The sequence below is a fragment of the Pristiophorus japonicus genome, chromosome 4, assembly GCF_044704955.1.
Source record: "Pristiophorus japonicus isolate sPriJap1 chromosome 4, sPriJap1.hap1, whole genome shotgun sequence".
NCBI lineage: Eukaryota > Metazoa > Chordata > Chondrichthyes > Pristiophoridae > Pristiophorus > Pristiophorus japonicus.
The window spans coordinates 139,006,430-139,294,787 of NC_091980.1; the positions used below are offsets into that span (position 1 = coordinate 139,006,430).

The 288,358-nt window shown below is 49.7% G+C and overlaps 2 protein-coding genes, 2 long non-coding RNA genes and 2 pseudogenes across 4 annotated transcripts; 1 reads left to right on the top strand and 5 right to left on the bottom strand.

Moving 5' to 3' along the window:
• Nucleotides 1-13,331: 13,331 nt before the first annotated feature.
• Nucleotides 13,332-14,288, bottom strand: LOC139262690 (keratin, type I cytoskeletal 9-like). The gene is made up of 2 exons (XM_070877841.1): nucleotides 14,048-14,288; nucleotides 13,332-13,945 (listed from the first exon to the last, which is right to left on the bottom strand). Exons 1-2 carry the CDS (start codon nucleotides 14,286-14,288, stop codon nucleotides 13,332-13,334), a joined length of 855 nt encoding a protein of 284 aa, XP_070733942.1.
• A 46,987-nt stretch (nucleotides 14,289-61,275) lies between these two features.
• Nucleotides 61,276-207,385, bottom strand: LOC139263075 (E3 ubiquitin-protein ligase TRIM39-like). Its single transcript, XM_070878615.1, has 6 exons — nucleotides 207,241-207,385; nucleotides 205,946-206,176; nucleotides 205,557-205,579; nucleotides 195,148-195,281; nucleotides 61,991-62,125; nucleotides 61,276-61,841 (listed from the first exon to the last, which is right to left on the bottom strand). Exons 1-6 carry the CDS (start codon nucleotides 207,376-207,378, stop codon nucleotides 61,312-61,314), a joined length of 1,191 nt encoding a protein of 396 aa, XP_070734716.1. The 5' UTR covers nucleotides 207,379-207,385; the 3' UTR covers nucleotides 61,276-61,311.
• On the bottom strand, nucleotides 80,486-93,398 carry LOC139263077 (E3 ubiquitin/ISG15 ligase TRIM25-like; annotated as a pseudogene).
• Nucleotides 153,653-172,373, bottom strand: LOC139263080 (uncharacterized). The gene is made up of 4 exons (XR_011593036.1): nucleotides 172,338-172,373; nucleotides 168,283-168,571; nucleotides 167,743-167,960; nucleotides 153,653-155,537 (listed from the first exon to the last, which is right to left on the bottom strand). It is a non-coding gene; the product is annotated as an uncharacterized lncRNA (long non-coding RNA).
• LOC139263079 (uncharacterized) lies at nucleotides 161,665-188,317 on the top strand. Its single transcript, XR_011593035.1, has 3 exons — nucleotides 161,665-162,080; nucleotides 187,158-187,340; nucleotides 187,549-188,317. It is a non-coding gene; the product is annotated as an uncharacterized lncRNA (long non-coding RNA).
• On the bottom strand, nucleotides 184,294-186,852 carry LOC139261928 (tripartite motif-containing protein 14-like; annotated as a pseudogene).
• Nucleotides 207,386-288,358: the final 80,973 nt, after the last annotated feature.

Here is a 288,358-nt window from a genome sequence, read left to right on the forward strand (position 1 = left end):
CTTCCCCATGAACGTGAATACGTGACCATGGCCTGGTGGGCCAGGGCTATGGGCTGAGTGGAGCCTCCCTGGGGGCATTGCCCAGCTGGGCACACGTCATGCACCTGCGAACCCAGTGTTCCAGGTCTGAGTCAATCCCCAGCCACCATACATGTGACCGGGCAATGGCCTTCATTAACACGATGCCAGGGTGCTCGCTGTGGAGTTCCCTGATGAACTCTTCCCTTCCTTTCTGGGGCATGACTACCCGGCTGCCCCATCACAGGCAGTCGGCTTGGATGGAGAGTTCGTCCATCCATCTCTGAAACGGCCTGACTTCCTCGGGGCACGCCCTGTGTGTGGGCGCCCAATTCCCAGTCAGGACACATTTCTTCATCATGGATAGGAGGGGGTCCCTGTTGGTCCAGAGTTTGATCTGGCGGGCTGTGATGGGGGAGCCCGCAGTGTCAAAAGCCTCAACGGTCATGACCATCTCAGCGCTTTGCTCCGACACCCCCTCAGTGGTGGCCAGTGGGAGCCTGCTGAGTGATTCAGCGCAATTTTTGGTGCCTGGCCGGTGCCGTATGGTGTAGTCATACGCAGCCAGCGTGAAGGCCCATCGCTGTATGCGAGCTGACGCATTGGCATTGACAGCCTTGCTGTTGGACAACAGGGATGTTAACGGCTTGTGGTTCGTCTCTAGCTCCAACTGTCTACTGAAAAGGTACTGGTGCATCTTTTTCACACCGTACACACACGCGAGTGCCTCCTTCTTGACCATGCCGTATCCACGCTCTGCCTGGGAGAGCGACCTGGAGGCATAAGCCACCTGTTGGAGTCGGCCATCATCGTTACCCTGCTGCATACACACCCAACCCCGTAGGATGACGCATCGCATGTTAAAACCAGTTTTTTACAGGGGTCATACAAAGTCAACAGTTAGTTGGAACACAGCAGGTTCCTCGCCTTATTGAAAGCCCGTCCTTAACAATCCCCCCAAAACAACCTTTACGGAGGAGCATGTGTAACAGCTCCAACAATGTGCTTAAGTTCGGCAGAAAGTTCCCAAAATAGTTCAAAAGTCCCAGGAATGATCACAACTCCGACATGTTGCCGGGCCTGGGCGCCCGGCGAATCACCTCAGTTTTTGATTCAATGGGCCGGATCCCGTCTGCAGCAAACCTCCTGCCCAGGAACTTGACCTCTGGGGCCAAAAACACGCACTTGGCCTTTTTCAGCCGCAAGCCTACCCGATCCAATCGGCGTAGCACCTCCTCCAGGTTGCGGAAGTGTTCCTCGGTGTCTCGACCCGTTATAAGGATGTCATCTTGGAATACGACCGTTCCAGGGATGGACTTGAGCAAGCTTTCCATGTTTCGTTGAAAGATAGCCGCTGCCGAACGAATGCCAAACGGACACCTGTTGTAGACAAATCGTCCTTTGTGCGTCGTGATGGTGGTCAGAAGCTTGGAATCTTCCGCCAGTTCCTGAGTCATGTAGGCCGAAGTGAGGTCCAGCTTCGTGAACACCTGCCAGTGTGGCAAAGAGGTCCTCCGTTCTCGGAAGCGGTTATTGGTCTTGCAGCGACACTCGGTTGATGGTGGCTTTGTAGTCGCCACAAATCCTAACCGAGCCATCTGCATTGAGGACGGGAACAACTGGACTTGCCCAGACGCTGAATTCAACGGGCGAAATTATGCCGTCTCTGAGCAGCCTGTCCAGTTCACTTTCTATTTTTTCACGCATCACATACAGCACCGCTCTGGCTTTGTGGTGCGCTGGTCTGGCGTCCGGAGTGATGTGTATTACTACTTTAGTGTCTTTGAATGTTCCGATACCGGGTTGAAAGAGTGACTCGAATTTTTGCAATACCTGCGAGCATGAACTTCACTCCACGGATGAAATGGTGTGCACATCCCCCCATTTCCAATTCATCTCAGCTCACCAACTCCTCCCCAAAAGCGCGGGGCCATTTCCCGGAACAATCCAGAGTGGCAGCTGGTTCTGTAATCCATTATGCGTTACCACCAAGTTTGTACTGCCCAGCACTGGGATTATCGCTTTGGTGTACGTACGTAGCTGCGTCTCAATGCGTTCCAGTTTGGGCCTGCTAGCTCTGTGTGACCATAGTCTCTCAAATTGTTGGGCGCTCATGAGTGACTGGCTAGCTCCCGTATCCAGCTCCATGTGCACCGGGATGCCATTCAGTAAGACTTTCATCATCATGGGTGACGTTTTAATGTATGAGCTGAGGACGACAGCCACATGAACTCTCTGAACTTCAGCATCTATGGTTGTTCCCCAGACCTCATCCTGCATTGCAGACTCCTCGTCTGGTTCCTCTGTCTCACAGACTAGCCTCGCGACTGCTTTTTTGCACATCCTGGCCAAGTGTCCATTGACATTACAAATCCGATAGGTGTAAAGCTGGAACCTGCAGCTTTTGGCAGTGTGTCTACCCCCACACCTCCAACATGAGCTGAGATTGCTGTTAACAAAAGGACTATTCCCAGGCATTCCTCTCTGATGGCCCGTTTGGCTGTTTCTAAGCACTCTGAATGGACCCATCACGGGATGCATTGTTCCTCGTGATGGTGTGAATTGCCGATCCCCTTTCCATTGTCCCTGTTGCAGGCCCACCCTGAAGCTTGTTGCTGACTGGGCGGTGTTGAATTGCCCTTGCGTGCCTGCGGGCTTCTGTATTACTTTTAAAACATTGACTCCCTGGTTCATCGCAATGTTAAAACCAGGGCTGCATGCGTAAATTAGCTTGGTCTCCTCTTCCCCTGCCATAAAGGTCTGAGCTATCAACGCCGCCCCTTCTAAAGTCAGGTCCTTGGTCTTGAAAAGCTTCCTGAAAATGCCGGCATGAGTAATGCCCTCGATGAAAAAGTCCCTTAACATCTCCCCACTGCAGGCATCGGAGAACTTACAGAGACTGGCCAAACACTGCAGTTCCACCACGAAGTCCGAGACATTTTAACCCTCCCGACACCGGTGAGAGCAGAACCGGTGCCGGGCCATGTGCACGCTACTTGCCGGCTTGAGATGCTCACTGATCAGCTGGCTGAGCTCTTCAAAGGACTTGTCCACTGGCTTTTTGGGTGTGAGCAGGTCTTTCATCAGCGCATACGTCTGTGGACCACAGCTGATCAGTAGATGCGCCATCCGCTTGTCAGCCGCTGTCTCTTCCAGCCAGTCCTTTGTGACAAAGCTCTGATGGAGTCTTTCCACAAAGTCGTCCCAGTCCTCACCCACACAGTAACGTTTCTCTGTGCCACCGGTGGCCATCCTCATGGTTCGGTGATTCCCGTTTCTCGTCGCCAGATGTGGTGTCTCTACATCTTGTTACAAACTCACACAAGGCATAGATATATCAGACACGGTCACTCTGTGACCTTCACTTTATTCCCAGGACCAAGGAGTGCTGACCCTGGGTGGGACCTCCCCTTTTATACCTGGAAACCCAGGTGAGGAGAGTCTCCTGCAAGCTCACCCCCTGTGGTCAGGGTGTGCATTTCTATGGTACAGCGTGCATGAGTTACAGTTGCATAACTATTGTCATTGCAAGATGGTGAAATACATGACAGTTAGCATCCTGCCTGCATTGCAATCAATGGCCGTGGGGTCATCGCCCATTGCGATCCCTGTGCCTGTTTTCAGGGGTTGTCCAATTTATCCCTTTCAAATAAAGCCAGGGGCCAATTTTCGGATTTGTGACCAGTATTTTTGGCTTCAGTGATGGGAGCAGGGCAGACTCTTGACAAACCTTTTTTAAAAATAATATCTATATTTTTTTATATTTGTATATATTTTTTAAAAGGGGGAGGTTGAGCATCATTCTGACTGCTGCTAGGTATTGCCAGGATGTATGCTAGCGATATCTAGTGGTGGTAAAAGGTACTGTATCCCTGAGCAAGTGTTGTACCTGCGGTGGTCTCCAGGGTTTGAGACAAGAGTTCCCATTGTGTTGTATAACAAAGGGCTTCCTCTGGCTGCTCGGGAGTCGAGAGCTGGTCAGTTCTAACTTTGGGACGTGTGCTGGTTTTGATCTGGATGGACGTGTATTGTATTAACTCAGGATCTGCTCCATATTGGGGTGTATTGTGGGTATAGCATGAACTTGAACTGGGCTGACCCTTGGGATCATGCTGCGGGATGCAGCCTCTGCCGCACAACCTGCAGCTTAAATCGGGAAATTGCTGTCTGTGTATTTCAGTGAAACAGCCCCAAATTCTAGCAAAGGCAGCCAGGCCCCATCACCCACTCATCAAACACAGGATCACATTTCCACTGGGGTTTGGGGTTGTGTCGAGACAGTGCGAGGAAGCTGACATTTTAAACCTTGGGTTAGTGATCCAGCAAACTGGACGGACACAGTGTGGGGGGGGCGGGAGGGTGAGGGGAGGTGGGGGGGCAGGAAGGGCGAGGGGAGGTGAGGGGAGGTGGGGGTTGAGGGGGGAGGAGGGGAGGAGAGGCTGGGGGAGGAGATGGTGGGGAAGGTGGAGACAGAGGGGCGGAGAGCGGGGTGGCTGTTACTGAACCAGATACTTGAAAGGAAGCAGGAACAGGAATCTGATATTTTAACCAAACTGTGGACGGGTTGAAATAAAACATTAAACCACACAGAGCAGTGAGGCCACATTAGCAGCAATGCCAACACCACCGTGTCATAAAATCAGGAGGCAAACTCTTAAAAAAATCATGAGTTGGTATTTTTTAAGTGTATAAACCTCATTCGTGGCATTATTTAATCTTTAACAGGTCACAGCTCTGTCCAAAAAGTATATTACTGCATCTGAAAATACTTCACAAATATCTTTTTTAAAATCCTACCCGTTATCATCACTCTTTGTGAGTTGGGTAAATTTCCATTCAAAATCAGGTGGGCAGAACAGTGGAATTTATCCAGAGAAACATAGAAAACATAGAAAATAGGTGCAGGAGTAGGCCATTCGGCCCTTCGAGCCTGTGAGGTAATGCATTTGGGCAAGGCCAACAAGGCAAAGGAATACACAATAAATAGTAAGACACTAAGAAGTGTAGAGGAACAGAGGGACCTTGGACTGCTTGTCCACAGATCCCTGAAGGTAGCAGGACAGGTAGATAAGGTGGTTAAGAAGGCATAAGGGATACTTGCCTTTATTAGCCGAAGCACAGAATACAAAAGCAGGTAAGTCATGCTTGACCTGGATAAAACACTGGTTAGGCCACAGCTAGAGTACCCCGTGCAGTTCTGGTCTCCACATTATAGGAAAGATGTGATTACACTAGAGAGAGTACAGAGGATATTTACGAGGATGTTGCCTGGACTGGAGAATTTTAGCTATGAGGAAGGATTGGACAGGCTGGGTTTGTTTTCTTTGGAACAGAGGAGCCTGAGGGAGACCTAATTGAGGTGTATAAAATTATGAGGGGTCTAGATAGAGTGGATAGGAAAGGTCTATTTTCCTTAGCAGAGGGGTCAACAACCAGGGAGCATAGATTTAAAATAATAAAGATTTAGAGGGGATTTGAGGGGAATTTTTTTCACCCAGAAGGTGGTGGGGCTGGCGGGGGATGGGGAGGGGGTTCTGGAACTCACTGCCTGAAAGGGTGGTAGAGGCAGAAACCCTCAGCACATTTAAAAAGTACTTCGATATGCACTTGAAGTGCCGTAACCTACAGGGCTATAGACCAAGAGCTGAAAAGTGGGATTAGGCTGGATAGCTCTCGGTCAGCCGGCACAGACACGATGTGCCGAGCCGAATGGCCTCTTTCTCTGCTGTAAATTTCTATGATTCTGTGATTCTAAATCGCATGTCTTGCGAATAATTCATGAGCTGGCATGAGAGTTTAGGTGCTTACAGTAGATTTTATACGATAAATTACTATAACTGGAGCAGCTAGCCAACAATACACAACGTCTAGGTGTCAGCCTTGGCTCAGTGTCTCTCTCTCACCTCGGAGGCAGAAGGTTGTGGGTTCCAAAGACTTGAGCATAAAATCTCGGCTGACACTCCAGTGCAGTACTGAGGGAGTGCTGCTCTGTCAGAAGTACAATCTTTCAGATGAGACGTTAAACCAAGGCCCCATTGGCCTTCTCAGGTGGATGTAAATGATTGCCCAGCTTACTTTGAAGAGCAGAGACCTGGTCAATATTTCGCCCTCAACCACCATCACTGAAACAGATGATCTGGTAATTATCACATTGTTATTGGTGGGAGCTTGCTGTGCGCCATTGGTGGCAGTATTTCCCAACTTTGTAACAGTAACCACACTTCTAAAGTACTTCATTGGCTGTAAAGCGCTTTGGAACATCCTGGGGACATGAAAGGCGCTATAGAAATGGAAGTCTCCCTTTCAATGATGCCCAGGTGCAGGTCTGCCTGCTATTGACACCAATATAAGGTGCAGGGACAATGGGCTAGACTTTCCACCACATCGCTGGGCTAGTGCCCATAAATCGCCCAAAATGGCCTGCTAACACTCATTTTGACTGAAAAATAGAAAGTTGGGCTGGAACATCGCCGAAAAATTGTCCTCCCAACTTTCGGCTCACATCGCCGAGGTGATCGCTCGCACACCACCGGGTGAATCTTTCGGCACATCGCCGGGCTCATCGCTCGCAGATAACATCACTGGAGAATCATTGCTTTTCCCTGGCCTTCCTCACAGAACTCAGCCCTACAGACGCCATTTTGGATGTCGGAGGAAGGGAGGAGGCTGCTAAAACAAGGGGCTTATAATTTGTGAGTTATTTAAGGGTGTTTTACAGATATATCCACTCATGTTTATACTTACATTTATAATTGCATTTATTTTAGTAGAAAGGACAGTTTAGTAGTATAAAGGACATTTATATCAACAGTGATAGTAATAGTGATAGTGATGGGGCCTGCAGCTTCTCTACCATTACTTGTAACTGCTCACATGCTGGCGTCTGATGTGGAGTTAAGTGAAAAGGCCAATCGAAGAGGTGGCAGACTATTGCAGAGGTGGAGGAGGCGAACGTACAGCCGACGAACTTACAGGGAAAAGCAATCTTACCTCAACTTGTCTGATAACGCGTGACTTAGGAGGCTGCGCTTCCGGAAGGAGGTCATCGATGAGATATGCCAGCTCATCAAGGGGGATCTCCAGCTTCCCAGCACCATCTGGACCACACTGCCCATTGAGGTAAAGGTTACTGTGGCACTATCCTTCTATGCATCTGGATCCTTTCAGGCTTCAGCCAGCAACATCTGTGGTATCTCTCAGACCACACACTGCTCCATTCGACAGGTGACTGAAGCCCCTTACGCTCGCAGGATGGACTTTACTAGCTTCCCTCTGGCCAGGGAGGCACAGAACGGGAGGGCTTTGTGTTTCTCGAGAATAACAAACTTCCCCAAGGTATAGGGAGCAATAGACTGCATGCACATCACCCTGAAAGCCCCATGACAGAACACGGAGGTGTTTCGTAACCGCAAGGGATTCCACTCCCTGAATGTGCAGCTCATTGTCCACCACAACCAAATAATCATGGCAGTAAATGCTACATTTCCAGGTAGCATCCATGATGTTCACATCCTGCGTGAGAGCGCTGTATCTGACCTGTTTGACAGTCAGCCAGAAAGGTTGGATGCTGGGGGATAAAGGATATGGCCTTGCCAGTTGGCTCCTGACCTCCCTGCATAATCCCCAGACGGAAGCCGAAAAGCGTTACAACGAAAGTCACATAGCTTCATGCAATATCGTCGAAAAGACAATTGCAATGCTGAAGCAACACTTCAGATGCCTGGACCACTCTGGAGGCAGCCTACAATACCACCCTAACCAGGTCGCTGAGTTTATTGTGGTGTGCTGCATGTTGCATAACCTAGCTAGAAGGAGAGGACAACAATTGCCAGATGGGGCTGCTGGTCCACCTCTGGAAGGAATGGAGGAGGAAGAGGCAGATGAGGAGGAGGAGGAGGAGGAGGCTGGTGAGGACCTCGGAGAGGACAATCAGCCTGGCGATGAATCGATGGTCCCACACCCCTCCGGAAGAGCGGAAAAAGCCCGTGGGAATTACGCAGCTGCAAAGCTGTTGTGCCAGCAGCTATTAAATGAACGCTTTGCATGAACTTACATTGGGGACAGTCACAGTTACAGTTACAGTGAGACAACAGTTGCATTTGTGGTGAGTTACGTTTTACCCTTGCCTGCTCTGGCCTGACCATTGTTGTACAACAGTTGCATTAATGTTTTAACTTAATTTAGTGATTATAAGACAATGCACAACATTTGTAAAATTCAATGAAACATTTTATTAATTTAACAAAATCATTTTTATCAACCGCTGCCCCCCCGCCCCCCCCCCGCCCCGCACTGTAAACCAGTCAATGAATGTAAACACAGTAACAACGATATTAACAGCAATATAAGATAAAAATAACAAGAACAGCAAGAACAACAAGAAAAACTACACCCCCCTCACCCCGCCCCCGCTCCCGACGTGAGGCCACGTTTCCCTCCAGATCCTGGTCCCCCCATGTGTCCTAGCCTTACCCACCCATTCTTGTCCCTGGGGACCGAGATGAGTCTGGCATGCAGCGGGCAGTGGCAAGACTTCCTGCCGTGGTGGTGGTGATGGTGGTGCGATCGGCTGTTGCGGGGGGTTTGGAGGTGAATACGAAGCTGGGCATTGTCTTCCGAGTCAGAAGGAAGTGCTCCCTCCTGACTTGCTTGAGTGCTTGGGCTTGTGCTTGGACCAATCACAGCACCTTGGGGTGCAGTGCCGTGCTCAGTAAACAACGCATGCCGCAAGGCATTGGTGGCAGCGGTCAGTGCACGCATCTCCTCAAGCATCTGCTGCGCTACCTCCGCTTGGGCAGCAGGCACCTGGGAAATGTCCCGCGTGAACTGAGCAAAAGCTTGGAGATGCTCGCACCTTATCGCCACCGTCTCCTCGCACAGGGAGATCAAGCCCTCCAACCGATCGTCCATAGGAGGCGAGTGCTGAACTCGCTGACCCGACCTCCGTGGGACCGGTGTGCGCACTATTATGTGTCTTGGCATTGCTGGCTGCACGCTGCTTGGTCCCGGTATCTCTTCAGTCACAATAGCGAAATGCAAAGTGGCCTCAGGTTCATCCCCCTTTATGGGCTCCATAACATTCCTCCTCCTCCTCCTCCGGTTCGGTGCTCGTATCCTCCTCCTCTTCCTGTTTGTCACCACTCGTGGTGAATGACACCTGCATGGGTGCAGGTGTAGGTGTTGCCTCCACTTGTGCCTCCTGTTGACCATCAAAGCACAACTGAGCTTATGAGAACAGAAGGGTACACATTACCGAGAGACGTCACATATTAATGCATCATGTGGATTTCACTGCTCCAGAAAGCTGTCGCGGCTGCATCAATCGCAGATGGACAGAATAAGGGGGTGAGGATTTATGGGGGGCGCACAGAGAAGGGGACAGCTGGCCAGGTGACCTTCCCCTGCTCTTATTGCTTATGTTCTTATGTTGTTAACCTGAGAGTAGGACAAAGGCTGCATGCATAAAGTGATATGATTTGTATATTGCATTATAATTGCATGACGTGACATTACTTTAAAACTGTTTGAGACATTACTCATGTGATGCATAGCAGGGTTCCACAACACCACGGGTGGTGGCCGAGCGACTCTGCGTACCCACAAGCGCGGCTGCACGCTCCTCAAGGTCAGTGAGCTGCTACACCTGAGCAGGACCCCCTCCGGTGCACCTCTGTTCTGACCGGTTGTTCGTTATCTTCTTCTGCGAACGGGAAAAGAGCATGGCATAAGCCCTACCCACCAATGTTTGTCCCTGGGGACTGAGACAAGTCTGGCGTGCAGTGGGCAACAGCAAGACTTCCGGCCGTGATGGGGGTGATGATGGCGCGATCAGCTGTTGGGGGTGTTGGAGGGGACGATGAAGCTGGGGCATTGTCTTCCGAGTTGGAAGGTAGTGCTTCCTCCTGAGTCATACAGGAGGGCGGGTATTACTACAGCCCTGTAGACCATGAGCTTGGTGGCAGTTTTGAGGGCCTGGTCTTCAAACACTCTTTTTCCTCAGGCAGCCGAAGGCGCACTGGAGGCGGTGTTGAATCTCGTCGTTAACGTCTGCTCTTGTTGATAAGAGGCTCTTGAGGTATGGGAAATGGTCCATGTTCCAGGACCATGCCCGGACCGGGGTCAAACAGGGCTGCGTCATCACCCCAACCCTCTTCTCAATCTTCCTCGCTGCCATGCTCCACCTCACAGTCAACAACCTCCCCGCTAGAGTGGAACTAAACTACAGAACCAGTGGGAAGCTGTTCAACCTTCGCCATCTCCAGGCCAGGTCCAAGACCATCCCAACCTTTGTCGTCGAGCTACAGTACACGGACGACGCCTGCGTCTGCGTACATACAGAGGCTGAACTCCAGGACATAGTCAATATATTTACTGAGGCATACGAAAGCATGGGACTTACACTAAACATCCGTAAGACAAAGGTCCTCCACCAGCCTGTCCTCGCCGCACAGCACTGCCCCCCAGTCATATTTATAATTACAATCTTCATCAACACAATATAAAATCTGGACTTACTCTTGCTGAAGCGACCAGGCTGTTCCAGCACTTCCGGCACTGGTGAGGCCGCCTCACCTCGTGGGACCCCAAGGAGACGATGTCCGCTATTTACGCCCAAATGTTCCGGCACGCTCGGGGTGGAGGTTTCCCACTGCCATCCCGGGTTCATTCGGCACTTTCTGGACAAGGGCCTCATCGGAAAAGGGCTTTGCCCTCTTCACACCCCCCTCCACGCTGTCTGATGAAGACATCTCTTGTTTTTATTTTCTTCCAATCTATCTCTCGAACTGGTTTTATCTCTTTTTTCTCCATTTGCTTCTCTCTCTCACTCAGCTTTCCTTCTCTCCTTTCTCTCTCTCTCTCTCTCCTCGTCCACAACGGCCTTCTGCGCATGCACCTGACCTCCCGACACGGGGGAAAAGCTGGCCACCAAAAAAAACACATGCACAGAAGGCCGTTGCTCGGGAAGTTTTGCCTTCCACATCTCTGGGCCTGTTTCACATCGCTGGGCTTCGCTGGACTATCGCTTCGTCCATTTCACTTTGCTGGGCTATCACTGAGCCGAAAGTCATGTTGCAAACAATGGGCGATGTACCAGTGATCATGAACGCTGACACATCGCCAAGGCTGGAACATCGGCCATTTTTGGGGCGATAGCCAGCAAAGTGGAAAGTCAAGCCCAAAGGGTGGTTTCTCACTCCGCTGAAAGGGTTGCCTTGTATTGGGGCTGATCCAATGATGCAGGGCCGCCCCTTCTCCGGGATTGAGGAAGGTTGCTGAGAAGAGTTGCCTAGGGAAACTGTCACTCGGAGATGGGGGCGGGCGTAGTCATGTGGCCACACCACCTGACAGCCGAAGCGCTGGGGTAGATGGGAAAGAGCGCGTGATGTGGCGGCGCCATCCACTGAGCCCGGAGCACGCGCAGTCTGATTGTCCCGGAGAGAGGAAGGGCGGCGGGAGAGCGGCCCCGCGGGAGAGAGGGAGGCAGGGCCCAGAGAGGGGCACGGGGCACCGGGGGGTCCCAGAGAGGGACACGGGGCTCGAGGGTGGGGAGAGAGACGCGGGGCTCCGGGGCGGGGAGAGGGTCACGGGGCTCCGGGGCGGGGAGAGAGATGCGGGGCTCTGGGGCCCAGCTGACTGCTGGGGAGGGACACAGGGACCGGGCCGCGCTGTAATGGAACGGCAAAGACCCGCCGGGAGATGGCTCCGCACAGAGGGATTGCTGCCGCACTTCTGCCCCTCACTGCAAATGACCCCGCCCCGCCTGAAACCTTTATTGTTGATTGGCTGGCTCCTTCCCGCCTCTGTCCCCTATTGGTCGGCGATAACCAATGGTTTCCGGGCTCGCGCGGGGACAGTTGGATTAAAATCTGAAGCTGTTCCCGGCGGCGCGCTGTCAAACCGCCCTTTCTCCAACAGCAAAAGCGGCGCTTTTTACAGGTGACTCCCGGCACCGCCCATGGGGCAATTTTATACATGGAACATGGCGGGAGTTGGCATCGCTGCATTGGGCCAAAGGCAGTGTGTGTGAAGGCGGGCGGGCGCTGGGCTGGAGCGGGATTGGATTGTTGGACGGACAGTGATTGGGGAATCGATGGCAGCAAAGGGCAGAATGAGGCCTTGTTGAGGAGCCTGTTGACTGAAATCTCCTGGTGGAAGATGTAGTGTATGCAGCACTCAAATCACTAACGCCACACGGTCTGGTGTTGTAGTAACTGCTGTGACCTCAGTCCTTTATTGTGTAACTCCAGAGTGTCTCTCAGGTGTGGTGGGCAGCCTTTTATACTCTGTACCTTCAGGTCTCCCACCACAGCGCCCTCTGTGGTGCACCATTGTACTTATACATTTAATGTACCTGGACAAGACATAACATCTCACTCCCCCCAGCTCCAGAAGCCATTGCCGGTGACCTCGGCCTTGTTCGTCCTGGTTGATTTGTGAGTGTGAGTCCATGAAATCCATGACCATCCACTTGCCTCTTCTCCCCCATGTAAAGGTTATGCTTGCGATCCGGTGCAAGTCTGTGGTATTTGCAGTCCTTGCATGGCTGATGAAGTACACAAACATAAGCTCCAACAGAAAACAGGTCTACATGGACAGTACATTTGTATGGAGCATATAATATGTGGGACAGATGTTGCAGCTACACTGAACAGTTATTTAATCCCAGCTCCTCTGGGTGAAGTGCGGTGGCGGTATACTGCCCCTTTTTGCCCGAGGTAACAGGCTGCGCTGAGACAGGGTATCACAACTAGTGCGTTGCCTCTGTTCTCAGAAAGTGATCACCTTAGTGGCTCATCTGCAGCCGCTGAACCATTGCATGAATCACATAAATCGAGAATCGCATTGGTCCATTAATCATGTTAGTCTCGGCTCCATTTACCCTTTTATTGTACCTTGTGGTATTAACTCTTTTCGTAATACATATCCCTTATTTTAAACACAGGACCCATTCAGCATCAAAATATTAACTCTTATCATAACTCACATCATCAGACTAATCACATTGCTCATTTAGACTCGATCTTGCCTTACAAAAGTCTCTTTGTGGGGTCCACCACGGTGTAAAGCCCTTTTAAGACTCTCAGGTGCATTTCCCTTTTAAGACGCCATCTTGTGGTTACTACGAGGCTTCCCTTGGGCGGCGCCATTTTAGTTGCTCTGCTTGTCTTTGTCTGCAGAGTTCTGCTGCCACGAGGCTCGCCACCATCTTGAGCTCGCTGACATGACGTTTTACTCTCTGGAATAGAAGGATTAAAGAGGAAAGAAGAAAGGAAAATGGCCAAGACAATTTGATCGTGGCTCTTTGGATTCGATCAGTCATGGTCCCTGTGAGAGCGGTCTCCGTATTTGCTGCCGTATCCGCCGCTCTGGCTCTTGTACCCACCCAAGTAGCTGTCGCGTTCCCCCGAGTCATACCTGCCACCGCCGTAGCCTCCGCTCCGGCCGTTGTCCCGGTAACCGCCGCCTCTCCTGTAGCCTCCGCTCCGGCCGTTGTCCCAGTAACTGCCATCTCTCCTGTAGCCTCCGCTCCGGCCGTTGTCCCGGTAACCGCCGCCTCTCCTGTAGTCTCCGCTCCGGCCGTTGTCCCAGTAACTGCCGCCTCTCCTGAAGCCTCCGCTCCGGCCGTTGTCCCAGTAACCGCCGCCTCTCCTGTAGCCTCCGCTCCGGCCATTGTCCCAGTAACTGCCGCCTCTCCTGTAGCCTCCGCTCCGGCCGTTGTCCCGGTAACTGCCGCCTCTCCTGAAGCCTCCGCTCCGGCCGTTGTCCCAGTAACCGCCGCCTCTCCTGTAGCCTCCGCTCCGGCCATTGTCCCAGTAACTGCCGCCTCTCCTGTAGCCTCCGCTCCTGCCGTTGTCCCAGTAACTGCCGTCTCTCCTGTAGTCTCCGCTCCGGCCGTTGTCCCAGTAACTGCCGCCTCTCCTGTAGCCTCCGCTCCGGCCGTTGTCCCAGTAACTGCCGCCTCTCCTGTAGCCTCCGCTCCGGCTGTTGTCCCAGTAACTGCCGCCTCTCCTGTAGCCTCCGCTCCGGCCGTTGTCCCAGTAACTGCCGCCTCTCCTGTAGCCTCCACTCCGGCCGTTGTCCCGGTAACTGCCGCCTCTCCTGTAGCCTCCGCTCCGGCCGTTGTCCCGGTAACTGCCGCCTCTCCTGTGACCGCCGTAGCCGCCACCACCGCCGTCGCTGTCCCGGCCTCCACCGTAGCCGCGACCACCGCCTGACTTTTTCTCCGCGTGGACGCCCCCCCGCCCACCACCCCCGGATTTGTCGGCCATCGATGGATTTCCCGTTCATCGCCTGCAGCATGTCGCCGGCTCACACCTCAGCAATCGGCCCGCACTTGAAAAACTGCTCTCTCAGGGTCTGCTCGTCTGTGTGGGGATTTCTCCTCCAGCTCGGTCGGTGCTGCTCTTTGGGAACCCGGGGAACAGCAGTCTGTGAAGGAATGCAGTCTTTCCAGCTCCCACAGACCTTCCCCATTCACCTCCTGCCGAGAAGTGTCGGCCCATCGCCTGCAATGACCCACAAAAGTAAACCGTGCATCTCGCCCCCGTGAGATACCTGCCAAGCACAGGTATCAGTTCCCTGGTGTAGGAACACAGCTTTGCCGTGACCGGGACCAGCTTGGGTCGTGCAGCTGGGTTGACCCACAGTTTATCAATAGTTTCCTGACTCATCAACGACGGACCCGATCCAGTATCCACTTCCATACTCACTGGGACTCCGTTAATCTTGACTTCCATAATCACTGGGGCTGAATCGTCGGTACACGTATACAGTCCAAATAACGCCTCATCTTCTTCTGCCTGCTCCTCGCTGGAAAATGAACCCTCTACCCTCTCCTCAGCCACACGGTGAGTCAGGTTTCTTTTACACATACGCTGAAGGTGTCCTTTCGTGTGGCAGGTATTGCACGTATACTCCGCAAACCTGCACCGGTGAGCCCCATGGCTTCCTCCGCAGCGCCAGCATGGTGATACTCGATTAGCCCCCCTCGGTGGACTCTGAGTTCCAGGACCCCGAGATCCGTGCTCTCTGCCCTGGGCAGAGCCACGTTCTGTAGTTTTGTCCGTGGTGGGCGCTATCCTGTGGATAGTGCCTGCTGGGTTCGAGACCGTGTGGATCATCTGCTGGGGCTGCAAGTCGAGGTCATAATTGCCCGGCTGATGGTGATGGTTTGCTGCAGGCTGACTGTAGGTTCAGTGGATAGCAGCTTGTGGAGGAAACCCTCATGTCCAATCCCCATAACAAAGACGTCTCGCAACGCGTCGTCAAGATGTGTGCCAAAATCACACGGCGCCGCGAGTCTCCTGATGTCCGCAGCATATTTAGTGACATCCTGGCCCTCGGGTCTGCAGTGGTGGTAGAATTTGTGTCGGGCCGTGAGGATGCTCTCCTTCGGTTTCAGTTGGTTACAAATGAGTTCAACCAGCTCCTCATATGACTTATCCTTGGCGCTCGCGGGTGCCAGCAAATCCCTGACGAGACGGTAAACCTCATCACCACAACTGGACAGCAATATCGCCTGACGCTTCTCTCTCAGTGCGTCCGTGTTCCCCGTCAGGTCGTTTGCTGTAAAGTAGTACTCGAGCCTTTCCGTAAAGGCCTCCCAATCATTGTCCACCGTAAAATCCTTTAACGAGCCCAGAGTAGCCATGGTTACGTGAAGCTCGTCCGTGTCCTCATCGTCAATGTGGTGTATGCAGCACTCAAATCACTGACTCCACGCAGTCTGGTGTTGTAGTAACTGCTGTGACATTAGTCTTTTATTGTGTAACTCCAGAGTGCCCCTCAGGTGTGGTGGGCAGCCTTTTATACTCTGTCTCGCAGGTACTTTCAGGTCTCCCACCACAGCGCCCTCTGTGGCGCACCATTGTAACTATACATTTAATGTACCTGGACAATACACAACAGATGGGAGCTGGGATTCCGGGCCGGCCCTGAAGCCCTCACTTGTTCATACAATCCGGGAAAGCTCATTAGGATCCTGCACTGGATTGCAGCACTTGGCTCACATTTCAATAATGAAAGCTCCAAAGTGGAGAGAAGTCTGTAAGTTGGAGGTGTGACAATCAATGTACATTTTCACATTGCACACAGCACATTGTTCTGAGTGACTGCTGGCAACATGCTCGGCATCAATGTTGGAATCAGTCCCATTTCTGCTGATCTGTGGAGTCCTTTATTGGGGAAGAGGAAGGTAGTGATTTTCCTCATTAATCAGCACGGCTGGGATTGTGTTGGGATGTGGTCTTCTGATAATGGGGGAATTCAACTATCCTAATACAGACTGGGACAGTAATGGTGTAAAGGGCAGAGGGGGAAGAGTTTTCAGGAGAACTTTCTTGACCTGTGCCTTTACAGCCCAAATAAAAGGGAATCCAAAAGTCTTCTACAGGCAAATACATAGTAAACGGGTAGTAAGTGGTGGTGCCTATTAGGGACCAAAATGGAGACCTATGCTCGGAGGCAGCGGGCACTGAATGAATACTTTGCATCTGTCTTTACTAAGTAAGAAGATGCTGCCAAAGCCATAGTGAAAGAGGAGGTAGTTGAGCTACTGGATGTGATAAGCAGGTACCAGAAAGGCTGGATGTACTTAAAGTAGTTAAGTCACCAGGACCGGATGGGATGCATCCAAGGATGCTGAACATAAGAAATAGGAGCAGGCCACCTGGCCCCTCGAGCCTGCTCCACCATTTAATAAAGATCATGGCTGATCTGATCATGGGCTCAGCTCCACTTCCCTGTCCGGTCCCCATAACCCTTTATTCCCTTATCGCTCAAATATCTGTCTATCTCCACCTTAAATATATTCAATGACCCAGCCTCCACAGCTCTCTGGGGTAAAGAATTCCATAGACTTACAACCCTCTGAGAGAAGAAATTCCTCCTCATCTCAATTTTAAATGGGCAACCCCTTATTCTGAGACTATGTCCCCTAGTTTTAGTTTCCCCGATGAATGTCAAATTTAGGGGCAACCAAAATCAGTAAAAACTTGTTGATGTTTAAAATGCAGGTGTTTATATCGGGGGAAGTAAAGGTGCTTACTGTACCATTCACACTGGGGCATCCAGTCTGTCTGGATTCAAACCCAGATAAAAGGGCAACTTTCCCAATCACTGCACCAAATCCCAATCCCTGACCCCACCTCGACTCCCACCCCCAACAACCAATCCACAAACCACAGCCCACCCCACCCAACACCCCAACCCCCACTACACCCAACACCCCAACCCCCACCCCAGCCAACACCCCAACCCCCACCCCACCCAACACCCCAACCCCCACCCCAGCCAACACCCCAACCCCCACCCCACCCAACACCCCAACCCCCACCCCACCCAACACCCCAACCCCCACCCACCCAACACCCCAACCCCCACCCCACCCAACACCCCAACCCCCACCCCACCCAACACCCCAACCCCCACCCCACCCAACACCCCAACCCCCACCCACCCAACACCCCAACCCCCACCCCACCCAACACCCCAACCCCCACCCACCCAACACCCCAACCCCCACTACACCCAACACCCCAACCCCCACTACATCCAACACCCCAACCCCCACCCCACCCAACACCCCAACCCCCACCCCACCCAACACCCCAACCCCCACCCACCCAACACCCCAACCCCCACTACACCCAACACCCCAACCCCCACTACATCCAACACCCCAACCCCCACCCCAACCAACACCCCAACCCCCACCCCATCCAACACCCCAACCCCCACCCCACCCAACACCCCAACCCCCACCCACCCAACACCCCAACCCCCACCTCACCCAACACCCCAACCCCCACCCACCCAACACCCCAACCCCCACCCCACCCAACACCCCAGCCCCCACCCCAGCCAACACCCCAACCCCCACCCCACCCAACACCCCAACCCCCACCCCACCCAACACCCCAACCCCCACCCCACCCAACACCCCAACCCCCACCCCACCCAACACTCCAAGCCCCACCCCACCCAACACCCCAACCCCCACCCCACCCAACACCCCAACCCCCACCCCACCCAACACTCCAAGCCCCACCCCACCCAACACCCCAACCCCCACCCCACCCAACACCCCACCCAACACCCCAACCCCCACCCCACCCAACGCCCCAACCCCCACCCCACCCAACACTCCAACCCCCACCCCACCCAACACCCCAACCCCCACCCCACCCAACACCCCAACCCCCACCCCACCCAACGTCTGCAGCTTTGACACAAAATTCTGCTCCAACACCTCTCCACCATCATCCAGCTGGATGGGAAGGCACTCGCCTGGTTTCATTCCGATCTTTCCAGCCGTAACCATAGAATCAAGTGCAATGGCTTCTCTTCCCGATCCCACACTGTCACCTCTGGTGTCCCCCAAGGTTCTATCCTTGGCCCCTCCTATTTCTCATCTACATGCTGCCCCTCAGTGACATCATCCGGCAACACAAGCTGAGTTTTCACATGTACGCTGATGATACCCAGCTCTACCCCTCCTCCACCTCTCTCACCCCTCCACCGTCTCTATACTATCGGACTGCTTGTCCAACATCCAGCACTGGATGAGTAGAAATTTCCTCCAATTTAATATGGGGAAGACTGAAGCCACTGCCTTTGGTTCACGTCACAAACTCCATTCCACTGATGCGACCTCTCTCCCCGACAGCTGTCTCAGGCTGACCAAGTCTGATCGCAACCTCGGTCTCATGTTTGATGATGAATTGAGCTTCCTACCTCATATCCGTTCTATCACTTACTGCCCATTTCCACCGTCGTAATATCGCCCGCCTCCGCCCTTAACTCAACTTATCTGCTGCTGAAACCCTCATCCATGCCTTTATCACCTCTACACTTGACTATTCCAATGCACTCCTGGCCTGCCTCCCTCGTTCTATCCTCCATAAACTTGAGGTCTTCCTAAACTCTGCTGGCCGTGTGTGAACTCGCACCGAGGCCCACTCACCCATCTCCCCTGTGCTCGCTGACCTATATTGGCTCCCAGTTAAGTAGCGCCTCGATTTTAATATTCTCATCCTTGTTTTCAAATCCCTCCTTGTCTTCACCCCTCATTATCTCTGTAATCTCCTCCAGCCCTATAATCCCCCAGACCGCTGTGCTCCACCTATTCTGGCCTTTTGAACATCCCGATTTGAAATACTCCGCCATTGGTGGTGGTGCCTCCAGCTGCCTGGGTCCTAAGCTCTGGAATTCCCTCCCTAAATATCTCCGCCTCTCCACTTCATTCCTCCTTTAAGGCTCTCCTTAAAACCCACCTCCTCAACAAAGCTTTTGGTCATCTGCTCTAACATCTCCTTATATGGCTCGCTGCTAAATTTTTGTTTTCTTTGATAACAATCCTGTGAAACTCCTTGGCATGTTTTATTATATTAAAGGTGCTCTATAAATATTTGTTGTTGTTGTTGATGCTCCGTCCCCAATCACTCCCCCCACACTTCCTATTTCCGGCCCCATTCCTTTCCCCAATACTCCGCCCCTGATCCTTTCACCCCCCGCCCTGCCCCGATATTCCGGCTCCAATCCTTCCATCCCCCGAGAACTCCGGCCCCAATACTTTCACCCCTCCCCCCTCGCCCCAACACCCTTCCAGCCCCTGACCACACCCCATTCCCCACCCGATCCCTCCCTCCATCCTCTCTGCGGCCTAGTGCCCCAGGCCTACCCGCCCACAGCCTCTCCATCTGTCTGGCTGCCGGTGGAAAGCAGAGTTTTGAAATACAAACCAGGCCCTGCAGTTAAATGAGGCAGGGCCTGTGAGAAACCCCTTCTCCCGGGTTTCCCCATCACTTTCTAGCCCCTCCTCCTCCATATTAAAATTCCGGCCGAAGAGAAAACCCAGGAATGTCACTGCGTTTCCTCTGACCTCTTGGAAATGTTGGACATTGCCTCAACGGCAATAAGATACTTGGGTTTGGACTTCTCGTCAATCACGGTATCATTGAGGACACCAATTTACCGCAGTGTTTGTCTGTCTGTTGAGAAGCTCCGATTGCAGCGTTTCCCAAACCCTCTACAGCGAGTCACTGGACAATCGGGGACTCATCAATCAGGCCTCGAAACCAACTTTCCACAAACGTATCGTCAGCAACAAGTCCCACACCACTGAATGATTTAAAAGCTCCCCAAAGTAGGCAGCTTTGTTCCTCGCTTCTCCTGGATATATTTATTTGTTTTATCTCCCAGAGTTGTTCCAGCCTGTCCTCCCACCTTCCCCGAACGATTAACTTCATCCACCATCCCTTATTATTGATTGAAATATTAAAATAAACTCGTGGGTGTGTGAGTGAGAATCTGTGTCAGCCGTTAAACAATCCACCCGGGGATTGGGTAAACCCACAGCGGTACTGCCCCAGGACTATTACACAGGTCTTCCACCACCAAACAACACGTTAGCAGATATAACAAACCCAACACATTCACGGCCCAGATACTGGGGACAAAGACACAGCTTCTCATAGAATCATAGAAAGTTACTGCACAGCAGGAGGTCATTTGGCCCATTGTGGTCTGTGCCATATCTGGGAGTTCCGGTCTCCAGGCAGGGTAAATGGAGCCTAATAGCACTTTCCAGCTCTTGGTCCGTAGCCTTTAGGTTACAGCACTTCAAGTGCACATCCCAGCACTTTTTAAATATGATGCGTGTTTCTGCCTCTACCTCAGGCAGTGAGGCCCAGACTCCCACCACCCTCTGGTTGAAAACCTTCTCCTCAATTCCCCTCTAATCCTTCTGCCAATTGCTTTAAATCTATGCCCCCTGGATATTGACCTCTCTGCTAAGGGAAATTGGTCCTTCCTATTCACTCTATCTAGGTCCCTCATAATTTTACACATCTCAATCAACTCTCCCCTCAGCCTCCTGAGTTGAAACAAAAACAACCCCAGCCTTTCCAATCTTTCCCCATCGCTAAAATCCTCCAATACCGGCTCCACGTGACCCCAAATGTTGGCTGTTGATCGGCCTGTGATACTCGGATCCCAGAGGGAGGCTTGTTCCAAAGTCTAGATGTTTATTACACGTATTACACAAACTACAATACAAGAAGGAATGGAGTTAAAATGCAATGGTTCTAACAATGAGACAGTGAATGAGCTGTGGGTCTACAACCTGACTAATGCCACAAGGTTACGAGATGATCAATCCGGAAGCGGCCTTGCTTCGAGGGAATCCAATTCCACTCCCAGAATCCTCTAACACGGGGTCATGACCTTTTTGCTGCTGAGGCCCCTCCCGTGTTATAAACATCCCACCGACCCCTGTAAGACAACACAAGGATTGTTTCTGTACAGTAATTAGTTCCACAATTAAACATATATATTTATTATTATTTTTGTTTCACTAACTGAATGTGAAACTTGTTGCTGATGCTGAGCAACAATTCTGTCAGGGCCTGGAGACCTGAACTCCCAGATACACAGGAGAAGGACTCCCTCTGCTCCATTTACACGGCCTACGGACAAGTTAGGAGGGAGATTTCAGGCAATAAAGGGAACTGGTATCACGGATGGAAGACTCTGGGAAAAAGCAAACTGTGATCGAGTAACCGGGAGGAAGAATCAGTCCCAAGGTGAGGACCCCTCTGCTAAACCCCCTGACATGAGGCCGTGTATTTCCCATGTGGTAGTTGGTGGTGAGTGAGCCTGGTAAATGGCCCTGGATTTAAACACCCAGAACACCAAGGTGGCTGACACCCTGCCATCGGCCCTGTGTAACCCCACCCACCGCGCTGAAGGCAGCTGCCCCATCTTATGGCTAAAGGGGAAACTCTGAGACTGGGGAGGACAGCCGCTGGAGGCATTGCCTGGAGACTGAACCAGTGAGAACCATCCCAGTGCTCAGTACTGGGAAACGGTCCCGGGACGCTGGGGAAACTCCAGGGGGACACTTGGACACATTTGGGGGTCCGTAATACCTGGTTTAATTAACATGCCCCTAAACTCTCTGCAGTCAGGTCAGTGAGTCTGTCTGTCAGGGAGAGAGTTTGGAATCCGTATCTGGGGCCTGTATTTGTTTGTTGACACTGGTTTACTGGAACCATTGATCTCTTAATTACCCCTCCCCCATTCTGCTCCGGCACTGCAGTGTCCGGCTCGAAATGAGTGTGTTGGTGTCTTTAACTGTCACAGTTCCTCGAGGGATCTGAGGAGTCCCAATTCCTGCTTTACTCTCCCTCCACATGTTGCCTTTCTTTGTATGGAGCTACCCTCAGTATCACATGACTTTAATATTGATTCTAAGGGGCCACTGGGCTCGGAGACTCTTGTTCTGCTTTTCTTTATATTCGGGAGATTGAACAGTTGTGTGACAGAGACTTTCATCACCCCGTGACTGTAAATCCCAATGTTCTGTTGGGGACATTTTGCAGTCGAGGCAGAAAGTATCAGGTGTGACCTCGAGAAACACAATATAAATGGAGCGATAGTTTAATCTGCTTCTCCTTGTTCACCAGACCCGATCATATCGGCGGCCCACTGAAGGGGAATTGTGGGTGGGCGGGTTCCCTACCCCGGTGTGGTTGAGGGCGAGGAACACTCGGGGACTGTGTTAAAGTGAATAAACCAGAGACTGAAACTCTGCTCAATGGGAGATGTTTATAGCTGCAGTTCCCGGGGCAGCCACTGGGTGGAGCACCATTCTGGGCCCACTCACTGATGTGGAACACCAGCTTCAGTCCGTGGAAGCCTTTTTATGGCGGACCCCTCGACACCTTCTCACGGACCCCCAGGGGGCCGCTCACCCCCGGTGGGGAACCCCTGCTCTAACACACTAGATTTCATGTCTGCCTTATACTGGTTCAGCCCCAACTGGAGCACTGTGTCCAATTCTGGGCCCCACACGTTAGGAAGGATGTGAAGGCCTTCGAGATAATGCAGAAAGATTTATGAGAATGGTTCCAGGAATGAGGGACTTCAGTTACGTTGATACACTGGAGAAGCTGGAGTTGTTCTCCTTGCAGCAGAGAAGATTGAGAGGAGATTTAATAGAGGTGTTCAAAATATGAGTGGTCAGGACCGAGTAGATCGAGAGAATCTGTTCCCATTGGCAGAATGGTCGAGAACCAGAGGACACAGATTTAAGGTGATTGGTAAATGAACCAAACGTGACGTAAGGAAAAACTTTTTTACGCAGCGAGAGCATGCAGAAAACAGGCACAGACTGCGGAAGGAACGTGCGGCAAACCAGTCCCACCCACCCTTTCCTTCCCACCTGTGACAGAGACTGTAATTCCCATATTGGACTCTTCAGTCACCTAAAACTCACTTTTAGAGTGGAAGCAATCTCCCTCGATGTCGAGGGACTGTTATGATGATGATGGTTATAATCTGGAACGTACGGCCTGAAAGTGTGGTGGAGGCAGACTCAATTTTATCTTTCAACAGGGAGCTGGAACAGTATCTGAAACAAAACAATTTTCAGGGTTACGGGGAGAGGGCAGGGGAGGGGGACTAGTCGAGAGTCAGCACGGGTTCGACGGGGCCAATGGCCTTCTTCTGTGCTGTAACCATTCAATGATTCTATGATCCTGAGAGTGAGTGATTGTGAAATCTGGAGCCCCAGTGGGTTTCCAGTCTCACTGTGAGCAGATATTGCTCTGGTTTTTGGGAGATCAGAAAGGCTCTCCTGCCTGTGGATGGATTCAGGTCACACCTGATCCACAATAAACCGGGGACACAGCAGTTTCATTGGGCAGGGGATGGGCTTTGTGGACTGAGGGTATTTTGAAGCTGCATGTTTATTGTAATCTTTCCTCTCTCTCATTTTCCCTTCCCCCTCTCAATCTTTAATGGTTCATTTCCACCCTCTTCCCCCTCAGAAGGCAATAATCCAAAGCCCAGTTACAGCCCAACAGGCCGTGGTTGCCCCAGTACCTCACCTCTCATGGCCAGCATTGACATGTCAGCTTGGACATCGAGGGTGGCAGGATATTGGACCGTGGGGAGCATCACACTGTTTCTCTCTCTCTCTTTCCAGCCCGCTCTCTCTCTCTCTCTCTCTCTCCAGCCCTCTCTCTCTTTCTCTCTCTTTCTCCCGCCCGCTCTCTCTCTCTCTCTCTCTCTCTCCAGCCCGCTCTCTCTCTCTCTCTCTCTCCAGCCCTCTCTCTCTCTCTCTCGCCCACTCTCTATTGTGCTGAACTGTGGAAGGGAAATGATGAACTGAAACACACTGAAATAGAAAGCAGGAAGGATGCTATGAGGTTAATTCCTGCGCTGAATCAGGGTCCTGGAACAGCACCACCTGGTGTCCAGGCACCGCCACTACCTGTTCCTGGGAGTCAGAAAGAACTTGTATTTATACAGAACTTTTCACAGCCTCAGGCCGTCCCAAAGTGCTTCACACTCAATGATGTGCTTTTGAAGTGTAATCTGTTGTAATGTAGGGAACACAGCACCCAATTGCCTGGATAATCTGTTTTAGTGATGTCACTTGAGGAATAAATATTGCCCAGGACACCGGGGAGAACTCCCCTGCTCTTATTCAAATCGTGCCATGGGATCTTTTATGCCCACCTGAGAGGGCAGATGGGGCCTCGGTTTAATGTCTCATCTGAAAGACGGCACCTCCAACAGTGCAGAGCTCCCTCAGTACTGCACTGGAGGGTCAGCCTAGAATTTTACACACAGACACAGGCCATTGGGCCCAACAGGTCTGTGCCGGGGTTTATGCACCACACGAGCCTCCTCCCACCTCACTCCATCTCACCCTATCAACATATCCTTCTATTCCTTTCTCCCTCACGGACTTATCCAGCTTCCCCTTAAATGTATCCGTGCTATTCACCTCAACCACTCCATGTGTCCGCGAGTTCCACCTTCTCACCACTCTCTGGGTAAAGACGTTTCTCCTGAGTTCCTGATTGGATTATCAGGGACTATCTTATATTCATGGCCCCTAGTTCTGGACTCCACTACAAGTGGAAACATCTTCTCTACACCAACCCTATCGAACCTCGTCATCATTTAAAGAGCTCGATCAGGTCACCTCTCGGTTTCTCTTTCCTTTCCTGAACACCCAATAAAAAAGGAGAACACGAGTGAATGCAAACGGACAAAGAGCCTCGTGTTTCGAGGAACGAAGGACTGATTTGTTGTGTTCTGCACTCCATTCCAAACCCTGGGCACAGATATCTCGGGTCCGGGTTTTGTGTCTTCTTGGTAAAATAAAGACTGGAATCTGTGTTCGGGCATTGCAACAGTGAGATTAATTTTAAACCCAAATACTGTGCACAAACCACAAAACAGCAAATTACTTCAGTCCCCAACTGTAGACATTTTACATCTTCTACAGAAACACTGAGCTGTGGAGCCGTGTCAATGGACTGTTTCTGCTCTGTTCATGGCCCGATCTCAGGCTGTTTGTTTATAACCCGTCCCCCGGTGGGTAAACCTCTATCGGGACTGAGGCAAAATAACCAGACAGGCTGGGATCTACAACAACTGCATTTATATAGCGCCTTTAACACAGTAAAACATCCCAAGGAGCTTCACAGGAGTGTTATCAGACAACATTTAACATCGAGCCACAGAACGAGACATTCGAACAGGTGAACAAAAGTTTGGTCAAAGAGGTGGGTTTTAAGGAGCGTATTAAAAGGAGGAGCGAGTGGTAGAGAAGCGGAGAGCTTTCGGGAATTTTGGAGCTTAGAGCCTAGGCTGCTGAAGGCACAGCCACCAATGGTAGTGCGATGTTAATCGGGGATGTACAGGAGGCCAGAGTTAGAGGAACGCAGAGATCTCGAAGGGTTTTCAGTCTGAAGGAGGTTACAGAGATCGGGAGGGGCGAGATCATGGAGCGATTTCAACACAAGGATTAGAATTTGAAAATTGAGGTGTTGCGGGACTGGGAGCCAATCAGTGTCCTGGGAATTTTTGGGGGGGTCTGCACTGCCCCTTTAATGGTCCATTCAGAATACCGCCATTATACGATGTGTCCATTAAACGCCGGCGGGCCGGAATTCGTGGGATCTTCAGAGAGCTGCTCAGTGAGCACAACGTAAAGGGAAGATTGGAGACTATGTAGGTGAGTGAGCACAGGGGTGATGGGGGAACAGGACTTGGTGCGAGTTAGGATACGGGCAGGTCAGTGAGCTCAGGGGTGATGGGGGAACAGGACTTGGTGCGAGTTAGGATACGGGCAGGTCAGTGAGCACAGGGGTGATGGGGGAACAGGACTTGGTGCGAGTTAGGATACGGGCAGGTCAGTGAGCACAGGGGTGATGGGGGAACGGGACTTGGTGCGAGTTAGGATACGGGCAGGTCAGTGAGCTCAGGGGTGATGGGGGAACAGGACTTGGTGCGAGTTAGGATACGGGCAGGTCAGTGAGCACAGGGGTGATGGGGGAACGGGACTTGGTGTGAGTTAGGATACGGGCAGGTCAGTGAGCTCAGGGGTGATGGGGGAACAGGACTTGGTGCGAGTTAGGATACGGGCAGGTCAGTGAGCACAGGGGTGATGGGGGAACAGGACTTGGTGTGAGTTAGGATACGGGCAGGTCAGTGAGCACAGGGGTGATGGGGGAACAGGACTTGGTGAGTTAGGATACGGGCAGGTCAGTGAGCACAGGGGTGATGGGGGAACAGGACTTGGTGTGAGTTAGGATACGGGCAGGTCAGTGAGCACAGGGGTGATGGGGGAACAGGACTTGGTGAGTTAGGATACGGGCAGGTCAGTGAGCACAGGGGTGATGGGGGAACAGGACTTGGTGAGTTAGGATACGGGCAGGTCAGTGAGCACAGGGGTGATGGGGGAACTGGACTTGGTGCGAGTTAGGATACGGGCAGGTCAGTGAGCACAGGGGTGATGGGGGAACTGGACTTGGTGTGAGTTAGGATACGGACAGGTCAGTGAGCACAGGGGTGATGGGGGAACAGGACTTGGTGAGTTAGGATACGGGCAGCAGAGTTGTGGATGAACACAAATTTACGGAGGTAGAAGGTGGGAGGCGGGGCAGGAGAGTGTTGGAATATTCAAGTCTAGAGGTAACAAAGGGACGGATGAGGGTTTCAGCAGCAGATGAGCTGAGGCAGGGTGGAGACGGCGATGTTACGGAGGGGGAAGTAGTCGGTTTTGGTGATGGAGCGGATACGGGGTCAGAAGGTCATCTCAGGGTCACATAGTGAGAGAAAAGTACTTTCCGCAGGCTTTTCAGTAGAATAGGCCTTTAGATTGAAAGTTGTTCTTGTCGGCAGCGTGTGTAACTGTCCGTGTACACCGAGGGCAGGAGACATTCCGTCTACTGAGGTTATCTTATGTTCTGGGTCAGAGCCTGGGAACCTGGGCTGACTGTCTGCCGATCTGGGAATGTGGGAGAGTGTTTAGGAGGCTGCTTGGTGCGGGGAGACATTGCTTGGTGCGGGGAGACATTGAAATCTATTGACATTGAAAGTATATAAGGCAGACGTGAAACCCATAACATCGCCGTCTCCACCCTGCCTCAGCTCATCTGCTGCTGAAACCCTCATCCGTCCCTTTGTTACCTCTAGACTTCAATATTCCAACACTCTCCTGCCCGGCCTCCCACCTTCTACCTCCGTGTTAGAGCAGGGGTTCCCCACCGGGGGTGAGCGGCCCCCTGGGGGTCCGTGAGAAGGTGTCGAGGGGTCCGCCATAAAAAGGCTTCCACGGACTGAAGCTGGTGTTCCACATCAGTGAGTGGGCGCAGAATGGTGCTCCACCCAGTGGCTGCCCCGGGAACTGCAGCTATAAACATCTCCCATTGAGCAGAGTTTCAGTCTCTGGTTTATTCACTTTAACACAGTCCCCGAGTGTTCCTCGCCCTCAACCACACCGGGGTAGGGAACCCACCCACCCACAATTCCCCTTCAGTGGGCCGCCGATATGATCGGGTCTGGTGAACAAGGAGAAGCAGATTAAACTGTCGCTCCATTTATATTGTGTTTCTCGAGGTCACACCTGATACTTTCTGCCTCGACTGCAAAATGTCCCCAACAGAACATCGGGATTTACAGGCACGGGGTGATGAAAGTCTCTGTCACACAACTGTTCAATCTCCCGAATATAAAGAAAAGCAGAACAAGAGTCTCCGAGCCCAGTGGCCCCTTAGAATCAATATTAAAGTCATGTGATACTGAGGGTAGCTCCATACAAAGAAAGGCAACATGTGGAGGGAGAGTAAAGCAGGAATTGGGACTCCTCAGATCCCTCGAGGAACTGTGACAGTTAAAGACACCAACACACTCATTTCGAGCCGGACACTGCAGTGCCGGAGCAGAATGGGGGAGGGGTAACTGAGAGATCAATGGTTCCAGTAAACCAGTGTCAACAAACAAATACAGGCCCCAGATACGGATTCCAAACTCTCTCCCTGACAGACTGACTCACTGACCTGACTGCAGAGAGTTTAGTGGCATGTTGACAGAACCAGGTATTACGGACCCCCAAATGTGTCCAAGTGTCCCCCTGGAGTTTCCCCAGTATCCCGGGATCGTTTCCCAGTAATGAGCACTGGGATGGTTCTCACTGGTTCAGTCTCCAGGCAATGCCTCCAGCGGCTGTCCTCCCCAGTCTCAGAGTTTCCCCTTTAGCCATAAGATGGGGCAGCTGCCTTCAGCGCGGTGGGTGGGGTTACACAGGGCCGATGGCAGGGTGTCAGCCACCTTGGTGTTCTGGGTGTTTAAATCCAGGGCCATTTACCAGGCTCACTCACCACCAACTACCACATGGGAAATACACGGCCTCATGTCAGGGGGTTTAGCAGAGGGGTCCTCACCTTGGGACTGATTCTTCCTCACGGTTACTCTGTTATGTATGTATGTAAACCTCACCAATATGTAAGACTTGCCACCAGGGGGCACACCTGTGGGAGACCTAAGGGTCACCTGTGCACCCAGGGGCAAGCAGGTATAAAAGGTGATTCACCATGCTGCTTCTCCACTCTGCAGTCTGAATAAAGAGACCAAGGTCACAACAGTTTGAGCTTACGATACAGTCCTGTGGATTTATTCTGAATATAACAAATTGGTAACGAGCAACGGATCACGAACATTCACGCAGTAATGGCTGCCATTGGTATTCTTGAGAGATTTGTTGAGGGTGATGATTGGGAAGCCTTCATTGAGTGCCTCGACCAATACTTTGTGTCCAACGAGCTGGACACGGCTGAGATGGCGATCAAGCACAGGACGATTCTCCTCACCATATGTGGGTCTTCGATATATGGCCTCCTCAAAAATCTGCTGGCACCGGTCAAACCAATGTTCAAGATTTACACAGAGCTGTGCACAATGGTTCGGGAACACCTCAAGCCGAAGGAGAGCATCTTGGTGCATGTATCACTTTTACACACACCATTACCCCGAGGGCCAGAACGTGGTGAGTTTTGTCGCCGATCTAAGGCGCCTTGCGGGGCAGTGCAAATTTGCAGGATCCTTGGAGGAAATGTTGCGGGACTTTTTTGTGCTTAGAATCGGCCACGAGGTCATTCTTAGCAAACTGCTATCTGCCGAATCCCTGGATCTGAGCAAGGCCATCATGATAGCCTAAGCCTTCATATCCACAAGCGATAACACAAAACAGATATCTTCACAGAATCGAAGCTCACCGGCAAGTACTCTGCATAAAATAATGTTTTCAACAAGCTGACCTGTAGAGGACAGGTACCACACGACCGCAGAGGCCAGACCTCGGCCTAGAGTGACTCAGAGTCCGCCGTGGGATGTGAATGCATATCCATTAATACCATGTTGGCACTGCGGAGGCAGTCATAGAGCTCTTCAATGTTGATTCAAGCCCTATGTGTGCAAGGGCTGTGGAACAATGGGGCATCTCCAGCGAATGTGCAAACGACCTGTGACTCACCACGTGGCAGAGCCAGGGGAGGACAACCGATCCAGCGAGGATCACGCTGAACGAGCAGGAGAGGCAACTCAACGTGAGGATGAAGAGGAAGTATATGGGATACACAGCTTCACCAAAAGCCCTCCAATAATGTTAAAAGTTAAATTCAACGGCACTCCAGTCTCCATGGAACTGGACACAGGGGCGTGTCAATCAGTAATGAGCCAGAAGGCATTCGAGAGGCTGTGGGGCGACAGAGCACAACGACCCAATCTGATCCCAATTCAGGCAAAGCTGCGCACCTACACCAAGGAACTGATACCAGTTATTGGTAGTGTGGACATAAGAGTATTCCATGAGGGAGCGGTGCACAATTTACCACTGTGGATTGTTTCAGGTGATGGGCCAATGCTGCTTGGTAGAAGGTGGATGGGTGAAGATTTGATGGAACTGGGAAGACCTCTGCGTACCTTCTCGGGCGAACAATGTCTCCCCTTGCTCAAAGGCTGAGCAAAGCCCCACCTTCAGCTGAACCAGGCATCGAAGTGCAGATCCATTTGCAGATCCCCGAGGCACAGGCCGCTCATCACGACCATGAGGAGGTGAAGTTCAACCGTGCAGTGGTACAGGCACGGTACTCACCACCCAAAGTCGACGACCTCTTCGTGACAATGGAAGAGGCTCCAGGTCAACCAAGCATAGTGGGACTCCGGCCGAAACGATCCGAATGCATCTTCCCGACGCCAGAAGCAAAATCCCTGGGGCGGAAGATCGCGGCAATTGGCATCACGGACACAGATGAGAATGCGTCCAGACCACGGGCGAGAGTGCGTCCAAACTATAGGACGAGAGAGCGTCCAGACCACGGGCGAGAGTGCGTCCAAACTATAGGACGAGAGAGCGTCCAGACCACCGGACGAAACTGCGTCCAAACTATAGGACGAGAGAGCGTCCAGACCACGGGCGAGAGTGCGTCCAAACTATAGGAAGAGAGAGCGTCCAGACCACGGGACGAAACTGCGTCCAAACTATAGGACGAGAGAGCGTCCAGACCACGGGATGAAACTGCGTCCAAACTATAGGACGAGAGAGCGTCCAGACCACGGGATGAAACTGCGTCCAAACTATAGGACGAGAGAGCGTCCAGACCACGGGATGAAACTGCGTCCAAACTATAGGACGAGAGAGCGTCCAGACCACGGGATGTCGCCGCAATGAAATAGAGGCATGTATTGCCCAGCAAGGAAGACGACTAGGTTTGGAGCAACGGTAAAGCGGTGGCCGCTGAGAAGGCCAGGAACCCATTACATTCCAATAAGTTGTTTGCACTACGTAACCCATGTGAGCATTCTTTCATGGCCAATAATACACTTTCATTGGGGGTAGTGTGCTGACATGGATTGAGAACTGGTTGTCAGACAGGAAGCAAAGAGTAGGAGTAAATGGGTACTTTTCAGAATGGCAGGCAGTGACTAGTGGGGTACCGCAAGGTTCTGTGCTGGGGCCCCAGCTGTTTACATTGTACATTAATGATTTAGACGAGGGGATTAAATGTAGTATCTCCAAATTTGCGGATGACACTAAGTTGGGTGGCAGTGTGAGCTGCGAGGATGATGCTATGAGGCTGCAGAGTGACTTGGATAGGTTAGGTGAGTGGGCAAATGAATGGCAGATGAAGTATAATGTGGATAAGTGTGAGGTTATCCACTTTGATGGTAAAAACAGAGAGACAGACTATTATCTGAATGGTGACAGATTAGGAAAAGGGGAGGTGCAAAGAGACCTGGGTGTCATGGTACATCAGTCATTGAAGGTTGGCATGCAGGTACAGCAGGCGGTTAAGAAAGCAAATGGCATGTTGGCCTTCATAGCGAGGGGATTTGAGTACAGGGGCAGGGAGGTGTTGCTACAGTTGTACAGGGCCTTGGTGAGGCCACACCTGGAGTATTGTGTACAGTTTTAGTCTCCTAACCTGAGGAAGGACATTCTTGCTATTGAGGGAGTGCAGCGAAGGTTCACCAGACTGATTCCCGGGATGGCGGGACTGACCGATCAAGAAAGACTGGATCAACTGGGCTTGTAAAGGAATTTCTTCACCCAGAGAGTGGTGAACCTGTGGAATTCTCTACCACAGAAAGTTGTTGAGGCCAATTCACTAAATATATTCAAAAAGGAGTTAGATGAAGTCCTTACTACTAGGGGGATCAAGGGGTATGGTGAGAAAGCAGGAATGGGGTACTGAAGTTGCATGTTCAGCCATGAACTCATTGAATGGCGGTGCAGGCTAGAAGGGCCGAATGGCCTACTCCTGCACCTATTTTCTATGTTTCTATGTTTCTATATGGGGTTGGGGGTACCTGACAACAAGCCAAAGTAGCCGGCGAACCCCAACCAGTCGTATATGTATCTAACAAAGTACTTGTAGCAAGTGATGTGTTATCACACGAGGTCGGGCATGTTGTACAGCAAGCTAAAGTAGCGGGTGAACCCCAACCAGTTGTACATGTATCCAATAAGTTAACCAAGGCAGTAGCTCGGGTTCACGGGACAAAAGAGACATACCAAAGAAGGTCCCAATATTTGCTCGAGTCAGACAAGCCGCCCATCCCACAGTTTTGGGAGAGCAGAGGCACCACTATTGATGCGTTGTTTCGAGAATGTTTAACACTGTCTGTGCACTGTAACATGATCCGCCACGGGCCAGGCACTGAGAACGGCGCTAATGCCCTCAGTTGGCTGGTGTTGCCCACCACTGGGGTGGAAATGGCGCAGCCTGCAGACCTACTCGTTGTCGTGGAAGTGCTAGAAAGCGAGGGGTCAACTGTAACGGCCCCCCAGTTTAGGACCTGGACCAGCCAGGATCCCACGTTACCGCCGACCAATAGTGAACCACCAGACGGGATGTTGCAGCTTATCCGTCGCAAAGACGAAAGGCTCATCCCATCAGTTTGTCCCCAATGGGGCAACCCTGCAATGTTGGAAAGAAAGGCAGGTGGTCCGGGGGCCTCCATACCATGGTCCAGGATCCACTGGGACCACGAGGCCTCCGCCACTACTGAAAGTCTCAAGGCCATATCGACCATTCTGGGCTTGCCAGACTTTAGGGTCAGCGACAATAGACCAGAGCAGGCAGCCCAAATCACAAAGCCAAGCACCATGTGTCACGGTAGACTCCCTACAGACCCGGCTATCTTGGGTGCTACACAGTCACCAGACAGAATCACTCAGAACCGAGCCCTCCGTATGCTATCAGCAGAGAATATACCATGATCGCACGGCTCCTCCACGCAACATCAGCATAAATGATGTAGTCCATGTTCAGGGCCCAGATAGGCCGCTAGCACTGTATTAGCCAAAGCGGGGAATGGAGTGTGTGTGATGAAAATGGAGCATTTGATTGTGAAACCATGTACTGGGCAAACGCAGAAAGCATTTGGACCAGACCAAACTTCGAACTACAGATATCAGGAACCAGTGTGAAAGGACCTGACCCCCAGCGACCCACTACCACAATCAACCTCACCGTCAACCACGAGGATGAACCCACCATGTCAGGACTTCAACCCAGGCGATCGACCCAGGGGCGTGGGGCACCACATCACCTCAACTTGTAAATAACTTGTACATAAGACTTTGGTGGGGGAGTGATGTTATGTATGTATGTAAACCTCACCTATATGTAAGACTTGCCACTAGGGGGCACACCTGTGGGAGACCTAAGGGTCACCTGTGCACCCTGGGTCAAGCAGGTATAAAAGGTGATTCACCATGCTGCTTCCCACTCTGGAGTCTGTATAAAGAGACCAAGGTCACAACAGTTTGAGCTTGCGATACAGTCCTGTGGATTTATTCTGAACATAACAAAAATCGATCACAGTTTGCTTTTCCCCAGAGTCTTTCCTCCATGAAACCAGTTCCCTTGTTTGCCTGAAATCTTCCTGCTAACTTGTCCGTGGGCCTTGTTAATGGAGCAGAGGGAGTCCTTCTCCTGTATATCTGGGAGTTCAGGTCTCCAGGCCCCGACAGAATTGTTGCTCAGCACCAGCAACAAGTTTCATATTCAGTTAGTGAAATAAAGAAAATAATAAATATATGTGTTTAATTGTGGAACTCATTACTATACAGAAACAATCCTTGTGTTGTGTTACAGGGGTCGGTGGGATGTTTATAACATCGGAGGGGCCTCAGCAGCATGACCCTGTGTTAGAGGACTCTGGGAGTGGAATTGGATTCCCTCGAAGCAAGGCCGCTGCCAGATTGATCACCTCGTAACCTTGTGGCATGAGTCAGGTTGTAGACCCACAGCTCATTCACTGTCTCATTGTTAGAACCATTGCATTTTAACTCCATTCCTTCTTGTATTGTAGTTTGTGTAATACGTGTAATAAACATCTACACTTTGGAACAAGGCTCCCTCTGGGATCCGAGTATCACAGGCCGATCAATAGCCAACATTTGGGGCCCACGTGGAGCGAGAGGAGCTGTCCCCAGTATCTGGGCTGTGAATGTGTTGGGTTTGTTATACCTGCTAACGTGTTGTTTGGTGGTGGAAGACCTGTGTAATAGTCCTGGGGCAGTACCGCTGTGGGTTTACCCAATCCCCGGGTGGGTTGTTTAACGGCTGACACAGATTCTCACTCACACACCCACGAGTTTATTTTAATATTTCAATCAATAATAAGGGATAGTCGATGAAGTTAATAGTTCGGGGAAGGTGGGAGGACAGGCTGGAACAACTCTGGGAGATAAAACAAATAAATTTGTCCAGGAGAAGCGAGGAACAAAGCTGCCTACTTTGGGGAGCTTTTAAATCATTCAGTGGTGTGGGACTTGTTGCTGACGATACGTTTGTGGAAAGTTGGTTTCGAGGCCTGATTGATGAGTCCCCGATTGTCCAGTGACTCGCTGTAGAGGGTTTGGGAAACGCTGCAATCGGAGCTTCTCAACAGACAGACAAACACTGCGGTAAATTGGTGTCCTCAATGATACCGTGATTGACGAGAAGTCCAAACCCAAGTATCTTATTACCGTTGAGGCAATGTCCAACATTTCCAAGAGGTCAGAGGAAACGCAGTGACATTCCTGGGTTTTCTCTTCGGCCGGAATTTTAATATGGAGGAGGAGGGGCTAGAAAGTGATGGGGAAACCCGGGAGAAGGGGTTTCTCACAGGCCCTGCCTCATTTAACTGCAGGGCCTGCTTTGTATTTCAAAACTCTGCTTTCCACCGGCAGCCAGACAGATGGAGAGGCTGTGGGCGGGTAGGCCTGGGGCACTAGGCCGCAGGGAGGATGGAGGGAGGGATCGGGTGGGGAACGGGGTCTGGTCGGGGGCTGGAAGGGTGTCGGGGCGGGGGGGGGTGAAAGTATTGGGGCCGGAGTTTTCGGGGGATGGAAGGATTCGAGCCGGAATATCGGGGCAGGGCGGGGGGTGAAAGGATCAGGGGCGGAATATTGGGGAAAGGAATGGGGCCGGAAATAGGAAGTATGGGGGGAGTGATTGGGGATGGAGCATCAACAACAACAACAACAAATATTTATATAGTGCCTTTAATGTAATAAAACGTGCCAAGGAGTTTCACAGGATTGTTATCAAAGAAAACAAAAATTTAGCAGCGAGCCATATAAGGAGATGTTAGAGCAGATGACCAAAAGCTTTGTTGAGGAGGTGGGTTTTAAGGAGCGTCTTAAAGGAGGAATGAAGTGGAGAGGCGGAGATATTTAGGGAGGGAATTCCAGAGCTTAGGACCAGGCAGCTGGAGGCACCACCACCAATGGCGGAGCATTTCAAATCGGGATGTTCAAAAGGCCAGAATAGGTGGAGCACAGAGGTCTGGGGGATTATAGGGCTGGAGGAGATTACAGAGATAATGAGGGGCGAGGCCAAGGACGGATTTGAAAACAAGATGAGAATATTAAAATCGAGGCACTACTTATCTGGGAGCCAATATCGGTCAGCGAGCACAGTGGAGATGGGTGAGTGGGCCTCGGTGCGAGTTCACACACGGCCAGCAGAGTTTTGGAAGACCTCAAGTTTATGGAGGATAGAACGAGGGAGGCCGGCCAGGAGTGCATTGGAATAGTCAAGTGTAGAGGTGATAAAGGCATGGATGAGGGTTTCAGCAGCAGATAAGTTGAGTTAAGGGCGGAGGCGGGCGATATTACGACGGTGGAAATGGGCAGTCAGTGTTAGAACGGATATGAGGTCGGAAGCTCAATTCATCATCAAACGTGAGACCGAGGTTGCGATCAGACTTGGTCAGCCTGAGACAGCTGTCGGGGAGAGAGGTCGCATCAGTGGAATGGAGTTTGTGACGTGAACCAAAGGCAGTGGCTTCAGTCTTCCCCATATTAAATTGGAGGAAATTTCTACTCATCCAGTGCTGGGTGTCGGACAAGCAGTCCGATAGTATAGAGACGGTGGAGGGGTGAGAGAGGTGGAGGAGGGGTAGAGCTGGGTATCATCAGCGTACATGTGAAAACTCAGCTTGTGTTGCCGGATGATGTCACTGAGGGCCAGCATGTAGATGAGAAATAGGAGGGGCCAAGGATAGAACCTTGGGGGACACCAGAGGTGACAGTGTGGGATCGGGAAGAGAAGCCATTGCACTTGATTCTATGGTTACGGCTGTAAAGATCGGAATGAATTCAGGCGAGTGCCGACCCATCCAGCTGGACGATGGTGGAGAGGTGTTGGAGCAGAATTTTGTGTCAAAGCTGCAGACGAGGGAAAGATTACTTTTGTCGCAGTCAATGAGGATGTGATGTGTGAGCGAGGTAAGAGCAGTTTCAGTACTGTGGCAGGGGCGGAAACCTGATTGGAGGGATTGAAACAAGGAGTTCTGGGAAAGATGATCACGGATTTTATGAGGTGACAACACGTTCAGGAACTTTGGAGAGGAAAGGGAGGTTGGAGATGGGGTGATAGTTTGCTGGGACGGAGGGGTCAAGGGTTGTTTTTTGAGGAAAGGGGTGATGACGGCAGATTTGAAGGAAAGGAGGACAATACCGGAGGAGAGAGAACCGTGAACAATATTCGCTAACATGGGAGCCAGGAAGGAACGTTGGGTAGTCAGCAATTTAGTAGGAATAGGGTCGAGAGAGCAGGAGGTTGGTTTCATTGATAAGATGACCTGTGAGAGGGCAAGAGGGGAGAGAGGAGAGAAATATGCAAATTTATGGTTAGGACCTGGGGAGGGAGAGGAAGTGAGGTCCGGTGGGCCGGGGGAGGGGAGAGGAAGTGAGGTCCTGTTGGCCAGCGAGGGGACAGGAGGTGAGGTCCAATGCGCCGGGGGAGGGGACAGGAAGTGAGGTCTGGTGGGCCGGGGGAGGGGACAGGAAGTGAGGTCCGGTGGGCCGGGGGAGGGAGCGAATCGAATGCAGAAACAGGTGGAAGGATGTTCTCGAGCTTTTAACAAAGAAGTCTTAAGCTCCTCACATTTATTGTTGGAGGTGAGGGAGGAGGAGACAGGGTAGCGTGGTTTGAGGAGATGGTTAGTGGTGAAGAGAAGCCTGGTGTAATTTTTGCCACCTGGGTGATGTTAGAATAGTGGGTGGTTTTAGTGATCGAGAGCAGGACACGGTGGTGCTTTATATGATCTGCCAAATCTGGTGATGGATGATTAGACATGTTGTTTGCCAAAGACGTTCAAGTCTGCGTCCCTTGGAGTTAAGGGAGTGGAGATGAGGGGTATAGCAGGGGGAATGACTAAGGTGAGAGAGTGTAATGATTGTAGTGGGACAAGGGCATCAACGGTGGTGGAGAGGGTGTGATTCAGTAAGTCAGTATCTGTAGAGATGTCTTGGAGAATAGTACGCCAAAGGCCAGGTAGTTGGGAATTAGAAAGTGCAGTGGTAAGGGACTTGAGGGAGAATTTTTCCCAGGAGTGGATGCAGAAAGAAGTGGGTTTAAGAGCGGGAAGGGGAAAATGGGTAGAGAGTGATATAAGGAAATGGTCGGAGATTCCCTCATCGGTGATGGTTACGGACGGGACGTGAGATGATAAGATCGAGGGGGTGGCCGTGTATATGGGTGGGGGAGTTGACATGAAGGGAGAGATTAAGGGAGGAAAGGAGGACAGTGAACTCAGAGGAGTGAGAGCAAGATGAGTTGAGATGGAGGTTGGAATCACTGAGGATGAGAAGTCGCTTGGTGCAGAGGCAGAGGGAGGAGAGCAGAGAAGATATCACATTGAGAAAATTGGTGTGGTATTTGGGTGGACGGTACAGAATAAGGATTTTAAAAGAGAGACGTGAGGGGTGGAACAAGGTGAGTTGCTCAAAGGAGGAGAAGTTGCCGGAGGAGTAGGGAGACAGACCGAGGTGTGATTTAGATATAAGGGCTACATCACCACCGTGGCGGTGTGACTGTGGAATATGGTGGTACGTATAGTCAGGTGGGGAAACTTCACTGAGGGGAAAGGTGTCATCACCCCTCAACCATGTCTCCGTCAATGACATGATGTCAATTTGATCGTCCACAATATGGTCATGGCTGACAAGGCCTTTATTTACAAGTGAACATACATTATAAGGGAAATGTGGAGGGCGAGGGAGGGGGGAAATCAGAGACCTCGGGGGGTGAAATCGGAGGCCTCGTGGTGGGGGGGGAAATCGGAGGAATCGGGGAAGGTTTCCGATGGCAGTGGGTGGGTGAGGCAGGGACTCTTGCCTTTACACTTACCTCCTGGATCTAGCAGTCCAGGCCTCACTTTAGCTGGTGGGTTACCTGAGGCCTGAGAAACCCCACCAGCCAGAGTTACATTTGAAATGGTGCTTAAAACCTCCCTCTTTGACCAAGCGTTTGGTCGCCTGTCCCAATGTCTCAGTGGTGATGGGTGAATGGGATTGAAGGCTGGGAATGACCACAATTTGGCCTGTGTGCCAGCATCACTGTGTACAGTGAAAGAAAGAACTTGCATTTATATAGCACCTTTCCCCACCTCCGGATGTCCCAAAGTGTTTTACAGCCAACGAGTTACTATATTCCCCACTGGATAGTCCTGCATTAGACAGGCCGACACTGCCAGAAACTGTGAGTGCAGCACTGTCATACTTTAGCATTGATGCCCACAGCAGGGAGCTCCAAGATAAAGCACGAAGAGGCGAGAGAACTGAAAGGAAGGGAATAAATCCCGGAGAAGGAAAGGCAGAAAGCCGCTGAACAAAGGGCATTGGGCAGCAGTGGGACGGAATCCAGAGCAGGATGGGGACCAGCAGAAACCATCAGATCGCAGCTAACTCAGCAGGGAGTGAACAATTCCCAGCAGGGGAACCGGAATCTGAAACCGCAGCAGGCTCGGCACTACAACAACAACTGGTCCTTGAGGAGACAACGTCCCGTCTTCAAACTGAGGACCCCCTCCATCGTGTATGTGGCACTATATCCGTCTCGTTAGACAAATCCAGGCTTGGGCTGATAGGTGCCAAGGAACATTCGCACCACACAAGGGCCAGGCAATGGCCATCTCCAACAAGAGAGTGTCCAATCACCTCCCCTTGACATTCAATGGCATTACCATCATTGTTAGATCTCTTAATTTCCAATGAAATACGAACTCCGATTGTAGTTTTAATGTCACTTTATTTTGGCAGACAGCAACAAGCTCTTGGCTTTAAGCCAGGTCTTTGTCCTTCTGAGACCACATGGTCAAAATGGCTGTACTTATACCTGGATCAATTTACAGAAAAGAACTCGCTTTCTTTGTCCTTATTGGCTCAATTAATAGTCTTTTAACCTTTTAATTGGCTCGCTACCCAAGGTCCTAAAATGTCAAGTTGATTGATGACTTAATTCAACATGCTCCCACTCACATAGCATCTCTGACTTGTTGTCTGTGAATTTTCACAGCCTGTCTAAATGCAGCCTGTTTGAATTCTCTATCAATCCCCCCTTTGATTCTTTCACAAACTGAATCATAAAGCATCAGGTATCACTGGTTAAACATTCTACAAAATAATTTCATACATGTTAATATAGTTTCCTTCTAAAATTTGTTGATGTGTTTCGCCACATGTCCGGACTAGTAGCTTCCACACAAAGTTACACCAACCCGAGTTCCATCTTGGCCACAATGCAAGTCTGGTTTTAGTAGGTTAATTAACCTTATTCCAATTTAATCCAAATCAATATCTTAATTCAACCAGTAAACAACCTTCGCTTAAGCATAACATACCACGTACAGAGGGTCTGCTGGGACCTGCAAGATGTCTCCCATGTGGGACAGCAGCTACAGCCGCCTGGTCGCAACAACATTTAATCAACATAAACAAACAATATAAAAGTAAAATAATTACAACAAATAGAATTAAAGCTTCCACCAATGAAGTACCTATTGAACCTAGCCATTCAGTGGCTCCGCTCCACAAAGTGAATGATGGGGGTTACTTAAGTTTTTCTACCTCCTTTTGGATATGCTCCGCTAAGTGGGTAATTTCTTCGGAGCTATCTGGGATATACGTGCAACACTCAGTTCCGAGTGGGGCGCAAGTACCTCCCTTTTCAGCCAGGATGTAATCAAGGGCCAGTCTATTCTGTAGGGCTACTGTGCGGATTGCTACCATTTCTGCATTGATTTTAACTAGGGCCTCTGAGGTATCATTGGCTACCCATTCCACAACGGATGCCATGTTAATGGATTCCCTTGCCAGTCTGGCGGTCCCATACCTGGGGATCAGAATGGCAAAGAACCTCTCTGTTTCTGTGATAGCTCTCTTAGGACGGTGTAAATGTTCCGACAGTGACTTTATATAATACATATAAGGCACAATGTAGGCTAAATAGCAGGATCCCATCCAATTCTGGGGCAGCCAAGGGTAGGCTTTGTGGCCACACACCCAATAGGTGCCATTATAGGCAATGAATGTTAGCTGTTTCTTTGTCAGCAACACTCCGGGGCCTGTCCAGGCTTTTCCATCTGTTTTATTCAGAATCCCCGTTACGTTAAAAATTCCCACATCGGCCCAGTTTGGACGGTTCCGTGGCTTGATTATATTATAATTCCGGGAGCAGTTACTATACCCCATATTTTGGCCTCCTTTGATGTTTCTAATCAGACAAACCGATTCCCCTGGTCTTCCTATTCCCGTTGTATTCGTGACAACAAAAAATGGGGGCCGTTTGAAATTATTGTAGCACGGTTGGTATCCCCCTTCAAAGGTCGTCAGATTGTAACCCGCTGACTTCCATTTACGTGCCCAGTTTTCCATATCCTGAAACGCATTGCCTGTTTTGTTTTGATTAATTCTCCACTCAGCCATTTCTGAGATATTCAAGGGAACTGGCCTCAAGGGAATCCCTCCCTTTGAGTGAATAGGAATATGCGCACACACCCAACAACTAGAAATGTTACCTTGTTTGGCATAAATGTATGACATATATAAAAAGGTATTTACATGTAATTCTCTTGCTACCCTACTATTTCCCTTTGGTGCAGAGGGTCGGCTAGTAAGAAGTAGGCCTATGCCTAGAATACCTACAATCAATGATACAGTAAATTTATACATTTTGGCAAAAAGTAATTGTCCTTATTCGATTTCAGCTTCAGTTACGGGTGCTCGTTTAACGTGTGAAGCATGGATCCAGGCTTTCTTTCCTTGGACTTTAACAGCTGCCTGGGTGGTCAATAACACTTGATAAGGTCCCTTTCACTTGGCACCCAAAGGTTCTTTATGCAACTTTTTCACATACACCCAGACTCCCGGGATGATGTCGTGTCCTCCTTCGAGTGGATTACCCCAAGCTGCTGATACCTGTCGGGAAACAGAACTAATAGCATTGGTTTGGTTCTGACAGTATGATAACAAAGTGTCACTCATGAAGTGACCATCAGCTTTCCGTAAATCGATAGTTCCTGGCAGCGACATGGGTCTTCCTGTTATAATTTCAAATGGCTTAGACCTGTAGTTCTGTTCGGGGTTGTCCTAATGCTACATAGCACTATTGGTCGTGCCTGGGGCCATGGTGTTCCTTCTTGGTGATATTTGGCAAGCCGTTGTTTCACAGTTCGATTCATTCGTTCTACTTGTCCTGATGATTGTGGATGATAAGGACAGTGTAAATCCCCCATAATGTTCAGTAACCTACAAACTTCTTGGCAGACAGCACCTGTGAAATGTGTTCCCTGATCTGAGTCAATGCTACTCGGGACTCCCCATCGGGGAATGTAATTCTTGCACAAGACCTTTGCAGTGTGATTGGCTGTGGCTCTTTTAGTTGGGACAGCTTCTACCCATCTAGACAATCTGTCAACCATGACAAGAATGTTAGTGTATCCTTGGCATGAAGGAAGAGATATATAATCAACCTGCAGATGCTGGAATGATCTGACAGGGGCAGGGGGCTTCAGTTGGGGCATTACCGTGATGGATCCAGAATTATTTTTCTGGCAGACCACACAGCGGTCTGTTACGGGCTGGGCATGTTTTTTAAATCCCCGACCCCACCAGCTTTTCTGGAACTGTGCCGTCATCTGTTGTGAGGCCAAGTGTCCCCATGAGTGGATCTGTTGGGCTAAAAAAGGCATAAGTGCTTGTGGCGCGACTGGCTTGTCGGTAACTCTTTGTCTCCAGACACCATCTTCACATAGCTTAATTCCTGCCTCAATCCATGTCCATTTTTCCTCTCGGGAGCACTCGCCTTGCATTGTTTGAAGGTCTCGTGTCAGAGTCCTGAGTGCCTTCAATCTGCACATCTGTGTTGGTTCTTCTGGAGGAACGCCCTGTGAGGCGGCATCTTTAGCTGCCTAGTCGGCTAGGGCATTTCCCTGTGCTTCTGTGGTATTTTCCTTGGTATGGGCCTTACACTTCAGAATGGACACTTCCTGAGGTAATTGTATGGCCTTCAGTAAGTCTCGGACTTCTTTTCCATTTCAGATAGGTGTACCAGCAGCAGTGAGGAATCCTCTTTTACGCCATAACAGACCAAAGTCGTGAGCGACTCCAAAAGCATAACGCGAATCTGTGTAGACATTAGCTGTCTGTCCTTCTGCTATTCGACATGCTTCTGACAGGGCCTGTAACTCGGCCTGTTGTGCTGACGTTCCTGAGGGTAAACACCCTTTTGCCACTACCTCATATAAGGTTGTAACTGCCCATCCTGCTTTCCTGGTACCATTGTCAACAAAGGAGGAACCATCTGTAAACAGGATGAGGTCTGGGTTGTGTAGAGGCTCCTCTGCTGCTAAGGCGGCTTCTTCTGTTTCTTTTAAAATCTCCACGCAGTCATGCTCTTCACATTCTCCCCCCTCTTGCTCCCTCGATTCTGACATCGGGAGCATAGTTGCGGGATTAACCGGGCTGGCCCGGACGATATGGAGATTAGGAGCTTCCAAAACTGCTGTCCAGCGGGTCCATCTAGCTGCCGTCACCTGAGACATTCTATTCATAAACAGCAAAGCGTGTACGGTGTGGGGACACTTGACAATCAGCTTTTGGTCGAGGACTAGACCCGCAGTGATCATTACCGCTCGACATGTAGCTTCCATGGCCCTTAGGCAACTTCCCCATCCGAGGGCTACCGCATCCAGTTTTGCCAAATAATAGCCAATAGATCTTTGCCGATCCCCGTGTTCTTGTGTCAGTATAGCTGTCATATATCCTTCTTTCTCATGGACAAACAGGGTAAATGGCTTACCACTGTCGGGATTCACAGAGCCGATGCCAAACACAAAACCTTTTTCAAACTCAGAAAGGCCTCTTGCTGATCCTTAGTGAGGGTGATGGCTTCTTTAGAGGCACGTTTCCCCTTTAAAATGTAATTCAGTGGCTGAGCAAGCTGTGTGAAGGAGTCAATCCAATTTCTGTTAAAGTTACACAATCCCAAAAAAGACCTTAGTTCCTGAATAGTGGTGGGTTTTTTAGCAGCCCGAATAGCTGTAGTTCTATCCTGGGTATGTTCTCTCTTTCCTTCTGAAAATCTTTTGTCCCAGGTACACAACCTCTTCTTGGCATATTTGTGCTTTGTCGATGCTGGCTTTATGTCTTTCAGCCAAAGGTGGTCCAGCAAAGCTCGTAAATCTTGTTCATGCTGGTCTTCCGTGTTTGAAGCTAGCAAGATATCGTCTACATATTGGATGACTGTGGATGACAGGGGAGGTAATTCTCGCAAATGGCTTTGTAAAGCCATGTGGAATACCGTAGGGCTGTTGTGGAAACCCTGCGGTAACCGGGTCCAAGTATACTGTTGTCCTTGGACAGTGAAAGCAAACCACTGTCGAACCTCCGGTGCCAGAGGCACCGACCAAAATCCGTTGGCCATATCTATAACCGAGAAATATTTATGTTCCGGTTTGAGGGCATTAAAAATAGTGGAGGGATCTGCGACCACAGGAGCTTTTTGATCAATACACTGGTTAGCTTTCCTATAATCGACAGTCAAACGCCAAGTCTCATTAGATTTCTGTACCGGCCACACGGGGCTATTGGAGGAGCTATGCGTTTTAATAAGCACCCCTTGTTTCTCCAATTGCTGAATAACCGGTAAGATTCCCGCGATGGCAGTTGGACTGATGGGATACTGTTTAGTGCATGGAGGCTTGGTCCCGGTAAATGACGCAGGCTCCATCTGGAGTAGGCCACAATCGTTCTTATCTTTAGCCCATATCGGGTGTTCCTTCAATTCTTCTTTCTTCAAAGTTCTAATTGACCATGTCACCTGACCATCCTCGAAATGCAACGATGAATCTATTTGGATTAGAACGTCCATTCCCAAAAGAGGTTGATCTACTGGGCCTATCCAGACCGGCGTGGTTAGTTCATGTGGACCCAGCCCTATAAGTACCGGTGTTGTCCTTTTAATTTCCATTTTATGGCCCCCAACTCCATAGGCTGTACGTGCCCTACCATCCAACGGCAAAAAGTCTCCATATTGTAGGGGTAAGCATGTTAATTCCGCCCCTGTGTCTAAAAGACAGTCCACATCTTTATCAACCACCCTCACAGTTATACATAGCCCATCTCCCCTCTGTTGTATTAGTGCGAGGAGGGGGGCCAGGGTGGGCTCTAGCCGTTTTTTGCTATCCCAAGTAACTCCTTCTGTTGTTGTATTGTCAGTTGCTTAAATGCTTCTATGAGGTCGTTATCTTGTGACAAGCCTGGTTTGTTGGCTGAATTGTATCCCTGGCTGCGTCCTCTTCCCCAGCCACGACCTTGCTGTTTTGCCCTGCACGTCTTGGCTCAGTGATCTTCTTTCCCACAATAATGACATTTTCCGGGTAATTTTCCGAATGACTGTTTATCGAAATCCTGGAATTTCCATCTCATAGCCTGTACAGCTCGGACTTTAGCTCCCATATCCTGATCTAATTGGTTACATCGATCCACCAATGCTGCAAAGGTAGTTCCTCTACCTTCCCAGTCCAGTAACACTACCTTAAGCATTTTGGACAGTTCTGGCTTTAGACCTGCCACGAAAGCTGCTTTCAGGGGTCCAAACACTTGTTCATCCATTTCCTCATCCGTATTATTCATACCCGAATGTTCTAGCCACGTGCATCTAAACCGCTCATCATTCTCCAGGACCTCCTCTGTTCCCTTCTGTTGGCAGGCTGCAATTTTTCCCCAGTCTGTCTTAGCTGGACTGAAGGCTTGCAGCCAGTGTTTAATCGCCTCCCACCCTGCGTTTAATTCTTGCTCATCCTGCCCCAAAGCTTCTTCTACCTTGTCGTGCAATTTTCTTCCCTGTGTTTTTGGCACCATTATGGTCAAAATTTGCACTCCGTCCCAGGGATGAAGTTGATATATATCTATTAAGCGGTCCAATTGGTCCCACGTTTTCACTCCCCCTTTCTTTGGATTGGGCAATTCCTTGGACTATTTATCAATTTTCTCTGGGTCTGCCAGATCATGAATTAAGTATTCTGCATACAGCCTTTTCCTCGTTTTTTTGGTTCCACCCTCATCCGCAGTCTCTTCTGATTTGACTAAAACTCGTCTTTTTTTAAATAGGGCAAAGCTCACCCCTAATTCTTCATCCTCCGACCCTGTATCGTCGGAGGATTCAGAATCCGTATCTATTCCTCGGTCGTGTCTTCGGGTTTGCGCTTTTAATTTATCCAAACATGGGTACCCTGGGAATTGACCGATACATTTTCCTTTTCCTATTACTGTCTCTTGACCTAATGATTTTTTCCATTCTTTAATTTCACCTTTAAGATCTTTAACTTCCGCTTCCGACTTTTCAAGTTCAAGCTTTTTCTGTCGCAGCTGTACACAAACAGCTTGTAATTTGTCCTTTGTACTGGTCAGTTCTCGATCATGTTGGGAACGCATTATAATTTCATTCCGCTTTCGAATCTGTCCCATAACCGCTAGGGACCATCTGATTCGCTCTTTATTTCACATACGGGTCATTTTTCCCAGACCCTTTTAATCTCGTCCAAGGACCATTGTCCTTTGGAGGTTCCGTACTTTTGTTCGATCTTAATACAGGTTTTAGATAAGTTGAATTGTTGCTCTATGTATTCTTTCAACTGTTCTAGAATTTCATCTATCGAAACCTCAGGTGGTGCCTGCCCACCTTTAACAGTTGTAGGCAATTCTTTGCTCTTATCTCCTGCTGCCATAATACTGATTTCTTTACTGGGGTCTCGAGTCATAGGCTTTCTCGCTGATCAGTAGGTCGGTGATTAATTAACTAACACACTGCCGAAGTTTAGATGTCTATGGGACCTCGAGCCGACTACCAACCGGAGGGTTCGCTTTCGGAATCGCGTAGAAGGAGAGGTGAATGTAGACTTTTGACTGAGGACTTTTATAAAGAGGAGTCCTTACCTCAGTATGTAGGTCCGATGTCCAAAATTTAGTTTCTTTCCTCAGCGGTCGTGTTCGTGACGCCAACATTGTTGGATCTCTTAATTTCCAATGAAATACGAACTCCGATTATAGTTTTAATGTCACTTTATTTTGGCAGACAGCAACAAACTCTTGGCTTTAAGCCAGGTCTTTGTCCTTCTGAGATCACATGGTCAAAATGACTGTACTTATACCTGGATCAATTCACAGAAAAGAACTCGCCTTCTTTGACCTTATTGGCTCAATTAATAGTCTTTTAACCTTTTAATTGGCTCGCTACCCAAGGTCCTAAAATGTCAAGTTGATTGATGACTTAATGCAACATGCTCCCACTCACATAGCATCTCTGACTTGTTGTCTGTGAATTTTCACAGTCTGTCTAAATGCAGCCTGTTTGAATTCTCTATCAATCATCGAATATCCCATCAACATCCTTGACCAGAAAATTAACGACCAACCACAGAAATATGGTGGCTACAAGAGTCGGCCAGAGGTTTGGTATTCTGTGACAAGTGACTCAGCTCCTGACTCCCCAAAGCCATTGGCTGTTGGATCTCTTGGCTCGGCCTATAGCTTGCTGCATTCGCTGTTTAGCATGTACATAGTCCTGTGCTGTCTCGATCTCCGGGCCTCTCCGCTCCTCCTGCACCTGGGTCCCGACCCCACCGCTGGTCTTGGGGAGCAGAGGTCGGGAGCGGCGGGGAGCGGAGGTCAGGACCGGCGGGGAGCAGAGGTCAGGACCGGCCGGAAGCAGCGGAGGAACCGCAAGGTCAGGGCCCAGGATTGAGGTCAGGGCCCAGGATCGAGGTTAGGGCCCAGGATCGAGGTCAGGGCACAGGATTGAGGTCAGGGCCCAGGATCGAGGTCAGGGCCTAGGATCGAGGTCGAGGCCCAGGATCGAGGTCAGGGCCCAGACTCGAGGTCAGGGCCTAGGATCGAGGTCGAGGCCCAGGATCGAGGTTGGGGCCCAGGATTTAGGTCGGGGCCCAGGATTGAGGTCAGGGCCCAGGATTGAGGTCAGGGCCCAGGATCGAGGTCAGGGCCTAGGATCGAGGTCGAGGCCCAGGATCGAAGTCAGGGCCTAGGATCGAGGTCGAGGCCCAGGATCGAGGTCAGGGCCCAGGATCGAGGTCAGGGCCCAGGATCGAGGTCAGGGCCTAGGATCGAGGTCGAGGCCCCGGATCGAAGTCAGGGCCCAGGATCGAGGTCAGGGCCCAGGATTTATGTCAGGGCCCAGGATCGAGGTCAGGGCCCAGGATCGAGGTCAGGGCCCAGGATCGAGGTCAGGGCCCAGGATTTAGGTCGGGCCCAGGATTGAGGTCAGGGCCCAGGATTTAGTTCAGGGCCCAGGATCGAGGTCGAGGCCCAGGATTGAGGTTGGGGCCCAGGATCGAGGTCAGGGCCCAGGATTTAGGTCAGGGCCCAGGATTTAGGTCAGGGCTTAGGATCGAGGTCGAGGCCCAGGATCGAGGTCAGGGCCCAGGATCGAGGTCAGGGCCCAGGATCGAGGTCAGGGCCTAGGATCGAGGTCGGGGCCCAGGATCGAGGTCAGGGCCCAGGATTTAGGTCAGGGCCCAGGATCGAGGTCGAGGCCCAGGATTGAGGTCGGGGCCCAGGATAGAGGTCAGGGCCCAGGATCGAGGTCAGTGCCCAGGATTTAGGTCGGGCCCAGGATCGAGGTCAGGGCCCAGACTCGAGGTCAGGGCCTAGGATCGAGGTCGAGGCCCAGGATCGAGGTCAGGGCCCAGGATTTAGGTCGGGGCCCAAGATCGAGGTCAGGGCCCAGGATTTAGGTTAGGGCCCAGGATCGAGGTCGAGGCCCAGGATTGAGGTCGGGGCCCAGGATCGAGGTCAGGGCCCAGGATCGAGGTCAGGGCCCAGGATTGAGGTCAGGGCCCAGGATTTAGGTCAGGGCTTAGGATCGAGGTCGAGGCCCAGGGTCGAGGTCAGGGCCCAGGATCGAGGTCAGGGCCCAGGATCGAGGTCAGGGCCTAGGATCGAGGTCGAGGCACAGGATCGAAGTCAGGGCCCAGGATCGAGGTCAGGGCCCAGGATTTAGGTCAGGGCCTAGGATCGAGGTCGAGGCCCAGGATCGAGGTCAGGGCCCAGGACTTAGGTCGGGGCCCAAGATCAAGGTCAGGGCCCAGGATTTAGTTCAGGGCCCAGGATCGAGGTCAGGGCCTAGGATCGAGGTCGAGGCCCAGGATCGAGGTCAGGGCCCAGGATTTAGGTCAGGGCCCAGGATCGAGGTCAGGGTCTAGGATTTAGGTCAGGGCCCAGGATCGAGGTCGAGGCCCAGGATCGAGGTTGAGGCCCAGGAACGTGGTCGGGGCCCAGGAGCGGTGAGGTCGGGGCCCAGGATCGAGGTCGGGGCCCAGGATCAAGGTTGGGGGCTAGGGTCGAGGTCAGGGCTCAGGGGCGGTGAGGTCGGGGCCCAGGAACGGCGAGGTCAGGGGCTCAGGATCGAGGTTGGGCCCAGGAGCGGTGAGGTCGGGGCCCAGGAGCGGTGAGTTTGGGGCCACTGGACACAGACCATGTGGTGGCTGGTGTACAACATCCATTCCACGTTAAAATAATTCACACAGGCAGCTTCCAGCCTTCAAAATGAAGTTCGGGGCCTGGAATGTCAGGTCCCTCCTGGAAACACCTGAGAACTCTTTTGTTTTTGGTGTGGAAGCAGGTCACCCTGGATCCCGAGGGCCTGCCTAATACTATACTATACTAGTCCTGTGCTGTATTTTCACCAGATTGGCACCTCATTTTCAGGAATGCCTGGTGCTGCTCCAGGCATGCTCTTCTGCATTCCTCACAATTTCACTGACCAACTCCCCCATAGGGTGAACCTTCTGGGACCTTCATGTGTGAGGCTGGGCCCCTGTGGACAGCGTGGTAACTGAGCTTGGTCCTTTTCTCACCGGCCATCCAGACAGGTGACCTTCCCAGCAGGAGTGGCCGGATAACCATCAGGAGAGGGGAGCCCCTGCCCAGGTTGGGTTTATTTAAACCCCTTTGCCCAGCAGTGCTGAAGCTAATTGTTCCCCAACCTCTCTCTGTACAGGCTGTAAACGGCCAGCTCAGCACAGATCAGCAATTGAAGCTGTAACTTTGCTGGTCTGTTGCTAAACTGGGCAATGTCTGTGCTCACTAGGCCGTGTTTAACATGGTTTACAAAGAAAGGCTGTTTTAAAATCTTTCTACTCAGTGAGTGAAGTTGCACCGTTACCGGAACATTGCAGCTTTCACTCAGAGAAGGAACTTTGTTTCCTTTTGGTTTTCACTTCGATCTGAATTTCTTTATAACCTTCAAAAAACACAGTGTAATTTGTAGGAGGATAAAATCCTGAAATCTGAACATCCTGAGAGTGAGTGATTGTGAAATCTGGAGCCCCAGTGGGTTTCCAGTCTCAATGTGAGCAGATATTGCTCTGGTTTTTGGGAGATCAGAAAGGCTCTCCTGCCTGTGGATGGATTCAGGTCACACCTGATCTACAATAAACCGGGGACACAACAGTTTCATTGGGCGGGGGATGGGCTTTGTGGACTGAGGGTATTTTTAAGCTGCATGTTTATTATAATCTTTCCTCTCTCTCCTTTTCCCTTCCCCCTCTCAATCTTTAATGGTTCATTTCCACCCTCTTCCCCCTCAGAAGGCAATAACCCAAAGTCCAGTTACAGCCCAACAGGTCGTGGTTGCCCCAGTACCTCACCCTCCCATGGCCAGCATTGACATGTCAGCCTGGACATCGAGGGCTGGCAGGATATTGGACCGTGGGGTGCACCACAGTTGAGCCCCAGCCTTGTTCCCTCTCTTTTTCCCTCTTTCCAAATGGCTCCCACACTCTCTTTTACTTTCCAGGCCAGCATCGCACTCTCTCTCTCTCTCTCTCGCTCACTATCTCACGATCTTTCTCCCGCTCTCTCTCGTCTCTCGGCTGAGACGTTAATTCGAGGTCCCAGCTGCCCTCTCAAGTGGATGTAACAGATCTCACAGCACTATTCGAAGGACAAAAATAATCCCTCAATCGACATCACTAAACCATATTATCTGTTCAATATCTTATTGCTGTTGGTGGGAGCTTGCTCTGTGCTAATTGGCTGCCGTGTTTCTGACATTACCATAGTGACTACACTTCAAACAGTGTTTCATTGGCTGTGAAGCACTTGGGACGTATAAGTGGAGTGGGACTTGAACCCACAACCTTCTGACCCAGAGGCGAGAGCACTGCCACTGAGCCGAGGCAAATGCCTTAATGAGTAAACTCTGAGCAGAACAAAAATGGTCAACCTTTCTCACTGGGGAGACAGGAAAGGAAATGGTAAACCACATGCCTGGCCTGCCCACCAGAGAGAAAGGGCCCCCTCCCCCATACTGAACAAATTAGGACAACTCTTGCTACTAGTTGCAGGAAGATGCATCCCCCATCCCGCTCTGGTTAACCCTCCCACAACCAACATGGGGACATCTGCCCATCAGAACGAGCGATGTTCCCCTTGGCCTGGGGAACTGGGGCAGTAACAGGTTACCTTGGGGCCTGTTCTCGAAGAGTCTCTCAGCACAAACTGGAACCAGAGAAGCTGCCTCGGTCCATCAACCTGCTCTGCTCCCAGTGTAGGAAGCCGGGTTTAGTGATACATTCCTCCCACAGGCACCGTGCAGTCAGGATGCACAGTGGCTCCGTGAAATATCCATGGACTCCCATTGAGTGTGTGGATTCAGCACCTGAATATGGAATGAGCTGTTAGAGTATCAGTGTGAAAATACCTTTAATGGGACAATTACTGCACCAAGTGTTTTGCCGATGTAGTGTTAGAGATTCAGATTGAGAGATAATGGGCTGAATATTCCGGCCTCGCTGGGTCTGTACGAGGTGCACATGGACCCGGCGAGGCCTCGCAAAAGCCAGCTGTCGGGGCGCGAGGCGCATGCACCGAGAACCGGCTTTTCCCATCGGTCAAGATTTTGCTGGACAGATCCTCCTTATCCCCGGGAGAAGGACATCCGCACGAACTATTTGTCCAACTCATGCCCAGCAAATGTCCTTCAAACTTTTACACCTGGCAAAAGCAGGCGCATAGCTTACTTTTAGCAGTGTAAGAGTTTTCAAACATATAAAAGTAACATTTAAGCACTTATTTTTATATCAAAAACCCTGTCCATTAAGGAAAGTTTATTTTTAACCCTGTAAAAACACTAATAAAAATTCAAATAAATGTTTTTTCTTAAACATTTAATTACATTTAATTGCAATTAATTTTAAATCTATGAGGTGTTTTATTTATTTATTGTGCTGTGTTTCGGTGTTTTCGGGTTTTTTCTCATTGATAGTAATGGGAGTCCGTACAAACAGAGCTCCCATTTTTATCAATGAGAATACTGCATCGTGATTGGTGGTCCAGGCCCTGACTCCGGCGTGTACGCTGTAAGGGTTACTAAATGCCAAGTCCCCCGTTACACGGTTCTTGATGTCAGGATTTATAAAGAACAAAATTACACACGGCAGTGTTTTGGCTCAACCAAAATTAGTTTGTTTTATTGAACCTACACATAACTCCCTCGCCAATATAAATCACTACGGTCTGTGGTGGGACTAACACACCCACAATACAAACCCCTACGAGAAGGTCACTTACATCGGCACAACTTGACAGGGTTAAACCCCTACGCGATTTGACTGTTACATATAAAGTGACCCAGACCCAATCACAAAGCCCTTCTCTGGCTGGAACAAACATACAATCACCAGTTCCTCGGTCGTCTTCTGAGCTTGCAGCTGGTGTCCCGAAGACTGGTTAATGGCTGCTTCTGTACTGCTGTGTTCTGCTGCTGCGTGCCTTCGAAAGTGGCTCTTCTTTATACCAAAAACCAACTTGCAATCTTGGAACAGATTTAACACGATGGCCGCATCAAATGTGATCTCTTGATGGCTAATTGTTGCCTATCGAGAGTCATTGTTCATGATTGTTATGAGGTCCTTTACAAGGCTAGTTTTCTATTAGTATTCATATCCGCGTGGCTCAGGGTCCGCTCCATTGTCTCGGCCGACCCCGATACCATCACCATCATCATCGGCAGTCCCTCGAAATCGAGGAAGATTTGCTTCCACTCCAAAAATGAGTTCTCAGGTGACTGAACAGTCCAACACGGGAATTACAGTCTCTGTCACAGGTGGGACAGACATTTGTTGAGGGATAGGGTGGGTGGGGAGCCTGGTTTGCCGCACGCTCTTTCCGCTGCCTGTGCTTGGTTTCTGCATGCTCTCGGCAACGAGACTTGAGGTGCTCAGCCCCCTCCCGGATGCTCTTCCTCCAACTAGGGCGGTCTTTGTCCAGGGACTCTCAGGTGTCGGTGGGGATGTTGCATTTTATCAAGGAGACTTTGAGGGTGTCCTTGAAATGTTTCCTCTGCCCACCTGGGGCTTGCTTGCCGTGTAGTACCTGTTCAACCTTCGTCGCCTCCAGGCCAGATCCAAGACCGTCCCATCCTCTGTCGTCGAGCTACAACACTTGTGTCTGCGCACACAGAGGCTGGACTCCAAGTCACCGTCAACATCTTCACTGAGGCATACAAATCATGGGCCTTACGCTAAACATCCGTAAGACAAAGGTCCTCCACCAACCTGACCCCGCCACACAGCACTGCCCCCCAGACATCAAGATCCACGGCGCGGCTCTGGACAATGTGGACCACTTTCCACACCTCGGGAGCCTATTATCAGACAAGGGCAGACATCGACAACGAGGTTCAACACCGCCTCCCGTGCACCAGCGCAGCCTTCGGCCGCCCGAGGAAGAGAGTGTTCGAAGATCAGGCCCTCAAATCTGGCACCAAGCTTTTGGTCTACCCTGATACCAGCCTTTCTGGAGCCACAGTCCAGGGTACATTCTTTAAACAATGTAACCCCTAAAGGTAAATGAGTATCTAAATGTTCCTGTATCTTTTCAGGCAGGAAACCATTGAAGGTGCGAATGTCTCTCTTCAGCTGCCATTGTCTGGTTCTCTACGTTGCTCCGGGACCACCAGGTACTTTCCTGGATTTTTTTCGGGTTGGAGGCGTTCGTGCGAAGGAAGCCTCCGGCCGCAATTTCCCCCATTATCTGATCATGATCACATTGCTGTTTGTGGGACCTTTCTGTGCGCCATGTTTCCTACGTTAAAAAACAAAGCCTTGCATTTATCTAGCCCTTTGCCGCTATTGATATTGAAAGTATATGAGTCAAACATGAAATCTAGTGTGTTAGAGCAGGGGTTCCCCACCTGGGGGTCCGTGAGAAGGTCTCGAGGGGTCCACCATAAAAAGGCTTCCACGGACTGAAGCTGGTGTTCCACATCAGTCAGCGGGCCCAGAATGCTGCTCCACCCAGTGGCTGCCCCGGGAACTGCAGCTATAAACATCTCCCATTGAGCAGAGTTTCAGTCTCTGGTTTATTCACTTTTACCCAGTCCCCGAGTGTTCCTCGCCCTGAACCACACCGGGGTAGGGAACCCACCCACCCACAATTCATCACAATCGGTCGAAGAGCTGACAAGGGAGATAAATTAGCCGTTGCACACCAGAGCTGGGGGGCCATAATGAAAATGCCGGCGCTAAATGTAACCGAGTCAGTCGCCGAACTCCGATTCAGATCCTGGGAAAAGCCGAGTCTTAAAGGTGCACCTAGTAATGTACCTATTAAAGTTTTCAAAATCACTTTTTCTCAAGCTGAACTCTTATGTCTGTCTGCCGCTGCAAACTGGGAGGCTCACCACCGTGCTGTGTGTAAACGTTGCACTGACTGTGACCTCCGAGGGAAGTGCTTCCTCATCCCTTTAAGTAGCCACCAGTTACTGACTCTGCAAGCCTGGACCCACTGTTGTTACAGACGTTGTTCCTGGCGGCCGTTAAATGAGGGGGCCGCACCTAATTTACCGACCGGGACACAAGTGTGGGTGTTGCACCAGGAATACGCCATGATCGGAGTGATCGGCTGCAGCTGGGCGTTACTGGTTTGTGCCCCCGGTGAGCCTCGAATGGATTTTCGGTCTGGGCGCTAAACACTGCACTCCCGGTCGGTAACCTCTTACGTTCCCATTAATGCCCCCTCTGGGCACTAACTGAGGCGTTAGACAACTGAAAATCCAGCTCTTTGTGCCTTTAACACGGATCCCGTGGATTTATTCTGCCATCAAATAAAACTTGCACAAAGATCCGAATACAATTAAATTCTGGCAGATAAATTTCCGCTCCTCTTTGACTTCCAATTCTCCAAACATGAGCCATGAAGGCACAAAAATGACCAATTATTTTGCATCCTAAGGAATTGAAAACCTGTTAAAACAAGCAGGAATCCTCAATAACATCACTATTAACATTCCTATTTCTGTCAGACAATTCTGTTGGGAGAAACAATGTTTCGTTTGTTCATCTCATGTTACAAAGAGTCGGGTTTTCTTGGCCTTGTACCCACAATTCAGATTTAACCCCATTTAATAAATCATTGATCATTTATTTACGAGGGGACAAAACCCTTCATTTTATTAACTCTGAGCGAGTTAGTGCTGCCCAACCATAAGATGGCTCCAGATTGTTGCCATAGAGACGGCGGGAGATCCTGGGATTCCTGTTGATTCACTTTTACCCTGACCACAGTCACTCACAGGATCAAAGGACGCTGTCAGTTTGCTAACGGCCGACACATTCCAGCACAACCAAGATGCCTTGGACTGAAATCGTCTTCTTAGATCCGAAACTTAGCACAGCTCCAGTCACATTAATTACTCAACATTAACCCCTTATCCACCTTCAATCACTGGCCCCGGCAAGCTGAGAAATTCAAAAAGGGCAAGGTTTTTTAATGTGATGGGGCCGAAATTCAGTGCAGCCAGAAAGCTGGTGGTGTTAAGGGTTTTTCCCCGATTAGTGCCACAAAGTTTGCAGCAGCCATTGGATCCAAATTCAGCTTTTTGACCACAAAAAGTGTTCCAGTCTTATTAGCCCTTCAAACCTGAAAGTTTTCAGTCTTAACTGGGGTGTTATTCCCACGGGAAATTCACCCTTAGGGTGATGTGGCAGCTGCCATTGCAGCACCGGCGCGAGGGAACGACGTATAGGTGCAGCTTTGGAGAGGATGGCCGCGGCTCTGCAAGAGTTGACGGAGCGTCTAAGTGCTGTCATATCTGGTGGCTTTCAGACTGTGGCTGCTCGCATGCTGTCTCAGCTGGATGCCCCCCGAGACCCTCAGTGTTGCTTTCGCGGCTGGGCCCACCACAGACCACGGGGTACCTTCCAGTGTGGGGCCACAGCACCGACCTGAGCTCCCTCAGATTTCTGGTGGTGGTATTGTGCCGTCCCTGGTGAGTTATTCAGGCTCCTCGGGCCAGGATACGGATGATGCGCTCCCTCCGGCTCGCAGCATTCCTGACCCCAGACCTGTCACTCCGCCAGTGCCTCCACGCATGGTCTCGCCCGAGACAAGTCAGACTGAACCCTCCCAGGAGGGTGTTGACCAATCTCCAGCCGGCCCTTCCAGGCCCAAAGCTGCTCGAGGGCGACCTCGAAGGACATCTGCAGCTTCTACACAGGGAACACAGCAGCCTTCCCAGACCCATGAGGCAGCCACAGGGGAGACACTGAGGCCAAGTCGCAGGTTAGGCTCACGTAAGATCATCATAGGCAGTCCCTCGAAGTCAAGGATGACTTGCTTCCACTCTAAAAATGAGTTCTCAGGTGGCTGAACAGTCCAATGCGGGACCTACAGTCTCTGTCACAGGTGGATCAGACAGAGGTTGAAGGAAAGGATGGGTGGGGAGCCTGGTTTGCCGCACACTCCTTCCGCTGTCTGGGCCTGGTTTCTGCATGCTCTCGGCGACAAGACCCGAGGTGCTCAGCACCCTCCCGGATGCTCTTCCTCCACTTTGGGCAGTCTTGGGCCAGGGATTCCCAGGTGCCGGTGGAGATGTTGCACTTTATCAAGGAGACTTTCAGGGTGTCCTTGAAATATTTCCTCTGCCCACCTGGGGCTTGCTTGCTGTGTCGAGGCCCCGAGAAGAGCACTTGCTTTGGGAGTCTCTTGTCAGGCATGTGGACGATGTGGCCCACCCAGCGGAGCTGATTGAGCGTGGTCAGTGCTTTGATGTTGGCCTGATCGAGAACACTGATGTTGGTGCGTCTGTCCTCCCAATGGATTTGCAGGATCTTGCAGAGGCAGCGGTGGTGGTACTTCTCCAGCGCTTTGAGATGTCTGCTGGAAATAGCCCACGTCTCTGAGCCATATAGGAGGGCGGGTACTGCCCTGTAGACCAGAAGTTTGGTGTCAGATTTGAGTTCCTGGTCTTCAAAAACTCTCTTCCTGAGGTGACCGAAGGCTGCGCTGGCACACTGGAGGCAGTGTTGGACCTCGTCGTCGATGACTGCCCTCGCTGACAGTAGGCTCTCAAGGAATGGAAAATGGTCCACTTTGACCAAGGTCTCACTGTGGGTTTTGATAACCGGGGACAGTGCTGTGTCACGGTGTCAGGTTGGTGGAGGACCTTTGTCTTATGGATGTTTAGTGTAAGGCCCATGCTTTCGTACGCCTGGGTGAAGGTGTTGACGATGGCTTGGAGTTTGGCCTCCGAGTGTGCGCAGACACAAGCGCCGTCTGCGTCCTGTAGTTCGATGACAGAGGACGGGACGGCTTTGGATCTAGCCTGGAGGTGGCGGAGGTGGAAGAGATTCCCATTTGTTACCGCTCGGAATGAGCCCCTGGATTGAGATTTCAGTTTTTTCTCTGTGAATCTCGGGATCTCTGTTTCTCTCTCTCTCGTTTTTTCCCTCTTTTCTCCATTCCTATTTCTCTATTTCTCTCCCAATCACATTTTATCATTCTGTTTCTCATTCCCTTTCCTCACTTCTATCTCTTTCTCCTTTCTCTTTTGCTCCCTCTTTCTCACACCCTCTCTTTCCCTATCCCTCTCTCCCTTGCTCTTTCCCCCTCTCACCCTCCCTCACCCTCTCTCCCCCTCTCTCCCTCCCTCCCTTTCTCACCCTCCCTCTCTTTTCCTCTCCCTTCCTCTCCCTCTTTTACCCTCTCTCTTTCCCTTTCCCTCTCTCTCTCCCTCACCCTGTCCCTCTTTTTCCCTCCCCTTGAGTGTGGATTCTGGGCTGAACTCCTCCGGTCCATTGAAGAGGCTCCTGGACTTGTTGCTGTGCAATGCGGAGCTGGCTCCAGGATCTCCCCCAGATGATCCCGTACCGGACTTCTCTGTCAGACCAATTCAGCTGCTATTACTTTGACGAGTCTGGGGAGCTTCCGACCCATCCTCAGGTTTGGACCTTACCTTCTTGTCTCTCTCCGCTCCCACGGCTCTGAGATCTCTGCCATTCTGCACCGGCCCTAAAAGCTGGTGGGGGCACCGTCAGCTGAAGGGCCGGCTTTTTCATGCTGAAAATGGGTCTGGGGGGCAGAGCGACAGCGGTGCACACTTTTAGCGCGTCGCTACTGCCGCAAGCCCCACACCACCACGAGAGTCGGAGGTGGCCCACAACAATGCAAGACCTCCCGGGCCCAATCTAAGTCAGGGCAGTTGAGCCCAAAGCGGTGGCCATTTGATTTTGATGAATGGCCGCCACAAACGGACAGTCATGGTCCTTCCCGGGATCGTGAATTTTGGTGCCATGATCTCATGTCCGTACCCGGAGATTTTTCACATAATTTACAATAACCAGAATTTCACTATGGCCACAATAAAAGTCTGGTTTTCACAATTTGATAGGTTAGTTAACCGCAATATCTCTAATTTAATTCAGCAACATCTTAAAGTCAACACAACACAGCACAGCAAATCCCCAGTAAAGTACATCATCTTTCTTTGTGTTCTTTCTTCAGGCCCCTCTCCAAATGACTGCAAGAAATACTGAACATAACTGAAGAAAAAGTTAGCGTCCACAATGAAACAAAGTCCGTGTAACATTCGTACACAGAAGGGGTTAACAGGGGGCGGAGCTTCCCACTGAAACTGTTCATCACACACACAGGCTTTTTACAGAAACACTCCACGGAAAGTGACAGAAACTGGCAGCCTTTTGCTTGAACCATTTTCTCCTCACAACAACTACTTTCTGACGCTCTGTGAAGTTTTAACCTCTGTCTTCATTCTAACTTTGGACAAAGCGAGGGTGAACTAATGCAGAATACAGGGGGATAGTGTCATCGGGGCACCAGTCGACAGTCCCAGATTACTGCATCTGTCCCTGCTGGTTCCAACCCCAAAACCATCCCACATTCCAACCTCTGCCTACACTTACAATCATAGAAGGAGGCCATTCGGCCCATCCAGCCCTTGCTGCTCTCTGCAAGAGCACTTCAGCTAGTCCCACTCCCCCGCCCTTTCCCCGTATCCCTGCAAACTGTTCCCTTCAGGTACTTATCCAATTCCCTTCTGAAAGCCACGATTGAGTCTGCTTCCAGCACCTTTTCAGGCAGTGCATTCCAGATCCTAACCATTCACTGCGTCAAAACAGGATTTATCACAATGTTGAGCATGGGAAGGTTATAAATAACCCATGAACCGTTTGGCCCCTTTTGTATCATCATCATCATAGGCAGTCCCTCGTATCAAGGATTACTTGGTTCCACGCCAAAAAGGGATGAGTTCACAGGTGTTTCAATGAAGGACCTAATATTCCAGGTCCAGAACTACATGTTGAAGGGTGGAAGATGCCTGTGCGTGGATATTTTTAACGTGTGGTGGCCATTGCACACCAGCCAACACACGGGCTTGACAGAGCTAGGTCTTGGTCCAGTGGCAAGGATTAACCAAGACGACTGGAGACCAGCTTTGCTGCACAGACTCAGTGCGCACAACATATTGCAGTGTGGGCTGGCCCTTGCTGGCCCCGAACTCACGCCTCTCCTGGGCCCTGATCACGTCGCTCCACAATCTCTCACCGCTCCTTCGCCCTGACCTCGCCGCTCCTGCTGTACCTGCCCACGCTCCAATCACTGACCTGGGATATGGTGACATCCAATCTAGTTACCCGCTTCACAACCGTCACCCTCCTGCACGAGTACACGCTGTACCTTGCAGTGGTGTGCACCACACTGCTCCTCCTTTAAAGCCCCGACCTGCTGATGGTCTCTGCACCCTTTTGTATCAGACCCCTCATCAAAGGGACTTGAAGCCATTTAAATACATCTCTGTATATGACCGCGTCCAATGCAAATTGTGATGCTTGAAGAGCGAGGACATATTTCTCTGAAGTCTCATCTCGTTCAGAGTGTGATAATGGCCATGGAAGAATAATTTACTGTAACGCGGCAGTGTTAAAGGTCAGAGAAATACAGGTCGCCATCCTAAAATCTCTGACTCAAATATACCCCTTGATCTGAGATGCCAACTGTTCGGGAATGGATGTTCTTATATATAAATTAATCAGATATTCCACGTGGTAATAGGGTTCAAAGGCATTTATTGACTTTCATAGGAATTAAGCATAAAATGATTATTACCAATAATCAGACATATACAATAATAATTAATATCAATAATCACCCATATACAATAACTATTATTACCAATAATCACCCATGTACAATGATAACTATTAATACCAATAATCACCCATGTACAATGATAACTATTATTACCAATAATCACCCATATACAATGATAACTATTATTACCAATAATCACACATATGCTTGGGACGCTTGTGGTACAAGACCGGAGAATATCACCGGGTCACAGGTTTCGAGCTCGAGGGGATCAGCTGGCCAAGCCTTGTCGAATTCTGAAGTATCTATTGTAACAACCCTCTTTTTATCCCTTTCTTTCACTCTCGCTACGTGAGGGTCCACGTGTTTCAAAGTATTACCTCATCCAATTAGTCGCAGTAACTCCAGTTTTAACAAGAATAACTTCCCATAACTTGACTCACTCCTGGATTTTCCAGATCTGTGGCAGGTGCCTTTTCAAGGCTGGAGCTAACAGAGAGAGTTTTGTGGCCTCTCCTTATCAGTGAAAATACTGTCGGACTGGAATCCCTTTCACTGACTGAACATTGCTCACAGAAACTCCCTGAAACCTCAAGTTAATATGAGGAATTTAACCATGATTGATGCAGTCCTGCCTGACACTAGTATAATTCACGACTGATATTAATGCAGATGTGCTCATCACTATTGTGATTCATCACAGAGATTAAAACCACTACAATTATATAATTAAAGCATTAAAATTCTACAACTGAAGGGGACAATCAATTGTAACTCAACAAATTGCAGCAAACTGACCAAAAGCAGCTGTGTTTAGCGTCAGTGACAGACCCTTACAGAGAAAAGCACAAAGACCCCACGGATCTTTAAAAGTAGCAAGGCACCGAGTTCCTGACATCATCAGAGGGGGAGACCTGGGCATGACATCATCAGACGGTGCCGGAAATGATGTCATTGGGGGTAGGACCAGACTTGAAAACGTCAGAGAGGCAGACTTGGAAATGACATCATAGAGGGGCAGGGCTGGAAGTGACATAGCAGAGGGGAACAGGAAATGACAGCATTTCAACCCACCTCCCCCAACCCAGAAGTGACATCATCAGAGCCACAGTTTTGGAAATGACATAATCTGTGACCCCCAACCCGGAAATGACCTGTTTAGGAAGGCCACTCAAAACCGAAAGTGACATCGCGGTATTCCCGAGACTGGAAGTGACATCACCGAGTCTCCGATACCAGGATTAATTTAACAGTTTTAGGGATTTGTTTCCACAATAAAATGCTGGAAACACGGGTTCAGTGAATGTGGTGTGAAATGTGTGTAAATGTGTCAGTGAGTCAGTGACCTGGTGAAATGACACAGTCCCAGCCTCGTAGTCCAACTGAACTCGGATCCTGCTCCCAGACCCGATCTGTCGGAGGTGAGTGTCCCGGGAATTGTGCCGGGCCCTGAGAGAAACACAAAGATCACCATAATAATATAAACCCCAGGATTTACTGCTGCCCCCAAGGTAAAACCCTCCCCCCTCCCTCTCTACACTCCCACACACAATCCCTATTCCCCAGCGATTCCCATCAGTCTCCACATCCCAGGAATGGGATCCTGAGGAGAAGCTCTGGGAGCAGAGGACTTGGGGTTGGTCTTTAAACCTCTCTGGGTGAGGTGGGTAGGGCTGTTTCTGTCCAGTCCGTGTTACTGATCTCAGATCATCAGACAGAACCAAGTTCCAGTTTGCTGTCTTTGGATCCAGGCCCATCGGTGACCTTTGCCCTAGAGAGGAGAGAAGAGATTGGTCAGACAGGGTTATTCCACTCAGATCAATGATTGACAGCTGCAGGGTCGGAGTGTCAGTATTTCCCAGACAGTGCCAGCCCCATATTACCAGTCAGTGTGATCCCCGTTTCAGATTATAAACACACCTTGGGATATTCCCGTTCTCCCTCTGATCCCAGTCGACTGCTTGATGGCGATCAATGGGACAGGGGCTGCCCCAGAGGAGCTGTGTGGGGGAGGAGTTACAGTCGATGAGCCCCTGTATTCGGTGGAAGCTGGCCCTGTAAACAAAGCACATGGTGATTGGGAATTGTGACACAGCGAGGTCCCACCTCCTTCATATTACTCGATGGGGGGGTTATATATTCCATACTTATATATTCCTACATTACAACAGTGAGTACGCTTCAAAAATAGAACTTCATTGTCTGTAAAGCACTTTGGGGTTCCTGAGGTTCTGACAGGTGCTATATAAATGCAAGTCTTTCCATCTCTTACTAAACTCTTTAATAATACTGGCAGCCATTGAGGGTCGGTGTCCCTTTAAGGGCCACTCTGATTGGCAGTGTGTAACCCCGCCCCTACCTGGCCCACGGTGGGTGAAGCTCTGGCCCATTACAGTGAGGAATGTTTAAAGCAGGTGTCACTGGGGACTGAGGATTAATCTCAGGCTCCTGATCCACAGACACAGGGAGCTGATATTAAAGTTCGGGATATTCCCAGCTGTCTGAACACAACTAACCCCACCTGCTCTCAGTGCCTTATATTGGAGAAAAGCTGCACCATCTTATTGATGATTCCCAATATGTCTGAGTGGTACTTTTCCCATCCATTCAGCCTCTCCTGGATAAGTTGCGATATATTGGACAGGTTCAGGGTGAGCGCTGGAACATCTGGGTCTGTGACTCTCTGAGTCTCCGTCACTGTGGAATGAAAGAGGAGAGAATGTTTTTATCAGTGGGGACATCTCAGATCAGAAACCCAAAGGGGATCGAGTGATCAGTGCAACAAGCTGCCCCCCTTCTAATGCTGGTCCTGACACCCCGCAGCAACCCATCCGGAAAATGGCAGAATCCCGGGATTTGCCGTCTCCCTACATTCACACTGATCTCCACACGTGCAGTGGGATCCTGGTTTGCTGCCACTTCAGCTCAGTTTGTGATTTTCAAAGCCGTCTGTGTTCAGTCCAGTTTCTCTGTACTGGAGCCTCATCTTTCCATTATTGATCATTATTATTATCCCGAGGGTCTCCAGTCTGTGCCCCCCCTCTCTGCAGGAACATACTCACTACAATCATGTGAAGTGAGGAGAGGAGAAGGAACGGCCTCCCAGGGACCTGGGGTCGGTGGGATTCCCTCACAGACATCTCGATTTTAACCCCACGCCCCCCGATGGGTGGGACAGGGGTTAAAACATCAGAGTGACTATTTGCACCGTGTTGTTTCTGCGCCTGTGTCCTCTGGACTCTGCCCCCGACGCCTTTCGCACAGGCGCAGACTCCTCGGCCCTGGAACCGGAAGTGGGCCCCACAACGAGCACGTTGTGCTGCTGTGCTGCTGGTCTTCTGACGGGTCAGTATAGAGGCTGCTGCTCAAACATTTCCTGCCGCTGAAGCCTGGGGCTGGATTTGTTTCCAGCTGTTGCATTATTGGGAACATTTTCGTGGCCTTCTGTGGGAGAAAAAACATCGGCAGTAGTGTGAGAGAGAGATAGCGGGGAGAGAGAGACAGACACGGGGAGTGACAGAGAAAGGATGGGGGGGACAGAGAGAGACAGGATGGGGGGGAGAGACACATGGGGGGGAGAGAGAGACACACTCGGGGGGGGGCGGGCGGGAAGAGAGGGAGACACAGATGTGGAGAGAGTGCGACATTTGGGGCAGGGGGAGAGAGAGACACGGTGGGGGAGAGAGAGCGACACACACACAGGGGTGTGGGGGAGAGACAAAGGATGGGGGGAGAGAGAGAGAGACACGGATGGACGGGGTGGGCAAGAGAGACATGGGGGGTGTGGGGGGAGGGAGACACACACAGGGGAGGGGGAGAGACACATGGGGGCAGAGGTTGAGAGAGATACGGGGGGGCGCGATTGGAGAGAGACACGGTGGAGAGAGAAACACAGGCGGGCGGGAGGGCGAGCAAAAGAGCGGGAGGACAAGCGACACGGTGGGCAAGAGGCACGGTTGGGGACAGAGACACACGGTGGGGAGTGACAGTCACGGGGAGGAAGAGAGAGACACGGGGAGAGAACGAGAGATGGTGGGGTGACGGGAGAGAGAGAGTGCAACATGGGGGCAGGGGTTGAAAGAGACACGGATGGGGGAGAGAGACAGAAAGAACGGGGCGGGGGGTGGGGGAGAGAGACACCTGGAGAAGGAGAAGATAGACCCGGGGGGGAGGGGGGAGAGAGAGCGAGACACTGGGGGGGGGGGGGGTCGGGCGGCAGGGGAGCGAGACACAGGGCGGGGTGGGGAGGAGATAGAGACAAGGGGGGTAGAGAGAGTCATGGGGGGAAGATAGAAAAAGGACGAGGGGACAGAGAGAGTTGGTGGGAGGGGAGAAAGACACGGGAGGGAGGGGGAAACGGGGGTGGGAGATAGAGTCATGGGGTAGGGGGAGAGAGAGAAAGGTTGGAGGGACAGAGAGACGGGGGGGGGGTTGAGAGAGAGAGAGTCATGGGGTGGGGAGAGAGCGACATGGAGGCGGGGGGTGATAGAGAACGATTTGGTGGCAGGAAAAGAGAGCAAAAGGACGGGGGAAGAGAGAGAGAGAGACAAGTGAGGGCGGTCGGGGAGGAAGAGAGACACACACTCGGGGAGGAGGGGGAGTGGGAGACACACACACTCTGGGAGGGGGGGGAAGACACACACTCAGGGAGGGGGGAGAGGGAGACACGCACTCGAGGAGGAGTGAGTGGGAGACACACACTCAGGGAGGGGTGAGAGGGAGACACACACACAGGGAGGGGTGAGAGGGAGAGAGACACACTGGAGGGGAGAGAGGGAGACACACACTCGGGGAGGGGGGAGAGGGAGACACGCACTCAGGGAGGAGTGAGTGGGAGACACACACTCAGGGAGGGGTGAGAGGGAGACACACACACAGGGAGGGGGGAGAGGGAGAGAGACACACTGGAGGGGAGAGAGGGAGACACACACTCGGGGAGGGGTGAGTGGGAGACACATACTCAGGGAGGGGTGAGTGGGAGACACACACTCAGGGAGGGGGGGAGGGAGACACACACTCATGGACGGGGGAGAGGGAGAGACACGGGGGAAGAGAGACACGGGGGGAGAGAGAGAGAGACACACTGGAGGGGAGAGAGGGAGGCACACACTCGCGGAGGAGGGAGACCCCGAGTGTGTGTCTCTCTCTATCCCCGCCAACATGTCACTCTCTCTCCTCCTCCCTCGTGTCTCTCTCTCCTCCTGCCCCCGTGTCTCTCTCCTCCTGTACCCGTGTATCTCTCTCCCCGCCTTTGCCTCTAGCTGTCATCCCCACCCCCCGTATCTCTCTCTTTCCCCTGATGACTCTCCCCGCTGTATCGCTCTAACCCCCCCATGTATCTCTCTCCCCCCGCCCCCCCGTGTCTCTCTTCCCCCCCATAACTCTCTCTCCCACGCCATGTCCCTCCCCCCCCACCGGCCATGTCTCTCCCCCCGCCCCCTTGTGTCTCTCTTCCCCCCTGTGTCTCTCTCTCCCCCCTGCATCTCTCTCTCCCCACCCCGTGTTTCTCTCTCCACCCCCCGCATCCCTCTCTTCCTCCCCATGACTCTCTCCCCCTCTGCCCCCATGTCGATCTCTCTCCATCGCCCCCCCCAGTGTGTCTCTCAACCCCTGCCCCCATGTCAGTCTCTCCCCCTGGCGTGTCTCTCTCTCTCCTCACGTGTCCCTCGCCCCACCTCCCCCCCATCTTTTCTCTCTCCCCCCCCCATGACTATCTCTGCCCCCATATCTCCCTACCTCTTCCCCCTCTCTGTGTATCTTCCCCCCTCTGCCACGCCCCTCCCCTGTATGTGTGTCTCTCTCTCTCTCCCCCCGCGTCTCTCTCACCCCGCCCATGTCTCTCTCCCCTGCCATCTCTCCCTCTCCCCCCTCACCTTCTCCCCCTCCCCGAGTGTGTGGGGAGACAGAGAGAGACACGAGGAGGGAGAGAGGGAAACGGGGGTGTGAGAGAGAATCATGGGAGGGGGGTGAGAGAGAGAGACACGGGGGAGGAGAGAGAGAGGGATGGGAGGAAGAGGGACAGAGGGAGAGAGCCACGTGGAGAGAGAGAAACACGGGGCAGAGGGGGACAGAGAAAGACAGGGTGAGATGAAAGAAAGAGAGAGACAGGGGGGAGGAGAGAGAGAGAGAGATGGGGGCGAAGAGGGACAGAGAGAGAGAAACACGGGGCGGGGGGGAGGGACACGGTGGGGAGAGAGAGACACAGGGATGGGAGAGAGATACGGTGGGGTGGGGGGAGCGACATGTGGGCAGGGGTTGAGAGAGACACGGATGTGGGGGACAGAAAGGGGAGGGGGGGACAGAAAGGACGGGGGGGACAGAGAGAGACGGGGGGAGGGGGAGATAGACCCAATGGGGAGGGGGAGATAGACCCAGAGGGGGGGGAGAGAGACACAGCGGGAGGGGGGGGGAGTGGGAGAGACACTGGGGGGTCGGGCAGCGGGGGAGCGAGACACAGGCGGGGGGGAGGAGATAGAGACACGGGGGGTGGGGGGGGGAGGGTGGAGAGAGATACGGGGTGGGAGAGAGAGACACGGGCGTGGTGAGAGACACTGGGGAGAGAGAGAGAGACACGGGCGTGGTGAGAGACACGGTGGGGGAAGAGAGAGACACGGGCGTGGTGAGAGACACGGTGGGGGAAGAGAGAGACACGGGCGTGGTGAGAGACACGGGGGGGGGAGAGAGAGACACGGGCGTGGTGAGAGACACGGGGGGGGGGAAAGATAGAGACACGGGCGTGGTGAGAGACATGGGGGGGGAGAGAGAGACACGGGCGTGGTGAGAGACACTGGGGGGAGAGAGAGAGACACGGGCGTGGTGAGAGACACGGTGGGGGGAGAGAGAGACACGGGCGTGGTGAGAGACACGGGGGGGGGGGGAAAGATAGAGACACGGGCGTGGTGAGAGACACGGTGGGGGGAGAGAGAGACACGGGCGTGGTGAGAGACACGGTGGGGGGAGAGAGAGACACGGGCGTGGTGAGAGACACGGGGGGGGAAAGATAGAGACACGGGCGTGGTGAGAGACACGGTGGGGGGAGAGAGAGACACGGGCGTGGTGAGAGACATGGGGGGGGGGGAGAGAGAGAGACACGGGCGTGGTGAGAGACACGGGGGGGGGAGAGAGAGAGAGACACGGGCATGGTGAGAGACATGGGGGGGGAGAGAGAGAGACACGGGCGTGGTGAGAGACACGGGGGGGGTGTGTGGAGAGAGAGACATGGGGGGGGGAGAGAGAGACAAGGGGAGGGAAAGCGAGACACACACAGGGGAGGGGCGTGGCGGGGGGAGAGAGAGACACAGAGAGGGGGAAGAGGAAGAGAGACACAGGACAGAGATAGTCATGGGGGGGGGAGAGAGAGAGAAAGGCCGGGGAACAGAGAGAGACGGGAAATGGGGGGGGAGAGAGACAGAGAGACACGGAAGGGGGGGTGGAGGTGGGGTGTGAGACACGTGAGGGGAAATAGAGACATGGTGGAGCGGGGGAGAGAGACTGACACCGGGGCAGGGGTTGAGAGAGACGTGGTAGGATTAGAGAGAGATTGACATGGGGGCCGAGGGGGAGAGAGACGCAGGGGTAGGAGAGGAACAGATCTGGGGAAGAGAGAGAGAGATGCGGAGGAGGGGGGGAGAGAGAGAGAGACACGGTTGGGAGTGGGGGGCGGCGGGGAGAGAGATGGGTGGGGGAGCGAGAGAGACACGGAGGGGGAGGAGAGACATGGGGGCGGGGAGAGAGAGGAGAGAGACACGGCGAAGGTGGGGAGAGAGACTCGGGGGAAGGGGAGAGAGACTCGGGGGAGGGGGAGAGATACACGGGAGAAAAGGGAGAGAGACACATGGGAATGTTAGAGAGATACGGTGGGGAGAGTCATGGGGGAAAGAGAGAGACACGGGGGTGGGTGAGGAGAGAGAAACGAGGGAGGGGGAGAGAGAGAGACGGGGGAGGGAGAGAGATCGACATGGGGGCAGAGGGGGAGAGAGTGACAAGTTGGCGGGGATAGAGAGAGAGACACACACTCAGGGTTGGTGGGGGGCGCGTGGGAGGCTTGAGGAGGAAGAGAGAGACACGGTGGGGGGGAATAGAATGACATGCGGGGGTGGGGAGAGAGAGACAGACAGGGGAGGGGGAGAGAGAGAGACACACACTCAGGGCAGGAGAGGGAGGGACGGCGGGGTGCGGTGGGGAGACAGAGAGAGACACGAGGGGGGAGAGAGAGAGACGGGGTCGGGGAACAGAGAGACACAGGGGGGTGGGAAGAGAGAGACGGCGGGGACAGAGTGAGACGGGGGGGAGCGCGAGACACGGGGGGGTGTGGGGAGAGAGAGACGCGGGCGTGGAGAGAGACACACACGGCAGGGGCGTGGCGGGTGGGGAGAGATACACAGAGAGGAGGAAGAGAGACTCGGGGCAGAGATAGTCATGGCGGGGGGAGAGAGAGAGAGAGGACGGGGGAACAGAGAGAGACAGGGAGTGGCGGGGGAGAGGGAGAGAGAGACGCGGTGAGGTGGGGGGGAAGTGGGGTGTGAGACACGCGAGGGGAGAGACTGACATGGGGGCAGGGGTTGAGAGAGACGTGGGGGGGTTGGAGAGAGATCGACATGGGGACAGAGAGGGAGAGAGACACGGGGGTAGGAGAGGGAGAGACCTGGGGAAGAGAGAGAGATGTGGGGGAGGGGGGAGAGAGAGAGACACGGCGGGCAGAGAGATGGGTGGGGGGGGGCGGTGAGAGATGGGGGAGAGAGATGGCGGGGAGAGAGAGGAGAGAGACAAGGCGAGGGTGGGGAGAGAAAGACATGGGGGAGGGGGGAGCGACACATGGGAATGTTAGAGAGATATGGCGATGAGAGTCATGGGGGGAAAGAGAGGGACACGGGGGGTGGGGGGGGAGTGACAGCTAGAGGCAAAGGGGGGGAGACAAAGACACGGGGGCAGGGGGAGAGAGACACGAGGGAAGGGGGAGAGAGACATGAGGGCGAGGGAGAGAGACATGAGGGAGGGGGAGAGAGAGAGACACGGGGGAGGGAGAAAGATTAACATGGGGGCAGAGGAAGAGAGAGAGTGACATGTTGGAGGGGATAGAGAGAGACACACACTCGAGGTGGGGGGGTGTGTGGGAGGCTTGGGGAGGAAGAGAGAAATACGGGTGAGGGAATAGAACGACATGGGGAAGAGGGAGAGAGACACACACTCGGGGCAGGAGAGAGGGAGGGATGGCAGGGGGGGGGGTGTGGAGACAGAGAGAGACACGAGGGGGGAGAGAGAGACGGGGGGGATCACGAGACACGGGGCGGGGGTGGGGAGAGAGAGACACGGGCATGGAGAATGACACGTGTAGGAGGGGAGAGATACACATGGTGGGGTTAGAGAGTTACGGCAGGGAGAGTCATGGGGGGAAAGAGAGAGACGGGGGGGTGGGGAGAGGACAACTGGAGGCAAAGGGGGAGAGAAAGACACGGGGGCAGAGGTTGACAGAGACACGGCGGCAGGGGGAGAGAGACACGGGGGCAGGGAGAGAGAGAGAGACATGTTGGCGGGGATAGAGAGAGACACACACTCGGGGTGGGGGGGGAGTGCGTGGGAGGCTTGGGGAGGAAGAGAGAGACATGGAGAGTTGAAATAGAATGACATGGGGGAGGTTGGAGAGAGAGGCACATGGGGGAGGGGGAGAGAGACACGGGGGGGAGAGAGAGACAAGAGGGGGGGAGAGAGAGAGACAAGGGGGAGAGAGAGAGAGACAAGGGGGGGAGAGAGAGAGACAAGGGGGGGAGAAAGAGAGACAGGGGGGGAGAGCGAGAGACAAGGGGGGAGAGAGAGTGACACGGGGGGAGAGAGAGAGACACGGGGGGAGAGAGAGAGACAAGGGAGGGAGACAGAGAGACAAGGGGGGGAGAGAGAGAGACACGGGGGGAGAGAGAGAGACAAGGGGGAGAGAGAGAGAGAGACAAGGGGGGGAGAAAGAGAGACAGGGGGGGAGAGCGAGAGACAAGGGGGGAGAGAGAGTGACACGGGGGGAGAGAGAGAGACACGGGGGGAGAGAGAGAGACAAGGGGGGAGAGAGAGTGACACGGGGGGAGAGAGAGAGACACGGGGGGAGAGAGAGAGACAAGGGGGGAGAGAGAGAGACAAGGGAGGGAGAGAGAGAGACAAGGCGGGAGAGAGAGAGACAAGGGGGGGAGAGACTGACATGGGTTGAGAGAGACGCGGTGTGGTTGGAGAGAGATCGACGTGGGGGCAGTGGGGAAGAGAGACGCTGGGGTAGGAGAGGGAGAGACCTGGTGAAGAGAGAGAGATGCGGGGGAGGGGGGGGAGAGAGAGAGACACGGGGGGTGGGGGGTGGGGAGAGAGATGGGGGGAAAAAAGGGAGTCACGGGGCGGGTGAGAGAGAGACATTGGCGGGGGAGAGAGAGACTCGGGGATGAGAGAGAGAGACACGAGGGGCGAGAGACATCGGGGGGAGAGAGAGGAGGGAGACATGGCAGGGGTGGGGAGAGAAAGACATGGGGGAGGGGGGAGAGAGACACGGGGGGAGAGAGACACGGGGGAGGGGGGAGAGAGACATGGGGGGAGAGATAGAGACACGGGGGAGGGGGAGAGAGACACGGGGGACTGGGGGAGAGAGACAAGGGGGAGGGGGAGAGAGACATGGGAGGCGGGGGGAGAGAGACGAGGGGAAGGGGAGAGAGACACGGGGGAGGGGGAGAGAGACACGGGGGGCAGGGGGAGAGAGACAAGGGGGAGGGGGAGAGAGACATGGGGGAGGGGGAGAGAGACACGGGGGGCAGGGGGAGAGAGACAAGGGGGAGTGGGAGAGAGACATGGGAGGCGGGGGGAGAGAGACAAGGGGAAGGGGGAGAGAGACACGGGGGAGGGGGAGAGAGACATGGGAGGCGGGGGAGAGAGACAAGGGGGAGGGGGAGAGAGACATGGGAGGCAGGGAGAGAGAGACACGGGGACGGGGGGGGGGTGAGAGACATAAGGGGAATTCTATTGGGTTAAAAGAACCTATATGTAATCTATAATCGTTGTGATTGGCTTGTGTCCAGCCGTGATGGGCTGTGTAACTGTAGTAAACTGTTTGTAACTGTTGTGAAACATATAAAAGTGAATGTAACCCTTTGTTCTGTGGAGAGAAGCCTGGACTCAGTCTTGTGATTTCCTCCCCGCTAAGCGTAATAAAGGCCGCATCAGCATTGGAACCGACTCTGAGTGTTGAGTGATTCTTCTGAGAAAACACTAACGCTAACAGTGGCGTAGTCGGCAGGATTTCCCGGAGTCGCTGGACGCCCTTGGAAAAACCCGGGTGAGTATAAAAAAAAACGATTTTTAAGTATGAAGGGTGCGGAAGGTGGAAGCTGGTTGATCGACACGAGGAGACGGTCTAATATCTCAAACGCCTAGCCTGAGCCTGAATTAAGAGGACTTTTGTCCCACGTGACGGCCAGGAACCAAGTAGGCGTAGGGAACACACTTAGACCGTGGGATCGTGATACCGAGAGACATCTTCCGGACCCAGTAGTGTCATTTGAAATACCCCGGAGTAGAACCAAGCGGTGTACAGCGGCTAACGGAATCCAAACCTGTGAACAGGGTCGGACCAACGGACCGAGCGGTGGTAGGTAGTCGTTAAGGATACGTAGAGCACTGCGGGAAATTGCTTAAACGCGTTTTAAGAATTGTATAAGTTTGTGTAACAGCAGAACTTGTGACCTGACAGTAGCCAAGAGACAGTTTACTACAAGTCGCGCTAGAAAGAAAGCGGACCTCTGAGAGTAGATTCCTAACGGTACTAGTCCTACCCAGGAATGGCCATGAAAACAAGTAAACTCGAGTGGGGACCAGAAGGGTCGCTTACCCGCCACCTGGCAGAAAAACAAAAGAAGCTAATCGAAAAAATGATTAAAGCAGGGTGGAATCCTCAGGAACTAGTTATGTGAGGAATTATTTAGATAAAACTATGAATTCCCTGAAAGGTCATGGATCCAAAAATAGAGCCGGCCAAAACAAGAAGAGAGACTGTTGTAAATGTCTGATCGTTGAGTGAGAAGTGTGTGTGATTTTTGACTGCAGAATGAATTTTTTTAATGTTTTCATGTTCCGAAAGCCTGGTTGGAAGAGGAATGCAAGTGTCTGTTTATTTTAGAAACAGTGTGAAAGTCTTTTTTTAACCCTTTGTAATGTTGTCCTGTATGTGGGAAGTTTTAAGACATTTAAGTTAGAAACGCAGGTGTGGATTTATTCGGATGATAAGTTACGGAGCTAGGAAAATAAACAAATAAAGGATAGGTTTGTTGGGCAAAAGATTTATTTGACACGCTCACTTACTTGCCGAAAGAAAACATGCAATGATTGATTGGGTTGAAAGACATAAATTTAGTCTCGGAATGAGATAAAGAATGCTTTAAAAAAAAAGAGCTTCTAGCAAAAAAAAAAAGTTTTAAATAAAGATTGAAATTACAAAGTTTGAATTGGGATTTTGAGATATTCAGAGAAGACACAGAAAATACTGAGGTGGATTCAAAAAAAAAAATTATTAAATTAAATCTGATCAGGTCAAACTTCTGGGCGAGTGGCGAGCTATCTGCGAAGGTGTAAAAGGGACTTTTGAAAAATGTTAAAAAACAGCAAGCTTTAGTAACGAGTTTGAAACTGGAGCATTTTGAGATATCGAAAGGCAGCCCTCAAACTCTCAAAGCTGGACTCCATTCCAGTTATGGAGAAAAAGAAAAAGATAAAGACGCCACTTTGAAAGTAAACAAATGATTTTAAATTAACAAGTTACGAACCCTCCGTGTAAAATACAAAACCTAATTTGAAGAAAGAAAAAAAAAATGTAACGGACTAAATGGAAAAAGACATAACTTACTAAATACTAGTTGATGTTTGCTGTGAAAAAGATATTGGTTTAATTAGAAGGAAAAAAAAAATTGGAATAAGTAAAAAACACTCTACATGGATTCGAATTTTAAATTATGAAAAAGTTTCAATGCAGTTTGAAAAGATTTCCAAAATGGACAGTGTTTATTAAAAAAGTCCCGAACAGTCTAAACAAGCAGGAGGGTTTTGAAGATAACGAGGAGAAAGAGAGAAATAAAAAAAAACAGAATTGAATTTCAGTAAACAAAATTGCTATTGTATGTGTGGTCTTGTTTTAAAACAATTAAAAAAAAAAAATTCTTTGGCAAGTACTTGAATTAGAAGTTAAGAAAACATTGGAGTTTACTCTAATGATTAATGCTGTTTTTAACGGATTCCTAATTTCGAAGCCAGTTTTGAAGGCACAAAGACTTTTTTCAGATGATTACGTGAAGTCACGTAATGACATCAGGTCTTCTTACAAACCTGGAAAGGAGTTAACCCTTTCCATTGACAGCCGTTTTACACTGAACATTATTAATTTGGATTTCTTAATAGGAAAAAAAAGACTCACCTAACAGAGGAAACAAAAATAAAAACAGAACTAGCTTATGTAATAATACTTGCCTGATACAATAAAGAAATAGATACTCAATAAAACAAATTGAAGAGTTAAAAGCTAAGATAAACAGGCTGGAAGAGATAACGGGACTAGACGGATAGTGCAGTGCGCAGCCATAGCACCATCACCTCTGGCAATAGAGCCAATGTACCCCACGGTGGGTAGGTGTAGTCCACAAACCCAACCTAACGGTAAAGCAGACAGCGATGTTTGGAGGAATAGCTTTGGCCTTGGTCATAATAGGAGTTTGGGTAATATTTAAGTGGGTAAAGACATGGGCGCACGCCCTACAGATTCAGCTCAAAATGGTTCGATTATAACCTTGTGCTTCTGATTTTGCAGGGTGACAGGGACACTCATAGAGCAAAAAACTTAACCCCTGGTGACGACCAGGCCGTCTGTTTAAAATTACAGATAATACTCACCGGAATGGGAATACGAAAGGCGCTACTCGTAATATGGATAGCCCTGCGACATGCACGTACCCTGGGCAACACCGACGGACAGCAGAGCACACTGGAAATAAACAACTACATGAACTATGGAGTCTTGTTTAATTTAACGGACGGAATGTGCATCCCAGCAGCCAAGGACTGGAGCAAGGACAGGACTTATTTTAATGCATGGTTACAAGTGAATCCTAATAAGAATCCTAATAAGAATAAGAGTATGTGTACAGTGCTCCACGGGTATAAGGAGCAGATGTATTAAACGGAGGGATGTCAAAGGGCCTGATGAATGTACTTTCGGCATAATTTGCACGCCTCCGGGACAATCCCAGCAATCAGTCATCCGCAAGAAGGGAATGGGGCTGTGTGGGTATTACGAGGAGGCGGGGACGGCTGCAATATCATTGTATGTATGTTTCTCACCCCCTCCGACACCGCGCCCCATAAGAATCACTACATTGCCCGAGGAACTGCCTTGCCCCATAACTACGAAGGGACCAGAGAATGGGATTGTAATGTACAACGAGGGGGAACTGTTGTATGATAATGTTAAACATGAAATTGTGCCTGTTCTGATCAATATTTCAGGCATCCAGATGCCGGAATACTGTACAGAACAGTCAAGGAAGATGTACAATGTATTAAGTAAAGTTGTAATGCAGCAGGCTGCCGATGCAATGGGTGCCAGTAGGTTCCGGGGACAGGGGTTAGCCCCCAGGATGAAGAGGGAAATAGTTAATGATGTTGCTACCGTTTTCAATACAGGGACCTCCGTAGTGAACTCGATAGACATACAAGGATTAAATGAGAGGGTGGAACAGCTTAGAGGGGTGATGAAGGGGTTATTGGAGAGGGTGGAGCAAAACCAGGAAGACCAAGCCAACCTAGGAAAGGAGGGTGCCAAAATTCAGCTGGATGGCATCTCAGTCCTGGAAGCTCACGCCAGAACCATCAATCACCTCATTGATAGAGAACAGGAAGATACAGGGAAAGCAAAGACAGGGGCAACTCTGTCACGCTTATGGTCTGTGGATGGTGGGACAGATCCGCCACAATCTCGACCAGATCCAACGCGGGGAAGTACCCGATTGGATAGACAGTTCGCATTGAGCTCAGTTGGCTAACCAAAGGGGGACACTGGATAATTGTACTCTGAAGGGACTGACCAGAGTATACCCAGCAATTCCAGATTGCCAGATGTAGGACTACCGGGATAGGGATAGTCCTGATGATCCCTATAGCCACGCCGGACTCAGGGCCGTTCCCCCTATACCAACGAGAGAATATCGGAATAATACGGGAAAATGTCTCCATACGCTACTACCTGACCACCACCTCTGCCGTTCGTCGAAACAACATACTTACCGGGATTTCCCTAGCAGAATGCAAGCAAAGGGGGGAGATCACGGTATGCCCTCACCTGGTGGGCCGAGGGGAGCTAGACGAGTGCGGGTTTAACCGAACCGAAGGGTGTGTACTAGAAATAGTGCCCGCACACATGCACTTCGCGAGGGCAGGCTACGGAGGGAAGGGAAGATACTGCGTCTCTACTACTGAGTAGAGTATAATGACCTGCAGTGCCCTATACCACAGCCAAACTTTTGCTTTACACCACTACGACCTGTCGCGATCGGGCAAGCGCATTTCACCCAGGTTAGGTGCCGGAAGTCCGAAGTTATTGAGGTAACCGATCAGCTCCATGATCATTTACAGGATTATGACGAACCAGATCAGGTCCTTATCCCACATCTAACCGAAGTATTACGAGAGTTGAGGTCAATCCGTAAAGCTCTACCACCAACTACAAACTAAAATCAAAGTACTGGAAGAAGATACCGAGGTAGACTTACAAAGTCAGAGTTGGTGGAGAAAAGTCTGGGACTGGGGAATAAATGTGAACATCCACCCATGGATTCAAATAATTTCACATATACTGGTCGGGATACAATTGATCTTAGCAATAACATGGGGCGTAATGGCCTGCCAGGCATGCAGACACCACGCACAATGAAGACGGACAAATCACCGTTCCCCGGATACTAAACAAGCCTGTTTAATAAAGGGGCAGGAGGATTTGGCCTTTGTCAATTCGATTTAAGCAACCGGGACTCCTGAAACCGCGTGACTGGCCAGCACGTTGAGGCAGGGAGTACCGGGCCGTGCACAAAATCTAATAAAGGTCGAATGGTCGGTTAAAAGGGGACTAGGACTAGTCCCTTTACCGAAAGGGGGAGTTGTTGTCGGAGGTAGGCACCTTTAGAATATACCAGAATACTAGACATTAGGCACCTGCTAGATATATCTAAACGCATATAAGTTTAAAGTGGCCACACATAAAATGGCTGCCTAGGCATGATGGGAAATCAGGTAGTCAAGCTGTGAACTGTTGAATGTTCAATGACCGAGCAATAACCCTATGAGGCCCACTATAGGAATGCCTTGGATGCAGGATAAGAATAATGAGGAGAGAACCCATCTCCCGTATTCAAGGCCATAAACCAATTCATTCCCCAGGAAGAAAGAGATAAGAGAACCCATCTCCTGTAAACAAGGTTATAAACCAATTATTTCTCCAAGAAGAAAGAACTAGTGAGAGAACCTATATCAATCAGCCCAAGCTGACAAGAGACGAACACATGGTTCCTGAGACATAAGGGGAATTCTATTGGGTTAAAAGAACCTATATGTAATCTATAATCGTTGTGATTGGCTTGTGTCCAGCCGTGATGGGCTGTGTAACTGTAGTAAAACATATAAAAGTGAATGTGACCCTTTGTTCTGTGGAGAGAAGCCTGGACTCAGTCTTGTGATTTCCTCCCCGCTAAGCGTAATAAAGGCCGCATCAGCATTGGAACCGACTCTGAGTGTTGAGTGATTCTTCTGAAAAAACACTAACACTAACACGGGGGAGGGGGAGAGAGACACATGGGAATGTTAGAGAGATACGGTGGGAAGGGTCATGGGGGGAAAGAGAGAGACATGGTGGGTGGTGGGGGGGCGGGGGGCAGCTAGAGGCAAAGGGGGGGAGAGAAAGACATGGGGGCAGGGGGAGAGAGACACGGGGGAGGGGAAGAGAGAGACATGTTGGCGGGGATAGAGAGAGAGACACACTCGGGTTGGGGGGGGCGGAAGAGCGTGGGAGGCTTGGGGGGGAAGAGAGAGACTCGCGGGGGGGAGAGAGACAGGGGGGGAGGAGAGGGACACGTGGGAGGGGAGAGAGATAGGGGGCAGTGGGAGAGAGAGAGGCACACACATGGGGAGTGGGAGAGAAGAGGGAGCGAGGGAGAGTCGCACGGTCAGAAAGGGAAACACGGGGGGAGGGTGAAAAAGGGCGGGGGAGAGTGACACGGGAGAGAGAGAGAGAGACATGGGGGGGAGGGAACAGAGAGCGACATGCGGAGGAAGAGAGAGATATGGTTGGGGGAGGGGGGGAGAGAGAGACACGGGGGAAGGGGGGAGAGAGCGACATGGGGGAGAGAGAGAGAGAGAGATGACGGGGCGAGAGAGAGATGCAGGGGGAGAGAGAGATGCGGGAGGACAGAGACTGATATGGGGGCAGTGCAGGAGAGAGACACGGGGAGGGGGATAGAGAGAGAGAGAGACGGGGGAGAGAGACCCGGGGGAGAGAGAGACGTGGGGGGAGAGAGAGATGCGGGGGGAGAGAGAGAGACGTGGTGGGGAGAGAGAGATGCGGGGGGGAAGAGAGACTGACAGGGGGGCAGGGGTTGAGAGAGGCACGAGGGAGGCGGTGGAGAGACACGGTGGGGGAGAGAGAGAGACACGGGGGGTGTGGGGGGAACAGCTGGAGGCACGGGGGTTGGGGTTGAGAGAGACACGGGGGCAGAGGTTGAGAGAGACACGAGGGAGGGGGTGAGAGAGACGCGAGGGAGTGGGTGAGAGAGACACAAGGGAGAGGGAGAGAAAGACACAAGGGAAGGGGAGAGAGAGAGGGAGAGAGGGAGACACTGGGGAGGGAGAGAGATCGACATAGGGGCAGAGAGGGAGAGAGAGCGACATGTTGGCTGGGATAGAGAGAGACACACAATCAGGGGCAGGGAGAGGTCGGGGAGGCTTGGGGAGGAAGAGAGAGACACGACGGGGAAAGAGAACGACATGGGGGCGGGGGGGGGAGAGAGACACACACTTGGGGCAGGGGAGAGGGAGTGACGGGGGAGGGGGGGAGACAGAGAGAGACATGAGGGAGGAGATAGAGTGAGGGGACGGAGAGAGAGACACGGGGGGGGGGAGAGAGAGAGACAGGGTGGGGGGGAGACAGAGAAGAACACGAGGGGGAGAGAGAGACATGGGGAGGGGAGAGAGAGACACACACACTCGGGAGGAGGGGAGAGAGAGACACGGGGGAGGAGAAAGACACTGGGGAGGGAGAGAGATCGACATAAGGGCAGAGAGAGCGACATGTTGGCTGGGATAGAGAGAGACACACAATCGGGGTGTGGGGGTCAGGGAGGCTTGGGGAGGAAGAGAGAGACACGACGGGGAAAGAGAGCGACATGGGGGCAGGGGGTGAGTTTGAGTGACACACGCGCAGGGGGAGAGAGATGAGGGGAGTACCAGAGCGACACGGGGTGGAGAGAGAGACACAGGGGAGGAGCGAGAGACACGTAGGGGGGGAGAGACACACACACGGCGGGGTGGGAGAGGAGAGGGAGAGTGGCACGGTGAGAAAGGGAAACAAGGGGTGGGGGGGAGAAAAAGGGCAGGGGGAGAGTGACACGGGGGGAGAGAGAGAGACACGGGGCGGAAGAGACAGACGCGGGGGGACAGGGAATGACACAGTCGGGGGGGCTAAAGAGAGACACGGGTCGGGGGCACGGGGAGAGAGACACGGGGGAGGGGAGAGAGAGGCAAGTGGGGGGGAGAGAGAGACACGGGGCAGAGAGAGACACGGGGCAGAGAGAGACACGGTGGGGGGAGAGATACGGCGGGGGGAGAGAGTGAGACACGGGGGGATGAGAAATACGGCGGGGGGAGAGAGAGACACGGGGGGGCGGGCAGGGGGAGAGAGATACGGAGGGGGAGTGAGAAACACGGGGCGGGGAGAGAGAAACACGGGGTGGGGGGGAGTGAGAGACACAGGGTGGGGGTGGAGTGAGAGACAGGTGAAAGGTGAGAGAAAGACACACACACGTGGGGGGGTGGGAGAGAAGAGGGAGAGAGGGAGAGTGGCACAGTGAGAAAGGGAAACATAGGGAGGGGGAGAAAAAGGGCAGGGGGAGAGTGACACGAGGGGAGAGAGAGAGTCACGAGGAGGGAGAGAGAGTCATCGGAGGGGAAAGAGAGAGAAAGGACGGGGGGACAGAGAAAGACGGGGGGGAGAGAGACACAGGGGAGGGGGGAGAGGGAGACACGGAGGGGGCGCGGAGAGAGGGAGACGGGGGAGAAAGAGAGAGACATGAGGGGGGGAGAGAGACGGGGAGGGTTGGGGGAGAGACACACAGAGAATGTTTTATCAGTGGGGACATTTCAGATCAGAAACCCAAAGGGGATCGAGTGATCAGTGCAACAAGCTGCCCCCCTTCTAATGCTCGTACTGACCTCCCGCAGCAACCCATCCTGAAAATGGCAGAATCCCGGGATTTGCCAACTCCCTACATTCACACTGATCTCCACACGTGCAGTGGGATCCTGGTTTGCTGACACTTCAGCTCAGTTTGTGATTTTTAAAGCCGTCTGTGTTCAGTCCAGTTTCTCTGTACTGGAGCCTCATCTTTCCATTATTGATCATTATTATTATCCCGAGGGTCTCCAGTCTGTGCCCCCCTCTCTGCAGGAACACACTCACTACAATCATGTAAAGTGAGGAGAGGAGAAGGAACAGCCTCCCAGGGACCTGGGGTCGGTGGGATTCCCTCACAGAGTGTCCAGGGACACTGACATTACTGGGACATCTCAGCACCTACTCATTTCTCGGTTAGTGGATAGAATGAGCCAATCACAATACATTTTACTGTCATCCTGACACTGGGACCTGCCTCTCTCCTCATTCTCCATGGACTGGTTGATAGAACAAGCCAATCACACAGCACTTACTGACCCAATAGAATTGTTATATATCCGGCCAAAGATATACTCTCTGTGTCGTCACTGTATAGTTGCATAAGATGGAGACTTGTTACCTGATGTACTTTCAATAAGGTTTACACTGTGCATATACTATGCTGGCACCACTAGAGGGTGCAACTGGTGGAGACCGGGGTTTCCTGCCCCTGTGGCAGAGCCTGTCCACCAGAGGGCACTTCAGTGGGAGACCCCAAGGTTAACTGCATAGGTGTGTAAGGCCCAGTATAAAAGGCTGCTCACCATGCTTGTGCCTCACTCTGGAGTTACGAATAAAGGACCAATATCACGACAGTTTGAGTACAACACATTGCCTCGTGGAGTCATTCATAAGTGCATTACAGACACAACAGGAATAAAGCTGTCACTGACACACATGGAGCCTTTAGGAAGCCTCGGTTAGATACAGGTCACTGCAGTTTTCTCTCTCTCTCACTTCCTGTCTAACAGCTTCCTGAGAAGCTCGACACACCGATGGAACAGCCCATGTCACTGCCATTTCCCACAGGCTGCCTGAGCCAAGAACCCCTCAGACCCCAGTTACACATCACTCAATATTCCCACCATTTGAAAGCTCCTTATCTGGGAAGGTTTCCAAGCCGTGATTCTACTTTCACTCTTCTCCCAGATACAGGTGAAGGTTCCCTATCAGCAGCAGGTACTGTGTGACGGAGAGGGACTTACCTGGAAAGGAGCTGCTTCGAGTTCTGTGAATAAAGAGAGATCATCAAATCAGTCAACGAATAAACCAACACCCAATGGAAGCAAACCGTGAATTTGGGATTGAGAGTAAAGAGTTCAGTGTGTAACAGTAGGTGGGGCCAGTCAAAGGAACGGGGAATAATCCCACATTTCACTGCACTCCATCCTGGGGCAGCACTAACACTCCGAGGGCAGGGCTCAGGAGGCAGCGACCCTCCGAGGGCAGGGCTGAGGGGGCACCGACACTCCGAGGGTAGGGCTGAGGGGGCATCGACACAACGAGGGCAGGGCTGAGGGGGCACCGACACTCCGAGGGCAGGGCTGAGGAGGCACCGACACTCTGAGAGCAGGGCTGAGGGGACACCAACACTCCGAGGGCAGGGCTGAGGGGGCACCGACACTCCGAGGGCAGGGCTGAGGGGGCACCGACACTCAGAGGGCAGGGCTGAGGGGGCACCAACACTCCGAGGGCAGGGCTGAGGGGGCACCGACACTCCGAGGGCAGGGCTGAGGGGGCAGCACCAATGCTGGGCCCCACCAACAATCTTCAAACAATTCAGCCCTCACACTAGCCTCACAGAAAGGCCCCATTCCCCAGCCATGGCCCTGTTTATATTGAAGATGTACCTGAATAAAGGAGAGAGGGTCCCTCTGTAGCAGACTCTGGGTTTCTCCATCTATTAATGTAATCTGTTCTATCCTCTTGTTTAATGCTTCAGAACAGTTTCTAATCTGTGCGAGAGCTCGGAGCCCCTCCTCATCGATCAGTGTCAGTGCGTATTCTTCATCTTCTTCCAGCTGTCTCCTCCATTCAGAGAAGCTCTTCGATAGCTTTCCTTTCAGCTCCTTGATTCGTGTCTGAAACCCAAACCAACTCTCATTACAAACGGCCCTTCCACACAGTGTTACCCTGAGCACACGGCACTTTCCAGGGACGGGACAGTTTGTTTAGATCACCACTCGATCACCCGTTAAAGATAGACAAGCAGTGGGGGTGTCTACTGGCAGTGGGGGTGTCTACTGGGAGAGGAAACAGAGTTTAACCATGTTACCTTGAGTCTTGAGCCTAAAAGAAGGAGCGCTGTGTTTAGACTGTGTGTGGCACTGCCACCTGGTCCACCCACACCTGGAGTGATGGCTCCAGTTTTGGTGCCCACACCTGGTGAAGGAGATCGAGACTCTGGAGAGGACAGGGCCAGAATGACACATAATCTGATGGAGTTTAGTTCTGAGGATCGGCTCCAAGAGGTCGGGTGATTTAGAGAAAGGCAGGCCGAGAGGGACATGATTGAGGTGTTTAAAATGATGGAGGGATTATTGGACTCACTCGTTGGGTGAGGTACTGGAGATGGATCGGGATGGTAGGACTAGAGGGCCTGTGCATAAAATCCATAGACACAGAGTTAGGTTAGAGACCAGAGCCCTCGATCTCTAGAACAGATTCCCTGAACATGTGGTGGGTATGGAGTCACTATCACCCTTTAAAAGGGAGCTGGGGAGGAATTTCCCCGAGCTTGTCCTGAATTAGCTGCAGGTGTTTATTCTCTCTCTGTTTGCCTTTCCCAGGTGAGTACATGGTTCGGGGTGGATCAGTGGTGTGTGTGATTGAACCCTGTCTGCTTGGGGCAGGCTCGCTGGGGCTAATGGGCTTTTCTTCCTCTTCCTTTCTATGTTCATATGATACAGGCTTCAGGGCAAGTCTTCACCTGCCAGCCTCTGGCTGTGTGTGTCTCAGTAAATCCAGTGCCCAAATGATGTAATAATATTCCCTGGGAGGGGCAGGTAGAGTTAAGCAGCTCCCCTCACATCAAACACACGGGAACTCCGTGTAATCAGTGACTCGGCCCCAACACAACCAGCCTGGTTTGGAAGCCTGTTTCTGATGTGTTCATTGACTCAGTGGGGGGACAAACCCTTTCTAAATCCAGCTCCACTTTTCCCGACCTTTATTTCAGCTTCTGATCTCCCCAAGTCTCGCTGTTTGCTGGAACAATTCTGCTGGACTCCCCGAAGCTTCTCGGTTTCTCTCTCCAATTCTTCCTGTAAAGGTAATTGGAAAGGGTTTAAAATCACAACCTGCATTTATATAGCGCTTTTAATGTAGTAAAACATCCCAAGGTGCTTCACAGGAGCGTAATCAGACAATAATTGACACTGAGCCAAAGGAGGAGACTTTAGGACAGGTGACAAAATGCTTGGTTGTTGTAGGTTTTACGGAGTGTTGTAAACGAGAAGAGGGAGAGGTGGAGAGACAAACAGGTTTGTGGAGGGAATTCCACAGCTTAAGGCCCAGACTGCTGAAGGGACGGCCGCCAATGGTGGAGCAAATGCAGTCTGGATGCACAAGTGGCCAGAATTGGAGGAATGTCGAGTTCTCGGAGGGTTGTAGGACTGGAGGGGCTAATAGAGATAGGGAGGAGTGAGGCCATGGAGGGATTTGAACACAGGGATGAGAATTTTAAATTCGAGTTGTTGCCAGACCGGGAGCCAATGTTGGTCAGCGAGCACAGGTGTGATGGGAGAACGGGACTTGGTGCGAGTTAGGATATGGGCAGCAGAGTTTCGGAGAAGCTTATGTTTAGGAGGCATAGTAGGAGGCCGGTCAGGAGAGTTTTGGAGTAGTCAAGTCTGGAGGTAACAAAAGCATGAATGAGGGTTTCAGTAGCTGATGGGCTGAGGCGGGGCGGAGACGGGTGATATTACAGAGGTGGAAGTAGGTGGTCCCAGTGATGCAGAGGATAAGGGGTCGGAAGCTCAGTTCAGGGTCAAATCGGCCGCCGAGATTGCAATAAGTCTGGTTCAGGCTGAGACACTGGCCAGGGAGGGGGATGGAATAGGTTGCTAGGGAACAGAGTTTGAGGCCGGGACAATCACTTTGATCTTCCCAATATTTAGTTGGAAGAATTTCTGCTCATCCAGGACTGGATGTGGGACAAGCAGCGTGACAAATCAAAGGCAGTGGAGGGGTGGATAAAGGTGGTGGTGAGGGAGAGCTGGGTGTCTCACCATATATGTGGAATGTGGCGATGTGATTTTTGGATGATGTCGCTGAGGGACATCATGTAGATGAGAAATAGGAAGGGGACAAGGATAGGTCCATGGGGGACTCCAGAGGTAATGGTGCGGGAGTGGGAAGAGAAGCCATTGTAGCAGATCTTTTGGCTATGACTGGATCGGTAAGGGTGGAACCAGGTGAGGGCAGTCCCACTCAGCTGGACAACAGATGACAGGCATTGGAGGAGGATGGTGTGACACTGTGTCAAAGGCTGCAGAGAGGTGGAGAAGGATGAGGAGGGATAGTGCACCAGGGTCATCGTCACAGAGGATGTCATTTGTGGCTTTTTAATCGGCTATTTAAGTGCTGTGGCAGAGGCAGAACCTGATTGGAGAGGTTCAAACATGGAGTTGATGGAATATGGGCACAGATTTGGGAAGCAATAACATGTACAATGACTTTGGAGAGGAAAGGGAGGCTATGATGGGACGGTAGTTTGCAAGGACCGATGGGTCAAGGTAAGTTTTATTGAGGAGGGAGGTGATGATGGCAGATTTGAGGAGAAAGAACCATTTACAATATCAGCGAGCAAGTGGGGCAGGAAGGGAGGTTGGATGGTCAGTAGCTGAGTGGGAAGGCGGGTCTATGGACAACGTGAGCACAGAAAGGGCATGAGGGGAGGTAGAGGAGAAATTAGAGAGAGATGCTAGAGCAGGGGAACCTTGGGGATTGTTTGGAAGGCAAGGGGAAGGGAGGGAGGGGCCAGAGGCAGCTGACTGGATGTTCTCAATACTCCTGACAAAGAGGTCCATGAGCTCCTCGCAAATGTTGCTGGGGTTGAGGGTGGAGGGGGCAGAGGAGAGGGGTTTCAGGAGACTGTAGGTAGTGGAGATAAGAAGCCACGAACGTGCCTCCTTCTGGTTTAACCGCGGGGGTTCGATCTGGGCCCAGTAAGCTGCTCAGGGGAGGCGGGTGGGTTGTTGTGTATCTGTAAAGCATGCACTCCAATGTTCCGCCACCAGGGAGCGCATCCCCTGAAGTCCCAAGGGATCCCAGCATAAGTCAGCCCCTAAGGCCTGTTCCTCACTCTGGAGTGTCTTAATGAAGACTGAGGTCACTGTTACTTTAACCTCCCTGTGTGCAGTCTCATCTGTGTTAGGAACACAATAACTGGCGACGAGTATACGACTCCAACGCAAAGATGCAGCAAACTGTGGGCATCCTGGACAAGTTCTCGGAGGGTGAGGATTGGGAAGCCTATGTCGAACGGCTAGACCAGTACTTTGTAGCCAACGAGCTGGACAGAGAAGGAAGCACTGCAAAAAGGAGAGCGGTCCTCCTCACGGTCTGCGGGGCACTGACCTACAGCCTCATAAAGAATCTTCTGGCTCCAGTGAAACCCACAGATAAGTCGCATGAGGAGCTGTGTACACTGGTTCGGGAGCATCTTAACCCGAGGGAGAGCGTGCTGATGGCGAGGTATCGGTTCTACACGTGCCAGCGATCTGAAGGTCAGGAAGTGGTGAGCTACGTCGCCGAGCTAAGGTGACTTGCAGGACAATGTGAGTTTGATGGCTATCTGGAGCAGATGCTCAGAGACTCTTTTGTACTGGGCATTGGCCACGTGACCATACTACGAAAACTTTTGACTGTAGAGACACCGACCCTCAGTAAGGCCATTGTGATAGCACAGGCATTTATGTCCACCAGTGATAACACCAAACAAATCTCTCAGCACAAAAGTGCTAGCAATGTTCATAAATTAACTGGAACTGTGTTTGCGAGCAGAAATGTACAGGGCAGAAACCATGAGTCTGCAACTGCCAGTAGGCCTCAGGTGACCCAGATGACTCAGAATCCGCAACAAAGGATGAATGAAAGGCAATTCACAACATGTTGGCATTGTGGAGGCTTCCATTCAGCCTATTCATGCCGCTTCAAAGAGTATGTTTGCAAGAGTTGTGGAACAATGGGGCACCTCCAACGAGCTGCAAGCTCTGCAAAACCTGCTAACCACCAGAGGAAGATCGTTCCATGGTGGATCAAAGCAATTTCGAGCCTCAGAGGAGGAAGATGCTGAAGTACACGGGGTGCACACATTTTCGACGACATGTCCATCTACAATGCTAAATGTAAAATTGAATGGCTTACCCGTAGCCATGGAACTGGACACTGGTGCTAGCCAATCCATCATGAGTAAAAAGATGTTTGAGAGACTGTGGTGCAACAAGGCACTCAGACCAGCCCTGAGCCCCATCCACACAAAACTGAGAACATACACCAAAGAGCTCATCACTGTCCTGGGCAGCGCCATGGTCAAGTACGAGGGCACGGTGCATGAACTGCCACTCTGGATTGTCCCGGGCGATGGTCCCACACTGCTTGGAAGGAGCTGGCTGGGCAAAATCTGATGGAACTGGGCTGACATCCGAGAGCTATCACATGTCGATGATGCCTCATGTACCCAGGTTCTTAACAAATTTCCTTCCATTTTTGAGGCATTGGAAACTTTTCTGGGGTGAAGGTGTGGATCCACTTGGTCCCAGAGGCATGACCCATTCACCAGAAGGCGCGAGCGGTACCTCACATGATGAGGGAGAGAGTGGAAATAGAGCTGGACAGGCTGCAACGCGAGGGTATCATCTCCCTCGTGGAATTCAGCGAGTGGGCCAGCCTCATTGTTCTAGTACTCAAAAGTGATGGCATGGTCAGGATTTGTGGCGATTATAAAGTGACTATTAATCGTTTCTCGCTGCAGGACCAATACCCGCTACCTAAGGTAGACGACCTATTTGTGACGCTGGCAGAAGGCAAGACATTCACCAAGCTCGACCTGACTTCGGCCTACATGACGCAGGAGCTGGAGGAGTCTTCGAAGGGCCTCACTTGCATCAACACGCACAAGGGACTGTTCATCTACAACAGATACCTGTTTGGAATTCGGTCGGCTGCAGCGATCTTCCAGAGAAACATGGAGAGCCTACTTAAGTCGGTACCACGCACAGTGGTTTTTCAGGACGACATATTGGTCACGGGTCGAGACACCGTCGAGCACCTACAAAACCTGGAGGAGGTCCTAGCGACTGGAACCCATAGGGCTGCGGCTGAAGAGGTCGAAATGCATCTTCATGGCAACAGAAGTGGAGTTTTTGGGGAGAAAGATCGCGGCGGATGGCATTCGGCCCACAGATGCCAAGACAGAGGCTATCAGGAACGCGCGCAGGCCACAGAACATCACGGAGCTGCGATCGTTCCTGGGACTCCTCAACTATTTTGGTAACTTCCTACCGGGGTTAAGCACACTCTTAGAGCCCCTTTTTGTGTTATTGCATAAAGGTGAGAACTGGGTATGGGGAAAAAAAACAAGTAATTGCTTTTGAGAAAACCAGAAACATTTTATGCTCCAACAAGCAGCTTGTATTGTATAACCCGTGTACAAGACTTGTGCTAGCGTGTGATACGTTGTTGTATGGAGTCAGGTGTGTTTTACAACAAGCTAACATTGCAGGGAAGTTGCAACTTGTTGCCTATGCCTCCAGGAGCTTGTCTAAGGCCGAAAGGGCCGACAGCATGATTGAGAAAGAAGCATTAGCGTGTGTGTTCGGGGTAAAGAAAATGCATCAGTACCTGTTTGGCTTCAAATTTGAGCTCGAAACCGATCACAAGCCCCTAATATCCCTGTTCGCTGAAAACATGGGGATAAATACTAATGCCCGCATACAAAGGTGGGCACTCACACTATCAGCGTATAACTATACCATCCGCCACAGGCCAGGCACCGAGAACTTTGCGGATGCTCTCAGTCGGCTACCATTGCCCACCACGGGGGTGGAAATGGCACAGCCTGCAAACTTGTTGATGGTGGCGCAGCTCGCAGACTTGTTAATGGTCATGGAAGTGTTTGAAAATGATAAATCACCTGTCACGGCCTGCCAGATTAGGACTTGGACCAGCCAAGATCCTCTGCTGTCCCGAGTAAAAAACTGTGTAATGCATGGGAGCTGGGCCAACATCCCGTTGAAATGCAAGATCCAATCAAGCCGTTCCAGCAGCGCAAGAATGAGCTGTCCATTCAGGCAGACTGCCTGTTGTGGGGCTACCCAAAAAGGGCAGGGAGACGTTCATCTCGGATCTCCACAGCACACACCTGGGTATAGTAATGGTGAAAGCGATAGCCAGATCCCACTTATGGTGGCCCAGTATCGACTCTGACTTAGAGTCCTGTGTACGGCAATGCAGCGTGTGTGCTCAGTTGAGTAACGCGCCCAGAGAGGTACCACTAAGTTTGTGGTCCTGGCCCTCCAGACCATGGTCGAGGATCCATGTCGACTATGTGGGCCCGTTGCTCGGTAAAATGTTCCTGGTAGTGGTGGATGCTTTTTCAAAATGGATTGAATGTGAAATAATGTCGGGAAGCACCGCCACCACCACCATTGAAAGCCTGAGGGCCATGTTCGCCACCCACGGCCTGCCTGACATACTGGTCAGTGACAACGGGCCATGTTTCACCAGTGCCGAATTTAAAGAATTCATGACTCGCAATGGGATCAAACATGTCACCTCGGCCCCGTTTAAACCAGCCTCCAATGGGCACGCAGAGCGGGCAGTACAAACAATCAAACAGAGCCTTAAACGAGTCACAGAAGGCTCACTCCAAACCCGTCTGTCCCGAGTACTGCTCAGCTACCGCACGAGACCCCACTCGCTCACAGGAGTGCCCCTGGCTGAGCTACTCATGAAAAGGACATTTAAAACCAGACTCTCGTTGGTTCACCCCAACCTGCATGATCAGGTAGAGAGCAGGCGGCAGCAACAAAATGTAAACGATGGTCGCGCCACTGTGTCACGGGAAATTGATTTGAATGACCCTGTGTATGTGCTAAACTATGGACATGGTCCCAAGTGGATCGCGGGCACGGTGATAGCTAAAGAAGGGAATAGGATGTTTGTGGTCAAACTAGACAATGGACAAATTTGCAGAAAGCACCTGGACCAAACGAGGCAGACTGCCCTGAACAACCCACAGCAGACACCACCTTTTTCGAGCCCACAACACACACCCAAAGGATCAGGGACACCACCCCGGACCAGGAAATTGAACCCATCACGCCCAACAGCCCAGCAAGGCCAGGCTCACCCAGCAACCCTTCAGGGCCAACAACATGCCAGCCCAGCGAGGGCACAGCCAACACACCAGAACAGACATTTGTACCAGGGAAAGAAAGGCTCCCGACCGCCTCACCTTGTAAATAGTTTTCACTTTGACTTTGGCAGGGAGTGATGTTGTGTATCTGTAAAGCATGCACTCCCATATTCCGCCATCAGGGAGCACATCCCCTGAAGTCCCAAGGGATCTCAGCATCCCTTGGGAGCACTGTATATAAGCCGGCCCCTAAGGCCTGTTCCTCACTCTGGAGTATCTTAATAAAGACTGAGGTCACTGTTACTTTAACCTCCCTGTGTGCAGTCTCATCTGTGTTAGGAACACAATATGGGTAATTATAATATTTAAATGAGGTTCCATGCCTCAGATTTGGGCAGTGATTGGATTTAACGGCTGCGGGCCATGTATTCCGGGGCTCGGGAATCCCCACAGCTGCAGGGAGGAAGGAGCTGCCAGATCCAGCAGGGAAGTGTTTTTCCAGCACTGCGCGTGGGCCTGGAGGGGCAGGAGAGCTTCTCCCAGACCCTCAAACAAACCTGCGGCAAACTATCCCCCACCCCGCCCATCTTCAGACAACGCCACCCCCCCCGCCCACCATCCCGCGCCCCCCACAAAATCTCTCTTCCCCACCATCTCTCTGAGCTGTGGCTGAATGGGTCGCACACTCGCCTCTGGGTCAGAAGGTTGTGGGTGTAAGTCTCACGCCAGGAACTAAAACAAATCTAGGCGGACATTCCAGTGCTGTGCTGAGGGAGCGCTGCACTGTGGGAGGTGCTGTGTTTAGGATGAGATGTTAAACCGAAGCCCCGTTTGCTCACTCAGGTGGATGTAAAAGATCCCATGGCACTATTTTGAAGAAGAGCAGGGAATTATCCCCGATGTCTTGGCCAATATTTATCCCTCAATCAACATAACCAAAACACATTATCTAGTCATTATCACATTGCTGTTTGTGGGAGTTTGTTGTGTGCAAATTGGCTGCCATGTTTCCGACATTACGACAGTGACTACACTTCAAAAGTACTTCATTGGCTGTAAAGCGTTTTGAGTTGTGCTGTGGTCGTGAAAGGCGCTATTTAAATGCAAGTCTTTCTTAATTTCTTTCTTCCCTCACCATCTTTCTCAGTCCCCCATCTGTCTTCTGCCCCCACCATCTCTCTCTCCCCCGCCATCTCTCTCTCTCCCCCGTCATCTCTCTCTCTCCCCCACCATCGCTCCCTCTTCCCCGCCATCTCTCCCTCTCCCCCGCCATCTCTCCCTCTCCCCCGCCATCTCTCCCTCTCCCCTGCCATCTCTCTCTCTCACCCGCCATCTCTCTCTCTCACCTGCCATCTCTCTCTCTCACCCGCCATCTCTCTCTCTCACCCACCATCTCTCTCTCACCCACCATCTCTCTCTCTCACCCGCCATCTCTCTCTCTCACCCGCCATCTCTCTCTCTCACCCACCATCTCTCTCTCTCACCCGCCATCTCTCTCTCTCACCCACCATCTCTCTCTCTCACCTGCCATCTCTCCCTCTCCCCCGCCATCTCTCCATCTCCCCCGCCATCTCTCTCTCTCACCCGCTATCTCTCTCTCTCACCCGCCATCTCTCTCTCTCACCTGCCATCTCTCTCTCTCACCCACCATCTCTCTCTCACCCACCATCTCTCACTCCCACCCACCATCTCTCTCTCTCACCCGCCATCTCTCTCTCTCACCCGCCATCTCTCTCTCTCACCCGCCATCTCTATCTCTCACCCTCCATCTCTCTCTCTCACCCACCATCTCTCTCTCTCACCCACCATCTCTCTCTCTCACCCACCATCTCTCTCTCTCACCCGCCATCTCTCTCTCTCACCCGCCATCTCTCTCTCTCACCCACCATCTCTCTCTCTCACCCACCATCTCTCTCTCTCACCCGCCATCTCTCTCTCTCCCCCGCCATCTCTCTCTCTCACCCGCCATCTCTCTCTCTCCCCCGCCATCTCTCTCTCTCCCCCGCCATCTCTCTCTCTCCTCCGTCATCTCTCTCTCTTACCCACCATCTCTCTCTCTCACCCACCATCTCTCTCTCCGCCGCCATCTCTCTCTCTCCCCCACCATCTCTCTCTCCACCACCATCTCTCTCTCCCCCACCATCTTTCTCTCCCCGCCATCTCTCTCTCTCCGCTGCCATCTCTCTCTCTCCCCCGCCATCTCTCTCTCTCCCCCGCCATCTCTCTCTCTCCCCCAGCATCTCTCTCTCTCTCCCCCAGCATCTCTCTCTCCCCCACCATCTCTCTCTCTCCCCCACCATCTCTCTCTCTCCCCCACCATCTCTCTCTCTCACCCACCATCTCTCTCTCTCCCCCGCCATCTCTCTCTCTCCCCCGCCATCTCTCTCTCTCCCTCGTCATCTCTCTCTCTCCACCACCATCTCTCTCTCTTACCCACCATCTTTCTCTCTCCCCCGCCATCTCTCTCTCTCCCCCGCCATCTCTCTCTCCCCCGCCATCTCTCTCTCCCCCGCCATCTCTCTCTCTCCCCCACCATCTCTCTCTCCCCCACCATCTTTCTCTCCCCCACCATCTCTCTCTCTCCCCTGCCATCTCTCTCTCTCCCCCGCCATCTCTCTCTCTCCCCCGCCATCTCTCTCTCCCCCACCATCTTTCTCTCCCCACCCTCCGGCATCTCATCACTCCCACCCTCTTTCTTCCTCTCCCCACTACCTCTCTCCTCCCCTCTACCTCACTCAACCCCGCCACCTTTCTCTCTCTTGCCATCTCTCTCCCCACATCGTCATCTCTCTTCCCATCCGCCATCTCTCTTCCCATCTGCCATCTCTATCCCCATCCGCTGTCTCTCTCCCCACCCGATGTCTCTCTCCCCCCGCTATCTCTCTCTCAACCATCTCTCACTCTCCCCCCCACCCTCACAATCTCTCTGCCATACTCTGAGCCCCACCCAGCCCGCAACGGGACCACCCCCACTGTTCCCCGGCTCCTACCTTGCCCCGCAGGATTTCCCGTCTGGCAGTGCTCAGCCTCTCCATGTGGCTGTCTACATGGCGGGAAACAGAGTAAAACAATTCGAATGAAGTCCTGCCGTTAAATTCGGACATTAGCATCCCAGAATTTCCGGGTTTGCCGGCCATTGACAGGGCTCCTGCTCCCTCCCCACCTCCCTGGGAATCTCGGGGTCTCAGTATCTGGGCCCTGAGCACAAATATTGCCTTCTGTGGCTCTCAGTAACGAGGCGCTCCCTGCCCTGTATAAACTGAGTGACCACACACACACCGGCTTCTTTTCACAATGACACACCGTGTGCTGCATTCTCACACAGACTCAGCTCTTCCATTTCCAGAATCAGCCCAGGGGAAAGGGAGACAGACTCAGACACACCAGCAGTTCTCAAACAGCAATTCCCTCTTGTTGTGAGGAACAGTTTATCCAGCCAGCCCCTGAGTCTCCTCCCGTGCGTGTCCCTCATTCCCCCCACCGGTGATGGTCCTCTCCCTGCTGCTCAGGGGGCAGAATCCCCCAGCATTATCCAGGGCTACAACATGCTCTGCTCTACAGCCCTGTGCCATGGAGTGCCAGTTCTCACAGGTGCCCACACAGTGAATTACTGAGCTCTACAGTGCCCTCCCTAGGAGGGGCTGAGTGTGGGTGAGGGGCAGTCACCCTGGGCCACTCTCACACCCCTCCCAGTGCCCACCCTGTTCTCTCAGACAGACTGTAAGAGAAAGGGGAGGGAGAAAATCTGACTGACATAAAACAAACACCCAGACCCGGGGCAGCAAGAAAACACTGGGCTAAATCAGCACTGTGTGCAATCGGTTCCAATTAATGTTGGTCATTAACAGGAAAACTCTCCCTCGCTGTATTTAATATCAGGAATTGGGTCACTCACCTTAATTGCAGTGTGTGCCTGATCCAGGCTTAGCAGTGTGTGGGATTTATGTTTCCTGATTATTGTACAGGAAACACACACACACTCTGCATCATCTTTACAGTAGTATTCAAGGATCTTCTTATGGTCAATGCATTGTCTGTCTGTAAGGTTAGCAATAGGCTCAATTAGGGTGTGATCTTTGGAGACGTCTTTCAGCAGATGTGGCTTTAAATGAAGGGAGCAAAATTATGTTTCACATTTCAGACATGTCTTCACAGCTGGGGTTGGATTCCCGATGCAATATTCACATGCGACAGAGCCTGGATCAGCAGGAGGCTGTGATCAGTTGTATTTTTCCACGATATTACACAATGTGAAGTTTTTCTTCAGACTGGGCCTGGGGTTGAATTTCCGCCGCCACTGCGGACAGTCAAACTCTCCTGGGCTTGCTGTCTGGGCCTAAACTCCCTCAATGCATTTCAGACAGAAACTGTGCTGGCAGGGTAATCCCACAGGATCCTGGTACACGTGGAGACACACAGCACAGGTTAATTCAGCCTCTAAAGCTACGAGCTCCATTGCTACAGCTCCTGAAGCAGATTCACACAGTGCCGGAGAGAGTGAGGAACCAGAGCAGGAAGTGAAATTCATATAAACACTCAGTGGAGGGAGTGGCAATATTAGTTTCACTTTGATGACTCACTTTGGCTGACGATTAACCCTTTCAGGCCTGCAGTAGCACTTCAGAACCGGAATCTGAAAAACAAGATTGTAATTTTACAATAATGGCCTAGAAATCCTGGTCAGCTGGTTCCCGTGGACTCGACAGAAAAAGGTAAAAAAGATTTGCACCTACCTCTTCCTGCTGCACCCACCAGCGATCCCGGACCTGAGGCCTCCACTCACTGTGCATCAGAGCGCGTGCACGCCAGGACGTCCGTATGCTGGAGCTGGAGACACATGGATCTGGGCAGTCAATCCCAGGTACAGTATTTTCTCATTCGTAATATTGGGAACTCCGTAAGTTGGAGTTCTCATTATTATGATTAAACCCACACCTCCACACCCACAACACCAAGACACAAATAAAAAATAGAAAAAAAAATCACATATTTAACAGTAAGTTAAATTAAAGTTAATAAATGTCTTAGAAAAAAAATATTTTTCCAATTTTTTAAAAAGGTTTTTAATTATGGTTTAAAATAAACTTACCTTAGTGGGCAGGGTTTTTAACATTAAAATGTGTTTTTTAAATTTTATTTTGTTATGTTTTTATGTTTTAAAACTCTTACGGCTGTAAAAGTCGACTATGCACCTGCTTTTATCAGGGGCAAGAGTTTTCAGGACATCCACTGTGCAAGATACGGATAAATACACAAACTTGACCATGCGAATGTCCTGGCTGTGGCGATACGGACAACCTGTCAAACCAGAGCCAGATAGATCGGAAAAACGGTTCTCAGCGCATGCGCATTGTGCGCTGAAAATCGCCTTTTGTGATGCCTTCCCGGGTCTGTACACACTCCGTACACACTCCGTGCGGACCCGGGGAGGCCGGAAATTCTGGGCCAATCTGGAGCCAGAATACAGCAAGCTGGGCTCAGTAAACATAGACCCAAAACTGATCAGCTCAAACCAGACCTAAAATAGTTTAACAAATTAAAACTGGTATAAAGAGGAAAAATAACCTTTACAAAACCTGCAGAGAGGAAGCGAAAGGAGCTCTCTGAGTGGAATAGAAAAATATAGAAGAAGTTAAAGGTTCATCAGAGGGTCAAAGAGAGATGGAAAAGCAAAGCAGCAGAGGCTCCAAGTCTCAGTAAACTCAACACGAAACATGTCCAACCAACGCAGAGCTGCAGCAACAAAGACAGAATAATGTTGGACCACAAATCCAAAACAGGAGAATCCAGTCAAAGGACGTCAGGATCAAACTGTACAGGGCTCTAGTCAGTCCCACCTTGAGTACTGTGTCCAGTTCTGGTCAGTGCCACCTCAAGTACTGTGTCCAGTTCTGGTCAGTCCCACCTCGAGTACTGTGTCCAGTTCTGGTCAGACCCACCTCAAGTACTGTGTCCAGTTCTGGTCAGACCCAACTAGCGGTCTACAGCATTCACATTGGGGATGGGAGGCACTAATGATGTTAAGACTACTTTCTCATCTGGAATCTCTCCCCAAAACTTGTTAAGTCTGGGGGTCAATTGCAAACTTAGAAACTGACATTGATATTTTTTTCGACCAGGGTATGAAGGATTATGGGACTAAGGTGGTAGATAGAGTTAAGGTACAGATCAGCCATGATCTAATAAGAACATAAGAACATAAGAAATAAGAGCAGGAGCAGAGCCTGTTCTGCTATTTATTACGATAATGGCTGATCCGATCATGGACTCAGGTCCACTTCCTTGCCCACTCCCCATAACCCCTTATTCCCTTATCAGTTAAGAAACTTTCTATCTCTGTCTTAAATTTATTCAATGACCCAGCTTCCACAGCTCTCTGAGGCAGCGAATTCCACAGATGTACAACCCTCTGAGAGAAGAAATTCCTTCTCATCTCAGTTTTAAATGGGCGGCCCCTTATTCTAAGATTATGCCCCCTAGTTTTAGTCTCCCCTATCAGTGGAAACATCCTCTCTTCATCCAATTTGTCAAGCCCCCTCATAATCTTATACGTTTCGATAAGATCACCTCTCATTCTTCTGAATTCCAATGAGGAGTGGCCCACCCTACTCAACATTTCCTCATAAGTCAATCCACTCATCTCCGGAATTAACCTAGTGACCTTTCTCTGAACTGTCTCCAAAGCAAGTATATCCTTTCTTAAATATGGAAACCAAAACTGCACACAGTATTCCAGGTGTGGCCTCACCAACACTTTGTATAACTGTAGCATGTCTTCCCTGCTTTTATACTCCAACCCCTTTGCAATAAAGGCTAAGATTCCATTGGCCTTCCTGATCACTTGCTGTACCTGCATACTAACCTTTTGTGTTTCATGCACCAGGTCCCGCTGTACTGCAGCACTTTGCAATTGTTCTCCATTTAAATAATACCTTGCTCTTTGATTTTTTTTTCTGCCAAAGTGCATAACCTCACGCTTTCCAACATTATACTCCATCTGCCAAATTTTTGCCCACTCATTTAGCCTGTCTATGTCCTTTTGCAGATTTCGTGTGTCCTCCTCACGCATTTCTTTTCCTCCCATCTTTGTATCGTCAGCAAACTTGGCTACGTTACACTCAGTCCCTTCATCCAAGTCATTAATATAGATTGTAAATGTTGTGTATGCATGCCTGTAAAACTGTTATGCAACACTGAATGTACCCTTACACTGTACACACCTTGTCTGTACACCAGAGGGTGCTGCTGTGGAGACCTAAGGGTTACTTGCAGTGTAAAAAGGAACACACAGCTTGTTGTCCTCACTCAGGAGCTGCAAATAAAGGACTACAGGTCTACACAGTTTAAGTATCATACCCTGCCTCATGGAGTCATTACTAAAGATGCCTACATACACTACAGTAAATAGTTGGGGTCCCAGCACTGATCTGTGCGGCACCCCACTAGTTACTGATTGACAACCCAAGAATGAACCATTTATCCCGACTCTCTGTTTTCTGTTAGTTAGCCAATCCTCTATCCATGCCAATATATTACCCACAACCCTGTGAACTTTTATCTTGTGCAGGAACCTTTTATGTGGCACCTTGTCAAATGCCTTCTGGAAGTCCAAATACACCACATCGACTGGTTCCCCTTTATCCACCTGTTCGTTACATCCTCAAAGGATTCCAGCAAATTTGTCAAACATGACTTTCCTTTCATAAATCCATGCTGACTGTGCCTGACCGAATTATGCTTTTCCAAATGTCCTGCTACTGCTTCTTTAATAATGGACTCCAACATTTTCCCAACCACAGATGTTAGGCTAACTGGTCTATAGTTTCCTGCTTTTTGTCTGCCTCATTTTTTAAATTGGGGTGTTGCATTTGCAGTTTTCCAATCTGCTGGGACCTCCCCAGAATCCTGGGAATTTTGGTAAATTGCAACTAATGCATCCACTATCCCTGCCGTTACTTCCCTTAAGACCCGAGGATGCAAGCCATCGGATCGAGGGGATTTATCCACCTTTAGTCCCATTATCTTACTGAGTACCACCTCCTTAGTGATTGTGATTGTGTTAAGTTCCTCCCCCGGCTATCATCCCTTGACGATCCACTGTTGGGATATTGTTCGTGTCCTCTACCGTAAAGACTTATATAAAATATTTGTTCAGAGTTTCTGCCATCTCCATGTTCCCCATTACTAATTCCCCGGTCTCCTCCTCTAAGGGACTAACATTTACTTTAGCCACTCTTTTCCTTTTTATAGATCTATAGAAACTCTTGCTATTTATTTTTTATTTTGTGCTTGTTTACTTTCATGGGGCTAGATTTTCCATTATATTTGCATGTATGACGCCCACTTTACACCCATTTTACCGCTGAAATGAAGTTTAATGCCCAGATATCGGCCATTTAGCCACAAAATGGAAACTGACGCCCATTTCTCGGACAATTATTGCCGAGCATTACTTTTGCCATGTACATAACACCGGGAAAAAATAATACCGCCCGCCCACTTTTTTTGGGCGGAATCATCAGAACGGGCGAAACAAATGCCCATAATATGCCCAGCGTTACTTTCTGCACGTAATTAATGCTGAGATTCAATAATACCGACCGCCTACTTTACTTTGTCGTAAACATCACATTTGCCGAAACTAACGCCCAGGAGATAGCCCAGCACTTTCACCACCTCGCACACATCTCGCCCACAATATCGCTCGCCCAAAACACTGCTCTGAAAAAGTGGACCTGTTCTGAATGAATCACAGCGGTGTGGGCGCCATTTTCCAAATCGCAGGTCGCTTCATTCAAAAGGCTGCTTCAACATCGGGGGAGTTTGGATTGACTCTGGAGTTCTTCTCAGGTGAAGTGACCATCTCAACATACATATTTTCAGACTCTGGACTATTGGGGGTTTACTGTAGGTGTCTTTTAGTGTTGAAATTATTGCTTCTGATCAATCGCTATTATACTTTCATTGGAATGGGGCCAGCCATTTCTCAGCCTGCATCGATTAATACGCAGATGCTGCAGAGTGCAAATGGCACAACGTCTAATGCACATCATTATGTCCCCAATGTAAGACGTGCCAGACTGAGGAGGAGGTCCAGACCATACACACCCCACACTTACAGGGAGAAGAGGTCTTACTTCGACGTGTCCGAGCACACCTGCCTTCGGAGACTGCACTTCCACAAGGTGGTGAGCAAGGAAATATGCGAGTTCATCAGGCCAGATATGCCGCCTGCCATCAGGACAACATTGTCGGTCGAGGTCAAGGTCACCATGGCACTGTCTTTCTATGCGTCCGGTTCCTTTCGGGCCTATGCGGTCGACATTTCCCCCCTGTCTCACCATGCCACACATCGCTGCATTAGACAGGTCACGGAGGCCCTGTACGTGCGTAGGATGGACTTTATCAGCTTCTCCGTTGTGATATATTCACAGAGCACAGCACAGACCGTTTCCTAAGATGGCAGGCTTCTCTCTCGGAACTCTCCGGAAAGCTGCCTGTTCTGTTGAATGATTAACTATACAGTTGCAGTACACAATACGTCCACATCCCCAGTGTGGCGCTGCAAGCATTACAAGCTTACTGACATTACACTTCTCCTTAATGAAAAAGCCATCATAACAAACATCATAAATAACTTCATTTTTATACATATTTACAAATTTAACTTTACCACTTGTTTTCTGTTTCGAAGAGAATAACTTCGCTCTCGAACAGAACCTTTCAAACAGGGTATTGATTTCACACTCATTTGAGGCTCATCCTGAGGAACGTTTTCCTCCATGGAATTTCCTTGATTTTCATTTGCACTCACTCTAACTTCAGGCTCTTTGTTTCCCTGACTCGGACTCAGGCTTTCATTCTGATTCTCTCCTGGATTTGTTTCCAGTACATTGGATTTAGGATTTGCTACTGATATATCAAAACTATCTGAAAAGTCAGAAATAATTGAATCATTCCCACCTTCAACTCCTTCCATATCTGTAGGTAAAATATGATCAATATGAACAAACCTAACCTGTCCATTATCAAACATCTTTACCAAATATGTGCGAGGACCACATATTTTCACTACTCTTCCTGGTAACCACTTTAACCATTTATGGTGACGGGTCTTCACTCTCACCTTCTGGTTTAATTTCACTCTTCTCTCTTTTAGGGGCTTATGGTCCGTAACGATGGTAAATTTACGACCATACAAGTATTTGTGAAACTTCTTGACCCCAAAAATTAATGCCAAAGCTTCCCTTTCAATTTGCGCATAATTTTTCTCACTGGCACTGAGAATGCGTGAAGCAAAAGCAATTGGTCTCTCCTCCTCACTACTTAATACATGAGAGATTACTGCCCCAACTCCATACGGAGAGGCATCACATGCTAGCTTAATCTCCTTAGATATGTCACAGTGAACTAACATGGTGCTCTCTACCAATTTGTTTTTACACTCCTTCAATGCTGTTTCGCATTCTTTTGACCACTTCCACTGGACCTGTTTTTTCAAAAGTTCATTCAGTGGATGTAATACTGTAGCCAAATTTGGTAGGAACTTTCCATAATAGTTCAAAAGACCCAAGAATGAACAAAATTCAGTGACATTCCTGGGAGTGGGTGCATTTCTAATTGCATCCAATTTTTCCATGGTCGGATGTAAACCATCTTTGTCTACTCTGTACCCTAAGTACTCCAGTGAGTTTTTAAATAACTCACACTTACGAGCAGACACTCGTACTCTGTGCTTCTCTAGCCGTTTGAGGACTTCATTCAATATCTTATTATGAATTTGCCTAAACGGTGCTGAAATTAGTATGTCATCCAAATAACATACTACACCTTCAATACTTTGCAAAATCTGGTTCATCAGCCGTTGGAATATGGCAGGGGCGGAAGACACTCCAAACGGTAGCCTATTAAATTGATATAGGCCTAGATGAGTATTTATAGTCAAACATGATTTGGATTCCTCATCTAGTTCAAGCTGTAAGTAGGCATTCGTAAGATCCAGTTTTGAGAAGATCTGACCACCTGTCAGTGTTGTGAACAAATCTTCTATATTCAGCAATGTATTGGGGACATTACCCTCTGGAACCTGGTTTACGGTTACCTTATAATCACCACACAATCTTACTTTACCATCAGACTTAGGTACAACAACAATGGGTGCAGCCCAATTACATCGATCTATCTTACAAATAATGTTCTCAGTCTCTAGTCTTTTGAGTTCTTGCTCAACTTTCTCCTTGAGTGCATATGGTACGGAACGTGGCTTGTAGTAAACCGATCTAGCGTCCTTCTGTACCCTGACACTCGCCTTGAAGCCTTGGATCGGACTGCCCGTTTCACAGAACACCTTCAGATACTGCTTGATAACTTCATTCGTTGATGAAAATCTCGCTTCCACAGAGAAAATCTTACTCCAATCCAGCTTCAGTGAGCTCAACCAGTTTCTTCCCAGTAAAGCAGTCTTGTCTCCTTTCACTACTATTCGAGGCAAGTTCTGAAATTGATCTTTATATTTCACCGATACGGTGATACTGCCTACTACAGGAATTTTCTCTCCCGAGTAGCCTCGCAGCTCTATCTTGGATTTCTTCAGTTGGAAATCACGCAATTTGTCGCGGTACAGTGACTCCGGTATTACACTCACGGAGGCACCCATGTCAATTTCCATTGGTATCTTGAATCCCGCAACATCTATGTGGATTTTGATGCTTTCCGAATCGTTGTCCGTTAACCTCGTGCTCCTGATGACGTGTAACTCTAACATCTCCTCGTCCTGTTGTTGTTCTTCCATGCTATGAAGTTTCTTTGGATTTCTACTCATAGCTTTGAACGCTGGACTCATAGCTTTAAAAACTGGTTTACCCTTCAGTCGGCATGCCTTCGCAAGACGCCAGTCTTTCTGCAGAAGAAACACTCTGCCTTCATGTATGAACAACTTTGAGCAATGTGTTGTCCCAGGCACCTATAGCACGACTTCGACGCCCTGGTAGAATTTCCAGTTTCTGAGACTTTCGGCCATGGACGTCTTTTACTTTGAACCTGCAGGTGATTTACCTCGATTGACTGATGACCGTAATCATTATTTAATTCTCGGGAATATTGTTCGGCCATGCTTATCGACCTCGCTGTCTGCCGAATCCCGAAATGATAGCTTTCAGCAATTTCTAACAGTTTAGGGTTATAGTGCTGCTCCAGCTTCACTAAAATCTCTTTCAGCGTTGTATCCTGTGGCTCGTCAGACACAAGCAGATTTACAAGGGTTTCGTATAATGCCGGACCTGCCACTGTAAAGAAAATCGCTTTCTTACGTTCCAACACAGCCCAGTTCTGGACTGCATTGTCTGGAACTTCGATTATGTTATTTGCAGTGAAATACATTTCTAGCCGATCCACATACGCTTTAAAACATTCCTGGTCGTGTCTATATTCACCCAAATATCCGATTACACCTGCCATTTTTAATCTCTAGCTGTTCACACCGTGTGCTGTTTTTTTACCTCGGATTGCAGGCTGCTCTCTCAGAACTCTCCGGAAAACCTGTTCTGTTTAATGATTAACTATACAGTTGCAGTACACAATATGTCCACATCCCCAGTGTGGAGCTACAAGCATTACAAGCTCACAGACATGACACCCATGACCACGGAGGCTCAGACTGGCAGGGCTGGAGCATTCTACCGCATTGCTAAGTTCCCCAGGGCCCAGGGAGCAATACAGTGCACTCACATCGCCATGCGGGCATCTTCTCAGGACCCAGAGATTTTCGTAACAGAAAAAGATTTCACTCCCTGAAGGTCCAACTATTTGTTGACCACAACCAGATAATAATGGCAGTGAATGCCAAATGTCGGGGCAGCTTCGATGAGACTCACATCCTGTGTGAGAGCGCTGTCTCTGACATGTTTAAGAGTCAGCCACAAGGACAATGCTGGATGCTTGGTGATAACCGATATGGCCTAGCCAACTGGCTGACGACCCCACTGCGTGACACCCAGGTCAAGTTCCTGGGCAGGAGGGTTGCCGCAGATGGGATCTGGCCCATCGAATCAAAAACTGAGGCAATTCACCGGGCAATACGTCGGAGTTGCAATCATTCCTGGGACTTTTGAACTACTTTGGGAACTTTCTGCCGAACTTAAGCACATTGTTGGAGCCATTACACATGCTCCTCCGTAAAGGTTGTGAATGGTTTTGGGGGGATTGTCAAGAACGGGTTTTCAATAAGGTGAGAAACCTGCTGTGTTCCAACAAACTGTTAACTTTGTATGACCCCTGTAAAAAACTGGTTTTAACATGCGATGCGTCATCCTACGGGGTTGGGTGTATATTGCAGCAGGGTAACGATGACGGCTGACTCCAACCGATGGCTTATGCCTCCAGGTCGCTCTCCCAGGCAGAGCATGGATACGGCATGGTCGAGAAGGAGGCACTCGCGTGTGTGTACGGTGTGAAAAAGATGCACCAGTACCTTTTCGGCAGACAGTTCGAGCTAGAGACGGACCACAAACCGTTAATATCCCTGTTGCCCGACAGCAAGGCTCTCAACGCTAATGCGTCAGCTTGCATACAGCGATGGGCCCTCACGCTGGTTGCGTATGACTACACCATACGGCACCAGCCAGGCACCGAAAATTGTGCTGAATCACTCAGCAGGCTCCCACTGGCCACCACCGAGTGGGCTTCAGAGCAGAGCGGCGAGATGGTCATGGCCATTGAGGCTTTTGTCCCTGCGGGCTCCCCCATCACAGCCCGCCAGATCAAACTCTGGACCAACAGGGACCCCCTCCTATCGATGAGAAAGAAATGTGTCCTGACTGGGAATTGGGCGCCCACACACAGGGCGTGCCCTGAGGAAGTCAGGCCGTTTCAGAGACGGATGGATGAACTCTCCATCCAAGCCGACTGCCTGTTATGGGGCAGCTGAGTAGTCATGCCCCAGAAAGGAAGGGAAGCGTTCATCAGGGAACTCCACAGCGAGCACCCTGGCATTGTGTTAATGAAGGCCATTGCCCGGTCACATGTGTGGTGGCCGTGGATTGACTCACACCTGGAACACTGGGTTCGCAGGTGCACGACGTGTGCCCAGCTGGGTAATGCCCCCAGGAAGCCTCCACTCAGCCCATGGCCTTGACCCACCAGGCCATGGTCACGTATTCATGTAGACTATGCCGGCCCGTTCATGGGAAAAATGTTCCTGATCGTTGTTGATGCATACTCGAAGTGGATCGAGTGCATCATATTGAACTCGTGCACGACATCCATCACAGTGGAGAGTCTGCGTATGGTTTTCGCGACCCACGGCTTGCCGGACATCCTGGTCAGCGACAATGGCCCGTGTTTTACCAGCCATGAATTCCAGGAGTTTATGTCGGGCAATGGGATCAAGTACGTCCGGACAGCGCCATTCAAGCCGGCTTCCAATGGCCAGGCGAAACGGGCGGTCCAAGTCATAAAGCAGGGCATGCTACGCATCCAAGGAACCTCCCTTCAGTACCGCCTATCGCGCCTCCTGCTGGCCTACAGGTCCCGGCCGCACTTGCTCACGGGAGTCCCGCCAGCGGAACTCCTCATGAAACGCACGCTCAAGACACGGCTGTCCCTCATTCACCCAGACCTGGCAGACATTGTTGAGGGCAAGCTCCAGTCCCAAACTGAGCTCCATGATCGAGGCTCAAGGGGGAGATGTATAGAAATAGATGACCTGGTATTTGTTCTTAACCATGCTTTGGGACCCAAATGGCTTGAGAGCACCGTAATTGGCAAAGAAGGAAATAGGGTCATGGTGGTCAGACTAAACAATGGGCAGATATGCCGCAAACACTTGGACCAAGTAAAGGAAAGGTTCAGCATAGACAGGGAGGAACCTGAAGAAGAGCATGATGAGATAGCACTCACACCACTGCCAGCGCACGAGCAACAAAGACAGCCCTCAGCATGCACAGTCCCTGCGGCCAGCCCGGACAGGCCGGAATCACCTCAAGTGACAGAGACACGTGCCGAGGCTCAGCCACCAGAGCCACAACTGCGGCGCTCCACGAGAGAGCGCCGACCACCCGATAGCCTTAACCTCTGAAACTAAAAAGACTCAAGGGGGGAGGTGATGTCATGTATTTGACCATCTTGCAGCGACAATAGTTATGTAACTGTAACTCATGCACACTGTACCTGTACCCTTGAAATGCACACCCTGACCACAGGGGGTGAGCTTGCGGGAGACACTCCTCACCTGGATTTCCAGGTATAAAAGGGGAGGTCCCACCCAGGGTCAGCACTCTTTGGTCCTGGGAATAAAGTGAAGGTCACAGAGTGACCGTGTCTGATACATACATGCCTTGGGTGAGTTTGTAACAAGGTGCAGACACTACAAAAATGAAGCATTTTATGTAAATTGTGACCTTGTTTTGAACAAAGCAAGTTCTGCATCAATTGACTCCGAGAGGAAGCTCCTGATGCTTTTGATAAAAAAGGGTCTGATTTCATTGTTTAAAATGCTTCATCACGGAGACAAAATATCTGGGTGAATGTTTCAGCCTCCTGTCCAGGGGAAATGGTGCGGTAATGCACCAATAATAGTGGCCAGTGACCTACGACCCCGATGCCTCCATCGCTGTGGCCATGGCAACGTCCCCCGGGCCTCCCACTGGCAGCCTGAGCAGCCTCTGAGTCAGGTGGGAGGCCTGTCTAAAATGTAACTCAGGGTCCTGTGACGTGCAGAGGATTCCGATTACCATTATTGGACAGAACTGGATGGAGTGTGATCCCAGTTCAGGCCAAAGATTGCAATCAGCTGGCAGCCTGGCTGAAGAGGATCCAGTAGGAAAGTTCCTTTTTATTTGTGTGGGGCTGGGAGACTCCTCCCGGCTCCACAAACCCAGCCTGAGCTGCTGCCGCTCCATCCTCACAACGGACCTTCCTTCTCCTGGGCCCGAGGCCGGTCGGGCCGTCGCTATTTCAGCAGCTTGGAGCCGGCGGGTTACCCCGGGGAGCTCGATCTCCGGACACACACCATTGTCCCGATGCTAATGAAGCCCAGCTCGCAAAACCACACTTCCTGTCCTGTGCACTCGGCTGGTCTCCATATTATAACACGGTATAGAGGCACTGGGGAAGGTGCAACATGGATTTACTGGGGTGATACAGAACTGAGAGGATATACTGATCAGGGAAGGCTCAACAGGCTGGGGCTCTTATCTATAAAATAGAGAAGGCTGAGGGGCGACCTGATAGAGGTATTTAAGATTATGAAAGGGTTTGAGAGAACAGACATAGAGAAGATGTTTCTACTTTTCGGGGAGATCTGAACTTGGAGCCATAAATATAAGATTGTCATTGATAAATCCAATAGAGAATTCAGGAGGAACTTCTGTACCCCAAGAGTGGTGAGAATGCGGAACTCGCTACCACAAGGTGCAGTTGTTATGTATGTAATAACTTGATAGACTTGTTACTGTAAACTCACTCAGGTGCAAACCTGGTTCAACTTTATTTGCGCCCAAAGTGCGCACATTACATGGTGACTTGCTTTATATACTTGGGCCCACACACACATGTGTACAGCCCCTTGACCTCCGACAGTGGTGCCCCCTATGGTCTAGTGACCCCAAGTATAAATAAATAACAACATCCCCCTTCAAGATCTTAGTATCAGTCTTTTTACAAATTAAGACGGTCCGGGGCTTTCCACTCACGAGTCAATCGTCTCAGTTCAGCTCCAGTTCTGAGTCAGTTATGACTGGAAGGTGGGTAGCCGATCTGATGGGAGTGGTAATGACCACGTCAGAGATTGAAAGTTCAGATTCATTGATCACAGCAGGGTCTTCTGGAATGAATATAGGTTGATTGGTCACTGATTGTGTCTTCCACTTTGGACCTTGACCATAATTTAGCACATAAACTGGATCGTTAACAGAGCTATCGCGTGACACAGTAGCGCGATCATGATATCATTGCTGATTTTGACCTCTGTTTTCAACACGATCATTCAAGTCAGGATGGACAAGAGAGAGCTTGGTTTTGAGACTTCTCTTCAGCAATAGTTCAGCAGGGGAGACTCCGGTAAACATGTGGGGTCTTGTCCTATAACTAAGCAGTATACATGACAAGTGAGTCTGCAGTGAACCCTGAGTTACACGTTTCATACTCTGCTTGATCGTTTGAACAGCACGCTCTGCTTGACCATTGGAAGCAGGTTTGAATGGTGCTGACCTCACATGTTTAATACTATTGAGTTTCATGAACTCTTGAAACTCCAGACTTGTGAAGCAAGATCTGTTGTCGCTCACAACGATGTCAGGCAGACCATGAGTAACAAACATGACACGGAGGCTTTCAATGGTAGCTGTGGATGTACTGGATGACATGATTATACACTTTATCCATTAGAATATGCATTACCACAACAAAAAACATCTTTCCCAGGAAAGGACCCGCAAAGTCAATGTGGATCCTCGACCATGGTTTAGATGGCCACGACCACAGACTCAGCGGAGATTCCGCTGGTACTTTGCTTAGCTGCATGCAAGTGTTGCACTGATGCACTTAATGATTTCAGATCAGAGTCAATTCCAGGCCACCATACGTGAGACTTGGCGATGGCTTTCATCATGACAATACCGGGATTAGTGCTATGTAGATCACATACAAATTGTTCTCTACCTTTCTTAGACATAACAACATGATTATCCCACAGTAAACAAGCTGACTGAATGGACAGTTCATCTTTGCGATGGTTGTAAGGTTTGGTCTCATCACACATTTCCATGGGTATGGCAGACCAATCACCACTAAGGACACAATGTTTTACAACCGATAAAATCTGGTCATGGCTGGTCCAGATCCTAACTTGTTGAGCAGTGATAGGAGTTCCTTCATTCTCAAAAGCATCCATTACTAGCAGCAGATCTGCAGATTGAGGCGTCTCCACCTCTGGTGTGGGTAACGGCAGACGGCTCAGTGCATCGGCACAATTCTCAGTGCCAGGTCTATGGTGAATGACATATTCATAGGCAGATAATGTCAGCACCCACCTCTGGATCAGGGCAATGCATTGGTATTAATTTCATTGTTTTTGGAAAACAAAGGTATGAGTGGTTTGTGATCTGTTTCAAGTTCAAAACGAAGACCAAACAGGTACTGATGCATCTTTTTGACCCCATACACACAGGTTAAAGCTTCTTTTTCTACCATGCTGTAGGCTTTTTCCACCTTTGACAAACTTTTCGAAGCATACGCAACCAGTTGTAGTTTACCCGACTCATCCTGACAGTGCCATCACTCTTCAACACAGGAACAATGGGACTGGCCCATTCAGTAAATTTGACCAGTGATATGACCCCTTCACATTGGAGTCTGTCAAGCTCAATTTCGACCTTCTCCCTCATCATGTACAGAACAGACCAAGCTTTGTGACAGACAGGTCTTGCATCTGAGTCTAGGTGAATCTGCACCTTGGCTCCCGTAAAATTGCCAATGCTCGGTTCAAACAAAGAAAGAAATGTCTTCAGTACTTGAGCACATGAAGTGTCCTCCACCTTTGATATCGTTCCAATTCCATTTGATTTTTTTGAGCCAATTCCTACCGAACAGCATTGGACCATTGTCTGGGACGATCCATAACGGTAGATCATGAACCACACCATCATACGACACCTTGACTACTGCACTGCCAATCACCGGTATGAGTTCCTTAGTGTAAGTACTCAACTTGGCATTGACTGGATTCAGCTTAGGCTTCACAGCATTAGTGTCCCACAGCTTGTCGAATGTCCTCTGGCTCATTATCGACTGACTCGCACCCGTGTCCAGTTCCATCGATACTGGCATGCCATTCAGTTTCACATTAACCATTATCGGTTGGTTCTTTGTCAGGAATGAATACAGTCCATACACTTCCTCCTCGAGTATCTTGGATTGCATATTCGGGTCAGCACTGGACTGGTCATCATCATCCATGTGATGAGCCACAGCATGTTTGTTTAGTTGTGGGCACATTCGCTGAAGATAACCCACTTTTGAACATCCTTACAGATGTACTGTTTAAACTGACACTGATGAGGCCGATGATTGCCTGCACCATGCCAACAGGGTGAAATCGGATTCGTACCAGTTGGCAGAATTTGAGCAGCTACAGGTTTCACATAAGCAGTCAAGTAGGACCTGCCGTAAGCAGCTCTGACAGACAATATCTGCCTTAGATTATCATCAGTCGTCATGCATGCCTGAGCAATCGCGATGGCCTTGCTCAAATCAAACATCTCCGGAGCCAATAACTTCCAAAGGATCACATCATGGTTGATGCCTATCATGAAGAAATCTTGCAGCATGTCTATCAACGCGCTTTCGGCCCAGCATGATGTCTTAGGTCGGCGACGAATTCCGACACATTCTGGCCCTCAGCACGAACATGCGTGTAGAATGGATAGCGTGAGATGATGATGCCTTCTTTTGGTTTGAGATGGTCACGTAGCAGAGCACACAATTCCCCATTGTCCTTGTCCATTGGATGTGCAGGCGAGAGAAGATTCTTTATGAGGCCATAGATTTTCGGACCGCAGTGAGGAAAACTGCCCGGCGCCTAACTGCGTCAGCAGCTTCCTCCATTTTGTTGGCTACAAAGTACTGGTCCAGGCTGTCGGTAAAATCCGCCCAATCCTCGCCTTCCACGAATCTCTCCAGAATTCCAATGGTGCTCATTTTGCATGTGAAGGTTTTTAAGTTACCTCGTCGCCAAATGTTATGTATGTAATAACTCGATAGACTTGTTACTGTAAACTCACTCAGGTGCAAACCTGGTTCAACTTTACTTGTGCCCAAAGTGCGTACATTACATGGTTTATATACCTGAGCCCGTACACACATGCGTACAGCCCCTTGACCTCCGACAGTGGCGCCCCCTGGTGTCTAGTGACCCCTGGCATGAATACATAACAGTAGTTAAGGCAAATAATACAGTTGCATTTAAGGGCAAGCTAGATAAGCACATGAGGGAGAAAGGAATGGAAGGATATTCTGATAGGGTGAGATGAAAAGGGGGTGGGAGGAGGCTTGTGTGGAGCATAAACCCCGGCATAGACCAGTTGGGCCGAACAGCCTGTTTCTGTGCTGTAGAATCGATGTAAACTTCAGGTGCATTTTCCTTTCTTGGGAGCTTGGACAACAACTCAGATCAATTTGTCTCAATAACAACAACAACTTGTATGTATATAGCACCTTTAATGTAGTGAAATGTCCCAAGAGTATTGTGAAATAAAAATTTGACACCGAGCCAAATAAGTAGAAATTAGCTGAGGTGACCAAAAGCTTAAGGAGCATCTTAAAGGAGGAAAGAGAGGCAGAGAGGCAGAGAGGTTTAGGCAGGGAGTTCCCAAGCTTGGGGACTAGGCAACAGCAGGCACGGCCTCCAATGGTTGAATGATTATAATCAGAGATGCTCAGGAAGGCAGAATTAGAGGAGCGCAGACATCTCGGGGGGTTGTGGGGTTGGAGGAGATTACAGAGATAGGGAGGGGCGAGGCCATGGAAGGATTTTAAAATAAGGATGAGAATTTTAAAAACGAGGTGTTGATTGACCGAGAGTCAATGTAGGTCAGCGAGCACAGGGGTGATGGGTGAGCAGGACTTGGTGTGAGTTATAACATCAAGTCCTGATGAAATGCATCCCAGGGTATTAAAAGAGATGGCAGAAGTTATAGCAGATGCTTTCGTTATAATCTGCCAAAATTCTCTGGACTCTGGGGAGGTACCATCGGATTGGAAAGCAGCTAATGTAACGCCTCTGTTTAAAAAAGGGGCAGACAAAAGGCAGGTAACTATAGGCCGGTTAGTTTAACATCTGTAGTGGGGAAAAAGCTTGAAGGTATCATTAAGGAAGAAATAGCGTGACATCTAGATAGGAATAGTGCATTCAAGCAGATGCAACATGGATTCATGAAGAGGAAATCATGTTTAACTAATTTACTGGAATTCTTTGAGGATATAACAAGCATGGTGGATAGAGGTGTACCGATGGATGTGGTGTATTTGGATTCCCAAAAGGCATTCGATAAGGTGCCACACAAAAGGTTACTGCAGAAGATAAAGGTACGTGGAATTAGAGGAAATGTATTAGCATGGATAGAGAATTGGCTAACTAACAGAAAGCAGAGAGTCGGGATAAATGGGTCCTTTTCAGGTTGGCAATCGGTGGTTAGTGGTGTGCCACAGGGATCGGTGCTGGGACCACAACTGTTTACAATATATAAAGAGGAGGCGGGAGCTCGGAGCAGCGCGAGTCCGGGGTCGGCGAGAGGCCTATAAAGGCCAGCGGGAGCTCGGAGCAGTCAGTCGAGGAGGCGGGAGCTCGGAGCAGCGCGAGTCCGGGGTCGGCGAGAGGCCTATAAAGGCCAGCGGGAGCTCGGAGCAGTCAGTCGAGGAGGCGGGAGCTCGGAGCAGCGCGAGTCCGGGGTCGGCGAGAGGCCTATAAAGGCCAGCGGGAGCTCGGAGCAGTCAGTCGAGGAGGCGGGAGCTCGGAGCAGCGCGAGTCCGGGGTCGGCGAGAGGCCTATAAAGGCCAGCGGGAGCTCGGAGCAGTCAGTCGAGGAGGCGGGAGCTCGGAGCAGCGCGAGTCCGGGGTCGGCGAGAGGCCTATAAAGGCCAGCGGGAGCTCGGAGCAGTCAGTCGAGGAGGCGGGAGCTCGGAGCAGCGCGAGTCCGGGGTCGGCGAGAGGCCTATAAAGGCCAGCGGGAGCTCGGAGCAGTCAGTCGAGGAGGCGGGAGCTCGGAGCAGCGCGAGTCCGGGGTCGGCGAGAGGCCTATAAAGGCCAGCGGGAGCTCGGAGCAGTCAGTCGAGGAGGCGGGAGCTCGGAGCAGCGCGAGTCCGGGGTCGGCGAGAGGCGTACCGGTGCAGCTACAGGGAGAAGGCAAAAAAACAAAGGTGACGTCACAGCCTAGGGGGTAAGTGATTGGCTGGTGATTGGTGAGTAGTTTTTCTTTTTCTTCTTATATTGGTCAGTAACTTTTAACATTGTTATTACCAGTTTAAGTGTATCTAAGGGTTAAGTCATGGCAGGAGAGCTCGGTCGGGTGTTATGCTCCTCCTGTACCATGTGGGAACTCAGGGACGCTTCCGGTGTCCCTGACGACTATGTGTGCGGGAAGTGTATCCGCCTCCAGCTCCTGACGGTCCGCGTTACGGAATTGGAGCTGAAGGTGGATTCACTCTGGAGCATCCACGATGCTGAGAATGACGTGAGTATCACGTGTAGTGAGTTGGTCTTACCGCAGGGAAAGGGTCCACAGCCAGATAGGGAATGGAAGACCAGCAGGAAGAGTAGAGCAAGGAAGGTAGTGCAGGGGTCCCCTGCGGTCATCCCCCTGCAAAACAGATACACCGCTTTGGGTACTGTTGAGGGGAATGACTCATCAGGGGAGGGCAGCAGCAGCCAAGTTCATGGCACCGTGGCTGGCTCTGCTGCACAGGAGGGCAAGAAAAAGAGTGGGAGAGCGATAGTGATAGGGGATTCAATTGTGAGGGGAATAGATAGGCGTTTCTGCGGCCGCAACCGAGACTCCAGGATGGTATGTTGCCTCCCTGGTGCAAGGGTCAAGGATGTCTCGGAGCGGGTGCAGGACATTCTGAAATGGGAGGGAGAACAGCCAGTTGTCGTGGTGCACATTGGTACCAACGACATAGGCAAAAAAAGGGATGAGGTCCTACGAAACGAATTTAAGGAGCTAGGAGCTAAATTAAAAAGTAGGACCTCAAAAGTAGTAATCTCGGGATTGCTACCAGTGCCACGTGATAGTCAGAGTAGGAATCGCAGGATAGCGCAGATGAATACGTGGCTTGAGCAGTGGTGCAGCAGGGAGGGATTCAAATTCCTGGGGCATTGGGACCGGTTCTGGGGGAGGTGGGACCAGTACAAACCGGACGGTCTGCACCTGGGCAGGACTGGAACCAATGTCCTCGGGGGAGTGTTTGCTAGTGCTGTTGGGGAGGATTTAAACTAATATGGCAGGGGGATGGGAACCAATGCAGGGAGACAGAGGGAAACAAAAAGGAGCCAAAAGCAAAAGACAGAAAGGAGATGAGGAAAAGTGTAGGGCAGAGAAACCCAAGGCAAAGAACAAAAAGGGCCACTGTACAGCAAAATTCTAAAAGGACAAAGGGTGTTAATAAAACAAGCCTGAAGGCTTTGTGTCTTAATGCAAGGAGTATCCGCAATAAGGTGGATGAATTAATTGTGCAAATAGATGTTAAGAAATATGATGTGATTGGGATTACGGAGACGTGGCTCCAGGATGATCAGGGCTGGGAACTCAACATTCAGGGGTATTCAACATTCAGGAAGGATAGAATAAAAGGAAAAGGAGGTGGGGTAGCATTGCTGGTTAAAGAGGAGATTAATGCAATAGTTAGGAAAGACATTAGCTTGGATGATGTGGAATCTATATGGGTAGAGCTGCAGAACACCAAAGGGCAAAAAACGTTAGTAGGAGTTGTGTACAGACCTCCAAACAGTAATAGGGATGTTGGGGAGGGCATCAAACAGGAAATTAGGGGTGCATGCAATAAAGGTGTAGCAGTTATAATGGGTGACTTTAATATGCACATAGATTGGGCTAGCCAAACTGGAAGCAATACGGTGGAGGAGGATTTCCTGGAGTGCATAAGGGATGGTTTTCTAGACCAATATGTTGAGGAACCAACTAGGGGGGAGGCCATCTTAGACTGGGTGTTGTGTAATGAGAGAGGATTAATTAGCAATCTCATTGTGCGAGGCCCCTTGGGGAAGAGTGACCATAATATGGTGGAATTCTGCATTAGGATGGAGAATGAAACAGTAAATTCAGAGACCATGGTCCAGAACTTAAAGAAGGGTAACTTTGAAGGTATGAGGCGAGAATTGGCTAGGATAGATTGGCGAATGATACTTAGGGGGTTGACTGTGGATGGGCAATGGCAGACATTTAGAGACCGCATGGATGAAGTACAACAATTGTACATTCCTGTCTGGCGTAAAAATAAAAAGGGGAAGGTGGCTCAACCGTGGCTATCTAGGGAAATCAGGGATAGTATTAAAGCCAAGGAAGTGGCATACAAATTGGCCAGAAATAGCAGCGAACCTGGGGACTGGGAGAAATTTAGAACTCAGCAGAGGAGGACAAAGGGTTTGATTAGGACAGGGAAAATGGAGTACGAGAAGAAGCTTGCAGGGAACATTAAGGCGGATTGCAAAAGTTTCTATAGGTATGTAAAGAGAAAAAGGTTGGTGAAGACAAACGTAGGTCCCCTGCAGTCAGAATCAGGGGAAGTCATAACGGGGAACAAAGAAATGGCGGATCAATTGAACAAGTACTTTGGTTCGGTATTCACTAAGGAGGATACAAACAACCTTCCGGATATAAAAGGGGTCAGAGGGTCTAGTAAGGAAGAGGAACTGAGGGAAATCTTTATTAGTCGGGAAATTGTGTTGGGGAAATTGATGGGATTGAAGGCAGATAAATCCCCAGGGCCTGATGGCCTGCATCCTAGAGTACTTAAGGAGGTGGCCTTGGAAATAGCGGATGCATTGACAGTCATTTTCCAACATTCCATTGACTCTGGATCAGTTCCTATGGAGTGGAGGGTAGCCAATGTAACCCCACTTTTTAAAAAAGGAGGGAGAGAGAAAACAGGGAATTATAGACCGGTCAGCCTGACCTCAGTAGTGGGTAAAATGATGGAATCAATTATTAAGGATGTCATAGCAGTGCATCTGGAAAATGGTGACATGATAGGTCCAAGTCAGCATGGATTTGTGAAAGGGAAATCATGCTTGACAAATCTTCTGGAATTTTTTGAGGATGTTTCCAGTAAAGTGGACAAAGGAGAACCAGTTGATGTGGTATATTTGGACTTTCAGAAGGCTTTCGACAAGGTCCCACACAAGAGATTAATGTGCAAAGTTAAAGCACATGGGATTGGGGGTAGTGTGCTGACGTGGATTGAGAACTGGTTGTCAGACAGGAAGCAAAGAGTAGGAGTAAACGGGTACTTTTCAGAATGGCAGGCAGTGACTAGTGGAGTGCCGCAAGGTTCTGTGCTGGGGCCCCAGCTGTTTACATTGTACATTAATGATTTAGACGAGGGGATTAAATGCAGTATCTCCAAATTTGCGGATGATACTAAGTTGGGTGGCAGTGTGAGCTGCGAGGAGGATGCTATTAGGCTGCAGAGTGACTTGGATAGGTTAGGTGAGTGGGCAAATGCATGGCAGATGAAGTATAATGTGGATAAATGTGAGGTTATCCACTTTGGTGGTAAAAACAGAGAGACAGACTATTATCTGAATGGTGACAGATTAGGAAAAGGGAAGGTGCAACGAGACCTGGGTGTCATGGTACATCAGTCATTGAAGGTTGGCATGCAGGTACAGCAGGCGGTTAAGAAAGCAAATGGCATGTTGGCCTTCATAGCGAGGGGATTTGAATACAGGGGCAGGGAGGTGTTGCTACAGTTGTACAGGGCCTTGGTGAGGCCACACCTGGAGTATTGTGTACAGTTTTGGTCTCCTAACTTGAGGAAGGACATTCTTGCTATTGAGGGAGTGCAGCGAAGGTTCACCAGACTGATTCCCGGGATGGCGGGACTGACCTATCAAGAAAGATTGGATCAATTGGGCTTGTATTCACTGGAGTTCAGAAGAATGAGAGGGGACCTCATAGAAACGTTTAAAATTCTGACGGGTTTAGACAGGTTAGATGCAGAAAGAATGTTCCCAATGTTGGGGAAGTCCAGAACCAGGGGTCACAGTCTGAGGATAAGGGGTAAGCCATTTAGGACCGAGATGAGGAGAAACTTCTTCACCCAGAGAGTGGTGAACCTGTGGAATTCTCTACCACAGAAAGTAGTTGAGGCCAATTCATTAAATATATTCAAAAGGGAGTTAGATGAAGTCCTTACTACTCGGGGGATCAAGGGTTATGGCGAGAAAGCAGGAAGGGGGTACTGAAGTTTCATGTTCAGCCATGAACTCATTGAATGGCGGTGCAGGCTAGAAGGGCTGAATGGCCTGCTCCTGCACCTATTTTCTATGTTTCTATGTTTCTATGACCTGGAAGAGGGGACGGAGTGTAGTGTAACAAAATTTGCAGATGACACAAAGATTAGTGGGAAAGCGGGTTGTGTGGAGGACACAGAGAAGCTGCAAAGAGATTTAGATAGGTTAAGCGAATGGGCTAAGGTTTGGCAGATGGAATACAATGTCGGAAAATGTGAGGTCATCCACCATGGGAAAAAAAACAGTAAAAGGGAATATTATTTGAATGGGGAGAAATTACAACATGCTGCGGTGCAGAGGGACCTGGGGGCCCTTGTGCATGAATCCCAAAAAGTTAGTTTGCAGGTGCAGCAGGTAATCAGAAATGCGAATGGAATGTTGGCCTTCATTGCGAGAGGAATGAGTACAAAAGCAGGGAGGTCCTGCTGCAACTGTACAGGGTATTGGTGAGGCCGCACCTGGAGTACTGCGTGCAGTTTTGGTCACCTTACTTAAGGAAGGATATACTAACTTTGGAGGGGGTACAGAGACGATTCACTAGGCTGATTCCGGAGATGAGGGAGTTACCTTATGATGATAGATTGAATAGACTGGATCTTTACTCATTGGAGTTCAGAAGGATGAGGGGTGATCTTATAGAAACATTTAAAATAATGAAAGGGATAGACAAGATAGAGGCAGAGAGGTTGTTTCCAATGGTCGGGGAGACTAGAACTTGGGGGCACAGCCTCAAAATACGGGGGAGCCAATTTAAAACCGAGTTGAGAAGGAATTTCTTCTCCCAGAGGGTTGTGAATCTGTGGAATTCTATGCCCAAGGGAGCAGTTGAGGCTAGCTCATTGAATGTATTCAAATAACAGATAGATAGATTTTTAACCAATAATGGAATTAAGGGTTACGGGGAGCGGGCGGGTAAGTGGAGCTGAGTCCACGGCTAGATCAGCCATGATCTTGTTGAATGGAGGAGCAGGCTAGAGGGGCTAGATGGCCTACTCCTGTTCCTAATTCTTATGTTCTTATGTTAGGACATGGGCAGTCGAGATTTGGATCATTTCTAGTTTACGTAGGGTAGAATGTGGGAGACCAGCCAGGCGTACATTGGAATACCCAAAACTAGAGATAGCAAAGGTATGAATGAGAGTTTCAGCAGCAGATCTCATCAATTCTAATTCCAGATACAAATGATGGGTTTACAGTAGAGACAGAAGTGCTTGTAATTACTGCTGGAGAGAACTCCCATACCTTCCTCCCCCATGAGCAATCTGTCTTGGAAATTAAAAAAATGACCCTGAATGGGTTGAAGCTGAGCCTTTGAGAATCGTCACCACGCTGTGACATTTGATGTCTGCAGATGAGGACTTGAATTCTAAACCCTGCTGGATCTCCACCCGCACCAACACTTCCACAGCAAAGGTTGCTCTGTAACTCTGGGAAAGCATTTTATGTCAAAGAGCGACTCTCGGTAATCCTGCACCATGAACACTCCTGCAGTCCCAAAAAACATTAAATACACTGTGGCTCTTCCTGAGAGTCCAAGGGGTTAATTCGTCAATTCATGATTTCCTCCTGACCCCCTGGGAAAATTGATACGTTCTTACTATACGGTATAAATGCACACGAGGCCTATGCTTGAGAGAAGGTCAGTCTGTGACCTGTCCTTTATTCCTTAGCACTCAAATGATGAAGGTGGGTGGTGCTTCCCCTTTTATACCTGAAGGTCCAGGTTAGGACTGTCTCCCACCTAGTGGTCAGTGTTCTCACGGTGTACAACTTAGGTCAGTTTATACATGGCTTACAATGCTGGTTGAATACATGACATCACCTCCCCCGCAAAGTCTTATTGGGATCACAGGTTGAGTCTCTCTGGTGGTTTACGTTCCCTTGTAGAGCGCCTGAGTTGGGGCTCTGGTTGTTGGACGCTGGCCTGAGTGTCTGCTGTTTGCAGTGCCTCAGGCCTGTCCGGACTGCCCACAGTGACTGGGCTCTCCTCCCTTTGGTTCCTGTGTTCGGTCACCTGTGGTGGAGTGAACCCTATATCGTGTTCTTCCTCTGCTTCTTCTATGATATTGCTGAACCTCCTTTTTGTTTGATCCACATGTTTGCAGCAGATTTGTCCATTGGTAAGTTTAACGACCAGAATCCTATTTCCCTCTTTGGCAACCACAGTGCCTGCGAGCCATTTGGGCCCTGCAGTGTAGTTGAGGACAAAAACAGGATAATTTACATCAATACATCGCGCCCTCGCATTCCTGTCATGGTAGTCATATTGTGACTGGTGCCTGCTCTCGACAATTTCTTTCATGGTGGGGTGTATAAGGGATAACCTGGTTTTGAGCATCCTTTTCATTAGTAGCTCTGCGGGTGGAACCCCTATGAGCGAGTGTGGTCGGGATCTATAGGCCAACAGGAGGCGTGATAAGCGGGTTTGTAGGGAACCCCTTTGGATTCTGAGCATCCCCTGTTTGATTATCTGCACTGCTCGTTCTGCCTGGCCGTTTGAGGCCAGCTTGAACTGTGCCGTTCTAACATGGTTAATTCCATTGCCTGCCATGAAGTCCTGGAATTCAGTGCTTGTGAAGCACAGGCCATTGTCGCTGACCAAGATGTCCGGTAGACCGTGGGCGGCGAACATTGCCCGTAGACTTTCTAACGTGGCAGAGGATGTGCTAGAATTTAAAATGTCACACTCGATCCATTTGGAGTAGGCGTCTACTACAACCAAAAACATTTTCCCCATGAAAGGACGCGCGTAGTCCACATGGATACTTGGTGGGCCATGGCCAGGGGCTAAGGTGGGCTTCCCTGGGCGCATTGCCCAGCTGGGCACACGTGTTGCACCTGCGAACACAAAGTTCCAGATCTGCGTCTATCCCTGGCCACCAAACGTGTGACCTGGCAATTGCCTTCATCGTGACAATGCCCGGGTGCCCATTGTGGAGTTCTCTGATGAACACCTCTCTGCCCATCTGGGGCATGACTACGCGGTTTCCCCACAGTAGGCAATCGGCCTGAATCGAGAGTTCATCCTTGCGCCTGTGAAATGGTTTAAATTTCTCAGGGCATGTCCTGTATGGCTGCCCAGTCCCCATTCAGGACACATTTCTTGACTAGAGACAATAGCAGGTCTCTATTTGTCCAGACTTTAATCTGACGGGCTGTCACGGGTGAGCCTTCGCTTACGAAAGCTTCAACAGCCATGACCACCTTAGCAGCATGCCCGGTAGCCCCCTCAGTGGTGGCTAGTGGGAGCCTGCTGAGTGCATTGGCACAGTTTTCGTTGCCCGGTCTGTGCCGAATTATTTAGTCATAGGCGGCTAACGTGAGTGCCCACCTCTGTATGCGGGCAAATGCATTTGTATTTATGGCCTTGTTGTCGGCCAAAAGGGACGTTAGGGGTTTGTGATCTGTCTCCAGCTCAAATTTACTGCCAAACAGGTACTGGTGCATTTTCTTTACCGCATATACACATGCGAGCGCCTCCTTTTCTACCATCCCGTAGCCCCTTTCTGCCTGGGACAGACTTCTGGAGGCATAAGCTACCGGCTGTAACTGACCCTTGACATTGACATGCTGCAACACACACCCGACACCATAGGACGACACATCGCACGTTAACACAAGTTTCTTACATGGGTCATATAGCGTTAACAGATTGTTGGAACATAACAAATTGCGTGCTCTATTAAAAGCCCTTTCCTGGCTGTCCCCCCAGACCCATTCGCGACCTTTGCGTAGGAGCACGTGTAGCGACTCTAGCAGCGTGCTCAATTTGGGGAGAAAGTTACCAAAATAGTTCAGGAGCACCAGGAATGAACGCAGTGTTACGGGGTCTCTCTGAATCGCTTCCGTCTTGGACGCAATAGGGCTGATCCCGTCTGCTGCTACCCTCATCCCCAGGAATTCTACCTCTGGAGCTAGGAAGACGCACTTCGCCTTTTTCAGTCGCAGACCTACCCGGTCCAGTCTGCGTGGCACCTCCTCCAGGTTGTGGAGGTGTTCTTCAGTATCGTAATCTGTAATGAGGATGTCATCCTGAAAAACCACCGTCCCTGGAATCGACTTGAGGAGGCTTTCCATATTTCATTGGAAGATCGCGGCGGCCGAACGAATCCCGAACGGACATTTGTTGTACTCAAACAACCCCTTGTGTGTCGTGATGGTGGTCAGCTTCTTCGATTCACTTGCCAGCTCCTGGGTCATGTAAGCTGAGGTCAGGTCCAATTTTGAAAAAAGTTTGTCACCGGATAGCGTCGCAAAGAGGTCCTCCGCTCTCGGTAGCGGGTACTGGTCTTGGAGTGACACCTGATTGATGGTGTCCTTGTAATCGCCACATATCCTGACCGACCCATCTGCCTTGAGCACCGGCACACTCGGGCTCACCCAGTCACTGAATTCGACTGGCGAGATGATGCCTTCCCTCAGCAGGCAGTCCAATTCGCCTTCTATCTTTTCCCACATCACGTACGGCACTGCTCTGGCCTTGTGGTGTACTGGCCTGGCGTCCGGGTTTATGTGAATCACTACCTTGGCCCCCATGAAAGTGCCAATGCCGGGTTGAAATAATAAGTCAAATTTGTCCAGGATCTGTGAGCATGATACTCGCTCCACAGAAGAAATTGCATTGACATCGCTCCATTTCCAGCTCATGACAGCAAGCCAACTCCTCCCCAGTAGTGCGGGACCGTCCCCTGGGACAATCCAGAGTGGCAGTCTGTTCTTCGAATCTTTGTGGGTCACGATTTCCGTGGTGCTGCCTCGCACTGGAATGATCTGCTTTGTGTAAGTCCGTAGCTGTGCGTCAATTGGCGATAATTTTGGCCTCCTGGCCTTCGATGTCCACAACATTTTGAACTATTTGATACCCATCAGGGACTGGCTGGCACCCGTGTCTAGCTCCATTGATACTGGGATGCCATTGAGGAGCATTTTCATCATTATCGGTGGCATCCTGGTGTATGAACTGTATACGTGCTCCACATGAACTCGCTGAACTTCAGCTTCCAGCGATTTCCCCCAGTGTCCATTTCTGCAATTTCTGCAGGTATTTTGCTCATCTCTGCAAACTCCGGCTGATTGTGTGCCTCCACGCCTCCAGCATGAGTTACAGTTTGAAACAAAAGGTCCCTTGCCAGTCGATCGTCCCTGACTGCCCCTGTTATTGTCCTTATGTGCACCATTAACAGGTGTTGATGGCCCCATTACTGGCCGCATTGTCCTTTGCAATGGCGTGAATCACCATTCAGCTTGCCATTGTCTCTGTCGAACTCCCCCTCTGGGTTCGACTACATGTTGGGGCATGCCTGACTGCCCTTGTCTGCCTGGAGAACTGTGTGCTGCTTTAACAATGTTGAATCTCTGTCCCAACCATTCCTTAACACAGTACCTCTCGTCTGTTCTGCTTGTGGCCATGCTCGCGTGGTTTAAATCCCAGTTTCTTGTCGCCATTGATACATCCTTACTATACGGTATAAATGCACACGAGGCCCATGCTTGAGAGAAGGTCAGTCTGTGAACTGTCCTTTATTCCTTAGCACTCAAGTGTTGAAGGTGGGTGGAGCTTCCCCTTTTATACCTGAAGGTCCAGGTTAGGAGTGTCTCCCACCTAGTGGTCAGTGTTCTCAAGGTGTACAACTTAGGTCAGTTTATACATGGGTTACAATGCTGGTTGAATACATGACAGAAATATCCACTCAAATTAAGGAACTTAGGTGTAAGTCAACAAAGTCAACTCTGGACCGTTGTATTTATATCCCTGTTGGCTGTCCACCCTAAAAAGGACTTTTGAAATATTATGATACAAGATGGCTGGTCTGTATTAGGAAGAAACATGTTGCTGGGAGAAACACGTGGGGGTGGATCTCTCCCACAGAAACTGCTGAGAGAAGCTGGGTCTGTTCAAATGTTAATTTGAATACTGGCCTGCCAGTGGACAGTCACGTCAGAGCTGGGTGCTCTTAGGAAGGCCAAGGGACTCTTTTGTGTGTGAAGCCAGGTTGTCTAGGGAAGAGAGCAAGGTGCTAGGAAGCTCGATCTTCATTCTATCGCATCCTACATGAAAGCATGTTTGCCCATCCCTCGAGGATAAGAACCGAGAGCGAAGCCTCGCTCCTCCAATCCGACTGACTTCAACTTCAACCTGGATCTTGCATGCTTCAGTCAAGCATGGGGCCGTGGAGTCGAACCGCTGAGGAAGGACCAGCGAGCAAGGAAGGGCGGATTGGGTGAGAACTCAGTAGTTGCACACTCACCAACCGATCCACATAAGTGCGTGAGGGGGTGTCAGAGTGCCCTAACCAAACCAGAGGGGGGTTTACAGTTAGTTGGGTCCTGGAAGGGTTTAGCCCATGGGAAGGGTTGGTCTGTTGTAAGGCTAACAAGGGAAGTGCACTGTTTTACTGGGTATTACTGCACTGTGTGGTTCTACTTCACAAGCTTCTGCGAGTGGAGTGAAGGTGTTGATCTGTTGCAATAAACCTTGTGTGATTTTGAATTGAAACGTTGGTCCGTGTCTTACTACAATACAATCTGTTGAAATTCTTTTCACCCGAGCATAAGGACAGGGTTAGTGTGCTTGCTATAAGCGGGTGTTAAATCATAAACAGCAGATTGGATAACTGTGAGAGACCTATTGGCATCGGTCTCTGCAGAAAACTAACCTGTAGCACAGCAAGCAAGGCAGGGCCGATTTGCCACCGGTCACTGCCAAGTAAAAACCCTTACGTATTTGGACATTATGGCGAGGCATCAAAAACCTCGGGATATAACCGTAGACTGACCACTTACATTTTCTCCACTATTTCCAGGAGGTTTTGTAATTTTTCTTCCATGAAGTCAGATACAAAGTATTTGTTTATCTGCCATTTCCTTAGTTTCCATTATAATTTCTCCTGTCTCAGTGTGTAAGGGACCCACATTTACTTTTGCTAATCTTTTCCTTTTCATATCTCATCATCATCATCATCATCATCATAGGTAGTCCCTCGAAATCAAGGAAGACTTGCTCCACTTTAAAAGTGAGTTCTCAGGTGACTGATCAGTCCAGTTCTGGAATTACAGTCGCTGTCGCAGGTGGGACAGACAATCGTTGGAGGAAAGGGTGGGTGGGGGAGACTGGTTTGCTACACACTCCTTCCGCTGCCTGCGCTTGTTCGCTGCATTCTCTCGGCGACAAGACTCGATATGCTCAGCGCCCTCCCGGATGCTCTTCCTCCACTTAGGGTGGTCTTTCGTGTCGGGGCGGATGCTGCACTTTATCAAGGAGGTTTTGAGGGTGTCCTTGAAATGTTTCCTCTGCCCACCTGGGGCTCACTTGCCGTGTAGGAGTTCTGAATAGAGCGCTTGCTTTGGGAGTCTTGTGTCCAGCATGCGGACAATGTGGATGCCCTATAGAATGGGGATGTTGGCCTGAACGAGAACACTGATGTAGGTCCGTCCTCCCAGGGGATTTGCAGGATCTTGCGGAGGCATCGTTAGTGATATTTCTCCACTGATTTGAGGTGTCTACTGTATATGGTCCACGTCTCTGAGCCATACAGGAGGGCACGTATCACAACAGCCCTGTAGACCATGAACTTGGTGCCAGATTTGAGGGCCTGATCTTTGAACACTCTCTTCCTCAGGCGGCCGGAGGCTGTGCTGGCGCACTGGAGGCAGTGTTGAACATCGTCATCGATGTCTGCCCTTGCTGATAATAGGCTCTCGAGATATGGAAAGAGATCGCCGCTGTCCAGGGCCGTACCATGGATCTTGATGACTGAGGGGCAGTGCTGTGTGGTGGACTCAGGTTGGTGGAGGACCTTTGTCTTACGGATGTTTAGTGTAAGGCCTATGCTTTCGTACGCCTCGGTAAAGATATTGACGATGGAGTTCAGCCTCTGAATGTGCGCAGACGTAAGTCCTGTAGTTCGACAACAGAGGATGGGATGGTCTAGGATCTGGCCTGGAGGCGACAAAGGTTGAACAGGTTCCACTGGTTCTATAGTTTAGTTCCACTCCAGTGGGGAGCTTGTTGAGTGTGAGGTGGGACATTGCAGCGAGGAAGATCGAGAAGGTGGTTGATGTGATGATGCAGCCCTGCTTGACCCCAGTTCAGACGTTGATTGGAATTTCCCTGTTGTCAGCCGCTGGGAAAGTCATCGTTAGAATCCTCCTCAACTGTCTTCTCGCTGTGGCTGAGGAGTTCCTCCCGGAGTCACAGTGTGGATTCTGTCCACTACGGGGCATGACGGACATTATCTTTACAGCATGACAACTGCAAGAGAAATGCAGGGAACAGCATCAACCCTTGTACATGGCCTTCTTTGACCTTACAACGACCTTTGACACTGTTAACCACGAGGGACTATGGAGCGTCCTCCTCTGTTTCTGTTGCCCCCAAAAGTTTGTTGCCATCCTCCACCTGCTCCATGATAGCATGCAAGCCGTGATCTTGACCAACAGATCCACCAGACCCAATCACATATCTATAGAAGCTTTTACAGTCTGTGTTTATGTCTCTCGCTAGTTTACTCTCATATTCTATTTTCCCTTTCATTTTCAATTTCTTGGTCCTCTTTTGCTAAAATCCTCCCAATCCTCAGGCTTACTGCTCGTTTTGGCAACATTAATACCATCTTTAACTTCTTTTGTTCGCCATGGTTGGACCATTTTTCCTGTTTTTGTGCCTTATGTATGTTTGTTGTAAATTATGTATTAATTCTTTAAATACTAGCCATTGCTCATCTACTGTCATACCTTTTAATATAGTTTCCCAATCTACCTTAGACAACTCACCCCACAAAGCTATGTAGTTTTCTTTGTTTGCATTTAACACCCTAGTTTCAGATTTAACTCAATCATTTTCAAACTCTATATAAAATTCCATCATATTATGGAAAGGAACCAGGAATGCTCAAGAATATTTCACCTTAGATTTCTGTTGTGTGTGTGTAAGTATAACTCCCAGGCCTGGCAAATAATTCATCTATCACCCGTCATATGCATTTATGTGCAGCAGACTGCGAGACACTCGAGAAGTCTCTGGTAGTGGCCTGAAAGGAACTTGAGGCAAAGAAATTGAGAACGGTGGTGACTTTCACAGTCACTGGTAATGCTTGGCTGCCAGGTCCTGCAGGGAGCAGGTCTTCTTCCAGGAGACTGCAGATGTCTGAGACCACCTGACCTGACCCTGTTATGTGGGTCGTGCCTCCTGCAACTTCGGCCCCTCTGATGGTCTCCTCTCTGCTGTTCTGCACCTCCTTCCCATACTCCTCTCTCCTGTGTACCTCCCTCCTGTGTGCGAGGCACAGGCACAGAGAAAGAGAGAGTAGCACACACACATGGGGCGAGAGAGACACAGAGAGAGAGTGGCATAGACACACAGATAGACAGAGGCACAGACACACAGAAAGGGAGAGAGAGGCACATGGGGAGAGAGAGACACAGAGAGAGAACGCGGCACAGACACACAGATAGGGAGAGAGAGGCACAGACACACGGAGAGAGAGAGGCACAGACACACGGAGAGGGAGAGAGAGGCACAGACACACGGAGAGAGAGGGAGAGGTTCAGGCACATGGAGAGAGAGATAGACACATGGAGAGAGAGATAGACACATGGAGAGAGAGAGGCACACACGGAGAGAGAGAGGCACAGACACAGCAACAACAACTTGTATTTATATAGCACCTTTAACATTCTAAAATGTCCCAAGGCGCTTCACAGGAGCGTTAAAAGACAAAAAATAAATTTGACACCAAGCCAGATAAGAAAAAATTACGACAGATGAGCAAAAGCTTGGTCAAAGTGGAAGGTTTTAAGGAAAGAGAGATAGAGAAGTGGAGAGGTTTAGGGAGGGAGTTCCAGAGCTTAGCGCCTTTGCAGCTGAAGGCACGGCCACCAATGGCTATGATTATAATCAGAGATGGTCAAGAGGGCAGAATTAGAGGAGTGCAGATATCTTGGGGGTTGTGAGGCTGAAGGAGATTTCAGAGATAGGAAGCAATGACATCATTGAGGGATTTGTAAACAAGGATCAAAAATTTGTAATTGAGGCATTGCTTAACCGGGAGCCAATGTAGGTCAGCGAGCACAAGGATGATGGTACAAGTTAGGACACGGACTGTCGAGTTTTGGATGACCTCAAGGTTTCATAAGGTTGAATGTGGGAGGCCAGCCAGGAGTGAGTTGGAGTAGTCAAGTCTGGAGGTAACAAAGGCATGGATGAGGGTTTCAGCAGCAGATGAGCTGAGGCAGGGGCAGAGATGGGCAATGTTACGGAGGTGGAAATAGGCGGTTTTAGTTATGCCGCGGATATGTGGCTGGAAGCTCATTTCAGGGTCAAATAAGACAGCTAGGTTACGAACAGACTGGTTCAGCCTCAGACAGATGCTAGGGAGAGGGATGGAGCCGGTGGCTAGAGAACACAGATTCGTGGCGGGATGCCGGATAAGCAGTCTGACAATTTAGAGACCATGGAGGGGGTCAAGAGAAGTGGTGGTGAGGTTGAGCTGGGTGTCATCAGCATACATGTGGAAACTGACACCATGTTTTCTGATGATGTCGCCAAGCATTAGATGAGAAATAGGAGGGGGCCAAGAATAGATCCTTGGGGGACACCAGAGGTAACATTGCGGGAGTGGGAAGCGAAGCCATTGCTGGTTATTTTCTGGCTACAATTAGATAGATAAGAATGGAACCAGGCGAGTGCAGTCCCACCCAGCTGAACGATGGTGGTGATGGTGGAGAAGAATGGAGTGGTCAAACGTGTCAAAGGCTGTAAACTGGTTGAGAAGGATTAGGGACAGTTTACCTTTGTCATAGTCACAAAGGATGTCATTTGTGACTTTGATGAGATCCGTTTCAGTACTGTGGCATGGGTGGAAAGCAGATTGAAGAGATTCAAACATGGAGTTCTGGGAAAGATGGGTACGGATTTGGGAGGCGACAACATGTTCAAGGACTTTGAGGAAGAAAGGAAGGTTGGAGATGGGTCGGTATCTTGCAAGCACAGTGGGGTCAAGGGTTGTTTTTTTGATGAGGGGTGATGAAGGAGAGGCACAGACACAGGGAGAGAGAAAGGCAAGGTTACACGGAGATAGAGGTACAGACACACGGGACGGGTAGGCTGCAAACTAGACAGCCCCTTTCTGCCCAGGCTCTATGGGAACACATAATTCATGAGCGATCCCAGTAACCTCAACCCCAATTCCCCATTCACCAACAGTCCCACACTCCTTACCTTTCCTCAGTCACTGACCATCACATCGTCCTCTTTCTCACAATGGCAAAAATAAAAACCAGCACAAAATACACATTCCAATGCAAATTTATAAATTAAATCATGCCACAGTGCATACAAAATAAACTAATGACCTTATTCCCTTAGTGCCTCTTCCGTGTGCCTTTGCCTGTCCCAGTGCTCCTACGAGGTGCTTCCCCAGTGGCTGTAACATGCTGGTGGAAGGCTGCTGACATTCAGTGGAGAAGACTGCAGACGACCTTGGAGGGCGACCTCGAGCAGCTCTGGGCCTAGAAGGCCCGGCTTCAGACTGCACCATCCAGCCCTGAGCTGCTGTAGTCTGGGCTGATTGGCTGACAGGTAACAGTAAGGCCACTGACAGAGTGGCAGGGGTGAGAGCACAAATTCTGTCATCCTGAGAGAGGACGACAGGTTCGTACTCCATGGAGCCACTGCCCTCCCCCGGGGCGATGCCTCAGTAATTCTTGTATTCTGTTGGAGAACAGATTGCTGGAGTGCTGTGATGCCCTCGAAGACACTGGTATCCAGAGCCATGATGGCAGCAGTCTGAGCTTGCAGCGCACTTGTGCCCAGTGTCTCACCACATGCAGATCCCGCCTCTATGCTATCCTCTAAATTGCGTGCAGTGTCAGTATCCGAGCTGGTGGCTGCGACTGTGAAATATACTGATGGTGTCCCTTAATCTTCACTGTCTTCTTGCTCTTCCTCCACTGCCTGGGCAGATTCCAGTTCTTGAGTATCTGAAATGAAAAAGGGACAAAGGTCTGGTTGTGGTGAGGGGAGAGGAGAAAGTAAGAAGTGCTGCTTACACTTTCAGCAGCTTGTAAGTCAGAAGGTAGTGTACTGGACTGAGCATTGGATGAGGCCAGTGGTGCTGTTCATAGGGCACGGCATTTGAAGGTGCACTCACTGATCTTGACAACTCGTGTGCAATCATTAAACCTCTTCCAGCATTGCATCCAGGTCCTTGGGGCTACACTCCTGGCACTGCCCTCCACCGTTACCTCTTCCCACTGCCTCCTCATCGTGTGTCTCGAGGGCCTCCAACCCCACAAGGATACAGGACCTCCGTCCTTCTTTCCATCTCTTCCATCAAGACCTCCAGTGCAGCGTCCAAATACCTTGGTGTACGCTCTCTCCCATGGTCAGCCATTGTTGATTCCTCCGCAGTACAATGTTCAGAATGATCTCAGCACCATCAGCAACAACAATGCACCTCCCCTTTAATAGGTGCAGACTAGCTTTAAATAACGCTGGCCTCCCATGATATTGGGCCCCCTGCTGATGCGAGCAGCCAATGAACAGCGCGGGGAGCGCTGGCTGCACACAGCAATCATGGGAATGAGCCGGCAGCACAAGGTTAGCATCCTGCCTGCATTGAAATCAATGGCCGTGGGGTCATCACACACGGCGATCCTTGCGCCCGTTTTCAGGGGTTGTCCAATTTAACCTTTTCAAATAAAGCCGGGGGCCAATTTTCACATTTGTGTCCAAAATTTTTGGCTTCTACCTTTGTGGAGGGAGCAGGGCAGACTCTTCACAAACCTTTTTAAAAAATAATATCTGTATTTATTTTATTTATTTATATTTTTATATTTGAAAAACGGGTGAGGTTGAGCAGTATTCTGACTGCTGCCAGGATGTGTGCTAGCGATATCTAGTGGTGGTAAAAGGTACTGTATCCCCCCCGAGCAAGTTTTGCACCGGAGGTGTTACTGAACCAGATAATTGAAGAGACCAGTAACAAGAATCTGATTGTTTTAACCAAACTGTAGATGGATTTAAATAGAACATTAAAACCACAGAGCAGTCAGGCCACAGTAGCAGTATTGCCAACACCATCCTGCCATAAATCAGGAGACAATTTCTTTAAAAATCATGAGATTTGGTCAGAACTCATGAGTCGGTATTTTTTAGTATTTAAACCTCATTAGTGGCATTATTTAATCTCTAACAGGTCACAGCTCTACAAAAAACTATATTACTGCATCTTAAAATTCTTCACAAAAATCTTTTAAAAAATCCTAGCCACTATCACCACTCTTCGTGAGTTGGGGAAAATTTTCATTAAACATCAGGTGGACAGAACAGTGGCAAATGGAATTCAATCTGGAAACACGTGAGGTAATGTATTTAAGGAGGACCAACAAGCAAGGGAATACATCATCATCATCATCATAGGCAGTCCCTCGAAATCGAGAAAGACTTGCTTCCACTCCTAAAGTGAGTTCTTTGGTGGTTGAACAGTCCAACACGAGAGCCACAGACCCTGTCACAGGTGAGACAGATATTTGTCAGGGGAAGGGGTGGGTGGCACTGATTTACCACACACTCCTTCTGCTGCCTGCTCCTGATCTCTTCACGCTCGCAGCATTGAGATTCAAAGAGCTCAACGCCCTCCCAGATGCACTTTCTCCACCTCGGGCGGTCTTCGGCCAGGGTCTCCCAGGTGTCAGTGGTGATGTCGCACTTCACCAGGGAGGCTTTGAGGATGTCCTTGTACCGTTTCCACTGCCCACCTTTGGCTCGTTTGCCATGAAGGAGATCCACATATAGGAGTTGTTTAGGGAGTCTCGTGTCTGGCATGCGAACTAAGTGGCCTGCCCAACGAAGCTGATCAAGTGTGGTCAGTGCTTCAATGCTGGGGATGTTAGCCTGGGCGAGGACACTGATGTTGGTGCATCTGTCCTCCCAGGGGATTTGCAGGATCTTGGGAATACAGAATAAATGGTGGGACACTGAGAAGTGTAGAGGAACAAAGGGACCTTGGACTGCATGTCCACAGATGCCTGAAGGTAGCAGGACAGGTAGATAAGGTGATTAAGAGGCCGAAGGGATACTTGCCTTTATTAGCTGAGGCATAGAATATAACAGCAGGGTGGTTTTGCTTGAACTGTATAAAACACAAGTTAGGCCACAGCTAGAGTACTGCGTGCAGTCCTGGTCACCACATTACAGAAAAGATGATTACACTAGAGAGGGTGCAGAGGAGATTTACAAGGATGTTGCCTGGACTGGAAAATTTTAGCTATGAGGAAAGATTGGATAGGCTGGTGTTGTTTTCTTTGGAGCAGAGGAGGCTGAGGAGAGACATAATTGAGGTGAATAAAATTATGAGGGGCCCAGATAGAGGGGATCAGAAGCACCTATTTAACTTAGCAGAGGGTTCAACAACCAGGGGGTATAAATTTAAAGTAACTGGTAGGAGGTTTAGAGGGGATTTCAGGGCAATTTATTAAACCCAGAGGGTGGTGGGGGTCTGGAACTCTGCCTGAAAGGCTGGTAGAGGCAGAAATCCTCAACACATTTAAAAAGCACCTGGACATGCACTTGAAGTGTCATAATCTGCAAGGCTACGGACCAAGAGCTGGAAAGTGGGATTAGGCTGGGTAGCTCTTTGTTGGCCAGTATGGATTCAATGGGCCAAATGGCCTCTTCTCTGTTGTAAATGTCTATGATTCTATATTGTGTGTCTTGTGAATAATTCACAACTTGGCATTACTGAGTTTAGGTGCTTACATTAGATTTTATACTACAACTTACTATAACTGTCGCAACTAGCCAATAATACACAATGTCTAGGCATCAGCCCTGGCTCAGTGTCTCTCTCACTTCCGAGTCAGATGGTTGTGGGCTCAAGTCTGACTCCAAAGACTTGAGCATAAAATCAAGGCCAACACTCCAGTGCAGTACTGAGGGAGTGCTGCTCTGTCAGAAGTACAATCGTTCAGATGAGACGTAAAACCAAGGCCCCATTGGCCTTCTCAGGCGGATGTAAATGATTGCCCGGCACTATTTTGAAGAGCAGAGACCTGGTCAATATTTTGCCCTCAACCATCTGAGAATTATCACATTGTTATTGGTGGGAGCTTGCTGTGCACACAAGGGCAGCTGTATTTCCCTACTTTGTAACAGTGACCACACTTCTAAAGTACTTCATTGGCTGTAAAGCACTTTGGGACATCCTGGGGACGTGAATGGTGCTATATAAATGCAAGGCTCCCTCTCAATGATGCCCAGGTGCGGCTCCGCCTGCTATTGACACCAATATAAAGTGCGGGGACAATGGACGGCTGAAAGGGTTTTTTTTTAAAATTCGTAGCCAATCTTTCCTATTCTTTGTCAAATCACAAACGCCAGAGGTCACCTTGCACACATCAAGGATCACTCTGCGCCAATGCTCTTAGCCAAAAGGCCTAGAGCCACTGCACCGTTCCTGGAAGTACTGCAATACCAGGTTCGTGCCATGGAGGTGGATGGGTCAGGCCCCCCACACACCCCCGTGGAGGTGGATGGGTCAAGCCACCCCACCCAAAGGGTTGCTTGTATTGGGGCTGATGCAATGACGCAGGAAGGTTGCTGAGTTGACTTGGGAACCCATCTCTAGGAGACGGGGGCGGGCGGGATCACGTGGCCGTGCCACCTGCCAGCCGAGCACGGGGATGGATGGGAAAGAGTGCGCGATGTGGCAGCGCCAACCGCCGAGCCCGGAGTGCGCGCAGTCTGATTGTCCCGGAGAGAGGGAGAGCGGCCCCGCGGGAGGGAGGGAGGGCCCCGAGGCATGGAGAGGGACGCGGGGCTCCGGGGCTCGGAGAGGGACGCGGGGCTCCGGGGACCAGCTGGCCGCTGAGAAGGACACGGGGACCGGGCTGCGCTGTAACGGAGCGGCAAAGACCCGCCGGGAGACGGCTCCGCACAGAGGGATTGCCGCCGCACTGGGCGCTTCTGCCCCTCACTGCAAATGGCCCCGCCCCTCGCCCGCAACCTTTGTTGTTGATTGGCTGGTTCCTTCCCGCCTCTGTGTCCTATTTGTCGGCGGTAACCAATGGTTTCCGGGCTCGCGCGGGGACGGCTGGATTCAAATCTGAAGCTGTTCCCGGCGGCGCGCGCGCTGTCAAACCGCCCGTTCTCCAACAGCAAAAGCGGCGCTTTTTACAGGTGACTCCCGGCACCGCCCGAGGGGCAATTTTATACATGGAACATGGCGGGAGTTGGCATCGCTGCATTGGGCCAAAGGCAGTGTGTGTGAAGGCGGGCGGGCGCTGGGCTGGAGCGGGATTGGATTGTTGGACGGACAGTGATTGGGGAATCGATGGCAGCAAAGGACAGAGTGAGGCCTTGTTGAGGAGCCTGTTGACTGAAATCTCCTGGTGGATGGAGCTGGGATTCCGGGCCGGCCCTGAAGCCCTCACTTGTTCATACAATCCGGGAAAGCTCATTAGGATCCTGCACTGGATTGCAGCACTTGGCTCACATTTCAATAATGAAAGCTCCAAAGTGGAGAGAAGTTCTGTGAGTTGGAGGTGTGACAATCAATGTACATTTTCACATTGCACACAGCACATTGTTCTGAGTGACTGCTGGCAACATGCTCGGCATCGATGTTGGAATCAGTCCCATTTCTGCTGATCTGTGGAGTCCTTTATTGGGTAAGAGGAAGGCAGTGATTTTCCTCATTAATCAGCACGGCTGGGATTGTGTTGGGATGTGGTCTTCTGATAATGGGGGACTTCAACTATCCTAATATAGACTGGGACAGTAATCATGTAAAGGGCAGAGAGGGCGAAGAATTTCTGAAGTGTGTTTCCAGCCCAACGAGGAAGGAGGCATTGCTGGGTCTGGTTCTGGGGAATGAGGTGGGTCAAGTGGAGCAAGTGTCCGTCGGGCAACATTTAGGGAACAGTGATCACAGTATCAGGAGGTTGAGATGAGTGATGGAAAAAGACAGGAAGCAAAGTAAAAAATACTTAATTGGAGGAAAGCCCATTTCAGTGTGTTGAGAATGGATCTGGCCCGGTTAAATTGAAATCAAAGATTGGCAGCAAAACTGAAATCTTACAATGGGCTGTCTTTAAAGAGGAGATGGTTCAGGTACAGTCGCGGTACATTCCCACGAGGGGGAAAGGAAGGGCAACCAAAGCCAGAGCTCGCTAGATGATGAAAGAGATAGAGATTAAGATGAAGCAGAAAAACAGATGTCAGGTTGAAAATCTCTGCCCTAAGTGAGACCCGACGGGCAGGGGAAGGCCAGTTGAAGGAACATGGTGGAGGTTACACCTTCTTCTGGAAAGGGAAACTAGAGGCAGAATGCCAACTGCACGGAGTCGGCTTTGAAGTCAAGAATGAGCTGGTCAACCGCCTCAAAGACTCCCCCTTTGGGGTTAACGAACGCCTCATGACTCTTAATATTACCCTATCCCGAAACCAATGCGCCACAGTCATCAGTGTATACGCCCGTACACTCGATGCAACAGATGAGACTAAAGAGGGTTTTTATTCCAACCTTGAAACATCCTTGTCCGACGTCCCCACAGGTAACAAATTGATCCTGCTGGGTGATTTTAATGCCAGGGTCAGCAAAGACACAGCCCTCTGGGGAGGCATGATTGGCAGAGAGGGGGTAGGGAAAGCCAACTCCAGTGGTACCCTACTGACAAAATGTCTAGAACATGAACTTCTCATCACTAACACCTTGTTCTGCCAGAGGGACAAATACAAGGCATTGTGGCAACACCCTCGCTCCAAACACTGGCATCTGCTTGATGTTTTCATCATCCGAGCCAGCGATCGCAAGGATGTGCGCATCACCCGCGCCATAAAAGGAGCTGACAACTGCTGGATGGACCACTGCCTAATCCGATTCATCATCAACATTAACATTGTCCTAAAGCAGAGGGGACAACAGAAGCAGTTCCGCAAAAAAGTTAATGCCGGGGCACTTAGAGACTCAGCTAAGAGAGCCCTATACAGCCAGCACCTCACAGCCAATCAGTGCCTTGATGACCCTGAGATGCTGAATGCCCACAGCGCTTAGTCTGCCCTCCAGGCCTCTATAACCAGTGCCTGTGAAGAGACACTTGGTCACTCAACCAGAAAACATCAGGACTGGTTTGATGAAAATGATCAGCAGATCGAAGAACTAATAGATCGCAAGCGCAAAGCATTTCTGAGCCTCAAGCAACAACCCAATTCGGGAGCAGCAAAACAACATTACAGGCAGTTCAAGGCTCAGGTCCAACAAAAAACCCGGGCCCTAAAGAACAGGTGGTGAATGGAGAAAGCACGGAAGATACAACAACTGGCCGACAGCCACGATATGCGAGGATTCTTCGCTGCAGTCAAGGCCACCTACAGTCCAAACTCCCAAGGCCCCACCCCACTCCTGGCCAAAAACGGGGAAACACTCATCAAGGACACCGATGCAGTCAGGGCCCGCTTGAAGGAGCACTTTGAAGACCTCTTCAATCGAGACTCTGCCTTTGACTCGAGTGTTCTCGAGTCCATCCCGCAGCATGCGACCCGCCACCAACTCAGTGAAACTCCAACGTTGCATGAGGTAGGCAAAGCCATAAAACCGCTGAAGAATAACAAGGCTACGGGTGCAGGTGGAATCCCTGCTGAGGCGCTAATGTATGGTGGACAGGTGCTGTTGGCGCGGATACATTTCTCTCATCTGGAGGGAGGAGAGCATGCCAGGGGATCCCGGAGATGCAGTGATCGTGAGTATTTTTTTAAAAAGGGGACAAGTCTGACTGCAGCAACTGCAGGGGAATCTCCCTGCTATCAGCCACTGGGAAAGTTGTCGCTCGAGTTCTCCTCAATCGACTTCTCCCTGTGGTCGAGGAGCTCCTCTCGGAATCACAATGCGGATTTCGTCCCCTACAGGGCACAACAGACATGATCTTTGCAGCGCGACAGCTGCAGGAAAAATGCAGGGAGCAGCGCCAGCCCTTATGCATGGCCTTTTTCGATCTTACAAAGGCCTTTGACACTGTCAACGATGAGGGTCTATGGAGCGTTCCCCTCCATTTCGGATGCCCCCAAAAGTTTGTCAACATCCTTCGCCTGCTTCAGGACGACATGCAGGCCATGATCCTTATCAATGGATCCATTACAGACCCAATTCACATCCAGACTGGATCAAACAGAGCTGAGTGATTGCTCCAACCCTCTTCTCAATCTTCCTCGCTGCCATGCTCCACCTTGTCATGTATTTAACCATCTTGCAATGACATAGTCATGTAACTGTAACTCATGTACACTGTACCTGTACCCTAGAAATGCACACCCTGACCACAGGGGGTGAACTTGTGGGAGATACTCCTCACCTGGGTTTCCAGGTATAAAAGGGGAGGTCCCACCAAAGGTCAGCACTCCTTGGTCCTGCCAATAAAGGTGAAGGTCACAGAGTGACCGTGTCTGATATATCTATGCCTCGTGTGAGTTTGTAGTAAGGTGCAGGGACACTGCATTTGGCGATGAGAAACGGGAATCACTGAACCGTGAGGATGGCTGCCGGTGGCACAGAGGAATGTTACTGTGTGGGTGAGACCTGGGATGACTTCGTGGAAAGACTGGCTGGAAAAGACAGCGGCCGACAAATGGCGGGTGCATCTACTGACCAGCTGTGGACCACAGATGTATGCACTGATGAAAGACCTGCTCGCACCCCAAAAGCCGGCGGACAAGTCCTTTGACGAGCTCAGCCAGCTGATCAGTGAGCATCTCAAGCCAGCGAGCAGCGTACACATGGCTCGGCACTGATTCTACTGTTACCGGTGTCAGGAGGGACAAAATGTCTCGGACTTGTGGCGGAACTGCGACGTTTGGCCAGTCTCTGTAAGTTCTCCGATGCCTGCAACGGGGAGATGTTAAGGGACTTTATCTTCGAGGGCATTAATCATGCCGGCATTTTCAGGAAGCTCATAAAGACTAAGGACTTGACTTTAGAAGGGGTGGCGTTGATAGCTCAGACCTTTATGGCAAGAGAAGAGGAGACCAAGCTAATTTATGCGAACAGCCCCGGTCCAAACGTGGCGACGGACCTGGGAGTTAACATGGTGAATGTGGCTCGGGACCCTGCAGGCAGGCAAGGGCATTTTGAAACCACCCAGGCAGCAACAGGCTCTAGGGTGGGCCCACAACAAGGACAATGGAAAGGGGATCGGCAATTCATGCCATCTCGAAGAACAATGCATCCCGCGATGGGACCATTAACACCCACCATCAAAGTGCTTAGAAACAGCCAAATGGGCAATCAGAGAGGAATGCCTGGTAATAGTCCTTTTGTTAACAGCAATCTCAATCTCAGCTTATGCTGGAGATGCGGGGGTAGACACACTGCGAAAAGCTGCAGGTTTCAGCAACATACCTGTAGGATTTGTAATGTCAGTGGACACTTGGCCAGGATGTGCAAAAAGGCAGTAGTGTGGCTAATCTGCGAGACAGAGGAACCAGACGAGGGGTCTGCAATGCAGGTTGAAACCTGGTGTAAAGCCATAGATGCTGAAGTTCAGTGGGTTCATGTGGCTGACGTCCACAGCTCATACACTAAAACGCCACCCATGATGATAAAAGTCTTACTGAATGGCATCCCTGTGCACATGGAGCTGGATACGGGAGCTAGCCAGTCACTCATGAGCACCCAACAACTTGAGAGACTATGGCCACACAGAGCTAGCAGGCCCAAACTGAAACGCATTGAGACGCAGCTACGGATGTACACCAAAGAGATCATCCCAGTGCTGGGCAGTGCAAACTTGGTGGTAACACATAATGGATTACAGAACTGGCTGCCACTCTGGATCATTCCGGGAAATGGCCCCGTACTTTTGGGGTGGAATTGGCTAGCTGAGATGAATTGAAAATGGGGGGATGTGCACGCCATTTCATCCGTGCAGCGAAGTTCATGCTCACAGGTCCTGCAAAAATTCGGGTCACTCTTTCAACCTGGTGTCGGAGCATTCAAGGGCACTAAAGTTGTGATACGCATCACTCCAGACGCCAGACCAGTGCACCACAAAGCCAGAGCGGTGTTGTATGTGATACGTGAAAAAATTGAATGTAAACTGGACAGGCTGCTCAGAGAGGGCATAATTTCGGCCATTGAATTCAGCGACTGGGCAAGTTCCATCGTTCCCGTCCTCAAAGCAGATGGCTCGATTAGGATTTGTGGTAACTGCAAAGCCACCATAAACTGAGTATCGCTGCAAGACCAATACCCGCTTCCGAGAGCGGAGAACCTTTTTGCCACGCTGGCAGGTGGCAAGCTGTTCACGAAGTTGGACCTTACTTCGGCCTACATGACTTAGGAACTGGCTGAAGAATCCAAGCTTCTGACCACCATCACGAAGCACAAGGGATTATTTGTCAACAACAGGTGTTCATTTGGCATTCGTTCAGCAGCAGCCATCTTTCAGAGAAACATGGAAAACTTGCTCAAATCCATTCCTGGAACGATCGTCTTCCAAGTCAACATTCTCATAACGGGTCGAGACACCGAAGAACACCTCCACAACCTGGGGGAGGTGCTACGCCGATTGGATCGGGTAGGCTTGCGACTGAAAAAGGCCAGAGGTCGTGTTTTTGGGCAGGAGGGTTGCCGCAGACGGGATCCGGCCCACTGAATCAAAAATGGAGGCAATCCGCCAGGTGCCCAGGCCCGGCAACACGTCGGAGTTGCGATCATTCCTGGGACTTTTGAACTATTTTGGGAACTTGCTACCGAACTTAAACACATTGTTGGAGCCATTACAAATGCTCCTGCGCAAAGATTGTGAATTGTTTTGGGGGGACTGTCAAGAACGGGCTTTCAATAAGGTGAGGAACCTGCTGTGTTCTAACAAACTGTTAACTTTGTACGACCCCTGTAAAAAACTGGTCTTAACATGCGATGCATCATTCTACAGGGTTGGGTGTGTGTTGCAGCAGGGCAACGATGACGGCCGACTCCAACCACACTGGCTTACGCCTCCAGGTCGTTCTTCCAGGCAGAGCATGGATATGGCATGATTGAGAAGAAAGCACTCGCGTGTGTTTACGGTGTGAAAAAGATGCACCAGTACCTTTTTGGTAGACAGTTCGATCTAAAGACGGGCCACAAGCCGTTAATATCCCTGTTGTCAGACAGCAAGGCTGTCAACGCCAATGCGTCAGCTCGCATACAGCGATGGGCCCTCACGCTGGCTGCGTATGACTACACCATACGGCGCCGGCCAGGCACCGAAAATTGCGGTAATGTGCTCAGCAGGCTCCCACTGGCCACCACCGAGGGGGCGTCGGAGCAGAGCACCGAGATGGTCATGGCCATTGAGGCTTTTGACACTGCGGGCTCCCCCATCACAGCCCGCCAGATCAAACTCTGGACCAACAGGGACCCCCTCCTATCTATGATAAAGAAATGTGTCCTGACTGGGGATTGGGCGCCCGCTCACAGGGCGTGCCCCAAGGATGTCAGACCATTTCAGAGACGGATGGATGAGCTCTCCATCCCAGCCGACTGTCTGCTATGGGGCAGCGGGTAGTCATGCCCCAGAAAGGAAGGGAAGCGTTCATCAGGGAACTCCACAGTGTGCACCCTGGCATCGTGTTAATGAAGGCCATTGCCCGGTCACATGTATAGTGGCCGGGGATTGACTCAGACCTGGAACACTGGGTTCGCAGGTGCACGACGTGTGCCCAGCTGGGCGATGCCCCCCCAGGGAGGCCCCACTCAGCCCGTGGCCCTGGCCCACCCGACCATGGTGACGTATTCACATAGACTATGTGGGCCCGTTCATGGGGAAAATGTTCCTGATCGTTGTCGATGCATACTTGAAGTGGATCGAGTGCATCATATTGAACTCGTGCATGACATCCATCACCGTGGAGAATCTGCGTACGGTTTTCGTGACCCATGGCTTGCCGGACATCCTGGTCAGCGACAATGGCCCGTGTTTCACCAGCCATGAATTCCAGGAGTTTATGTCGGGCAATGTGATCAAGCACGCCCGGACAGCGGCGTTCAATGGCCGGCTTCCAATGGCCAGACGGAACGGGCGGTCCAAGTCATAAAACAGGGCATGCTGCGCATCCAAGGACCCTCCCTTCAGTACCGCCTATCGCGCCTCCTGCTGCCTACAGGTCCCACCCACACTTGCTCATGGGAGTCCCACCAGCGGAACTCCTCATGAAACGCACGCTCAAGACGCGGCTGTCCCTCATTCACCCAGCCCTGGTAGACATTGTTGAGGGCAAGCGCTAGTCTTAAACCGAGCTCCATGATCTAAACTCAAGGGGGAGGTGTATAGAAATATATGACCCGGTATTTGTTCTTAACCATGCTTTGGGATCCAAGTGGCTTGAGGGCACCGTAATTGGCAAAGAAGGAAATAGAGTCATGGTGGTCCGACTAAACAATGGGCAGATATGCCGCAAACACTTGGACCAAGTAAAGAAAAGGTTCAGCATAGACATGGAGGAACGTGAAGAAGAGCATGAGATGGCACCCACACCACTGCCAGCGGATGAGCAACAAAGACAGTCCTCAGCATGCACAGTCCCTGCGACCAGCCCGGACAGGCCGGAATCACCTCAAGTGACAGAGACGCGTGCCGAGGCTCAGCCACCAAAGCCACAACTGCGGTGCTCCACGAGAGAGCGTCCACCACCTGACAGACTTAACCTCTGAAACAAAAAGACTTAAGCGGGGAGGTGATGTCATGTATTTAACCATCTTGCAATGACAGTCATGTAACTGTAACTCATGTACACTGTACCTGTACCCTAGCAATGCACACCCTGACCACAGTGGGTGAACTTCCGGGAGACACTCCTCACCTGGGTTTCCAGGTATAAAAGGGGAGGTCCCACCCAGGGTCAGCACTCCTTGGTCCTGGGAATAAAGTTGAAGGTCACAGAGTGACCGTGTGAGTTTGTAGTAAGGTGCAGAGACACTACACACCTCACATTCAACAAGCTCCCCACTGGAGTGGAACTAAACTACAGAACCTGTGGGAAGCTGTTTAACCTATGCCATCTCCAGGCTAGATTCAAGATCACCCCAACCTCTGTCATTGAGCTGCAGCTGCACACATTCAGAGGCTGAACTCCAGGATATAGTCAGTGTATTCACTGAGGCATATGAAAGCATAGGCATTACGCTGAACATCCGTAAGACAAAAGTCCTCCACCAGCCTGTCACTAATGCACAGCACTGCCCTCCAATCATCAAGATTCACGGCGCAGCCCTGGACAACGTGGACCATTTCCCATATCTCGGGAGCCTCTTATCAACAAAGGCAGACATTAATGCAGAGCTTCAACATCGCCTCCACTGTGCCAGTGCAGCCTTCGGCCGTCTGAGGAAAAGAGTGTTTGAAGACCAGCCCACCACTCTACCACCAAGCTCATGGTCTACAGGGCTGTAGTAATACCCGCCCTCCTGTATGGATCTGAGGCATAGACGATGTATAGAAGGCACCTCAAGTCACTGGAGATCTATCACCAACAACATCCTGCAAATCCCCTGGGAGGATAGGCACACCAACATCAGTGTCCTCGACCAGGCTAACATCTCCAGTATTGAAGCACTAACCACACTCGATCAGCTTCACTGGGCAGGCCACATAGTTCGCATGACAGATACGAGACTCCCTAAGCAAATGCTTTATGCAGAGCTCCTTCGTGGTAAACGAGCCAAAGGAGGACAGCGGAAACATTATAAGGACACCCTCAAAGCCTCCCTAGTAAAGTGTGACATCACCACTGACACCTGGGAGACCTTGGCCGAAGTCCGCCCGAGGTGGAGAAAGTGCATCTTCGAGCCTCAACGCAAAGAACGTGGAGAGGCCAAGCGCAGGCAGCGGAAGGAGCGTGCGGCAAACCAGCCCCACCGACCCCTTCCCTCGACGAATGTCTGTCCCACCTGTGACAGGGTCTGTGGCTCTCGTATTGGACTGTTCAGCCATCAAAGAACTCACTTTGGGAGTGGTAGCAAGTCTTCCTCGATTCCAAAGGACTGCCTATGATGATGACAAGTGGGAACTAGGCTGAATATAGAAAGTTCAGAAGGGAAGTGAAAAATCTGTGCCCTCTGGTTCTTTCTGCCTTTCTGCCAATGAGAACAATCTATGTACTCTGTCTAGACCCCTCATGATTTCAAACACCTCTAACAAATCTCTCAACCTTCTCTGCTCTAAGGAGAACAATCTCAGCTTCTCCAGTGTATCCATGTAACTGAAGTCCCTAATTCCTGAAACCATTTTTGTAAATCTTTTCTGCATATTCTCTAAGGCCTTCACATCCTTCCTAAAGTGCAGTGCCCAGAATTGGAAATAATCTATTTGAGGTTGGACGAGTGTTTTATAAATGTTAATTATAACTTCCTTGCTTTTGTACGCTATGCCTCTATTTATGAAGCATACGGGCCCAGGAGCCCGTATGCTTTTTTAACCGCTATCTGAACCTGCCCTACCACTTTCAATGATTTGTGCACATACACCCATGGTCTCTCTGTTCATGCACCCCCTTTAGAATTGTACTCTTTAGTTTATATTGTCTCTCCTCATTCTACCAACCAAAATGCATCACTTCATACTTCTCTGCATTAAATGTCACCTGCCATGTGTCTGCCCATTTCTCCAGTCTGTGTCCTCCTGAACTCTGTTACTACCCTCCCTGCTGGTTACTGCATTTCAGAGTTTTGTGTCATCTATAAACTTTGAAATTATGCTCTCCCTAACCAAGATCAGGTCATTAAAATATATCAGAAAGAGCAGTGGTCCTAAAACCGACCCTTGTATACTTCCCTCCAGTCTGAGAAACAACCGTTCACCACTACTCTTTGCTTCCTGACCCTTAGCCAATGAGGACAGAGGGAAGGATGAACTATCAATGCCTGAAGGAGAAATCCAAATGTTGAAGGGACACAATCGATGGTGAATTTTTACTGGTTCAGAGACATTGGCTGGAAATTTCTGGGGTGAGTGTGGGCATGAGCGGAGGCAGGTTGGTGGGAAAGTTGCAACATCCTAATGAGGGTTGGGAACCCGCCGTCATCCCGTCCCCACGCACCTTTCCCTCAGTTGCATTTGCCGGCGTGGTAGTGACCTGAACGTCAGGGGCGAGCAAGTTAATTTAAATCATTATTAGATACTTCTCCGACCCTTCAGCGTCTTTTTAACCTTAATGTGCAAATTTCACTGGATCACATGGGGATCACACAGCTCAGGAACCATGTCTGTCAATCTGAGGTGGAAGTTGAGTGGCCATTGATCCAGCTGATTAGTGCACAGCATGGAAAGTACAATAAAAACTCCCACCTCACAGCTGATTACTTTCCTCAGGCAGAAGCTATTTCTGACTGCATTGCCAGCACAGATTTAGCTTTCTAGAGGCTGCAAGTGTTTCCAGAAAAGTCGCCATCGAGTGTCACCTTATCGGTAGAACCTATCACATCATTGATAGTTTGCTTTTCATTTCTACTTGACTTGCCATCTATTTCATCAGTATGGTCTACAGGGCTGTAGGAATACCTGTCCTCCTGTATGCCTCAGAGACATGGACCATGTACAGTAGACACCTCAAGTTGCTGGAGAAATATCACCAATGATGTCTCCGCAAATCCCCTAGGAGGACAGGCACACCAAATCAGCGTCCTCATTCAGGCTAACATCCCCAGCATTGAAGCACTGACCACACTCGATCAGCTCCGCTGGGCAGGCCACATAGTCCGCATGCCAGACACGAGACTCCCAAAGCAAGTGCTCTACTCGGAGTTCCTCCAAGGCAAACGAGCCAAAGGTGGGCAGCGAAACGCTACAAGGACACCCTCAAAGCCTCCCTGATAAAGTGTGACATCCCCACTGACACCTGGAAGTCCCTGGCCAAAACCCGCCCTAAGTGGAGGAAGTGCATCCGAGAGGGCGCTGAGCACCTCGAGTCTCAATGCTGAGAGCGTGCAGAAATCAAGCGCAGGCAGCGGAAAGAGCGTGCGCCAAACCAGTCCCACCCACCCCTTCCCTCAGCGACTATCTGTCCCACCTGTGACAGAGTCTGTGGCTCTCGTATTGGACTGTTCAGCCACCAAAGAACTCACTTCAGGAGTGGAAGCAAGTCTTCCTCGATTCTGAGGGACTGCCTATGATGATGATGATGATGGGTGCCATTTATACTGTCTTACCTTGGTCCTCGGATTTGGACCACGATGAGCTCCAATACCAGCAGCACCGAAAACAGCAGCACCAACCTTCTCCTCAACCATCTGATGCAGCACGGGACAGATGGCACCAGCGCAGGTCTGCACGGTGCCGGTGGCGATACCCCCAGCACAGGGTATACAGGCAGAGGATGAGCTTTCTCAACATGACTGAGCAGCAGTGGCAAAGGAGGCTTCGACTATCGTGCCAGATTGTCACCGACATTTACACATTACTGGAGAAAGACCTGCAGCCCAGAGGAGCGGGTGGATTCACCTTACCAGTGGTTGTCGGTTGTCAAAGTCACTAGTGCCCTCAACTTCTTCGCATCGGGCTTTTTCCAGGGCTCTGCAGCAGACATTTGCAACATTTCGCAGTTGACTGTCCACAGATGCAACACACAGGTCACTGATGCCTTGTTTGACATGTCAGCCAGTTATATCAACTTTGCCACTGATGAAGTCAATGTTACTTGGCTTTGCCGTGCTGGCTGTTCCGTGCTGGCTGGCTTCCCATGGGTGCAGGGCACCCCATTACAACCCAGGAGTGTTTGTCAACTGCAAGGGCTTCATATCCCTGAATGTGCAGCTTGTCAGCAACCATAGGCAGATCATCGTGCATGTGTGCACTAAATTCACTGGCAGCTGCTATGACTCTTTCATCCTGAGCTAGTCCAGCCTCCCTCAGCTCTTCGCTCCTCCAAACAGACTCTCCGGCTGGCTGCTTGGAGACAAAGGGTATCCACTGAAGACGTGGCTCATAGCATCATTGAGGAGACCAAGTACTGAGGCCCGGGAGAGATATAATGAAAGCCACATTTCCACCAGATTGAGCACACAATAGATATACTGAAAATGTTCTTCAGATGCCTTGACAGATCTGGAGGAGCCCTTCAATACGCACCAGCCAGGCTCTCCAGAACTCTCATGGTCTGCTGTGCCCTGCACAACAAAGCCCAGCATCGAGGATTAGCACAGCATGAGGAGCAAGGCACTGAGCACACAGCCTCTTCAGAGGAGAAGGAAGAGGATCAACTGGAAGATGAGGAGGAGGAGCAGGGGAAACCTGGGGTCCAGATCCCACCGGCACTTGAGCATACTGCTGTCTGGGAGGCCAGGGATGGGCTCATCGTGGCCAGATTTACTTAACTTATAGAAAATAAAGACTTTATGTGTGATATAACAGTAACGGAAACTTTACAGAATCATTTAACAAAGCGTCCAAGTCGTTACCCTTGTGCATCTACTTGTGTTTCATCTTTAACTTACAAATGCTTCTGTTAGATGCTACCCCTGTGGCTTCAGCAGAGGTAGAGGCAGCCTGTTCACTTCCCTCCTGCGACTGCATAGACACTTTTGGCGGATGTCCTCTGGGTCTTGGGGCCTCTGATTGTCCCGCCAAAGTCTGCTCCTCCTCAGACTGTGCAGGGACAGACTCGGCCATCGCTGTCCGAGGAGGCATCTGGGGCTCTGACTGAGAGGGTGACAACGGGGGAGAAATGTGAGCACTTTCAGAGGACCCCACACTTCCATTTCCTCTCTGACCATCAACCCTCTTATGGGCCACCCACATTTCCCTGCTAGCAAGGAGCTGGAGAGTACCTTGCTGCACAGCAGTGGGGCCATGAGGACCCATGCCTACCTTGACATCCCTCCTAGAGAGGAGGTCTATGAGCCTCTGCCATCTATTCTCCATAGAGACTATGTGCTCCTGTGAGTGGCGCATTAGCTGCTCCACGCAGGTGGCCATCCTTTCCATGGAAGAGCCTACATTCGCCATCGCCTGTGACATGACTGTAACTAGATATGACCTGTAACCACAAGCATACTTTACCACCAGGGGTGCACTTGCAAGAGACACTGCATACCTGTTCCACACAGGTATATAAAGGCAGGTCTCAGGCAAGTGTGGCACTCGAGAGCTGTGAAATAAAGGTGCAGGTCCAGAGTGACCTTGACTTCAGCATGTGCCTCGTGTAAGTCTGTACTGCAGGGTCATGACTTTACAAGGTCATTACGTAATTACGCAAGTTACAATTAATACATGATGATTAATTAATACATGATTGATTAGTACAGCGCTTCCTCCAATCTGGCTTCTACATGCCTTAAATGGTAATTCTTGATATGGTTATGGTTGTTCATTTCTATCCTATCTTTATCTTGTTAGTCAGTTCAGTTTCTATGTTATCTGTCTGTACTCTTGCCTCCCAAGGTGTTTGGTCTGCGAACTGGAAAATTTTGCTTTCTCATGGAATGTTCCCACAGTCTGCAGGTTCCATTTTAAAATATGTTAGATCAGTTTTAAAATGGCACGATGTTTTACTATTTTAAAGATTTGTAATTTCCCTCTTCAGTCCCTCATGTTGGTCTTCATAATCAGGCGACCACATATACGTTCTGAGCCATCTGCCGGGGCTGGTGATCAAATCCAACCCCTTTGGATCGCTCGTAGTTCCGTCTTTTAACGGAGTCCTTACATGCTACCCCTGACCACTTCCCTGGGATTATTTGCAAGCTACATATATTTGTTTTTGTATATACAGAGCATAAGCTTGGGGGTCTTAGTTGTTTCCCCAACGTGTTACAAAATCATTCGCCTCCCTATTACACCTACGTCACATAGTTAACGAGGCTGTTTGCTGTTCGGCTAGAACCACGTGGTTGTATATCTCTCGGATCTTACACATCAGATATAGTTGGATCACAATACATATCCCTACCACTTCCATTATTATCACAATCAGGTGCCACATTTATTTGAGGACCGCGTAGGCCTTAGGTGACCAGCCCTTAAAAATGTCCCACCAGTGGTGAACTGTGAGGTCACTTAGTTCCTCCATCACTCAGATAAGTTTTTGTTTTGTGTAACTCATTACGACCTTTTGTCTGAGTAACCGTTCCCTTTCTTGTCCCAGGTACTTGGTATATTCAAAAAACCCCTTCGCTTTCTCAAGTCCACTATCGGGGATAGTACTGATAGTCTCTGTTGCTCCTATGTTGCGCAATATTCTTCCATTGTCCTATTTGGTATGACTTGGTCATTTTAACGTCGAAAATGACATATATTTCCTTCAGACACACATTTACCGGAGGTTTCAATCGATCAGCTTTCAAGTATAGCCTGTGGATATTGGTTACACATATATAATTTTGTCCGATTTCATGTATTATGGTATCATTTAAGAGTTGCAGCTGCCATTCACAAGCCCCTGCTGTGCCTTCAATGCTGCATGGTTCCACCACTGGTGTATGTAGCGGGCATACTTGCCCGAATAGCCACTTTACACAGTCCATCCCTTCGTGTGTTTTATTCTTTGGGTTTATCCATTTTCCGTAAAACCATGGCTCCCATAAGTTTTTACCGAGTAGCTGTGATAGGGTCACAAACTCACACCATATCTGACTGTTAGTAACATTAGCCAACAACATAGTCATGTTACATCCCTCTTCATCACATCTGGCCTGAGTGTTAGATTTCGTTAGTCAAACTGAAACAAGTTTAACTCATCGTGGTGCATTCCCAGAGAATGCTATCCTTTCTAATTCAGCCCATTGTCATTCCTTAATCAGGCCCATTATGAGGCAGTGAGTCTTCTTGGTTTCCCGCGTTAAATTGACCGATACCTGTTGCTGTTCCCAGCTAGTTTTGTTTGCCCACTGCCATATCATTTTGTCTGACAGCCATCCCCACAGGCTATTGGCCTGTAAGGATTCCTGCCACAAATCTGACAGCCTTAAGGCATCTTTAGTCAGTTGTCCTGCTTTCTGTATTTAATTCTGCAGTGTCTCAATATCCATTGAGTGTAATGCTCCGAGTCATGTTCCTAAGCTTCCTAGTACTGTATCTAGTATGTTTCGCCGATTACAAGTTTTTGTTATCTTTAGGGCAAGATCCGGGATCTTACAATACCTGGGGTACCATCTTTCGGTCATACTGTATATTTATTGTTAAATTTATTATTGAAGGGGCTATCTGTGTGCTCAGGCACGTATCGTGCAGCCTTTGTAAGTGTTGCATCCGTTCCTGGTTCGAATGGAAATATTTTACACTTATCATGACCAGCCATGTACCCCTCCTGCCTCACCTCATTCACCTCACCCAGTCTCCATCTCCACTCTGTACTATTGGTATATTCCGTTTTATTAGTATTCCAGGCTTCTTTCTGTATTTTGGTTATATTCTGGGGAGTATTGTCGCAACCTTGCTTACACATCATCCCGGGACCGTTGGCCTCCCAGGTAAAGTTGAATGTTACATTCTCGCTTTTATGGAGGATCAGTACAAAATTCCCAAAGACTGGTGCCGAATAGGTCCACCGTCTACAGTCAAACGTTATATTAAAAATACGACATTCACTTCCCACAGGGCATGTATAGTTTCCCTGAGTTACATTTCATTGGGACTTGCACATCACATAATGTTTAAGCCCTTTTCCTTCCAACTGTGGAAGCACTGGGAGGGCCAGAGCAGCCACTAATCCAGACGCCATCAACACTATCCACAGATTCATCCCGTTATTTTTTGGCCTGCTTCTATGATCGCCGGGTGCACCGTCACTATGGGTTAAAACAGACGGGGGTTGTTTAGTATTAAATGGTTTTACATGTGTTGATTGGTTCCATCTAATCCCAGTGGGCTCTGGTAGACAAACACAAGTATCATTCATCATTAGTACCGAGTATGGACCCACCCATCAGGGCTCCATTCCCTTTCGCATCCCTGTTACCTTTATCATGACCTGTTCTCCTATTTTATGTAGTGTTTCGGGTCTCATTCCCTCACTCTGAATTTCTAGATCTCTTATCTGCTGTCTGCTTTTAACTTCTTTATTCATAGCCTGCACCTCTTGGTTTAGCTGGACCAAGTACCACCTTAGCCTATCCTGAATTGATCCTGCTTCATCTGTCCCTCCGGCTAAGTCCTCTGGTAGTCTCATAGCTCATCCAGTCATCAGCTCATAAGGTGTTAGTCCCGTGGTATAATGTTAGTAGTTGTTGCCTCCAACATTGTGGTGCCACAACTTGCTCCTGGGGACCCCATACCTATATGTCACCCCTTTCGTGGGCTCCGTGCTTACTCCTTTCACGTCTTTCTTCCTGATTGACACTATGGTGGACCTGTGCTATATTTATATCTGTCTGAACACTGTTAGTCATTACTGATTAAATTTCAGCCTTAAATGCTGGCTCTGGCTTCCGTTCAGCTGCTGCTTGTTTGGCTGCTAGGTCTTGTGGGTGCGTGTGGCCCTCCCTAGTTAGTTTTGTGTGTACTTTTACCTTGTTTACTGCTGCTTCCCATGATTCCTTTGCTGCTTTCACTAGTTTTTCTACGAGCCTTCCATGTTTTACCACCTCGCCAGTAGATGTCGCATACCGTCATCATGACCAGACTGCCATGAACCACCCCGAAAGCGTATTGACGATCTGTATATATGTTTACTCACTTTCCTTTCGCTGACTCGACAGCCTTTATAAGGGCCACCTGAGCTGACTTGTCTCCTGGGAACGCTCCTGCCATTATTGTCTCTCCCTCCTGTGTTATCACCGCCCACCCAGTATGCGGTTCTTCATCAATGTATTTTCTGGATCCATCCACATGTAAAATCTCATCTGGGTTGTCCAATGGCTCTTCCTTTACCCTGCTATCTGTTTCCTCCTCTACTTATTCCCTTCAGCTATGTTCCTCCCCTTCTGTCAGCACCCCGGTAGCGGGGTTAACTCCATTATGCTTTTTTATTATTACTGACTTGTCTTTGGGCAGCAACACGGCCTCCCACTTAGCCTTTCGGCTGTCCGAGATCGACCGCAGCTTTCCAGTATTTAGTAATTCTACCAGTGTATGATGTGTGTGCAAAATGGTCTGTCCCATCATCACAACCGGTTCGCTTACTTTGACTGCCCAAGTCGCACAGTCCAGGGCGGCCACACATCGGGGCATCCCACTAACCACTGGGTCTTTCTTCGCCGAGTAGTAGGCTAAAGGTCTCTGCTGGCCCCCATGTTCCTGCATTACCATGGTGGAATAGCTTCCACCATCCTGATCATAATATATGTGGAAAGGTTTATTGGGGTCTGGCAATCCTAGGTCGGGGGCCGACATCAGGGCTCTTTTTCGTTCCCCGTGCGCCTCTTCCTGTTCCGGTCCCCAATCTATCTTCTGTAGTGCTCCCCTGGTTCCTTTAATTCATTTCTGTGGGTTCCACTATCGTTGTATAGTGAGGTATAAAATTCTGACTATAATTAAAAAGTCCTAATACCTTCCTTATCCCCTGGTTTACAATATTCAGGTAACATTTTATTACCCACTCATCTTGTGGCTTCAAGATAAATGCTCCTGACACTAGTTGTTGTACCCTTATATTCTTTCAGCTGGGACCAATGTTTCCATCGGCCTCCACCTTTCATATTTATATATGCACATGTGTCACCACTGATTAATACTTTATAGGGTCCACTCCACCAGGTTTTCCAGGCAATAGGTGAATAGTTTTTCTTTTTATTTTCTTTATCAGTAAGTAATCTTTTATCATTGTTGTTGCCAAATTAAGTTAGTCTAAGGGTTAAGTCATGGCAGGAGAGCTCCGGCACATGTTATGCTCCTCCTGTGCTATGTGGGAAGTCAGGGACGCTTCCAGTGTCCCTGACGACTACATGTGCGGAAAGTGCATCTGCCTGCAGCACCTGACAGACCGTGTTGCGGCACTGGAGCTGTGGGTGGATTTACTATGGAGCATCCGGATGCTGAGGATGCAGTGAATAGCACGTGAGTTGGTCTTACTGCAGGTAAAGTTTACATAGACAGATAGGGAATGGGTGACCAACAGGAAGAGCAGTGGAAGGAAGGTAGTGTCGGGGTCCCCTGCAGTCATCCCCCTACAAAACAGATACACCGCTTTGGATACTGCTGAGGGGATGACTGATCAGGGGAGAGCAGCAGCAGCCAAGTTCGTGGCACCGTGGCTGGCTCTGCTGCACAGGAGGGCAGGAAAAAGAGTGGGAGTGCTATAGTGGTAGCTGATTCTATTATAAGGGGAATAGATAGACATTTCTGCGGCCACAACCGAGACTCCAGGATGGTATATTGCCTCGCTGGTGCAAGGGTCAAGGATGTCTCGGAGCGGGTGCAAGACATTTTGAAGAGGGAGGGTGAACAGCCAGTTGTCATGGTGCAAATAGGTACCAATGATATAGGTAAAAAACAGGATGAGGTCCTACAAGATGAATTTAGGGAGCGAGGAGCTAAATTAAAAAGTAGGACCTCAAAAGTAGTAATCTCAGGATTGCTACCAGTGCCACATGCTAGTCAGAGTAGGAATCTCAGGATAGCTCAGATGAATACGTGGCTTGAGGAGTGATGCAGAAGGGAGGGATTCAAATTCCTGGGACATTGGAACCGGTTCTGGGGGAGGTGGGACCAATACAAACCGGACTGTCTGCACCTGGGCAGGACCAGAACCAATGTCCTAGGGGGGAGTGTTTGCTAGTGCTGTTGGGGAGGGGTTAATCTAAGATGGCAGGGAACCTATGCAGGGAGACAGAGGGAAGTAGAATGGGGGTAGAAGCAAAAGCAATAGATAGAAAGAAGAAAAGTAAAAGTGGAGGGCAGAGAAACCAAAGGCAAAAAGCAAAAGGGGCCACATTACAGCAAAATTCTAAAGGGGCAAAATCTGTTAAAAAGACAAGCCTGAAGGCTCTGTGCCTCAATGCGAGGAGTATTTGGAATAAGGTGGACGAATTAACTGCGCAGATAGCAGTTACCGGATATGATATAATTGACATCACGGAGACATGGCTCCAGGGTAACCAAGGCTGGGAACTCAACATCCAGGGGTATTCAACAATTTGGAAGGATAGACAGAAAGGAAAAGGAGGTGGGGTGGCATTGCTGGTTAAAGAGGAAATTAATACAATAGTAAGTAAGGACATTAGCTTGGATGATGTGGAATCGGTATGGGTGGAGCTACGGAATACCAAAGGGTAGAAAACGCTAGTGGGAGTTGTGTACAGACCACCACACAGTAGTAGTGAGGTTGGGGACAGCATCAAACAAGAAATTAAGGATGCGTGCAATAAAGATACAGCAGTTATCATGGGCGACTTTAATCTACATATTGATTGGGCTAACCAAACTGGTAGCAATGCGGTGGAGGAGGATTTCCTGGAGTGGATTAGGGATGGTTTTCTAGACCAATATGTTGAGGAACCAACTAGAGGGCTGGCCATCCTAGACTGGGTGATGTGTAATGAGAAAGGACTAATTAGCAATTTTGTTGTTCGAGGCCCCTTGGGGAAGAGCAACTATAATATGGTAGAATTCTTTATTAAGATGGAGAGTGACATAGTTAATTCAGAGACTAGGATCCTGAATTTAAGGAAAGGTAACTTGGATGGTATGAGACATGATTTGGCTAGATTAGACTGGCGAGTAATACTTAAAGGGTTGACGGTGGATAGGCAATGGCAAACATTTAAAGATCACATGGATGAACTTCAACAATTGGATATCCCTGTCTGGAATAAAAATAAATTGGGGAAGGTGGCTCAACCGTGACGAACAAGGGAAATTAAGGATAGTGTTAAATTCAAGAAAGAGGCATATAAATTGGCCAGAAAAAGCAGAAAAACCTGAGGACTGGGAGAATTTTGCAATACAACAGAGGAGGACAAAGGGTTTAATTAGGAGGGGGAAAATAGAGTATGAGAGAAAGCTTGCTGGGAACATAAAAACTGACTGCAAAAGCTTCTATAGATATGTAAAGAGAAAAAGGTTAGTGAAAACAAACATAGGTTCCTTGCAGTCAGATTCAGGTGAATTTATAATGGGGAACATAGAAATAGCAGACCAGTTAAGCAAACACTTTGGTTCTGTCTTCACGAAGGAAGACACAAATAATCTTCCGGAAGTACGGACCGAGGGTCTAGTGAGAAGTAGGAACTGAAGGATATCCTTATTAGGCGGGAAATTGTGTTCGGGAAATTTATGGGATTGAAGGCCGATGAATCCCCAGGGCCTGATAGTCTTCATCCCAGAGTACTTAAGGAGGTAGCCTTAGAAATAGTGGATGCATTGGTGATCATTTTCCAACAGTCTATCGACTCTGGATCGGTTCCTATGGACTGGAGGGTAGCTAATGTAACACCACTTTTGAAGAAAGGATGGAGAGAGAAAACAGGTAATTATAGACCAGTTAGCCTGACATCAGTAGTGGGGAAAATGTTGGAATCAATTATTGAAGATAAAATAGCAGCACATTTGGAAAGCATCGGTCCAAGTCAGCATGGATTTATTAAAGGGAAATCCTGCTTGACAAATCTTCTAGAATTTTTTGAGGATGTAACTGGTGGAGTGGACAAGGGAGAACCAGTGGATGTGGTGTATTTGGACTTTCAAAAGGCTTTTGACAAGGTCCCACACAAGAGATTGGTGTGCAAAATTAAAGCACATGGTATTGGGGGTAATGTACTGACGTGGATAGAGAACTGGTTGGCAGACAGGAAGCAGAGAGTCGGGATAAACTGGTCCCTTTCAGAATAGCAGGCAGTGACTAGTGGGATACCGCAGGGCTCAGTGCTGGGATCACAGCTATTTACAATATACAATAAAGATTTGGATGAGGGAATTGAGTGTAATATTTCCAAGTTTGCAGATGACACTAAGCTGGGTGACAGTGTGAGCTGTGAAGAGGATGCTAAAAGGCTGCAGGGTGTCTTGGACAGGTTAGGTGAGTGGGCAAATGTGTGGCAGATGGAGTATAATGTGGATAAATGTGAGGTTATCCACTTTGGTGGCAAAAACACGAAGGCAGAATATTATCTGAATGGCGGCAGATTAGGAAAAGAGGAAGTGCAGCGAGACCTGGGTGTCATGGTACATCAGTCATTGAAAGTTGGCATGCAGGTTCAGCAGGTGGTAAAGAAGGCAAATGGTATGTTGGCCTTCATAGCTAGTGGATTTGAGTATAGGAGCAGGGAGGTCTTACTGCAGTTGTACAGAGCCTTAGTGAGGCCTCACCTGGAATATTGTGTTCAGTTTTGGTCTCCGAATCTGAGGAAGGACGTTCTTGCTATTGAAGGAGTGCAGCGAAGGTTCACCAGACTGATTTCCGGGATGGCAGGACTGACATATGAGGAGAGACTGGATTGACTGGGCCTATATTCACTGGAGTTTAGAAGGATGAGAGGGGATCTCATCGAAAGATATAAAATTCTGACAGGACTGGACAGGTTAGATGCAGGAAGAATGTTCCTGATGTTGGGGAAGTCCAGAACCAGGGACCATAGTCTAAGGATAAGGGGTAAGCCATTTAGGACTGAGATGAGGAGAAACTTCTTCACTCAGAGAGTTGTTAACCTATGGAATTCCCTACCACAGAGAGTTGTTGATGCCAGTTCATTGGATATATTCAAGAGGAAGTTAGATATGGCCCTTATGGCTCAAGGAATCAAAGGGTATGGAGAGAAAGCAGGAAAGGAGTACTGAGGTGAATGATCAGCTATGATCTTATTGAATGGTGGTGCAGGCTCGAAGAGCTGAATGGCCTACTCCTGCACCTAGTTTCTATGTTTCTATGATAATTCTCGAACCATTAACTTCGCTCCAACCTCCGGCACTACCGCCTGGGGTTTTGTCCTTTATCTTATCTTCATCCCTTTGTCTATCTCTTACTTCCTGATTCTATCTCGTAATGGTCCTAATTCTTCCCCTCCTCTAACTATCCCCTCAGGTAACTTCATTGCTCATAGAGGGTTAATCCTGTCTTTCGATTTGGTGTGACGCGTAACCCTCATTAGTATCGTGGGTCGTAATTCTGGCCAGGAATGTCTGGTTTCCTGTATTCAAAAACAAGTGATAGTTTATAAACTATCTTAACATACAAGTGCTCGCAATTCAAGTTCTCACAAATCATTTCCAAGGCTACTTCCATATCTTATCTCATTTCCCCCAAATGGCATTTCTGTCTCTCATCAGAGAAAATTGCATTTTTAGATTTTTTCAATCATCTTAGTTTTATTTCTTCCGACACTGTTTAGTATTATTTCTTATAAAAAGGTTTCCAAACCCAAGATTTTCCAATACAATCAAAATGTTTATCAAGGAAAATCACCTAAAATATCCCAAAACCCAATTCAAGTACTGTAAAACGAGGGCGTAGCTTCGCACAGCCCATAGCCTCGAGAAATCCACGTCGGCTTTTTTTTAAAAAGCCATTAGACTCTCCCTTCTCCTTTCTTTATCTCATTCATAGACTAAATTTATTGTCTTTCAACTCATTGTAATCAATGATTACGTGTTTTCTTTTGACAAGTAAGTGAGTGTGTTGGAATTTTTTTTTAAAACGAGACCACGCATTTTTTTTTGTAATCCATTAGAACATCCAAATTTCTCAGCACAAGAGCTGAAGCTTCTGTGTTGGTTCTATTTTCTTTTTTTTTAGCAAGGCTTGAGTTTTTATCTTTTGTTAAACAAACCCATCCTTTGTGCATTTCATCGTTCCATAAATCATAATCAAAATAAATCCGCACCTGCGTTTCCAACTTAAAATGTAATTTAATTCGAGGTAAACAATGATTATTTTAACACTCAATTCATACTTTCATAAAACTTTCCACATCTATGATAAAAGGGTTAACCAGCTAGTTTCTGCACAGAAGTGGGTGGAGCTTAAACAAACATAACAGACACTTTATTTTAAAGACAGACATTCACACCAACTTTCCATTCAACAAAGCTTATTTTCTCTTTTTTTATTAATTTTTTTTTCTCAGCAACTTATTTCTGGTTCCCTTGTTTTTCTTCATCTGTTTCTGTACCAACCGTCCGGTGGGCATCATTCTCCAGCTACTCACTTCATCTCTTAACCTCCGTAATTGTAGGCACTGGCTTATTACCATTAATTCTGCTTTTACTGTTTTCTTATTTTTTCTGTTTCTCTCTACACCTATCTTTCCACTCCTCCTTTTCTCCTTGCATTTGTGAAGTCTCTATACACACTATAACTGCCTCCTTCCCTTTGTTTCCCTTTCTTTGCAATCACCAGTTGAGTTTCCAGGGATCTTTTTTTCTTCATCATATCCTTCCTTCACCATTTTCCTCCTAACCTTTGCATATTTATCTCTCAGAAACTTTTCTGGTAGTTTGTACCTCACCCCTCCAAGGACCTTGGCAGTTTCCTTTGCCCTTTCTCACACCGGGGCTTTTTCCCCAGTTCCCATTTTTCCGCCTTTACTTATGCAGAGCTTCATTTCTGGCTGGATAGCTAATCTGCCCTCACCAGGGATTCCCCGATATCTTGTATAAGTACTTATTCTCCTGACACCCGGATTTACTTACAGTGCCCTGACGCACCCCTCAACTGGATTTACCGGCTACACGGACTCCGCTTCAGATTCATTGGATCGCTGGCCAGGCCTCTTGGGAGGAGAATTTCTCAAGGCAATTCTCTACTCACTCGGTTTTGGGCTGTTTCGGCTTTGAGTCGAATTTGCCCGTCCAGCAGACCCTGCTCGCAGTGTCAAGTTGTAAGGGTTAACTTCAAACCACCACTCGGAGTCCGTTAGCCTTAAAGTAAATGCAGTTTTATTAATTAATACCATCTGGCAAGGGAGCTATTCCATAAAGGAACACTCAGCGAAATGACTGAAGACATTGTCCTTTATACAATTTCAGATTAAGTCATTATGTAATTACACAAGTTACAATTAATACATGGTGATTGATTAATACATGATTGATTAATACAGCGCTTCCTCCAATCTGGCTTCTACATGCCTGAAATGGTAATTCCGGATATGGTTATGGTCGTTCATTTCTATCCTATCTTTATCTTGTTATTCAGTTCAGTTTCTAGGTTATCTGACTGTACTCTTGCCTCCCAAGGTCTTTGGTCTGCGAACTGGAAAGCTTTGCTTTCTCGTGGAATGTTCCCACAGTCTGTAGGTTCCATTTTAAAATATGAGAGATCAGTTTTAAAATGGCATGATGTTTTACTATTTTAAAGATTTGTAATTTCCCTCATCAGAGATGGACTCCTCCATTCTGTGCACATTTGTAGACATCGCACTTGCAAAACTTGTCACTGCCTCCTGCACTTCTTGCTGCACCTCCAGATACAGCCTCTTACTGGATTGCCCCCTAGGCTCAGCGTCTGCATGTAGCTGAGCAGAGCTGGGAGCGCCCTGCGACCTGCAGCCGAGGATTCTCCACTGCTGCCCCTGTCTCCACCATCTGCTCTTGCTCACTTGTGAGTTGTGAGACACCAGGTGACAATACTACTCTACCTCGCATGGTACCCTCTGAGGTGTGCATATCTGCGCTGGTGTTGGGTGCGCTTATGTCTGGTGATGGTCCACCCTCAAAGGCTGGAGGCTCCTCTGAAGAGTCCTCTTCCTCCTGGATATGGATGTTGATGTACTCTGTGGGAGAGTAAAGAGATGAGTTAGATATGTCATTTGAAGAAAGGGTACCGATACCATTCTGCATATGATGACCATTCAGTGGCTACTGACATCAGTTCTCATGCAGCACTAATCCTCGCTTTGTTGTGCAGGGCACAGCAGATCACAATGGTTCTGGAGACCCTGGCTGGTGCGTACTGAAGGACTCCTACAGATCTGTCAAGGCATCTGAAGCGTATTTTCAGCATTTCTATTGTCTGCTCTATCAGGTGGAAATGTAGCTTTCATTATATCTCTCCTGGGCTCAGTACTTGGTTTCCTCAATGATGCCATGAGCCACATCTTCAGTGGATACCCTTTGCTTCCAAGCAGCCAGCCGGAGAGTCTGTTTGGAGGAGCGAAGAGCTGAGGGAGGCTGGACTAGCACAGGATGAAAGAGTCATAGCAGCTGCCAGGGAATTTAGTGCACACATGTACGATGATCTGCCTATGGTTGCAGACGAGCTGCACATTGAGGGAGTGAAAGCCCTTGCAGTTGACAATTACTCCTGGGTTATAATGGAGTGCCCTGCACCCATGGGAAGCCAGCCAGCATGGCAAAGCTGAGCACTCGCTCAGTATCATTGACTTCATCAGTGGCAAAGTTGATATAATTGGCTGACATGTCAAACAAGGCATTGGTGACCTGTGATTCATCTGAGGACAGCCAACTGCAAAATGTTGCTGAGATGTCCCTCTCTCTCTGTCTCCTACCTCCAGCTTCTCGGAAACTTCCAAGGTAGCCTCCTCTGCTGATGTTAGGGTCACCGATGATGGTGTGCCATCTCCGGTTCACTCTCTCTTATTGTGGGAGGGAAAGAAGAGAATGTTGAGTAAGGTGATGGAATGTGTGTAAGGAATGGATGGGTTTCAACTTTAGAGGGAGGCTATGATGGAGTGTGCTGCCAAAGCCTAGTGGTCTCCTTGTGTATTGTTCATTGGTATGATTGCATTAGGATGAGGGTGAATATTGAGGAGTAGCTAGTCAAATGGGGATGTGATAATGTAGATTTAGAGAGAGGGATGGGTGGACGTGTAAGCTACGTTGGTGTGAGTAAGGATGTGCAGGAGAAAGTAGGGAAGGCAGAGTGATGGGGATGTGATGAGAGGCACAGCAGGATGAAGTTGAGTGTGGCTTTGTACTAACGTTCTGTGATCCAATGAGATCATTCAGATAATTGTGGCACTGCATCCAGGTCCTCCTCACAATATGCTTGCTGTTTACTTACTCTGCTATTTAGAGCCAGGCTCTGTTGGTCTCCTAGGGAGGTCTCTTCCGCCCATTAGAAGGGAAGAGGACATCCCTGTGTGCTCTGACTCCCTCATCAAGCGTATGGAGGGAGACATCGGGGAACCTGGGTGTAGCTCTCTGTCTCAGTCCAGTCATATTAGGCACTCCTTCCAGCAGTCCCATGGTGCACTGCAATGCCGCACTATCCTAGATGAACTTACAAATGCAATGTGGCCATGGCTGCTTTAAATATCCCAGCTGAAAACGTCGATAACGTTATCAGACCCGCACCAATTAATAGGACCGGGTAACGCGCAGGGCGGGCTTAATAGGCCCCATTAACGCAAAGTTGATCTCAGCAGTGAGATGGAATCAGGACTGGGGTCATGACCTGCCACGGCGACCACCCGCACCCGACCCGGTACGGAACATTCCGGTCATTGTTCCTCTGGGAAATGTTGCATTTTTACCTCCATTATGGCTACTTTTAGCACTTTTATTATTCATAATTGACAATTTTTATTTTAAAAAGGAGAAAATGATATTTAGAAATGCTACAGACCAACCAGACCCATCATTTCCCTAATAGTTACCTCAACACTCGCTCTCCCACACAGAACACCCAATGTCCAGATTCCCAGACACTCTACCCTCCAGACCCAGTTCACAGAGACACTCCCTAACGTAATACTCTACTTCCTCCCCCTTCAATTTAACCTGGCTCTCCTCTCTCCCTTCATACTAGCTGGTACTCTCCCCTCCCCCATTGAAGTTGCCTTTACTCCCCCGCCGGTTCAAAGTGACACTCTTCCCCCCTCAGTTCAATCTGTTATTCAGTCGTCCTTGCCCCCTCCCAGTTCATGCTGAGGCACCTTCCCGCTCCCCAGTTAATGCTGGGTCTCACCCTGCCCACTCCCCAGTTAATGCTGGGTCTCACCCTGCCCACTCCCCAGTTAATGCTGGGTCTCACCCTGCTCACTCCCCAGTTAATGCTGGGTCTCACCCTGCTCACTCCTCAGTTAATGCTGGGTCTCACCCTGCCCACTCCCCAGTTAATGCTGGGTCTCACCCTGCCCACTCCCCAGTTAATGCTGGGTCTCACCCTGCCCACTCTCAGTTAATGCTGGGTCTCACCCTGCCCACTCCCCAGTTAATGCTGGGTCTCACCCTGCCCACTCCCCAGTTAATGCTGGGTCTCAGCCTGCTCACTCCCCAGTTAATGCTGGGTCTCACCCTGCCCACTCTCAGTTAATGCTGAGTCTCACCCTGCCCACTCACCAGTTAATGCTGGGTCTCACCCTGCCCACTCCCCAGTTAATGCTGGGTCTCACCCTGCTCACTCCCCAGTTAATGCTGGGTCTCACCCTGCTCACTTCCCAGTTAATGCTGGGTCTCACCCTGCCTACTTCCCAGTTAATGCTGGGTCTCACCCTGCCCACTCCCCAGTTACTGCTGGGTCTCACCCTGCCCACTCCCCAGTTAATGCTGGGTCTCACCCTGCTCACTCCCCAGTTAATGCTGGGTCTCACCCTGCCCACTCTCTCAGTTAATGCTGGATCTCACTCTGCCCACTCTCTCAGTTAATGCTGGGTCTCACCCTGCCCACTCCCCAGTTAATGCTGGGTCTCACTCTGCCCACTCCCCAGTTAATGCTGGGTCTCACCCTGCCCACTCCCCAGTTAATGCTGGGTCTCACCCTGCCCACTCCCCAGTTAATGCTGGGTCTCACTCTGCCCACTCCCCAGTTAATGCTGTGTCTCACCCTGCCCACTCCCCAGTTAATGCTGGGTCTCACTCTGCCCACTCCCCAGTTAATGCTGGGCCTCACCCTGCCCACTCCCCAGTTAATACGGGGTCTCACCCTGCCCACTCTCTCAGTTAATGCTGGGTCTCACCCTGCTCACTCCCAGTTAATGCTGGGTCTCACCCTGCCCACTCTCTCTCTCGCTCTCTCTCTCTCTTACCACTGGTTAGATCCGCTCACCCAAAGTATCACCCCCAGCTTTTCTCAGATCCCCCAAATCACCCTCCTAACTTCTAATCCCTCTTCTTCCCTCATTGCCACCCATTCCCACTTCCCTCTCTCTTTCACCAGCAACTAATTTCCCTTCCCTCTCTCTTTGCCATCAATTTCCTTCTGCCCCCACCCCCCGCAACCATCTTCACTGCCAAAGGTATCATAAATAGAAATGATATAAGATATTTCAGTCTGTATCAGAAGGATTTAAGCCCCACTCCAGAGACTTGAGCAAAGAATTCTGTCTGACACTCGGATTGACACTCATTTGGATGAGAAGCTAAACTGGGGCTCCAAAAGGCCTTTATGATGGACATTGTAATGTATACACCTGAGAATATACTCAGGTGTATACATTACAGGTATAGAAGAACCAACGGCACTATTCGCAGAAGAGCATGGGAGTTCTCCCCGGTGTACTGGCCAACATCACTAAAACAGTTTATCTAGTAATTATCACAGTGTTGTATGTGGGAGCTTGCTGTACACAAATTGGCTGCCGTGTTTCCTACTTTACAACAGTGACTACACTTCAATAAGTATTGCATTGGCTGTGAGGTACTTTTGGATGTCCAGAAGTCACGAAAGGTACTATAGAAATGCTAGTTCTTTCTTTGGCTATACCGACAGCTTAAGTTCCACAGCCCACATAACTACTTGTTCTCACATGTCAGGGGCTGTAATTAGGGCCGTTCCTGAGTTCTCAGCCTTTTGAGACTACATCAACTTTTTTGAAGTTGCTGGTCAGCTTTCCCTGGTCTTGTAGGTTGCCGTGTCGGCATTTCTGAGCTTAAATTTAATGGAAGATCTTTCCGATGAACTGCCATCTGAACATCCTGCCCCTCCTGTCACAGCCGCCGATATAAATGCAAGTCCTTTTTGATTTAAGCTGTAGGCAAGCACTGGTTGGAGAATCAGGGCCACAATGATGCAACGCTATCCCTGACACACGCTCATGTTTCACTCCGTTTGGGTTTGTCAGTGAAGCTCCTGAAATTATCTCTTTCTTCAAGGCACTGATATAGAAAGCAAGAAGGATGTAATAAGGTGAAGTCCTGCACAGACTCAGGGTCCTGAAACAGCACCACCTGGTGTCCAGGCTCAGCCACTACCTGTTCCTGGGAGTCAGAAAGAAAGAACTTGTTCTACTCAGAGTTGACTCGTTAAGGCATTTACTGCAGCTCCATTGACAGCACTCTCGCCTCTGAGTTCGAAGGTTGTGGGTTCAAATCCTTCCCCAGGACTTTGAGCACAAAAATTCCAATGTATGTCGCACTCAAATCACTGATTCCACACAGTCTGGTGTTGTAGTAATTGCTGTGATCTTGGTCCTTTATTGTGTAACTCCAGAGTGCCCCTCTGGTGTGTTGGGCAGCCTTTTATACTCTGTCTCGTAGGTACTTTCGGGTCTTCCACCACAGCGCACCATTGTAACTATACATTTACATTTAATGTACATGGACAATGCATAACATCTCACTCCCCCCCGCCCCCAGTTCCAAAAGCAAATTGCCGGTAACTTCGGCCTTGTTCGTCCTGGTTGATTTGTGAGTGTAAGTCCGTGATCATCCACTTCCCTATTCCCCCCAATGTAGAGATTATGCTTGCGATTCGGCGCAAGCGTGTGGTATTTGCAGTCCTTACATGGGTGATACAAGCACACAAACATAATCTCCAGTACAAAGCAGGTACACATAGACAGTACATTTGTATGATACATATAGATGCGTTGAAGAGTTACATCAAAAGGTTGCAGGTGCACTGAACAGTTATTAAATCCCAGCTGTACTGAGTGAGGAATGGTGGTGGCATACTGCCCCTTTTTGCCCGAGGTAATGGGCTGCGCTGAGACAGGGTATCGCAACTAGAGCGTTGCCTCTGTTCTCAGAAAATAGTTGCCTTTGCGGCTTGTCTGCAACCGCTGAACAATTGCATAAATCACATAAAATCAGAAATCGCATTAATCCATTAGTCACGTTAGTCACAGATCCATTAACCCTTTTAACTGTGCATTGTGATATTAACTCTTTTCACCAATCATATCAATCATTTTAATCACAGTAATCATTTTGACTCACTCTTGCCCTTACAAAGGTCTCTTTGTGGGGACCGCCAATGGTGTAAGGCCCCTTTAAGACTACCGCGGAATATTTCCCTTTTAAGACGCCATTTTGTTTTTCCCACGAGGTTTCTACTGGGTGCCGCCATTTTAGGTGCTCTGCTGGTGCCTGCCTGCCTCTCTCTGCAGAACTCTGCTGCCACGAGGCTCGCCATTTTAGGTGCTCTGCTGGTGTGAGAGAGAGAGAGAGAGAGAGAGCCACCACACTCTGAACGCACTCGGAAGCCGCAACGCACCGGTCCCCACACTGCCGCATCCTCCGGAGCACCCCATGCAGCTGACCTTTTTGCCCGGGAGCTGCCACACACACACACATCCTCTGGAGCCGACCTCCTCACCGCCGCAGCCGATCCTGGACAAGCCCGCTCCTCGGAGCACCGGCCCTCACGACGTCACCGAGCGAGTCCTGCTCCCGAAACTGCCGATTCACTGCTCCTCCCGCTGCACACCCCGCTAACGGCAGCCTCTGCCTGTGGGCCGATGGTGCCTGCTGGAGCAGCCCGTCGAAGCCCTTCTCTCTTCTCCAGCTCGGTCGGTGCTGCTGCTGGTTCCAGTGACTCTTTCTCACTCTCAGACTTTGCAGGGGAGAGTCGACAGCCGCCGCTGCTCTGCCCAATCCCACACACGCTTCCTTCACTGCCATCCGATCCGAAGGTGGAGGCCTGCTCTGCCTGTGAACACGGGGGACAACGATCTGTGGAGAAATGAAGTCTTCCCAGCTCCCACAGACCTTCCCCATCCATCTCCTGCCGAGTAGCGTCGGCCCATCGCCTGCAATGATCCACAAAGGTAAACCGTGCGTCTCGCCACCGTGAGATACCTGCACATCCGCTCTGCCAAGAACAGGTCTCAGTTCCTTGGTGTAGGTACGCAGCTTCGCCGTGACCGGGACCAGCTTGGGTCGTGCAGCTGGGTTGATCCACAGTTTATTAAAAGTTTCCTGACTCATCAATGACGGACCCGATCCCGTGTCCACTTCCATACTCACTGGGACTCTGTTAATCTTGACTTCCATAATCACTGGAACCGAATCATCGGTACACGTATACAGTCCAAACGCATCATCTTCTTCTACCTGGGGCTGGGATGCCCGTCGAGCCAAATGCAATGCTCCTTGCTGGACAACAGATCATCTACAATCTCCTCAGCCACACGGTGAGTCGTGTTTCTTTTGCACACACGCTGAAGGTGGCCTTTCGTGTGGCAGGTATTGCACGTATACTCCGCAAACCTGCACCGGTGAGCCCCACGGCTTCCTCCGCAGCGCCAGCATGGTGCTCCTCGATTAGCCCCCCTCGACGGACTCTGAGTTCCAGGACCCTGAGGTCCGTGCTCTCTGCCCTGGGCAGAGCCACGTTCTGCAGTTTTCTCCGTGACGGGCGCTATCCTGTGAGTAGTACCTGCCGAGTTCAAGACCGCGTGGATCATCTGCTTGGTGCTGCAAGTCGAGGTTATAAATGCCCGACTGATGTTGATGGCTTGCTGCAGGCTGACTGTTGATTCAGTAGATAACAGCTTGTGAAGGAGGCCCTCATGGCCAATCCCCATAACAAAGACGTCTCGCAACGCCTCGTTAAGGTACGTGCCAAAATCGCACGGCGCCGCAAGTCTCCTGATGTCCGCAGCATATTTTGTGACATCCTGGCCCTCAGGTCTGCAGTGATGGTAGAATTTGTGCCTGGCCGTGAGGATGCTGTCCTTCGGTTTCAGTTGGTTACGAATGAGTTCAATCAGCTCCTCATATGACTTGTCCTTGGCGCTTACGGGTGCCAGCAAATCCCTGATGAGACGGTAAACCTCATTGCCACAACTGGACAGCAATATCGCCTTACACTTCTCTATCAGTGCGTTCGTGTTCCCTGTCAGGTCGTTTGCTATAAAATAATACTCGTGCCTTTTTGTAAAGGTATCCCAGTCATTACCCTCTGTGAAATCCTTTAGCATGCCCAAAGTAGCCATAGTTACGTGAAGAGCTTGACCGTGTCCTCGTCGCCAATTTGTTGATGTATGTTGCACTCAAATCACTGACTCCACACAGTCTGGTGTTGTAGTAACTACTGTGACCTTGGTCCTTTATTGTGTAACTCCAGAGTGCCCCTCCGGTGTGGTGGGCAGCCTTTTATACTCTGTCTCACAGGTACTTTCATGTCTCCCACCACAGTGCCCCCTGTGGCGCACCATTGTAACTATACATTTACATTTAATGTAACAAAAATCTAGGCTGACAATCCAGTGCAGTACTGAGGGAATACTGAGGTGCTGTCTTTTGGATGAGACATTAAACCAAGACCCCTCCTGCTCCCTCTGGCGGAAGTAAAAGATTCCATGGCACTATTCCAAGAAGAACAGGGAAGTCCTAGTCAATATTTAACCCTCAATCAACGTCACTAAAACAGATTATCTGGCCTTGATCATGTTGCTGTTTGTGGAAGCCTCCCAGAAATCACAAAGTTCCAAACAAATCGGCAAATGTCAAATTTAGGGGAAACCAAAATAAGCAAAAACCTGTTGATGTTTAAAATGTAGGTGTTTATATCGGGGGAAGTAAAGGTGCTTACTGTACAATTCACACTGGGGAATCCAGTCTGTCTGGATTCAAACCCAGATCCGAGATAAAAGGGCAACTTTCCAAATCACTTCACCAAATCCAATCCCTGACCCCACCTCCCCCCACCCCCGCCTTCCACAACGTACCTAATGACTGCCTGACGTGTGCCCAGTGTGAACCTAGGCCCAGAGATAAAACATCCCCTAGCCATGTCCCAGCCTCCGATGGCCCATGGGGAAATTTGCAGATTGATTACATTGGGCCATTTCAGGCGACTCAGAAGGGGATCCAGTACGTCTTGGTTATAATTGGCTGTTTCTCTCAATGGGTTGAGGCGATCCCTGTGAGATGAGCCACTGCTACACAAACTGCAATGGGACTTATTGAGCATGTTTTCACTGGCTGGGGACTGTCAAAGAAACAGTGACACTAAATAAGGTCACAGGAAAATGGGCAAAGAGATTCGAAGCACCTCTCGATAATAGACAGATTGAGCAGTAATGTGTACAAGATGATAAATGGGAGAGGTGGCGACATATTAATCAGATAAAGGAAGGGCAGCAACATGATATTGGAATGGGACATTGCATCGCTCTGATGGATGGTGACAATATGCAAGTTGAGGGGAACGAGTCCGATCGGACATTCCTAGACTCTGAGTCTGATGAGCTTTTAAACTTAACATGGAGCGAGAAGGAGGAGTTTGAAAATTCTGAACCCTCCCTACCTGAGGGAGTGGGCGAAAACCATTAACTACATATGTTTCTATAGCAGGAATGGGGTACTGAAGTTGAATGTTCAGCCATGAACTCATTGAATGGCGGTGCAGGCTAGAAGGGCCGAATGGCCTACTCCTGCACCTATTTTCTATGTTTCTATGTTTCTATGTTTTCTATGGAAGGACTTGGAGCTGGAAATTCCCAATGTACATCTGTGTGTGGTATTGATAAGGATAATGAAAGGGTTAATTTCAAAACAAGCTGTTGATCACCTGCTCCGAGAGAGAGGGAGACGCACGAGTCTCTCGCATGTTGCTGGCTGCTCGCCAGTTCCAAGAGAGAGAGAGAGAAACCTTGGGAGATAAGGAGAGAGCAAGTGTCTTGCTTGTTGTTTTCAGGGTTTGTCTCAGTTAAAGAGGTTATTCTTTAAATTAGATCATTTAGTGATATTGTAGCTGTGATTTAGTCAATGATTATAGATATTTTACGCTTGCAACCTAAATAATCAATGATGTCAGATATTAACCAAGAACATATCTTTCAGATATATTACCGTGGTTGAACCATGAACTTATTGTTCGCTGTCATGTTGGGCAGCGTCGTGCCCCTCGTTGAATCTAGAAGCCTCTCGGGCCACTGGCAATATGTCGTCACAAGTTATACCACCAATTGGACCAGGCCATGGTCAAATATTTGTGAACCCAAATATTTATCGATCTCTCTCTTGAATATACTTAACGACTGAGCATCCATAGCTCTCTGGTGTAGAGAATTCATAAGATTCACAATCCTTTGAGTTAAGAAATTTCTCCTCCTCTCAGTCCTAAATGGCCGAACCTTACTTTGCGACCATGACTCCGAAGCCAGGAGAAACATTTTCCTAGCATCGAAACACTCAAGCCCCTTACGAATTTTATATATTTCAATTAGATCACCTCTCATTCTTCTAAACTCTAGGGAATATGGGTCTAGTCTACTCAATCTCCCCTTATAGGGCAATCCTCTCATCCCAGGAACCAGCCTAGTGAACCATTGTTGCACTCCCTCTAAGACATGTATATCTTTCCTGAGGTACGGAGACCAGAATTGTACACAGCACTCCAGGTTGGCCTCATCAATGCTCTGTATAATTGTAGGAAGACTATTTTACTCATACTCCAATCTCTTTGTAACAAAAGTTAACATACCATTTGCCTTCCTAATTGATTCACAAACGCAATCAATTAGGAAGGCAAATGGTATGTTAACTTTTGTTACAAAGAGATTGGAGTATAAGAGTAAAGAAGTCTTCCTACAATTATGCAGAGCATTGATGAGGCCAACCTGGAGTGCTGTGTACAATTCTGGTCTCCGTACCTGAGGAAAGATATACATGTCTTAGAGGGAGTGCAACAAAGGTTCACTAGGCTGGTTCCTGGGATGAGGGGATTGCCCTATAAGAGGAGATTGAGTAGACTAGACCCATATTTCCTCGAGTTTAGAAGAATGAGAGGTGATCTAATTGAAATATATAACATTCATAAGGGGCTTGAGTGTTTCGATGCTAGGAAAATGTTTCCCCTGGCTTCGGAGTCATGGTCGCAAAGTAAGGTTCGGCCATTTAGGACTGAGAGGAGGAGAAATTTCTTAACTCAAAGGATTGTGAATCTTATGAATTCTCTACACCAGAGAGCTATGGATGCTCAGTCGTTAAGTATATTCAAGAGAGAGATCAATAAATACTTGGGAACTGATGGAACTAAGGGATATGGGGATAATGCAGGAAGGTGGAGTTGAGGTCAAAAATCATCCTTGATCTTATTAAATGGCGAAGCAGGTTGGAAGGACCAAATAGCCGAATCTGGCTCTTATTTCTTATGTTCTTATGTACGTACGAGCAGAGAAATGGCTTTGACTAACATGTATGTGTATCGGTAAACGTTCGCGAATAGCACAGCATGTGCTTGTTAAGTGGTATCGGATAGAGTGAACACCAGTAAAGACAAGGACGTTCAGCCTTTGGGCAGACCCTATACTAAGAACACCTTTGTGTTCCCTAATGGGACACGGGCAATGACCAGCTCTCTCAATCTCCCTCAGCTCTGGAAACGACATGCTGACTGCTGTGGGTGTGAAGCCAGGTTTTGGGACTATACTCGTACTCTTTCATTTTGGGCCTCCTGCTTCAAAGTGTTGAAGAATACGGAGTTGTCAGGAGAAACCACCCATTCGGCCTCTACCAGATGCCCAGTTGTGGACAAGGGTCCCAGCAATGGTTTATTGGTTTTCAAAACATATCAGACTTTATACAACAATGTGAGATTTGAAATCTTCTCTGCTCTGCTTGATATTTCAAAAATCGCCATCAGGTTTGTGCAATAAAACCTATGAGAGGCTCTACCAACAGATGTTGTCCGAAAAACTTGGACAGTTTATGGCGAGAAGTTCAGGGGGAGATATCGATGCCGTTCCAAGTGATAACACCACACACCCCATTAGACAGCGAGGAAAACGGGATCGAGCTGAATGGTTGGGTATCGGGGCTACAGTAGGGATGGCCGCTTGGAACAGGATAGATATAGAAGGCCTGTGGGAACATGATGGAGCCATGCGAGAGCAATTAAAGGGTATTATGGGAGGGGGGAATAGGATAGTGACAGGGTCGTTGGATCAACAACAAGAAGTTTTAGTGCCTTTGAAGGAAATGGTTGACAACTTTCAACAGACTCAGGAGAAAATTAATGAAGTAATAAGTGAGACAGTGACATCTAAAGCTCAGATCGCCAAACGGATCACGTGCAGCAAGCACGGCTCATTTATACTGTCACAAGTACAAAAGGGTTTGAAAGATAGAGAAAAATCGTACCCATTATTTTATAACTGATGAACAGCTAGACAAATGGATTGGTGATGGAAGAAACCATTGTAATGTTAAGCACCTGTGAGCTGCATACCCAGTAAAACACTCCTGTGAGGCGGATTTAAGGACAATTTTTCACTGTGACTATTGCAATTCCACACCTTCCACCTGACTAGAAGCCCCTTGAGATATTCGAGGTGGAGTCCATAGGCGTCCTGGAAGGGGACATACATAAGGAATTGGTTAACTATCCAAAGGTATTGGCAGAGAGTGGTGAGCCCAGGATGGCACCAGATTTATCGCTGAACTCTGACCAAAGGAACGAGGATGTGTCGGTGTGATGTCACCCAGAATAGTGTCCCGGCTTGTGGTTTCACCCTGGATGAGCGCTCCCCTAATTGTACTGTTAGTGTTCAAAGATGGAAATTGGGACTAGCAAGACACGGATACATGGGAAGGGGTCATTACTGTGTGACCACTTCGGACTTGGCTTAACGTCATGGGAAGCAAGAGTGCCCTGTATTAACTCCATCGTTTTGCTTTAGTCCTGAGTTACCGACGGAAATTGCAAGTTGGGTCCTGATCCCAGTGAATGGTGCTACGGAGATCCAGGTGGAAATCGGTTTAAGGGAGGAAGCCGAGTATATAGTTTGGACATCCGATTCCACCACTGTCACTGAGTCTAAAATCTCTCGCAGGTTTAATCCTTACCCAGTCTGTTCTTATTGTCATTGCTGTTAGAATGCTTTGTGATGTTTCCTCAATGTCATTTTGCTTGCAGGGTTTCCTGGCATAATACACTGCTCCATATCTTCACACCTCACATCCCCATCTGATCCCAGATTGTCACTTGTTTGTCCAATATAAGATTTGGGATCCGAGTGTTTTCTGTATTTGTAATTGTGCACCATTCCTCTCAGCATTGCAGGCTAAAAATCCACGTGTTCGATTACATAATGTGGGCGGCAAAGACACAGGAAAAGTTTAACAGAGTAGGAATAATCTCGAATCACAAATCATTATATAAAACTTCATGTGTACACGTAACTACAATCCATTTATAGGTCCTTCCAGAAGATGGGCCATTGAGCTGCTTCATTTTCTGGGCCTCCCATTTTGAAGTATTAATTACAATAGTCTCAATTATTCGATCAAGTCCGCACTGTTTGCAGTCAGGCATGTGTGCAGGGAAACATCTATATCGGCCTCGTGTCTGGGCCAGAAAATGGAAAGTTCAAGGTTCTTACTCACCACTTAAGCCTCCTGTTGCACATCAGCGAACCCTCACACGGAATCCCCATCTTGCCCATGTTCTGCCAACCAGAGTTTGGTCCTGACTTATCCTCCAATCTCCTCCGGAAGAAACACACATCCAGGTCTGTCTGCAAGTTGTGCCCGGTGATGTTACATTCAAGGATTACTGGACCACCACTTGTCACATGATACCCGATGCTCCATCTCCGGCCTCTGCCTCTGAGTGATGGATGCCCCACTCTCCACGGCTTATAGCCCCCATCAGGACCAGCATTCCCACCGACACCTGCAAAAGACACAAAGAGAGAAAACCATTGGCGGATCCAGGAACCTCTGGTGAGTTCAGTCCGAGGAACCTTGAAATGATTTTAACTGTTCGCTGTGGAGCCATTTACTTGACTTGCCCCTGTCTGATCGCACTCGATAAACTGAAGGCACACTTTCTCTACAATAACGCACAGCCCTTCCCATGTGGGCTTGGGAAAAGGTTTCTTTTCACAAACCTTTTGTCCCATCACCCGATCTCCCACTTGATGCTCCACACGTGTTGACCCTGTGTTAAATACAGCTGCAACTTTTCCTGATTTTCACCACTTGCTGCCGCGACCTGTTTCTGTATTTCCCCCACATGTTGTACCAACTGCGGCACCCACTGTTCTGTGGCTGCTGCATCTTCCTGTGATCCTGTCATGGGTGGACAGAAAAGGTGCTCTGGTAGTTGTATTGGATGGGCAATCATTGCCTCACAGGGTGTTAGCCCTGTACTTGAGGCAACATTCCCAGGGATAGACATTCAAATCAGGGTCACCTTTCAACCCTCCCACTCTTCACCCAGCATTTCCAGCATTGTTTGGACGGTACGATTCGCTCTCCCTACCTGACCCGAGGCCTGTGGGTGATAGGGAATGTGATAAACCAGGCACATTATGTGTATCAGTAATCTGCAGCTTTACAGAAGAACATAAGAACATAAGAATTAGGAACAGGAGTAGGCCATCTAGCCCCTCGAGCCTGCTCCGCCATTCAACAAGATCATGGCTGATCTGACCATGGACTCAGCTCCACTTACCCGCCCGCTCCCCGTAACCCTTAATTCCCTTATTGGTTAAAAATCTATCTATCTGTGATTTGAATACATTCAATGAGCTAGCCTCAGCTGCTTCCTTGGGCAGAGAATTCCACAGATTCACAACCCTCTGGGAGAAGAAATTCCTTCTCAACTCGGTTTTAAATTGGCTCCCCCATATTTTGAGGCTGTGCCCTCTAGTTCTAATCTCCCCGACCAGTGGAAACAACCTCTTTGCCTCTATCCTGTCTATCCCTTTCATTATTTTAAATGTTTCTATGAGTTCACCCCTCATCCTTCTGAACTCCAACAAGTAAAGACCCAGTCTACTCAATCTATCATCATAAGGTAACCCTCCCATCTCCAGAATCAGCCGAGTGAATCGTCTCTGTACCCCCTCCAAAGCTAGTATATCCTTCCTTAAGCAGTACTCCAGGTGCGGCCTCACCAATACGCTGCACAGTTGCAGCAGGACCTCCCTGCTTTTTTACTCCATCCCTTTCGCAATGAAGGCCAACATTCCATTCGCCTTCCTGATTACCTGCTGCACCTGCAAACTAACTTTTAGGGATTCATGCACAAGGACCCCCAGGTCCCTCTGCACCGCAGCATGTTGTAATTTCTCCCCATTCAAATAATATTCCCTTTTACTGTTTTTTTTTGCCAAGGTGGATGACCTCACATTTTCCGACATTGTTTTCCATCTGCCAAACCTTAGCCCATTCGCTTAACCTATCTAAATCTCTTTGCAGCCTCTCTGTGTCCTCTACACAACCCGCTTTCCCACTAATCTTTGTGTCATCTGCAAATTTTGTTACACTACACTCTGTCCCCTCTTCCAGGTCATCTATGTATATTGTAAACAGTTGTGGTCCCAGCACCGATCCCTGTGACACACCACTAACCACCGATTTCTAACCCGAAAAGGACCCATTTATCCCGACTCTCTGCTTTCTGTTAGCTAGCCAATTCTCTATCCATGCTAATACATTTCCTCTGACTCCGCGTACCTTTATCTTCTGCAGTAACCTTTTGTGTGGCACCTTATCGAATGGAGGATAACTATCGTACGACTATCAGATCTTTTTCCCCAATTTGATCAATATTTAAATCTCCAGGCTATGCGGCCATCTCACAATGATCAATTGGGATTCCGCTTCTCGTGTCTGAAAACTTGCTGAATCACCAAACCAGTCAGACCCAACATCTCAACATTCAATATTAATATTTGAGACCTAAACGGGAAGCTGCAGAAGTAGGATTGACCATTGGATGGAGGCAGTTTGCGGTTTAAAGCAGAAAATTAGAGTGTTATGTTTTCAGCCTGTTGCTTATGTAACCAGGAATCAATGGTCATAATATCAGGAAATGTGATGCCATTATTTCAGATGGAACGTATTGTTACATCGGCTGCATCTCCAGACAGATCAAACAGATCGCACTCCAATGTCTGTCAAACTGTGCCCATGAAATCAATCCCCGACATTGCAATCCTAATTAAAGCCAGGCAGCCTGCTACCACATTACACGGACTGACTGACAAATCATCCCATGGTCACCGGGCTCGTGTGTAGAATTAAAATGAAATGTGTTGCAAAAAGTCCCACAGAAACCATCGTTACGGCACATCAGAGTTATCAGCTCGGTGATTCCCTTTGCATTGCTCGGACACGTTCAGGAATGAATCATTTTATTCAATAAGCCGGTTACAAGAGCGACATTCCCTGCTCCCCGAAATCTGTCTCCCAGCGTCACAGGATGCTGAAAGGAAAGACACGGCTGGAGCAGCAACCTGGCGCCCTTCACCCACCCGGGCCGCAGGCTGCCTCTGCACAAACCCACCTCTTCATCTCTTCCTTATACACACACTAAAATCTGCCTGAGACCTCTGCCCTTCACAGGGGGCGGGGTCAATCCTTCAAACTCTGCATCTGTCCACAGAAAGATCATCGGTTCCAGGGACCCAGGCCATTGGCAGTAATACACCTGGTGATCATCCAATAGAAAGCAACAGGAAGTCAACGTCAATCATTTTACAAACAATCTGAAGATTGGGCGGACGTCTTGAAACCTTCTCGCGGACCCCTAGGGGGCTGTGGACCCCCAGATGAGAAGGCTGAAACACACGGTCCCAGAGATCAGCCACCTTGACTCCTGGAGAACAAAAAACTGCTCTAAACAGAACCTTACCCCTACACAGGGTGCTGTCACTGCCTGATGATAGGCTCCCCGAGCCTTACCCCTACACAGGGTGTTGTCCCTGCCTGATGATAGGGTCCCCTAGCCTTACCCCTACACAGGGTGCTGTCCCTGCCTGATGATAGGCTCCCATAGCCTTACCTCTACACAGGGTGCTGTCACTGCATGATGATAGGGTCCCCTAGCCTTACCTCCACACAGGGTGCTGTCACTGCCTGATGATAGGGTCCCCTAGCCTTACCTCTACACAGGGTGCTGTCACTGCCTGATGACAGGGTCCCCTAGCCTTACCCCTACACAGGGTGCTGTCACTGCCTGATGATAGGATCCCCTAGCCTTATCTCTACACAGGGTGCTGTCACTGACTGATGATAGGGTCCCCTATGAGGATTGCACGCTGCTTCTCGCCCTTCCTTGGCTGTGCCGCTGATGTTGTCCTCTTGATCTTTGTAGCCATTCCCTTACCTTTCCCAGAATGTTTATCTGAGCATTGAGGTTGATCGGGGTGACTGGAGCTGAACTCACTGACAGTTGTATTCTCCAAATCGAGAGGCGGGGCAACAAATGAATCGAGAGCAATGAAGGATCCAGCAATATCGCTGTCTGTCAATGATGGCTGACCTCTCCTCCCTGTCAGGAAGTCACCACAATCCACCAAGTAAGACCATTGTTCAATCTGCTGCTTTAAGCAGACAAGCTCCTACTGCAGACACAAAACTCCAACACATTTGATGCCGGAGAAAGGCTCACACTGTTTAACCTCACTGCCATCCCTCTCCAATGTTACCTTGAAGGTGCACACAGAGCAACGCTCACATTGTAGTCACTCTCTATTACTTTAGGACCCAGTATTTGCCATCCTTATGTAGGATAAATCTGTTCAGAAAGAAAGGGGAGAAAGAGACAGAAAGAACAAATAGTGATACAATCCGTCATGTATGTAACCAGCATGCTACTGTAACCCTTATACAATTGTAACCCTCATGTAATCACTACATACTGTACATACTTACTAGAAATGCACACCTTGACCACAAGGGGTGTACTTGTGGGAGACACTCCTTACCTGGAGATTCAGGTATATAAGGGGAGGTCCCTCGCAGGGCCAGACTCCTTGGTCCAGGCAAGAAAAGGTGAAGGTCACAGAGTGACTGTGTCTGCAGTACGTGCCTCGTGTGATTATGTTTAAGAGTTAAGGACTCAACACCTGGCAACGGGAAACGGGAATCACTGAACCCAGAGGATGGCCACCAGTAGCTCAAAGGAACGTTATTGTGTGGGTGAAGATTGGGATGATTTTGTGGAGAGACTCCAGCAGACCTGTGTCACGAAGGACTGGCTGGGAGAGGATGCGGCTGACAAGCGGAGGGCGCATCTACTAACAAGCTGCGGGACAAAAACGTATGCGCTGATGAAGGACCTGCTCGCACCCCACAAACCGGCCGACAAGTCTTTTGAAGAGCTCAGCCAGCTGATCAGCGAACACTTAAAACCAGCGAGCAGCATACACATGGCCCGGCACCAGTTCTACACACACCGACGTCGGGAAGGGCAAAACATCTCGGACTTCATGGAAGACTTGCGCCGCTTGGCCAGCCTCTGTAAGTTCTCAGACGCCTGCAGGGGGGAGATGTTAAGGGATTTTTTCATTGAGGGCATTAGCCATGCCGGGATCTTCAGGAATAGAGACCAAGGACTTAACTCTAGAAGGGGCAGCATTGATAGCTCAAACTTTCATAGCGGGGGAAGAAGAGACCAAGCTAAAATACGCGAGTAGTCCTGGGTCCAACGTGGCGACGGACCAAGGAATTAACGTGATAAACGCGGCTCAAGATCTTGCAGTCAGGCAAAGGCATTTTGAAACTGCCCAAGCTGAAACCGACTCTAAGGTGGGCCCCCAATAGGGACAATGGAGAGGGGAGCGGCAATTCACGCCATCAAGGGAACCATTAACACCCACCATCAGAGTGTTTAGAAACAACCAAGGGAACAATGAGAGAGGAATGCCTGCTAACAGTCCTTTTGTGAACAACGATCTCAGCCAATGCTGGAGATGCGGGGGCAGACATTATGCGAAAAGCTGCAAATTTCAGCAGTTTATCTGTAGGAATTGTAATGCCAGAGGACATTTGGCTAGGGTTTGCAAACAGCCGGTAGTGAGGCTAATCTATGAGACAGAGGAATCAGGTGAGGAGCTTGCAGTGCAGGACAATGCCTGGGGTAAAGCCATGGATGCTGAAGTTCAGCGGGTTCATATGGCTGACGTTCATAGCTCATACACCAAAATGCCACCCATGATGATGATTGAATGGTATCCCGGTGCGCATGTAGCTGGACACGGGAGCTAGCCAGTCCCTCATGAGTGCATAACAATTTGAGAAACTATGGCCACACAGAGCTAGCAGGCCCAAACTGGAATGAATTAATACGCAACTACGGACGTACACCTAAGAGATCATTCCAGTGCTAGGCAGTACAAACACACAATGGGTCACAGAACCGGCTGCCACTCTGGATTGTTCCAGGAAATGGCCCCGCGCTTTTGGGAAGGAGATGGCTAGCCAAGATGAACTGGAAATGGGGGGATGTGCATGCCATTTCATCTGTGGAGTGAAGCTCATGCTCACAGGTACTACAAAAATTCGGGTCACTGTTTCAACCCGGTGTCGGAACATTCAAGGGCACAAAAGTAGTTATACGCATCACCCCGGACGCTAGACCAGTGCACCATAAAGCCAGAGCAGTGCCGTACGTGATGCATGAGAAAATTGAGATTGAACTGGACAGGCTGCTCAGAGAGGGCATAATTTCACCCATTGAATTCAATGACTGGGCAAGTCCCATTGTTCCTGTCCTTAAAGCGGACGGCTCGGTTAGGATCTGCGGTGACTGCAAAGCCACCATCAACCGGGTGTCCCTGCAGGACCAATACCCGCTCCGAGGGCAGAGGACCTTTTTGCCACGTTGGCAGATGGCAAGCTGTTCACTAAATTGGACCTCACTTTGGTCTACATGACTCAGGAACTGGTTGAAGAATCCAAGCTTCTGACCACCATCACGACGCACAAGGGTTTATTCATCTACAACATGTGTCCTTTTGGCATCCGTTCGGCGGCCGCCATCTTTCAGAGAAACATGGAAAGCTTGCTGAAATCCATTCCCGGCACAATCGTATTCCAGTACGACATCGTAATAATGGGTCGAGGCACCGAGGAACACCTCCACAACCTGGAGGAGGTGCTACGCCGACTGGACCAGGTAGGCCTGCGGCTGAAGAAGGCCAAGTGTATGTTTTTGGCCCCAGAGGTCGAGTTTTTGGGCAGGAGGGTTGCCGCAGACGGGATCCAGCATACTGAATCCAAAATGGAGGCAATCCATCGTGCGCCCCGGCCCGGCAACACATCGGAATTGCGATCGTTCCTGGGACTTTTGAACTATTTCGGGAACGTCCTGCCGAACTTAAGCACATTGTTGGAGCCGTTACACGTGCTCCTGCGTAAGGGTTGCGAATGGTTTTGAGGGGACTGTCAAGAACGGGCTTTCAACAGGGCGCGGAACCTGCTTTGTTCTAACAAACTATTAACGCTGTATGACCCCTGTAAAAAACTAGTTTTAACATGCGATGCATCATCATAAGGGTTGGGTGTGTGTTGCAGCAGGGTAATGGAGATGGACAACTCCAACCGGCTTATGCCTCCAGGTCGCTCTCCCAGGCACGGTCGAAAAGGAAGCACCAATACCTTTTCGGTAGACCGTTCGAGTTAGAAATGGACCACAAGCCGTTAACTTCTCTGTTGTCCGACAGAAAGGCGGCCAATAAAAATGTGTCAGCTCACATACAGCGAAAGGCTCTCATGCTGGCTGTGTATGACTACACCATACGGCACCGGCAGGCACCGAAAACTGCGCTGACGCGCTCAGCAGGCTTCCCCTGGCCACCACCGAGGGGGCGGCGGAGCAAAGCGCTGAGATGGTCATAGCTGTTGAGGCTTTTGACACTGCAGGCTCCCCCATCACAACCCGCCAGATCAAACTCTGGACCAACAGGGACCCCCTCCTATCCATGATAAAGAAATGTGTCCTGACGAGGGATTGGGCACCCACGCACGGGGCGTGCCCCGAGGAGGTCAGACCGATTCAGAGACGGATGGATGAGCTCTCCATCCAAGCCAACTGTCTGCTATGGGACAGCTGAGTAGTCATGCCCCAGAAGGGGAGGGAAGCATTCATCAGGGACCTCCACAGCGAGCACCGTGGAATTGTGCTAATGAAGGCAATTGCCCGGTCACATGTATGGTGGCCCGGGATTGACTCAGACCTGGAACACTGGGTTCGCAGGTGCACGACGTGTGCCCAGCTGGGCAATGCCCCCAGGGAGGACCCGCTCAGCCCGTGGCTCTGGCCCACCAAGCCTTGGTCACGCAATCACGTGGACTATGTGGGCCAGTTCATGGGAAAAATGTTCTTGATAATTGTCGATGCATACTCGAAATGGATCGAGTGCATCAACATCCATCACCGTGGAGAGCCTGCGCACGGTTTTCGCGACCCATGGCTTACCGGACATTCTGGTCAGCGACAATGGCCCATGTTTCACCAGCCATGAATTCTAGGAGTTTATGTCGGGTAATGGCATCAAACATGTCCGGACGGCACCGTTCAAGCCGGCTTCCAATGGCCAGGCGGAACGTGCGGTCCAAGTCATAAAGCAAGGCATGCTCCGCATCCAAGGACCCTCTCTGCAGTACCGCCTGTCGCGCCTCCTGCTGGCCGAAAGGTCCCGGCTGCACTCGCTCACGGGAGTTGCAGAACTCCTCATGAAACGTACGCTCAAAACGCGGCTGTCCCTCATCCACCCAACCGTGGCAGACATTGTTGAGGGCAAGCGCCAGTCCCAAACCGAGTGCCACGATCGTAACTCAAGGGAGAGGTGTTTGGAATTGGATGATTCGGTATTTGTACTTCACCATGCATTGGGACCCAAGTGGCTAGAGGGCACCGTAATTGGTAGAGGGAAACAGGGTTATAGTGGTCAGACTCAATAATGGGCAGATGTGCCGCAAACACTTGGACCAAGTAAAGAAAAGGTTCAGCATCGATACCGATGAACATGAAGAAGAGCATGAGATGTCAACCACACCACTGCCTGGGAACGAGCAACAAGGACAATCACCAGCATGCACAGTCCCTGCGGCCAGCCGCGACAGGCCGGAATCACCTCAGGTGACAGAAACGCATGCCAAGGCTCAGCCACCAGAGCCTCAACTGCGGCGCTCCACGAGAGAGCATCAACAACCTGATAGACTTAACCTTTGAGTCAAAAAGGTGTGAGGGGGGAGGTGATGTCATGTATGTAACCAGCATACTATGTAACCCTTATACAATTGTAACTCTCATGTAATCACTACATACTGTACATACTTACTAGAAATGCACACCTTGACCACAAGGGGTGTATTTGTGGGAGACACTCCTTACCTGGAGATTCAGGTAAAAAGGGGAGGTCCCTCACAGGGCCAGACTCCTTGGTCCAGGCAAGAAAAGGTGAAGGTCACAGAGTGACTGTGTCTGCAGTACGTGCCTCGTGTGATTATGTTTAAGAGTTAAGGACTCAACACAATCAGTTCCCACTGGTGCAGTCTCCCTGGGTCACAACTCCCAGGTAGAGGTTTACACCCCTGCTCACGGCACACTCCGCTGAAGCCTCGCCTCCTGATAGATGTTTACACTCAGCCATGCAAAAGTAGTTGCTTGGTGAATATTTAAGCGGAGTGAATCTGATACTGGAGAAATGAAAATCTGCAGCCTGTGGAAAGAGTTAACTTCTCTGCTGTGAAAGAAGGGGCGGAGCCCGCTCACAGACTCACGCAGATTTCAAACAAACTTAAAGAAACTTTGCCAAATGAAGAAGATCCAAACTCCATTTTACTTTTGTTCTCAAAGTCTTTGGGGAAGAAATTCGGTCACACCTCATTTGGGGCGGTAACCCAGGTGGAGTGCTCATTTTAGCACCTTGAAAATGTTTGTGCCCTCCACCCAGAAATTTATCAGAATCAGTCGGAGATCTGACAGAGGGGCTAAATCAGCCGTTGCACACCAGAGCTGGGGGCGGGGCTAAATCAGCCGTTGCACACCAGAGCTGGGGGCGGGGCTAAATCAGCCGTTGCACACCAGAGCTGGGGGCGGGGCTAAATCAGCCGTTGCACACCAGAGCTGGGGGCGGGGCTAAATCAGCCGTTGCACACCAGAGCTGGGGGCGGGGCTAAATCAGCCGTTGCACACCAGAGCTGGGGGCGGGGCTAAATCAGCCGTTGCACACCAGAGCTGGGGGCGGGGCTAAATCAGCCGTTGCACACCAGAGCTGGGAGGGAGAGGGGCTAAATCAGCCGTTGCACACCAGAGCTGGGAGGGAGAGGGGCTAAATCAGCCGTTGCACACCAGAGCTGGGGGGGGGGGGGGTGCTAAATCAGCCGTTGCACACCAGATCTAGGGGCGGGGCTAAATTAGCCATTACACACCAGAGCTGGGTTGGGGGGGGTGCTAAATCAGCCGTTGCACAACAGAGCTGGGGGGCTGCTAAGTCAGCCGTTGCACACCAGAGCTTGGGGGTGGGGGGGGGGGCTAAATCAGCCGTTGCACACCAGAGCTCGGGGGTGGGGCTAAATCAGCCGTTGCACACCAGAGCTGGGGGCTGAGGCTAAATCAGCCGTTGCACACCAGAGCTTGGGGGGTGGGGCTAAATCAGCCGTTGCACACCAGAGCTGGGGGTGGTGGGTGTAAATCAGCCGTTGCACACCAGAGCTCGGAGCGGGGGGGGGGTGTTAAATGAGCCATTGCACACCAGAGCTGGGGGGGCGCTAACGAAAATACCGGCTAAATTTTACCGAGTTATTCGCCGAACTCCACTTCAGATCCTGGGACAAGCCGAGTCTTTTTCCCAAGCTGAACTCTTATGTCTGTCTGCCGCTGCAAGCTGGGAGGCTCACCACCGTGCTGTGTGTAAACGTTGCACTGACTGTGACCTCCGAGGGAAGTGCTTCCTCATCCCTTTAAGTAGCCACCAGTTATTGACTCTGCAAGCCTGGACCCACTGTTTTTACAGACGTTGTTCCTGGCGGCCGTTAAATGAGGGGGCCGCACCTAATTTACCGACCGGGGCACAAGTTTGGGTGTTGCACCAGGAATACGCCATGATCGGAGTGATCGGCAGCAGCTGGGCGTTACTGGTTTGTGCCCCCGGTGAGCCTCTAATGGATTTTCGGTCGGGGCGCTAAACACTGCACTCCCGGTCGGTAACCTCTTACGTTCCCATTAACGCCCCCTCTGGCCACTAACTGAGGCGTTAGACAACCGAAAATCCAGCTCTTTGTGCCTTTAACACGGATCCTGTGGATTTATTCTGCCATAAAACTTGCACAAAGATCCGAATACAATTAAATTCTGGCAGATAAATTTCCGCTCCTCTTTGACTTCCAATTCTCCAAACATGAACCGTGAAGGCACAAAAATTACCAATTATTTTGCATCCGAAGGAATTGAAAACCTGTTAAAACAAGCAGGAATCCTCAGTAACATCATGATTAACATTCCTATTTCTTTGAGACAATTCTGTTGGGAGAAACAATGTTTAGTTTGTTCATTTCATGTTAGAAAGAGTCGGGTTTTCTTGGCCTTGTACCGACAATTCAGATTAAACCCCATTTAGCAAATCATTATTATTTATTTAAGAGGGGTCCAAAACCCCTCATTTTATTAACTCTTTTAAAAAAAAATATTGTGTCGAAAAACATATGCATTTTATTGGGACTGGTGCACTTTTTATTTAGTAAGACCCTCTCATCGAGAATATTCAATTGGTTTAACTGTCTTGTATCTCAAAAGAAACACACTGCAACATCCAGATATTCCGGGCTAAGCCTTTAAATATTTACACAACAGGACAACAAGCTGTTTTCCTTTCTATTCGCCAAATAGAAATGCAGATATGTCAGCACATTACTGTGATGGCCGCAAAAATGGGACATTGGGCGTGTGGGGTAGAAGCAATCATAAAAATGTAGGTACTTACTGGAGGACATACATTTTATCCAAATTCCCGCATTTGGAGAAGGTGGCTATACACCAACCAGCTCTCCCAAAACAGCATTAGCAGAATTCATGTCTGTAGAAAAAGTATGTTTGACAACTCGACAGACTAGGAGCCTTGGCCTTCGGGATTAGGGGCACCCTCAGGATCCTCGACATTGTAACTATTTTCAGCTGCCACACTTGCATGATATTGTCTTGATACAGAGCAAATTACCCATGGTTCATTTGGGTTCCAGGAAAAGTCTGAAATCTTAGCCGTGTGACCACCATGAATAAACAACAGTTCTGGAGGACCAGCTTCCGCATCTTCAGGTGACTGTTCCTCTCCAATTTTACTCAAATCCCATACATTCAATCTGTGATCTGTTCCACTTGAAGCCAGGACAGTTTCATTGTGAGGAGACCATTGAACTTGGAAGATCTCATCCTTGTGCGACTCAAAGGAATGTAACTTCAGTTTCAGGTTTCTTACATCCCACAATGCAACAATCTTATCAGCAGAACCAGTAGTCAAGATGAATTCACTATCAGAATTGAAGGAGAAACAGTTCACTTCTGCTGTGTGTGCATCAACTCGTAGCGAGTTAGTGCAGTCCAACCACAAGATGGCTCCAAATTGTTGCCATATAAAGATCCTGGGAGATCCTGGGATTCCTGTTAATTCACTTTTACCCTGACCACAGTCACTCACAGGATCAAAGGACGCTGTCAGTTTGCTAACGGCCGTCACATTCCAGCACAACCAAGATGCCTTGGACTGAAATAGTCTTCTTAGATCCATAACTTAGCACAGCTCCAGTCACGTTAGTTACTCAACATTAACCCTTTATCCACCTTAAATCATTGTCCCTGGCAAGCTGAGAAATTCAAAAAGGCAACTTTTTAAAATCTGATGATCTCATGTCCGTAACTGGAGATTTTTCACATAATTTACAATAACCAGAATTTCACTATGGCCACAATAAAAGTCTGGTTTTCACAATTTAATAGGTTAGTTAACCACAATATCTCTAATTTAATTCATCAATATCTTAAAGACAACACAATACAGCACAGCAAATCCCCAGTAAATTACATCATCTTTCTTTGTGTTCTTTCTTCAGGCCCCTCTCCAAATGACTGCAAGAAATACCGAACATAACTGAAGAAAAAGTTAGCATCCATAGTGAAACAAAGTCTGTGTAACATTCTTACACAGAAGGGGTTAACAGGGGGCAGAGCTTCCCACTGAAACTGTTCATCACACACACAGGCTTTTTATAGAAACACTCCACGGAAAGCAACAGAAACCGGCAGCCTTTTGCTTGAACCATTTTCTGCTCACAACAACTTTACTTTCTGACGCTCTGTGAGGTTTTAACCTCTGTCTTCATTCTAACTTTGGACAAAGGGAGGGGTGAACTGATGCAGAATACAGGGGGATAGTGGCATCAGGGCACCAGTCGACAGTCCCAGATTACTGCATCTGTCCCTGCTGGCTCCAAACCCAAAACCATTCCACATTCCAAACTCTGTCTACATCTACAATCATAGAATGGTTACAGCACAGAAGGAGGCCATTCGGCCCATCCAGCCCGTGCGGCTCTCTGCAAGAGCAGTTCAGCTCGTCCCACTCCCCCGCCCTTTCCCCGTATCCCTGCAAACTGTTTCCTTCAGGTACTTATCCAAATCCCTTCTGAAAGCCAGGATTGAGTCTGCTCCAGCAACTTTTCAAGCAGCATTCCAGATCTTAACCACTCGCTGCGTAAAAACATGATATAGTGCTCAACACTGTGATAAATTAAGACTGCGCAGTAGAAATAAGTCATGCACCCCTCAACAAAGGGACTCGAAGCCATTTAAATGCTTCTCTGTATACGACACGTCAAACGCAAATTATGATGCTTGGAGAGCGAGGACACGTTTCTCTCAACTCTCATCTAGTTCAGAGTTTGATAATGGCCATGGCAGAATAATTTACTGTAATGCAGCAGTGTTAAAAGTCAGAGAATACAGGTCTCCATCCGAAAATCTCTCTCCCAAATATGCCCCTTGAACTGAGATACCAAATGTTTGGAAATGGATGTTCTTATATATAAGTTAATCAGACATTCCACATGATAATAGGGTTCAAAAGCATTTATTGATTTTTATAGGAGTTAAGCATAAAATGATAACTATTATTACCAATAATCACACATATACAATGATAACTATTATTACCAATAATCAGACATATTCGATGATAACTATTATTACCAATAATTACACATATACAATTATAACTATTACCAATAATCACACATATATGATGGCCTTGAAATCCCGGTTCTGGGCTTCCCGTGGGCGGTTGCAGGAAAAGAAGAGAAAAGATGCGCGCTTACCTTTAGCTCGGGCGCCCGCCAGCGATTGCGGTTTTAGGCCTCTTCTGCTTGCGCATCGGGGCGCGTGTCCATTTGAACGGACGTAGAGCTGGAGTTGGAGTCATGTGGACCTGGACATCCAATCAAGGTAAAGTATTCTCATGCATAATAATGGGAACTCTGTAAGTAGGACTTCTCATTATTATGAATGAGACCCCCCAACCCCCGCCAAACACCTAGACACAATTAAAAAATTAAAAAAACACCCCACATATTTAAATTAAAGTTAATAAATGTATTAGAAAAAACATTTTTTTCCAATTAAAAAAAATATTTTGTAATTAGGGTTTAAATTAAACTTACCTTAGTGGGCAGGGTTTTTAACATTAAAATGTGTTTTTAAATTTTATTTTCAAATTTTTAAAATATGTTTTAAAACTCTTACGCTGGTAAAAGTAGGCTATGCGACTGCCTTTACAAGGCGCAAGAGTCTTAAAGACATTCGCTGGGCAAGAGATGGGAAAATACAGCAATCTTGCCCATGCGAATGTCTTTGCTGCCAAGATGCGTTGGATCTATCAGATCGGAAAAGCCGGTTTTCGGCACCTGCGCATTGCATGCCGAAAAGCGGTTTTGCGATGCCTTCCCGGGTCCGTACACACCCCATATGGACCCGGGGAGGCCAAAATTTCAGGTCCATTGATTTTATAACTATTATTACCAATAATCACACATGTACAATGATAACTATTACCGATAATCACCCATATACAATGATAACTATTATTACCAATAATCACACATATGCTTGAGACGCTTGCGGTACAAGACCGGAGAATTCACCGGGTCACAGGATTCGAGCTCGAGGGGATCAGCTGGCCAAGCCTTGTCGAATTCTGAAGTATCTATTGTAACAGCCCTCTTTTTATCCCTTTCTTTCACTCTCACTACGTGAGGATCCACATATTTCAAAGTATTACCTCATCCAATTAGCCGCAGTAACTCCAGTTTTAACAAGAATAACTCCCCATAACTTGACTCACTCCTGGATTTTCCAGATCTATGGCAGGTGCCTTTTCAAGGTTGGAGCTAACAGAGAGAGTTTTGTTGACTCTCCTTATCAGCGAAGATACTGTCGGACTGGAATCCCTTTTACTGACTGAACATTGCTCACAGAAACACCCTTAAACCTCAAGTTAATAGGAAGAATTTCACCGTGATTAATGCAGTCATGTCTGACAATACTACAATTCACAACTGAGATTAATGCAATTGTGCCTGTCACCACTACAATTCACTACTTAGATTAATTGAAGTCACGCCTTCAGTACTACAATTCACTGCTGAAATTAATGCAGTCATGCCTGTCACTATTACAGTTCACCACTGAGATTAAAGCAGTTGTGCCTGTCACTATTACTATTCACTTGTGAGATTAATATCATTGTGCCAGTCACTACCATGATTCACTACTGAGTTTAATGCAGTCATGCCTGTCACTATTGCCATTCACTACTGAGATTAAAACCATTACAATCACACAACTAAAGTAGTACAATTCTACAACTGAAGGGGACAATCAATTGTAATTCTATGAATTGCAGCAAACTGACCAAAAGCAGCTGTGTTTAGCGTCAGTGACAGACCCTTACAGAGAAAAGCACAAAGACCCCACGGATCTTTAAAAGCAGCAAGGCACCGAGCTCCTGACCTCATCAGAGGGGGAGATCTGGATATGACATCAGCAGAGGGGGAGACCCAGACATGACATCATCAGAGGGGGAGATACAGACATGACATCATCAGAGGGGGAGACCCGGACTTGACATCATCAGATGGGGAGACCCGGATGTGACATTATCAGAGGGGGAGGCCCGGACATGACATTATCAGAGCGTGACTGGGACATGACATTATTAGAGGGCCCTGGAAATGACATAATCGGGGGGTGGGGGGGGGGGGGACCAGACTTGAAAGCATCAGAGGGGCAGACCCGGAAATGATCTCATTGAGGGGCAGGCTGGAAGTAACATCATCAGAGGGGAACCAGGAAGTGACATCGTCAGAGCGATAGCCCCGAAATGACATTATCAGAGCAGATCAGGAAATTACAACATCAGATGGGGAACCAGGAAAAGACATAATTTGAACCCCCAACCCAGAAGTGCCATCATCAAAGCCACAGTTCTGGAAATGACATCATCACTGCCCCCAACCCAGAAATTACCCATTTAAGAGATCCACCCAAAACCGGAAGTGACATGACGCGATTCCCAAAACCGGATGTGGTGTCGCAGACTCTCAGATATCAGGATTAATTTAACAGTTTTAGAGATTTGTTCCAGCAATAAAATGATGGAAACACGGGTTCAGTGAATGTGGTTTGAAAGGTGTGTAAATGTGTCAGTGAGTCAGTGACCTAGTGAAATGACACAGTCCCAGCCTCGTAGTCCAACTGAACTCGGATCCTGCTCACAGACCGGAACCGTCGGAGATCAGTGAGCTGGGAATTGTGCTGGGCCCTGAGATAACCCAAGAAATCATTATAATATAGACACCAGGATTTACTGCTGTTCCCAAGGTAAGACCCTCCCCCCTCCCTCTCTACACTCCCATACACAATCCCAATTCCCCATTGATACCCATCAGTTTCCATATCCCAGGAATGGGATCCTGAGGAGAAGCTCTGGAAGTAGAGGACTTGGGGATGGTCTTTAAACCTCTCTGGGTGAGGTGGGTAGGGCTGTTTTTGTCCACTTCGTGTTACTGATCTCAGATCATCAGACAGAACCAAGTTCCAGTTTGCGGTTTTTGGATCCAGGCCCATCAGTGACCTTTGCCCTAGAGAGGAGAGAAGAGATTGGTCAGACAGGGTTATTCCACTCAGATCAATGATTGACAGCTGCAGGGTAGGAGTGTCAGCCCCATATTACCAGTCAGTGTGATCCCCGTTTCAGATTATAAACACACCTTGGGATATTCCCACTCTCCACCTGATCCCAGTCGACTGACTGATGGTGATTTGTGGGACAGGGGCTGCCCCAGAGGAGCTGTGTGGAGGAGGAGTTACAGTTGGGCAGGTTATAAATAACCCACAGACCATTAGGCCCCATTTAGTATCAGACCCCTCATCATAGGGGCTCGAAGCCATTTAAATGCATCTCTGTATACGACCGCGTCAAATGCAAATTGCGATGCTCAAAGAGCGAGGATACGTTTCTCTAATCTCTCATCTAATTCAGAGTGTGATAATGGCCAGGGCAGAATAATTTATTGTAACGCGGCAGTGTTAAATGTCAGAGAAATACAGGTCGCCATCCTAAAATCTCTGCCCAAATATGCCCCTTGATCTGAGATGCCAACTGTTAGGGAATGGATGTTCTTAAATATAAATGAATCAGATATTCCACGTGGTAATAGGGTTCAAAGGCATTTATTGACTTTCATAGGAATTAAGCATAAAATGATCATTATTATTACCGATAATCAGACATATATGATAACTATTATTGCCAATAATCACAAATATACCGGCCTTGAAATCCTGGTTCTGGGCTTCCCGCGGGCAATCGTCTGAAAAGAAGAAAAAAGATGCACACTTTAGCTTGGGCGCCCATCAGCGATTGCGGTTTTAGGCCTCTTCTGCATGCTCATCGGAGCACGTGCTGGTCTGAACGGACGTAGAGCTGGAACTGGAATCACGTGGACCTGGACATCCAATCAAGGTAAAGTATTCTCATTCATAATAATGGGAACTCTGTAAGTAGGACTTCTCATTATTATGAATGAGAACCCCCCCTTCCCCCGACACCTAAACACAATAAAAAAATAAAAAAATACCCTACATATTTAAATTAAAGTTAGTGTCAGCCCCATATTACCAGTCAGTGTGATCCCCGTTTCAGATTATAAACACACCTTGGGATTTCCGGCTCTCCCTCTGATCCCAGTCGACTGTTTGATGGTGATCCGTGGGACAGGGGCTGCCCCAGAGGAGCTGTGTGGGGGAGGAGTTACAGTCCCTGTATTCGGTGGAAGCTGGCCCTGTAAACAAAGCTCACGGTGATTGGGAATTGTGATACAGCGAGGTCCCGCCTCCTTCATATTACTCGATGGGGGGAGGTTATATATTCCATACTTATATATTCCTACATTACAACATGGACTACACTTCAAAAATAGTACTTCATTGGCTGTAAAGCACTATGGGTCATCCTGAGGTTGTGAAAGGTGCTATATAAATTCAAGTCCTTTAATAATACTGTCAGCCCTGTGAGGAACAGTGTCCTTTTAAGAGACACTCTTATTAAACATAAAAACATAATTAGGAACAGGACTAGGCCATACGGGCCATCGAGTCTGTTCCGCCCTTTAACTCTAATTTTGCTGAGATGCCTTAAATTTAATTAAAGTATCAATTATTATTTAAAGGCATTGATCAAAAATTATGGCCAAATGACCGGAAACAGGCAAACTGCAAATACTCGGCATTTCTACCACTTTAGTTTCGAAGGAGAATTATTAAATGATATCACTGCTTGAGTGCTGTGAGCAACTCTTTAACTTGGGCACCATCTGCTTTTTGGTTAGGTTGGTGGATGGGGCACGACTGAGCACTGATGGGTCCGATCAGCATTACTTCGACTGTGTGAGTCACTCCGGTTATTGTCAGTCACACAGTGACCCAGCCTGGACTGGAGGAGAGCTGCCCTGGCTCACTGTCTGCCCTGGGACACTTTGGGACATTAGCTCCGGCCACACAGAGGTCTCCGAGCACAGCCCAGGGACACGGTGCCCCCCCCCTCCCATTACATTCCTGTCATTGCCAAGCTCACCAGTGGTCCTGATTCCCCTCCTCTCGGTGACCTCCATCGATTCCAAAAAACCGCCTCCCTCCCCTCAGGGGCCGAATGGCACAGCTCGTGGATGGGGCCTTTCCTGGAGATTGTTCGCAAGATGTTTGGTGTCAAGCATTAGTTCCTAAACAAAACCATGTTAAATAATTTCTTTGAACGTAAATGTTATAACCATGCATCCATTGGATACAAACCATATTAGCATATAACGTTAACGATGTATAGCATGTGGGGTGACTAATTGTGGATTACATTATCTGTTGTGTTTCTGTAATAGTAACTCGTCAATTACCTTATGCCATGCTCTTGTCACGTTTGCAGAGGAAGATATCGAAGAATCAGGTGGAGTGGAGGCGGACCGGAGGAGGGCCTGCTGAGCTGCACCTTCGCACTGATGTGGAGGAGCAGCCTTAGTGAGCAGCCACATTCGCTCTGCCACCCATGGTGGTGCAGATCCCATTGTTGCACCACATGAGTAATGTATAAAGCAGTGATAAACCAGTGGTAATTTAAAGTAATTTAATGGCATTAGATTATAATATATGAATGATGTATTGTTATGCGTGCAGCTTCTGTACTCTCATGTTAATCATATTTAACATCTCTCATTCACAATTATTGCAGTAGTGTTGCTCCTTGTACATATGCCTGCGCAGCACAAGCATTCTCATGTCTCCCCTTTTCTTGCACTAACCTCAATTATGTTTTCCAGCTCCCCAGACACAATGGGAGGCCCTTGCAGCAACACCGGCACCGCTGCAGGTCGTGCTCACTATGGGTGATGAACAGCAAACCAAGGAGGAGGAACTGTCATCTGTGGTACCTGCGGCCACGTCATCTTCAACGGATGAAATAGCGGGGCCAAACAGCTTGCAGCAGGTCACTCCAAGTCGTCCAGTGCCCACGCCGACCCTGTGGAGGTAGAGTCGGCAAGGTAGGCATGCACTGCGACAGACAGATGTCAACGAGGACATGGTGTCAATGTTGAGGGCGAATGTTGACATAGGTCGAGAGCTCCTCTCGGCACTTGATGGGTTGACTGGCAACATTGCCACACAGAATAACAGAGGGCATGGGGCAGATAGTTGCAGCAATGGGGTGAACGGCCGGCTCTGTCAATGCCTTGCAGCATGTGATAGTTTCAGGAGATGGCACTGCACCTCAAGGTGCCGTGCCACCAACCAGCATGATAGATGCGAGACAGGAGGAAGAACTTCCTTCTGACTCGGAAGACGTTTCTTCGCAAACATCTTCTTCTCCATCCACTGAGGTCATTCTGCTGACACCACCACCTCCCCCTGCACCCCCCTGCCCCAGCAGCAGCCCTTGAGGTGCTCTGCTGCAAGACGTCTCGGTCCCGTTACTTGGGGATTACGTGGGAAACTGAGGGGGTCAAGTTAGAGGAGGGAAATATGGCCACAGGTAGAGTGGGGGGGCGATTATTTTTGTTTTGTACTTATTTTAAAAACATTGTTGATTGTTGACTGTTGGGGATGGTGGGAGGGTGTTCTTGTTATATTGCATTAAAAATGTTGTTCACTGTTGGGTTTGGGAGGGCGGTAGTTGTTGGGGGTTCGGCGGGCAGTGTTATATATGGTTTGTTCAAAAAAATGGAAATCAGTTGTTAAATTATTAAAAATTGTTATTTAACTTTACAATTGTTGTGAAGTGTCTTCTAATAACGTACGGTAAAACATTAATACAAAGGTTGCAAACAATGGCCATGGCCAGGCCAGGCAGGGCCAGGCAAAGATGAAACATAACGCAACTTTAACTGTCACCACCGTAACTTCATGCAAAGCGTTCATTTATGAGCTGCTGCCACAATAGTTTTTCAGCTGCTTAACCACCATGGGGCTTTTCCAATGGTGTGGGGGGGGCATGGGGGCATGGGTTCATCGCCAGGCTGATTATCCTCCTCTTCGTCCTCCTCTTCCGCCTCCCCTCTCTCCTGAGGTGGACCGGCAGTCCCATCTGGCAATTGTTGTCGTCTCCTGATAGCTAGGTTATGCAACATGCAGCACATCACAATGCACTCAGCGACCTGCTCAGGGTGGTATTGTAGGTTGCCTCCTGAGTGGTCCATGCATCTGAAGTGCTGCTTCAGAACTCCAATTGTCTTTTCGAAGATATTGCGTGTGGCTATATGGCTTTCCTTGTAGCGCTTCTCGGCTTCTGTCTGGGGCTTACGCAGGGGGTTCATGAGCCAGCTGGCAAGGCCATATCCTTTATCCCCCAGCATCCAACCATGACCTTGTGGCTGATTCTTAAACAGGTCAGAGACATTGCTCTCACACAAGATGTGCGCATCATGAATCCTCCCTGGAAAATTTACATTTACTGCCATGATTATTTGTTTGTGGTCGACAACGAGCTGCACATTCAGGGAGTGGAATCCCTTTCGGTTCCGAAACAGCGTTGCATCCTATGCATACAGTCTTTTGCTCCTTGCACCTTGGGAAAGTTTGCTATTCTCGAGAACCCAAAGCCCTCTCACTCTGGTCATAGGGAAACTTATAAAGTCCATCCTGCGTGCATAAAGGGCTTCAGTCACATGTCTAATGCAGCAATGTGTGGCGTGCTGAGAGATACCGCAAATGTCGGCAGCTGAGGCCTGAAAAGAGCCCGATTCATAGAAGGAAAGTTCCGCAGTAACCTTAACCTCAATGGGCAGTGCGGTCCTGATGGTGCTGGTAGGCTGCAGATCTCCCTTAATTAGCTGGCATATCTCACTGATGACCTCCTTTCTGAATCACAGCCTTCGGACATGTTATCAGACATGTCCAGGTATGATCGCTTATCCCTGTAAATGCGTTGGCTGTAACGTCTCCTCCTCCTCAGCAGTCTGCAACCTCTTTGACTGGGCACATAACGCTCTTCAATGAACCTTCTCCCATCTCTATTCTGCAGCATGTGAGTAGTCATCAATACTGGTTGAGAAATTACAGACGCATCACTATAAATCACTATAAATGCCCTAATATGTCTTCTTAAATTGTCCTCAATACAATATAAACTGGAAATTAACCACCATGTGATTAGATAATTGGCAAGATTCAAAAACGCCCTTAAAGTCACTCACAAATTGCTTCTCCTCCCAACCACTTCAAGCCACCTTCTATTAAAGATCCTCTAAGTTATAAAAGGGCATCCATAGAGCCGAGTTAAGGTCAGGTGAGTGCAGCTTTTCATGAACATCTTTTTGGGTGAGCGATCATTTGGGTGAATTATGGACAAAATGCCGAAAGTAGCGCTCGCCGATATTCTGGGCAATAATTGGGCGCTAGTTTCCATTATAACCAGTATTCTGGGCCTTGCACGAGGATGACCATATATTTTTTTTAAATAGGCCGGGCGATTCAGCTCATTCCTGTATGCCCAAATGTTGCTCCAGCGATAAATGGGTTATAATTGGGCGCTAGTTTCCATTTGCCATCAAATATGGGCGATAGCCTGAATCTCAGCGCTTATATGGCCGCTAAATGGGTGATGATGTGCCAAAAGTCTAGCCCCAAATGTTTCAATCAGATCACCGTATTCCAAGTGTGGCCTGACCAAAAACCCTGTCCAATTGTAGTGAGACATTTTTACTCTTATACTCCAATCCCCTTGCAATAAAGGTCAACATGCCATTTGCCTTTGTAATTGCTTGCCATACCTGAATGGAAACTTTCTGTGTTTCCTGTACGAGGATTCCTAAATCTCTGAACACCAACATTTAATATTTCTCCGATGTAACTATTTGTACTGCACTTTTTTTGACAGGTGTTTGTCCAGCGCCCTGTCAAACACCGCCCCCCCCCCCGCCCCCCCTCGCTTCTCCCGGCCCGAATCATTCCACGCACATGGTGCCGAGAAGCAGGACCTGAGGCTCCTACTCTCTCCACCCTGGCTGGCGTGGGGCCGATATCGGCCAGCGGGGGGGTGGGGGGGGGGCTGAGAAAGAGGCTGAGGGAGAGAAAGAGGCTGGGGGAGAGGCTGGGGGAGAGAGAGAGGCTGGGGAGAGAGAGATAGGCTGGGGGAGAGAGAGAGAGGCTGGGGAGAGAGAGAGAGGCTGGGGAGAGAGAAAGAGGCTGGGGAGAGAGAGAGACAGGCTGGGAGGGGGAGAGAGAGAGACAGGCTGGGGAGAGAGAGAGAGATGCTGGGAGGGGGAGAGAGAGAGGCTGGGAGGGGGAGAGAGAGAGACAGGCTGGGGAGAGAGAGAGAGAGAGATGCTGGGAGGGGGAGAGAGAGAGGCTGGGAGGGGGAGAGAGAGAGGCTGGAGGAGAGAGACAGGCTGAGGGGAGAGAGAGACAGGCTGGGAGGGGGAGAGAGAGAGGCTGGGGAGAGAGAGAGAGGCTGGGGGGAGAGAGAGAGACAGGCTGGGGAGAGAGAGAGACAGGCTGGGGGGAGAGAGAGAGAGGCTGGGGGGAGAGAGAGAGAGAGGCTGGGGAGAGAGAGAGACAGGCTGGGAGGGGGAGAGAGAGAGGCTGGAGGAGAGAGAGACAGGCTGGGGAGAGAGAGAGAGGCTGGGGGGAGAGAGAGACAGGCTGGGGGGAGAGAGAGAGGCTGGGGAGAGAGAGAGAGGCTGGGGAGAGAGAGAGACAGGCTGGGAGGGGGAGAGAGAGAGAGGCTGGGGGAGAGAGAGAGAGGCTAGGGAGAGAGAGAGACAGGCTGGGAGGGGGAGAGAGAGAGGCTGGAGGAGAGAGAGACAGGCTGGGGGAGGGAGAGAGACAGGCTGGGAGGGGGAGAGAGAGGCTGGGGGGAGAGAGAGACAGGCTGGGGGGAGAGAGAGAGGCTGGGGAGAGAGAGAGAGGCTGGGGAGAGAGAGAGAGGCTGGGGGGGAGAGAGAGACAGGCTGGGAGGGGGAGAGAGAGGCTGGGGGGAGAGAGAGACAGGCTGGTAGGGGGAGAGAGAGAGGCTGGAGGAGAGAGAGACAGGCTGGGGGGAGAGAGAGAGGCTGGGGAGAGAGAGAGAGGCTGGGGAGAGAGGGAGACAGGCTGGGAGGGGGAAGAGAGAGAGGCTGGGGGAGAGAGAGAGAGGCTGGGGGGAGAGAGAGAGGCTGGGGGAGAGAGAGAGGCTGGGAGGGGGAGAGAGAGAGGCTGGGGGAGAGAGAGACAGGCTGGGAGGGGGAGAGAGAGAGGCTGGGAAGAGAGAGAGAGGCTGGGGGGAGAGAGAGACAGGCTGGGAGGGGGAGAGAGAGAGGCTGGAGGAGAGAGAGACAGGCTGGGGGGAGAGAGAGAGGCTGGGGGAGAGAGAGAGGCTGGGAGGGGGAGAGAGAGAGGCTGGGGGAGAGAGAGATAGGCTGGGGAGAGAGAGAGAGGCTGGGGAGAGAGAGAGACAGGCTGGGGGGAGAGAGAGAGAGAGGCTGGGGGAGAGAGAGATAGGCTGGGGAGAGAGAGAGACAGGCTGGGAGGGGGAGAGAGAGAGGCTGGGGAGAGAGAGAGATGCTGGGGGAGAGAGAGAGACAGGCTGGGAGGGGGAGAGAGAGAGGCTGGAGGAGAGAGAGACAGGCTGGGGGGAGAGAGAGAGGCTGGGGGAGAGAGAGAGGCTGGGAGGGGGAGAGAGAGAGGCTGGGGGAGAGAGAGACAGGCTGGGAGGGGGAAGAGAGAGGCTGGGGGAGGGAGAGAGAGGCTAGGGAGAGAGAGAGACAGGCTGGGAGGGGGAGAGAGAGAGGCTGGAGGAGAGAGAGACAGGCTGGGGCGAGAGAGAGAGGCTGGGGAGAGAGAGAGAGGCTGGGGAGAGAGAGGGACAGGCTGGGAGGGGGAGAGAGAGAGGCTGGGGAGAGAGGGAGAGGCTGGGGGGAGAGAGAGAGACAGGCTGGGGGGAGAGAGAGAGGCTGGGGGAGAGAGAGAGACAGGCTGGGGGGAGAGAGAGAGAGGCTGGGGGAGAGAGAGGTAGGCTGGGTAGAGAGAGAGAGACAGGCTGGGAGGGGGAGAGAGAGAGGCTGGGGGAGAGAGAGATAGGCTGGGGAGAGAGAGAGACAGGCTGGGGGAGAGAGAGAGAGGCTGGGGAGAGAGAGAGAGGCTGGGGAGAGAGAGGCTGGGGGGAGAGAGAGAGGCTGGAGGAGAGAGAGACAGGCTGGGGAGAGAGAGGCTGGGGGGAGAGAGAGACAGGCTGGGGGGAGAGAGAGAGGCTGGGGAGAGAGAGAGACAGGCTGGGAGGGGGAGAGAGACAGGCTGGGAGGGGGAGAGAGAGAGGCTGGGGGGAGAGAGAGACAGGCTGGTAGGGGGAGAGAGAGAGGCTGGAGGAGAGAGAGACAGGCTGGGGGGAGAGAGAGAGGCTGGGGAGAGAGAGAGAGGCTGGGGAGAGAGAGAGACAGGCTGGGAGGGGGAAGAGAGAGAGGCTGGGGGAGAGAGAGAGAGGCTAGGGAGAGAGAGAGACAGGCTGGGGGGAGAGAGAGAGAGGCTGGGGAGAGAGAGAGAGAGGCTGGGGGGAGAGAGTGAGGCTGGAGGAAAGTGAGAGAGGCTGGGGGGAAATTGAGAGGCTGGGGGAAAGTGAGAAAGGTTGGGGGAGATAGAGAGGCTGGGGGAGAGTGAGGGAGAGGCTGGGGAAGAGAGAGAGAGAGAGACACGGGTGAGGGTGGGGGGGGAAGAGACACGGGTGGGAGGGAAGATGGATCATGTTCTTCCAACCCCCTACAAGGGACATCATTGGAGTAGATGATATCCAGAAGTCATGTCACTATTCACTTCATACCCAATAAACCTGTTAACAATCCGTACACAATGTCTGCCCCATCTATGGTGGGTGCGGCGGGGGAGGATGCACTTGCGCTGGGGTAAGGCACTTCGGCAGGGGGAGAGGTGCACTTGGACTGGGGTACGGGACTTTGGCTGGAGGAGGGATGTATTTGGACTGGGTTAAGGCACTTTGGCTGGGGGAGGGGTGCACTTGGACTGGGGTACGGACTTTGGCTGGGGGAGGCATGTACTTGGCCTGGGGTAAGGCACTTTGGCTGGCCCTGGCAGTCTCCTGGGGAGCTCTGAACTCTGTCGCTTCAGGAAGTCAAAGTGGATCGAGTTACAATTTGCAAAATTAGTGAGACCTTGGGATGGGCTGTTCCAGTTATACATTGCTGTGAAACTTTAGGGTGTGGCTTATCCTCCAAGGTGAGCAATCATAGACAAAGGGTGGAGCATGGTGGCCATTTTTGCAGTACAAATAAGCATGTCCTAGTTTCTCACCATTTAAAAAATATTCTGTTTTTCTATTGTTCCTACAAAAGTGAATAACCTCATATTTCCCCACATTATTCCCCATCTGCCACCTTTTGCCCACTCACTTAACCTGTCTCTATCCCTTTGCAGGCTCTTTGTGTCCTCCTCGCAGCTTTCTTTCCCATCTAGCTTTGTATCATCATCAAACTTGGATACATTGCACTCGGTCCCTTCATCTTCGTCATTAATATAGATTGTAAATAGCTGAGGCCCCAGCACTGATCCCCGCTAGTTACAGCCTGCCAACCGGAAAATGACCTGTTATCCCTATTCTCTGTTTTCTGTCTATTAAGCAATCCTCGATCCATGCGAATATATTACCCTCAACCCTATGTGCCCTTATTTGCATAGTTAACTTTTATATGGCACCTTATTGAATGCCTTTTGGAAATCCAAATATACTACATCCTCTGGTTCCCCTTTATCCACCTTGCTAGTTACATCCTCAAAAACTCTAATCAATGAGTTAGCCATGATTTCCCTTTCATAAAACCATGTTGACTCTGCCTAATCATATTATGATTTTCTAAGTGCCTTGATACCACTTCCTTAATAATGGATTCCAGCATTTTCCCGGCGACTGATGTCAGGCTAACTGGTCAGTAATTCCCTGTTTTCTCTCCCCTTCCTTTTTTGAATAGTGTCGTTACATTTGCTACCTTACAATCTGCCGGCGCCATTCAAGAATCAAGGGAATTTTGAAAGATTGAAAGAATGCATCCACCTCTTTTAGAACCCAAGGATGTAGGCCATCAGCTCTCGGGTTTTTGTCGGCTTTTAGTCTCCTTAGTTGGTCCAAGTACTTTTTCGCGACTGATATTAATGACTTTAAGTTCTTCACTTTCATTAGTCCCCTGGTTCTTCACTATTTGTGGTATGATTGGCAGTGTGTAACCCCGCCCCTACCTAGCCCATGGTGGGTGAAGCTCTGGCCCATTACAGTGAGGAATGTTTAAAGCAGGTGTCACTGGGGACTGAGGATTAATCTCAGGCTCCTGATCCACAGACACAGGGAGCTGATATTAAAGTTCGGGATATTCCCAGCTGTCTGAACACAACTAACCCCACCTGCTCTCAGTGCCTTATATTGGAGAAAAGCTGCACTATCTTACTGATGATTCCCAATATGTCTGAGTGGTACTTTTCCCATCCATTCAGCCTCTCTTGGATAAGTTGCAATATATTGGACAGGTTCAGGGTGAGCGCTGGAACATCTGGGTCTGTGACTCTCTGAGTCTCCGTCACTCTGGAATGAAAGAGGAGAGAATGTTTTATCAGTGGGACATTTCAGATCAGAAACCCAAAGGGGATCGAGTGATCAGAAGGAAGCACTGCAAAAAGGAGAGCGGTCCTCCTCACGGTCTGCGGGGCACTGACCTACAGCCTCATGAAGAATCTTCTGGTTCCGGTGAAACCCACAGATAAGTCGTATGAGGAACTGTGTACACTGGTTCGGGAGCATCTTAACCCGAGGGAGAGCGTGCTGATGGCGAGGTATCGGTTCTACACGTGCCAGCGATCTGAAGGTCAGGAAGTGGTGAGCCACGTCGCCGAGCTAAGGTGACTTCTGGACACTGTGAGTTTGATGGCTACCTGAAGCAAATGCTCAGAGACTTTTTTGTACTGGGCATTGTCCACGAGACCATCCTACGAAAACTTTTGACTGTAGAGACACCGACCCTCAGTAAGGCCATTGCGATAGCACAGGCGTTTATGTCCACCAGTGATAACACCAAACAAATCTCTCAGCACACAAGTGCTAGCAATGTTCATAAATTAACTGGAACTGTGTTTGCGAGCAGAAATGTACAGGGCAGAACCTACGAGTCTGCAGCTGCCAGCAGGCCTCAGGTGACCCAGATGACTCAGAGCACGCAACAAAGGATGAATGCAAGGCAATTCACACCTTGTTGGCGTTGTGGAGGCTTTCATTCAGCCTATTCATGCCACTTCAAAGGGTATGTTTGCAAGAACTGTGGAACAATGGGGCACCTCCAATGAGCTTGCAAGCTCTGCAAAACCTGCTAACCACCACGTGGCAGAGGAAGATCGGTCCATGGTGGATCAAAGCAATTTCGAGCCTCAGAGAGAGGAGGCAGATGCTGAAGTACACGGGGTGCACACATTTTCGACGAAATGTCCACCGACAATGCTAAATATAAAATTGAATGGCTTACCCGTAGCCATGGAACTGGACACTGGTGCTAGCCAATCCATCATGAGCAAAAAGATGTTTGAGAGATTGTGGTGCAACAAACACTTAGACCAGCCCTGAGCCCCATTCACACGAAACTGAGAACGTACACCAAAGAGCTCATCACTGTCCTGGGCAGCGCCATGGTCAAGGTCTCCTACAAGGGCAAGGTGCACGAACTGCCACTCTGGATTGTCCTGGGCGATGGCCCCACACTGCTTGGAAAAAGCTGGCTGGGCAAGTTCCTCTGGAACTGGGATGACATCCAAGCGCTATCACATGTCGATGAGGCCTCATATACCCAGGTTCTTAACAAATGTCCTTCTCTTTTTGAGCCAGGCATTGCAAACTTTTCCGGGGCGAAGGTGCGGATCCACTTGGTCCCAGAGGCACGCCCCATTCACCATAAAGTGTGAACGGTACCTCACTTGATGAGGGAGAGAGTGGAAATCGAGCTGGACAGGCTGCAATGCAAGGGCATCATCTCCCCAGTGGAATTCAGCAAGTGGGCCAGCCCGATTGTTCCAGTCCTCAAAAGTGATGGCACGGTCAGGATTTGCGGCGATTATAAAGTAACTATTAATCGTTTCTCGCTACAGGACCAATACCCGCTACCTAAGGCAGATGACCTATTTACGATGCTGGCAGGAGGCAAGACATTCACCAAGCTCGACCTGACTTCAGCCTACATGACGCAGGAGCTGGAGGAGTCTTCGAAGGGCCTCACCTATATCAACACGCACAAGGGACTGTTCATCTACAACAGATGCCCATTTGGAATTCGGTCGGCTGCAGCGATCTTCCAGAGAAACATGGAGAGCCTACTCAAGTCGGTACCACGCACAGTGGTTTTTCAGGACGACATATTGGTCATGGGTCGGGACACTGTCGAGCACCTACAAAACCTGAGGAGGTCCTCCAGCGACTGGATCGCGTAGGGCTGCAGCTGAAGAGGTCGAAATGCATCTTCATGGCAACAGAAGTGGCGGATAGCATTCGGCCCACAGACGCCAAGACAGAGGCTATCAGGAACACGCCCAGGCCACAGAACATCACGGAGCTGCGGTTGTTCCTGGGACTCCTCAACTATTTTGGTAACTTCCTACCGGGGTTAAGCACACTCTTAGAGCCCCTACGTGTGTTATTACGTAAAGGTGAGAACTGGGTATGGGAAAAAAAAACAAGTAATTGCTTTTAAGAAAGCCAGAAACATTTTATGCTCCAACAAGCTTGCTTGTATTGTATAACCCGTGTAAGACTTGTGCTAGCATGTGATGTGTCGTCGTACGGAGTCAGGTGTGTATTAGAACAAGTTAAAGTTGCGGGGAAGTTGCAACCTGTCGTCTATGTCTCCAGGAGCTTGTCTAAGGCTGAGGGCCGACATCATGATTGAGAAAGAGGCATTAGAGTGTGTGTTCGGGGTAAAGAAAATGCATCAGTACCTATTTGGCCTCAAATTTGAGCTGGGAACCGATCACAAGCCCCTCATATCCCTGTTCGCTGAAAACAAGGGGATAAATACTAATGCCTCAGCCTGCATACAAAGGTAGGCACTCGCGCTATCAGCATATAACGATACCATCCGCCACAGGCCAGGCACCGAGAACTGTGCGAATGCTCTCAGTTGGCTACCATTGCCCACCACGGTGGTGGAAATGGCGCAGACTGCAAACTTGTTGATGGTAGCGCAGCTCGCAGACTTGTTGATGGTCATGGAAGCGTTTGAAAATGATAAATCACCTGTCACGGCCCACCAGATTAGGACTTGGACCAGCCAAGATCCTCTGCTGTCCCTAGTAAACAAACTGTGTACTGCATAGGAGCTGGGCCAGCATCCTCGTTGAAATGCAAGAGCTAATCAAGCCATTCCAGAGGCGAAAGGATGAGCTGTCCATTCAGACAGACTGCCTGTTGTAGGGTAACCACCAAGTGCTACCCAAAAAGGGCAGGGAGACATTCATCTCGGATCTCCACCCGGGTATAGTAATGATGAAAGCGATAGCCAGATCCCACGTGTGGTGGCACGATATCAACTCTGACTTAGAGTCCTGTGTATGGCAATGCAGCGTGTGTGCTCAGTTGAGCAACGCACCCAGAAGGCACCACTAAGTTTGTGGTCCTAGCCCTCCAGACCATGGTCGAGGATCCATGTCGACTATGTGGGCCCGTTTCTCGGTAAAATGTTCCTGTGGTGGTGGATGCTTTTTCGAAATGGATTGAATGTGAAATAATGTTGGGAAGCACCGCCACTGCCACCATTGAAAGCCTGAGGGCCATGTTCGCCACCCACGGCCTGCTTGACATACTGGTCAGTGACAACGGGCCATGTTTTACCAGTGCCGAATTTAAAGAATTCATGACCCGCAATGGGATCAAACATGTCACCTTGGCCCCGTTTAAACCAGCCTCCAATGGGCACGCAGAGCGGGCAGTACAAACAATCAAATAGAGCCTTAAACGAGTCACAGAAGGCTCACTCCAAACCCGCCTGTCCCGAGTACTGCTCAGCTACCGCAAGAGACCCCACTTATTCACAGGGGTGCCCCGGCTGAGCTACTCATGAAAAGGACATTTAAAACCAGACTCTCGCTGGTTCACCCCAACCTGCATGATCAGGTAGAGAGCAGGCGGCAGCAACAAAATGTAAACGATGGTCGCGCCACTGTGTCACGGGAAATTGATCTGAATGACCCTGTGTATGTGTTAAACTATGGACATGGTCCCAAGTGGATCGTGGGCATGGTGATAGCTAAAGAAGGGAGTAGGGTGTTTGTAGTCAAACTAGACAATGGACAAATTTGCAGAAAGTACCTAGACCAAACGAGGCTGCGGTTCAGAGACTGCCCTGAGCAACCCACAGCAGGCACCACATTTTTCGAGCCCAAAACACACACCCAAAGGATCAACGACACCACCCTGGACCAGGAAATTGAACCCATCACACCCAACAGCCCAGCAAGGCCAGGCTCACCCAGCAGCCCTGCAGGTCCAACAACACGCCAGCCCAGCGAGGGCACAGCCAACACACCAGAACAGACATTTGTACCGAGGCAGTCCACCAGGGAAAGAAAGGCTCCCGACTGCCTCACCTTGTAAATAGTTTTCACTTTGACTTTGCGGGGGAGTGATGTTGTGTATTTGTAAAGTATGCCACCAGGGAGCGTATCCCCTGAAGTCCCAAGGGATCCAAGCATCCCTTGGGAGCACTGTATATAAGCTGGCCCCTAAGGCCTGTTCCTCACTCTGGAGTATCTTAATAATGACTGAGGTCACTGTTACTTTAACCTCCCTGTGTGCAGTCTCATCTGTGTTAGGAATACAATACTAAACTGTATTGTATCTCACACTACTGTATATAACTGTATCTTACCATGCTATACATGACTGTAACTAGATATGACCTGTAACCACAAGCATACTTTACCACCAGGGGTGCACTTGCAGGAGACACTGCATACCTGTTCCACACAGGTATGTCAAGGCAGATCTCAGGCAAGTGTGGCACTCGAGAGCTGTGAAATAAAGGTGCAGGTCCAGAGTGACCTTGACTTCAGCATGTGCCTCGTGTAAGTCTGTACTGCAGGGTCAGGACTTTAAAGTGGCGACGAGTTACGGGATCACAGAATCCACAGAATGGCTACCAACGGCTCAGATGAGAAATACAATGCTGGAGACAATTGGGAGGACTTTATAGAAAGGCTCCAGCAAAGCTTTATAACCAAAGACTGGTTGGGCGATGATAAGGCAGACAAGAGAAGAGCCCATCTCTTGACCAGCTGTGGCTCGAAAACATACGCCTTAATGAAGGACCTGCTGGCACCCGAGAAACCAGCAAGAAAGTTGTTTGAGGAGTTGAGCACATTGGTGAGAGACCATCTGAAGCCAGCGAGCAGCCTACACATGGCCAGACACAGGTTCTACAACTAAAGACGCTGTGTGGGCCAGAGCATACCCAACTTTGTGGCGGAACTTCGGAGGCTGGCTAGTTTATGTGAGTTCTCCGATGAACTAAGGAGAGGAGTACTGAGAGACTTTTTTATTGAAAGAATAGGCCACGCAGGCATATTCTGAAAGCTTATAGAGACCAAGAACTTGACCCTAGAGGCAGCAGCACTGGTCGCACAGACATTCTTGGCAGGAGAAGAAGAAACGAGGTTGATCTATACTGCGGGTACGACAACTAACGAAACATCGGAACAAGGGGTTCACAGCGTGATACGAGCCAATACCCCCACACACAGAAAAAGGCAGGAGAGCAGGCCTTCAACAGCAGGCAGTGGCACCAGAAGCCAGCAAGGGCCACATGAATGGCCGTTCACACCTCATCAACCCACAGTGCGAGTAATCAACTACAGACTGAGAGAAGCTCAAGAGAGATCAGCCAGACTCAGCTCATCCTTCTGAAACAATGGAAGGGGTCTGTGCTGGAGATGTGGGGGAGGCACTCAAGGGGGTGTCAATTTCAGCATGCTGTTTGCAGAAACTGCAACTGTACAGGGCATCTGGCTCGCATGTGCAGAAAAACAACAGCTCGGCTTGTATATGAATCAGAAGGGTCAGAAAGGGGACCAGAAGACAGTGGGGGCAGTGCCCGGGACGCCGGGGTACAGCGGGTCAACACGATCAATGTCCACTGTTCTTACAACAAGATGCCTCCAATAATGATGAGGGTCCTACTCAATGGGATACCCGTCAACATGGAACTGGACACGGGAGCTAGTCAAACTCTCATGAGCGTCCAACAATTTGAAAAACTGTGGCCGCACAAAAGCACCAGACCAAAACTCACAAGGATCGACACCAAACTAAGGACCATACCAAAGAAATCGTCCCATGCTCTCAGTCACACACAAAGGGACGGTGAACCGACTTCCCCTGTGGATTGTCCCCGGAGATCTCCCAGCACTGTTGGGGAGAAGCTGGCGAGCAGAACTTAATTGGAAATGGGATGATGTTCACGCCATTTCGTCAGAGGAACAGACCTCCTGCTCAACAGTTCTAAGTCGTTTTGAACATCTCTTTCAGCCAGGTGTGGGCACCTTCAAAGGGGCTAAAGTTAAAATCTACATCACACAGGAAGCCAGACCGGTCCATCACAAGGCTAAAGCTGTGCTTTATGCGATGAGGGAAAAGATTGAAAATGAACTGGACCGGCTTCTGCGGGAAGGCATTATCTCACCTGTGGAATTTAGCGACTGGGCAAGTCCCATCGTCCCTGTCATGAAGCTTGATGGATCCGTACGAATCTGTGGGGATTACAAGTCTACCATAAACAGAGTCTCCCTACAGGACCAATACCCGCTGTCCAGAGCGGAGGACCTATTTGCCACTTTGGCTGGAGGAAAACTTTACTTAAAACTAGATCTCACATCTACGTAAATGACGCAAGAACTGACCGGAGAGTCTCAGCTACTCACCACCATCAACACACATCAAGGCATCAGGTCGGCAGCTGCTATATTCCAGCGCAACATGGAGAGTCTGCTCAAGTCCATCCCGGGGACGATTGTGTTTCAAGATGACATACCCATCTCCGCAATTTGGAGGAAGTACTAAAGCGATTGGATCGGGTAGGCCTAAGAGTTAAGAAATCCAAGTGTCTGTTTCTCGCGCCCAAGGTTGAATTTTTGGGCAGAAGGATTGCCGCTGATGGAATCCGCCCAACAGAATCCAAAACCGTAGCAATTCGTCTGGCACCCAGGCCCCGGAATGTCTCGGAACTGCGCGCCTTTCTCGGGCTACTCAATTGCTTTGGGAACTTTATGCAGAAGTTGAGCACGCTGCTGGAGCCTCTCCACGTGCTACTCAGAAAGGGGTGCGATTGGTTTTGGGAGGATGCCCAAGATCGCGCCTTCAATAAGGCATGCAATCTTCCAACAGTGTTTTAGCCTTTTTTGACCCAGGTAAAAAGCTGGTTCTTACATGTGATGCATCAGCGTATGGGGTCAGGTGCGTTTTACAGCATGTCAAAGATGTGGGTAAATTACAACCCATTGCTTATGCTTCCAGGTCACTTTCACGGGCGGAGCGCGGGTACGGTATGGTTGAGAAGGAGGCGCTCGCGTGCGTGTACGGTGTCTAGAAGATGCACCAATACCTTTTCGGGGCCAAGTTCGCGTTAGAAACTGACCACAAACCCCTCACGTCCCTGCTATCTGAGTTGAAGGCAATAAACGGCAATGCCTCGGCGCGCATTCAGCGGTGGGCACTCATGCTGGCGTCTTATGACTGCACAATAAGACACAGACCAGGCACAGACAACTGTGCCGATGCGCTTAGCAGGCTACCCCTGGCGACCACGGAAGGGTCCGACGAACAGGATTGTGAGATGGTCATAGCAATCAATGCCTTTGAATCCACAGGTTCGCCCATGACGGCTCGCCAAATCAAAGCCTGGACGACCAGCGACCCCACGTTATCCTGAGTCAAAAGATGTGTTTTAACTGGTGACTGGGCAAAGGCCCGCAATGCCTGCCCCAAGGAGATCAAACCTTTCCATAGGCGCATGCATGAACTATCACGACAGGCAGACTGCCTGATGTGGGGCAGCCGAGTAGTTATGCCCTTGCGAGGCAGAGAGGCGTTTGTCCGGGAACTCCACCGCGAGCACCCGCGGATGATCCTTATGAAGGCCATAGCCAGATCCCATTTTTGGTGGCCTGGCATTGACGCGGACTTGGAGCTCTGCGTCCGGCGGTGCACCATTTGTGCCCCCGGGGAGGCCCCCCTAAGCCTCTGGCCGTGGCCCACCAAACCGTGGTCGCGGGTGCATGTAGACTATGCGGGCCCATTCATGGGTAAAATATTCCTCGTAGTCGTCGATACATTTTCAAAGTGGATCGAGTGCACCATTTTAAACTCGAGCACCACCTCCACTACTGTGGAGAGCCTTCGAACCATGTTTGCAACACACGGAATTCCTGACATATTGGTCAGTGATAATGGTCCGTGCTTCACCAGCGCAGAATTTCAAGACTTTATAGTTGACCACGGCATAAATCACGTTAAGATGGCACCGTTCAAGCCGGCCTCCAATGGTCAGGTGGAGCGAGCAGTGCAAATCGTTAAACAAGGCATGCTAAAAATCCAAGGGCCCACGCTGCAGAAACGCCTGTCGCGACTGCTGCTGGCATACAGATCTCGTCCGCATTCGTTGACTGGGGTTCCCCCCGCGCAACTATTGATGAAACGGATGTTAAAGACTAGGCTCTCATTAATCCTCCCAGACATGCATGAAATTGTTGAGGCAAAGCGCCGGAAGCTAACTGAGTACCATGACCGAAATTCGAGGGGGAGGTGGAATGAGATAGGGGACAAAGTGTTTGTGCTAAACTATGGCAGGGGTCCCAAATGGCTTGCAGGGGCAGTAACAGGCAAGGAAGGAAACAGGCTACGGGTTGTACAAATGGACAATGTCCAAACCTGCCGGAGGCATGTAGACCAAGTAAAAAGTAGATTCACCAACAACACTGCAGAACCAGAGGCAGACTACAATGTGGAACTCACACCACACCTGGTGGACAGACAGAGGGAACAACCTGAGAAAAGGGCAGTCTCAACAGTCAGCCCAGGCGAGATACCAGCAATCACACCAAAAGAAAAACAGGCACCAAAACAAACAACTGAACCATAACTAAGACACTCCATGCGAGAGCGTAGACCACCTGAGTGACTGAATCTATAAAGACAATAAGACCTTAGGGGAGGATGATGTTATGCATCTCACATTACTGTATATAACTGTATCTTACCATGCTATACATGACTGTAACTAGATATGACCTGTAACCAAAAGCATACTTCACCACTAGGGATGCACTTACAGGAGACACTGCATACATGTTCCACACAGCTCTATAAAGGCAGATCTCAGGCAAGTGTGGCACTCGAGAGCTGTGAAATAAAGGTGCAGGTCCAGAGTGACCTTGACTTCAGCATGTGCCTCGTGTAATTCTGTACTGCAGGGTCAGGACTTTACAAAAGTCGGCTGTGTTCAGTCCAGTTTCTCTGTACTGGAGCCTCATCTTTCCATTATTGATCATTATTATTATCCCGAGGGTCTCCAGTCTGTGCCCCGCTCTCTGCAGGAACACACTCACTACAATCATGTGAAGTGAGGAGAGGAGAAGGAACAGTCTCCCAGGGACATGGGGTTGGTGGGATTCCCTCACAAATGTCTCGATTTTAACCCCGGCCCCCCCGACGGGCGGGAGAGGGTCGGGGGTTAAAACCTCGGGATTGAGTAACCTGACCCCAGCCCGACCCTGTTCCCAACTATTTCAATTTTAACAAACACAAATCAGGCCATCGACAAGGATCCTGCGAAAGGCAGGCGGGGCCTAATGAACAATGGAAAGTGTGGGCCTGAGGACATAATGGGGGCGGTGGGTGGGTGAAATGTGAGTGTGGGTCAGGGGGAGGCCTGTGCTGTCGGCTCCCCGGCAGCAGATCCGAGGCGGGAGGAGTCGACTGGCCAAGATAAGTGCTAAAAATCTGCTCCTTTTAGCACTGCTTCTGGGCCCGGAGGAGCAGGAGAGCCCCAGGCCTCACAAGGAAGCCTTTGACCTCCCTCAGCCACAGCCCCCGCTGCCTCCCCCCACCCCCCGCACCCCCCCAGAACCTCTGCTTCCCTCTGCACTGAGTGACGGGGAAAGCCCCCATGGTTGGGTCTCCGGCTGCGGCCTCCTGCCGCTTGTTTCACTCCGTCCGCCGGCTAGGCCGTCAATTACCGACAGGTCCTCCACATCCCCGACTTTCCCAAGTTAACAGCCACCCCACACCCTCCCCACCTCCCCGGTAATATCGGGGTCAGAGTGTCCAGGGACACTGACATTACTGGGACATCTCAGCACCCACTCATTTCTCATTTAGTGTATAGAATGAGCCAATCACAACACATCTTATTGTCACCCTGACACTGGGATCTGCCTCTCTCCTCATTCGCCATGGACTGGTTGATAGAACAAGCCAATCGCACAGCACTTACTGACCCAATGGAATAAAGCTGTCACTGACACACATGGAGCCTTTCGGAAGTCTCGGTTAGATACAGGTCACTGCAGCTTTCTCTCTCTCTCACTTCCTGTCTAACAGCTTCCTGAGAAGCTCGACACACCGATGGAACAGCCCATGTCACTGCCATTTCCCACAGGCTGCCTGAGCCAAGAACCCCTCAGGCCCCAGTTACACATCACTCAATATTCCCACCATTTGAAAGCTCCTTATCTGGGAAGGTTTCCAAGCCGTGATTCTACTTTCACTCTTCTCCCAGATACAGGTGAAGGTTCCCTATCAGCAGCAGGTACTGTGTGATGGAGAGGGACTTACCTGGAAAGGAGCTGCTTCGAGTTCTGTGAATAAAGGGAGGAGATCAAACCAGGCAACGACCAAACCAAGATCCAATGGAAGCAAATCGTGAATTTGGGATTGAGAGTAAAGAGTTCAGTCTGTAACAGTCGGTGGGGCCAGTCACAGGAATGGGGAATAATCCCACATTTCATTGCACTCCATCCTGGGGCAGCACCAACACTCTGAGGGCAGGGCTGAGGGGGCACTGACACTCCGAGGGCAGGGCTGAGGGGGCACCAACACTCCAAGGGCAGGGCTGAGGGAGCAGCACCTATGCAGCAACAATCTTCAAACAATTCAGCCCTCACACCAGCCTCACAGAAAGGCCCCATTCCCCAGCCATGGCCCTGTTTATATTGAAGATGTACCTGAATAAAGGAGAGAGGGTTCCTCTGTAGCAGACTCTGGGTTTCTCCATCTATTAATGTAATCTGTTCTATCCTCTTGTTTAATGCTTCAGAACAGTTTCTAATCTGTGCGAGAGCTCGGAGCCCCTCCTCATCGATCAGTGTCAGTGCGTATTCTTCATCTTCTTCCAGCTGTCTCCTCCATTCAGAGAAGCTCTTCGATAGCTTTCCTTTCAGCTCCTTGATTCGTGTCTGAAACCCAAACCAACTCTCATTACAAACGGCCCTTCCACACAGTGTTACCCTGAGCACACGGCACTTTCCAGGGACGGGACAGTTTGTTTAGATCACCACTTGATCACCCGTTAAAGATAGACAAGCACTGGGTGTCTACTGGGAGAGGAAACAGAGTTTAACCATGTTACCTTGACCCTTGAGCCTAAAAGAAGGAGCGCTGTGTTTAGACTGTGTGTGGCACTGCCACCTGGTCCACCCACACCAGGAGTGATGGCTCCAGTTTTGGTGCCCACACCTGGTGAAGGAGATCGAGACTCTGGAGAGGACAGGGCCAGAATGACACATAATCTGATGGAGTTTAGTTCTGAGGATCGGCTCCAAGAGGTCGGGTGATTTAGAGAAAGGCAGGCCGAGAGGGACATGATTGAGGTGTTTAAAATGATGGAGGGATTATTGGACTCACTCATTGGGTGAGGTACTGGAGATGGATCGGGATGGTAGGACTAGAGGGCCTGTGTATAAAATCCATAGGCACAGAGTTAGGTTAGAGGCCAGAGCCCTCGATCTCTGGAACAGACTCCCTGAACATGTGGTGGGTATGGAGTCACTACCACCCTTTAAAAGGGAGCTGGGGAGGAATTTCCCCGAGCTTGTCCTGAATTGGCTGCAGGTGTTTATTCTCTCTCGGTTTGCCTTTCCCAGGTGAGTACATGGTTCAGGGTGGATCAGTGGTGTGTGTGATTGAACCCTGACTGCATGGGGCAGGCTCGTTGGGGCTAATGGGCTTTTCTTCCTCTTCCTTTCTATGTTCATATGATACAGGCTTCAGGGCAAGTTTCACCTGCCAGCCTCTGGCTGTGTGTGTTTCAGTAAATCCAGTGCCCAAGTGATGGAATAATATTCCCTGGGAGGGGCAGGTAGAGTTAAGCAGCTCCCCTCACATCAAACACACGGGAACTCCGTGTAATCAGTGACTCGGCCCCAACACAACCAGCCTGGTTTGGAAGCCTGTTTCTGATGTGTTCATTGACTCAGTGGGGGGACAAACCCTTTCTAAATCCAGCTCCACTTTTCCCTACCTTTATTTCAGCTTCTGATCTCCCCAAGTCTCGCTGTTTGCTGGAACAATTCTGCTGGACTCCCCGAAGCTTCTCGGTTTCTCTCTCCAATTCTTCCTGTAAAGGCAATTGGAAAGGGTTTAAAATCACAACCTGCATTTATATAGCGCTTTTAATGTAGTAAAACATCCCAAGGTGCTTCACAGGAATGTAATCAGACAATAATTGACATTGAGTCAAAGGAGGAGATTTTAGGACAGGTGACAAAATGCTTGGTTGTTGTAGGTTTTACGGAGTGTTGCAAACGGGAAAAGGGAGAGGTGGAGAGACAAACAGGTTTGTGGAGGGAATTCCATAGCTTAAGGCCCAGACTGCTGAAGGGACGGCCGCCAATGGTGGAGCAAAGGCAGTCTGGATGCACAAGTGGCCAGAATAGGAGGAATGTCGAGTTCCCGGAGGGTTGTAGGACTGGAGGGGCTAATAGAGATAGGGAGGAGTGAGGCCATGGAGAGATTTGAACACAAGGATGAGAATTTTAAATTCGAGGTGTTGCCGGACCGGGAGCCAATGTAGGTCAGCGAGCACAGGGGTGATGGGAGAATGGGACTTGGTGCGAGTTAGGATACGGGCAGCAGAGTTTCGGAGAAGCTTATGTTTAGGAGGCATAGTAGGAGGCCAGTCAGGAGAGCTTTGGAGTAGTCAAGTCTGGAGGTAACAAAAGTATTAATGAGGGTTTCAGTGGCTGATGGGCTGAGGCAGGGCAGAGACGGACGATATTACAGAGGTGGAAGTAGGTGGTCCCAGTGATGCAGAGGATAAGGGATCGGAAGCTCAGCTCAGGGTCAAATAGGTCGCCGAGATTGTGATAAGTCTGGTTCAGGCTGAGACACTGGCCAGGGAGGGGGATGGAATAGGTTGCTAAGGAGCAGAGTTTGTGGCCGGGTCCGAAGATAATCGCTTCGATCTTCCCAATATTTAGTTGGAGGAATTTCTGCTCATCCAGGACTGGATGTTGGACAAGCAGCGTGACAAACCAAAGGCAGTGGTGGATAAAGGTAGCAGTGAGGGAGAGCTGAGTGTCTCACCGTATATGTGGAACCTGACGTTGTGATGTTTGGATGATGTCACCGAGGGACAGCATGTGAATGAGAAATTGGAAGGGGACAAGGATCGATTCATGGGGGACTCCAGAGGTAATGGTGCGGGAGTGGGAAGAGAAGCCATTGTAGCAGATCCTTTGGCTATGACTGGATCAGTAAGGGTGGAACCAGGTGAGGGCAGTCCACTCAGCTGGACAACAGAGGACAAGCATTGGAGGAGGATGGTGTGACACCGTGTCAAAGACTGCAGAGAGGTGGAGAAGGATGAGGAGTGATAGTGCACCAGGGTCATCGTCACAGAGGATGTCATTTGGGGCTTTTTAGTCAGGTGATTTAAGAGCTGTGGCAGAGGCAGAACCTGATTGGAGAGGGTCAAACATGGAGTTACTTGAAAGATGGGCACGGATTTGGGAGGCGACAACACGAACAAGTACTTTGGAGAGGAAAGGGAGGCTGTGATGGGACAGTAGTTTGCAAGAACCAAGGGATCAAGGTGAGTTTTCTTGAGGAGGGGCTGATGGGGGGCAGATTAGAAAAGGGAGTGAATAATACCTGAGGAGAACCATTTACAATATCAGCGAGCTGATTGGATGTTCTCAATCCTGCTGACAAAGAGGTCCATGAGCTCCTCGCACGTGTTGCTGGGGGTGAGGGTGGAGGGGGCAGAGGAGAGGGGTTTCAGGAGACTGTTGGTAGTGGAGACAAGAAGCCACGAACGTGCCTCCTTCTGGTTTAACCGCAGCGGGTGCAGTGTGGGCCGGGTAACCTCCTCAGGGGAGGCGGGTGGGTAATATAATATTTAAATGAGGCTCCGTGCCTCAGATTGGATAACGATTGGATTTAACGGCTGCGGGCCGTGTATCCCGGGGCTCGGGAATCCCCACAGTTGGAGGGAGGAAGGAGCTGCCCGATGCAGCAGGGAAGTGTTTTTCCAGCACTGCGTGTGGGCCTGGAGGGGCAGGAGAGCTTCCCCCTCAAACAAACCTGCCACAAACTCTCCCCATGATTAGCCTGTCTCCCCGATATCAGCATGGTGCTTGGAGCCTCCCACAGACTCTTACCACTGATTCCTCTCCCACAGCTATCACTCAACCCGGCCTTCTCTTTCCCCCGCCATCGCTCTCTCCCCGTCATCTCTCTCCCACCATCTCTCTCCCCTGCTATCGCTCTCCTACCATCTCTCTCGCCACCATCTCTCTCCCCGTCATCTCTCTCCCCACCATCTCTCTCCCCGTCATCTCTCTCCCACCATCTCTCTCCCCTGCTATCGCTCTCCTACCATCTCTCTCCCCACCATCTCTCTCCCCGTCATCTCTCTCCCACCATCTCTCTCCCCTGCTATCGCTCTCCTACAATCTCTCTCGCCACCATCTCTCTCCCCGTCATCTCTCTCCCCACCATCTCTCTCCCCGTCATCTCTCTCCCACCATCTCTCTCCCCTGCTATCACTCTCCTACCATCTCTCTCGCCACCATCTCTCTCCCCGTCATCTCACTCCCCGCCATCTCTCTCCCGCCATCTCTCTCCCCTGCTATCGCTCTCCTACCATCTCTCTCCCCTGCTATCGCTCTCCTACGATCTCTCTCGCCACCATCTCTCTCCCCGTCATCTCTCACCCGCCATTTCTCGCTCCACCATCTCTCTCCCCGTCATCTCTCACCCACCATTTCTCTCCCCACCATCTCTCTCCCCATCATCTCTCTCCCCTGCCATCGCTCTCCCACCATCTCTCTCGCCACCAGCTCTCTCCCCGTCATCTCTCCCCCGCCATCCGTCTCCCGCCATCTTTCTTTCTGTAATGAATGTAATGACTCAACAGTCTTGTTACTGTAAACTGCCTCAAGTGTAAACCTGATCCAACTTCATTCACGCCCAAAGTTACCCTCGTGACATAGTACCTACGCTTATATACCAGTGACCACGCATGCGCGCGTACAGCCCGATGACCTCCGACAGTGGCACCCCCGGTGTCTGGTGACCCCAAGCATAAATACATAACAACATTCCCGTTCAAGATCTTAATATCAGTCTTTTTACAAATTAAGACAATTTGGGACTTTCCACTCACGAGTTGATTGTCTCAGTTCAACTTCAGTTCTAGGCGAGCGTCCTGAGTCAGTTGTGACTGAAGGCTGAATAACCGATCTGATGGGAGTGGTAATGACCACATCAGAGGCTGGAGGTCCAGTTTCAATAACGAGCAAAGTCCTCTGATGAATGAACATTGGTTGGTTGGTCACTGAGTGCATCTTCCTCAAGCGGTTCCAGTTCATCCATGTGCCACAGTTTTATCTGATCAACATGTTTCCTGCATGTTTGCCCATCCTTGAGCATGACAATAAACACTCTGCTACCCTCCTTGGCTGTAACAGTAACAGCGATCCACTTTGGACCTTGACCATAGTTCAGTACATAAACTGGATCGTTGACAGAGATGTCACGTGACACAGTAGCATGATCATGACACCCTTGCTGACTTTGACGTCTGTTTTCAACACGATCATTCAAATTGGGATGATCAAGAGAGAGCTTGGTCTTGAGATTTCTCTTCATCAGTAGTTCAGCAGGGAAGACCCCAGTAAGCATATGAGGTCTGGTCCTGTAACTGAGCAGTATACAGGACAAGCGAGTCTGCAGAGAACCCTGAGTTACACGTTTCATACTCTGCTTGATCGTTTGAACAGCACGCTCTGCTTGACCATTTGAAGCAGGTTTGAATGGGGCTGACCTCACATGTTTTATACCATTGAGTTTCATGATCTCTTGAAACTCCAGACTTGTGAAGCAAGATCCGTTGTCGCTCACAACAATGTCAGGCAAACCATGAGCAGCAAACATGACACGATATTAGCTGTAGACGTACTGGATGACATAATAATAAACTCTATCCACTTTGAATATGCATCCACCACAACAAAAATATCTTTCCCAGGAAAGGGCCCGCAAAATTGATGTGGATCCTTGACCATGGTTTAGATGGCCACTACCACAGACTCAGCAGAGATTCTGCTGGTGCTTTACTTAGCTGCATTCAAGTATTGCACTGATGCACACATGATTCCAGATCAGAGTCAATTCCAGGCCACCATACATGAGCCCTAGCTTTCATCATGACAATATCAGGATGAGTGCTATGTAGTTCTCGTACAAATTGTTCTCTACCTTTCTTAGACATAACAACACGATTGCCCCACAGTAAACAATCTGACTGAATGGACAGTTCATCTTTGCGACGATTGTAAGGTTTTGTCTCATCATACATTTCCATAGGTATTGCAGACCAATCACCACTGAGGACACAATGTTTCACAACCGATAAAATGGGGTCATGGCTGGTCCAGATCCTAACTTGTTGAGCAGTGACAGGAGTTCCTTCACTCTCAAAGGCATCCATTACTAACTGTAGATCCAGAGGTTGAGGCGTCTCCACCTCAGGTGTGGGCAACAGCAGACGACTCAGTGCATCGGCACAATTCTCAGTGCCAGGTCTATGATGAATAACATAATCATAGGCAGACAATGTCAATGCCCACCTCTGGATTTGGGACGATGCTTTGGTATTAATACCTTTGTTTTCCGAAAACAATGAAATGAGTGGCTTGTGATCCGTTTCGAGTTCAAAACGAAGACCAAACAGGTACTGATGCATCTTTTTGACCCCATACACACAGGCCAAAGCTTCTTTTTCTACCATGCTGTAAGATCTTTCTGCCTTTGACAAACTTCTCAAAGCATATTCAACAGGTTGTAGCTTACCCAACTCTTTTGCTTGTTGGAATACACAGCCAACCCCATATTATGAAGCATCACAGGCCAATACAAGATGCTTACACGGATCATAATGAACAAGCAACTTGTTTGAACAGAGCAGATTCTTAGACACACCCCAGACCCAGTTGTCGCCTTTTCTGAGTAGCATGTGGAGTAGCTCTAACAAAGTGTTCAATCTGGGTAAGAAATTACCAAAGTAGTTGAGTAGCCCAAGGAATGAATGCAGCTCCATCACATTCTGAGGCCTGGGTGCATTTTTGATGGCCTTGGTTTTTGAATCAGTAAGCCATCTTCCTCCCCAGGAATTCGACTTCAGGTGCCATGAAGACACACTTCGAACGTTTTAACCTGAGTCCCACTTTCTCCAGACGATGTAGGACTTCTTCAAGATTGTTCAGATGTTCAGTAGTGTCGTGACCTGTGACCAGAATGTCATCTTGAAACACGACAGTTCTAGGAACGGACTTCAGTAGACCCTCCATATTCCTCTGAAATATGGCTGCAGCCGAACGAATTCCAAAGGACACCTGTTGTAGACAAACAGTCCTTTATGGGTGTTGATGCAGGTGAGTTTCTTCGAAGTGTCGACAAGCTCCTGTGTCATATAGGCCGACGTCAGATCCAGTTTAGTGAACGACTTTCCACCAGCTAGCATGGCGAACAGGTCATCAGCCTTCGGTAACGGGTACTGATCCTCTTTTGAAAATCAGTTCATCATAACCTTGTAGTCTCCACAAATCCTGACTCTTCAGCACAGGAACAATAACACTGGCCCACTCATTAAACTCGACCGGTGATATGACCCCTTCAAGTTGGAGTCCGTCAAGCTCAATTTCAACCTTCTCCCTCATCATGTAGGGAACAGACCGAGATTTATGATAGAAAGACCTTCCATCAGAATCCAGGTGAATCTGCACCTTGGCTCCAGTAAAATTACCAATGCCCGGTTCAAACAAAGAAGGAAACTTCTTCAACACTTGAGCACACGAAGTGTTATCCACTGATGAAAACGCTTTGATATCATTCCAATTCCACTTGATTTTCTCAAGCCAATTCCTGCCAAACAGTGTTGGACTATTACCTGGGATGATGCATAATGGTAAATCATGAACCATGCCATCATATGACACCTTGACTACTGCACTGCCAATCACCGGTATGAGTTCCTTCGTGTAAGTATGCAACTTGGCATTGACTGGACTCAGCTTAGGCTTCACAGCCTCAGTGTCCCACAGCTTGTCGAATGTCCTTTGGCTCATTATTGACTGGCTCGCACCCATGTCCAGCTCCATTGATACAGGCACGCCCTTCAGCTTCACATTAACGATTATCGGCTGACTCCTTCCCAAGAATGAATACAGACCATACACTTCCTCCTCGGGTTGTGTATCTGGGCCAGTACTGGACTGGTCATCATCAGCAATGTGATGAGTGGCAGCACGCTTGCTCAGCTGTAGGCACATTCTCTGAAGCTGCCCCACTTTCGAACAGCCATTACAGGATACTGTTTAATCCGACACTGATGAGGCTGATGATTGCCCCCACAACGGCAACAGGGTGAAATTGGATTCGTACCAGTTGGCGGACTTTGAGCAGCTACAGGTTTCTCATAAGCAGTCGAGTAGGCCCTGCCATAAGCAGCTCTACCAGACGATGACACAGTCTTGTTTACAGTACTTCCCGTAGAGCTCCGACTCTTCGATGATATCTTCCTCAAATTATCATCAGTCGTCATGCATGCCTGGGCAGTAACGATGGCCTTGCTCAAATTCAGCTTCTCTTCGGCCAATAACTTCTGAAGAATCACATCATGGTTGATGCCTATCACGAAGAAATCTCACAGCATGTCTTCCAACACATTCCCAAACTTACACGGCTCAGCAAAACGTCGCAGGTCAGTGACGAATCCCGACACATCCTGGCCCTCAGCACGAACATGTGTGCACAAGCGATAGCGTGAGATGATGATCCCCTCTTTTGACTTAAGATGGTCATGCACCAAAGCACACAAATCCCCATATTCTTTGTCCTTTGGACATAAAGGCAAGAGAAGATTCTTTATGAGGCCATAAATTTTTGGACCACAAACGGTGAGGAAAACCGCCCTGCGCCAAACTGCGTCAGCCTCTCCCTCCATTTTGTTGGCCACAAAATACTGATCAGGCAGTCGATAAAATCGGCCCAATCCTTGCCATCTGCGTATCGTTCCAGAATTCCAATAGTGCCCATTGTACATGCGAAGGTTTTTAAGTTACCTCATTTCCAAATGTAATGAATGTAATGACTCAAAAGACTTGTTACTGTAAACTGCCTCAGGTGTAAACCTGATCTAACTTTATTCGCACCTAAAGTAACCCGCGTGACATGGTACCCGCGAGAGGTGGCGGGGAGAGAGGGATGACGGGGAGAGAGATGGCGGGGAGAGAGAGATGACGGGGAGAGATGGCAGCAAGAGAGATTGGGGGAGAGAGGTCATCGGGCTGTACACGCGTACAACCCGATGACCTCCGACAGTGGCGCCCCCTGATGTCTGGTGACCCCAAGCATAAATACATAACCCTCTCCATCATCTTTCTCCTGCCATCTCTCTCCCTGTCATCTATCTCTCCCTGTCATCTCTCACTCCCCGCCATCTCTCTCACCGCCATCCCTCTCCTGCCATCTCTCTCACCGCCATCTTTCTCTCCCTGTAATCTCTCTCGCCCCGTCATCTCTCTCCCCGTCATCTCTCACTCCCCGCCATCTCTCTCCTTGTCATCTCTCTCTCCCTGTCATCTCTCTCTCTGCCATCCCTCTCCTACCATCTCTCTCTGGCCATCTCTCTCACCGCCATCTCTCTCCTTGTCATCTCTCTCTCCCTGTCATCTCTCTCTCCCCTGATCTCTCTCCCAGCCATCTCTCCTCATCATCTCTCTCTCCCTGCCATCTCTCTCCCGCCATTTCTCTCTCCCCGTCGTCTCTCTCTCTGTGTCATCTCTCACTCCGCGTCATCTCTCTCTCCCCATCATCTCATTCCCCGTCATCTTTATCTCCCCACCACCTCTCTCCCCACCATCTCTCTCCCCGCTAACTCTCCCCACCATCTCTCCCCCCGTCATCTCTCTCCCCACCATCTCTCTCCCCGCTAACTCTCCCCATCATCTCTCTCCCTGCCATCTTTCCCCACCATCTCTCTCCTTGTTATATATGTAAACCTGTAAATACCCAGTTTAACCACCAGAGGGCCCATCCCCTGGAGTCCCAAGGGATCCCACAATCTCTTGGGAGCACCTATACTTAAGGAGGCCTCACAGGCTGGAGAGGCACTCTGGAGACCTGTAATAAAAGACTACGGTCACACATTACTTTGAGCTTACAGTATCTGGTCAGATTCTTTATTCAAGACATAACAACTGGCGACAAGATACAGATGACGAACTGCACCGCAACAATGCAGAGAACCGTGGGCATCCTGGAGAAATTTTCAGAGGGAAAGTGACTTGACCAATACTTCGTGGCCAATGAGCTGGAAGGAGAAGTGAATGCTGCCAAATGAAGGGCGATCCTCCTCACCGTTTGCGGGGCACCACCGGATGGCTTTTTGAAAAATCTGCTCGCTCCAGCAAAACCCACAGAGAAGTTGTACGATGATCTGTGCACACTGGTCTGGGAGCATCTAAACCCGACGGAAAGCCTTCTGATGGCGAGGTACCGGTTCTACACGTACAAGAGATCTGAAGGCCAGGAAGTGGTGAGCTATGTCGCCGAGCTAAGGCGCCTTGCAGGACATTGCGAATTTGAAGGACACTTAGAGCACATACTCAGAGACTTCTTTGTACTTGGCATTGGCCATGAAGTAATATTTCGCAAACTTTTGACTGTAGAGATCCCAACCTTGAGTAAAGCCAGAGCGATAGCCCAGGCGTTCATCACCACCAGTAACAATACCAAACAAATCTCTTAGTACACGAGTGCTGCTGCAAGTACTGTGAACTATGTAATGTTTTCAAATCATTACGTACAGGGCCGGGCTCACATGCCTGCAGCTGCACATCCGCAGATGTCTCAGAGTCCAGCCTCAAGGGTGGTGAATGCAAGGCCATTAACACCTTGTGGCGCTGCAGGTGTGATCATCATTTCCATTCATGCTGCTTCAAAGGATACATTTGTATTGGCTGTGGAACAATGGGACACCTCCAACATATGTGCAGGCAAGCTGCAAAACCTGCTAATCCTGAAAACCACCATGTTGCAGAGGAGGACAGAGCCACGGTGGATCACGACGAACCAGAGCCTCAGACTGAGGAGGCAGAGGTATATGGGGTGCACACATTTACCACAAAGTGTCCCCCGATAATGCTGAAAATTGAATTAAATGGACTCCCGGTATCAATGGAGCTGTTCACGGGCGTGAGCCAGTCCATAATGAGCAAAAAGTCTTTCAATAAATTGTGGTGCAGCAAGGCCTCAAGGCCAGTCCTGACTCCCATTTGTACTAAACAGAATGTACTCAAAGGATTCCCGTAATCGGCAGTGCTACCATAAAGGTCTCCTACGATGGAACGGTGCACAATTTACCACTCTGGGTGGTACCGTGTGATGGCCCCACGCTGTTTGGCAGGAGCTGGCTGGGAAAGATACGCTAGAAGTGGGACAATGTCCAAGCGCTCTCGTCTGTCAACACTTCATGTGCCCAGGTACTAAACAATTTCCCCTCGCTGTTCGAACCGGGCATCGGGAAGTTCCAAGGAGCAGATTCCGGGGGCACGACCCATCCATCACAAGGCGAGAGGGGTACCGTTCATGATGAGAGAGAGGGGAGAGATCGAGCTGGACTGGCTGCAATGAAAGGGCATCATTTTGCCGATCAAATTCAATGAGTGGGCCAGTCCAATTGTTCCAGTCCTCAAGGAAGACGGCACCGTCAGAATCTGTAGTGATTACAAAGTAACTAGCAATCGTTTCTCCCTGCAGGACCAAAGGCACATGACCTAGTTGCGACGCTGGTGGGAGAAAAAACGTTCATGAAGCTGGACTTGACCTCGGTCTACATGACGCAGGAGCTGGAAGAATCATCGAAGGGTCTCACCTGCATCAACACGCTCAAAGGTCTCTTCATTTACAACAGATGCCCGTTTAGGGTTCGATCAGCCGCGGCGATATTCCAGAGGAACATGGAAAGCTTGCTAAAGTTGGTCCCACGCATCGTGGTCTTCCAGGACGGCATCTTGGTTAAAGGTTGGGACACCGACGAGCACCTGCAGAACTTGGAGGAGGTTTTTAGTCGGCTTAATCGTGTGGGGCTCAGCTTAAAATGCACAAAGTGCATTTTCCTGGCACCTGAAGTGGAGGTCCTGGGGAGAAGAATTGCGGCAGACGGCATCAGACCCACCAATTCAAAGACGGAGGCAATCAAGAATGCACCGAAACCACAGAACGTGAAGGTCACACGAGGCACATTCTGCAGACAAGGTCACTCTGTGACCTGAACCTTTATTCACAGGACCCAGAAGTGATGACCCTGCGTGGGACCTCCCTTTATATACCTGGATGACCAGGTGAGGAGTGTCTCACACAAGTTCACCCTCTGTGGGCAAAGTGTGCATTTCTTAGGAGTATATAGTATGCAGTGTTGTTACATGAAGGTTACAGTTACATGAAGGTTACAGTTACATCAAGGTTACGTACATGACATCACCTTCCTCCCAACGTCTTATTGGGTCAAAGATTATGTCTTTCAGGCGGTCAACGCTCTCTCGTGGAGCGCCGCAGTTGGGGCTCTGGTGGTTGAGCCTTGGCATGCATCTTTGTCAACTGTGGTGATTCCGGCCTGTCCGGGCTGGCCGCAGGGACTGTGCATGCTGCTGAATGTCCTTGTTGCTCGTTCACTGGTGGTGGTGTGGGCAACATCTCATGATCTTCCTCAGGTTCCTCAGTGTCCATGCTGAACCTTTTTTTTACTTAGTCCAGATGCTTGCAGCATATCTGTCCATTGTTAAGTCTGACTACAATGACTCTATCCCTCTCTTTGCCAATTACAGAACCCTCAAGCCACTTGGGCCCCAAAGCGTGATTGAGAACAAATACAGGGTCATCAATTTCTATACATCTCCCCACTGAGTTACGATCATGGCACTCATTTTGGGACTGGCGCTTGCCCTCAACAATGTCTGACAGGACTGGATGAATGAGGGACAGCTGAGTTTTAAGCGTACGTTTCATAGTAGTTCCGTGGGCGGGACCCCCGTGAGCAAATGCGGACGGGACCTATAGGCCAGCAGGAGGCGTGATAGGCGGTATTGAAGGAAGGGTCCTTGAATCCGGAGCATGCCCTGTTTTATGATATGGACCGCACGTTCCGCTTGGCCGTTGGAAGCTGGCTTGAAAGATGCTGTCCTGACATGTTTGATGCCATTACCCGACATGAACTCCTGGAATTCATAGCTAGTGAAACACAGGCCGTTGTCGCTAACCAGGATGTCCGGCAAGCCGTGGGTCGCAAAAACCGTAAGCAGACTCTCCACAGTGGTGGATGTCGTGCACGAATTCAATATGATGCACTCGATCCATTTTGAGTACGAATCAACATTAATCAGGAACATTTTTCCCATGAATGGCTCTGCGTAGTCTACATGAATACGTGACCATGGCTTGGTGGGCCAGGGCCATGGGCTAAGTGGGGCCTCCCTGGGGGCATTGCCCAGCTGAGCGCACGTCGTGCACCTGCGAACACAGTGTTCCAGGTCTGAGTCAATTCCCGGTCACCATACTATGTGACCAGGCAATGGCCTTCATTAGCACGATGCCTGGGTGCTTGCTGTGGAGTTCCCTGATGAATGCTTCCCTTCCCTTCTGGGGCATGATTACCCGGCTGCCTCATAGTACGCAGTCGGCTTGGATGGAGAGTTCATCCATCCGTCTGCGAAACGGTCTGACCTCCTTGGTGCATGTTCCGTGTGTGGGCACCCAATCCCCAGTCAGGACACATTTCTTAATCAGGTATAGGAGGGGATCTCTGTTGGTCCAGATTTTGATCTGGTGGGCTGTGATGGGGAAGCCTGCGCTGTCGAAGGCCTCAACGGCCATGACCATCTCAGCGCTTTGCTCCGCTTCCTCCTCAGTGGTGGCCAGTGAGAGCTTGCTGAGCACGTCAGCGCAATTTTCGGTGCCTGACCGTATGGTGTAGTCATACGCAGCCAGCGTGAGAGCCCATCGCTGTTTGCGAGCTGACGCATTTGCATTGACAGCCTTGCTGTCTGATAACAGGGATGTTAGCGGCTTGTGGTCCGTTTCTAACTTGAATCTTCTGCCAAAAAGGTAGTGGTGTATCTTTTTCACCCCGTAGACACATGGGAGTGCTTCCTTTTCAACCATCCCATATCCCCGTTCTGCCTGGGAGAGCGACCTGGAGGCATAAGCCACAGGTTGGAGTTGGCCCGCATCATTACTCTGCTGCAATACACACCCAACCCCATAGGATGATGCATCACATGTCAAAACCAATTTTTTACAGGGATTGTACAGGGTCAACAGCTTATTAGAACAAAGCAGGTTCCACGCCAGATTGAAAGCCCGTTCCTGACAGACCCCCAAAACCAATCACAACCCTTATGCAGGAGCACGTGCAGCAGCTCCAACAATGTGCTTAAGTTCGGCAGAAAGTTCCCGAAATAGTTCAAGAGTCCCAGAAATGAACGCAACTCCGATGTGTTGACAGGCCTAGACGCAAAACGGATCGCCTCCGTTTTGGATTCGGTGGGCCGGATCCCGTCTGCGGCAACCCTCCTGCCCAAAAACTTGACCTCTGGGGCCAAAAGCACACACTTGGACTTCTTTAGTCGCAGGCCTACCCGGACCAGTCGGTATAGCACCTCCTCCAGGTTATGGAGGTGTTCCTCGGTGTCTCGACCCGTGATAAGGATGTCGTCCTGAAATACGATTGTTCCAGGGATGGATTTGAGCAGGATTTCCATGTGCCTTTGAAAGACAGCGGCCACTGATCGAATGCCAAACGGATACCTGTTGCAGACAAACAGCCCCTTGTGCATGGTGATGGTGGTCAGTAGCTTGGATTCTTCGGCCAGTTCCTGGGTCATGTAGGCTGAAGTGAAGTCCAACTTGGTGAACAGCTTGCCATCTGCCAGCATGGCAAAAAGATCCTCCGCTCTCGGAAGCGGGTATTGGTCTTATCCCGACTGAGCCATCTGTTTTTAGGACAGGGACGATGGGGCTTGCCCAGTCACTGAATTCAACAGGCGAAATTATGCCCTCTCTTAGCAACCTGTCCACTCACTCTCAATTTTCTCCCGCATGACATATGGCACAGCTCTGGCTTTGTGGTGCAGCGGTCTGGCATCCAGGGTGATGCGTATCACTATTTTGGTGCCTTTGAAAGTCCCGACACCGGGTTGAAATAATGACTCGAATTTCTGTAGGACCTGTGAGCATGAACTTCGCTCCATAGAAGAAATGGTGTGCACATCCCCCCATTTCCAGTTCATCTCAGCTCTCCAGCTCCTCCCCAAAAGCGTGGGACCATTCCCTGGGACAATCCAGAGTGGCAGCCGGTTCTCTGATCCATTATGTGTGACCACCAAATTTGCACTGTCTAGCACTAGGATGATCTCACTGGTGTACGTCTGTAACTGCGTGTCAATGCGTTCAAGTTTGGGTCTGCTAGCTTTTAGTGGCCATAGTCTTTCGAATTGTTGACACTCATAAGTGACTGACTGGCCCCTGTGTCCAGCCCCATGTGTACCGGGATGCCGTTTAATAGGACTTTCATCATCATAGGTGGCGTTTTGGTATATGAGCTGTGGATGTTTGCCACATGAACCAGCTGAACTTCAGCGTCCATTGCTTTGCCCCAAGCATCAACCTGCCTTGCAGACCCCTCTTCTGGTTCATCTGCCTCGTAAACTAACCTCGCTGTGGGCTTTCTGCACATTCTGCCGAAATGTCCACTGAAGTTACAATTTCTACAGATGAATTTTTGAAACCTACAGGTTTTCACAGCATGTCTGCCCCCGCACCTCCAGCATGAGCTGAGATTGTTGTGAACAAAAGAGCTGTTACCAGGCATTCCTCTCTGATTGTCTCTTTGATTACTCCTGAGCACTCTGTTAGTGAGTGTCAATGGTCCCATCCCGGGACGCATTGTCCCTTGTGATGGCGTAAATTGCCGATCCCCCTGCCACTGTCTCTGTTGAGGGACTCCTCTAGAGTCTGTTGTTACCTGGGTGGTGTCGAATTGCCCTTGCCTGCCTGCGGGGTTCTGAGTTGCGTTTACAATGTGAACTCCCTGATCCATCGCCATGTTGGAAGCAGAGTTGCGTGCGTAAATTATCTTGGATTCCTCCTCCCCCGCAATGAAGGTCTGAGCCAGCAACGCTGCCGCTTCCAAGGTCAAGTCCTTGGTCTCAATTAGCTTCCTGAAAATCCCGGCATGACCAATGCCCTCAATGAAGAAATTCCTTAACATCTCCCCCCTGCAGGCGTCTGTGAACTTACAGAGGCTGGCCAAGCGCCGAAGGTCCGCAACGAAGTCCGGTATGCTTTGTCCCTCCCGACGTCTGTGTGTATAGAATCGGTGTTGGGCCATGTGTATACTGCTCGCTGGTTTGAAGTGCTCACCGATCAGTTTGCTCAGCTCTTCAAAGGTTTTGTCCGCCGGCTTCTCAGGTGCGAGCAGGTCTTTCATCAGCGCGTACATCTTAGGTCCACAGCTGGTCAGGAGATGCGCCCTTCGCTTGTCAGCCACTGCCTCTCCCAGCCAGTCCTTTGTGACAAAGTTCTGCTGGAGCCTCTCAATGAAATCGTCCCAGTCCTCACCAACACAGTACCGTTCTTCTGTGCTACCGGTGGCCATTCGCGTGAGTCGTTGATTCCCGTTTCTCGTCGCCAAATGTTGTGTCCTTACACACTACTACAGATTCACACGAGGCACATTTTGCAGACAAGGTCACTCCATGACCTGAACCTTTATTCACAGGACCCTGAAGTGATGATCCTGCGTGGGACCTCCCTTTATATACCTGGATGACCAGGTGAGGGATGTCTCCCACAAGTTCACCCTCTGTGGTCAAGGTGTGCATTTCTTGGGTGTATACAGTATGCAGTTTTGTTACATGAAGGTTACAGTTACATGAAGGTTACAGTTACATGAAGGTTACATACATGACACTTTCTAGGACTCCTGAACTACTTTGATAACTTCTTACCGGGTCTTAGCACACTGTTAGAACCACTGCATTTTTTACTGCGTAAAGGAAATGAATGGGTATGGGATAAAAGCCATGAAAATGCCTTTGAGAAAGCTAGGAAACAGTTATGCTCAAACAAATTGCTTGTGTTGTATGATCTATGTAAGTGTTTGGTACTAGCATTGTCTTACGCTGTCGGGTGTGTATTGCAACAAGCTAATGAATCTAGGAAATTGCAACCGGTTGCTTATGCATCCAGAAGTCTGTCTAAGGCTGAGAGGGCCTACAGCATGATCGAAAAAGAAGCTTTAGCAGGTGTTTATGGGGTAAAGAAAATGCATCAAAATCAGTTTGGGCTCAAATTTGAATTGGAAACCGATCATAAGCCACTTATATCCCTCTTTTCTGAAAGTAAGGGGATAAATACGAATGCATCGGCCTGCATCCAGAGATGGGCACTCACGTTTTCCATACACAACTATGCCATCCGCCACAGGCCAGGCACAGAAAACTGTCCCAATGCTCTCAGTATGCTGCCATTGCCCACCACAGGGGTGGAGATGACACAGCCCGCAGATTTAGTTATAGTAATGGAAACATTCGAGAGTGAGCAATCAACTGTTACCGCCCGATAGATTCGAACCTGGATGTGCCAGGACCCCTTACTGTCCTTAGTAAAAAAACCGTGTGCTTCATGGGAGTTGGTCTTGTGTCCCGTTAGAGATGAAGGAAGAAATAAAGCTGTTGCAGCGGCGCAGAGATGAAATGTCCATACAGGCAGACTGCCTCCTGTGGGTTAATTGGGTAGTGGTGTCAAAAAAGTGCAGGGACACTTTCATTAGTGACCTCCACAGTACCCACCCAGGCATTGTAATGATGAAACCGATAGCCAGATCCCACATGTGGTGGCCCGGTATCGATGCAGACTTAGAGTCCTGCGTGCACAAATGTAACACATGTTCACAGTTAAGCAATGCACCCATGGAGGTGCCACTAAGTTTATGGTCCTGGCCATCCACACCGTGGTCGAGGGTCCATGTCGACTATGCAGGCCCATTCTTGGGAAAAATGTTCCTCGTGGTTGTAGATGCGTACTCCAAATGGATTGAATGTGAGATAATGTTGGCAAGCACGTCCGCTGCCATCATTGAAAGCCTGTGGGTCATGTTTGCCATGCACGACCTGCCTGACGTCCTTGTGAGTGACACTGGGCCATGCTTCACCAGTGCCGAGTTCAAAGAGTTCATGACCCGCAATAGAATCAAACATGTCATATCTGCCCCGTTTAAACCAGCATCCAATGGTCAGGCAGAACAAGCAGTGCAAACAAACAAGAAGAGGGTAACTGAAGGCTCACTGCAGACTCGCCTATCCCGAGTCCTGCTTAGTTACCGCACAAGACCCCACTCGCTCACTGGGGATCCCCCTCTGAACTGCTCATGAAAAGGGCACTTAAGACAAGGCTCTTGTTAGTCCATCCTGATCTACACGAACAGGGAGAGAGCAGGCGGCTTCAACAGAATACATATCATGATCGCGCAAATGTGTCACGCGAAATCGAGATTAATGATCCTGTATTTGTGTTGAACTAAGGACAAGGTCCCAAGTGGCTTCCCAGCACTGTCATGGCCAAAGAGGGGAGTAGGGTGTTTCTGGTCAAACTTTCAAATGGACTCACCTGCAGAAAACACTTGGACCAAACCAAACTCAGATTCACGGACGATCCAGAACAACACACAATAGACTCTATCTTTTTCGACCCCCCAACACATACACCAGTGGCAACCGACGCAGCAGTTGACCACCAAGCAGAAGCCCAGCAGGACTCGCCACACCCAGCAGCCCTGCAAGGTCAGCTGCACAGCAGCCCATTGAGGGCCCAACGAACATCTCACCAAAACCAGCATTTGCACCGACACGATCAACCAGGGAAAGGAAGGCCCCAGGTCGACTCATATTGTAAATAGTTACACTATTGACTTTGGGCAGGAGGGTTGTTATGTATGTAAACCTGTAAATACCCTGTTTAACCACTGGAGGGCTCATCCCCTGGAGTCTCAAGGGATCCCACAATCCCTTGGGAGCACCTGTACATAAAGAGGCCTCACAAGCTGGAGAGGTACTCTGAGATCTGTAATAAAGGACTACGGTCAGCCATTACTTTGAGCTTACTGTATCTGGCCAGATTCTTTATTCAAGACATAACATTCCCCACCATCCCTCTCCACACCATCTCTCTCCCCGCCATTTCTCTCTCCCCATCATCTCTCTTTTCCCGTCATCTCTCTCTCCCCCGTCATCTCTCTCTCCCCACCATCTCTCTCCCCACCATCTCTCTCCCCACCATCTCTTTCCCCACCATCTCTCTCTCCGCCAAATCTCCACCCCGCCATCACTCTCCCTGGCATGTCTCTCCCCTCCCTCCCCTCTGCTGCTCTCCAAGCCCCCATCCTCCCCCCACACCGACATCCAATCTTCTCAATTGCCGCAGCCCATCACCGACATTCCCTGGCTCCTGCCCTGTCCCACAGGATTTCCCGCCCACCATGCTCAGCCTCTCAATGTGGCTGGTTGCCGGACAGCAAACAGAGTAAAACAATTAGAAAGAGGAGGGGGTGGGGGTGGGAGCGTGGGGACTGTCAGCGTTCCTGGAATTTCCGGGTTTCTGGGCCACTGACAGGCTCTCCCACTCCCTCCCCACCTCCTCGGGACTCTCGGGGCCCTGAGCACAAATATTGCCTTCTGTGGCTCTCAGTAACGAGGCGCTCCCTGCCCTGTATAAACTGAGTGACCACACACACACCGGCTTCTTTTAACAATGACACACCGTGTGCTGCATTCTCACACGGACTCAGCTCCTCCATTTTCAGGAATCAGCCCAGGGGAAAGGGAGACAGACTCAGACACACCAGCATTTCTCAAACAACAATTCCCTCTTGTTGTGAGGAACAGTTTATCCAGCCAGCCCTGAGTCTCCCCCCGTGGGTGTCCCTCACTCCCCCCACCGGTGATGGTCCTCTCCCTGCTGCTCAGGGGGCAGAACCCCCCAGCATTACCCAGGGCTGCAACATGCTCTGCCATCATCACCCCTCCCCTCAAAACATCAATCCGTGATTCCTCCATCCTTGGAAACTACCGCCCCATCTCCAACCTCCTTTCCTCTCCAAAGTCCTTGAAAGTGTTGTCACCTCCCAAATCCATACCCATCTTACACGGAACTCCATGTTTGAATCCCTCGACAGCTTTCTGACCCTGCCATAATACCAAAACGGCTCTGATCAAAGTCACAAATTGCACCCTTTTGACTATTACAAAGGTAAACTGTCCCTCCTCATCCTTCTCGACCTGTCTGTAGCCTTTGACACAATTGGCCACTCCATCCTCCTCCAACGCTTCTCTACCATCATCCAGCTGGGTGGGATTGCACTCTCCTGGTTCTATTCTTAACGATCTAATTGTAGCCAGAAAATCACCTGCAATGGCTTCTCTTCCCACCACCACATCGTTATCTCTTGTGTCCTGCAAGAATCTATCCTTGGCCCCCTCCTACTTCTCATCTATATGTTGCACCTTGGTGACATCATCCGAAAACACAGAGTCAGTTTCCATATGTACGCTGATGATACCTCGCCACCACTTCTCTCGACCCCTCTACTGTCTCTAAATTGACAGACTGCCTGTCCGAAATCCAGTACTAGACGAGCAGAAATTTCATAAGAAAATAAGAACATAAGAAATAGGGGCAGGAGTAGGCCATACGGCCCCTCAAGCCTACTCCACCATTTAATACGATCATGGCTGATCCGATCATGGACTCAGGTCCACTTCCCTGCCCACTCCTCATAACCCCTTATTCCCTTATCGGTTAAGAAACTGTCTATCTCTGTCTTAAATTTATTCAATGACCCAGCTTCCACAGCTCTCTGAGGCAGCGAGTTCCACAGATTTACAACCCTCTGAGAGAAGAAATTCCTCCTCATCTCAGACTTAAATGGGCGGCCCCTTATTCTAAGATTATGCCCCCTAGTTCTACTCTCCCCTATCAGAGGAAACATCCTCTCTGCATCCACCTTGTCAAACCACCCCCCTCATAATCTTATACATTTCAATAAGATCACCTCTCATTCTTCTGAATTCTAATGAGTAGAGTTACCAACCTACTCAACCTTTCCTCATAAGTTAAACCCCCCATCTCCGGAATCAACCTTGTGAACCTTCTCTGAACTGCCTCCAAAGCAAATATATCCTTTCTTAAATATGGAAACCAAAACTGTCTGCAGTATTCCAGGAGTGGCCTCACCAATACCCTGTATAACTGTAGCAAGACTTCCCTGCTTTTATACTCCATCTCCTTTGCAATAAAGGCCAAGATTCCAGTGGCCTTCCTAATCACTTGCTATACCTGCATACTAACCTTTTGTATTTCATGCACCAGGATCCCCAGGTCCCGCTGTACTGCAGCACTTTGCAATTTTTCTCCATTTAAATAATAACTTGCTCTTCGATTTTTTTCTGCCAAAGTGCATGGCCTCACACTTTCCAACATTATACTCCATCTGCCAAATTTTTGCCCACTCATTTTAACCTGTCTATGTCCTTTTTTCAGGTTTTTTATGTCCTCCTCACACATTGCTTTTCCTCCCATCTTTGTATTGTCAGCAAACTTGGCTATATTACACTCAGTCCCTTCATCCAAGTCGATAATATAGATTGTAAATAGTTGGGGTCCCAGCACTGATCCCTGCTGCACCCCAGAAGTTACTGATTGCCAACCCGAGAATGAACCATTTATCCCGACTCTCTGTTTTCTGTTAGTTAGGCAATCCTTTATCCATGCTAATATATTACCCTCAACCCTGTGAACTTTTATCTTGTGCAGTAACCCTTTATGTGGCACCTTGTCAAATAAGGTCACCTTCCTCCAATAAAATATTAGGAAGACCAAAGCATTTGCCTTTGGTTCCTGCCACGAACTGCATTCACTAACCACTGACTCCATCCCTCTCCCTAGCATCTATCTGATGTTGAACCAGACTCTTCGCACACTTGGTGTCATATTTGATCCTCAAATGAGCTTCTGACCACATATAAAGAAAGAAAGACTTGGATTTATATCGCGTTTTTCATGACCACTGGACATCTTGAAGCACTTTACAGTCAATGATGTACTTTTGGAGTGTGGTCAGTATCGAACACACAGCAGTCAATTTGCGCACAGCAAGCTCTCACAAACAGCAATGTGATAATGACCAGATAAACTGTTTTTTTGTTACGTTGATTGAGGGATAAATATTTGCCAGGACACTGGGGATAATCCCCTGTCCTTCTTTGAAATAGTGCACTTGAGAGAGCAGACTGAGCCTCGGTTTAATGTCTTATCCAAAAGACGGCACTGGAGTGTCAGTCTAGATTTTTTTGTGCTCAAGTCCCTGGAGTGGGACTTAAACACACAACCTGACTCAGAGGCGAGAGTGTGACCGACTCATCATCATCATAGGCAGTCCCTTGGAATTGAGGAAGACTTGCTTCCACTCTTAGAATGAGTACTTCGGTGGCTGAACAGTCCAATACGAGAGTCACAGTCCCTGCCACAGGTGGGACAGACAGTCGTTGAGGGTAAGGGTGGGTGGGACAGGTTTGCCGCACGCTCTTTCCGCTGCCTGAGCTTGTTTTCTGCATGCACTCGGCGATAAGACTCGAGGCACTCAGTGCCCTCCTGGATGCACTTCCTCCACTTAAGGCGGTCTTTGGCCAGGGACTCCCAGGTGTCGATGGGAATGTTGCACTTTATCAGGGAGGCTTTGAGGGTATCCTTGTAACATTTCCTCTGTCCACCTTTGGCTCATTTGCCATGAAGGAGTTCCGAGTAGAGCGCCTGCTTTGGGAGTCTCGTGTCTGGCATGCGGACAATGTGGCCTGCCCAGCGGAGCTGATCGAGTGTGGTCAGTGCTTCAATGCTGGGGATGTTGGCCTGGTCGAGGACGCTAACGTTGGTGTGCCTGTCCTTCCAGGGGATTTGCAGGATCTTGCAGAGGCATCGTTGGTGGTATTTCTCGAGTGACTTGAGGTATCTACTGTACATGGTCCATGTCTTTGAGCCATACAGGAGTGCAGGTATTACTACAGCCCTGTAGACCATGAGCTTGGTGGTAGATTTGAGGGCTTGGTCTTCGAATACTCTTTTCCTCAGGCAGCCGAAGGCTGTGCTGGCGCACTGGAGGTGGTGTTGAATCTCGTCATCAATGTCTGCTTTTGTTGATAAGAGGCTCCAGAGGTATGGGAAATGGTCCACGTTGTCCAGGGCCGCACCGTGGATCTTGATGACTGGAGGAACAGTGCTTTGCGGCGAGGACAGGCTGGTGGAGGACCTTTGTCTTACGGATATTTAGCGTAAGGCCCATGCTTTTGTATGCCTCAGTAAATACGTCAACTATGTCCTGGAATTCTGCCTCTGAATGTGCGCAGACGCAGGCGTCATCCGCGTACTGTAGCTCGACGACAGAGGTTGGGGTGGTCTTGGACCTGGCCTGAAGACGGCGAAGGTTGAACAGCTCCCACTGGTTCTTTAGTTTAGTTCCACTCCAGCGAGGAGCTTATTGACTGTGAGGAGGAGCATGGCAGCGAGGAAGATTGAGAAGAGGGTTGGGGCAATGACGCAGCCCTGTTTGACCCCGGTCCGGACATGAATTGGGTCTGTAATGGATCCGTTGGTAAGGATCACAGCCTGCATGTCATTGTGGAGCAGGCGGAAGTTGTTGACGAACCTTTGGGGACATCCGAAACGGAGGACGCTCCATAGTCCTTCGCGGCTGACAGTGTCAAAGGTCTTTGTAAGGTCGAAGAAGACCATGTATAAGGGTTGTTGCTGTCCGTTGTGTCCCGTAGGGGACGGAATCCACACTGTGACTCCGGGAGGAGCTCCTCGGCCACAGGGAGAAGACGGTTGTGGAGGACTCTAGCGACAACTTTCGCAGTGGCTGATAGCAGGAAGATTCCTCTGTAGTTGCCGCAGTTGGATTTGTCCCCTTTTTTAAAGATAGTCACAATCACTTCATCTTGAGATCTCCCGGCTTGCCCTCCTCCCTCCAGATGAGAGAGATGAGGTCATGTATCTGCGCCAACAGCGCCTCTCCGCCATACTTTAGCGCCTCAGCAGGAATTCCATCTGCACCCGTAGCCTTGTTATTCTTGAGCTGTCTTATGGCTTTTCCTAGCTCGTGCAGTGTTGGGATTTCGCTGAGGTGATGCAGGGTCGCATGCTGTGGAATGGAGTCAAGAACACTCAAGCCAAAGGCAGAGTCTCGATTGAGGAGATCTTCAAAGTGCTCCTTCCAGCGGGCCCTGATTGCCTCGGTGTTCTTGATGAGTGTTTCCCCGTTCTTGGCCAGCAGTGGGGTGTGGCCTTGGGAGTTTGGACAGTAGGTGGCCTTGACTGCGATGAAGAATCCTTGCACATCGTGGCTGTCGGACAGTTGTTGTATCTCCTGTGCTTTCTCCATCCACCATCTGTTCTTTAGGCCCCGGGTTTTTTGTTGAACCTCAACCTTGAGCCGCCTGTAATGTTGCTTTGCTGCTCCCGAGTTGGGTTGTTGCTTAAGGCTCAGAAATGCTCTGTGCTGCAAACTATTAGTTCTTGGATCTCCTGATCATTCTCATCAAACCAGTCGTGGTGTTTTCTGGTTGAGTGACCAAGCGTCTCTTCGCAGGTACTGGTTATGGAGGCCTAGAGGGCAGACCAAGCACTGTGAGCATTCTGCATTTCAGGGTCACCAAGGCACGCCAGGTTAGCTGTGAGATGCTGGCTATATAGGGCTCTATCAGCTGGGTATTTAAGTGCCCTGGCATTGACTTTTTTGCGGCACTGCTTCTGCTGTCCTCTCCGCTTTGGGGCTATGTTGATGTCAATGATGGATAGGATTAGGCGGTGGTCCATCCAGCAGTCATCAGCTCCTGTCATGGTGCGGGTGATGTGCACATCCTTGCGATCCCTGGCTTGGATGATGACATATTCAAGCAGGTGCCAGTGTTTGGAGCGAGTGTTGCCACGATGCCTTGTATTTGTTCCTCTGGTGGAACAGAGTGTTGGTGATGAGGAGTTCGTGTTCTAGATGTTTTGGCAGGAGTAGGATACCGCTGGAGTTGGCTTTCCCTACCCCCTCTTTGCCAATCACGCCTCTCCAGAGGGCTGTGTCTTTGCCGACCCAGGCGTTGAAGTCACCTAGAAGTCACCTAGGGGACGCAGGACAGGGATTTTTTTGAGGTTGGAGTAAAAACCCTCTTTGGTCTCATCCATTGATTCGAATGTTGGGGCATATGCACTGATGACTGTGGTGCATTGGTTCTGGGATAGGGTGAGTTGAAGAGTCATGAGGCGCTCGTTAACCCCGCAGGCTACCGACTGAGCCACAGCTGACAACATTTCCGTGCCATAACTCAGACCGACTATTTCCACCTCTATAACATCATCAGATTCCACTGCTGCCTCAGCTCATCTGCTGCTGAAACCATCATCCAGGCCCATGTTACCTCTAGACTTTACTATTCCAACGCACTCCTTGGCGAGGGCATGAGGGGAGATCGGAGATACACTGAAGAAAAATGTGAGTTCAGGACTAGGTCAGGGGAGGAAGTTTGGCCCGGTGGTCTTGGAGAAGGAAGGGAAGCAGAAGAGGCAGCTGATTGAAGAGTCTTAATTTTAGAGACAAAGAAGTCCATGAGCTCCTCACACTTGTTGTTGGAGGTGAGGGTGGAGGAGACAAGGGAGAGGGGTTTACGAAGACAGTTCAGTAGAGAAAAGAAGTTGGGGGCTATCTTTGCATTTCAGGAATTTCCTGGAATAGTGAGCAGTTTTGGCAGCTGAGAGCTGGACCCGATAGTGCTTTAAGTGATCCAACCAGATCTGCCGGTGAATGGCTAAATCTGTTGTCAACCATATCCATTAAATCTTCGTCCCTTGGACTTAAGGGAGTGAAGATGAGGGCTGTACCAGAGAATGGCCAGGGTGGGAGTGAGTAGGCTTTATCAGGGACCAGGACATCAAAGGTGGTGGTCAGGGTGTGGTTGAGCAGATCGGTAGCTGCAGAAATGCTGTGGTGAATGAAGGATCAAAGGCTGGCCAGTTGGGGTTTTGTAAGTGTAGTTGTAAGTGAGTGAGGAGAGAGTTTTTTCAAGGGGCGGACACGGAAGAAGGTAGGTTTGGGGGGGGGGCGGGGGGATGGAGGAGGGGCATGTGGGTAGAGAACGATATGAGGAAGTGGTCAGAGATGGCCTTCTCTGTGATTGACATGATGGAAGTAGCAAGGCCACAAGAGATTCCAAGATCAAATAAAAAATGATCATGAATGGGTTAAAGCCGAGCCTTTGAGAGGCAACATCTTAGTCCGAATCGTCACCACACTATGACATTTGATGTCTGCTGATGCCTGCAGACGAGGTCTTGTAAAAAATCATGAATCGAAACTAGTTGCGAATTATAAAATAAATAGTAATTTCATAAAAGAAATGAGTATGCCAGTTCAAAGGATAAATTGATAACACAAGAGACTTCAAATCACATCAGATAAGGAGTTGCACAGTGAGCTAAGGTCATTAGAAGGTCATAATTCAAAAACAGGCCATGATAAGGGGTTTAGCAAGAAGCCTTCGTCTAAACACTTGTCTGGATGAATGCTGCTCCAACAACACTCAAGAAGCTCGACACCATCCAGGACAAAGCAGCCCGCAATCCAGCAACTTAAACATTCACTCCCTCCACCACTGGCGCACCATGGCTGCAGTGTGTACCATCTACAAGATGCACTGCAGCAACTCGTCAAGCCTTCTTCGGCAGCACCTCCCAAACCCGCGACCTCTACCACCTAGAAGGACAAGGGCAACAAGTACATGGGAACACCACCACCTCTACATTCCTCTCCAAGTTACACACCATCCTGATTTGGAAGCATATCGCAGTTCCTTCATCATCGCTGGGTCAAAATCCTGAACTCCCTCCCTAACAGCACTGTGGGAGTACCATCACCACACGGACTGCAGCGGTTCAAGAAGGTGGCTCACCACCATCTTCTCAAAGACAATTAGTGATGGGCAACAAATGCTGGCCTTGCCAGTGACGCCCACATCCCGTGAATGAATAAAAATAAAACAAGCTGTCTAGAGGGTAACAAGACGTCCAAACATAAATAAGGAGAAATACAACCTCATGAGGCTGGGAGTGAGCTGCTATAGGCACCTATTCCTCTGTAATTGGATACTTGAATGGGTAAAAGTAACAAAACAAATGATTGACGTGAGGTATCCACTGGCCCACCAAAATAAGGTATATAGACGGACAGCTGAAAGCAAGAAACAGGTAGATAATGGGGAGAGTTTCCTCTGAGATGGACCCCCATGCTGGCTTCGGCCTAACACCTTGTTCAAGCTGAAACCTCTAAGATGGATCCCATACTGGCTCTGGCCTAACACCTTGTCCAAGCTGAAACCTCTGAGATAGACTCCATGCTGGCTCTGGCCTAACACCTTGTTCAAGCTGAAACCTCTGAGATGGATCCCATACTGGCTCTGGCCTAACACCTTGTCCAAGCTCAAACCTCTGAGGTGGACTCCATGCTGGCTCCGGCCTAACACCTTGTTCAAGCTCAAACCTCTGAGATAGACCCCATACTGTCTCTGGCCTAACACCTTGTTCAAGCTGAAACCTCTGAGGTGGACTCCATGCTGGCTCCGGCCTAACACCTTGTTCAAGCTCAAACCTCTGAGATGGATCCCATGCTGGCTCCGGCCTAACACCTCCGCCACCTCAGGAGACAAACAAAGAGAAGAGACTCCTGCCACAGGCTGCAGGGACCCGAGACCACCGTTCTGCATCAATGTCCGCCCGTCTGTCCATTCTGAAGCCGATAAATCATTCCCATCTGTTACGGGTTGTATGTCTGCTATTTCTATCCTGATTGCATGTTGTATCTGATTATATTTTAAGCTGCTATTCCTTAATAAAATGCTTTCAGTCTACTAAGACCCTTTGGGTAATCTGTGTGTGATCTTACAGTGGTGTCAGAAGTGGGATCACAGAGTAGGGAATCATATTGACCTTGGCCATCTCGATTTGTAAGAACTCGGTCGATGACGGGTGATAATCGCCAAGACTGGGTGGCAAACTCCGAGAGGGAGTGTGTCAAATAAATGAAATCTAAAACAAAATGGCGGGTGCTTATTATTGAGAAAACGTCTTGAACAGTCTAAATGAGCAGGAGTGAGAGTTGGCTATAACGAGGTAAAAAGATCTTAGCTGCATGGAAACCTATCTGAGAATTATTTGAGGAGGTAACAAGGAAGGTCGATGAGGGGAATCCGTTTCATGCAGTGTATATGGATTTTAGCAAGGCTTTAGCAATGCAGACTCACGACAGTAAAAGCCCATGGGCAGCGGGGCAATTTCGCCCCCTAAGTTTCAGGCCAACATTTAACCTTGGACTTGCAGTTGCAATATAAATTTCCAAAACAGTTTGATTTAATTGGTGTAAATGTGAAAACTAATTTTTCTGCACTTATATTCAGTATTTTTTAGTCATTTGAAAAGGCATCTGAAGAAAGAACAAAGAGCAATATAATGTGATTTACTGGTTTTTTTTAAGCTAAAACTGCTGTGTTCCCTGATGAGAATGTGTTATTTAAAGTAAATAATGATGACATAGCAAGAGATCCAGCAGTTTTAAGAATTTAAGAACTTATCTGCAGACATCGGCAGACATCTGTCACAGCATGGTGACAACATTGGCATTGTAAAGTGATACGTCCTTACGATACAGTATAAATGCACATGAGGCCCATGCTTGAGAGAAGGTCAGTCTGTGACCTGTCCTTTATTTCTTAGCAATCAAGTGATGAAGGTGGGTGGAGCTTCCCCTTTTGTAACTGAAGGTCCAGGTTAGGAGTGTCTCCCACCTAGTGGTGAGTGTTCTCACGGTGTACAACTTAGGTCAGTTTATACATGGGTTACAATGCTGGTTGAATACATGACATCACCTCCCCCCACAAAGTCTTATTGGGATCACAGGTTGAGTCTCTCTGGTGGTTTACGCTCCCTTGTAGAGCGACTGAGTTGGGGCTCCAGTTGTTGGGCGCTGGCCTTGAGTGTCTGCTGTTTGCAGTGCCTCAGGCCTGTCCGGACTGCCCACAGTGACTGGGCTCTCCTCCCTTTGGTTCCGGTGTTCGGTCACCTGTGGTGGAGTGAACTCTATATCGTGTTCTTCCTCTGCTTCTTCTATGGGGTTACTGATCCTCCTTTTTGTTTGATCCACATGTTTGCGGCAGATTTGTCCATTGGTAAGTTTAACGACCAGAATCCTATTTCCCTCTTTAGCAACCACAGTGCCTGTGAGCCATTTGGGCCCTACAGCGTAGTTGAGGACAAAAACAGGATCATTTACATCAATACATCGCGCCCTCGCATTCCTGTCATGGTAGTCATATTGTGACTGGCGCCTGCTCTCGACAATTTCTTTCATGGTGGGGTGTATAAGGGGTAACCGGGTTTTGAGCGTCCTTTTCATTAGTAGCTCTGCGGGTGGAACCCCTGTGAGCGAGTGTGGTCGGGATCTATAGGCCAACAGGAGGCGTGATAAGCGGGTTTGTACGGAACCCCCTTGGATTCTGAGCATCCCCTGTTTGATTATCTGCACTGCTCGTTCTGCCTGGCCGTTTGAGGCCGGCTTGAACAGTGCCGTTCTAACATGGTTAATTCCATTGCCTGCCATGAAATCCTGGAATTCAGTGCTTGTGAAGCATGGGCCATTGTCGCTGACCAAGATGTCCGGTAGACCATGGGCAGCGAACATTGCCCGTAGACTTTCTACCGTGGCAGAGGATGTGCTTGAATTTAAAATTTCACACTCGATCCATTTGGAGTAGGGGTCTACTACAACCAAAAACATTTTCCCCATGAAAGGACCTGCGTAGTCCACATGGATGCGTGACCAAGGCTTGGCGGGCCATGGCCAGGGGCTCATGGGGGCTTCCCTGGGCGCATTGGCCAGCTGGGCACACGTGTTGCACCTGCGAACACAAAGTTCCAGATCTGCGTCTATCCCTGGCCACCAAACGTGTGACCTGGCAATTGCCTTCATCGTGACAATGCCCGGGTGCACATTGTGGAGTTCTCTGATGAACACCTCTCTGCCCATCTGGGGCATGACTACGCAGTTTCCCCACAGCAGGCAATCGGCCTGAATCGAGAGTTCATCCTTGCGCCTGTGAAATGGTTTAAATTTCTCAGGGCATGCCCTTTACGTGGCTGCCCAGTCCCTATTCAGGACACATTTCTTGACTAGAGACAATAGCGGGTCTCTATTTATCCAGACTTTAATCTGATGGGCTGTCATGGGTGAACCGTCGCTTCCGAAAGCTTCAACAGCCATGACCATCTCAGCACCATGCTCGGTAGCCCACTCAGTGGTGGCTAGTGGGAGCCTGCTGAGTGCATCGGCGCAGTTTTCGATGCCCGGTCTGTGCCGAATTGTGTAGTCATAGGCAGCTAACGTGAGTGCCCACCTCTGTATGCAGGCTGATGCGTTTGCATTTATGGCCTTGTTGTCAGCCAAAAGGGACGTTAGGGGTTTGTGATCTGTCTCCAGCTCAAATTTCCTGCCAAACAGGTACTGGTGTATTTTCTTTACCGCATATATACATGCGAGCGCCTCCTTTTCTACCATCCCGTAGTCCCTTTCTGCCTGGGACAGACTTCTGGAGGCATATGCTACCGGCTGTAACTGACCCTTGGCATTGACATGCTGCAACACACACCCGACACCATAGGACGACGCATCGCACGTTAACACAAATTTCTTACATGGGTCATATAGCGTTAACAGATTGTTGGAACATAACAAATTGCGTGCTCTATTAAAAGCCCTTTCCTGGCTGTCTCCCCAGATCCATTCGCGACCTTTGCGTAGGAGCACGTGTAGCGGCTCTAGCAGCGTGCTCAATTTGGGAAGAAAGTTACCAAAATAGTTCAGGAGCCCCAGGAACGAACGCAGCTCCGTCATGTTACGGGGTCTGGGTGATCTCTGGCTCGCTTCCGTCTTAGATGCAGTAGGGCTGATCCCGTCTGCTGCTACCCTCATCCCCAGGAATTCTACCTCTGGAGCTAGGAAGACGCACTTCGCCTTTTTCAGTCGCAGACCTACCCGGTCCAGTCTGCGTAGCACCTCCTCCAGGTTGTGGAGGTGTTCTTCAGTATCGTAACCCATAATGAGGATGTCGTCCTGAAAAACCACCGTCCCTGGAATCGACTTGAGGAGGCTTTCCATATTTCGTTGGAAGATCGCGGCGGCCGAGCAAATCCCGAACGGACATCTGTTGTACTCAAACAACCCCTTGTGTGTCGTGATGGTGGTCAGCTTCTTCGACTCACTCGCCAGCTCCTGGGTCGTGTAAGCTGAGGTCAGGTCCAATTTTGAAAAAAGTTTGCCACCGGATAGCGTTGCAAACAGGTCCTCCACTCTCGGTAGCGGGTACTGGTCTTGGAGTGACACCTGATTGATGGTGGCCTTGTAAACACCACATATCCTGACCGACCCATCCGCCTTGAGCACCGGCACACTCGGGCTCCGCCCAGTCACTGAATTCGACTGGCGAGATGATGCCTTCCCTCAGCTTTCTATCTTTTCCCACATCACGTACGGCACCGCTCTGGCCTTGTGGTGCCTGGCGTCCGGGTTTATGTGAATCACTACCTTGGCCCCCATGAAAGTGCCAATGCCGGGTTGAAATAATGAGTCAAATTTGTCCAGGATCTGTGAGCATGATACTCGCTCCACAGAGGAAATTGCATTGACATCGCTCCATTTCCAGTTCATGACAACAAGCCAACTCCTCCCCACTAGTGCGGGACCATCCCCTGGGACAATCCAGAGTGGCAGTCTGTTCTCCGAATCTTCGTGGGTCATGACTACCGTGGCGCTGCCTAGCACCGGAATGATCTGCTTTGTGTAAGTCCGTAGCTGTGCGTCAATCGGCGATAATTTTGGCCTCCTGGCCTTGGATGCCCACAACTTTTTGAACTGTTTGATACCCATCAGTGACTGGCTGGCACCCGTGTCTAACTCCATTGATACTGGGATGCCATTGAGGAGCACTTTCATCATTATTGGTGGCGTCCTGGTGTATGAACTGTATACGTGCTCCATATGAACTCGCTGAACTTCAGCTTCCAGCGATTTCCCCCAGTGTCCATTTCTGCAATTTCTGCAGGTATTTTGCTCATCTCTGCAAACTCCGGCTGAGTGTGTGCCTCCATGCCTCCAGCATGAGTTGCGGTTTGAAACAAAAGGTCCCTTGCCAGTCGATCATCTCTGACTGCCCCTGTTATTGTCCTTGAGTGCACCATTAACAGGTATTGATGGCCCCATTACTGACCGCATTGTCCCTTGCAATGGCGTGAATCACTGTTCAGCTTGCCATTGTCTCTGACGAACTCCCCCTCTGGGTTCGACTACATGTTGGGGCATGCCCGATTGCCCTTGTCTGCCTGGAGAACTGTGTGCTGCTTTAACAATGTTGAATCTCTGTCCCAACCATTCCTTAACACAGTATCTCTTGTCTGTTCTGCTCGTGGCCATGCTCGCGTGGTTTAAATCCCAGTTTCTTGTCGCCATTGATACGTCCTTACTACACAGTATAAATGCACATGAGGCCCATGCTTGAGAGAAGGTCAGTCTGTGACCTGTCCTTTATTCCTTAGCACTCAAGTGATGAAGGTGGGTGGAGCTTCCCCTTTTATACCTGAAGGTCCAGGTTAGGAGTGTCTCCCACCTAGTGGTCAGTGTTCTCACGGTGTACAACTTAGGTCAGTTCATACATGGGTTAAAATGCTGGTTGAATACATGACATAAAGAATTTGTTTTCAATGTGTTAAAACTTGGAACAAGTGGGAACGTTTGATCTGTTTTCTATCTTAAATATTATATTGGGCAGTAAAGTTCCTCCGGAGCTCATGAATGAGATAGAATCTGGTATTAATGGGAATTTTCATTCTCGTGAAAGTCAGGAAAGCTAGTTCGTTGCAAATAATAAATTGATAGCTTCCTCTGGGATACATTTGTGTTCTTATCGATGAACCTTTTAAGAAAACTGCATTGATAGCCTGGCCACTATGCAAGACATAGAGACCATGCAGTGGGAAATGAGCAAAATCTCCAGATGACTACAATCTTTTGATAAGATCACTTAAAAGTCTGAGGTTGGCTTGTATTGGATGGCATGTGTGGCATAATATTGAGATAACGGTATGAGTGTACAAATGTGATTTGTTGTGTATGAAGTAATTAGCATTCGGGAATGCATGGTGAAATTGTACTCAAGAATGGCTCTCGGACTTAAGAACATAAGAACATAAGAAATAGGAACAGGAGTAGGCCATAAGGCCCCTCGGCCATTCAATAAGATCATGGCTGATCTGATCATGAACTCAGCTCTACTTCCCCGCCCGCTCCCCATAACCCCTTATCCCCTTATCGTTTAAGAAATTGTCTAATTCTGTCTTAAATTTACTCAATGTCCCAGCTTCCACAGCTCTCTGAGGCAGCGAATTCCACAGATTTACAACCCTCTGAGAGAAGAAATTTCTCCTCATCTCTGTTTTAAATGGGCAGCCCCTTATTCTAAGATCGTGCCCTCTAGTTCTAGTCTCGCCTATCAGTGGAAACATCCTCTCTGCATCCACCTTGTCAAGCCCCCTCATAATCTTATACGTTTCGATAAGATCACCTCTCATTCTTCTGAATTCCAATGAGTAGTGGCCCAACCTACTCAATCTTTCCTCATAAGTCAACCCCACTCATCCCCGGAATCAATCTAATGAACCTTCTCTGAACTGCCTCCAAAGCAAGTATATCCTTTCGTAAATATGGAAAACAAAACTGTACGCAGTATTCCAGGTGTGGCCTCACCAATACCTTATATAGCTGTAGCAAGACTTCTCTGCCTTTGCAATAAAGGCCAAGATACCATTGGCCTTCCTGATCACTTGCTGTACCTGCACACTATCCTTTTGTGTTTCATGCACAAATACCCCCAGGTCCCACTGTACTGCGGCATTTTGCAATATTTCTCCATTTAAATAATAACTTGCTCTTTGATTTTTTTTTCTGCCAAAGTGCTTGGCCTCACACTTTCCAACATTATACTCCATCTGGCAAATTTTTGCCCATTCACTTAGCCTGTCTGTGGTGACCGATGAGTGGACCAAGTGATATACAAGGTCGACACTCAGGTAGAGACGACAGACTCCGGTACGTGGTTCAAAACGGTTTATTAGCAGGCCTGGGGTGAGAGATCGAGACCCGCTCTCGGACACTCAGCTCTGCAGTTAACTTTAAGTTACAACATTATAAACCTTTTTAGTACAGGCAAAGCCTGCATCTCATCATTTTTCTTAATTAAAGCATTGTGTGTCTGCATTCTTTTCGAGTTACATTTCATCATATCTTATCTTGTACAGATAGTAACCGTGCCCTTCTCAAGGCCTCATCTGCTCGGATGATTCGTGGTTATTCTACCACTGATTGTCTTGCTGCTTTGGTTTTAGTTTTTGCAAGTTAGCATAATTATATAAGTGTTTTCTCTACCCTAGCTTTTAGTTTTTGCAAGTTAGCATCATTATATGAGGATTGATACAGTGTTTTCTCTACCTAGCTTTTATACATAGGTTTAAATGATCCCAGGCTACGCACCTCACTTTGGGGCTTTCTAGGGATACTTCACTGTCTATGGTCTTTTGCAGATATTTTGTGTCCTCCTCACACATTGCTTTTCCTCCCATCTTTGTATCATCAGCAAACTTGGCTACATTACTCTCAGTCCTTTCTTCCACGTCGTTAATATAGATTTTAAATAGTTGGGGTCCCAGCACTGATCCCTGCGGTATCCCACTAATTACTGGTTGCCAACAAGAGAATGAACCATTTATCCCAACTCTCTATTTTCTGTTAGTTAGCCAATCCTCTATCCATACTAATATATTAGCCCCAACCCCGTGAACTTTTATCTTGTGCAGTAACCTTTTATGTGGCACCTTGTCAAATGTCTTCTGGAAGTCCAAATACACCAAATCCACTGGTTCCCCTTTATCCATCCTGTCTGTTCCATCCTCAAAGAACACCAGCAAATTTGTCAAACATGACTTCCCCTTCATAAATCCATGCTGACTCTGCCTGACCGAATTTTGCTTTTCCAAATGTCCTGCTACTACTTCTTTAATATTGGACTCCAACATTTTCCCAACCACAGATGTTAGGCTAACTGGTCTATAGTTTCCTGCTTCTTGTCTGCCTCTTTTTTTAAATAGGGGCGTTACATTTGCAGTTTTCTAATCTGCTGGGACCTCCCCAACATTAAGACATGAAATGGTTAATGTGGCTCAGGAAAATGAGACAACTTTTAAAGCATATACTCTATCGAGGATCTATCTAATTTAGCAAGAATTATGCACAAGATGGATATGAGTAAAAGAGATCTGGAGAATCTTTTAAGACCATGACCTGTTGATCAGATGTTAAACTGTAGTGTTGCTTGAAATGATTGTAAGACAGAATTGAACTATGACTGTAAATATTGTGCAGCTGAAATTGCCCTCTGCCTCTAATGAGGCATACAATTCGAAATAAATAATTATTCTCTGTCCCGGAGAATAGTGGGCAATTGTACGTGCGGCATCGCGCTGCGTAGCAATGTTCCCCCCTTCAGTTATATCAAACCACTATGAAAGGTATAATAATAATAAAACCAACAGCCACAAAGCCTCATGGCATCAGGTCAAACATAGGCAAGGAAACCTTCGACCGCCCTTCCTCAGATGATCAATCTGTGCTCCTCCATGTTGAACGCAACTGGGAATCAGGGGCACAGAATATACCCTGGGTGGGGACTTCAATGTCCATCACCAAGAGTGGCTCAGTAGCACCACTACTGACCGAGCTGGCCGAGTCTTGAAGGACATAGTTGCCAGACAGGGTTTGCAACAAGCGGTGAGAGAACCAACACGAGGAAAAAATCAACTTGACCTCTACCTGACGCAGATGCATCTGTTCATGACAGTGCTTGTGGAAACGAAGTCCCATCTTCACACTGAGGACACCCTCCATCATGTTGTATGGCACAACCACCATGCAGCTAGATGACATCCAGGCTTGGGCTGATAGGTGGCAAGAAACATTCACACCATACAAGGGCCAGGCAATGACCATCTCCAACAAGAGAGGGTCCAATCACCTCCCCTTGACATTCAATGGGATAACCATCATTGAATTACCCATCTACATCCTGGGGGTCACCATTGACTAGAAACTTAACTGGACAAGCCACATAAATACTGTGGCTACAAGAGGGGGCCAGAGGTTGGGTATTCTGCGGCAAGTGACTCACCTCCTGACTCATTAAATACATTCAACCATCTACAAGGCACAAGTCAAAAGTCTGATGGAATACTCTCCACTTACCTGGATGAGTGCTTCATTATCTGAGGTATTGTGAATGGAACTGAACACTGTGCAATTATCAGCGAACATCCTCACTTCTGACCTTATGATGGGGGAAACTCATTGATTAAGCAGCTGAAGATGGTTGAGCCTAGGACACTGCCCTGAGGAACTCCTGCAGTGGTGTCCTGGGGCTGTGCAGATTGACTTCCATCAGAACTTTGTCTCCACACGGATTGTGCGGTGGTTAACCCTACCAATACTGATAGGTGTGATTTTGTGAGTATGACCATGTCAGGCTGTTGCTTGACTAGTCTGAGGGGCAACTCTCACAACTTGTGTACAAGTCTCCCGATGTTAGTGAGGGGGAATTTGCGGGGCGACTGGGCTGGGTGAGTCTTTGTCGTGTCTGACTCCGATGCGTAGCTCGAAGTCGAGTGGCACGTCCCCTTTTATTCCTATTATGCTTCCTTGTAGCGGTTTGATATAACTGAGGGGCTTGGGGGCCATTTCAGAGGGCAGTTGTCAGCCACATTGCTGTGGGAATGGAGTCACATAGAGGCTATACCGGATAAGGACGGCAAGTTTCCCTCCCTGACGGACATTAGTGACCCAGTTGGATTTTTACGACATCCCGATAGCTTCATGGTTACCAGTACTGATACCAGCTTTTTATTCCCGATTTAAGCAATTATTTTTTTTTAACTGAATTCAAATTCTGAAACTGCCATGGTGGAATTTGAACTCACATCTCCGGATTATTAGTCCAGACCTCTGGAATCTGACACCTCGAGTACTGTGTCCAGTTCTGGTCAGTCCCACCTCGAGTACTGTGTCTAGTTCTGGTCAGTCCCACCTCGAGTACTGTGTCCAGTTCTGGTCAGTCCCACCTCGAGTACTGTGTCCAGTTCTGGTCAGTCCCACCTCGAGTACTGTGTCCAGTTCTGGTCAGTCCCACCTCGAGTACTGTGTCCAGTTCTGGTCAGACCCACCTCGAGCACTGTGTCCAGTTCTGGTCAGTCCCACCTCGAGTACTGTGTCCAGTTCTGGTCAGTCCCACCTCGAGTACTGTGTCCAGTTCTGGTCAGTCCCACCTCAAGCACTGTGTCCAATTCTGGTCAGTCCCACCTCGAGTACTGTGTCCAGTTCTGGTCAGTCCCACTTCGAGTCATGTGTCCAATTCTGGTCAGTCCCATCTCGAGCACTGTGTCCAATTCTGGTCAGTCCCACCTCGAGTACTGAGTCCAATTCTGGTCAGACACACCTCGAGTACTGTGTCCAATTCTGGTCAGTCCCACCTCGAGTCCTGTGTCCAATTCTGGTCAGTCCCATCTCGAGCACTGTGTCCAATTCTGGTCAGTCCCACCTCGAGTACTGTGTCCAATTCTGGTCAGTCCCATCTCGGGCACTGTGTCCAATTCTGGTCAGACCCACCTCGAGTACTGTGTCCAATTCTGGTCAGTCCCACCTCGAGCACTGTGTCCAGTTCTGGTCAGTCCCACCTCGAGCACTGTGTCCAGTTCTGGTCAGTCCCACTTCGAGTCCTGTGTCCAATTCTGGTCAGTCCCACCTCGAGCACTGTGTCCAATTCTGGTCAGTCCCACCTCGAGTACTGTGTCCAGTTCTGGTCAGTCCCACTTCGAGTACTGTGTCCAGTTCTGGTCAGTCCCACTTCGAGTACTGTGTCCAATTCTGGTCAGTCCCACCTCGAGTACTGTGTCCAGTTCTGGTCAGTCCCACCTCGAGCACTGTGTCCAGTTCTGGTCTGTCCCACTTCGAGTACTGTGTCCAATTCTGGTCAGTCCCACCTCGGGTCCTGTGTCCAATTCTGGTCAGTCCCACCTCGAGTATTGTGTCCAGTTCTGGTCAGTCCCACCTCGAGTCCTGTGTCCAATTCTGGTCAGACCCACCTCGAGTACTGTGTCCAGTTCTGGTCAGTCCCACCTCGAGTACTGTGTCCAGTTCTGGTCAGTCCCACCTCGAGTCCTGTGTCCAATTCTGGTCAGTCCCACCTCGAGTACTGTGTCCAATTCTGGTCAGTCCCACCTTGAGTCCTGTGTCCAATTCTGGTCAGTCCCACCTCGAGAACTGTGTCCAGTTCTGGTCAGTCCCACCTCGAGTACTGTGTCCAGCTCTGGTCAGTCCCACCTCGAGTACTGTGTCCAATTCTGGTCAGTCCCACCTCGAGTCCTGTGTCCAGCTCTGGTTAGTCCCACCTCGAGTACTGTGTCCAGTTCTGGTCAGTCCCACCTCGAGTTCTGTGTCCAATTCTGGTCAGACCCACCTCGAGTACTGTGTCCAGTTCTGGTCAGTCCCACCTCGAGTACTGTGTCCAGTTCTGGTCAGTCCCACCTCGAGTCCTGTATCCAGTTCTGGTCAGTCCCACCTCGAGTACTGTGTCCAGTTCTGGTCAGTCCCACCTCCAGTCCTGTGTCCAGTTCTGGTCAGTCCCACCTCGAGTACTGTGTCCAGTTCTGGTCAGTCCCACCTCGAGTACTGTGTCCAGTTCTGGTCAGTCCCACCTCGTGTACTGTGTCCAGTTCTGGTCAGTCCCACCTCGAGTACTGTGTCCAGTTCTGGTCAGTCCCACCTCGAGTACTGTGTCCAGTTCTGGTCAGTCCCACCTCGAGTCCTGTGTCCAATTCTGGTCAGTCCCACCTCGAGTTCTGTGTCCAATTCTGGTCAGTCCCACCTCGCGTACTGTGTCCAGTTCTGGTCAGTCCCACCTCGAGTACTGTGTCCAGTTCTGGTCAGTCCCACCTCGAGTCCTGTGTCCAGTTCTGGTCAGTCCCACCTCGAGAACTGTGTCCAATTCTGGTCAGTCCCACCTCGAGTACTGTTTCCTGTTCTGGTCAGTCCCACCTCGAGTCCTGTGTCCAGTTCTGGTCAGTCCCACCTTGAGTATTGTGTCCAGTTCTGGTCAGTCCCACCTCGAGTCCTGTGTCCAATTCTGGTCAGACCCACCTCGAGTACTGTGTCCAGTTCTGGTCAGTCCCACCTCGAGTACTGTGTCCAGTTCTGGTCAGTCCCACCTCGAGTCCTGTGTCCAATTCTGGTCAGTCCCACCTCGAGTACTGTGTCCAGTTCTGGTCAGTCCCACCTCGAGTCCTGTGTCCAATTCTGGTCAGTCCCACCTTGAGTCCTGTGTCCAATTCTGGTCAGTCCCACCTCGAGTACTGTGTCCAGTTCTGGTCAGTCCCACCTCGAGTACTGTGTCCAGTTCTGGTCAGTCCCACCTCGAGTACTGTGTCCAATTCTGGTCAGTCCCACCTCGAGTCCTGTGTCCAGCTCTGGTTAGTCCCACCTCGAGTACTGTGTCCAGTTCTGGTCAGTCCCACCTCGAGTTCTGTGTCCAATTCTGGTCAGACCCACCTCGAGTACTGTGTCCAGTTCTGGTCAGTCCCACCTCGAGTACTGTGTCCAGTTCTGGTCAGTCCCACCTCGACTACTGTGTCCAGTTCTGGTCAGTCCCACCTCGAGTACTGTGTCCAGTTCTGGTCAGTCCCACCTCGAGTCCTGTGTCCAATTCTGGTCAGTCCCACCTCGAGTCCTGTGTCCAATTCTGGTCAGTCCCACCTCGCGTACTGTGTCCAGTTCTGGTCAGTCCCACCTCGAGTACTGTGTCCAGTTCTGGTCAGTCCCACCTCGAGTCCTGTGTCCAGTTCTGGTCAGTCCCACCTCGAGTACTGTGTCCAATTCTGGTCAGTCCCACCTCGAGTACTGTTTCCTGTTCTGGTCAGTCCCACCTCGAGTCCTGTGTCCAGTTCTGGTCAGTCCCACCTCTAGTACTGTGTCCAGTTCTGGTCAGTCCCACCTCGAGTACTGTGTCCAGTTCTGGCCAGTCCCACCTCGAGTACTGTGTCCAGTTCTGGTCATGGAAACATAGTGTAAGGGAATTTGAATCCGACACCATTTTGGTTGCAACTTGTCTGTTTATTGTGTGACAACAATTATCAACATAGGAGGTGCGGTACCCAGAACTGAATACTGTATTCCAGCTGGTGTCTCACCAGAGTTTGAGGAATAAACATTTGCTAAAATATCAGCAGAAATCCTACTTTTCTTCAAATATTGCTCGTGAATCTTTCAGATACACCTGAGAGAACAGACGGGGCCTCGGTTCAACGTCACATCCGAAGGATGGCACCTCCGACAGCACAACATCCCCTTCATACCGTACTGAAGGGTCAGCCTAGATTATATGCTCATCTCTGGAGTGGGGCTTGTACCCACAAACTTTGGATTAATTCCCGAGGTGAGAGTGCTGCCACTGAGCCAAGGCTGAGTCAGGAGACTAATACAGCCTCACACATCTGGCTCCAGGTGGGATTTTCAGCATCAAAGCATTTCTAAAATGTAGTTGTAGGAAATGGTCAATGAATCACTGATATTTTCCAACAATGAGAACACCCCACACCCACAACCTCAACAAGAGTGCAAAGGTCACAGGGTCAGTCAGCAGCCTTCCATAGTGTCTGTTCTCACTTTCTACAGAATTCAGTTGCGTTATTTTCCCTATTTACTTCTGTCAAAGGTCCCTCCCAATTTTGTTGAAGTATTTTTCGCTCTTTATTCATTTTTCCGCACCAAACACCTTCGAGTCCCAGGTGGACAATCTCCTGCCCCAAACACCTTCTAGTTCCAGGTGGACAATCTCCTGCCCCAAACACCTTCTAGACACAGGTGGACAATCTCCTGCCCCAAACACCTTCTAGTCTCAGGTGGACAATCTCCTGCCCCAAACACCTTCTAGTCCCAGGTGGACAATCTCCTGCCCCAAACACCTTCTAGTCCCGGGTGGACAATCTCCTGCCCCAAACACCTTCTAGTCCCATGTGGACAATCTATCCCAAGGCTTCTGCCAATTATTTTCCAGCAATTATGTTTCCGGAATTGGTTGAGTGGTGCCCGCAGATACCTCACCCTGTAACCGTACCCTGTCCTTCTCTGTGAGGAAGTGTTTGCCTCACAGTTGAGACGGGCAAACATGGTCCATTGTCAAACCATGCCGAGGCACAGTGTGCTGATGATGCTCCAACATACTATTACTGTTCTAGGATTACTCTTCTATAAATGCAACTGAGGACAGGTAATCTGAAGCATCAACTCACACACACAAACATTCACAGCTCCTCAGAAACATAAAACCAATTTGAGACTGAAGGACACTTTATTCTACCCCTCCCTTGCACCCCTATTATTCTCCTTTTTCTCTGCTCCCCAGCAGAAGGCCCCTTAGCTCGGCTCAGATTCCAGAGGAGATAAGTTGCTGTTCTTCATGCAGGAGCCTAGACTGCAAGTATCAGCAGGTTATTCAACAATGGGAGGCGTCTTGTCTGATCCTAATCCCATCCACATGTGCACTTGCCCCCTCCCAAGCCCAGTAGAAACTGAGACCAGTTTCAGTTCCATACCACTGCCCTAGTTGGGATCAGCCCCAAGACCTGTGGTCTGTATGACTCAGTACCACACCCGGCGGTTCATTTACCCACTGAGCCCAGGGAAGCTCTGAATATCACAATTAAATGGCATGAAATCATAATTCTCTGTGAAGCATTAAAACTCTAACTTTTTCTTCTTGCAAAAGATTCAATCCAAGTCCCTGTCTGTTCCCCCTGCTCTAACCCAGCCTGGGAATCTGGATTCTGGGTCTCTCTGACCACAGATAATGCCGTCCTGTTATCGGGCAGCAGGAAGCAGGACCGAGTTCACATGAGGTCAGTTGTTCCTCTTCCTGTGATCTGCGTATCTGTCACACACCAGCCCCAAACAAGGCAGCAAAGCCTGATTAAACTTTCCACACCCAGACAGGATTTATGCTCAGTCTGTTCGTTTAAAGCAGAAATTGAGAAATGAATGTTGTTTAAACCCAGTGTAGAGCTGATGGGATATGAGTGGATATTGCGAGAGCAACACGTTTGAAAATGTGCCGTTGGTCATCGGCATACATGGCATCTGACGGGGTTAGGGTCTCCCCAATACTTCACAGGGAACTATTTTTAAACTGAGAAGCCTCAGTAAAGGGGCCAAGTTGCAAAGCTCATTGTCCAGGTGTTGGTGAGGTCTTCACAAAGTGTCCCAGAAAGTCTCCCGATGTGTTTCAAAAGTTCTCCTCAAACCTCTTGCAGCAAGTGAACAGTAAAAGGTGATATACCTTTAAGTAGTGCTCGAAATGCTCAGCAAGGACTAGTTTACTGACAATCAGCTGGTCGCTGTTAGGAGAGGGTGTTGGGACAAGCGCTCGCCACCAAAGTTCCGTGCAGCCTCTTCAATGAGCGCTGGCCGGCAATTTCAATGACAATCAGCAGCATAACAATCTTCCGGGAGGCCGTTCCTAGCGCCGGCTAGACCTCCTTTACCAACGCTAAACGCGGCTCATTTCAGCTCACCACCCATCTTGGCCACATCAGAGGCTCTTTAGCACCTAAAGTATCCGGGGAAAATCGCCCCCTTGAACTTTAACCTCTCACTTGACCCCAACCCACCCGTTTTTGGGAGTTAGGATTCAGACCCCAGAGTCAGCATCCAGCTTTCCCAGGTCAGACACAGCACAGTGAAGATTCTCTCGCCTGCCCCAACCTCAGAAGAACACCCCCTACTGCACCATTGTGGTTTTTATATCCCCATTTGCCACATCACCCATCCTGAAGCCTCGCTGAGTGAGGTAATTCGGGACAAATTCGGGAGAGTTGTGTGTTGTAGGCCCGTGCACACTAAGAACTCGTGCTGCCCTTTTCACACCGGACCCTTGCAGTCAGCAGATAGAGGAGACTTCCATCTTATCAGCCTGCGCTGGATGTGAACCCAGGTCCCAGAGGGGAAAGGTCACTGTCTGACCCACTGCAGGACCCAGATCCCCTAAAGTATGGGTTTGAAGATATTTTAGATTCTTATTCAGCAACAAGAAGTCAGACTATTCACTGAGCAGATTGGATGCTGACTGAGTCAATCTTTCCAAGTGTAAACGGAATAAAAAGTCCTGTGCCTGTATCTGTGTTCCCTTTAACCAGTTGGAGGAAGGAAGTGTTCCACATCATTTAGGATAATTGCCCAGTTCCCAGGCTCATGTACTTGGCTGCAGAAACAGCAAAGTGAACGTTGTCTCTCCCACACCCAGTCCCAGTCTGTGCTTATGGGACAGGCAAAGTCGGGAGTGTCGGAGCAGAAGGAGTGAAGCTAATTGCTGAATATGGAACGCTGTGGTTTTCAGGATCATGAAACTGTGCAAGTGTTTAAACTACAGTCCGCACCTCGATCTAACCGGGTATCAGGCACATGGCGGTGAAGGGTACACAGAACGCTGAATGGGTTGACTGAGTAATCTGCAGAATCTGCCCCAACAGCCCAGCTCGGACTCCTGGTTTGTGCATTGCTGCATTCTGGGACACACATGTCACAGCAAGTGGCTCCTTCCAGTGAGTTAATAACAGAGGCTTCCCCCACCCTCCTTCCACAAACATACGAACAATGACGAACAGGTAAAGACCACTTGGTCCATCGAGCTGGTCCCACTCAATTGCGATACCTTGTGTATCACAACATATGCACCCCACCCCACCCAGAACCATGTGATCTCCTGGGAGAGGCCAAAAAACAGGTTAAAAACCCAGGCCAATTTGGGGGGAAAAAATCTGGGAAATTCCTCTCTGACCCATCTCGGCAATCAAAACTAGTCCAGGAGATCAATCAAGCCTTGAATTCCCTGTCGTATCTACCTTCTATAAGAGGTGATCTCCGCTGCAGCCAGAAACAAATCCAGCTTTCACTTGAAGGAATTCAGTGAGTCTGCATCCATCACTTGTTCCAGAGGTCCACTATTCTCTGGGAAAAGAAGCACCTTCTGACATCTAACCTAGATCTAGCTTTATACAACTTAAATTTGTGTCCTGCCTAACCTATTTAATTGAAATAAACTGTCAATTGGAACGCTGTCTATTCCCTTCATTATCTTATAAACCTCAATCAGATTCCCCCTAGGTTTATGCTTCTCTAAGGTATAGGCCTTGAAATCCCGGTCCCCTGCTTCCTGCAGGGGCTCACCAGAAAATGGCTAAAAGTATCCGCATCTACCTTTTCCTACTGCGCTCACCAGAGATCTCGGACTCGAGGCCTCCTCTTCTTGCGCAACAGCGTGTGTTCACGTTGGTACGTCCGTAGGAGTCACGTGGGCCTGGACACCCAATCACGGTAAAGTATTTTCTCATTCGTAGTAATAGGAGTTTGGTGAGTCCAAAACACCCAAACACTACAAAAAAATTAAAAAAACTCACATAAATACATTATAGAAATTAAAGTTGACAGAAAAAAAAGATATTTGCCGATTTAAAAAAAAAGTTTTAATTATGGTTTAAAATAAGCTTACCTTAGTGGGCAGGGTTTTTAATGTTAAAATGTGTTTTTTAAATGTTATTTTGATCTGTTTTTGTATGTTTTAAAATTCTTACTATTCTGTCTTTACCAGGCACAAGAGTGTTAAGGACTTTCGCAGGGCAAGAGATGGACAAATTGAGAAGGACTGTCCTTCTCCCTGAGATGCAAGCCAGAAATTTGACAGATCAGAAAAGTCAGTTTTCGGTGCATGCGCTTTGTGCGGCGAAAAAAACGGCTTTTGCGATGCCTTCCTGAGTCCGTACACACTCCGTACGGACCCAGAAAGGCTGGGATTTCAAGGTCACGGAGTCCGAACTATTTTAACCTATCTTGCTAACCAAGATGCTTTTGACTTGGATTTAGTCCAGTGGCCCTCTTCTGCACCCTTTCCAGAGCCTCAATATCACACACCATGTGAGGAGACCAAAACTGGACACAGTGTTCCAAGTGCGGCCTGACTAAGGTCTTGTACAAGGACAAAACAGTACGCCTCGTCCTATACTCAATTGTTCTATGGATACATCCCAGCACCCTATTTGCTCTAGCTATCGTGGCACAGCATTGCTCATGTACCTTTAAGGATGTATGCACTAGAATGCCCAAATGTCTTTCTATCTTCACCATCTTTAATGTCTTTCCCTGGAGGGTGTATGAATGTTGAGCATTTGCCCTGCCCACATGCATGACACTGCACTTATCTAAGTTACACACCATTTTCCAATCTTGAGCCCAATATCCCAACACATTAAGATCTGCCTGAAGCAGACGAGCATCTTCTACAGTCCTAACACTCGACAGATCTTGGTTTCATCTGCAAATGTGCAAATTGTGCCGCCAACCCCTGAATCCGGATCATTAATAAAAATAGTAAAACGCAACGGTCCCAACACTGATCCCTGCAGGACACCACTGGTGAGCGGTCTCCAAACAGATCCAAATCCATCTTTAACTCATCTTTGCCTGCATCTTACCAGCCAGGTCTGAAGCAAACTCAATATAGTTCCCCTAATCCCAGAGGCTCCGATCTTATAGAGAAGCCTCTTATGTGGTACCTTGTCAAAAGATTTTTGGAAACCTAAGTAGAAAATGTCTACTGGGCTTCCCTCATTCACCAACTTTATAACTTTTTCAAAAAATACAATTAGATTTATGAGACATGATCTATTTTTTATGAAGCCATGTTGGGTGTCCCTATATGTCCCTCCCTATCTAAGTATTCATCCCTTTCCCACATTACAACAGTGACTACACTCAAATATTTCATTGGCTATAAAGCGTTTTGAGATGTCCGGTGGTCATGAAGTCTTTCTTTCTTTCTTATGATTCTTTCAAGCATCCTACCCATTACTGATGTTAAACTGATAGGCCTGAAGTTACCCGGGTCTACCTTGTCATCTTTTTAAAAAATGGAGACTACATTAGCCTCCATCCAATCTGTAGGAACCATTCCAGAGTGCAGTGAACTATTAAAAATACAGGCCAGGGGTTCTCTGACTCTCCTGAAAGTGCTGCCTTTTGCTGGGTACAGTACCAAGATGCCGACAGTGCACTGAAGCAGGCCTCAGACACAATGGATGAAAGTCACCACTTGTCCATATTTAGTCAGAGTCAGCTTACCCCAGGAAATGGGGAGAATGTGAAGGGGGTGTTCATAACACATAATCAACGTTCACTGGGATCAGGACCCAACTTGCAATTTCCGTCGGTAACTCGAGAGGAAAGCAAAACGATGAAGTAAATACAGGGTGTTAAGTATGGAAGAACTCCATGAGTACTGTGAGGTAAAACTGATGTGACCTTAGTCTTTTTAATACAACTTCAGAGAGCCTGAGCAGCATGGCAGACAACCTTTTATACTCCTTTGCACAAAGTGTGCAAGTGACCTTTGGGCCTCCAACAGTTGCACCCTCTGGTGGCAAGTCTTACACAGTTACAATGTTTACATACATATCATCACTCTCCCGCAAAGTCTTTGATACAAATTATTTACAAGTTGAGACGATCCGGGGCCCTACGGTCCCTGGTTCATCGTCTGAGTTCAAACTCTGGTATGGGTGAGTTGCTCGGACAGTTGCTGCACTGCACCGTGACTGGTCTGACTGGACTGTTGGGAATGGTGGGTTCATCCTCTTGATTGACAGCAAGGTCGATTGCTGGTTGGGTGTGTGTTGGTGGATCGATGATGGTGATGTCCTCTTCAGGTTGTTCCTGGATGTCGGTGAACCGCAGTTTGGTTTGATCCAAATGCTTTCTGCACGTTTGTCCATTCAATAGTTTGACCATAAACACTCTATCCCCATCCTTGGCCAGAACAGTGCCAGTGACTCATTTAGGACCATGACCGTAATTAACACAGGGTCATTAACATCAATGTCACGCGATACAGCCGCGCGACTGTTTTGCCAGTGACGCCGGGTTTCCACATGATCATTTAGATCTGGGTGGACTAGGGAGAGCCTGGTTTTGAGTGCTCTCTTCATTAACAATTCTGCAGGGGGAACCCCAGTGAACGAGTGGGGTCGCGTCCGGTAGCTGAGCAGAACCCGAGGTAAGCGGGTCTGCAAGGAGCCTTCCGTCATGCGATTCAAGCTCTGCTTGATAGTTCCGCTTGATCGTTGGATGCGGGCTTAAACAGGGCAGACCTGACATGCTTGATGCCATTGCGGGTCATAAACTCGTTGAATTCCGAGCAGGTGAAACATGGTCCATTGTCACTGACAAGGACGTCGGGCAAGCCACGGGTGGCGAACATAGCCTGGAGGCTTTCAATGGTGGCAGTGGATGTGCTGGATGACATGATTGCACATTCAATCCATTTAGAGTAAGCGTCCACTACAACTAAAAACATCTTTCTGAGAAAGAGGCCAGCAAAATCTATGTGGATCCTGGACCACGGTTTGGAGGGCCATGACCACAGATTCAATGCAGCCTCCCTTGGTGCATTGCTCAGTTGTGAGCATGTGTTGCACTGGTGTACGCATGACTCTAAGTCCGAGTCAATGCCGGGCCACCAAACATAAGACCTGGCGATAGCCTTCATCATGACCATGCCTGGGTGGGTATTGTGGAGGTCGCGTATAAACGTTTCCCTGCCTTTTTTTGGCAAAACCATGCGATTACCCCATAAGAGACAATCCGACTGGATGGACATTTCATCTTTGCATCGGTGAAACGGCTTAATTTCATCTCACACTTCCCCGGGAACGGCCGACCAGCTCCCATTGAGGACGCAACTTTTTATTAATGATAGCACAGGGTCCTGGCTGGTCCCTCGGGTTGAGTTGCCTCTCTTGTTTGTTCTGCGTGATCCATGCCGGATCGATCATCCTCTGCCGACTCTGCCACGTGGTGAGTTGCAACACTCTTGTAAAGTCGCTGGAGGTGCCCCATTGTTTCGCAGCCTTTGCACATGTAGTGCTTGAATCGACATGATAGGCTCGATGATTACCCCAGCAGCGCCAACATGGTGCTAATGGATTTGCATTCACGCCCAATGGGGGACTCTGAGTCATCCTAGGTCTTGCAGCTGCAGATGTCATATGCAGTTCGGCCTGCTAGCGACGTTATTTTATGCACAGTACTTGCCGGTGAGCTTCGATGCTGGGAAGATATCTGTCTGGGATTGTCGCTCGTGGATATGAATGCCTGGGCTATCGTGATGGCCTTGCTCAGGTCTAGGGATTCGGTGGACAGCAGCTTGCGAAGAATGCCAATGCCAAGCACAAAAATGTCCCACAGCATTTCCCCCAAAAGTCCAGCAAATTTGCAAGTTCCCGCAAGGCGTCTCAGGTCGGCAACATAACTCACCACGTCCTGGCCCTGGGAGTGATGGTGCGTGTAGAAGCGATACCTGGCCATTAAGACGCTCTCCTTTGGCTTTAGGTGGTTCCGAACCAGCGTACACAACTCTGTATATGTCTTCTCTGCTGGTTTCTCCAGCACAAGCAGATTCTTGTTGAGGCCGTATATTGTGGACCGACACATGGCGAGGAGAATCGCCCTGCGCTTGATCACTTTATCGTCCCATCCAGCTCGTTGGCCACAAAGTACTGGTCAAGATGCTCAACTAAGGCTTCCCAATCATCACCCTCTACAAATCTCTCTGAAATACCAATGGCAGCCATGACCGCATGAAAGTTCATAATCCCATCCTCATCGCCAATTCTTAAGTATGGAAGAATGCCACAAGACTGAGTACTGTGAGCTAAAACTGATGTGACCTTCGTCCCTTTAATACAACTCTAGAGTGCCTGAGCAGCATGGCAGACAACCTTTTATACTCCCTTACACGAGGTGTGCAGGTGACTCTTGGGCCTCCAACAGTTGCGCCTCTGGTGGCAAGTCTTACCCAGTTACAATGTTTACATACATAACACAGGGCACTCTTGCTTCCCATGACAGTAAGCCAAGTCCCATGTGGTCACACAGTAACGACCCCTTCCCATGTATCCATGTCTTGCTTGTCCAGATTTCCATCTTTGAACACTAACAGTACAATTAGGGGAACGCTCATCCAGGGTGAAACCACAAGCTGGGACACTGTTCTGGGTGACATCACACCGACACATCCACGTGCCTTTGATCAGAGTTCAGCGATAAATCTGGTGCCACCCTGGGTTCACCATTCTCTGCCAATACCTTTGGATAGTTAACCAATTCCTTATGTATGTCCCCTTCGAGGACGCCGATGGACTCCACCTTGAACATCTCGAGTGGCTTCTGGTCGGGTGGAAGGCATGGAATTGCAATAATCACACTGAAATATTGTCCTTCAATCCACCCTTTATAGGAGTGTTTTACTGGGTATACAGATCCCAGCCACCTAACATTACAATGGTTTCCTCCATCACCTGTCCATTTATCTAGCTGTCCATCAGTTATAAAAGAAGGGATACGATTGTTCTCAATATCTTCCAATCCCTTTTGTACCTGTGACAGTATAAACGAGCCGTGCTTGCTGCACGTGATCCCTTTGGCGATCTGAGCTTCAGATGTCATTGTCTCACTTATTACTTCATTAATTTTCTCCTGAGTCTGCCGAAAGTGGTCAATCATTTCCTTCAGAGGCACTAGAACTTGTTGTTGATCCACCGACCCTGTCACTATCCTATTCCCCCTTCCCATAATATCCTTTCATTGCTCTCGCATGGCTCCATCATGTTCCCACAGGCTTTCTATATCTATCCTGTTCCAAGCGGCCATCCCTGCTGTAGCCCCGATACATAGAAACATAGAAAATAGGTGTAGGAGTAGGCCATTTGGCCCTTCGAGCCTGCACCGCCATTCAATGAGTTCATGGCTGAACATGCAACTTCAGCACCCCATTCCTGTTTTCTCACCATACCCCTTGATCCCCCTAGTAGTAAGGACTACATATAACTCCTTTTTGAATATATTTAGTGAATTGGCCTCAACAACTTTCTGTGGTAGAGAATTCCACAGGTTCACCACTCTCTGGGTGAAGAAGTTTCTCCTCATCTCGGTCCTAAATGGCTTACCCCTTATCCTTAGACTGTGACCCCTGGTTCTGGACTTCCCCAACATTAATAAGAACATAAGAACATAAGAAATAGGAACAGGAGTAGGCCATCTAGCCCCTCGAGCCTGCACCGCCATTCAACAAGATCATGGCTGATCTGGCCGTGGACTCAGCTCCACTTACCCGCCCACTCCCCAGAACCCTTAATTCCCTTATTGGTTAAAAATCTATCTATCTGTGATTTGAATATATTCAACGAGCTAGCCTCAACTGCTTCCCTGGGCAGATAATTCCACAGATTCACAATCCTCTGGGAGAAGAAATTCCTTCTCAACTCGGTTTTAAATTGGCTCCCCCGTATTTTGAGGCTGTGCCCCCTAGTTCTAGTCTCCCCGACCAGTGGAAACAACCTCTCTGCCTCTATCCTGTCTATCCCTTTCATTATTTTAAATGTTTCTATAAGATCACCCCTCATCCTTCTGAACTCCAACAAGTAAAGACCCAGTCCACTCAATCTATCATCATAAGGTAACCCCCTCATCTCCGGGATCAGCCTAGTGAATCGTCTCTGTACCCCTTCCAAAGCTAGTATATCCTTCCTTAAGTAAGGTGACCAAAACTGCACGCAGTACTCCAGGTGTGGCCTCACCAATACCCTGTACAGTTGCAGCAGGACCTCCCTGCTTTTGTACTCCATCCCTCTCGCAATGAAGGCCAACATTCCATTCGCCTTCCTGATTGCCTGCTTCACCTGCAAACTATCCTTCTGTCATTGTGTCCTTGGAGATGGAGCACGCGGTGTCCACCGGTACGCTCGCGGCCTTCCGCGAGAGGTGGGCACCGGAGGGACTGGAGTGCATCATCACGCCCGGCAACCAAATTTTAATTTGATTTTACGTTCTAAAGTTTAATTTGTTTCAATTGCCGGTGCTTTTAGTGTCCCCTTCCCTTTTATAGGGGGCACTGGAAAAATGTGATTTTAGCGCCCCAAAAAAAAAAGCAAAAAAAAATGAAAAACACAAAAAAAAAAGGAAAAAAGGGCCTTGTAAATGTCTGGTGTGTCACCCAGGTCGGGTGGCACGGTTTAATGTTTTATGTTTTTGCAGGTAGACTCTAAAAGAGTTTCATGCACAAGGACCAATTGTGGAGCAGTGGAAGCGTGTCCTGCACAGTTGGAGCTGAGCTGCAGAGAGAGGAGCAGCTACCAACCTTAGCTCCTGCCTGGAGAGCCCTGAGACCAGCCCAGGAAGAGAAGGAAGGAAGGGGCTTCACCACCAACTTTCACCCAGAGGGAGAGGAGGAAGCAGAAAACTTTTAAACAACTTTTTACCATTCTGCAAAGAGTTGGAGAGAGGGGGAAAGACCAACAACATCCAGTGTGGAAGGAGGGAGACTCTACCATTCGACAGGTGGGTGTGGGTGCATTTCCCAAAAAGACTTTGTTATATCGGTGGGGGGAGGAAAGAAGACCACTGAGGGCCGGAACATCGCGGGGGGTGTGTGTGTGTGGAAAGTGTGTGTGGGGGCCTTGCTTACAACTAGGCCCCACACACAACTGAACCACCCCCCCCGCAATTACCTAGCCTGGGATAGCTGGAGCTACCAGGCTGAAGATTTCTTTAATCACCCATTGAACATCGTTGGGAGTGTATGCCTGGTTGGCTCTAGCTGCCCCAGGTGAAGACATCTTCTCCCCTCACCTGAAGACCACCCCAAAGACTATTTGTGTTTTGGCCATCTGGGGATTGCACCCACCCACAGCTGCGAGGGGAGACCTGCCCTCGCAGTTCCCCCCCTTCCCACCCCCCTCTCTCTTTCTCTGTTACTCTGTTTCTCCCCTCTCTCTCTGAGACCCCTTTCTCCCAAATTAATTTTAAAAAAACAATTGAGACAACTGAGCAGAGGGAGCAAGGCCCCTCCCCAATTGCCAACTAGGGGAGAGGTGTGCCTCGTTAAGGGCTCCTCTGCTCAGTCTTTAGACAAGAGGCCAATTAAGACCATTAGGCCTGTGACTTTGGGGTGGGTGTAGCCCTTAAAGGGACCCCGTGATGGCGACCCCATCCACGCCGGTGGCAGGGCCAGCAAGGACATATGCGCAGGTGGCAACCGCTTCCACGGCACCTCCTGCGCCACCCGCTGCCCTGCCACCTTTTCGACTTATTACAAAAAAACACGGGGTCAGGAGCTACACTCACCTGACAATGACCATCGAGGAGTGCGTGCGGGCGATGGCTGGGGTGGTCGGCCCCTTGGCCATTGTCGCAGCCTCCAAGATGTCTGGAAAGGCCGTGTTCTTCCTGGGGTCGGAGCGGGCGGTGTCCCTGGCCCTCGAAAAGGGGCTCACGGTGGGCGGGACGTTCCTGCCGGTGGACCCTCTCGAGGCCACCGCGCAGGGGGTCATCGTTTCAAACGTCCCGCCCTTTGTTCCCGCTGAGCTCCTCCTCCCTCACCTACAACAACTGGGGGAGGTAAGGTCGGGGATCAACCCCATACCGCTCGGCCTCAGGGAGAACAGCCTGCGCCACGTGTTCTCCTTCCGCCGCCAGCTCTTTGTCCGGCTGGCACGGGAGGAGACGACGGAGGGAAATTTCAATGTGGTGCACGAGGGGACTGCCTACCGCGTCTTCTGGACGTCGGACGGCGTGCGGTGCCATGCCTGTAGGGAGGTGGGACATGTTCGTAAGAACTGCCCCGCCTCCAAGGCCGCCAAACCACCGAGGGCGGCCAAGGCTGGCGCCGCCGCCACCCCTCCCCCTAGTTGCGTCCGCGTGCCGGGAGCCGTAGGTGCGCGGGCATCGTCGGGGGCCTTTGTTTTCACGGCCTCCGGCGGGGGGGAGGGAGAGCGTCCGATCGAAAAGAAGGCGCGGAAGAAGACGAGACAACTAGAGGCGGGTCCCCTCAGTGCGCCGGAAAGTTTGACCACCGCGCTCGGCCCAACCCAGTCACCGGCGAGCGCGGGGTGCCCTGAGCCCGTGCCCGAGCCATTGAACAACACCACAGAGGGGCCCGGGCGCGGGCAAGAAAAGGAAAAGGGGGGGGCGGAGCGGGAGGCCTCGGCAGACATGGAGGTCTCCCTGCCTCAGCGCACCTCCAGCAACAAAAGGAGGCGCCGCTCCATTGAGGCGGAGGGGGAGCAACATCCCTCCGCGGAGGAGTCGGTGCCCGCCGCGTGTCCCGCGTCCCCCACCAGCGCTCCCAAATTGCGCTGCAGGCGGGAGGAGTCTGTCCCCGGGGAGGGTGAGACAGTCGAGGCTGCCCAGCCTCTGCCTCCCGGGGATGGCGTGGAAGATCTGCCTGTCGTGGGGGGCGTGGGGACCGCGGAGGAATGCATTGCCGCCGGGCCGGGCGTCCTGGGGACTGAGGCGGGCGGGGCCGAAAAGGCCGAACCTGAGCCCGCCCAGCTATTAATCAACTTCCCCCGGGAGTCGCTCGACCCGGCAGAAACCGAAATTATCAAGAATTTTAACGAAACAGTAAATGCTGGGCCGGGGGGTGGCAGCGGGGAGTGGGAGGAACACCCACCCTCGCTCCTTACTTTGGAGCTGGAGCACTTGGGGAGCCTGGGGATTTCCTATGGCCGGGTCTCTCCTTGTTCCCCGGTTCCTGGGGCGGAGGGGGAACCCCTTCCGCTGTCATTTCCCGACCCAGCACCATTTTTAAAAGAGCACAGTGGGGACTCCTCTGCCGACGATCCTGGGGGTGGGATCGGGGCAGAGCCAGGGCCGGTTGGAGCGGCCGGTTCATTTGCCGTACCTTGTGCGGTCGATGGGCCGGCTGCTGGCGGCCACCTCCCAGAGGAGGATGGGGACTCGGTGGGGGACGCGGGAGAAAATCTAGAGATCACCGCCAGCGAGGCGGTGGATCTGCTCGCGGCCGCCGCCGAGACCATCCTCATTCCTGCAAAAGAACTCCGGGGCTTTTTGGCCCAGAGCCGGGGTCGCTGCAACCAAGCCCGACTGGCCCTGGAAAAATGGTCCGAGCCAGAGCTGATCAAGGGGTCCGTCCGCGCCGCCGTTAAAACCTTGGCCGCGGGCGGGCCCTTGACAAAGGCGCAACAACTTGAGCTGCGCGAGCTCGAGGGACTCCTCGCTGGGCTGCTGAAGGAGTGGAGGTCAACAAACGACTCCACTCCCCCCCCACAATAGGTTAGGTAGAGGTTGCACTATGCTTTTGCCATGAAGATAACCATAGCCAGCTTCAACATCAACGGCGGCAGAGGGGCACGCCGTAGATTTGACAATTTTTCGCTCCTGTGGGAGGGGAAATATGCGGTGTGCTTCCTGCAAGAAACCCACACCGTTCCGGGAGACGAAGCCACGTGGCTCCTGGAATGGCAAGGAGAGGTCCGCATGAGCCACCTCACCGCCATTTCTAGTGGGGTGGCCATCTTGCTGGGCCCGCATTTTCAGCCGGAGATCTTGGGGGTCGAGGAGCCCGTGCCAGGCCGCTTGCTGCACGTAACGGTTCGCCTGGGGGACGTGCCGCTCCATCTCGTGAACGTGTACGCCCCTCATCCCGGCCCGCAGCAAACGCGCTTCTTTGAAGAGGTGTCCGCTCTTCTTGGCTCCGTCGACGTCGGCGACTGCATTGTCCTCGGGGGGGATTTTAACTGCACCCTCGAGGCGAGGGACCGCTCCGGTGCCCCGCAGTGCATGACGGCGATGGAGAAGTTGAGGGACCTGGTCGGGTCCTTCGACTTGGTGGACGTCTGGCGAAATCTCCACCCCGACTCCAGCGCCTTTACTTGGGTGAGGCCTGGAGTAGGATGGTCTAGAGTCGACCGCCTTTACGTGTCTCGGGCGTACGTTTCCTGCATCCCGGCGGCCTCCATGCGGCCGGTGCCGTGTTCGGACCACCACCTGGTGTGGGCGGAGCTCGCTTCGCTCCGCGCGAGGACGGGGTCCGCGTACTGGCTCTTTAACAACCGGCTGCTGGAGGACGTGCGGTTCCAGGACTCGTTCCGTCGATTCTGGTCCGACTGGAGAAGGAAGCAGGGGGGCTTCCCCTCCTTGAGGCTATGGTGGGACGTGGGCAAGGCTCACGTCCGCGTCTTCTGTCAAGAGTACGCGAGGGGGTCGACCAAGAGGCGGGCGGCCAGAGTCGGGCGCCTAGGAAAAGAGGTGCTCGACCTGGAAGCCCGTCTCGGTCAAGTCGTCCAGGACCCGGCCCTGCGGACGGTGTATGAAGCGAAGAAGGCCGCGCTGAAGGACCTGCAGCTCGTCGGGTCTCGAGGCGCGTTCGTGAGGTCGCGGATCCGGTTCCTGCGGGATCTGGACCGCGGCTCCCCCTTCTTCTACTTGCTGGAAAAAAGGCAGAGTCTCCGTAAGCAGCTCTTGACGTTGCTGGCCGACGACGGCTCTCTCGTCTCGGATCCGGAGGGCGTCAACAAGAGGGCCCGTGAATATTACGGGGCTCTGTTCTCTCCGGATCCGTCCAGCGAGGAAGCGCGTAGAGTTTTGTGGGAGGACCTGCGAAGGTCAGCCCGGAGGGCGCCGAAAATCTGGAAGCTCCGCTAAGCCTGGCGGAGCTGACCGGTGCCCTCGCCCGGCTCTCGAGGGGAAAATCCCCGGGGCTGGACGGGCTGACCGTGGAGTTCCACAGGGCGTTCTGGGACGTCCTGGGGAGCGACTACGCGTGGGTCCTGGGGGAAAGTCTGGCGACCGGGGAGATGCCCCTCTCTTGGCGCAGGGCAGTCATCGTCCTGCTGCCTAAGAAGGGCGATCTCCGCCGCCTTAAGAACTGGCGCCCGGTCTCCCTCCTCAGCACGGACTACAAAATCTTCGCCAGGGCGATGTCTGCTCGCCTTGGTGCCGTGCTGGACCACATGATCCACCCCGACCAGTCCTACACGGTCCCGGGCCGGACAATCCACGATAACATCCATCTGGTCCGGGACCTCATCCATTGTTCCCAGGAGGCTGGTCTGTCGGTCGCCTTCCTATCCTTCGACCAAGAGAAGGCGTTCGACAGGGTGGATCACGACTATCTGCTCGGAACTCTGCGCGCTTTCGGGTTCGGGACGCATTTCGTCGCCCGGATCCGACTTTTGTACGCCGCCGCGGAGTGTCTGATTAAGGTTAATGGGTCCTTGACGGCGCCCCTTCGCTTTAGGAGAGGGGTGCGCCAGGGATGCCCCATGTCCGGCCAGTTATACGCCGTTTGCGTGGAGCCTTTCCTGCATCTCTTGCGGACGAGATTGACGGGACTGGCTCTGCAAGGGCCGGGCGTGGGGGTCGTCCTCTCGGCTTACGCCAATGACGTGCTCCTCGCGGTAGAGGATCCCGCTGACCTGCGGAGGATGCGTGAGTGCCAGGAGATTTACTCGGCCGCGTCCTCCGCCAGGATCAACTGGGAGAAATGTTCCGGACTCCTGGTGGGTCAGTGGCGGGTGGACTCCCTGCCGGAGGAGCTCAGGCCCTTTGCCTGGAGCACGACCCATCTCCTCTATCTGGGAGTCTACCTTAGCCCCGACGAGGGAGCCTGGCCAGCGAACTGGCAGGAGCTGGAGGCCAAGGTCGCCGCTCGCCTAGGGCGCTGGACAGGACTGCTCCGAGTGCTGTCCTACAGGGGTCGAGCGCTAGTCATAAACCAGCTGGTGGCCGCAATGTTGTGGTACCGGCTGGTCACTTTGACCCCTCCCCCTGCGTTTGTCGCCAAGATACAGAAGAGGCTGGTGGACTTCTTCTGGAACAACAGGAAGCACTGGGTCTCTGCTGCGGTCTTGAGTCTCCCGCTTGAGGAGGGCGGTCAGTCGTTGGTGTGCGTCAGCGCCCAGCTCGCGACTTTCCGTCTTCAGACCCTGCAGAGATACCTTTACGTCCAGCCCCCTCCTAGGTGGTGTGCTCTGGCGACGTATTTCTTCCGCCAGCAGCGCGACCTCAATTATGACACGCAGCTCCTGTTTGTGAACTTGGGGGGTGTCAGGACCGCCCTCCGGGAGCTGCCTGTCTTTTACAAGGAACTCATCAGGGTCTGGAACAAAGTCTCCACCAAGCGCAGCTCTCCGCCGGCTGGAGTGGCGGCCGTCCTGCAGGAGCCGCTGCTCGGGAATCCGTACCTCCACGGCCGAGGTTTTATGTGGTGGTCGGAAGAGAGGGCTGTGGCTGGTGAGGTGACCAGGGTCAGGGACCTGCTCGATGGTGGAGGAGCGGGCTGGATGGCGCCAGACACGCTGGCGCGGCGCCTAAATTCTGCCAACGGCCGCCATGCGGCCGATGCCATCGAGTTGCTAAAAACAGCTCTGGGCCCTGACTCCGTTAGGTGCATCGAGGAGGCTCAAGCACGTGGGGAGATCCTGTCCGAACTGACCCCCGTCCGGACAGAATTCCTCATCGGCGCCAAACCCCGGAACCTCCCTCGGGGGCCGGCGCCTCACAACTTGAGCCGCCTCGGGGAAATCCCCTCCGTGCCTTTTAGTTCCGCGCGGAGGGGTTTCCTGTACGGGCTGCTCCTGCACACTCTCAACTTTGCCATCCTCGCCTGCCGTCCGGACACGCCATGGCGTACCATCCTGCCGTCCGGAGGAGGCGGGGGTCCCCGATGGAGGGCACTCTACGCAGGGGTCCTCCCACTATTCATCGGGGACTTGGCCTGGAGGGTGGTGCACAGAGCAGTGCCGTGCAATAAATTTTTAAGCCGGTTCACGGACTCCCAGGCCGCCTGCAATTTCTGCGGTCTGGAGGAGTCCGTGTTCCATGTTTTTATTGAGTGCACAAGGTTGCAGCCCCTGTTCCATTATTTGAAGGGGCTGCTCCTGAAATTCTGGCTGCACTTCAGTCCCACTCTCCTGATCTTTGGGCACCCTGTGCGGAGGGGAGCGGGTAGGTCCGAAGGCCTCCTCGTAGGACTGCTCCTGGGCACGGCCAAGGGTGCCATCAGCCGGTCCAGGCAGCGGGCGGTCGAGGGGGTCGTTCAACCTGACTGCCTGCCTCTCTTCCGCTCTTACATCCGGTCCAAGGTGTCCTTGGAGATGGAGCACGCGGTGTCCACCGGTACGCTCGCGGCCTTCCGCGAGAGGTGGGCACCGGAGGGACTGGAGTGCATCATCACGCCCGGCAACCAAATTTTAATTTGATTTTACGTTTTAAAGTTTAATTTGTTTTAATTGCCGGTGCTTTTAGTGTCCCCTTCCCTTTTATAGGGGGCACTGGGAAAATTGTGATTTTAGTGCCCAAAAAAAAACAAAAAAATAAAACACAAAAAAAAAAACCAAAAAAAGGAAAAAAAAGGGCCTTGTAAATGTCTGGTGTGTCACCCAGGTCGGGTGGCATGGTTTAATGTTTTTTGTTTTGCAGATAAACTCCAAAAAGAGTTTCATGCACAAGGACCCCCAGATCCCTCTGCACTGCAGCATGTTCTAATTTCTCCCCATTCAAATAATATTCCCTTTGACTGCTTTTTCCCCCAAGGTGGATGACCTCACAGTTTCCGACATTGTATTCCATCTTCCATTAGCCCATTCGCTTAACCTATCTAAATCTCTTTGCAGCCTCTCTGTGTCCTCTACACAACCCGCTTTCCCACTAATCTTTGTGTCATCTGCAAATTTTGTTACACTACACTCCGTCCCCTCTTCCAGGTCATCTATGTATATTGTAAACAATTGTGGTCCCAGCACAGATCAATGTGGCACACCACTAACCACCGATTTCCAACCCGAAAAGGACCCATTTATCCCGACTCTCTGCTTTCTGTTTGCCAGCCAATTCTCTATCCATGCTAATACATTTCCTCTGACTCTGCGTACCTTTATCTTCTGCAATAACCTTTTGTGTGGCACCTTATCGAATGCCTTTTGGAAATCTAAATACACCACATCCAATAGATACCCAACCATTCAGCTCGATCCCGTTTTTCTCGCTGTCTAATGTGGTGTGTGGTGTTATCCCTTGGACCGGCATCAATATCTCCCCCTGAACTTCTCTCCATAAACTGTCCAAATTTCTCAGACAACAACTGTTGGTAGAGCCTCTCATAGGTTTTATTACACAAACCTGATCGCACAGTGATTATTGAAGACTCAAAGAGCCGGGAAGATTTCAAATCTCAGTTAGTTATATAAAGTCTGATATGTTTTGAAAACCAATAAACTATTGCTGGGACCCTTGTCCACAACCAGGCATCCGGTAGAGGCCGAATGGGCGGTTGCCCCTGACAACTCCATATTCTTCAACACTTTGAAGCAGGAGGCCCAAGATGAAAGAGTACGAGTATAGTCCCAAAACCTGGCTTCACACCCACAGCAGTCAGCATGTCGTTTCCAGAGCTGAGGGAGATTGAGAGAGCTGGTCATTGCCCGTGTCCCATTAGGGAACACAAAGGTGTTCTTAGTGTCTCCCATATAGGGTCTGCCCAAAGGCTGAACGTCCTTGTCTTTACTGGTGTTCACTCTATCTGATACCACTTGATAGCTGTACCATTAGCGATCCCTTTACCAATGCACGTACACGTCAATCGAAGCCCTTTCCCTGCTGGTCCGTGTGTGAACCGTCCCATGTTGACCATGGCCTGGTCTCATTGGTGGTATAACTCGTGACGACACAGTGCCAGTTGCCCAAGAGGTTTCTGTGTCAGCTTTGGCTCAGTGGATAGCACACTCATTTCTGAGTCAGAAGGTTGTGGGTTCTAATCCCACTACAGGGACTTGAGTACAAAAAAACTAGGCTGACACTCCAGTACAGTGCTGAGGGAATGCTGCACTGTTGGAGGTGCAGTCTTTTAGATGAGATGTTAAACCAAGGTTCCGTCTGCTCTCTCAGGTGGACGTAAAAAACAGATTATCTGATCATTATCAAATTGCTTGTTGTGCGCAAATTGGCTGCTGCATTTCCCACATTGCAACAGTGACCACATCCAAAAGTATTTCATTCGCTGTAAAGTGCTTTGTGACATTCGGAGGTCGTGAAAGGCGCTATATAAATGCAAGTCTTTCTTTTTAGATTCAACGAGGGGCACGGCGCTGCCCAACGCGACAGCAAGCAATAAGTTCATGGTTCAACCGTGATAATATATCTGAAAGAGGTAATATATGCTCTCGGTTAACGTCTGACATCATTGATTATTTAGTTTGCAAGTGTAAAATATCTAGAATCATTGACTAAATCACCAAATCACTAGAATATCTAATTTATAGAATAATCTCTTTAACTGAGACAAACCCTGAAAATAACAAGCAAGAGACTTGCTCTCTGCCTTATCTCCCGAGGTTTCTCTCCTCTCTCTTGGAGCTGGCGAGCAGCCAGCAACATGCGAGAGACTCGCGTTTCTCTCTCTCCCTCCCTCTCTCTCTCTCTCTCTCTGTGTCGGAGCTGGCGAGCAGCCTGTTTTGAAATTAACCCTTTCAATCCCACACACAGATGTACATTGGGAATTTCCAGCTCCAAGTCCTTCTCTTGGTGTTTTTAATGGTTCCCACCTGTTCCTCAGGTCGGGAGGGTTCAGAATGTTCAAACTCCCCCTCGTCCTTTAATCAAAGCACCAATTTCAAGTTCTGGGTTTTCTGTGACAGTCTCTTAATGAACCTGTGTCAGTGCAGTGCTGAGGGAATGCTGCACTGTCAGAGGTGCACTCTTTTAGATGAGATGTTAAACCAAGGTTCCGTCTGCTCTCTCAGGTGGACGTAAAAAACAGATTATCTGATCATTTTCAAATTGAAATTACACCCTGCACCAATTAGACTGATTACAATTATCTGGGCTGTGACAAAACTCACGGATATTATTCTAGCCCCTGGGTGCTGGGCTGTGTTGTAAACCATCTCCCACCATGAATGGTTCCCAAGGGTAGACATCTCCTTTTTGGATGTTGGGACGTTTTACTACGTTACAGGTGCTTTATAAATGCAAGTTGTTGTTGTTGTGCTTTGATGAAAAGGTTTTCTCACTCTCCAGGTTATCTGATCCAAAGATCGGGGGGTGGCGGGGGCGAGGGGGGGGGGGTGCTTATCTCCCCGTGTATGGTTCCGATGTCTCGGGTAGTGGCCAGGTTCTCAAATGCATTTTTCTCATTGTTCAGTACAGGCAAGGACACAAACATTTCGGAGAGAAAGCTACCAATTAACGATTCTCACCGACACTTTCCTGTCTCTCACTATAATGTACCCGTGGGTGCCCTCACACATCTTTCAGTCACTCGGGGCAATGCCCCGAGACCCCATTGGGTGGGACACTGTCTCTGCTTCCATCACACACCTTCAATCACTGCTTCTCACACCATTTTACTCATCCCATTAATTACCATTTCATCTCATTCCTGAGCCCTCGAGGAACTTTACTGTACAATGCAATATTATTATCAACCCTTAAAAAGAGAGTAAACATTCAAAACTTGGGCCAAGTCATCAATGCATTTTTGTTTATTTTATCATTTCAAAATTATCCCCAATCCAGAGAGCAGTATTGTGGGACTGGCAGGACTTGTCATAGAATCATAGAAATTTACAGCATGGAAGGAGGCCATTTCGGCCCATTGTGTCCACGCTGGCCGACCAAAACCTATCCAGCCTAATTCCACTTTCCAGCTCTAGGTCTGTACCCTGCAGGTTATGGCACCTTAAGTGCACATCCATGTATTTTTGAAATGTGGTGAGGCTTTCTGCCTCTACCACCCTTTCAGGCAGTGAGTTCCAGATTCCCACCACCCTCTGGGTGAAGAAAATTCCCCTCATATCTCCTCTAACCCCTCCCCCCAATTACTTTAAATCTATGCCCCCCAGTTGTTGACTCCTCTGCTAAGGGAAACAGGTCCTTCATAACCACTCTATCCAGGCCGCTCATAATTTTATATACCTCAATCAGGTCTCCCCTCAGCCTCCTCTGTACCAAAGAAAATAGACCCAGCATCTTTCCTCATATCCAAAATTCTCCAGTCTAGGCAACATTCTTGTAAATCTCCTCTGCATTTTTTCCAGTGCAATTACATCTCTCCTCTAATGTGGTGACCAGAACTGCACACAGTACTTCAGCGGCAGCCTAACCAGTGTTTTATACAGTTCAAGCATAATGTCCTTGCTCTTGTATTCCATATCTCAACTAATAAAGACAGGTATTCCATATGCTTCTTAACCATCTTAATACCTGGCCTGCTACTTCCAGGGACCTGTGGACATGCACTCCAAGGTTCCTTTGTTCCTCTACACATTTCAGTATCGTACCATTTAATGTGTATTCCCTTGCCTTGTTAGACCTCCCCAAATGCATTACCTCACACTTTTCCGTATTGAATTCCATTTGCCATTGTTCTGCCCACCTGACCAGTACATTGATATCTTCCTGCTTTCTTCTTCATTATCAACCACACTGCCTATTTTAGTGTCACCTGCAAACTTCTTAATCATACCCCCAACTTTCAAGTTCAAGTCATTGATATATATCACAAAAAGTAAGGGACCCAGCACTGAGCCCTGCAAGGGACCCCACTGGATACAGCCTTCCAGTCACAAAAATACCCATCAACCATTACACTTTGCTTCCTGCCTCTGAGCCAATTTTGGATCCAACTTGCCACTTTGTCCCGGATCCCATAGGATTTTACTTTCGTGACCAGTCTGCCATGTGGGACCCGATAAAAAAGCTTTGCTAAAATCCATAAACACTACATCATATGCACTGCCCTCATCGACCCTCCTCGTTACCTCCTCGAAAAATTCAATCAAGTTAGTCAGACACAACCTTCCCTTAACAAATCCATGCTGACTGTCCTTGATTAACCCGTGTCTTTCCAAATGAAGATTAATCCTGTCCCTCAGGATTTTTTTCAATAATTTTCCCACCACTGAGGTTAGGCTGACTAGCCTGTAATTATTCAGTCTATCCCTTTCTCCTTTTTTAAACAAAGGTACAACATTAGATGTCCTCACTGGCACCACACCTATAGCCAGAGAGGACTGGAAAATGATGGTCAGAGCCTCTGCTATTTCCTCTTTTACTTCTCTTAACAGCCTAAATACATTTCATCCGGGCCTGGGGATTTATCCACTTTCAAAGCTGCTAAACCCCTCAATACTTCCTCTCTCACTATGTTTATCTCATCTATTATTTCACACTCCTCCTCCCTCATTGCAAAGTCTGCATCACCCCTCTCTCTTGTGAAAACAGATGCAAAGTATTCATTAAGAATCATACCCACATCTTCTGCCTCCACACACAGATTTCCGTTATGGTCTCTAATAGACCCACTCTTTATTTAGTTATTCTCTTGCTCTTAATGTATTTATAAAACATCTTTGGGTTTTCCCTGATTTTACTTGCCAACATTCTTTCATGCTCTCTCTTTGCTTTCCTGATATATTTTTTAATTTCACTCCCGCACTTCTTATACTCCTCTAGTGTTTCTATAGTATTGAGTTCTCGGTATCTGTCATAAGCTTCCATTTTATTCTTTATCTTACCCTGTATGTCCCTTGACATCCAAGGGGCTCTAGATTTGTTAGCCCCACCCTTTTTTTAAGGAACCATACTTGCTCTGTACCCTCAGAATCTCCTCCTTGAATGCTTCCCACAGCTCTAACACTGATTTACCATCAAGTAGCCATTTCCAGTCCACTTTGGCCAAATCCCATCTCAGCTCAGCAACATTGGCTTTACCCCAATTGAGAACTTTTATTCCTGGTTCCCCTTTGTCCTTTTCCATAACTACCCTAAATCTTACTGAATTATGATCACTAGCACCAAAATGCCCTCCCACTTATGCCCCTTCCACCTGCTCTTTTCATTTCTCAAAACCAAGTCTAGAACCGCCTCCTCCCTTGTTGGGCTTGTTGCATACGGGCTAAAGAAGTTCTCCTGAATACATTTTAGGAATTCCACATCCTCTGTACCATTCACATTACTTTTTCCCAGTTAATATTAGGTTAGTTGAAATCCCGCACTATTACAGCTCTATAGTTTTTGCACTTCACAGCAATTTGCCCACATATTTGTTCTTCTATCAACCTCTAACTGTTCGGGGGTCTATAGTACACCCCCAGTAGTGCGATTGCCCCTTTTTTGTTCTTCAATCCAATCCATATGGCCTCGTTTGATGACCCCTCCAACATATCATCCCTTCTCACAGCTGTAATTGTTTATTTAATGAATACTGCGACCCTCCCCCCCCCCGCCGCCCCCACCATCCCGTCTGAAAACGCTGCAACCAGGACTTGTCAATGTTCAGTTTTATATCCCCCAAAAGCTTCCTTCCTTGATCCACAGCATTGGACAGATACCACTGAGCCTGGACCCTTTAAAACAAATGATGATCCCCAGGAGATCACATGGTGGAAGAATGGGGGATGGGGGAGGGAAGGAGTGTTCAGTCATTGATGCTCCGGCCATCATGGTGTGGGCCAGGCTTGATGGACCAGCTGGTCTTTTCCTGCCCGTCAGTATGTAATAATGTGCGGCTTGTGTTCCGTACATCAGAATTCTGTTCCAGTTCACACCAAAACTAAAAGGACAAAGGCAGACAAATGTTGCCAAGACAGGGACTTCATTTCCCAGAGACTGTTCTCTAAAGGATCATTTAATTCATTATGGAACTTGCTCATTATATTTCTGTGATGTGTTGTATCGCTAGTTTTTGTCTTCATATATTCTGCTTCACGATTTTATTCAAATATAAATCAATATATTTTAGTTGCTTTCGCGTCTTTTAAAAAAAAAAATTCCGCCTTTTAATATTCTGACATTTCTGAAGCACTGGGAGACTAGTCTGCAGCTTATTACACATTGGATCATCACTAACCTTGCAGATCATGCTGCTCTGTAAAGGCAGAGGACAGTAAAGTTACAGCTCCCAGATAGTGGAGACACAGCCTACTGATAGGAATTGGGTCAGGATCACGGAGTGAAATACAGCTCTTCAAAATAAGTGAAAGTGTAATAATTGTAACCTGCTTTTACAACAACAACTTGTATTTATATAGCGCCTTTAACGTCATAAAATGTCCCAAGGCACCTCACATGAGTATTATAAGACAAAAAATTGACACTGAGGCACTGAAGAGAAATTAGGGCAGATGGCAAACAGCTTAGTCAAAGAGGAAGATTTAAGGAGCATCTTGAAGGAGGAAAGAGAGGTAGAGGTGCAGATGTTTAGGATGGAATTCCAGACCTTAGGGACAAGGTAAAATAAGGTACGCCCACCAATGGTTGAGTGATTGTAATCAGGGATGCTCCAGAGGGCAGAATTAGTGGAGCGCAGATATCTCAAGGGGTTTGGGGCTGGAGACGATTACAGAGATAGGGAGGGACGAGGCCATGGAGGAATCTGAAAACAAGGTTTAGAATTTTGAAATCAAGGAGGAGCCAATGTAAGTCAGCGAGCACAGGGGTGATTTTGGGGCATTTGGGGCATTTGGATTTGAGAATCCAGCAGCTGAACCAAAGTGCAGGAAACAAAAGAGGAACAAAAAGGAAAATAACACAAACTGAAGAGAAAGTTGAAGCAGAAGGAAAAGGAATTGCAGAGTCAGAATGGGCCTAAGCCGGCACTCCTCACTGACTGCACTTTGGCTTTGTACACACACAACTAAATGGACGGGTTGCACAAGAGATAATGATGCCAATGAACACCTCGCCCCTGTGAAACCATAAACCAAACCAATAAAAGCCGCTCGCTTCAGAACTTCGAACACAAGTCGACAGGTTTCCGGTCAAACACTGATGTTTATGTAAGTCAGTATTAACTGTACATGGATGAACTCCAGCAATTGTACATCCCTGTCTGGAGTAAAAATAAAACTGGGAAGGTGGCTCAACCATGCTTAACAAGGGAAATTAAGGATAGTGTTAAAACCAAGGAAGAGACATATAAATTGGCTAGAAAAAGCAACAAACCTGAGGACTGGGAGAAATTTAGAATTCAACAGAGGAGGACTAAGGGTTTAATTAAGAATGGGAAAATAGAGTACGAGAGTAAGCTTGCAGGGAACATAAAAACTGACTGCAAAAGCTTCTATAAATATGTGAAGAGAAAAAGATTAGTAAAGACAAACGTAGGTCCCTTGCAGTCGGATTCAGGTGAATTTATAATGGGGAACAAAGAAATGGCAGACCAATTGAACCAATACTTCGGTTCTGTCTTCACAAAGGAAGATACAAATAACCTTCCGAATGTACTAGGGGACAGTGGGTCTAGTGAAAATAAGGAACTGAAAGCTATCCTTATTAGGCGGGAAATTGTGTTCGGGAAATTGATGGGATTAAAAGCTGATAAATCCCCGGGTCCTGATAGTCTGCATCCCAGAGTACTTAAGGAAGTGGCCCTAGAAATAGTGGATGCATTGGTGATAATTTTCCAACAATCTATCGATTCTGGATCAGCTTCTATGGACTGGAGGGTAGCTAATGTAACGCCACTTTTTAAAAAAGGAGGGAGAGAGAAGGCGGGTAATTATAGACCGGTTAGCCTGACATCAGTAGTGGGGAAAATGTTCAAATCAATCATTAAGGATGAAATAGCAGCCCATTTGGAAAGCAGTGACAGGATCAGACCGAGTCAGCATGGATTTATGAAAGGGAAATCATGCTTGACGAATCTTCTGGAATTTTTTGAGGATGTAACTAGTAGAGTGGACAAGGGAGAACCAGTGGATGTGGTGTATTTGGACTTTCAAAAGGCTTTTGACAAGGTCCCGTACAAGAGATTGGTGTACAAAATCAAAGCGCATGGTATTGGGGGTAATGTACTGACATGGATAGAGAACTGGTTGGCAGACAGGAAGCAGAGAATCGGGATAAACGGGTCCTTTTCAGAATGGCAGGCAGTTACTAGTGGGGTGCTGCAGGGCTCAATGCTTGGACCCCAGCTCTTTACAATATACATTAACGATTTGGATGAAGGAATAGAGTGTAATATCTCCAAGTTTGCAGATGACACTAAACTGGGTGGTGGTGTGAGCTGTGAGGAGGACGCTAAGAGGCTGCAGGGTGACTTGGACAGATTAGGTGAGTGGGCAAATACATGGCAGATGCAGTATAATGTGGATAAATGTGAGGTTTTCCATTTTAGGGGCAAAAACACGAAGGCAGAATATTATCTGAATGGCGGCAGACTAGAAAAAGGGGAGGTGCAACGAGACCTGGCTGTCATGGTTCATCAGTCACTGAAAGTGGGCACGCAGGTACAGCAGGCGGTAAAGAAGGCAAATGGTATGTTGGCCTTCATAGCTAGGGGATTTGAATATAGGAGCAGGGAGGTCATACTGCAGTTGTACAGGGCCTTAGTGAGGCCTCACCTGGAATATTGTGTTTAGTTTTGGTCTCCTAGTCTGAGGAAGGACCTTCTTGCTATTGAGGGAGTGCAGCGAAGGTTCACCAGACTGATTCCACGAATGGCTAGGCTGTCATATGAGGAGAGACTGGATCAACTGGGCCTTTATTCAGACGTTTAGAAGGATGAGACGGGATCTCATAGAAACATATAAGATTCTGACGGGACTGGACATGTTAGATGCGGGAAGAATGTTCTTGATGTTGGGGAAGTCCAGAACCAGGGGACATAGTCTTAAGATAAGGGGTAGGCCATTTAGGACTGAGATGAGGAGAAACTTCTTCACTCAGAGAGTTGTAGACCTGTGGAATTCCCTGCCGCAGAGTGTTGTTGATGCCATTTCATTGAATATATTCAAGAGGGAGATAAATATGGCCTTTATGGTTAAGGGGATCAAGGGGTATGGAGAGAAAGCAGGAAAGGGGTACTGAAGGAATGATTAGCCATGATCTTATTGATTTGCGATGAAGGCTCGAAGGGCCGAATGGCCTATTCCTGCACCTATTTTCTATGTTTCTACGTACTATTCATGTGAGTCTGCTAACTGTATCAAATACTGCGAGGTTTAAGGGCCTTTTACACAAGACTTCTTTTGTTCTCATATAAAATACATATGTTTTATGTAAATTGTGACCTTGCTTTGAACAAAGCAAGTTCTGCATCAATTGATCCAAGAGGAAGTTCCTAATGCTTTTGATAATAAGGGTCTGATTTAATTTTATAAATCATGGAGACACAATATCTGGGTGGATGTTTGGGCCTCCTGTCCAGGGGAAATGGTGCGGTAGTGCCCCAATAATAGTGGTCAGTGACCTGCGACCCCGATGCCTCCAACGCTGTGGCCACGGCAACGTTCCCCGGGCCTCCCACTTGTCATGTTTGTAACCTTCTTATAACTGTAACCTTCTCGTAACAACACTGTACACTGTATACACCTAAGAAATGCATACCTTGACCACAGGGGGTGAACTTGTGGGAGACACACCTCACCTGGTCATCCAGGTATATAAAGGGAGGTCCCACGCAGGGTCATCACTTCTTGTTCCTGGAAATAAAGGTTCAGGTCACAGAGTGACCTTGTCTCCAGTATGTGCCTCATGTTGATTTGCTGTCGTGTGTAAGCGATGAGAAACGCGACTCAACGACTCACAAGAATAGCCACCGGTAGCACAGAGGAAAGGTACTGTGTTGGTGAGGACTGGGATGATTTCGTTGAGAGGCTCCAGCAGAGTTTTGTCACGAAGGACTGGCTGGGAGCGGCAGCAGCTGACAAGCGAAGGGCGAATCTACTGACCAGCTGTGGACCTAAGACGTACGCGCTGATGAAAGACCTGCTCGCACCCGAGAAGCCGGCGGACAAGACCTTTGAGCTCAGAAAACTGATCGGTGAGCAGTATACACATGGCCCAACACCGTTTCTATATGCACCGACGTCGGGAAAGGCAGAGCATACCAGACTTTGTTGTGGACCTTCGGCGCTTGGCCAGCCTCTGTAAGTTCACAGACGCCTGCAGGGGGGAGATGTTACGGGATTTCTTCATTGAGGGCATTAGTCATGCCGGGATTTTTCGGAAGCTCATTGAGACCAAGGACTTGACCTTGGAAGCAGCGGTGTTGATGGCTCAAACCTTCATGGCAGGGGAGGAGGAAACCAAGATCATATACGCGCGCAACTCTGCTCCCAACGTGGCAATGGAGCAGGGAGTTAGCATGGTAAACGCGACTCAGAACCCCGCAGGCAGGCAAGGGCAATTCGACACCAACCAGGCAGTAACAGACTCTAGGATGGGTCGCTAACAGAGACAATGGCAGTTTGAACGGACATTTACACCATCACAAGTGACAATACGTTCCGGGATGGGACCATTGACACCTACAAACAGAGTGCTCAAGAGTAATCAAAGAGACAATCAGAGAGGAATGCCTGATAATAGCCCTTTTGTTCACAACAATCTCAGCTCATGCTGGAAGTGCGGGGGCAGACATGCTGCGAAGACCTGCAGGTTTCAACAATTTATTTGCAGAAAGTGTAATTTAAGTGGAAATTTAGCCAGGATGTGTAGGAAGCCCGCAGCGAGGCTAGTTTACGAAGCAGATGAACCACAAGAGGGGTCTGCAAGGTAGGGTTATGCTTGGGACACAGCAATGGACGCTGAAGTTCAGTGGGTTCAGGTGGCAGACATCCACAGCTCTTACACAAAAACGGCACCTATGATGATCAGAGTACTGCTAAATGGCATCCCGGTATGCATGGAGCTGGACACAGGAGCCAGCCAGTCACTTATGAGTCTCCAACAATTCGAGAAACTGTGGCCACTCAGAGCTAGCAGACCCAAACTAGAACGCATTGACACGCAATTACGGATGTACACCAAAGAGATCATCCCAGTGCTAGGCAGTGCAATGTTGGTGGTCACACATAATGGATCTCAGAACTGGCTGCCACTCTGGATTGTCCCGGGAAATGGTCCCGCACTTTTGGGGAGGAGCTGGCTAACCGAGATTAACTGGAAATGGGGGGATGTGCACGCCATTTCATCTGTGGAGCGAAGTTCATGCTCACAGGTCCTACAAAAGTTTGAGTCACTTTTCCAACCTGGTGTCGGGACTTTCAAAGGCACCAAAGTAGTGATAAGCATCAACCCAGATGCCACACCAGTGCACCACAAAGCCAGAGCTGTGCCGTATGTGATGCGGGAGAAAATTGAGAGTGAGTTGGACAGGTTGCTAGGAGAGGGCATAATTTCGCCCGTTGAATTCAGTGACTGGGCAAGCCCCATCATCCCTGTCCTAAAAACACATGGCTCGGTCAGGATCTGTGGCGACTACAAGGCCACCATCAACCGGGTGTCGCTTCAAGACCAATACCCGCTTCCGAGAGCGGAGGATCTTTTTGCCACGCTGGTAAGAGGCAAGCTATTCACCAAGTTGGACCTCACCTCGGCCTACATGACCCAGGAACTGGCCGAAGAATCCAAGCTGCTGACTACCATCATCAGGCACAAGGGGCTGTTTGTCTACAACAGGTGTCCATTTGGCATTCGTTCAGCAGCTGCTATCTTTCAATGAAACATGGAAAGCCTGCTCAAATCCATCCCCGGAACAATCGTATTTCAGGAAGACATCCTTCATCCTTATCACTGGTCGAGACACCGAGGAACACCTCCACAACCTGGAGGAGGTGCTACGCCGACTGGACCGGGTAGGCCTGCGACTAAAGAAGCCCAAGTGTGTGTTTTTAGCTCCAGAGGTCAAGATTTTGGGCAGGAGGGTTGGCGCAGATGGGATCCGGCCTACCGAATCCAAAACGGAGGCGATCCGTTGTGCGCCCAGGCCCGGCAACACATCGGAGTTACGTTCATTTCTGGGACTATTGAAATATTTCGGGAACTTTCTGCCGAACTTAAGTACATTGTTGGAGCCGCTACACGTGCTCCTGCGAAAGGGTTACGATTGGTTTTGGGGGAACTGTCAGGAACAGGCTTTCAATCGGGCGCGGAACCTGCTTTGTTCTAATAAGTTGTTGACCCTGTACAACCCCTATAAGAAATTGGTTTTGACAGTTGATGCATCATCCTATGGGGCTGGGTGCGTGTTGCAGCAGAGTAATGATGAGGACCAACTCCAACCTGTGGCTTATGCTTCCAGGTCGCTCACCCAAGCAGAAAGGGGGTATGGGATGGTTAAAAAGGAAGCACTCGCATGTGTCTACGGGGTGAAAAAGATGCACCAGTACCCTTTTGGCAGAAGGTTCGAGTTAGAAATGGACCACAAGATGTTAACATCCCTGCTGTCCGACAGCAAGGCTGTCAATGCCAATGCGTCAGCTCGCATACAGCGATAGACTCTCATACTGGCTGCGTATGACTACACCATACGGCACCGGCCAGGCACCGAAAATTGTGCTGACGTGCTCAGCAGGCTTCCACTGGCCACCACTGAGGGGGCAGTGGAGAAAAGCGCTGAGATGGTCATGGCTATCGATGCCTTTGACAGCGCAGGCTGCCCAATCACAGCCCACCAGATCAGAACCTGGACAAACAGAGATCCCCTTCGATCTCTGATCAAGAAATGTGTCCTGACTGGGGATTGGGCACTCGCACACGGAGCATGCCCTGAGGAGGTCAGACCGTTTCACTGACGGATGGGATGAACTCTCCATCCAAGCCGACTGCCTACTATGGGGCAGCCGGGTAGTCATGCCCTAGAGGGGCAGGGAAGCATTCATCAGGGAACTCCACAGCGAGCACGCAGGCATTGTGCTAATGAAGGCCATTGCCCAGTCACATGTATGGTGGCCGGGGATTGACTCAGACCTGGAACACTGGGTTCGCAGGTGCACGACGTGTGCCCAGCTGGGCAATGCCACTATGGAGGCCCCACTCAGCCCATGGCCCTGGCCCACCAAGCCATGGTCACACATTCACGTAGACTACGCGGGCCCGTTCATGGGGAAAATGTTCCTCATTGTTGTTGATGCGTACTCAAAATGGATCGAGTGCATCATATTGAATTCGTGACGACATCCACCACAGCGGAGAGTCTGCGTGCAGTCTTTGCGATCCACGGCTTGCCGGACATCCTGGTTACCGACAACGGTCCGTGTTTCACTAGCTATGAATTCCGGGAGTTCATGTTGGGTAATGGCATCAAACATGTCAAGCCGGCTTCCAATGGCCAGGCGGAACGTGCGGTCCAAATCATAAAGCAAGGCATACTCCGGATTCAAGGACCCTGCCTTCAATGCCGCCTATCGCGCCTCATGCTGGCCTACAGGTCCCGTTCGCATTCGCTCATGGGAGTCCCGCCATGAACTACTCATGAAACGTACGCTTAAAACTCGGCTGTCCCTCATTCATCCAGTCCTGTCAGACATTGTTGAGGGTAAGCGCCAGGCCCAAAATGAGTGCCACGACCGTAACTCAGTGGGGAGATGGATAGAAATTGATGACCCTGTATTTGTTCTCAATCATGCTTTGAGGCCCAAGTGGCTTGAGTGTACTGTAATTGGCAAAAAGGGGAATAGGGTCATAGTGGTCAGACTCAACAATGGACAGATATGCTGCAAGTATCTGGACCAAGTATAAAAAAGGTTCAGCATGGACACTGAGGAACCTGAGGAAGATCATGAGATGCTGCCCACACCACTGCCAGTGAACGAGCAACCAGAACCGTCAGCAGCATGCACAGTCCCTGCGGCCAGTCCGGACGAGCCGGAATCACCACAGGTGACAAAGACGCATGCCAAGGCTGAACAACCAGAGCCCCAACTACGGCGATCCACGAGAGAGCATCGACTGCCTGAAAGACTCAATCTTTGACCCAAAGACGTTGGGGGGAAGTGATGTCCTGTTTGTAACCTTTAACTGTAACCTTCTCGTAACAACACTGTACACTGTATACACCTAAGAAATGCACACCTTGACCACAGGGGGTGAACTTTTGGGGAGACACTCCTCACCTGGTCATCCAGGTATATAAAGGAAGGTCCAACGCAGGGTCATCACTTCTTGGTCCTGTGAATAAAGGTACAGGTCACAGAGTTGACCTTGTCTCCAGTATGTGCCTCGTGTTGATTTGCTGTCGTGTGGAAGGACTTAACACCACTGGCAGCCTGAGCGGCCTCTGAGTCAGGTGGGAGGCCCGTCTAAAATGTAACTCAGGGTCCTGTGATGTGCAGAGGATTCCGATTGCCATTATTGGACAGAACAGGATGGAGTGCGATCCCAGTTCAGGCCAAAGATTGCAATCAGCTGGCAGCCTGGCTAAAGAGGATCCGGTGGGAAAGTTCCTTTTTATTTGTGTGGGGCTGGGAGACTCCTCCCGGCTCCACAAACCCAGCCTGAGCTGCTGCCGCTCCGCCCTCACAACGGACCTTCCTTCTCCTGGGCCCCAGGCCGGTCGGGCCGTCGCTATTTCAGCAGCTTGGAGCCGGCGGGTTACCCCGGGGAGCTCGATCTCTGGACACACACCATTGTCCCGATGCTAATGGAGCCCGGCTGGCAAAACCACACTTCCTGTCCTGTGCACAGGCCTGGTCTCCATATTATAACACGGTATCGAGGCACTGGGGAAGGTGCAACGTGGATTTACTGGGGTGATACCAGAACTGAGAGGATATACTGATCAGGGAAGGCTCAACAGGCTGGGGCTCTTATCTATAAAATAGAGAAGGCTGAGGGGCGACCTGATAGAGGGCTTTAAGATTATGAAAGGGTTTGAGAGGGTAGACGTAGTGAAGATGTTTCCACCTTTTGGGAGACCTGAACTAGGGGCCATAAATTTCAGAGAGTTACTGATAAATCCAATGAGGAATTTGAGGTGCATCTAACCAGAACGGGACACAGTACTCGAGATGGGACTGACCAGAACTGGACACAGTATTCGAGGTGGGACTGACCAGAACAGGACACAGTACTCGAGGTGGGACTGACCAGAACTGGACACAGTACTCGAGGTGGGACTGACCAGAACAGGACACAGTACTCGAGGTGGGACTGACCAGAACAGGACACAGTACTCGAGGTAAGACTGACCAGAACTGGACACAGTACTCGAGGTGAGACTGACCAGAACAGGACACAGTACTCGAGGTGGGACTGACCAGAACTGGACACAGTACTCGAGGTGGGACTGACCAGAACAGGACACAGTACTCGAGGTGGGACTGACCAGAACTGGAAACAGTACTCGAGGTGGGACTGACCAGAACAGGACACAGTACTCGAGGTGAGACTGACCAGAACAGGACACAGTACTCGAGGTGGGACTGACCAGAACTGGACACAGTACTCGAGGTGGGACTGACCAGAGCTGGATACAGTACTCAAGGTGGGACTGACCAGAGCTGGACACAGTACTCGAGGTGGGTCTGACCAAAGCTGGATTCAGTACTTCTAATGTCAGATTTCAATGGACTGGACTAATTATCAAAGAAAGGCTGCGCAAAGAGACAGGGGGCTCACCCAAAGGGTGGGTAGAGGTGCTACCACTGGTCCTCATATGGAACAGGGTCAGCCAGTCAAAGAGCACGGGGTACTCCCGTACGAGCTCATGACCGGCAGAGTCATGCGAACCCCCACCCATGTGTTAGCCCCGGTACTCACAGAAGGTCAGCTTAGGGAAGCGAATCGGGATAGCTTTGTCAGAAATCTGTTTGAATACCTTAAACAGATTCACTGATAGGCTGCTAACAACATGGGAAAACAGCATCGGAGCAACCGGCTGCTGCTAGAACCACGCAAGCACCATGAGTGGGAGATAGGGGACCAGGTTATGGTAAGGAACTACGCTAGAGTAGGGGTCTTTGAGGCACTGTACATGGGACCGTCCCACATTGTGACAAGGCAAGCCCCATGGTGTATGCCATAAAATTGCCCCACCGTACAAAGTGATTCCACATAAATCAGTGCAAACTTTTCAACCCAGGGGCAGCAGCTAAACGTAAGGGACAGCCAAAACCTGTAAACTGTACTAAAGACAGGGACCCCCAGCCAGCAGCCCCCAACTTTGGAATTCCAACAGGGGATGTGGCAGACCCCCCAGACTGCACCTAGAGGGGTGGTGGGCTGTGTTACTGGAGGAGCTGTCCCCCCAATCATTTGGGACTCGGATGCACCTCCAGCAGCCAGAGCCTTAAGAAGGACTCCCCGCACACCACGGCCAAAGACACCGTGGTCACCAGCGCTCTAATTTGAATGGTTCAGCCCCGGGAAAGGGACCAGCCGCGAGCAGGGACACCCAGCTGGTAGCCTCGGGCAACAAGAGGTCTTCAGAAGAGATAGCAGTGGACCAGCCACCAAGTGGGCGTCCCCAGCACATAGCCCTCGACCAGGCCGAACCCTCAGGGGACGAGACGAACCAGGTAACCAATCCCAAAGGAGCGGTGTGCTGCAGCACCGGAGGGGATGTTCCACCGATAATGTGGGACTCAGACCCACGTCCGATCAGAACACTCCGGGTCCTGCGGTACAGACCAACTTACTACCGGACCCGCTGGACACCCAGAGGCAAAAGAAGAAAGAAAGAAGGCAGGAATTAACCTGGCCACCCAGAGGTGGGTGTCAGATGTACATAGATAGTACAATAAGAATTTAAGAATGTTTAGTGAGTAATTTAGAGTAGTGTAAGCTTATCTGTGTAATGATAAGTATATATGTGTTAGTTACTGGGGTAAGGAAAATAATCTACCTGTGCAGCTATTAAAGAGGCACAGGCTGGGTATTATACCTGGGAGTAAGAAGAATCTACTGGTATAACTATTAAGGGAAGCACCGGTGAGATAACAAGCAAAACGGCTGTGAGATAAAAGTTAGAAGCAGACATCAGTCCACAAGGAACTGAATAAGACAGCCAGTCGATTAAAGACTATACTATGTCTGAAAGGAAGAGAGCCCAAATTGGAACTCGGTCACCTTTGTCAAGCCAGAGAGCTTTCTCAAGGCTAAACAATCTGTTTTATGTGCCCCTACAGGAAAGAGAACAACATGAGAAGGGTCCTGTTCCTGCTCGCCCTGATAAGGATGAGCAGTGGCGACCGAGGAGATGTGGAAGAATCCCTCATTTATGGGTGTTCAGGAGAAAGAGCACTGATCGTAACCGCCGGGGGTTGAAGAACTCGCCGTTTACATCCACGAGGTAAGATGGCCAGGGTGGCTGGGATCTAATTCTACCCACTGCTCCAGTCAGGAAGGTTTTACCTACGGGAGGCCTCAGTTCCATGCTCCCAGATACGGATCATCGCTGCCTGAGGCAGTGTTACAGAGGGAAAATGTGTATGTTTGACTTGCAAAGGAAAGATTCCCCTGGGAAGATGGTGGTGGCTCAGAAAACTCAGCATGGGACCAGGAATCGGACTGGGAAAGACTCGGTAATGATACATACCGCACCATCACAGGGACACAGGGAGGAGTAAAAGTCTGTTGAGACAAATGGTGGGAATCCGAACAAGGAATTTACGTTTGCATGTGGGGATCAGAGAAGATTTGTTGTGCGGGCATATTGATCGCCTTCACCAGGCAATGGCAAGATGAAGGGGAAGGGATGGGGTGGGATTCTAGCCTACACGGGTGCGCGGTCCCACACTCCCCATTAACTCCCAATTAACGCCACCGAACTAAGAGCACACATTAAGAAACCCCTGCCCACAACCCCGCCAATACGCACAATGATAGAAAGGTGCCCTACCACCACCAAGGGACCAGGGAACGGATTAGTATTGGTATCGACCGAAAAGGTGTTATACCAGGGGGTACATTATGCAGTAAATGTAGACATAGTAGACCTATACACCCTAAATGCGAGGGACATCATAGGCTCGGGGAAACCTAGAAGGGGAATCATAAATGACATTTTCACTGCCTACAATACAGGATCCTCTGTAATAAATAGCCTAGATGACATAGCACTGCAAATACAGATAAACGGTTTAAAGAACCAATTGAGGAAAATCCTGAAACAAGAGAACACAGTAGTAGGTTCAGAACTACACGCGGACCAGGCTATGACTGTCCATTTAAAAGAAATAGTAGCTGAGCTGGAAAAACATGCACAGACAGTGAATGCACTCATACGGGAGGATAGAAATGCTTCGGACCTGGCTGCACAAAACGAGGAATGCGTATTGCATGGGGCATGATTGTTGGGCGAGGGCCACAACAACCTGGAGGATTTAAAACAAGGTTTAGTGCCCTCCTGGATCAGGAACAAGCACCTCGTAGACCTCCACCCGTACAGCAATTCACTAAGCCCATGCCAGCTCCGCCTAGCCTCTGAAGCCTACACTGTCCCAGTAGACTGTGGGAAATCTAACCACACCATTATGGGAATTGTACTAAGGATGCCGGTCATGGGTGGGACAGCCCGACCCGCACCGGTACACCGGGTAGAGAACATTGGAGTTATTCAGGGAGGTGCACACAGTTGTTTCGCAGCGGTCCCACTCTATGTCATAAAGTGGGAGCACGCTGTAACGGGTACTGACCTCTCCGGGTGCCGGAGCCGGGGCGCACACGTAATACTGTGTCCCAGTACTTGAGTGCTCATTCAAAGTCACAGTGTGGGTTTAAAGCTTCTGGTGCACAGCCTATTAACTGCACCATGGAGATAATGGCTCAAGACCAGGTCCCTCCACAGATAACATACATAGGGACTGGGAAATACTGTTCACCACCAGTGCGCCCCACTACCAACATGGACACTTCTGGTGTCCGGTAAGTGACAGAAACTTTTGCTTCAAACCTGAGGCATCAGTTTAAGTGGCCCAGGAACGATCGTCCCCATTCCTGAAACCTCCACTGTCCACCTCACTGTGAAGGAAAACATCACAAACCTGCAGGATTATGTTGTACATTTTGGCTATGCAATTCCCCCTCTACCCGAACATCTTACTGCTCTGCTAAAAGCTGTAATTATCTCATAAAAACACTTCTACTCTCTGGAACAAAAAAACAATTGCGATAGGGAAAAAGATTCTCGAGATCACAATTCCGCCTTGGTGGGACCTTTTCAGAAATATAGAAGTCCCAGTCTGGATCCGAATTGCTTCCCACACTTTAGTTATCTGTCAACTCGTGATTATTCTTTACTTGTGGTGTCTTACTTGCCGAGTGAGAAGCAGAGGCCGTCAGGTCTGTACACTCCTTGGCCAAACTTGGGAATCATGCAGGGAGGGGTGACACCATACTACCATGTTTAATTTGTGTTTGATTTTACCTGCTGCAAACCACAAAATATCGAGTGTTGTAAGAGTGTTACTTAAAATGTGGTGGACTATGTAACTTTATTTTTACTGAACTTAAAGTTATGTTTGACTGTATACCAATATTTTACTGTGAAAACCGAGTAAAGGAGGGGCATTGTACCCCCTCTATGCTGTAACCAAATTGTAGTGATTGTATTCGCCTGTGAATTGCATTGCATTTTAAAAGGGGATGCACGTTAATGTTTAGCTAGTATAAATGCAGGGAAGGTTGAATCTCGGGATCAGAAATTTTGCTTACCTTGCTTGACACTCAAGAGTGTAGAGTGTCACAGGGAGGACTGAAGGGTCAAAATTCACAAGAATCCCCCCCACCCCCTCACCCCTCACCCCCAGTGTTTGGGCTCATTGGAAAGGAAATTTAATTTACGACTATCTACCGGAAAGGAAAGTTTGAAATCCTAAAGTGCTTATGGAAGAAACTACAAACTTTAAGCAAATTTTGGGCTTTTACAAGACAAATTCAAGTCTGTGGGCGGGCCTAAGGAACTAAAGAAGCCCACTTGATTATTGGAACTGTCTGGGTATTGAGACTAAGGTAAATTGTCTGGAGAAATAGATACTCGAAAACCCTTCTGCACAACAGGCATTAACAGTACAACAATAACTCAGAGATGACCAGCCATCGAACTGAACTGAGAAAAGCCATCTTCAACATGAATAAGAACAAAGGGCCCACTACAGCCTGTATTCAAAAACCAAGCACAAAATGACATTGCGATTACCAAGCTTATATTTCCATCAGGAAACAGATTTAGAAGAGCAACCCACCCAAGACATATTAACTTTTAATGAGCCTGCCAAAATATTACAAAGAAATGTCAAGCCCGCCAAATTTAAACAAATAATTCTGGACTGATATGGCATGCAGATTAGGACAACTCAAACCATATAACTGGCCCCCTGTTTTAACAGAGTGTATGCCATACTACGCCTAGTACCATACTACACTTATGTCATCAAGAATGGAGAGAAACCAACGCGACAGTTGTAACCTAACTTCTCCAGCCTCGAAGTCCTGAAGGAAGGAAGAACATCACCAGCGTGGCAGCAACCGACCACAGCCAATGAGGTACCAATGAAAAACCACCGTGATCGACCAAACTCGAAACAAATCTCCAACAGAAAGAAACCGAAGAATCGAAAGTTTCCACTCTACAATCTAATTCCTGACTACCAACAGGTGAAAACATTACCTAAAGAGACTTTTAACCTATTTCCAACGAAGGAAACCGGGTACTTATGCCATAGATCCAAAAAGCGCCTTACCGCATCAGCGGTCTCAACCCAACTGAAGATTGCGCAGTAAGAAGTCTTCTCCGACTTTCGGGGTACAGCAAACAGAACCTACAGAATTCAACGAACCCCGAAATCGCGAACTACCACGAACTGACCAGAAAGGATTGGTAAGCATGGTCCCTGTCTGCCCTGGAGTCTAACCTAGCTAGGATTAGGTATTGGGAGGTGGGAGGTGTAATTTTACTGTAACTCCTTTTGAATGTGTAATGTATTGTTCTTTATTAGATGATTATAAGTTTGACATTGCATTTTCTTGTCTGTAATAAAATCAAAGTTCTTTTGCATCAAACCAGTTGTCCTTTGCACTTTATCACCCACCCCAAATAAATCCAGAGTCTAGAACCCAAGGGAGTAGGAGCGATTCGAACCGCTCAAGTAGGTCAGAGGTGAACCTGACCTTCAGGACCATCCCTTACACATCGTACACATTGAAGCCCAACTTTTTCAATCAATGTCATTTCACAGCTGGCAGCAACCCATTTAAGAGACCAGCAAACAGAAAATCGAGGGTAAGTGTCAGTAAGTTATTCAACTGTGGCAGCATCACAGTTGACCATGATCTTGTCCTTACCCAATGTTCACATATTCACACTTTTCACTTGGAACCATTACATAGTAACTCGAAGCAGGATCCTTAGTTGATTTTTCCATCTTAACTCAAGAGGCTGAGACCATTTCTGTCCACCCTAATACCACTCCAGTCGCACTCGTCTAACTCAACAAAGATCAGGGATTGAACACAAGATCTTTTTGACCAATTCAGTTCAGTAACACATGAAGCAGTGAATGTACTCACTGAGCCTTCAGGCTGATCACAAACTACATATGATTAATTGCTAATTCACTACTGGCCATATTGCAGTATTCCTGACTTCACCGCCGATGCTAATTTATAAATAACATCGCTTTAAAATGTGAAGAAGAAATTTAGGACTCAACCTTCTTTTACAAATGAAGGAAAATGGGTTAGAGATTGACGACCAAACATTGTGTGTGTCAGCCGTGGCTCTATTGGTAGCACTCTACGTGACAACTGTGACTGCACTTCAAAAAAAACCGTCATTGGTTGTACAGTGCTTTGGGTTGTCCCGAGGTAGTGAAAGGCACTATATAAATGCAAGTCTTTCTTTTTTTCTCTCCCTCAAAGTCAGAAGGTTGTGGGTTCACAGTCTCCCTCCAGAGACTTGAGTACAAAAATCTAGCTGACATTCCAGTGCAGTGCTGAGGGAGTGCTGCACCATTGGAGGTGCCGTCTTTCAGATGAGACATTAAACTGAGGCCCTATCTGCCCTCTCGAGTTATCCCTGGTGTCCTGTCCAATATTTATCCCTCAATCAACATCATTAATAACAGATTATCTGGTCATTATCACATTGTTGTTTGTGTGAGCTTGTTGTGTACAATTTGGCTGCTGCATTTCCTATATTACACCCTGGGCCTGGTTATTCGCAGGTTGGGGCCATAAAAGGAGTGGAGGTACGGCGGTCTGGGAGAAGCGTGGAGACCCCGACCTGCGAGTAACCACCAGCTGCATCACCCATCACCCACACTGACCCTCTCAATGTCCCTGTCTCTGTCCCCATCACCCTCTCTGACCCTCTCACTGACCCAATCACCCTCTCTGGCCCTCTCACTGTCCCTGTCTCTGCCCCATTGCCATGTATTTAACCTTCTTGCAATGACATAATCATGTAACTGTAACTCATGTACACTGTACCTGTACCCTAGAAATGCACACTCTGACCACAGGGGGTGAACTTGTGGGAGACACTCCTCACCTGGGTTTCCAGGTATAAAAGGGAGGTCCCACCCAGGGTCAGCACTCCTTGGTCCTGGCAATAAAGGTGAAGGTCACAGAGTGACCGTGTCTGATATATCTATGCCTTGTGGGAGTTTGTAGTAAGGTGCAGGGACACTACATTTGGCGACGAGAAACGGGAATCACTGAACCACGAGGATGGCCACCGGTGGCACAGAGGAATGTTACTGTGTGGGTGAGGACTAGGACAACTTCATGGAAAGACTCCATCAGAGCTTTGTCAAAAAGGACTGGCTGGGAGAGACAGCGGCTGACAAGCGGAGGGCGCATCTACTGACCAGCTGCGGACCACAGACGTATGCGCTGATGAAGACCTGCTCGCACCCCAAAAGCCGGCGGACAAGTCCTTTGAAGAGCTCAGCCAGCTGATCAGTGAGCATCTCAAGCCGACGAGTAGCGTACACATGGCCCGGCACCGGTTCTACTCTCACCGGCGTCGGGAGGGTCAAAAAGTCTCGGACTTCGTGGCGGAACTGCGGCGCTTGGCCAGTCTCTGTAACTTCTCCGATGCCTGCAGGGGGGAGATGTTAAGGGACTTTTTCAATGAGGGGATTAATCATGCCAGCATTTTCAGGAAGCTCATGAAGACTAAGGACTTGACTTTAGAAGGGACGGCATTGATAGCTCAGACCTTTATGGCAGGGGAAGAGGAGACCAAGCTAATTTACGCACGTAGCCCCGGTCCAAACGTGGCAACGGACCAGGGAGTTAACATGGTGAACGCGGCTTGGGACCCCGCAGGCCGGCAAGGGCATTTCGAAACCGCCCAGGCAGCAACAGGCTCAAGGGTGGGCCCACAACAAGGAAAATGGAAAGGGGATCAGCAATTCACGCCATCTCGAGGAACAATGCGTCCCATGATGGGACCATTAACACCCACCATCAGAGTGCTTAGAAACAGCCAAATGGGCAATCAGAGAGGAATGCCTGGTAATAGTCCTTTTGTTAACAGCAATCTCAATCTCAGCTTATGCTGGAGGTGCGGGGGTAGACAAACTACGAAAAGCTGCAGGTTCCAGCAATATACCTGTAGGATTTGTAATGTCAGTGGACACTTGGCCAGGATGTGCAAAAAGGCAGTCGCGAGGCTAATCTGCGAGATAGAGGAACCAGACGAGGGGTCTGCAATGCAGGATGAGGCCTGGGGTAAAGCCATAGATGCTGAAGTTCAGCGGGTTCATGTGGCTGACGTCCACAGCTCATACACTAAAATGCCACCCATGATGATGAAAGTCTTACTGAAGGGCATCCCCGATGCACATGGAGCTGGATACGGGAGCTAGCCAGTCACTCATGAGCGCCCAACAATTTGAGAGACTTTGGCCAAAAAGAGCTAGCAGGCCCAAACTGGAACGCATTGAGACACAGCTACGGACGTACACCAAAGAGATCATCCCAGTGCTGGGCAGTGCAAACTTGGTGGTAACACATAATGGATCACAGAACCGGCTGCCACTCTGGATCGTCCCGGGAAATGGCCCCGCGCTCTTGGGAGGAGTTGGCTAGCCGAGATGAATTGGAAATGGGGGGATGTGCATGCCATTTCATCCGTGGAGTGCAGTTCATGCTCACAGGTCCTGCAAAAATTCAGGTCACTGTTTCAACCTGGTGTCGGAACGTTCAAGGGCACTAAAGTAGT

Bases quoted from the DNA above. Each gene is read 5' to 3' on its own strand.
- LOC139262690 (XM_070877841.1), bottom strand. From the start codon at position 14,288: ATGGCCGACAAATCCGGGGGTGGTGGGCGGGGGGGCGTCCACGCGGAG. The intron at 13,946-14,047 runs GCCGGAGCGGAG...GCCGGAGCGGAG, and splicing joins CGGCAGTTACTGGGACAACG to GCTACAGGAGAGGCGGCAGT.
- LOC139263075 (XM_070878615.1), bottom strand. From the start codon at position 207,378: ATGCAGGTTGTGATTTTAAACCCTTTCCAATTGCCTTTACAGGAAGAA. The intron at 62,126-195,147 runs GTAAGATAGTGC...CTTTGTTTACAG, and splicing joins AGACATATTGGGAATCATCA to GGCCAGCTTCCACCGAATAC. The intron at 61,842-61,990 runs GTGTGTTTATAA...TCTCCTCTCTAG, and splicing joins GAGAACGGGAATATCCCAAG to GGCAAAGGTCACCGATGGGC.